This window comes from Amblyraja radiata, chromosome 23, assembly GCF_010909765.2.
Source record: "Amblyraja radiata isolate CabotCenter1 chromosome 23, sAmbRad1.1.pri, whole genome shotgun sequence".
NCBI lineage: Eukaryota > Metazoa > Chordata > Chondrichthyes > Rajiformes > Rajidae > Amblyraja > Amblyraja radiata.
The window spans coordinates 40,235,739-40,523,592 of record NC_045978.1 but is presented as its reverse complement, the minus strand read 5'-3'; the positions used below and the strand labels follow the sequence as shown (position 1 = coordinate 40,523,592).

General features: G+C 45.4%; 2 protein-coding genes across 9 annotated transcripts; both read left to right on the top strand.

The window, feature by feature from the left end:
- The first annotated feature begins 48,040 nt into the window (after nucleotides 1-48,040).
- LOC116986506 (chromodomain-helicase-DNA-binding protein 6-like) lies at nucleotides 48,041-210,412 on the top strand. Of its 6 annotated transcripts, XM_033042111.1 has the most exons (38): nucleotides 48,041-48,149; nucleotides 67,562-67,618; nucleotides 116,585-117,138; nucleotides 125,007-125,142; nucleotides 140,006-140,158; nucleotides 145,044-145,112; nucleotides 146,523-146,578; nucleotides 148,328-148,445; nucleotides 151,579-151,665; nucleotides 152,377-152,511; nucleotides 153,052-153,173; nucleotides 155,207-155,450; nucleotides 159,400-159,576; nucleotides 160,936-161,079; nucleotides 165,287-165,542; nucleotides 166,231-166,441; nucleotides 167,456-167,651; nucleotides 168,485-168,649; nucleotides 169,880-170,059; nucleotides 170,856-170,966; nucleotides 172,447-172,649; nucleotides 174,210-174,409; nucleotides 174,561-174,720; nucleotides 175,131-175,220; nucleotides 177,651-177,754; nucleotides 180,986-181,112; nucleotides 182,957-183,023; nucleotides 184,687-184,747; nucleotides 188,213-188,432; nucleotides 189,539-189,744; nucleotides 190,922-192,439; nucleotides 193,863-194,017; nucleotides 194,473-194,694; nucleotides 197,815-198,258; nucleotides 200,626-200,814; nucleotides 201,240-201,380; nucleotides 205,131-205,235; nucleotides 206,082-210,412. In XM_033042111.1, the coding sequence occupies exons 2-38, from the start codon at nucleotides 67,592-67,594 to the stop codon at nucleotides 206,961-206,963; spliced, it is 8,235 nt and encodes a 2,744-aa protein (XP_032898002.1). In that variant the 5' UTR covers nucleotides 48,041-48,149; nucleotides 67,562-67,591; the 3' UTR covers nucleotides 206,964-210,412. The 6 variants fall into 6 exon arrangements, with proteins under 6 accessions (XP_032898002.1, XP_032897999.1, XP_032898003.1 ...); XM_033042108.1 differs by lacking the exons at nucleotides 48,041-48,149; nucleotides 67,562-67,618 and adding an exon at nucleotides 110,219-110,383 and having other exon boundaries at nucleotides 116,582-117,138; XM_033042110.1 differs by lacking the exons at nucleotides 48,041-48,149; nucleotides 67,562-67,618 and adding an exon at nucleotides 110,220-110,383 and having other exon boundaries at nucleotides 116,582-117,138; nucleotides 197,815-198,246.
- Nucleotides 210,413-216,258: 5,846 nt separating this feature from the next.
- Nucleotides 216,259-277,819, top strand: rbl1 (RB transcriptional corepressor like 1). Of its 3 annotated transcripts, XM_033042106.1 has the most exons (23): nucleotides 216,404-216,516; nucleotides 216,569-216,724; nucleotides 221,293-221,426; nucleotides 223,897-224,097; nucleotides 224,827-224,891; nucleotides 234,273-234,401; nucleotides 235,852-236,012; nucleotides 237,044-237,108; nucleotides 241,276-241,462; nucleotides 244,823-244,989; nucleotides 250,067-250,179; nucleotides 250,675-250,778; nucleotides 250,867-251,004; nucleotides 251,749-251,913; nucleotides 254,423-254,555; nucleotides 255,641-255,925; nucleotides 256,094-256,314; nucleotides 259,339-259,515; nucleotides 267,491-267,562; nucleotides 268,507-268,597; nucleotides 269,452-269,657; nucleotides 272,103-272,267; nucleotides 274,460-277,819. In XM_033042106.1, exons 2-23 carry the CDS (start codon nucleotides 216,593-216,595, stop codon nucleotides 274,628-274,630), a joined length of 3,282 nt encoding a protein of 1,093 aa, XP_032897997.1. In that variant the 5' UTR covers nucleotides 216,404-216,516; nucleotides 216,569-216,592; the 3' UTR covers nucleotides 274,631-277,819. The 3 variants fall into 3 exon arrangements, with proteins under 3 accessions (XP_032897998.1, XP_032897997.1, XP_032897996.1); XM_033042107.1 differs by lacking the exons at nucleotides 216,404-216,516; nucleotides 216,569-216,724 and adding an exon at nucleotides 216,259-216,279; XM_033042105.1 differs by having other exon boundaries at nucleotides 216,406-216,724.
- Nucleotides 277,820-287,854: the final 10,035 nt, after the last annotated feature.

Below are 287,854 nucleotides of genomic sequence, written 5' to 3'. Positions count from 1 at the left end.
CAAACACTTTTTGCCTTGGGTTGCTGTGTTTGGTTGTGTTGTGCAGTGTTATCATTGAGAAGGAGAGAGGGGAGACTAATGTTTACACTCTGTGTCTGTCTAGAAAAGTTGTCTTCATGATTAGGATGTAGAGCTGGTGAAGAATGCAGCGTCTTTTGCTTGTGTTTTACCCACAGGTCACCAGCTCCTCAGTAATGTGAAAATAACATTCACTTTTCCAGCACTTGCAGTAACAGTGTCGACAGAACACTTGAATTGAACAATATCTGTGGAGGGACAAACTATTTCAGTTAAAACCTTTCCTGAAAGTTCCACAACTTGAAACATTATATCTATTTCTCCCTTCACTGGACCAATCTGAATTACGGAGCAATTGCAACATTTTCTGACTTTATTTCTTGTTAATACAACTAACAATGTGATATTTGTGTCTACAGTGTTGCATTTCACAGCGGCAAACCCTAGTGTGGCACCAGAGCGTTATTAAACCATGGCACCTGCAGGTTGCGGGGCTCGATCAGGTCTGCAGAATGGTGCTACTGAGATTGACTGGGCAGGTTCCCAGCTACATCCCTCAGTGTCCCACTCTGACCGCTTCCAGCATTCCACCTTACAAGTTGCCGCCATTCACGTTTCAGAAGTAAATTATGGCCCAGGCCTGCTTAAAATTAAACGGGAGACCGAATTGTAATCTACAGCAAAAAGCAAACTCATGGAGGAACTCTGTAGGCCAGGCAGCATCTGTGGAGGCAGGTTTGTTTATGGTTTATGGTTCAGCATCAAAGGGATCAGCAGATCCCTCTGTGAAATGCTGGCCTGTCCACTGAGCTCATCCAGTGGTTCATTTTCTACCTTAAAGTTAATCTGATGAAATGATTTATCTTGTACATCTTCATACACTTGGCCTTTCATTCCATAATAGAACATCCACATGTTACATTTATTGGATTCCAGTTAATTCTATTAAATGCTTAGGAAATGTTTACCAGCAATCAAAAAACAAGTGACAGTTTTATGGTTAAGTGAATAATGCAGACGAGGGAAATCTCCCACCGGCTCTCGGGCACAGATACCAGGGTCTGCAGGGATGTAGTTAATTTTATTCTGAAGGTCAGGCTCACTGTTCGTGACAAATCGTGCGATCATTGTGAAAGTAAACGGTGAAGTAACTTGGCATAATGCATTCCTGGAGGGTAATTTAGGTGTTGCATTTTCTGTTTGGGATGTATAATAAGAGATCAGTGTGTAAATAGTCTGCCTTGTTTCTGTCCTCAGCACCTAATCTCCTCGCTAGGATTGGCACGGGGAGCTTGTTTGTATTTATACCAATTTGATGTGTCAATGAGAAATGTACTGATTGAATGTACCCAATGTATTCAATAAATTCCAAGAGCTTCTTAAACCTCGACTCTTATTTGGAAAAGATTGGTGGTAAGGGTCTGGGAGGAGAGAAATGGTCTTACATCTATTTCAACACCCGACTAAGGTTACTGGAATTAATCAACGGGATGGAGCTCCCTGGCCGTCTTTACGTTGAACGTTGCCTGTTGTAGAGGCGTTGACCAGGACATTGGAGAGGGATTGCTCTGCACTTTGAGGAGCCTGTTTCCTGCCACAATCTACAGGGGAGGTTATCACACATCATAGAATCATTGGTGGCGAACAGCGAGTCTAGGCTGGTCCTCATCTCAATCCTCACCCCCTACCTTCCTGCTAACCATTTGCTCTCATGTGCTCCACAACTGCCCCCTATTCTCCGCCCACCCCGACATTCAATGGTCATCTTCGTTGGGGAGCAGCGGTACAAACTGCACCAGAGGTCGGGGTTGAACCCGGGGCGTTGGACTTGCACCTGTGTGTTTCTTTCCCAGAATGAACGGGTGGGAGAAGGTGCCGGGGGAGTCCAGCCTCCAACATTGACTCTGTTCCATGGCCGGACAAGAGATTGCTCCTGTTCCACCTGTGTGCTGCGGTCCGCCCCTGCACAGACCCCTGGCTCATCAAGAACCCCCTCCCCAGGAACGGGCAACTGCCGAGGTCCGCTGTGATCAGCCCCCACCCCAGGGGCGGTAATCCAGGGGAGACACGTCCCCCCTCTGTTTTGAGAGGTGGGGGACGAAGACCCCCATTTTTTGTAATCCGGATTTAAAAACCCGGTGAAGTCTCCGCTTTCTGCGAGATAGTGGGGGTGGGACTGCTGATCAAGGGCGCTGATTGGATGAGAGACGTTGGTCAGCAGGCAATGTGGGCGGGACATGATGATTCAGCGCGATCATTGGAGGATTGAAGTGTCGGTCAGAGGCGCAAGTAGGGGGATGGGACTGAGGATAGAGCGCAGTGATTGGAGGAGGGAGACGTGCCAAAGCACTATCGGCAGCCCTGGACACAGACCTGCACCTCATCCACAGCAAGGATCGATCCCAGACTCCGGCGCTGCAATCGCTGCCGAACCGCCACTGGACCATCCTCATCCTCACTTGAGTGCCCCCCCCCCCCCCCCCCCCCCCGGGGGTGGCCAGAGACGTCGGGTGTCAGGCGGGAGCTGTGCCCCCAGGCCCACAGCCAGCGCAGAGAAGCAGCGCTAAACCCAGCTCAACTCTGCCGGTCCCGCAAGGTTAACCTACAGCCCTGCCTGGACTTGCGGGAAATACGACCCAGGTTTACAACCAGCGTGGAGAAGCAGCGCTCGTGTCCCGTCAGTCCAGCCAAGGCTTAGCCCGGCGAGACAAGCAGTTGAGCTGCATTTAGCGCTGGATTGAGCCTCAGAAGCCTCACGTGTGTGTGTGCGCATGCGTGCGCAGCCGCCAAGAAATTGTGTCCCCCCCTGTCCCCTCCATATTTTGATAGCGATTTCCGTGCCGGCTTCCCGACCCAGGCGTCGAGCGTCCAGTCGCACCTTTAAATATACATGTTAATGCATCGTCTCCACTGGGATCTGGACACAGAACTGCAAAAAACACACACAAAGTGCTGGAGTAACTCAGCGGTGAATGTGGATCGGGATGTTTTCCTGGAGGATCTGTCCCCGACCCCATCACTGAAGCCCCGTCGCTGGAAACAGCCTCCAATGCAATGCCCAGCGCTCTGCACAACAGCCAGCGAGCGGTCTCTGCTTCACCCCGACTGAGCCGCGGCCAGGCCGGGGATTATGTGTGAAAGCTTCATCTCACCGGGAGCTGCGATCTTCACCCGGAGCGAGTGGATTCTTTGCCCAATTCCCCAGAGACGCCGCCTGAGTTCCTCCAGCACTTTGTCGTTGCTTCAGATTCCAGCGCTTGCGGTCCCCGCCCTGGCCGGGGGCAACTCTCCCCATTAATAAATGACGTTATTCACAAAGGGAGCGCTGCAAAGCTCTGGTGTCTGTTTGTACAACGTGCGGCGGGTTTACACCGAGAGTCGACTCCTCACCGGCACCGGAGTCTATCCTCCCCCAGTCTCCCCTCCCCCCCCCCCCCCCAGTCTCCCCTCCCCCGGTCTCTCCTCCCCAACCTAGTCCTGTCAGAGTTGTGGTTTCTGTGAGGTTTCCTCACGCTCCTTTTCACACCAGCAAATGAGAGCTTAATCAACCTACTCACGCCATCACTGGTGCTGCCTCCACCGGCGTGGGCAATGCGGCTGTAGCAGGGAGTAGATGGGCAGATGGGAGAGAGAGTGAGTGCAGGGTCATAGGCAGAGAAGAGGGGAGTGGGACTGATGTGATGATCTGCAGGAAGTTGACATGGACCGAATGGCCTGCTGTGCTGCAGTCAAATGCTGCCTCACCCGCTGAGTTACTCCAGCGCTGTCTACTTTTGTTGTGGAGGACAACTTCCATTGGTCTCACTCATTGAGGTGTGGGTGAGGGGGGGTGTGGGTGTTGAGTTGTGTGGGAGGGATTGGGACAGGCTGACAGGAGGGGGCAGAGCTGTGTACAGAATCGCCTGGGAATGTCACGGGATGTGGGAGGAAACCGGAGCACCCAGAGGAAACCCATGCGGTCACAGGGAGAACGTGCAAACTCCACACAGACAGCAGCCAAGGTCAGGATTGAACCCGGGTCTCTGGCAGTGAGGCAGCAGTATTACCCACTGCTCCACCGTGCTGACACTGATTAAACTGGTTCCTCTCTTGAAATCTCAGCACGGTCCAGGCACACAGCCACCCACCTCAATGTCCCTCTGCGCTTGGTTGGTGGGTCAGGGCAGCCCCCCAGGAAGGAATCCCTAGCTATCCTGGGATGTTTCTCAGCTGTGGAGAGCAGCCATGTTTCACTTTCACCAGGGCCAGTTGCCGGCCGTCGCCGTGGTGATGGGCCCATCCTTGATTTATGTTAAAACAAAGTGTTTGCTCGATACCTTAGCCACGGCTGCTGGCAACGCCTGCGATCCCCTGGTGAACCACTGTCTATCTGACGCTCCCCGCCCACACCAGCGCTGTCTGTCTGTCTGGCACGTTAGGATACTTCCACTGCAGGGAGAGTCATGAACACAGGGACACTGGATGTGTAGGAATATATCTTCTCTCATGGAGGACAATCGCTGGTGTTCTCTCCCCCCCGAGGGCGGTGGAAACATGTATTTAAGGTGGAGCTAGAGAAATATTTGAAAGATTGAGCAGTTGGGGGTGACAAGGAACCAGCACAGAAGAGGAGTTTAGTTTAAAGGTACCGTATGGAACAGGCCCTTTGGCCATCAAGACCGTGCCGACCATCGATCTCCCATTCACACTAGTTCTATGTTATTGCACTTTCTCATCCACTCCCTCCACACTGGGGACAATTTACGGAGGACCAGTTAACCTACAAACCTGCACACCTTTGGGATATGAAAGGAAACCGGGACACTTGGAGGAAACCCATGCGACCACAGGGAGAACGAGCAAACTCCACACAGAGAGGACTTGAGTGGCTCTACCTGATGCACCACCGTGCCGTTCTTGCTGCTACTATGAGTTGAGGCCAATGTGGATCGGCCATGATGATTGGATAGCAGGGCTGGGTAGAGGGGCTGAGGGGCCTCCTGCTATTGTTCTGTGGTTCAACTTTTTCCTCGTCTATCCGAGGAATCGGGCTTCTCCATTCCTGGCATGGAGCAGTTCACTCAACACAGAGTAGGGAATGAACAAGGAGCAATCAGCCTGCATGGGTTCATGTAACACACCCTGCAACCTGTTCACATACTGGGTCACAGGACAGGCTGGAGTTCTGACTGCAGTCCGCAGAGCCGGTTTCATTTGTTATCATCGGCCCTACACTGTGGCCGATGTGTGAATCTTTTTAAGAATGCTCGATTGTTCAGTCATGGACTCTAAAATGTACTTTAAAATTAGATCTAAAAATGATCCCCTTGTGAAACGTACAAAACATTGCGTGAGACAATCTCGATGCTACAGGGTTGGGTAGGCGAGGACTTTATTCCTTGGAGTGCAGGAGGCTGAGGGGTGATCTCATAGAGGTGTATAACATCATGAGGAGAATAGATCAGGTGAATGCACCATCTTTAACCCAGGGCGGGGGAATCAAGAATCAGAGGACACAGGTTTAAGTTAAGAGGGGAAAGATTTAATAGGAACCTGAGAGGCAACATTTTCACACAGGTGGGTGTATGGAATGAGCTGCCAGAGGTAGGTACTATAACATTTAAAACACATTCGGCTAGGTACATGGATAGGAAACGTTTAGAGGGATATAGGCCTAACACGGCCAAGTGGGACTGATGTAGATGGGGCATCATAGTCAGCATCGATGGGTTGGGTCGAAGGGCCTGTTTCCATGCACTATGACCACAGCAACAACCTAATTGGTGATGGGATGGATTGCAGGAAGCAACTGCAGATGCTAGTTTAATCAAATGTAGACACAGAAAAATCTGGAGTAAGTCAGTAGCTCAGGCAGTATCTCTGAAAAGAAGGAATGGGTGATGTTTCGGGTTGAGACCCTTCTTCACTCAGGGGAGTGGGAGATACAGAGATAAGGAAGGGTAAGATGTGAAAATGAGACAAAAGGGATGAAGATCAAGGAACATGTAGAATAGATCATAGTTAGCTCGAAGGTAACTGAGCAAACATAAAATGTAAACGAGGACAGTCAGACTGGTCAGAGAACTGGGACGGGGAAGGGATAGAGAGGGAAAGCAAGAGTTGAAGTTCAAGAGGTCGATATTCATACCACTGGGGTGCAAGCTGCACAAGCTAAATATGAGGTGCTGTTCCTCCAATATGCTGCCTCAACCCAGCCCTGCTATCCAATCACCATACTCTGACAGTGGAGGAGGCCCAGGACACAAAGGTCAGTGTGGGAATGAGAGGGGGAGTTAAAGTGTTGAGAAACTGGGAGATCTGGAAGGTTTAGGCGGACTGAGCGGTGGTGTTCAGCGAAACGATCGCTGAGCCTGCGCTTGGTCTCCCCGATATATATGAGTCCACACCTGGAACAGCGGATACAGTAGATGAGGTTAGAGGAGGTGCAAGTGAACCTCTGCCCCATTCTCCTGCCTTCTCCCTATAACCTCTGACGCACGTACTAATTACGAATCTATCTCTGCCTTAAAAATATCCACTGACTTGGCCTCCACAGCCTTCTGTGGCAAATAATTCCACAGATTCACCACCCTCTGACTAAAAAAACTTCTCCTCATCTCCTTCCTAAAAGATGTCCTTAAATTCTGAGACTGCGACTTCTGGTCCTAGACTCTCCCACCTGTGGAAACATCCTCTCCATATTCGTTGTCTCTGTACTGTACACTGCACAATGACAATAAAGTTTGAATCTGAATATCCACTCTATCCAAGCCTTTCACTATTGTGTATGTTTCAATGAGGTCCCCCCTCATTCTTCTAAACTCCAGCGAGTACAGGCCCAGTGCCGACAAACTCTCATCATAGGTTAACCCACTAATTCCTGGGATCATTTTTGTAAACCCCCTCTGTAAACATCCTTCCTCAGATATGGTGCTGAAAATGTCTCACAATATTCCAAATGTGGCCTTACCAGTGCCTTATACAGCCTCAACATTACATCCCTGTTTTTGTATACAAGCCCTCTTGAAATACACGCTAGATGTGGGCTAGAGTGACTGTACATCCATAATAAACATGAGGGAGTGGGGGCCTGGAAAGCAGAAGTCATTGAAGAGACAAAAGGCATGTGAGGTGTCTTGGACATCGGTCGGGAGGGATGGGACCAGGGGGGGGATAGGATGGAGTCGAAGTATGTGGAAATTAATTCAGTGGGACCGGAGCAGGTCTGCCAGGGCAGTTGTGTTTATGTTTTGGGGAGAAAATAAAACCAGGCCGTGCGGGGCTGGGGAACGATAAAGTTGGAGGCTTTGGAGGGCAGACAGCTGGAAGTAATGAAATCTGAAATGGTCTGTGATATTAAGGCCTGGTGCTCATCTGTGAGATCATGGTCCAAGGATTAGTAGGAGGAAGTGTCTGAGAGTTGACACCTGGCCTCAGCCGACAGACTACCACGGCACCACCCTTGTCGGCGGAGTTGATTAGAAACATAGAAAAGACATAGAAAAATATGTGCAGGAGTAGGCCATTCAGCCCATCGAGCCAGCACCGCCATTCAATGTGATCATGGCTGATCATCTAAAATCAGTACCCCATTCCTGCTGTTTCCCCAATATCCCTTGATCCCTTTAGCCCTAAGAGCTAAATCTAACTCTCTTGAAAACATCCAGTGAATTGACATCCACTGCCTTCTGTGGCAGAGAATTCCACAGATTCACAACTCTCTGGGTGAAGAAGTTTTTCCTCATCTCAGTCCTAAATGGCGTACCCCTTATTCTTAAACTGTTCTGGACTCCCTCACCGTCGGGAATATGTTACCTGCATCTAGCTTGACCAATTCTTTAAGAATTTTACATGCTTCTATAAGATACCCCCTCATCCTTCTTAATTCCAGTGAATACAAGCTCAGTCGACCCATTCTTTCATCATATGTCAGTCCCGCCATCCCGGGAATTAACCTGGTGAACCTACGCTGCACTCCCTCAATAGCAATAATGTGCTTCCGCAAATTAGAAGACCAAAATTGCACACAATACTTCAGATGCAGTCTCACCAAGTACAACTGCAGTAGGACCTCCTTGTTCCTAAACTCAAATCCTCTCGCAATGAAGGCCAACATACCATTAGCTTTCGTCACTACCTGCTGTACCTGCAAGCTTACTTTCAGTGACTGATGTACAAGCACACCCAGGTCTCGTTGCACCTTCCCTTTTCCTAATCTGACACCATTCAGATAATAACCTCACATTTGTCCATATTATACTACATCTGCCATGCATCTGCCCATTCACCCAACCTATCCAAGTCACCCTGCAGCCTCATAGCATGCTCCTCTCAGCTCACACTGCCACCCAGTTTTGTGTCATCTGCAAACTTAGAGATGGTACATTTAATTCCCTCGTCTAAATCGTTAATATATTTTGTAAACAACTGGGGTCCCAGCAACAAGCCTTGCAGCACCCCACTAGTCACTGCCTGCCATTCTGAAAAGGACCCGTTAATTCCCTCTCTTTGCTTCCTGTCTGCCAACCAGTTCTCTATCCATGTCAATATGCTACCCCCAATACCATGTGCTCTAATTTTGTACACTAATCGCTTGTGTGGGACCTTGTCAAAGGCTTTTTGAAAAGATACACCACATCCACTGGCTCTCCCTTATCCATTCTATTTGTTACATCCTCAGAATGCGCAGAATTCCAAATGCGCTGCTATAACATCTTTAACAATCGACTTAAGCAATTACAGATGTAAGGCTAACTGGTCTATAATTTCCCGTTTTCTCTCTCCCTCCTTTCTTAAAAAGTGGGGTTACATTGGCTGCCCTCCAGTCCACAGGAACTGATCCAGTGTCGAGGGAACATTGAAATTGTAATGTCGGGGTTGTGCAGAGTGAGCGGAGGGCTGTGCATTCTGAGGGAGCGAGGTAAGAGGAGTGGAAAAGTAGTTGAAACGGTTGATGTCATGCGGCAGTCAGAAATAAAAAGCTCTAAAGAGGTTAGAAGGCCGTTCAGGCCTAATTTGTGAACCATCTTCAGTGTGGTGATCCATATTGTAGACTATGACTCCAACCCACGTTAAGAGATAGTAAGGCAAGAGGTGGGTTTATAAAAAACCATTGTGAGACAGAGGGAGAGGCTGTGAGATTTAGGGAAAGAATTCCAGAGACTTCTCCATGAACAATTCAAATCAGGGATGGTCAAAGAGACAATTTTGGAAGAGAAAATATCTATCTATCTATCTATCTATCTATCTATCTATCTATCTATCTATCTATCTATCTATCTATCTATCTATCTATCTATCTATCTATCTATCTATCTATCTATCTATCTATCTATCTATCTATCTATCTATCTATCTATCTATCTATCTATCTATCTATCTATCTATCTATCTATTTATCTATATTACTAAAAGTCTGATCTTGACCACTTCCTGTTGTTCTGTATATTGATTTTAGAAAAAACGCTGCCACTTACGGCTGTGATTTTTGGCCATCTTACTCAGACTCCCCCTCCGCTGCCCAGGACAAGAGGATTTTTCCCATCGATGAAAAATAAAAGAATTTTAGTGTTTAAAAAATGTTGAGATTCTCTCTCCTGAAGGCCATTCCCCTTCTGGAGGGACTATAAAACCTGGAAGTGTTGAGTGCCTCAGTCAATCTCTGCAAGATGGGGGAGCGAGAGGGTCACGTCTCTCAGTCTGAGCTGTGAATAACACTGAACACATGTCTACTAAACTGTGAGTGGTTTTACTGACCTGTCAGTGTCCTTAATGTGGTTTGAAAATATAGTTTGGAAATGCTAAAGCTGTGTTGCCTTTGGTTTGGAAATGCTAAAGCTGTGTTGCCTTTGGTTTGGAAATGCTAAAGCTGTGTTGCCTTTGGTTTGGAAATGCTAAAGCTGTGTTGCCTAATTAAAGTTGCCTTGCCTTCTATATAATTAAAAGTTTAATCTTGACCACTTCCTGTTTGTGCTTTATATTGATTTTAGAAAAAACACTACAACGTACAGCTGTGATTTTTGGCCATCTTACTCAGAGTCCCTCTCTGCTCATCAGGTGTTGAGGATTTTTCCCATCGATTAAAAATAAAAGCGTTATTAGTGTTATTCTCTCTCCTGTCAATCACACCATGAAGGCCACACCTCTTCTTGTAGGAGGGGGTGGGACTATAAAACCCAGAAGTGTGGGCGTGGCTCAGTCTCTGCAAGATGGAGGAGGGAGAGGTCATGACTCGCTGTCTTTAGTGGCCTTGCACCCTGCTTGAAAAGGTATGAAATGCACTTGAATTTGGTGGCCTTGCACCCTGCTTGAAGTGGTAAGAAACTGCACTTGAATTTGGTGGCCTTGCACCCTGCTTGAAATGGAATTTCAAGAAATAGCCGTGAGTGAGTGAGCTGCCAGCACAACACGCTTGAGTGACTGAGCCGCCAGCCCAAGAATCCATTCGGCCCACAATGTCCATACTAGCCCTCTGGAAACCAGTCCCTTCAGCCCACAACACCCATACTAGCGCTCTTTAGTGGGCGAGTGCGAAAGGGGAGAGGTAAGGGAGGGAGTGACTGAGGGTATGGGAAAAGGAGAGGGAGAGAGAGATGACTGAGAGACAATGTGATCAGCAGCTTCAAGTGGAGTAAGGAGAGAGTGAGATTTTTGTCCCCCCTCCCCACGTGAGAAGGATTGATTGGCTCAAGGGAGTGCCGACGCTGACCCAAAAGTCGAGTCCATTCATTGGCTCCAGGAAGCACCGACCTCCCCCCCCCCCCCATGTGGGAAGGGTTGATTGCGTTGGGGGAATGGGTGAGTGGTGGAATATTGCGTTGGGGAAATGGGGCCCAACAGGTCAGGGGGGTAGGGAGGGGAGAGGGGTTATGGAGGGTTGGAAGGAGTGACTGAGGGTAGGGAGTGACAGAGGATAGGGGAAAGGAGAGGGAGAGAGAGGTGAAGGTGGGAGTGGAGGAGGAGAGGAGGTGAGGGGAGAGAAAAGGGAGGGCAAAGAGGTGGGGAGGGTGTGTTGGGGATGAGGGGCAATGAGCCGCGCCTGCGCAGGTTGGGGGCTATGGGTTAGTGGTGAAATATTGCGTTGGCCGAATGGGGTACGTTGGGGGAACGGGTGATGGGGGTGATTGGCTCCGTGGGGCACCTGTGTCCGGGATGAGAGCCAACGCCACATTCGGGGACCAGCCCTCCCGTGTGATTCCGCGCCCCCCCCCCCCCACGTTGGGGGATGGGGCCCAATGGGCCCACTTGGTCTAGTATACTATAAAAAGTCTTGCTTTGTTTGTCTGTCTGTGATCTCTAGGAGCTACACCAAAACGGTACGCAATAGCGCAATTGTTTTTGCAGAATCTTACTCAGCTTTTTCCCGTCGATGGTCTAATCAAGTTTCCTTCCGATTAGATGTTATATTTCACGTAATTGATATTCCAAGGTTTAAAAAAGCCAACTTTAACAAGATTTTTACAGTTAAAATCCTTCCTGCCAGCTTCCAACAAACTTTGATACAAAGTTGCAATACAGGAACACTCTGTGCTTCCACCAACTTTTCACCTGAATGGGACAACACAGTCCTCCACCCGACATTTGCAACAATGTTGCCATCTTACAACACTTACTCCAGCTCCAGCTCCTGGCAGGACAGGAGGGGTGGGGCGTATTGGTATTGCTATTGGGGAAGCGCAATTGGAAATTTTTTTAAAGTCCAGTGCTGGGGGAGGCAGGGGTGTGCTGGAATCTTATGTTTGGCAACGGGTTGAGTTCTGGGACCACGCCTCCCGTGGGGGCTACAGGTTAGTGGTGCAATATTGCGTTGGGGGAAGGGTTGTGTTGGGGGACTAGGCCTCCTGTGTGACAGGGTCTCAACGGGTCCACGTTGGTCTAGTATACAGTGCATTCAGAAAGTATTCAGACCCATTCACTTTTTCCACATTTGTTACGTTACAGCCTTATTCTAAAATGGATAAAATTCATTATTTTTATCATCAATCTACACACAATACCCCATAACAAAAAAACTAAAACAGGTGTTTAGAAATGTTTGCAAAGTAAATAAAAAGAAATAACTGAAATCACATTTACATAAATATTCAGACCCTTTACTCAGTACTTTCTTGAGGCACCTTTGGCAGCGATTACAGCCTCAATCTTCTTGGGTATGACGCTACAAGCGTCCCTCCAGACATGTTCGATCAGGTTCAAGTACAGAGAGATGGGCTCTGGCTGGGCCACTCAAGGACATTCACAGACTTGTCACGAAGCCACTCCTGCAATGTCTTGGCTGTATGTTTAGGGTCGTTGTCCTGTTGGAAGGTGAACCTCCTCCCCAGTCTGTCCAGAATGCTCTGGAGCAGGTTTTCATCAAGGATCTCTCTGTACTTTGCTCTATTCATCTTTCCCTCGATCCTGACTAGTCTCCCAATTCCTGCCGCTGAAAAACACCCCCACAGCATGATGCAGCCACCACCATGCTTCACCGTAGGTATGGTATTGGCCAGGTGATGAGCGGTGCCTGGTTTCCTCTAGACGTGACGCTTGGCATTCAGGCCAAAGAGTTCAACCTTGGTTTCATCTGACCAGAGAATCTTGTTTCTCATGCCTTTTGGCAAACTCCAAGCGGGCTGTCATGTGCCTTTTACTGAGGAATGGCTTCCGTCTGGCCATTCTACCATAAAGGCCTGATTGGTGGAGTTGCTGCAGATATAGTTGTCCTGGAAGGTTCTCCCGTCTCCACAGAGGAACTCTGGAGCTCTGTCAGACAGGCCATCGGGTTCTTGGTCACCTCTCTGATCAAGGCCCTTCTCCCCCGATTGCTCAGTTTGGCCGGGCGGCCAGTTCTGTGAAGAGTCATAGTGGTTCCAAAGTTCTTCCCTTTAATAATGACGGAGGCCACTGTGCTCTTCGAGACCTGCAATGCTGCAGAAATTGTTTTATACCCTTCCCCAGATCTGTGTCTCGACACAACCCTGTCTCGGAGGTCTACGGACAATTCCTTCGTCTTCATGGCTTGGTTTTTGCTCTGACATGCACTGTCAACTGTGGGGCCTTATATAGACAGGTGTGTGCCTTTCCAAATCATGTACAATCAATTTAATTTACCACTGGTGGACTCCAATCAAGTTGTAGAAACAACTCAAGGATAATCAATGGAAACAGGATGAAACTAAACTCAATTTTGAGTGTCATAGCAAAGGGTTTAAATACTTATGTAAATGTGATATTTAAATTTTTTTTTTTAATTACTCTGCAAACATTTCTAAACACCTCTTTTCTCTTCTTCATTATAGACAATAGACAAGAGGTGCAGAAGTAGGCCATTCAGCCCTTTGAGTCAGCACCGCCATTCAATGTGATCATGGCTGATCATCCAAAATCAGTACGCCATTCCTGCCTTCTCCCAATATCCCTTGATTCTGCTATCTTTAAGAGCTCTATCTAACTCTCTCTTGAAAGCATCCAGAGAACCGGCCTCCACCACCCTCTGAGGCAGAGAATTCCACAGACTCACAACTCTCTGTGTGAAAAAGTATTTCCTCATCTCCGTTCTAAATGGCTTACCCCATATTGTTAAACTGTGGCTCCTGGTTCTGGACTCCCCCAACATCGGGAACATGTTTCCTGCCTCTAGCGTATCCAAACCCTTAATCTATACATAACTAAAACTCTGATCTTGTTATCTTCCGGTTTGGCGGTCTTTCTAATTGCGCAAAAACGGTTCAAGATAGCGCTACGATTTTTCGCCAGTTCACTCACCGTTCTCCTGTGCTGCGAGTGCACCAAGTTTCGTTCCGATCGGTTGAAAGTCGTAAAGGTTAGCGAGGTTTATAAATCTTGCTCCCGCCCCCACCACCCCCCCACATACACACACCCCCGCCCACACACACACACCAATTGCCCACACACACCCTCCTCCCACACACACACACCCTCCCCCACACCCCCCATCCCACATCCCTCCTCCCCCCTCCCACACCCCTCCCGCCCACATACACACCTCCACCCCCACCCCACACCCCCCTGCCACACCCCCCCTCCCCCACACCACCCCTCTCCCCCCTCCTACACCTCCCCGTCTTGTTATGAAGGCCAACATACCATTCGCTTTCTTCACTGCCTGCTGTACCTGCATGCTTACTTTCATTGACTGATGAACAAGGACCCCCCAGATCCCGTTATACTTCCCTTTTTCCCCAACTTGACAACATTTAGATAATAATCTGCCTTTTTGTTTTTGCCACCAAAGTGGATAAGCTCACATTTATCCACATTAAACTGCATCTGCCATGCATCTGCCCACTCACCCAACCTGTCCAAGTCACCCTGCATCCTCATAGCATCTTCCTCACAGTTCACACTGCCACCCAGCTTTGTGTCATCTGCAAATTTGCTAATGTTACTTCTAATCCCTTCATCTAAATCATTAATTGTAAATAGCTGTCATCCCAGCACCGAGCCTTGTGGTACCCCACTAGTCGCTGCCTACCATTCTGAAAGGGACCCGTTAATCCCCATTCTTTGTTTCCTGTCTGCCGACCAATTTTCTATCCATGTCAGCAACCTACCCCCAATACCATGTGCTCTAATTTTGCCCACTAATCTCCTATGTAGGACCTTATCAAATGATTTATGAAAGTCCAGGTACACTACATCCACTGGCTCTCCCTTGTCCATTTTCCCAGTTACATCCTCAAAAAATTCCAGAAGATTAGTCAAGCATGATTTCCCCTTTGTAAATCCATGCTGACTCGGACCGATCTTGCTACTGCTATCAGGGCCGGTGCTAGGAATTGCGGGGCCCAATTAGAAAATTGATGGCGGGGCCCCTACTCTAGAAAAGTAAAAATTTATGTATGTTTATATTTCGTGTAGTATGCTCGTCTTTAACCAAAAAAAACATTAAATGCTTGATATACTAAAATTTTGAAAAACTATATGAAAGTGTCACACATCTAATAAAATGAGCGGCACTTTGAAAGATTGAATGTGTGTGTGTGTGTGTGTGTGTGTGTGTGTGTGTGTGTGTTTATGAGTGTATGCGATTGTGTCTCTGTGTCTGTGTGACTGAGTGTGTGTGTTTGTGTGTATGCGTCTGTGTGTGTGCGTGCATGGCCGGCCTTAGGGGGTTTAAACGGTTTAGAGATGTTTAGAGGGCTTCAGATGGGTTCAGGTGTGTTTACAATTGTTTAGAGGGGAATAGAGGGAAATAGGGGGGCTAGAGGGGGTTTAGAGGTGTTCAGAGGGCCCCAGAGGGGTTTAGAGACGTTATAAGCCCCCCGTGAGAAATTGTATTTCTCTGAAATTGAAGATAGACATAAAGCTGGAGTAACTCAGCAGACAGGCAGCGCAGCGACTCTGGAGAGAAGACCCTTCTTCAGACCGAACTGAACTCGCGTCGGTGAGAGTACTTGTGATTGTCTGAAGAAGGGTCTCGACCAGAAACACAACCCTCTCCCCAGAGCCGCTGCCCGTCTCGCTGAGCCACCTTCAACTTCAGAGCCAAACAAAAAACACAGAGTGCTGGAGGAACTCAGCGGGCCAGGCGAATGCCTCACCAGCTGAGTTTCTCCAGCATTTTTGTCTACCGCTAAACATCAATGATTCCGGGAATGCTGAGGGGACAGGGTGATAGAGAGGGAGTAGGAGAGCTAGAGAGAGACGAGACGGGGGGCGGGAGAGAGAGCGCGAGAGAAAGAGGGAGGGAGGGAGTGAGCAAAAGACAGAGAGACACAACGTGGGTCGGTAGGTGAATGACTAACCTGCACACCAGGAAGAAGCCCCTTCTCGCGGTCCGGGGCCCTCACTCATGATGGTGAGTTAAATGAAATTCTCAACGTGTCATCGATCTACATTCCTCAGTAATGTAATTGTGTTTTAAACAAGTATTAATGACGCCGCGTGAATTTTATTCAAAGGAACACGGCGTCATTAAATGAGTCTGAAGAAGGGTTTCGGCCCGAAACGTCACCTATTTCCTTCGCTCCATAGATGCTGCTGCACCCGCTGAGTTTCCCCAGCAATTTTGTGTACCTTCAATATTCCAGCATCTGCAGTTCCCTTTTGAACACGGCGTCATTAATACTTGTTCAAAACACTATAACATTTACTGAGGAATGTGGATAGATGCAGATTCATGACATCGCATAACAAGGTGTTAACTACTTACCGTTAAGAAGTGCTAACAACACTAGTTAACAAATCGTTTGTGTATGATGGCCGTGCAGCGGTTGTTATGCATGTTCGTTTAAAAAAAATCCGGATGGCGAATTTAAAAAAATCTTTATTTAACAAAGAGAATTCGTATTTCCGTACGAAATACTGAACATTAGTGCGGGGCCCCCATTAGGCGCGGGGCCCAATTGGGAGCAATCGGTCAAATCGGCTTAACGCCGGCCCTGACTGCTATCCAAATGTGTGGCCATATCATCTTTTATAATTGACTCCAGCACCTTCCCCACCACCGATGTCAGACTAACTGGTCTATAATTCCCTGCTTTCTCTCTCCCGCTCCTTTCTTAAAAAGTGGGATAACATTAACTACCCTCCAATCCACAAGAACTGATCCTGAATCTATAGAACATTGGAAAAATATCACCAGTGCGTCCACGATTTCTAGAGCCACTTCAAGTTCAAGTTCCTTACATTTATTGTCACATGCACCAATAAAAAGTACGAATAAAAAGAACACGATACACGATAAAATTTAACGAGCATCCCCACACAGCGGAATCAACGTTTCCCATTGTGACAGAAGGCAATAAAGTTCAGTCAACTTCCTCTTTGTTCACCCGTGTTCAGGCCATCTCGCCGGGATGATCAGAGCTCCGGCATCGGAACGAAAGAACACATTTAGCGGCTTGGAGCTTCCGAATCGGCCACTTCTTACCAGGGACCGCAGCTTCCGAGACCACAAGCCGAGCTGGGCGGAGATTCAACACTGGCGACCCTCGGTAAAAGATCCCAGGACTCCGCGATGTTAAAGTCAGCGCCGCTCACGGCTAGAAGTTCTGCAAACCACAGCTCCACGGTGTTAAACAGCAGGCCCAACACTCCGGAGCTCCAACACGACGATCCCCGGTAAGGAATCGCTCGCTCCGCGATGGAATTCATTGCTGCACCGCTGCTGACGCTCTGGCCGGTCTCCGGCAGAAAAGTCCGCGCCAATCCAGTTGGTCGGCCACGAGGAGGGAGGCGAAGATGTGACTCGGAGAAAAGACGCATCTCCGTCCAGGTAAGTGACTGTTAAATGGTTTCACCCTATTCCCCCACCACATAAAAAAAGACTAAAAATAACAAAAAGTGTGAAAGGATGGGCAGCTGCTGGCGAGGCTGCCACACTCAATGGCGCCACCCGATGGACATTAAGTACCCTGGGATGCAGACCATCAGGCCCTGTGGATTTATCAGCCTTCAGTCCCATTAGTCTACCCAACACCATTTCCTGCCTAATGTGAATTCCTTCAGTTCCTCCGTCACTCTAGCTCCTCTGGCCACTAATACATCAGGGAGATTGTTTGTGTCCTCCTTAGTGAAGATGGGTCCAAAGTACCTGTTCAACTCATCTGCCATTTCCTTGTTCCCCATAATAAATTCGCCCTTTTCAGTCTTCAAGGGTCCAATTATGGTCTGAACTAATTTTTTCCTCTTCACTTTTACTATCCTCCTTTATATTCTTTATATTCTTGGCTAGCTTACCTTCGTACCTTATCTTTTCTCCCCATATTGCCTGTTTGGTTATCTTCTGTTGCTTACCCAATCCTCTGGCTTCCCGCTCATCTTTGCTATGTTATGCTTCTTATCTTTTATTTTTATACTGTTCCTTGTCAGCCACGGTCGCCCCTTACTCCCCTTGGAATCTTTCTTCCACTGATCCTGCACCTTCTGTATTATTCCCAGAAAGACCTGCCATTGTTGTTCCACCGTCATCCCTGCTAGGGTATCTTTCCAGTCAACTTTGGCCAGTTCCTCCCTCATGGCTCCATAGTCCCCTTTGTTCAACAGTAACACTGACACCTCCGATTCTCTCTTCTCCCTCTCATATTTTTGATTAAAACTTATCATATTATGGTCACTACCTCCTAATGGCTCCTTTACCTCGAATTCCCTTATCAAATCCGGTTCATTACACAACACTAAATCCAGAATTCCCTTCTCCCTGGTAGGCTCCAGTACAAGCTGCTCTAAGAATCCATCACGGAGGCACTCTACAAACTCCCTATCTTGGGGTCCAGTACCAACCTAATTTTCCCAGTCTACCAGCATGTTGAAATCTCCCATAACAACCACAGCATTACTTTTACTGCATGCCAATTTTATCTCTTGATTCAACTTGCACCCTATATCCAGGCTACTGTTTAGGGGCCTGTAGCTAACTCCCATTAAGGTATTTTTACCCTTACAATTCCTCAGTTCTATCCATACAAACTCTACATCTTCTGATTCTATGTCACCCCTCGCAAGGGACAGCATTTCATTCCTCACCAACAGAGCTACCCCACCCCCTCTGCACACCTGTCTGTTTTTTCGATAAGACTGAATATTCAGTTCCCAGCCCTGGTCCTCTTGCAGCAACATCATACTTGTAGATCAGTGACTCATGTTATGAATCATACTTTGTAGCTAAGCCCACTAGTTTAACAGAAAGCCTCCCTGCCCTTTCTCTCTCACTTTTAGAGTAACGTGCTAAGATGAAGTTTCCTATGCTGTAACGTTAATAAAGTCTTTGGATTTTAATCACGTTGTGTGACTTAAGTTATTCCAGCAGCAGAAGCTCGACATGGTGTCAGATTGAACGGACTCACTCCTTGTTTAATTATATTGCTTTTTATTTTAGTTTGTTGGTTTCTCCGGTATATATTACTATGGCTTCTGCTGCTCCTGGTGTTCGAGCGACAATTTTTCTTAACCTGGCACAGAAGCTGCTCAACGTGCCAGAAGATTTCATTATGAACTGGATATATTTGAACCAGCTGGTATCCAGATCACTCCTGCTGAATCTATACGAGACCCTGACTGCCTATTACGCAAATTCCGACAGTTATGTGAGTTACATACTAACTTGGTCATGGAGAGGCAGGGAGAACCTGTGGAAATGTATGTCAGTGCGTTTAAGCACATTGCCAATCGGTGCGATTTCAGGGATAGATGTGACCGTCTGTGACCGTTTGGTCTATGGTGTCCGCAATGCTAAATTATGCGAGGAGTTACTGCGAGATGCTGAGCTTACTCTAGAGACTCTAGTTCTCCTCAAGTGCCCGACAACTCTATCGTGAGATTAATAGACAATTGTTTTAACTGTGGGTGTTCGCATGCTAATGTTCGTGACCGTTGCCCTGCATATGGAAAGTTATGTCGATTTTGCAACAAAAGAAATAATTTCTTCAGATGCTGTCGTTCACGTACAAACAGAGTTCAAACAAGGCAATTTGTTAATTCACTTGCCCATGAGAACTTGCTCGCAGAATGTTCTCAACCAGCTCCCATGGATTTGCAGGGTGCTGGTGAAGGTTTTGACTTTGATGTACATTCCTTGTCTGATTTAATGCATAAAGAACTAGACCCCAAGGTCGCTTTGTTCGTTAACGGCAAGAACTTTTATCTGAAAGTGGACACCGGTGCAAGATGTAAAGTGATTTGTCTAGCTGTGATTAAAAAGTTACGAAAAACAGAGACTGTCACTCCTATGGCTGCCTCCCTTCTCCCATTTGCAGGAGGTCCAGTGCACCCTATTGGTCAAGTTGAGTTACGCTGCTCTTAACTCACGTGTCCGCAATCTGAGTTTCTATGTTGTTCGTGAGGATGTGCCGTCTCTGCTGGGTGTCAACGCATGTCAAGACATGGGACTTGTCTCTTTCAGCTCTTCTATTTGTCATCTGACTACAGCCTGTGACTTTAACCAACCCCTGACACAATACAAAACTTTGTTTGATGACAAGTTGGGCAGGTTGCCTGTTAGGTACACAATTACCATTGACCCTGAGGTAATTCCAGTTATTCGTCCAGCTCATAAGATTCCCCATGCCTTGCGGGACCGTGTTCAAAGTGAACTCAACAGAATGGTGTCTCTAGGTGTGATTGCTCCCGTCGCTGACCCTTAGGATTGGGTCTCCACCATGGTTGTGGCAATGAAGAAGAATAAAGATGAAATACGGATTTGTATCAATCCTAAGGACTTAAACACAGCCATTAAATTACATCACTATCCCATGCACGCTGTGGACGAGATTGCAGTGCAGATGGCTGAAGCGACTGTATTCACTGTTCTAGATGCCAAGAGTTCATTCTGGCAGATTTTGCTGGAACACAACACCAAGTTAACCACTTTCAGCACACCGTTCCAGCGTTACAGATTTCTTTGCATGCCCTTTGGCATAAGCTCTGCTAGTGAAGTATTTCAACAAGCTATGGAGCAGTTGTTTGCAGGTTACCCATGCTCCATTGTAGTGGGTGACATCATCATTGCGGGATGAACTGTTGAAGAACACGATGCTAATCTGACGAAGGTCCTGGATCGCGTCAAGGCCATTAACCTCAAGTTAACCCTCAACAATGCAAATTCAGGGAAAGTGACGTGAAATACATTTTTCACCTCACAAAATGTGTTTACTAAAGACGGCCTAAAAACTGATCTGGCGAAAACCAGTGCTATCAACGAGCTCCCAGCACCCACCTGCAGAGATTCCTTGGCATGGTTCACTACTTGAGCAAATTTATGCCAGACTTCAGTGAAATATCAGCCCCGTTGCGCCAGTTTACACACAAAGACACTGCTTGGACCTGGCACGAGCAACAGCAGAGGGCGTTCGACACTCTTAAGCAGCAGATGTCTTGTGCTCCTACTCTCGCTTATTTTGATCCTAAACGACCGGTCACACTGACTTGTGATGCTTCACAACACGGACTGGGTGGGAGATTGCAACCATCACGTGGTCCGCCCTGTTTCAATGAATGCAATCAACCCGGCGTGCACAATCAAATAAGATCAATTAGTACAAGTTGTCCTACACCTTTAGGCTGTGCACGCCATACGCAAGAAGAAGAAGACAACACGGACTAGGCGCAGCATATCTTCAAAATGGCGGTAGTGGCAATAAGCCTGTTGCCTATGCCTCGCGCACTATGACTGATACAGAACAACGCTATGCCCAAATTGAGAAAGAGCTACTGCCGGTTGTTTTTGCTTGCAAGAAATTTAACGACTTTATCTTCGGACAAACGGTCACGATTGAAACTGACCACCAACCTCTGATCAGCATCTTTAACAAACCGATTCATGCCTCTCCAGGGCGCCTACAGAGGATGCTGCTATAACTTCAAAAATATGACATGGTTCTGACCTACAAACGTGGTAAGGATATGCACCAGGCTGACACACTCTCGCATGCACCCTGTGAGGGTTCTGTGAGGGTCCGTCCTCGCCGGGTGATGACTTTGTTGTAATGACTGTTCGGCACGGATTACAAGGGCTGAGATGGCCTGTTTCCGTGCTGTAATTGTTATATGGTTATTTGGACTGTGTCTTTTGTTTCCTCGTCCTGTGTGGAGGATTTGGTTGCCCACACTGCTTCTGACAGTAGTTTACCGTCGCTCGCCTCTGTCATTAAGCGCGGCTGGCCAGACAAACACTACAATGTTCCGCAGCTAGTTCAGCTTTCTTTGCCGTCCGCGATGAGCTAGTGCTGCAGGATGGCATTATTGTAAAAGGACACAAGGCTGTGGTCCCTGCTACGCTGCACAGAAAGTATTTTAATGCTGTCCAAGCAGGGCACCCAGGCGCTGAAGCTACCGTCTTACGGGCAAGAAACATGTTTTACTGGCCTGGCATGGCCGAATATATCCCCAAGAATGTGGCATCCTGTGCAGTGTGCAACAGTTTGGCACCTCATCAACAAAAGCAACCACTTCTTTCACATCCGGCTCCTGCACTCCCGTAGTCTAAAGTGGCAACTGACATATTTGAGTGGCATGGCAAGCAGTACCTAGTACTTGTCGATTCGTATTCAGGATGGTTTGACATTGATTTTCTTAGCAGCCCCACTTCTCGCGGGGTGGTTTCAAAGCTTGCTCGCCATTTTGCAGACCACGGAGCACCGTGCATACTGTTATCTGATAACGGCAGTCAATTTACCAGCCAACACTTCAAGGACTTTGCTGCACGCTGGGGTTTTTGCCACATCACCAGCAGCTCTGAATATCCACAGTCGAATGGACTAGCGGAGCGGGCTGTCAAAAGTGCCAAACAGCTCATGGAACGTTAGTACAGAGCTAATTCCGACATGTTCCTGGATCTGCTCAACCTACGCAAAATCTCCCGCAACCCGATTTTGGGTTGACCTGCTCAACGTTTATTGTCGAGGCAGACCCGAGCCACGGTGCGTGTGACGAATCAGGCATTGATCCCACAGGTGGTTCCACCATCGGACGTCCAGTCCAGGTTACAACAAAAGCGTGACATTCAAAAACATTGGTATGACAAGACAAGTAGGCCACTGCCACCATTAACCAAGGGGCAGGTGGTTCGTTTGCAGACTGACAAAGGCCTTGACCGTATCGGTGTAATTTCTGGAACTGCTTCTGAGCCACGCTCATATCTGGTCAGTGCCGATGGCGGCACCTACAGGTGTAACAGACAACATATCCTGCCTGTGAAGTAGCCGACTCCACCAGACCGTACAAGTCCGTCCGTGTCCAGCGGCATTGATCCGCCTACACCAGCACAACGACCCACTTCTGCAACGGCTGCTCTGCCAGTGGCGACGCCCACTACGCCAACACCACAGTCCCCTGTTCCATCACCGGGAATGCTGGTTCAGTCTCTGTCACCTGTGAAGCCACCGGCTCTGTCCCTGGTGGGGAAACACGGAGATGGTCTTTATCACACACGTGCTGGTGGTGTTTGCAAGCCCACCGTGAAGTACCCGGGCTATGTTTGACTTTCCTCCAGCTTATTAGCAATTGCTCTGCATGCCTTATTTAGTCAATGGTTTTGTAAACATAGAAACATATGCTAAAATAGGTGCAGAAGGAGGCCATTCGGCCCTTCGAGCCAGCACCACCATTCATTGTGATCATAGCTGATCGTCCCCAATCAATAACCCGTGCCTGCCTTCTCCCCATAATCCCTTGATTCCACCAGCCCCTAGAGCTCTATCTAACTCTCTCTTAAATCCATCCAGTGACTTGGCCTCCACTGCCCTCTGTGGCAGGGAATTCCACAAATTCACAACTCTCTGGGTGAAAAAGTTTTTTCTCACCTCAGTCTTAAATGGCCTCCCCTTTATTCTAAGACTGTGGCCCCTGGTTCTGGACTCGCCCAACATTGAGAAAATTTTTCCTGCATCTAGCTTGTCCAGTCCTTTTATAATTTTATATGTTTCTATAAGATCCCTGTACTGACATTTATCTTTAAGAGGGAGGATGTAGAACAGTGACTCATGTTATGAGTCATACTTTGTAGCTACGCTGATTAGTTTAACAGAAAGCCTCCCTGCCCTTTCTCTCTCACTTTTAGAGTAACGTGCTAAGATGAAGTTACTTATGCTAACGTTAATAAATGAAGGATCTTAATCACGGTGTGTGACTTAAGTTATTCCAGCAGCAGAAGCTCAACAATACTTGCCAATTTCTAACTGAGCCTCAAGCTCATCCACTGTATTTCTTATACTTCACACACTCATATACAACACTTTAACTTTGGTATTCACCTCCCCTCTCACTCCGGTCACTATTGGCCCTGACCATACTCTCTTATCCCTTCTCGAACTTTCCTTCCCATTAATTCGGGAGTCTTTTGTAACTTTTCCTGTACTCACTTCCCCTTTAACTCCATCTTTATACTCCCAATTTGTCAATCCCTCCCCCCCCCCACTATTTAGTTTAAACCCACACGTGTAGCTTTTAAAATCTGTTTATTCGTTTCTTTCAAAAGCAAAAACAAGACAACAAAAAAATAATGATAAACATAACAATGATATTGATGCATAGGGATCAGGGTTACATTAATGGCAGGTATAACCTAAATATGAGTCCAGTGACAAAATACACATTGAGTATAGACCTCTATGTAAATAGAGTTAAGTGTTTAAAAGATATATGTATAAAAACAAAAAGATAAAAAGAAAAAAAAAGAAAAAAAGATAAAAAACTAAAAAACTAAACTAAACTAAAAAAAAAGCAAAACAGAATCTGGGCTGCAAAGAATTTCAACAATTTAAGTCCCTGTTTGTCATCAAGTACATTCCACCATATAAAGGTAAAATAATTATTATAACAGTTGTAGAGGGGACAGTTTATGTCGTATGAAAATGTTGAATAAATCTTCCCCAAGTCCTATCAATTTTTTTAAATTAAAAAAATAAGAATTATTTATTAGAAGCAGTGTACAAAAATATAAACAGCAGCATATGACATAATACATTTATTATACAGCTTCAATTTTAATTTTTAGCTAAAGATGAGAAAGAAGAGAGAGAAAAGGTGGGTGTGCAGGGATAGAACCCCTAGACTACCAAATTAGTGTAGTCAAAGAGTGAGTAAGTAAAAGAAAAAAGAAAGACGTAGAGAAATAAAAAGACAAAAACAGAAAGAAAAACAAAAGGTGATGATATACCTGCCTCGTATCCCTCCCCACCCATCACCCAACCCGTAATTAGATTTAACTCCAAAATTATGTTGCACCATACTATCCTTGTAATAAATCAATGAATGGTGTCCATGTCTTCGAAAATGCTTCTTGAAGGAGACATTTGTCACAAATAGGAGATACATTTGGATTAGATTAGATTAGATTATTTAATGACCACACAGTCAAACTGGTGGAATTCAGGTTCAGTACAGGATGTTACAAGGTAGGCTGATTCCCGTCAAACATAACATAAAACACAACATCATACAATATACAGTACATGCATGGGGAGGATATGTGCTGTTATCATAGTGTGTTCAGAATTCGTATTGCGTGTGGGTAAAAACTGTTTTTAAATCGAGATGTCTTGGCGGGCAGTGAGCTGTAGCGCCTTCCTGATGGCAGCAGGTGGAAGATGTGGTGAGCTGGGTGGGAGGGATCAGAGATGATTTTCTTCACCCTTGACACGGACCGTTTGTGATGGAGTGATTCTATTGATGGAAGGGGAGTGCTGATGATTTTGGATGCTTTGTTAACTATGCGTTGTAATTGATGAAGTGAGCATGCTTTGGATGATGGCTGTGTAGAATTTGATTAGGAGGTGTTTCCTTACTCTAAACTTCTTGAGCTGGCGGAGGAAGAAGAGTCTTTGGTTGGCTTTTTTGTAGATGTGATTTGAATTGATTTTCCATTTGAGGTTATTGCTTATGTGAGTACCAAGAAATTTGAATGAGTCAGTGGTGGATATGGGTTCGCCTGAGATGAGTAGGGGGGGTCTTGGGTTGTGCCTTACGTCTGAGATCAATGATGAGTTCGTGTGTTTTTGATGTGTTGAGTAAGAGGTTATTATCTGTGCACCAAGTGACTGCTTTGTGTGTTTGAGTGCGGTATTCTGTTTCATTATTGTTCGAGATGAGACCTATGATGGTTGTGTCATCTGCGTATTTATAAATTTTAACTGAACTATGCTGGGATGTGAATTGGTTTGTGTAGAGTGAGAATAACCAGGGTGACAAGACACAGCCCTGAGGGGCTCCTGTGCTGAGGTGCAGGGGGTGAGATATTGTGTTATGTATCTTCACCCTCTGTTGTCTGTTCCAAAGGAAGCTGTAGATCCAGTGACAGATGCAGGGGTCGATGTTCATGTCCGTTAATTTATGGAAGAGTTTAACCGGGTTGATGGAGTTAAATGCCGAACTGAAGTCCATGAACAGGATGCGGGCGTACGTGTTGGCAGTTTCCAGGTGTTTCAGAGTGTGATGAATGGCCAGATTGACTGTGTCTTCCACTGACCTATTGGCTCTGTATGCGAATTGGTGTGGGTCCAAGTTGGAGGAAGTGCTGGTTTTGAGGTGAGCAAGAATAATGCGCTCGAATGACTTCATGGCCACAGATGTAAGGGCAATCGGTCTATAGTCATTGAGGCAGGATGATGTGTTGGACTTGGGCACAGGGATGATGGTAGATTGTTTGAAGCACTGGGGCAGTGTACATTGGTAGAGGGATGAGTTGAAGATGCCGGTGAATACAGGGGCCAGTTCTGCTGCACAGTGATGAAGCACTGCTGGGCTGATGTTGTCTGGGCCTGCAGATTTATTTTTCTTCTGTCTCCTGAAGGTAGTCCTCACCTCGGCCTCCTGGATGTGGAATGGAGGGGGAGGAAGAGGAGAGGGGGACAATGGTGGAGGGACTGGAGACTGTTCAAACCTGCCATAGAAAGTGTTCAATATATCTGGGAGTTGATGATCATTATCTGGGATGGGGGTGGATTTCTTTTTGTAGTTGGTCATTTCCTGGAGTTTTTTCCAGACAGTTCTAGTGTTGTTTGTTGATATTTGTTTGTTCTAATTTGGTGGCATAATTGTGTTTGGCTTTCCTTATTGTGGACCTTAGTTTATATTTTGCAGCCATGTAGTCCTGCTTGTTTCCAGATTTATATGCAGCATTTTTATCAGTTCTTAATTGTTGAATTTCTTTTGTGAACCAGGGCTTATTGTTATATTGTTTAACAGTTCTTGAAGGGATACAGAGTTGCTCGCAGAATTGGACATATGACGTTACTGTGTCCGTGTAGTCGTGAAGGTCTCCAGCTGCGCGGAAAACTTCCCAATCAGTGCATGCGAAGCAGCCTTGCAGCTTTTCGATGGCGTCTGTAGACCACGACCTAACAGATTTGGGCGAAGGTTTTGAGGATTTTATTTTTTGCCTGTACTTTGGGATAAGCAGCAGCATCGCGTGGTCTGACTTGCCCAACGGAGCTCCTACAAAGGCACGGTAAGCCTCCTTAAACGGAGTATAGCAGTGGTCGAGTGTGTTGTTCCCTCTGCTGGGGCAGGTCACGTGCTGGTGGTAGTTTGGAAGCTCAGTGGACAGGTTGGTATGGTTGAAGTCGCCTATTGCTGCATCTGGGTATGAATTTTCTGTGTTGGATATATGACAGGCTAGTTCGCTCATGGCGGCGTTAGCATTAGCCTCAGGTGGAATATAAACACCGATTGCAATGACTGATGCAAATTCTCTGGGGAGGTAGGTGGGTCTGCATGTGATAGTAAGGTGCTCCAAGAGTGGGGAACATACATGGCTGAGTGAGGTGGAGTTTATTGAAAGATCTTATTCAGTTTAGACTTTGAATAATAGAGTATTTTAGTATTTTAAATTGAATTAACGTATGTCTAACGTTAATCGAACAATTGTGTGTATATAAAAGGTTTTCTTCACATCTGTCTTTTAGAATGTTTAGGCCTAGTTCCTCTTCCCAGGCTCTTCTAATGGTGTCTGACGATGGGATTTCTATATTTAGAAGGATGTTATACAAATATGATGTTAAATTGTTTGACTCTGAATTTCTATTCATACATTCGTCTAGTATATCTGGCAGCAAAGTTTGGTAGTCATGGGTATATGTGTTCAGATAGTCTCGAATTTGAAGATCTGAAATATTGAGTACCTTTCAGGTGATATTTCGACTGTAATTCCTGAAATAAGAGAAGAGTTCCCATCTCCTAAAGATCTCCAAGTTTTTTGATTCCTAGCCTTTCCCAATATGTAAACGTTTTATCTATAATAGATGGCTTGAACAAAGGGTTATTGGCGATTGGTGAAAGAAGAGATAAATTTCTTAGTTTAAAAGTTGATTTTTCTTGTCTCCAGATTCGTAGAGTGCTGTGAATAATCGGATTTTTATCATATAGTGTGTTCTTCAAATTTGTTGGAGAGAGAAGAATGGTGCCTATATTAAATGGCGAGCAATCCTCTCTCTCCATTATTAACCAGTCTACCTGTTGGTCAGCCAGTAAATTACATTTTTAATATTCGTTGCCCAGTAATAGTATAAGAAGTTGGGGAGAGCCAATCCGCCCGTACTTTGGGTTTACATAGATGCCGTTTAGGAATTCTATGTGTTTTATAATCCCAGATGAAGTTTGTAATCAGAGAATCAAGATTTTTGAAAAACATTTTAGGAAGATATATCGGTATTGATTGAAATAAATACAGAATTTGGGGGAGGAAGATCATCTTTATAGCATTTATTCTGCCTATTAGAGACAACGGGAGTGTTTTCCAAAATTGATTAAGAGCGTTTAATTTAGTAACTAAAGGCGGGAAGTTTGCATTGAATAGAGAGGTATATTTCCTCCAAACACAAGGCGTAGCTATGGGCAGACGCATGGGCCCCAGCTACGCCTGCCTTTTTGTCGGGTACTTCGAACAATCCTTGTTCAATACGTACCAGGGCCCCATCCCCGACCTCTACCTCCGTTACATCGACGACTGCTTTGGTGCCACCTCCTGCACCCACACACAACTGACTGACTTCATCCACTTCACCACCAACTTCCATCCGGAAATCAAATACACCTGGACCATTTCCAACACTTCCCTACCATTCCTTGACCTCACTATCTCCATCGTAGGTGATAGACTTCTGACCGACATCCACTACAAACCCACTGACTCCCATGGCTATCTGGACTGCACTTCTTCCCACCCTGCTTCCTGTAAGGACTCCATCCCCAACTCCCAATTCCTCCATCTACGCCGCATCTGCTCCCAGGATGAGGCGTTCCACACCAGGGCATCTGAAATGTCCTCATTCTCAGGGAACGGGGGTTCCCCTCCTCCACCATAGATGAGGCTCGCACCATCCAATCCAAAAAGAGATGTCGTTTACCAAAGGCGGGTATTTGCTGAATGGCTGAAATGTGCGAGCCCTCAACACTGCTCTCTCTCCCCATCCCTGCACTCGCAACAAGGGCAGAATACCCCTAGTCCTCACCTTTCACCCACCAGCCGTCACATACAAGTAATCCTCCGTCAGTTTCGCCACCTCCAAGGTGACCCCACCACTCGCCACTCGCCACATCTTCCCATCTCCCCCCATGTCTGCCTTCCGCAAAGACCGCTCCCTCCGTAACTCTCTTGTCAATTCTTCCCTTCCCTCCCATACCACCCCCTCCCCGGGCACTTTCCGTTGCAACCGCAAAAGATGCAACACCTGTCCCTTTACCTCCCCCCTCGACTCCATTCAATGACCCAAGCAGTCGTTCCAGGTGCGACAGAGGTTCACCTGTATCTCCTCCAACCTGATCTATTGCATCCGCTGCTCTAGATGTCAGCTGATCTACATCGGTGATACTATGCAGAGGCTGGGCAATCGTTTCGCCGAACACCTCCGTTCGGTCCGCAAGAACCTACCTGACCTCCCGGTGGCTCAGCACTTCAATTCCCCCTCCCATTCCCCGTCCAACCTCTCTGTCCTGGGTCTCCTCCATGGCCAGAGTGAGCAACACCGGAAATTGGGGGAACAGCACCTCATATTCCGCTTGGGGAGTCTGCATCCTGCGGGCATGAACATTGAATTCTCCCAATTTTGTTAGCCCTTGCTGTCTCCTCCCCTTCCTAAGCCCTCTGGCTGTCTCCACCCATCCCTCAGCCCTTGGGCTCCTCCTCCTCCTTTTTCCTTTCTTCTCCCCGCCACCCCCCATCAGTCTGAAGAAGGGTTTCGGCCCGAAACGTTGCCTATTTCCTTCACTCCATAGATGCTGCTGCACCCGCTGAGTTCCTCCAGCATTTTTGTGTAACTTATATTTTCTGGTTACCTGAACACCCAGATATTTGAATTTTTCCGTAGCAATTCTAAAAGGGAATTTTAAAAGGTGTGTCGGCTCTTCAGGTTTTATTGACATAATTTCACTTTTGTTCCAGTTTATTCTGTATCCTGAAAATGAGCCGAATTCCTCTATAAGATTTAATATATTTGGAATACTAACTTGAGAATTAGTGATGTATAATAATACATCATCTGCATATAATGATATTTTATTATTGATTTAGAATTATAGCCGTGAATATTCGGATGTACTCTTATACTTTCCGCTAGAGGTTCAATCGCAAGGGGCAAATAACAGGGGTGATAATGCACATCCCTGTCTATTGCCCCTGGATAACTGGAATTTAGGAGAGAGTATGTGGTTAGTCAGTTTTCTGGCAGCCGGCTTATCATATAACAGTTTTATCCATGAGATAAAATTTTCTCCCATCTGACATTTTTTGCAGTACTGTAAAAAGATATTTCCATTCTACTTGGTCAAATGTTTTTTCTGCATCTAATGAAATAATTGATGTCTTTTTCTTTAGTTCTGTGTGAGTACATTATGTTAAAAAGTCCTCTCAAATTATTAAACAAATTTCTCTTGGGTATAAACCACATTTGATCAGAGTGTATTAATTATTAACGTATTTACTTAATCTTCTTGCCAAAGTTTTCGCTAATATTTTCTGATCTGTATTTAACAGGGCGATTGCTCTGTATGATCCTGGGTCTTCTAGATCTTTATCTTTTTTGGGTATAAGTGCGATAGTTGATTCAGCTAGTGTTTGTGGTAATGTCTGTTCTTTAAATGCGTATGTATAAAGCTTGTATAAACGCGGGGAAATTACCTCGTGAAATCTTTTATAAAATTTGTTACTGAACCCGTCTGGTCCTGGTGTTTTACCATTCTTCAATGTATTGATTGTCTCTTCTATTTCTATAATTGAAATTTGTGCTCCTAATTCCTCTTGTTCCAGCGGATTAAGTGTTGGAAGTTTACAGTTATCATGAAAGTTTGTAATTTTTCTCCTTTCTGTTGATGTTTTGGATGTATATAAATTTTGATAAAATTGGGAAAATCTTTCATTAATGTCTTTTGGAAGCGTTAACAATTCACCTTTATCTGATTTGATTTTTAGGATAGTATGGTCCTTTTCAACTTTTCTCAACTGGCGTGCTAAAAGTTTGTGTGGTTTGTTGCCGAATTCGAAATTTTCCTGTTTTGTAATTTGAAATAATCTGATAACTCTTGCAGATAGAATTTTATTTAGCTTAAATTTTAATATTGCTATCTTGTTATGTTTATCTATAGTCGGATCTATCACGTTTACCAAGTCAAGTTGTCTGATCTGTTCTTCTAATTGCAATTGTTCCGTCCTATTCTTTTTATTTTGATATGCTTGATATGAAATGATAGAACCTCTAATAAAAGCCTTAAAAGATTCCCATAATAACGAGGGCAAAATACCTGGGGTATCATTGGTCTCAAAAAAGAGTTCCATCTGTTGTTTTAAATATTTACAACAATCTGGATTATTTAGTATTTGAGGGTTAGACCTACAGAACGATTTTTTATTAAACATTCCTTCTAGTTTTAAGGAGAAGGTTAGCGGAGAATGATCGGAAATAGTACTATTATGGTATTTGGGATTAATTGTGAAAGGTATTAATTTAGTGTCACTAGAAAATAGTAAATACGTGTATAAGTTTTATGTACTGATGAGTAAAAGGAGTATTCTCTTCTGGTTGGGTTTGCAATCCTCCATACGTCTGTTATATTTGTATTTCTTATATACGTATTTAAGAGTTCGCTGGATTTTGATTTTGTATTATATATCTTTTGTTGAGCGGATTTATCGAGGTATTGATCCAAAACGCAATTGAAATCTCCCCCAATTATCAGGTTTTGCTGGAATCTGAAATTATGTTCAAGATTTTATTTAAAAATTGTGGGTTATCAAAGTTAGGAGCATAAATATTTACCATAGTAAGTGGGGTAGAATATATCTCCCCAGAAACTATGACATACCTCCCATCTTTGTCTGCAATGGTGTTTTTATGTTTAAATGATATGCCCTTACGGATTATAATTGCAGTGCCTCTGCATTTGGAGAGATAGGAGGAGTGATATATTTGACCGATCCAATTGGCCTTCAGCCTGGCCTGAGCTTGAGCTTTAAGATGCGTTTCCTGTAAAAATATTATGTCAGCATTAATTGATTTTAATTGGGCAAGAATCTTACCCCTTTTAATTGGCTCGTTAGCACCCCTAATATTCCAGCTACAAAAAGTAATTCCTCCAGTTTTCTTTAGAGGGTCGTCTTGCATTATAGCTTACATGGGTTCCCTTGTTTCAGATGGTGCAACACAATAACTCAACCTTCTGGGTGTTGGGTGGGTGCTCCCAATTTCAGAACTCTGATGGTATATCCCAAAGAAAGGTGCCCTATAAAGAAAAAGCAAAAAAGGTGCTAAATAACATAAATGATTTTTTTAAAAAGCAGTATTTGAGTACACTGTGTGAAACCACTGGTGGGAAAATTTGTGTGATCTTCCATAGGTGTAAATCTCATTTAGCTCCGTCCCTTACAAACTAATATTATAGAAAATAAAAAACAGGCCAGAACCGGATATTATATGCACAGAAAAAACAACAGAACATGTACTGTAAGTAGTTCACCTAATAGGCTGGACTAAGTAGGTATTTACTATTTAAATGCTGTATTTAAATTAAAAGAAAAAGTTTTTTTGCTTATTAATAATCCTGTGTTAAACAGTCAAAGATTGTGAGATTGTGAGTAATTTACTCTAAGAGGATTACATTTCTTAACTAGTGGGTATTTACTATTTAAATACCTGATTTTAATTAACAAAATATCATACTTATTGGTATTCGTATCTTAAACTCATACTCGAATGAAAACCATCTGGCTTGAAGGGGTTAACTGAAAACTGAAATCTCCGGCCTGCCTGCCCGCCCAGCGAGTCTCTCTCTCTCTCTCTCGCTCACTTCTCCCATCTCCAAGCTCCGACGCCTCTCTCTCGTTTTGGCCTGGCAATTTCTGGAAGCTCCAACCTGCCCCCACGAATAGATATTAAACATATTTTTGATATATACCGATACAATGAACATTGGCTAGAGGTCATATAATAACCATATAACCATATAACCATATAACAATTACAGCCCGGAAACAGGCCATCTCGGCCCTACAAGTCCGTGCCGAACTATTTTTTTCCCTTAGTCCCACCTGCCTGCACTCATACCATAACCCTCCATTCCCTTCTCATCCATATGCCTATCCAATTTATTCTTAAATGATACCAACGAACCTGCCACCACCACTTCCACTGGAAGCTCATTCCACACCGCTACCACTCTCTGAGTAAAGAAGTTCCCCCTCATGTTACCCCTAAACTTCTGTCCCTTAATTCTGAAGTCATGTCCTCTTGTTTGAATCTTCCCTATTCTCAAAGGGAAAAGCTTGATCACATCAACTCTGTCTATCCCTCTCATCATTTTAAAGACCTCTATCAAGTCCCCCCTTAACCTTCTGCGCTCCAGAGAATAAAGACCTAACTTATTCAACCTATCTCTGTAACTTAGTTGTTGAAACCCAGGCAACATTCTAGTAAATCTCCTCTGTACTCTCTCTATTTTGTTGACATCCTTCCTATAATTGGGCGACCAAAATTGTACACCATACTCCAGATTTGGTCTCACCAATGCCTTGTACAATTTTAACATTACATCCCAGCTTCTATACTCAATGCTCTGATTTATAAAGGCTAGCATACCAAAAGCTTTCTTTACCACCCTATCTATATGAGATTCCACCTTCAAGGAACTATGCACGGTTATTCCCAGATCCCTCTGTTCAACTGTATTCTTCAATTCCCTACCATTTATCATGTATGTCCTATTTTGATTTGTCCTGCCAAGGTGTAACAGCTCACATTTATCAGCATTAAACTCCATCTGCCATCTTTCAGCCCATTTTTCCAAATGGCCTAAATCACTCTGTAGACTTTGGAAATCCTCTTCATTATCCACAACACCCCCTATCTTGGTATCATCTGCATACTTACTAATCCAATTTACCACCCCTTCATCCAGATCATTGATGTACATGACAAACAACAAAGGACCCAACACAGATCCCTAGAATCTAGAAGCTATTCAGCATTAGCTTTAAAGAGGAACGGAGTGGTATTAGGTTATAACATTAGTTTTTAGGTTAAAATAAACGGTTTAGTACGATTGTTAGTTTTTTATGTGTTAATGATAAAATTATTTATATAATTTGTTAGTAGATTAGTACGTTACCATCGGTTTAATTTGTTTTCTATGCTGCATAATTCAAGAGTCTTGAACCTTTTCTTAGTAAACACGAGGACCTTGAACAGTCTATCCGCTTACATTCCAATCTATTAATGATAAGAATGTCTAGACATAAGCACGTGCAAGTTTGTCGACCATCTTATTTGCAACTTTTATATATCTTTTTATGTAAAAAAAAATATTCTCTCAAACTACCCCTTATCTATCTATATAACCATATAACCATATAACAATTACAGCACGGAAACAGGCCATCTCGACCCTTCTAGTCCGTGCCGAACACGTATTCTCCCCTAGTCCCATATACCTGCGCTCAGACCATAACCCTCTATTCCTTTCCCGTCCATATAACTATCCATATTACTAAAAGTCTGATCTTGACCGCTTTTGGCGCACTGTGGTGCGATTTCCTAGAGAATGCCGCCACCTACGGCCGTCATTTTTGGCCACCTCCCTCAGAGCCCACGTCCGCCTTCCTGGACCAGAGGATTTTTCCCATCGATGAAAAATCAGAGAGATATTAATTTTTTTTTTAAATTCACCATTCTCTCTGCTGCCCCTGCTGGAGGGAGGGGGAGGGACTATAAAACCAGGAAGTGGTGTGCCTCACTCAGTCTCTGCAAGATGGAGGAAGCCAGAGGGTCACGTCTCTTTGAGCTCTGAATAACACTGAACACATGTCTACTCAACTGTGAGTCCCCTTAATGATGGGGAGGGAGAGGTCACAACTTTGTCTGAGCTGTGAATCGACTGAACACACTGAATGTCTACTGAACTGTGAGTTTGGTGTTTTGTGTGGTTTTATGGTGGTTTCACCCTGCCTGAAATGGTATGAAACTGCATTTGAATGTGGTGGCCTTGCACCCTGCATGAAATGGTATGAAACTGCATTTGAATGTGGTGGCGTTGCACCCTGCATGAAATGGTATGAAGTTGCATTTGAATTTGGGGGCCTTGCACCCTGCTTGAAATGGTATGAAACTACACTTGAATTTGGTGGCCTTGCACCCTGCTTGAAGTGGAATGAAACTGCACTTGAATTTGGCGGCCTTGCACCCGGCTTGAAGTGGTATGAAACTGCACTGAATTTGGTGGCCTTACATCCTGCTGAAAATGGTATGAAACTGCACTTGAATTTGGTTGCCTTGGATCCAGCTTGAAGTGGTATGAAACTGCACTTGAATTCGGTGGCCTTGCACCCTGCTTGAAGTGGTAGGAAACTGCACTTGAATTTTGTGGCCTTGCACCCTGCTCGAAGTGGTAAGAAACTGCACTTGAATTTGGTGGCCTGGCACCCTGCTTGAAATGGTAGGAAAATGGATTTGAATTTGGTGGCCTTGCACCCTGCTTGAAATGGAATTTCAAGGAATAGCCATGAGTCAACTGCCAGCCCACCAGCCGTGAGTGAGCTGCCAGCAGATCAGGCTTGAGGGACTGAGCTGCCACCCCAAGAACCCATACTAGCACTCCAGAAACCCCCCCCCCCCCACTGGCCACCAATATTGGAATTGGTGGAGAGGTGGAATATTGCGTCGGAGGACATAGAAACATAGAAAATACGTGCAGGAGTAAGCCATTCGGCCCTTCGAGCCTACACCGCCATTCAATATGATCATGGCTGATCATCCAACTCAGTATCCTGTACCTGCCTTCTCTCCATACCCCCTGATCCCTTTAGCCACAAGGGCCACATCTAACGCCCTCTTAAATATAGCCAATGAACTGGCCTCAACTACCTTCTGTGGCAGAGAGTTCCAGAGGATAATCCGTCTTGGTGGAGCTCCAATCCCTGAGCGTGCTCTCTGAACTCGATGTGTTACATCAACTTTAGGTCTCTCAAACAGATTGTTATCTGTTGAAGTAAGTTGGCAGTGAAAACCCGAGGGTCTTTTCCAGTTTCTTTCTCTTCTTTCACTCCAACAATTTTTAAGTTTTGGCGTCTGGACAGGGCTTCAAGATCTAGGCATTTGGCGGTCATTCTGGCCAGTTGCCTAGAAACACAGTCTAGGTCTACCTTCATTCTTTGCATTGTATCAGACATGTCCGTAGTTGTAGCTTCCAGATCTTTAATAGCTTTGTTTGGTTTTTTTGAAATGAAGAGAACAGTCTCCAACTTTTGCTGAGATCTTCTTCAACCCGTTTGATTTCTTCTTGTAAATCGGCATTTACTTCTTCAATGCGATCATGTAGAATATCGATTTTTTCACAAATTTCCTTATTCCCTACAGCCATTCTTTTTTCTAACTTTCCCAGCTGAGTAGTCAGCTGATTAGTCAGAATCTCACCAACGTCCTTTGCCATAGTTTGTCTTAAAGATTGTACTTGTTCTTTTATATTTTCCTCTATAGTAGCAATAAATCCTTTCTCCTTCAGATTCCTCCTCGGATTCTTCAGGGACTCTTGAACGACCAGCAGTCTGGTTCTTGGTCTTGTCTGCGGTACAGCCGGTAAATTCCGTATGGTCATTTAAAAATACCGGTATCCCGTCGGTGTGTGGCAATTTCTGATGACGTCACTTACGTGAGGTCAGGTATCTGCCGGTGAGTATTTTTAAATCAGTCCCTTTTTTCCTTTCAGGTTTTTTAGCGCATTTCAGGAGAGGAGCTAAAGCGGGCGCCTGCTTCCTATTCCATGGCGCCATCGGAAGTCCCAAGTCCTATCAAATTTAACCAAGGGTTCAACAATGTCACTCCTAATTTTTTCTAAATTTAAACATGATATCATTTCAGAGTACCAATGGAGTGTGGTCGGAGGATTAGAGTCTTTCCATTTAAATAAAATAGATCTTCTGGCGATTAATGTGGTAAAAGCAATCAGCCGATGGGTGGAACGGGACAGATTAATATAATCTAACATTGGTAGCCCAAAAATTGCAGTAATAGGATGAGGTTGTAAATCAATACCTAAAACTACAGAAATAGTATCAAAAATTTATTTCCAATATTTTTCCAAAAGTGGGCAGGACCAAAACATACGAGTCAACGAGGCCACTTCAGAGTTACATCTGTCACAGGTAGGATTTATATCACCATAAAAACGAGCTAACATCTTTTGACATATGAGCTCTGTGAACCAATTGTATCAGAGCGTGTCTTGCACACATTGAGGAAGTATTAACTAATTGAAGAATCCTCTCCCATTTCTCTATAGATAGACATTTTAAGTTCTCTTTCCCAGTCATTCTTAATTTTATCAAATGCATCTTTTTTAAATTTCAAAATCAACATAAATAGTCGTTATTAAGCCCTTCTAATAAGGGTTTAAATGTTAAAAAAAATCCAAGATTTCGGTTTGATGTGGTAATGGAAAAAAGGGTAGTGTAGCCCTCAAAAAATGTCTAATTTGTAAATATCTAAAGAAATGTGAGTTAGGTAAATTATATTTATTGGAGAGTTTTTCAAAAGACATAAAACAACCATCCGAAAACAAATCACAAAAAGCTACTAATCCCTTCCTCTTCCATAACAGAAAGGCTTGATCAGTACTAGAAGGTTGGAAGAAAAAATTAGATATGATAGGACTCGATAAAATAAAATCATTCAATCCAAAAAACTTACGAAATTGAAACCATATTCAGAGTGTGTCTTATTATTGGGTTAGTCGTATATTTATTCAATCTCGTAATTGTAAAAGGTAACGAGGCACCTAGAATAGAAGCCAATGATAGCCCTTGCATGGAATCACGTTCAAGATTTATCCATCCTGGGCATTGGGTATCTTCTAAATGTTTTGTCCAAAACGTTAGACAGATTAACTGCCCAATAGTAGAATCTAAGGTTCGGCAGTGCCAAACCACCATCTTTTTTTAATTTCTGTAAGTATTTTTTACTTAGTCTGGAATTTTTATTCTGCCGTATATATGAAGACATTTTGGAGTCAATAATATCAAAGAAAGATTTAGCAATAAAAATTGGTATCGTCTGAAATAAATATAAAAATTTAGGTAAGATAAACATTTTAATAGCATTGATTCGGCCTATTAAAGATAAGGACATTGGTGACCATTTAGTGAACTGTTGTTTGATATGATCAATTGGCTTTAAATAAATCCTTGTGTTTCTTGGTAATCTTAATGCCTAAATAAGTAAAACATTCGGTAGTCAATCTAAATGGAAACTGTCCATAATTCGAAACTAAATTGTTTAATAGAAAAAGCTCACTCTTACTAAGATTTAGTTTATAACCAGAAAAACGACTAAATTGATTAAGTAGAGCTATTATAGCCGGAATAGATTTCTCAGGGTTAGAGATGAATATTAACAGATCATCTGCATAAAGAGATAGCTTATGTGTCTTATTCCCACGGACAATACCAAAAATATTAGGGGATTCCCTAATAGCGGTGGCCAAAGGTTCCAAAGCAATATCATACAGTAAAGGACTTAAAGGGCAGCCCTGTCTAGTACCTCGAAAGAGCCTGAAAAAAAGGGATCTCTGATTATTGGCAAGTACAGAAGCCTGAGGTATATGATATATCAGCTTGATCCAAGAAATAAATTTTGGACCAATCTTAAATTTTTCAAGTGTATTGAATAAGTATTCCCATTCTATCAAACGCCTTCTCAGCATCAAGTGAAATGACACATTCTGAAGTTTTATTTGACGCTGTATGTACGATATTCATTAATCTCCTAACGTTAAAGTATGCGTAACGATTTTTAATAAAACCTGTCTGATCTTCAGAAATAATTTGCGGTAAAATATATTCCAATCTCATAGCTAATATTTTGGAAATAATTTTGGAATCTACATTTAACAGTGATATAGGTCTATATGATATCACTTCAATAGGATCTTTATCTTTTTTAAGAATAAAAGAAATAGATGCTTCATAAAAGCATTGTGGTAATCCATTCATTAAAAAGGCTTCTTTAAAAACCTTGCATAACCAGGGAGACAGTAAACTTGAGAAATACGTTAAAAATTCCACTGCAAACCCATCTAAACCAGGAGCTTTACCAGAATTCATCGAAAGGATTGCTTTTTGTATTTCTTCCTCCGTGATGGGTTAGTCTAACAACAGAGACTCATTATGTGGTAAATTTGGCAAGTTCAGTTTCTTTAAAAACTCATGCATTATATTGAAATCAGTAGGAAATTCTGATTGGTATAGGGAGGTATAAAATTCCTGAAAGGATTTATTAATTTCATCATGGTCTACAGTCAATGTACCATCCCATTTACTCACTTTAGTAATCTGACGCTTGGCCGACACCGCTTTCAACTGATTAGCGAGTAATTTACCAGATTTATTGCCATGTATATAAAATTGACTTTTGGTTTTAAGTAACTGATTCTCAATCGGTGATACAAATGACAAATCATGTCTCAATTGAAGTTCAACTCTTATAGAGCTCTAGACTAGGAGCTTTTGAATATTTTTTTAACAATTTCTTTAATCTCATCAGCCAATATACGTATTTTATTTTGAATTTGTTTTTTTAATCCCTCAGAGTATGAAATAATTTGTCCACGAGTATATGCCTTAAAGGCATCCCAGACTACACCATTGGATATTTCTTCTGCAGAATTTGTTAGGAAGAAAAAAGCAATCTGATCTTTAATAAAATTAACAAAATTTAGATCTTGAAGCAAAGTAGCTTTGTAGCAAAATAGGAACAATACATCTCCCATGAGTTTCCTGAACAAAGATAATCTGAGCATTTAGTCTACGAAGAACTTTAAAAAAATGTTTCCTCTTAATGGGATGGCTCAAATCATTCACATTCCATGAAAGGAAGTTAATAACTTTATCCATATTGTTTATAAAAATCATGTGGAATGTAAAGGGTTAATTTCTTAAAGCATAACAGTTCATGATACTGGAAGAAGAAAAATCTATGGCGGAGCCAGAAGTGACGACATTTCAGACATTTTTGTAGTTCAAATACTGCCCAGATAGAAAAACTAAGCTATAAGCGAAAGAACTCCCCCCACGCAAAGCCTGAAACTGACCAGTAGAGTTAATACGCTACCTAATCCCTTCCCTACCCCCATCTCTCCTATGACAGCACCCAACGTAATAAGAAGGCATATTTACCACACAATAGCCAAAACAAAATTAATGTTATGGTTAAGAAGTGCATGTTAACTGTGGAACACAAGAGCTACTTCATATTATTTATCCAAGGTCAAAATATGAAAAACAAGAACTGCTTCACTTTGTTTGTTTAAAGAGAGCAAAAAAAAAATCCTTTGATTTAAAAAATAGAAAAGCTAACAAAGAAAATCTTAAAATTTAATATTTAATACCATTACATTAAATTAACAGTATCTTAGAGAAGTAAAAGTTGTTGTTTGATACCATCATACTAAAATTCTAAAAAGTAATTAAAGAACAACTCATCCAATTAAATTCTTAATCATTTACAAAACGATATATTGTCAAAATAGGAACAATAAATCTCCAATTGTAACTTACTCAGCTATCAGTAGCTCCCCATCGTGGCTTTATCCTCATAAGCCTCCAGAAAGCTGGAAGCATCTTGAGGATTGTTAAAAAAACAGTTGTTACCATTAAAGAGTCGTATACACAGTCTAGATGGATAAAGTAAGGCAGGGCGCAACTTTTTCTTAATCGACTCAGACATTACATTATGGAAAGACATCATCAATTCCAAAAGCTCACGGCTGTAATCAGGAACAAACCGAAACTTGCATCCTTCATATTCAACCATGCCCAACTTTTTGCTGCCTGGAGGATATTCTCCTTCATCTGCAAGATGTGAAACCGAATGATCAAATGTGTTGGTTTATCTTGGGGACCAGATTTCTTCCCAATCCTTTGAGCGTTATCCAAAATTGGAAGATTTTGATAGTGGAAGATTTTCATTATCCCCTTCTTGACCTTCTGGCAAACCAACAATTCGCAAATTCAGTCGATGGCTTCTGTTTACCAGATCCATATTTTTAATCTTGTATTGCTGGTGTGCCCGAGTATTTTCATTCATTTTCCGTTCCAGTTTTTCAATCATCAAATCTTTTTCCTGACCCAATGTTTGCAAGTTATCAATGTGTTCCTTCTGTTCATGAGATTCATCTTGGAACATAATCAGCTTGTCTTGAACTTCCTTCAATTTGCTCAAAATTCCTTTCATCATTTCTTCCAAACTACAAAATCTTGTTTTCATTTCATTTTTCAGTCCATCGTTCATTTTCGATATTGCTTCTAAGATACCAGTCAGAAGCTGCGCCTTCCCCACGCTCCTTCCTTGGAGAAGCTATTTTCCCTCTTGTCTCCGTCCTTTACACGATTGAAGCATATAAAAGTGTTATCACCACTTTAAGAAAAGTTAGACCGTGCCTTGAAATCAAGTAATAACAAGTAACATTGAAAGAGTAAGCAAGAAGTTAAAAGTTAAGGAGGCAACAAAGTTGCAACCTTTACAGCATGCTGCCACTAGTTTGTTTCTCCTAACTGGCAAACCTGCCTGCCAGAACCCATCCCTTTTGTGCAGGTCACCCCTACCCCAGAAGAGATCCCAGTGGTCTATAAAATCTAAATCTTTGCTCCGTGCACCAGCCCCCCAGCCATACATTCAGATCCCCTATCTCCCTGTCCCTGCCCTCACCAGCACGAGGTACTGGAAGCAATCCAGAGATAACTACCCTAGAAGTCCTGCTTTTCAGTCTTCTTCCTAACTCTCTAAACTCATGCTGCAGAACCTCCATCCTCATATTCCCAATGTCATTTGTGCCCATGTGCACAACTACTGCCAGCTGTTCACCTTCCCTCTCGAGGATGTTCTGAATTCAGTTGGCGATATATTGAACCCTGGCACCAGGGAGGCAACAGTCCATCCGTGAGTCTCGCCTGCCGCAACAATCTCCTGTCTACATCTTGGACAATGGAGTCACCCACCACTATAGCTCTGCCCGACGTCGGTCTCGCCAGTCGAGTCTCATCGCTGGGATTGGAGCCACCGACTATTGTGTGTGGATTGATGATAAAAAATTATGTAATCCATTTTAAAATAAGGCTGCAACGTAACAAAATGTGGAAAAAGGGAAGAGGTCTGAATGCTTTCTGCATGCACTGTACTATAAAAAGTCTCGTCTTGTTTACGTGTCTGTCTGTGCGATTGTATTTTTGCCAAAACGGTACACGATAGCGCTAAAAATGTTGTTGAATCTTACTCAGCTTTTTCCCGTCATCGGTCTGATCAACTTTCCTTCAGATTTGATGTTATATTTCATGTTATTGATATTTAATGGTTTAAAAAAGCCAACTCTAACAATATTTTTACTGTTAAAATCCTTCCTGCCAGCTTCCAACAAACGTCGATACAAAGTTGCAATACAGGAACACTCTGTGGTTCCACCAACTTTTCACCTGAATGGGATATCACAGTCCTCCACCCGACATTTGCAACAATATTGCCATCATACAACACTTACTCCAGCTCCAGCTCCTGGCAGGACAGGAGGGGGAGTGCTGGAATCTTATGTTTGGCAACGGGTTGAGTTGGGGGACCACGCCTCCCATGGCGGCTACAGTGTTGGGGAACAATATTGCGTTGGGGAACGGGTTGCGTTGGGGTACCAAGCCTCCCGTGTGACAGGGACCCAACGGGTCCTAGTTGGTCTAGTCATATTTTTAAAATGAGCCAGAATGCAAGGTCGCCTTTAAGAATCAGACATTCCAAAGTATAAAGTGCAATTACAACATGGTGTTGAATGTGTATGAAGTGTTTTGTTTGGATCCTCTCATTCTACAAACAGCTACCACATGAATGTTCCCCAGTAGTCAGCGTCTGTTTATTATTATCTACAAAGGTTTTACTGGTAATAGTTTGATTCAGTAACCTTAAAAAGTGCTGCCCAATACAGTGTATTATCCCAGGGTCCAATGTCATCAGATGGGATGGCTGATCTGATCCCAGGTCCCAACTAAAGCATGGTTGGATCAAAGCGCAGCACTTCTGTGTGATGTTCCAGTCGTGGAAAGTCCCTCTGTCATTCCTGGGAATAATTTAAACAAAGTGTAATTGCCATGATGACTGTGGACATCTTGCTGCATGACTTTTCATGCCAACCCAGTCCCCGTCCATTCTCAATACTTGTTGAAAGTTCTGCACAGCCTTAGCATTAAAAAAATAAAACTTAGTTGCAGCAATAGTGGGGGATTCCAGCATTGGGCCCTCCTGGGTCAGGCAGAGCTGGGGATGAACCTTGGATGGATCAGTCCTGGTTCTCTGGCGCTGTGAGGCAGTAGCTCCACCAGCTGTGCGACCACCCTGCCCAATGCTGGGCTGAGTCTGTTGTCACCTTTCTGTCGAATAACTCCAATTAACCATGCACACAGGCCAGCGTGGTTTGTTAAGGACGTATGGCATCTGACAGTGGGGACAGTGAAATCAATGTCCTCTACGTGGATACCAACACAGGTTTTAACAAGGTCCCACATCACAGGTAGATCCAAAACAATAAAAGCCCATTGGATTGGGGAAGGAGAGAGAGGGAGAGAGTGTGTGTGTGTGAGAGAGAGAGAGAGAGAGAGAGAGGGAGAGAGGGCCAAGTGGATCTACAGTGACCCAGTAAATGGAGGCAAACAGTAAGGCTGTAAACTACAGATGCAGTAAGTCTGAAATAGAAAATGCTGGAAATAGTCAGTATGTCAGGAAGCATCTGTGGAGAAAGAAATAGAATTAACTTTAGTTCCTGTGCTTGCTGACCAAGTGTGGCCAGAGGATTCTGCAGAGTCCTGTCCTCAGTCACTGAATTATACAGTAATGAGTTTGAGGCAAGGTAGAAGAGTTTACAGATACTGAGGTACAGTGAAAAGCTTTTGTTGCGTGCTAACCAGTCAGCGGAAAGACTACACATGATTACAATCGAGCCATCCATAGTGAACAGATACATGATTAAGGTGAATAACATTTAGTGCAAGGTAAAGTCCGAATAAAGGTGCAGGAAGGAACTGCAGATGCTGGTTTAAACCGAAGATAGACGCTGGAGTAACTCAGCAAAACAGGCAGCATCTCTGGATAGAAGGAATGGCTGACATATCGGGTCGAGACCCTTCAGACCGAATAAAGATAATCTGAAGATCTCCAATGAGATAGATGGGAGGCCAGGACTGCTCTCTAGTTTGTGATAGGATGATTCATTTACCTGATAACAGCTGGAAAGAAACTGTCCCTGAATCTGAAGGTGTGCATTTTCACACTTCTGTACCTCTTGCCTGATGGGAGAGGGGAGAAGAGGGAAAGACCAGCGTGAGACCGGTCCTTTTCAATCTGCTCCTGCCAACCTTTCTCCCAGCTTCACCTAGACCCTGGGGCTTTGGACTGAAATACATCACTTCCCAACTTCACCCAAAATTCAATCTCTTTCCCAGACACTCCTTTACCATTATTAATTAACCCTCGCACTTCTGGATCTGAAATAGCTGGTCTGAAATAGTCGGTTCCTCCACACACTAACCCAGACATTCAGTCCCATGCAGCGTGCCGATCCAAACGTTGACCGTCCCTCTGCCTCCACAGACGATGCCTGACCTGCTGAGTACCTCCAGCACTTTGAAGAATTTTGTCCCAGGTTCCAGTGCCTGTAATCTGTTGTGTCTCCATAAGTACATCTCATCTTTATTCCAGGAATTCACATTCTACTTGGTCAGTAAATTAATTTGCCCACTCTACATGTAGGTTAAAGTTAACATGAATCCTATTCCACCCGTGCAACACGCACTCTAATGTCCTCATTTATAGGACGTCACTGCGGTACAGTTGCTGCTTTACAGTGCCAGAGACATAGGTTTGATCCTGTCTGCGGGTGCTGTCTGTACAGAGTTTGTATGTTTGCGTGAGTTTCCTCTGCTGCTCCGGTTTCCTCCCACACTCCAAAGACGTACAGGTTTGAAGGTTAATTGGCTTCGGTAAAAATTGTAAATTGTCCCAAGTGTGTAGGATAGTGCTAGTGTATGGGGATCGCTGGTCGGCATGGACATGATCGGCTGAAGAGCCTGTTTCCGTGCTGTATCACTAAACTTATGTGTGCCCTACCTCACTGTGCTGACTGGAGCTGATACACCACTCCCACCAACGTGTTCTGCCATTAGATCCTTCTTGGCTCCACCCAAACTGATTCTAATTCCACTCTGTTGATCCCAGATCCTTCCCAACTACTGTTCCGGTCTCGCCCTTCAACAACAACATCACTTCATCTTCATCTGTCCTTCCTGACAGATCTGCTGAAGCATTTAGTGCTCAGCTTTGGTCACCTTGCAATGTGTCTGTTTATGGGGGTAATCCGCCCCTGTGTTGTACATGTAGCCTGGATCTAGATAGAGTGTCTATATATAAGTAAGCTACTCAGGTTTGTAGACTACTTGGACTCTGTAAAATTGGCACTTGTGTGCAGAGAATGAGTGAGAAAGTGGGCTAACATGAAATAATGTGAACAGGTGACCGCTGGTTGGTGTGGACTTGGCGGGCCGAAGGGCCTGTTTCCGTGTTGTAATCTAAACTAAACATCGCCTTTGCCATACTTCTGTACCTGGACCTGCTCTGCTGCATACCTGTGTCTTTGCTGACCACATCTCTAACCTCCACTTCCAGCTTTGTAACTCTCACTCTGTGAGTGTCATGAGGGGGGGGGGGGGGAAGAACAATGAAGGACCTGGCGTGGGGGAATCCACCGTGAGGGAGGTGGGGGCAGAACAATGGACAATAGGGGGGGAACAAAGGACAATGGGGACCCGGCGTGGGAGAACTGCGGTGTGGGGGAGAACAAAAGGAGGAGCCAGCGTACTTTGTAACTTTTTCAATGCCGTAAGTAGCCGCTATTTGTATACATTGGGTAGACAAGCAAAGAATTTCACTGTCACTTGTGACAATAAAGTATTCTATTCTGTCCCACCTCTGCTCTCAGGTTGCCATCTCCTGTCAACCAGCTTAAACCTTCCCCAGGGAGCACTAACATATACTGTACTCTCAGATATAAAATATACCTATCGATCAGACGAGGATTAGAAACAGCAGCAGGACAAGGCCGTTGACCATTCGAAGCTGCTCTGCTGTTGAACAAATCATTGGTGCTTTTGATCCCTTTTCTTGCTTATTCGCTTGAACCCATATACACAACTCTCAGGAGTAAATAATTCAAACGATTCCCAATTTTTTGATAGCACACCTTTCTATTCATCTCTTTCTCAAAATAGACAATGTCCCTCGGCCTAAACATGTTTGTGAGGGGAAATGGCCAGAAACCACACTGTCCGCCCTCCCCACTTAGAATCCTTGATAACAGCTCTCGTATTCTCAACTTTACTGTGTAAGCCCAACCTTCACCTGCAGAAAAAACTCCTGAAAGATTTTAGAGTTTACCAGGCAGTTGCCTGGATGGAAGCAGATACCATGGCAACATATAAGAGGCATTCAGACAGATACAGAGCATGTGCCGGCAGATGGGATTAGTTAGATTGGCTGACACAGTGGGCCAATTCCAGCACTCATTCTCTGCACACCAGCTTCTATGCTCTATACCAAACAGGTATCTCAGCAACGTAGTGGGGCAGAAAGTATGACTCTTGGCAACGTCAGATGTCTTGTGGAAGTGTTCCAGACCCCTGAATGACCAGACTCTTTCCCACTTTCCCCAAACGGCAGATCAGCCTTGAACAGCGAGGTTTATCTAACCCACCCCTGCTCCTACTCCTTGTGCTTCCTTAACTCATTGTGTAGTCAGCTTGCCAGCAAACACCACGAGACACTAGGAACTGCAGATGCTGAAATCTTGTGTAAAATACAAAGTGCTGGAGGAACTCAAAAAGGTCAGGCAGTATCTGTGGAGAGAATTGATTGGCTACGTTTCAGGTCAGGACCCTTTTTCGGGAACCCCAGAATCTAGAATAAACCAAATCAAATGAAATATAAACCAGGGGAAGTTTGGCATTCGTGTAGTTCATGATAGTAAATGCAAGATCCTCTCTATTTGCAATACAATATTAGAGAAATTACATTCAGAGAATAGGAATAGTTTGTGCCTTAAGTTTCCCTACTTGAGGATTAATTTAAACCCCATTAAAAATACTCTAATGTGCAGCTTGCGGCTGGGGTGAGATTCCCACTGGTGGCACTGCACTGGGGTGCAGCCTGGTCGTGTGGAACCCTCTGCGGGAGGGGGACGGTGTTGAGGAGCCGGGGCCCGGGGGCAGGGGTGGTGTTGAGGAGCCGGGGGCAGGGGTGGTGTTGAGGAGCCGGGGGCAGGGGTGGTGTTGAGGGGCCGGGGCCCGGGGGCAGGGGTGGTGTTGAGGAGCCGGGGGCAGGGGTGGTGTTGAGGAGCCGGGGGCAGGGGTGGTGTTGAGGAGCCGGGGGCAGGGGTGGTGTTGAGGAGCCGGGGGCAGGGGTGGTGTTGAGGAGCCGGGGGCAGGGGTGGTGTTGAGGAGCCGGGGGCAGGGGTGGTGTGGAGGAGGGGGACGGCGGCGAGCAAAGATTATTGGAGGCACCTCTAGCAAAGATCCTATAGCGGAGCTAAGATCTTTGCCTCTAGTATCTTTGGTGGCGAGGAGCCGGGGGCCAAACGCGGGACATTGTCCACGTCCGGGCCCAGGCCGCCCAACAACCGCGCTCCTCATTGGCCGAGCGGGCAGCGGGGGAAGGAGGGAGAGTGAGAGTTGGATGGAGCAGAAAGAGGAATAAGGAAAAGAGGAGCTCGCACAAAGTGTGGCTGGGTGGGCTCAGGATTGCATGTGTTGTCCCTTGTTGCATTGGTGAGGATGCATGTGTGTGCGCGCGGTGCCGGCGCGGGTTTGCCGGCTGCGGGCTCTTTGTTTGCGCTGCCGGTCAGTGGCCGACGCGGCCAATCCCGCGGGCGCTCACAGACATGCAAATACACAATGGAGGGTGGCCGTGCGCATGCGCTGGCCGCCGACCGGAACCACTGGCGTGCCGCGATGACGGACAGCTTAGCCCACCAATGGCGGGTGCTGCCTTGTGAAGGGCGGGCGGCGCGGCCAATGGGCGTGGCGGAAGCGCGTAGGGCGGGACGAATGGGGGCGGGCCTTCCGCTAGCAGGTTGCGTTGCGCCGCAGCCCGAGCTCCGTCGGCAGCAAAGTTCCCAAATAAAAGCTGCTTGTGTTGTGGCCACGCCAGTGGCCATTTTAGGTAAGTACTTATGGTAACTTTGCTATTCCGCCCACTCGCTGCTGCCGCCCGCCCCTCTACCCCCTCCTGCACCTTCCCCAAGTCTGCAGCCCACCTGAGCGCGGGGATGGACGTCCTCGGCCGGGAGCGGCCCCACCTGCGGCCACCGCCCCCTCCCCCCGGCCGCCACCCCCTCCCCCACCCCCCGGCCGCTGCCCCCTCCCCCCAGCCACTGCCCCCTCCTCCACCTCCCCCTCCCCCCGGCCGCTGCCCCCTCCCCCACTGCCCCCTCCCCCACCCCCCGGCCGCTGCCCCTCCCCCACCCCCCCCAGCCACTGTCCCCTCCCCCACTGCCCCCTCCCCCACCCCCCGGCCGCTGCCCTCCCCCGACCCCCTGCCGCTGCCCCCTCCCCCCGCCACTGCCCCCCCCCCCCCTCTCCTCACCCCCCCCTCCCCCCTTCCCCCTCCCCCCCCCCCCCTCTCTCGCTCCCCTCCCCCCCCCCCCCCCCACCCCCCTCCGGCCCCCCTCCCCCACGCCCCCCCCCCCCCCCCCCCTCGCCTCTGTGCCCCCTCCCCCGCATCCCTCCCCCCTCCCTTCCCTCCCGCCTGCCCCACCTGCCCCTCCCCCCCCGCTCCCCCTCCCCCCCTCCCCCTCCCCCCCTCTCCCCGGTCCCCCCCCTCCCCCCGGTGTCCCCCCCCTCCTGCCCCCTCCCCCACCGCCCCCTCCCCCACCCTCCCCTGGCCCCAGCCACTGCCACCTCCCCCTCCCCCCGGCCGCTGCCCCCTCCCCCCCCCCAGCCGCTTCTTCCGCCCCTTCCCCGGCCACTGCCCCCTCCCCCACTGCCCCTTCTCCCCGTCACTTCCCCCTCTCCTGGCCACTACCCCATCTCCCACTGCCCCCTCCCTCTCTCACTGCCCTCTCCCTGCCCCCTTCCCCCAGCCACTCCGCCCACACCAACTGCCCCCTCCCCCCAGCCACTGCCTCCTCCCCCTTGCCCCCACACTCCTCCTCCTGCCAGCTACCGCCTCCCTTGGACCCACACCCTCCCCCTACCTGCTCCCACTCCCTCGCAGTGCACACCCCCAATTGTCTTCTGCCCCCACTCCCTCCGGCATAGATCATCCACAACGTCCCAGCTTAATGTTTTCCCCTTGCCCAGCCAAGCTCACCCGCTCCAACCTATCCTGCCAGGCCACCCATCCCTTCAACCCAGTTTGGCACCCCTTGTTGTACATAGCCATCACATCCTCAAACAGAGGGTGTGGGCACAATCACAAGCCAACTCCCCTGTGGGGTAACACTGTGACGCAATGGTACAGTTGCTGCCTTACAGCGCCAGAGACCCGGGTTCCATCCTGATTGCGAGTGCTGCCTGCACAGAGTTTGTACGTTCTCTCTATGACCGTGTGATTTTTCTTTGGGTTCTCCAGTTTCCTTCCCTAATCCAAAGACATGCAGGTTTGTAGGTTAATTGACTTTGGTAATATTGTAAATTGTCCCCAGTGTGTAGGACAGTGCTAGTGTACAGGGTCAGCGCAGACTCGATGGGCCGAAGGGCCTGTATCCGCACTGTATCTCTAAAGTCTAAATCTTGCTCCTTATCAAAATATGTGTCACTGCGAAGCCTGTTGCCTGCCATCCTCGATCCACTGTGCCCATCTTACCTAGCTCCATCTCAGTCACACTTTCAAACGTTGCCCCTTAGCTATGTACCAACCTGCTCCATCTCCCCTCTCCTGCTTGCTGTCCCCCAGCCCCACTATTGTCCTGTACCCGCCTAATCCCATTGTGCTGTGTTCCCGTAGCCCTGTTCCCATCATCCCTACCTATAGAGCTTGTGGACCAGTAACCCAGCCCCGGGCCTGCAGAGGAAGAAGGATCCCGACTCTAAACATCACATATCATGTTCTGCACAATGCTGCCTGACCCGCTGAGCTACTCCAGCACTTTGTGTCTTTTCTTTAAACCACCATCTGCAGTTCTTTGTTTCCACATTTACCCTGCTCTGCTTTTCCTGTGTTGTACTGTAACCTCCATCTGCTGTCCCTTTGTCCCTTTCCTCTCTGTTGTCCCTGATTGCTTTTGGCACCTGGTTTTTGCAGCTAAAGCCTACTAATTCCAACGCCCATGAACCCCTCCATTCATCCTTGTTACTCCCCACTTCGTCTTCTGTTCAGCTCTATCTTGTCCATTCTCCAGTGCAGCCAGTGCCAGCCCTTTGCAACCAACAACCAGTGCCTGTTACCTATTGCCCCTACACTGCTCCCAGTAACCCCCTGCTCCAGTCATCTGTTACTTGCCTCACCTCTGACTTCTCACTGCCCCTGCCTTGTGGCTTCCCCTGACCTCTGCCCCTCTTTGAGGCTCCTGTCCTCTCCCGTTGGCATACACCACGCCCCCTCTTTTTCTCCAGCTCCAGCTTCACCTTCCGACCCGTCATGGCCGCTCCTGAGTGAGTGAGTTGTTTAGGATGTTGTGACAAGTCTTTGCTTGGGTTCCCTTGCCTCACTTTGTCCTTGTTTGTTACTTAGCATTTGTTTTCAGCATGGACTAGAAGAAATGTGCAGAATTTGAAGATTCTCTTTCAGACACATTTTTGGATTGGGCTTAGGGAAGACAGTAGGACTCTATGGTTAATAGGAATGCTCTGTGTACATTTGCAGTGTGATGTTCTGAGCATCTCCTCTGGGTATGGCTCTGTAAGGCCAGCTATAGCTTATCGTGTGCCCAAGCAGTGATTCATAATAACATTTGAATGTGCCATTTTGTAAACTTTCTGACTATGAGTGACTTAGTCAACAGTGGTAGGAAAGTGCAGCAAAGCCATATCCATGAGGAGAACGTACAAACTCCGTACAGACAGCACCTGTAGTCGGGATCGAATCCAGGTCTCTGGCGCTGTACGGCAGCAACACTACCGCTGTGCCACCGTGGCCGCCCTTTTTGTTTTTTAGCGTGGAAACGGGCCCTTCGGCCCACCAAGTCCACGCCGACCAGCGATCCCCACACACCAACACTGTCCTACACGCATTAGGGACAATTTACAGTTTACACCAAGCCAATTAACCTAAAAACTTGTACGTCTTTGGAGTGTGGGAGGAAACAGGACCTCCCAGAGAAAACCTACGTAGGTCACGGGGAGAATGTACAACCTCCATACAGACAGCACCCATAGTCAGGATTGAACTCTGGTCCCTGGAGCTGTAAGGCAGTGACTCTACTGCTGCACCACCAAGTCAGAAAGGGTGGGAGAGTGGGGAGCTGCCAGGAGGGGAGCAGGACTAATTGAATAGCTCAGCTGGCACAGGCATGTTTGGGCCTTCCTGTTTGTTCTGATTCCATGACTGCATTGGAAGAGCCCAAGATGATGGAGCATCTTGGTTGGGCTGAAGGGCCTTTTTCTGTGCTGTAGGGCCCTATGACTCCATGATAATGGGAATATATTCTGTACTGGTGAGAGTTTAGATTCTTGTCTAAGTTAGCCTTGTGTTCTGACTTTCAGGTGTGCCAGGATGAGTGTCGACTTAATGATGCCTTTGTGGCCGGCCTCTTCATACCACTGATTGTTGGTTATTCCTGTCATTTTTCTTAGGAATTAGAAACAGTTTGGGGGTTTTGGGAAGGAGGCAGTATGATATGATCTTGGCCTTTGAAGAACAAAGGGGTTTACTGTAGGACAGCTTTAATTATCCAAACTGAGATGCTTTCACTGAGTCATTTCTTTATCATAAAAGTAATTTAAAAAAAATCATGTTGTCCTTATTGTCACATGCACCAGTACATTGAGGTACATGCAATTCTAGATGCAATGAACATCCTGTTGCAATTGGCACTGTTCTTTGCACTGCTTAAATCAGATTCTCATACAGTGGTAAAGATGCCTTTGATTTTATCAACTGAAGCATTTGGGACAGTAGCTTTATTTTGCATCAGGCCTGAATTTTAGCTACTCAGAATATTTGGGATGGTGCACTGAGCTGCGTTGGGGAGATGTGGATAAATGTGAGGTTATCCACTTTGGTGGCAAAAACAGGAAAGTAGACTTACCTAAATGATGGCCAATTAGGAAAAGGGGAGATGCAACGAGACCTGGGTGTCATGGTACACCAGTCATTGAAAGTAGGCATGCAGGTGCAGCAGGCAGTGAAGACTAGTATGTTGGCATTCATAGCAAAAGGATTTGAGTATAGGAGCAGGGAGATTCTACTGCAGTTGTACAGGGTCTTGGTGAGACCACACCTGGAGTGTTGCGTACAGTTTTGGTCTCCAAATCTGAGGAAAGACATTCTTGCCATAGAGGGAGTACAGAGAAGGTTCACCAGACTGATTCCTGGGATGTCAGGACTTTCATATGAAAAAAGACTGGATAGACTCGCCTTGTACTCGCTAGAATTTAGAAGATTGAGGGGGGATCTTATAGAAACTTACAAAATTCTTAAGGGGTTGGACAGGCTAGATGCAGGAAGATTGTTCCCGATGTTTGGGAAGTCCAGGACAAGGGGTCACAGTTTAAGGATAAAGGGGAAATCCTTTAGGACCGAAATGAGAAAAACATTTTTCACACGGAGAGTGGTGAATATCTGGAACTCCATGCCACAGAAGGTAGTTGAGGCCAGTTCATTGGCTATATTTAAGAGGGAGTTAGATGTGGCCCTTGTGGCTAAAGGGATCAGGGGGTATGGAGAGAGGGCAGGTACAGGATACTGAGTTGGATGATCAGCCATGATCATATTGAATGGCGGTGCAGGCTCGAAGGGCCGAATGGCCTACTCCTGCACCTATTTTCTATGTTTTTATATAACTTGAAGGATAATATTGCGCTGATAATATTCCTATATATGGAATGCTGGATAACTTAGTGGGTTACTGGTTAATCAGGTAGGTGAGGTTTACATAATATGAACCAACTGATTTGGAGGTTTTCATCTGAACTCTTCAAGCAATCAGTGGGTTGAAATCATTTCTAACAATGCTTTTTTTAATGGAAGATGTATGAGATTTTAAACTGATACCAAGTTTCTCAGACCAGGTTTTAGGCCAGAGGCAAGATGGATTGATTTGCTTGTTGGATCAGCTATATTGCAGGGATATGGTGGCTCGTTAGATTACTGGATTAGTACTGAGATATGTGGATTATTGATCTGGAGGTATCAATTTGATTTCCAGCATGGCATCTGAGGGATTTGAATTCAAGTAATTAAATAAATTTGGGATAAAAATCAGGTTTGTTAAGGTGACCTTGGAATGAGCAGATTGTCATTAAATCTGATCCTTCTACTAATGTACTTCAAGGAAGGAAATTTGCCATCTTTACTCAGCCTGGTTTACACTCCAGACTTGCAGCATTGTGCTATAAATTGCCTAACCAAGCTCCCTGATTCAAGGGGCATAGGGCAGAAATGCTGCTCCAGCCAGTAGCACCGTCTCGAATGCATGACAAACTATTTTTTGAATTTTGTGTTGGATCATTTCAATGCCACCTTTGTGTTTATATCATTCCTTGATTTAAAATAACAGTAAATATTTGGCTCTAATAATTTAAAAAGTGCATGACAGCTCATTTGAATGGTGATTGCAGTGTTAAGTTACAGTGCCCTCCATAATGTTTGGGACAAAGACCCATCATTTATTTATTTGCCTCTGTACTCCACAATTTGAGATTTGTATAAGAAAAAATTACATGTGGTTAAAGTGCACATGGTCCGATTTTAATAAAGGCCATTTTTATACATTTTGGTTTCACTAAGTTGAAATTACAGCTGTGCTTATACATAGCCCCCCCATTTCAGGGCACCATAATGTTTGGGACACAGCAGTGTCATGCATATTAAAGTAGTCATGTTTAGTCAGGCCATGTGTCCCAAACATTATGGTGCCCTGAAATGGGAGGACTGTGTATAAGCACAGCTGTAATTTCTACTTGGTGAAACCAAAATGTATAAAAATGGCCTTTAATAAAATCTGACAACGTGCACTTTAACCACATGTGATTTTTTTTTCTCTATTACAAATCTCAAATTGTGGAGCCCAGAGGCAAATAAATCAATAATGGGTCTTTGTCCCAAACATTATGGAGGGCACTGTATTTGTGGTTTCCACTGTGGGCCTCGATTAATTGCACAGGACTCACAGGTAACTATTGCAATAGTACCAAGATGCGATGTACTTTGTCAGAAAATTCTCGTTGTTTTCTTGAGGTCAATGTTGAACTTTCCACCAGCATAGTTCTAACAGATGATCTGCTTATTGTGTGTGTGGAAGCTTGCTATGGTTTTATTGTCTGGATAATGCTGTTGGATGTCCGGACGTAATGAAAGGTGCTACAGAAATGAAAGCCTTGTTTGGTGGTCAGGAGAGCAGATCTGACTTTTTCTCATGGATTTAATGATATCCTCTATCATGTATAGTTATTGTAATAATGTGTTGTCTTTCTGCTGACTGGATAACACGCAACAAAAGCTTTTCACTGTACCTCGGTACACGTGACAATAAACAAAACCGAAATAAACCATCAATAAAGGCATCAGTAGGTTGAAATGCAAATACTCAGGCTTCCTTTTAAGCAGTAACACTTAAGCTTTTATTGCATTGCAATAAAATGTAATAGAAATCCTGTCTCTGTAATCTGATGACACAATGCCAAAATTTATTTTTTCAATTGAATATTAGAGTAATAGTTTTACAAAAGTTAAAACGCAGTTAAAGAGAAGATGGAGGAAAAGTCGGTTCGGAATCAAAAATGGTTGTATTGCGGAAGGGGAAGCTCTGGCCGAGCAATTTCTTGATTAGTACGGGTGTTAAGGGTAATGGGGACAAGGCAGGAGAATGGGGTTAGGAGGAAAAGATAGATTAGCCATGATTGAATGGCGGAGTAGACTTGATGGGCTGAATGGCCTAATTCCGCTCCCATTATTTATGACATGATTATCCATTTTGCATTTTGAATGCAACAATTGAATCTGCCTCCATTATTACATTCCATATCCTCGCCATTTGGTTGTTTTTTTTTTAAAGTTGCTTTCTTTTTCGGTCTTTTGCCAATCACATTCATTTATGTTTTTTCTTAACCCTTCCAGTAGAAATAATTTATTTCTAGCTACTCTGCCGAGCTCTTCCTGAATTTAAATTACCTTTATCAGACTCCCTTGCAACATCTGGTCAGCTTCTCCAAACTACCTTCATAACTAGTCTCGAACTCGAGTATATATCTTTTGCAACTTCCAAAACTTTTGCATCTCACCAGGTGTGGCCCTTGAAACTGGATATAATAACTAGTACGTTATGAATTCATCATAATTTCATTGTTTTTGTTCAACAACTTTCTCAACTTGCTGTTCCACAGCCAGATAACTAGCACATACCCTCAGATCTCTGTTGTTGTGCCACTTTTAGGATTGTGGCCTCAAATTTATGTTGCCTTTTGAAATTCTTTATGGTATTTCTAAGCCTTGAACTTCACTTGCCATCTATCTATCAGCCCACCCACCAACCTGAACACATCTCGTTCAGGTCATCTGCTACTGTTCATTTTCCTTCTGAATTTTGTATAATCTGCAGATTTGTAAATTATATCTTGCACAACCAGCCCTCAAGAGATTTAATATTTTACTAGATCACACATGCACTAACCACCCCCCACACACACACACGGGGGTGAGAGGGGGGAGGTGGAGGGGAGGGGGGGGTAAAGGGAGGGCAGAGGGGGGGTAAAGGGAGGGCAGAGGGGTGGAGGGAGAGAGGAGAGGGGGAAGGGGGTGAGAAGGGGCGAGGGAGGGGGATGGGAGTGGGGGGCAAATGGAGAGGGAGGGGGAGGAGAGGGGGGAGTGTGGGGGAGGATGAGGGAGGGGGATGTGGAGGGGGGGGGGGGGTAGTGCTGACCAAAACATTTTTTTTTTAAAGTGCGAGTGGACTGAGTCGTGAGGCGACAAAATGACTGAGTCGGAGGGGGGGTGTTTAACGTAACTCGTCACCGGCTTCAATCCAGAGGCGGGGGGGGGGGGGGGGCACGTAACTAGCAGCTCGTGGAAACAATGCCCATGCCCAGCAGGCTGAGCAGAGGCAGCTGGCCGCGAGGAGCAAAGACATTGTGATGTCATCCAGCTCGTTAGATTTAAAAAATATGTCAGATTGGTGAACAATTTTAGTAAACAACTGGGGGAATAATGTATCAAATTTACAGATGAGGGGATTTTGAAATCATGAGGTAAATCTCCACCGGAATATGTAAAAATTTCACCGTTACCACATCGGGTTTTTCGAGGAGGTGTGAATCAAAGAAAAGTTTCAAGCAAGCAAACATCCCCACAGCTAAACATCCAAGATCAGAGTTTTATCAGAGTGAGTCTGTTCCCCTAATGTGCGGTTGTGGGGGGCGGGAGGGGGGCGCCCCGCACACACGCTAACTACCCCCCTTGATATTATATTAATATTATTAATTTGCTCCTTTTACCCCATAACCGCCCTATCCACTGACGCATAGCCCCCAACTCGCAGGCGCGTCTAGAGGGGGGGGGGGGGGGGTTGAGAGTGAGGGCAGAGAGAGAATGGGGAGAGACAGAGAGGGGCAAGAGACAGAGGGAGAGGGGGGTGGAGGGGAGGAGGAGAGGATGGGTGCGTGAGGAGGGGAGGAGGAGATGGGGAGAGAGTGGGGAGGGGGGAAGGGAGAGAGAGGGGGATGAGGATGGGGAGGAGAGCGGGCAGGGTGAAGGGGAGACGGGGGGGGTGAGGGGGGTAGAGAGGGGAAGGGGGAGAGGAGGAGGGGGGGCGAGAGAGAGGAGGAGGGGGGAGAGAGGAGGGGGGCTCAGCAGCGCGAGCCGTGGCGTGAACGTACTTGGAGGCATACTATTGGTTGACATAGTCTGAAGAAGGGTTTCGCCCTTAATGCGCCTGCGGGCCGACTGGGGGGGGGGGGGAGTGGAGGAAGTAAAATCGCTAGTGAAATTGTAAAAATCTCGGCGTTTTTGGAGGAGAGCCGGGCGGCGGCAGCGGTTATGGTCGCGCGAGGCATGCGATGAGAAGGTGCCCAGCGTGAGGCGAAAAAGTGAGTGAGTGGGGGTGGGGGGAAGGATTTTATTTAAAATGTGTACAGAAAAAATGACTAAAGTTAATGAGGAGTGGATGAGCGAATGTAAAAGTGAAATCGCTAGCGAAATGGTAAAAAATCTGCATTTTTGCGTCTGGTTTTGGCAGACACACACACACACACAGTTTTAATAGTATATAGATAGATAGATATGATATGAAAAGCATTGATCCTAACACCACTCCTTCAGGAACTCCATGGTTCAATTTGCTCTACCTCAAATAAACTGCTTTCCAATGCTATTCCCTGCTTTCTGTTAATAGGCCAATTTCCCATTCACACAGCTATTTTCTCTTTCATTCCATGGCAATCCTATCAGAAGACACTTTTATCACATGCCTTCTGGATCCCATGCACACAAGATCAACAGCATTTACCTCTGACTCTACTTCATTAAGCAAACTATATCAAGTTAGTTGATATGAATTGCCTTCAACAAATCCACATCGGCTCTCTAGTAAATTCCTACTTATGTGATTGCTTGTTCTGCTGCTGATAATAGAAGTGCAGCACAAGACCCCTTCACAAATGCTGTCTGACCCTCTGGATTCCTCCAGTATTTTCTGTTTTGCACAGGAGCAAGCCCTTTAGCCTGCCATGTGTGTGTGGACTATATTGCTATATTAAACTAATCCCATCTGCCTGTACATGGTCGAGATCTCTCAACTACCTGAAAAGACGTAAAGTGCTTGAATGATTGAGTGGGTCAGGCAGCATCTCTGGAGTACATGGGCAGGTGAGGTTTAAGGTCGGGATCCTCCTTCAGATTGATTGTAGTAGGAGGGTGAAAGCTGTGAGAGAGGTGGTAGCTGGACAAAGCCTGGCAAGTGATAGGTGGATATGGGTGAGGGGGGGTTGATTGGCAGATGATTGTTCATGTGTTTGTCAAAATGCCTCTTAAACATTGCTGTTGTTTATGCACCTTCCTTGGCAGCAGGTTTCATTCTTTGTGTGTAAAAGAAAACTTGCCACATAGATCTCCTTGAAACGTTCCACCTCTTGCCTTAAAAGTGTGCCCTCAGGTGTTTCCATCCTGGGGAAAATAGGCTTATAGCGAGTTGCCCCACAGCCATTGACGCTCCAGAGAAAAAAATCCAAATTTTTCAATCTCTCCTTATAGCTAATGCTCTTCAATCCACTCAGCATCCCGATGAACCTCTTCTGCACCCTCTCCAAAGCCTCCAGATTCTTCCTATAACATGAACTGCTCACAGTTCTTGTGTGCGTTGTCAGTGGATTTACCATGGAGTCTTACAGTGTCAGAACAGGCTCTTTGGTCCAACTTGTCCATGTTAACCTGGTTTTGTATGTGAGTTTGCAGATGACACCAAGGTTGCTGGAATCGTGGACAGTCAGTAGGATGTAGATCAGCTACAGAAATGAGCAGAGAAATGACAGATGGAGTTTAATCTGAGCAAGGGTGAGGTGATGGTCCTGAAGGGTCCTGAACTTAAAGAAAGGTAACTTTGAGGGTATGAGATGTGAATTGGCCAAGATAGACTGGCAATTGATTCTTAAAGGGTTGATGGTGGATATGCAATGGAAGGCATTTAAAGACTGCATGGATGAATTACAACAATTGTTCATCCCAGTTTGGCAAAAGAATAAATCAGGGAAGGTAGTGCATCCGTGGATAACAAGGGAAATCAGGGATAGTATCAAAACAAAAGATGAAGCATACAAATTAGCCAGAAAAAGCAGCCTACCAGAGGACTGGGAGAAATTCAGAGTCCAGCAGAGGAGGACAAGAGGCTTAATTAGGAAAGGGAAAATAGATTATGAAAGAAAACTGGCAGGGAACATAAAAACTGACTGCAAAAGTTATTATAGATATGTGAAGAGAAAAAGATTAGTTAAAACAAATGTAGGTCCCTTGCAGTCAGAAACAGGTGAATTGATCATGGGGAACAAAGACATGGCAGACCAATTGCATAACTACTTTGGTTCTGTCTTCACTAAGGAAGACATAAATAATCTGCCGGAAATAGCAGAGGACCGGGGGTCAAATGAGATGGAGGAACTGAGTGAAATCCAGGTTAGCCGGGAAGTGGTGTTAGGTAAATTGAATGGATTAAAGGCCGATAAATCCCCAGGGCCAGATACGCTGCATCCCAGAGTACTTAAGGAAGTAGCCGCAGAAATAGTGGATGCATTAATGATAATTTTTCAAAACTCTTTAGATTCTGGAGTAGTTCCTGAGGATTGGAGGGTAGCTAATGTAACCCCACTTTTTAAAAAGGGAGGGAGTGGGAAAACGGGGAATTACAGACCAGTTAGTCTAACATCGGTAGTGGGGAAACTGCTAGAGTCAGTTATTAAAGATGGGATAGCAGCACATTTGGAAAGTGGTGAATTCATTGGACAAAGTCAGCATGGATTTATGAAAGGTAAATCATGTCTGACGAATCTTATAGAATTTTTCGAGGATGTAACTAGTAGAGTGGATAAGGGAGAACCAGTGGATGTGTTATATCTGGACTTTCAGAAGGCTTTCGACAAGGTCCCACATAAGAGACTAGTATGAAAACTTAAAGCACACGGTATTGGGGGTTCAGTATTGATGTGGATAGAGAACTGGCTGGCAGACAGGAAGCAAAGAGTAGGAGTAAACGGGTCCTTTTCACAATGGCAGGCAGTGACTAGTGGGGTACCGCAAGGCTCAGTGCTGGGACCCCAGCTATTTACAATATATATTAATCATTTGGACGAGGGAATTGAATGCAACATCTCCAAGTTTGCGGATGACACAAAGCTGGGGGGCAGTGTTAGCTGGGAGGAGGATGCTAGGAGGCTGCAAGGTGACCTGGATAGGCTGGATGAGTGGGCAAATGCATGGCAGATGCAGTATAATGTGGATAAATGTGAGGTTATCCACTTTGGTGGCAAAAACAGGAAAGTAGACTATTATCTGAATGGTGGCCGATTAGGAAAAGGGGAGGCAACGAGACCTGGGTGTCATGGTACACCATTGAAAGTAGGCATGCGGGTGCAGCAGGCAGTGAAGAAAGCGAATGGTATGTTAGCATTCATAGCAAAAGGATTTGAGTAAAGGAGCAGGGAGGTTCTACCGCAGTTGTACAGGGTCTTGGTGAGACCACACCTGGAGTATTGCGTACAGTTTTGGTCTGCTAATCTGAGTAAAGACATTCTTGCCATAGAGGGAGTACAGAGAAGGTTCACCAGACTGATTCCTGGGATGTCAGGACTTTCATATGAAGAAAGACTGGATAGACTCGGCTTGTACTCGCTAGAATTTATAAGATTGAGGGGGGATCTTATAGAAACTTACAAAATTCTTAAGGGGTTGGACAGGCTAGATGCAGGAAGATTGTTCCCGATGTTGGGGAAGTCCAGAACAAGGGGTCACAGTTTAAGGATAAGGGGGAAATCTTTCAGGACCGAGATGAGAAAAACATTTTTCACACAGAGAGTGGTGAATCTCTGGAATTCTCTGCCACAGAAGGTAGTTGAGGCCAGTTCATTGGCTATATTTAAGAGGGAGTTAGATGTGGTCCTTGTGGCTAAAGGGATCAGGGGGTATGGAGAGAAGGCAGGTACAGGATACTGAGTTGGATGATCAGCCATGATCATATTGAATGGCGGTGCAGGCTCGAAGGGCCGAATGGCCTACTCCTGCACCTAATTTCTATGTTTCTATGTGAGGTCAAATGTAAGGGGAAGACATGCAATTAATGGCATGACCCATAACAGCATTAATATACAGAGCATCTTGGGGTCCAAGTCCACAACATCCTGGTAACACATGTAGATAGAGTTGTAAACAAGGCAAACGGCATGCTTGCTTTCATAGGTCGGGACATTTGAGAATAAGGGTAAGGAAGTTATGTTGCAGGCTTATATGACTTTGGTTCGGCTGCATGTGGAGTATTGGGTGCAGTTCTGGTCATCCGAGTACAGGAAGGATGTGGAGTCTTTGGAAAGAGTGCAGAGGAGGTTTACCAGAATGACGCCTGGAGCATATTGGCCACAGGGAGGTTGGACAGACTGGGATTGTTTTCCCTGGATTGCCGGAGTTTGTGGGGAGACCTGATAGAAGTAAAACGGGCAGAATGGTTTTCCTAGGATGGAAAAATCCAAGTTCTAGAGGCCTTAGCTTTAAGGTGAGAGCAGTAAAGTTTAAAGGAGATGTGCCGGTCAGGTTTCGACCCTGGGTGGTGAGTGCCTGGAGCGTGTCTGGGTGGTGGTTGAAGTAGATACAGTGCCCTCCATAATGTTTGGGACAAAGACCCATCATTTATTTATTTGCCTCTGTACACCACAATTTGAGATTTGTAATAGAAAAAAATCACATGTGGTTAAAGTGCACATCGTCAGATTTTTATAAAGGCCTCATTTATACATTTTGGTTTCACCAGCAGTGTTTATACAGGTGCACAACCTTTTATCCGAAAACCTTAGGACCAGACACTTCTCGGATTTCGGAATTTTTCGGATTTCCGAATGGAAGAATTTTAGCGTAGATTAGGTAGGTAGCGCGGGCGGCTTGAAAAGTCTGGAGTGGCTGCCTCCTCCCCGGAGATCGGGGAATCTTTGTAAATCATTGCTTAAATGTTAGTCAGTTAGTTTGGAGGGATTTTATGTGGTGGGGGGGGGGTGAAGGGGGAAACTTTAATTCTTAGACCCCTACTTGGTCGGAGAGGCGGGGAGCGGGCAATGCCTTACCGGGTCGCCGTGCAGTAAGCTCCAGAGCGCTGTGGCCGCCGACTCCCAACATCGCGGAGCTGGGGGCTGCGGGCGTCCGGCCGCGGGCGGTGCCGGTTGGAGCTCCGACCCCGGCAACTCTACCCCTGGCTGCGCGGCGCTCCAAATCCAGCGCCGCCCGCAGCCCCAGCTCCGCGATGTTGGGAGTCAGCGGCGTCGCAGCGCTGGGATACCAGCGGGGAGCGGGCAATGCCTTACCGGGTCGCCGTGCAGTAAGCTCCAGAGCGCTGTGGCCGCCGACACACAACATCGCGGAGCTGGGGCTGCGGGCGTCCGGCCGCGCTGGATTTGGAGCGGCGCGCAGCCAGGGGTAGAGTTGCCGGGGTCGGAGCTACAACCGCCGCGGCCGGACGCCCGCAGCCCCAGCTCCGCGATGTTGGGAGTCGGCGGCCACAGCGCTCCGGAGCTTATTGCACGGCGACCCGGTAAGGCATTGCCCGCTTCCCGCCTCTCCGACCAGGTAGGGGACTAAGAATTAAAGTTTCCCCCTTCACCCCCCCCCCCCCCCCCCCTTCACATAAAAGCCCTCCAAACTAACTGACTAAAATTTTAAGCAATGATTTACAGATGTTTATGTGTCTCCCCGGTCTCCGGGGAGGAGGCAGCCGCTACAGTAGTACAGACCTGGGTTGACCGTGGGTCGTTTCGGGTCAAGTTTGGCGCCAAACACGAGCTTTGGTGTGCAGACGACATCCTGGAAAAAATGTCCGGTTTTCGGAGCTTTTCGGTTTCCGGAACTCCGGATAAAAGGTTGCGCACCTGTACATAGTCGCCCCCATTTCAGGACACCATAATGTTTGGGACACATGGCTTCACAGGTGTTTGTCATTGCTCAGGTGTGTTTAAATGCCTCCTCAATGCAGGTGTAAGAGAGCTCGCAGCACCTAGTCATTCCTCCAGGCTTTCCATCACCTTTGGAAATGTTTATTGCTGTTTATCAACATGAGGACCAAAGTTATGCCAATGAAAGTCAAAGAAGCCATTATGAGACTGAGAAACAATAATGAAACTGTTGGAGACAACAGCCAAACCTTAGGTGGACACAAAATGCTGGAATAACTCAGCGGGTGAGGCAGCGTCTCTGGAGAGAAGGAATGGGTGATGTTTCGGGTTGAGATCCTTCTTCAGACTGAAGAAGCCAAACTTAGGCTTACCAAAATCAACTGTTTGGAACATCATTAAGAAGAAAGAGCACTGGTGAGCTTACTAATCGCAAAGGGACTGGCAGGCCAAGGAAGACCTCCACAGTTGACAGAAGAATTCTCTCTATAATTAAGGAAAAATTCCCAAACACCTGTCCGACAGATCAGAAACACTTCAGGAGTCAGGTGTGGATTAGTCAATGACCACTTTCCGCAGAAGGCTTCATGAACAGAAATACACAGGCTACACTGCAAGATGCAAACCACTGGTTAGCTGCATGATTATAGCTTGTTTAAAAGTACTTAAAAGAGCAACCACCGTTCTGGTAAAAGGTCTTGTGGACAGATAAGATGAAGATTAACATATCAGAGTGATGGCAAGAGCAGAGTATGGAGGAGAGAAGGAACTGCCCAAGATCCAAAGCATACCACCTCATCTGTGAAACACGGTGTTATGGTCTAGGCATGTATGGCTGCTGAAGGTACTGGCTCACTTATCGTCATTGATGATACAACTGTTGATGGTAGTAGCATAATGAATTCTGAAGTGTATAGACATATCCTATCTGCTCAAGTTCAAACAAATGCCTCAAAACTCATTCTACAGCAAGACAATGATCCCAAACATACTGCTGAAGCAACAAATGAGTTTTCAAAGCTAAACAATGGTAAATTCTTGAGTGGCCAAGTAAATCACCCGATTTGAACCCAATTGAGCATGTCTTTTATATAACTGAAGGGGACTAGCCCCCAAAACAAGCATAAGCTAAAGATGGCTGCAATACAGGCTTGGCAGAGCATCACCAGAGAAGACACCCATCAACTGGTGATGTCCATGAATCACAGACTTCAAAGGATGCAAGGATATGCAACAAAATACTAAACATAACTAGTTTTATTGACATGACATTGCTGTGTCCCAAACATTATGGTGCCCTGAAATGGGGGGACTATGTATAAACACAGCTGTAATTTCTACATGGTGAAACTAAAATGTATGAAAATACGCTTGAATAAAATCTGACAATGTGCACTTTAACCACATGTGATTTTTTTTTAATTTCTATACAAATCTCATATTGTGGAGTACAGAGGCAAATACATAAATGATGCGTCTTTGTCCAAAACATTATGGAGGGCACTGTACATCCTGTTGCCTACACTGATCATCCTCTTTTTATTTCTAAGTTCCACCTGCATAGCCTCACTTGACAATCTCTCAAGAATATCCTCTGAGTGCTGCCGTTATGTACTTCTTAATCGCTAATGCAACTCCCCAGCCTTTTTTTTAACCTGCAACTGTAATTTGCCTGTAGTGTTTGGGCCCTGGAACATTGACATGCTGGTCCTGCCTCTTTTTGCCATGGACCCAGTCCCCTATATGCCCCGAGTTAATCTGCTTTACCCATCAGGCTAGCGTTTACAGGAATACATTTTAATCCAGCAAACCTTCCTTGCTCCCTGACTCGCACCTGCCCATCCTCTCAAATGAACTTGCGTTAACATCTGTATCCAACTCTGCTTCCCATCTGCCACACTATTCTTTTGGGCCCCACCTTTCTGCCAGACTTGTTCAATTCCTACCAAGAAGCACTGGCACAATCTCCCCACCAGCATATTGCTGTCCCTCCAGTTTGTGTCCAATCTGTCCCAATTGTGCAAGTCATACCTTTCCTGGAAGATAGACCAAATGTCAATTTAGGTGAACCCTCTCCCTTGCACCGACGCCTTAGCCAAGCATTTGTTCCTACAAGATTGTGGAGTAGGGAATAATCATCAGATTACAACCCTAGAACTCTTGCTTTTTAATTTACTACCTAACTCTCAATTCTCTTTGCAGGACACCTGCTTTATTCCTACCCAAGTCATGGACCATGACCATGGGCTGATTGTCCTCCCCTTTCAGAATGTCCTGTGTGCTCTGAGACATCCTTGACTTTGGCACCAGGGAGGCCACATCCTCTTATACATCGGCGAGACCAAGAGTAGACTGGGCGATCATTTAGTTGAACACCTTCGCTCAGTCCGCCTGGACCTACCTGATATCCCGGTTGCCAAACACTTTAATTCCCCTTCCCATACTGACCTAGGCCTCCTCTATTGTCAGAGTGAGGCTAAATGCCAATTGGAGGAACAACATCTCATATTTTGCGGGTAGCTTACAACCCTGTGTTTTGAATATTGATTTGTCTAACTTCAAGTAACCCCTGCATTCCCTCGAAGATGGACACACAATGCTGCAGTAACTCAGCAGGACTGGCAGCATCTCCCGAGAGATGGTGACTGACGTTCCCATCTCACCCATTCCTTCTCTCCAGATTTGCTGCCTGTCTCGCTGAGTAATTCCAGTATTTTGTGTCTATCTTTGACAAACTAGCATCTGCAGTTCCTTCCTGCATTCCCTTCTCCATCCCTCCCACACGCAAGTTGCACCAGCTGCTCACCAAGCACACAGCAAACAATGGCCTGATTCCTTTATCCTTACTATTTTGCATATCATTCATACATTTGTTCTATATCTCTCTACATCACTGTTTGTATCTCTCGTTTCCCTTTCCATAACTCTCAGTCTGAAGAAAGGTCTCTACCTGGATTGTCACCCATTCCTGCTCTCCAGAGATGCTGCATGTCCTGCTGAGTTACTCCAGCATTTTGTGTCCTAACTTAGGCCACACACCTTGCTGGTAGATTGCTTGTGGCCACAAAACCCCTGGCTATAGAGTCCTTTATCACAGTTATATGCCTGTTCCTTGCAATTCCCTGTTTTACAGCAGAACCAGGTGTGGTGCCAGCGATTGCTGTGCTTTTTCTGCCTCTAGCGTGTCCAATCCCTTTCTTCTGCCTCTAGCGTGTCCAATCCCTTAGTAATCTTATATGTTTCAATAGGATCCCCCCCTCATCCTTCTAAATTCCAGTGTATACAAGCCCAGTCGCTCCATTCTTTCAACATATGGCAGTCCCGCCGTGGGTTAAAGGCGAGAGGGAAAGGATTTAATGGCAATCTGAGGAGCAATGTTTTCACGCAGAGTGTGGTGGGTATATGGAATGAGCTGCCAGAGGAGGTGAGAAGGTACTATAACAACATTTAATTCTCATTTGGGTAGGTACATGAATAGAAAAGGTTTAGAAGGATATGGGCCAAACGGAGGCAGGGTGTCGTGGGTCAGCCTGGATGTTGGGCCAAAGGGCCTGGTTCCATGCTGTGTGACTGACTATACACCAAGTTGTCTCTATTCCTCAAAATTTCCTATGGTCCTACTACTTGTGAATATCCAATTATTAGCCCCCTTAAAAATCAGCAGCTCGCATTTTTCAGGATTGAAATATACCTGCCATTTTCATGACCTTGCAATTTATTTATGTTATTCTGCAGCTGAATAATCCTCACTATCAACACCCGCCACCAATTTTCATGTCAACTGCAGATGTACTAATTGGATGTGAACGTATGATTGTTGATGTCTATAACAGACAACAGTGGTCCCAGCACTCACCCATGGTCAGTCATGACCGAGGAGAGCCTCCAACGGTCCCAGCACTGGTCCTTGCAGTCCATAAGATCTAGGAGCAGAATAAGACAATTCGGCTCATCAAGTCCACTCTGCCATTCAACCATGGCTGATGTATCTTTTCCTCTCAACTCCATTCTCCTGCCTTCGCCTCATGACCCCTGACACCCTTACTAATCAAGAGCCCACCACTGGTCAGAAGCTTTCAATCCTCGGCCACCACCCTCTGCCCCTTTCACCAACTGAACTCTGAGTCTATTTTACCAATGGCTGTTCATGTTTGAACCAGGTTCCCATGCTGGAACTTGTGGTGGGCAGTTCTGAAACTTCATCAACCACACAATCCCTCTGATACACATGGTCGCTTTCTGTAAAAATTCAGACACATTTATCACACAAGCCATGCTGGCTATAGCCATGCTGCCCTTTATAGAACCTTGCCTTTCTACATGCAAGGTAATGCTATCTCAATATTCTCCCACCACAATGATGTTAGACTCATCGCCTGTAACTACCTGGCATATCCCATCATTTCATTTCATTTGTTCTGTGATCTTCAGCCACCATATGGTTGATCTTCAGTTATTTATAGAGGTCTGGCAAGCACTTCCCAATCTCAATCCCTGCTTCCTGTTGCATTGATATTTATTGTTAAATATTATTATAAATTGCTATGTCAATATTTTTTATTCAATTCAGCTGCCACAATGTTCTTGCATTGTGGATCAGTGGAGTATACTAGTTTGAATGTGAAACGTAAATCATAGACTTAAATTAATTGAGTCAATGGGCTAAACGTGGCCAAATGGGACTAACTTGCATGGGCATCCTGGTCAAGTTTGATCAAAGGGCCTGTTTTTGTGCAGTGCCACTGACCATGCTCAACATCACGGGGCATGACAAGTAATTACATTTCTTTGAAAATGCAATAAATGTTGCTAGTACCTGATGGATATTGTGTGGCTTTATCATTGCAGGAACTAAACTTGCTCCATGTAAACTGGATCATGAAAATACAGAAGAAAGAGAAACTGGTGAGTGACCCATCAAACTATGGAAGCCCTCATCACATGGTCTGCAGTAAATATGTTTCAGCTGCAGTCTGTCTTGTATTAGTCTCTCCGTAGTTTCAATTGTGGCATTTACTATGTGCTGGCTACTGCTAATGCTAATTTACTTGTGTGAACAAATATGAATTTCCCAGTTAGTGGTGCTTTGTAAGCACCCCGATGAGCTGCTCTCCTTGGTTACCTGTACTGGAATAACAAAATACACAAAATGCTGCAATATCTCAGCAGGTCAGGCAACATCTGTGGCGAACATCAATAAATGGCGTTTCGGCTCGGGACCGTCCTTTAGGGATGCTGCCTGACCTGCTGAGTTATTCCAGCAATTTGTTACTTGTTTGAAAACCAGCATCTGCAGTTCCTTGCTTTTACTGTGTTACCTGTACTGTGCTTTGGCAGGCAGCTGTATCCTGAACCCAATTTGTCTGTGGATTTAAAAAAATTGTTCATAAATAAGTGAAGTAACATAGCAGTAGAGATTAGCTATGGTACCTACAGTATCTGCCTGAGATTTATTTGGTTGCTTGCAATAATCTACCATTTTAAATAATGTACTGGTGTTCCCTTTGTTGGATACAATTTCAATTGTAATCTTCAATATGAAATTGGATAAATACTTCAAGGTGGAAACAAATATTGCCAGACCCTTGGAGTGGGACTAACTAGGTTGCTTTTGAAAGCTGAATGGTCTTCTGTGCTGTACTAGTCAATGATTCAGTAATTATGCTATGTTTAATTGCAGTTGTTGTCACGACTTTTGGTTTCCCATGGAAACAGCTTAGAGCAGTGTCAGAGCGCGGGTATGATGGGAGGAGTTGAGGGTGACTGTACAGTGCAGGGTTCTGATGCACAGCTCTTTTCCTGTCTGCCTGATGTGATCAACTACCACAACGAGTATTTATTTTATTTAAAGAGGAAATGAATAAAAAAATCTTGCAGGTTTTGTTGATAAGACTGTTTACCTTTTTTTAAAGAAAAGAAACCAGGATCCATGACTTTATAAATAGATCTGGAGTGCAAAAGTAAAGAATGTGAAATCATTTCTAAAACACTGTCTAGGATATTGCATTGGTATATTGTGTCCAGAGGACATTTACTGGAATGGCCTTGGGGTTAACAAGCTGCAGTTAATGTGAAGGTGGAATTATCATCTTTGGAGCAGAAGAGGTTTCAGATGTTCAGAATTATAACCAGTTGTGGGAAGCTGGATGACATTTTTAAGTTTTCAAGAGAGTCTGAGATGTTGGATATTGTTGATCATTTTCCAATGAACATTGATGATCATTTTCCAATGTTCTATAGATTCAGGATCAGTTCCTGTGGATCGGAGGGTAGCTAATGTTATCCCACTTTTTAAGAAAGGAATGAGAGGGAATTATAGACCGGTTAGCCTGACATCGGTGGTGGGGAAGATGCTGGAGTCAATTATAAAAGATGAAATAGCGGCACATTTGGATAGCAGTAACAGGATCGGTCCGAGTCAGCATGGATTTACGAAGGGGAAATCAAGCTTGACTAATCTCATGGAATTTTTTGAGGATGTAACTAGGAAAATGGACAAGGGAGAGCCAGTGGATATAGTGTACCTGGACTTTCAGAAAGCATTTGATAAGGTCCCACATAGGAGATTAGTGGGCAAAATTAGGACACATGGTATTGGGCGGAGAGTGCTGACATGGATAGAAAATTGGTTGGCAGACAGGAAACAAAGAGTAGGGATTAACGGGTCCCTTTCAGAATGACAGGCAGTGACTAGCGGGGTATCGCAAGGCTCGGTGCTGGGACCGCAGCTATTTACAATATATATTAATGATTTAGATGAAGGGATTAAAAGTAATATTAGCAAATTTGCAGGTGACATAAAGCTGGGTGGTAGTATGAACTTGATGAGAATGCAGGGTGACTTGGACAGGTTGGGTGAGTGGGCAGATGCATGGCAGATGCAGTTTAATGTGGATAAATGTGAGGTTATCCACTTTGGTTGCAAGAACGGGAAGGCAGATTATTATCTGAATGGTGTCAAGTTAGGAAAAGAGGAAGTACAACGAGATCTAGTTGTCCTTGTTCATCAGTCACTGAAAGTAAGCATTCAGGTACAGCAGGCAGTGAAGAAAACGAATGGCATGTTGGCCTTCGTAAGAGGAGTTGAGTATAAGAGCAAAGAGGTCCTTACCAGTTGTACAGGGCCCCAATGAGACCACATCTGGAGTATTGTGTGCAGTTTTGGTCTCCAAATTTGAGGAAGGACATTTAAACATAGAAAATAGGTGCAGGAGTAGGCCATTCGGCCCTTCGAGCCTGCACCACCATTCAATATGATCATGGCTGATCATCCAACTCGGTATCCTGTATCTGCCTTCTCTCCATACCCCCTGATCCCTTTAGCCGCAAGGGCCACATCTAACTCCCTCTTAAATATAGCCAATGAACTGGCCTCAACTACCTTCTGTGGCAGAGAATTCCACAGATTCACCACTCTCTGTGTAAACATTCTTGCTATTGTGGGAGTGCAGAGTAGGTTTACAAGGTTAATTCCCAGGATGGCGGGATTGTCATATGTTGAAAGAATGGAGTGACTGGGCTTGTGTACACTGGAATTTGGAAGGATGAGAGGGTATCTTATTGAAACATATAAGATTATTAAGGTATTGGGCACGCTAGAGGCAGGAAACATGTTCCCGATGTTGGGAGAGTCCAGAACCAGGGACCACAGTTTAAGAATAAGGTGTTGGCCTCGGTCACGGAGATGAGGAAAAACTTTTTCACCCAGAGAGTTGTGAATCTGTGGAATTCTCTGCCTCAGAAGGCAGTGGAGGCCAATTCTCTGGAGTCTTTCAAGAGAGAGTTATATAGAGCTCTTAAAGATAGTCAAGGGATATGGGGAGAAGGCAGGAACTGATTGTGAATGATCAGACATGATCACAGTAAATGGCGGTGCTGGCTCGAAGGGCCGAATGGCCTACTCCTGCACCTATTGTCTATTGTTTAATGTTATCTGTCGTGAACTGCGACAGGTGTGGGGGGTGGGAGGAGGGGGGGGGGGGGGTGTGGGAGGAGGGTGTCCCCTTCCGATTGGTACATTTGCATTTTTCAGCTTGAAATTGTGCAATACGGTGCATACTGTAGCAAGTCTTTTAACTTACACTTGAATGCAATATATATGTTTTAAATTGGATTGGAGCGTTTTTTGAAAGGGGGGAGGGATGTGCGATCACTGATCACTGGCCTTGGGGGTACCCGGTGAGGGAGTGGAGCAACCGAGTGGGGAGAGGGTGTGTAAGAAGGGTGTCCCCCCTCCCAGGGTAGGAACTTTTTGAAATTTAATGTATTAAAATCATGTTTTAGTGCATTGTAGAAGTATGATTTCAATGTTTTTTGTATGAAGTATTTTTAAGAGGTGACTTTTTAAGGGGTAACTTTAACCACACAAAGGGTGATGGATGTGTGGAACAAGCTGCCAGAGGGGGTAGTTGAGGCAGGGACCATCCCAACATTTAAGAAAAAGTTAGATTGATACATGGATAGGACAGGTTTGGAGGTATGGACCAAAAGCAGGTAGCGTAGCTGGGACATGTTGGCGGGTGTGGGCAAGTTGCACCGAAGGGCCTGTTTTCACACTGTATCACTCTATGACTACATTATACCTCCACCATGCATGAATGCTTCAAAATCAAGTGATCAAGTTTTATTGCCATATACTCAAGCATAGAAACATAGAAAATAGGTGCAGAAAATAGGCCATCGGCCCTTCGAGCCAGCACTGCCATTCAATATGATCATGGCTATTCATCTAAAATCAGTACCTCTTTCCTGTTTTTTCCCCATATCCCTTGATGTCGTTAGCCCCAAGAAAAAAATGTAACTCTCTCTCGAAAACATCCAGTGAATTGGCCTCCACTGCCTTCTGTGGCAGAGAATTCCACAGATTCACAACTCTCTGTGTGAAAAAAGTTTGTCCTCATCTCAGTCCTAACTGCCCCCCCCCTTTATTCTTAAACTGTGACCCACGGTTCTGAACTCCCCCAACATCGGGAACATTTTTCCTGCAGTTACAGTAAGTGAAAATCTAGCAGGCAAGCAGGATGCTTTCTCCAACCACCCCCATTAGAAGTCCACTATCTTCCACCGTTTCTACCCCCTCTCTCCCTCTCTTTTCCCCTCTCTCTCTTCCCCTCTCTCTCTTCTCTCCCTCCCCCTCTTCTCTCCCTCCCCCTCTTCTCTCCCTCCCCCTCTTCTCTCCCTCCCCCTCTTCTCTCCCTCCCCCTCTTCTCTCCCTCCCCCTCTTCTCTCCCTCCCCCTCTTCTCTCCCTCCCCCTCTTCTCTCCCTCCCCCTCTTCTCTCCCTCCCCCTCTTCTCTCCCTCCCCCTCTTCTCTCCCTCCCCCTCTTCTCTCCCTCCCCCTCTTCTCTCCCTCCCCCTCTTCTCTCCCTCCCCCTCTTCTCTCCCTCCCCCTCTTCTCTCCCTCCCCCTCTTCTCTCCTCCCCCTCTTCTCTCCCTCCCCCTCTTCTCTCCCTCCCCCTCTTCTCTCCCTCCCCCTCTTCCTCTCCTCCCCCTCTTCTCTCCCTCCCCCTCTTCTCTCCCTCCCCCTCTTCTCTCCCTCCCCCTCTTCTCTCCCTCCCCCTCTTCTCTCCCTCCCCCTCTTCTCTCCCTCCCCCTCTTCTCTCCCTCCCCCTCTTCTCTCCCTCCCCCTCTTCTCTCCCTCCCCCTCTTCTCTCCCTCCCCCTCTTCTCTCCCTCCCCCTCTTCTCTCCCTCCCCCTCTTCTCTCCCTCCCCCTCTCTCCTCTCTCCCCCTCTCTCTTTCTCTATCTCTCCCTCTCTATCTCTCCCTCTCTATCTCCCTCTCTATCTCTTTCTTTCCCCCTCTCTCTCCCTCTCTCTATCTCTCCCTCTCTATCTCTCCCTCTCTATCTCTCTATCTCTCCCTCTCTATCTCTCCCTCTCTATCTCTCCCTCTCCCTCTCCCTCTCCCTCTCTCCCCTCTCTCCCCTCTCTCTATCCCTCTCTCTATCCCTCTCTCTATCCCTCTCTCTATCCCTCTCTCTATCCCTCTCTCTATCCCTCTCTCTATCCCTCTCTCTATCCCTCTCTCTATCCCTCTCTCTATCCCTCTCTCTATCCCTCTCTCTATCCCTCTCTCTATCCCTCTCTCTATCCCTCTCTCCCCCTCCTCCTCCTCTCTCCCTCTCTCTCCCCCATATCTCCCTCCCACCTCACTCCCCCTTGCTCTCTCTCCCCTCTTTCCCCTAACTCTCTCTCCCTCCTTTCCCCTAACTCTCTCTCCCTTCTCTTTCCCCTAACCCTCTCCCTCCCCTCTCCCCCTCTTCTCTCCCTCCCCTCTCTCCCCCTCTTTTCTCCCTCCCCTCTCTTCTCTCCCTCCCCCCTCTCTCTCTCTTTCTCCCTCCCTCTCTATCTCTCCCTCTCCACACTCTCCCCTCTCTCTCTGTCTCTCCTCTCACCTCTCTCTCTTCCCCCCTCTCTCTCCCTCTCTCCTCCTCCTCTCTCCTCCCTCTCTCACCTCCTCCTCTCCCCTCCTCCTCTCTCCTCCTCCTCTCTCCTCCTCCTCTCTCCTCCTCCTCTCTCCTCCTCCTCTCTCCTCCTCCTCTCTCCTCCTCCTCTCTCCTCCTTCTCTCTCCCTCCCACCTCACTCCCCCTTGCTCTCTCTCCCCTCTTTCTCCTCTGTCTCTATCTCCTCTCTCTCTTTCCCCGTTTCTCTCTTTCCCCGTTTCTCTCTTTCCCCCGTTTCTCTCTTTCCCCCGTTTCTCTCTTTCCCCCGTTTCTCTCTTTCCCCCGTTTCTCTCTTTCCCCCGTTTCTCTCTTTCCCCCGTTTCTCTCTTTCCCCCGTTTCTCTCTTTCCCCGTTTCTCTCTTTCCCCCGTTTCTCTCTCTCTTCCCCCCTTTTCTCTCTTCCCCCCTTTCCTCCCGTTTCCCTCTCTCTTCCCCCTTTTCTCTCTTTCTTTCCCCCGTTTCTCTCTTTCCCCCGTTTCTCTCTTTCCCCCGTTTCTCTCTTTCCCCCGTTTCTCTCTTTCCCCCGTTTCTCTCTTTCCCCCGTTTCTCTCTTTCCCCCGTTTCTCTCTTTCCCCCGTTTCTCTCTTTCCCCCGTTTCTCTCTTCCCCCTCTCTCCCATTCTCTCCTACCCTCTCCTCCCTCTCCACCCCCTCTCTCTCTCTTCCCCCCCTCTCCCACCTCGCTCCCCCCTCTCTCTCTCTCCCCTACCTCTTTCCCCCTCTTCTCTCTCTCCATTCACCCCCCCTCTGTCTCTCCCCTCTCTCTCCTCTCACCCCCCTCTTTCTCTCCTCCCTGTCTTCTTCCCCTCTCTCTCTCTCTCCACCTCCCTTTGAGAGTCTGTCCCTTCAGCACAGAGACTCTCGCGGCAGCGGCGCAACGCTTCCGACGCCTCCGACGGCCCGGGACTCTCCATGGCCGGAGCTGCAGCGAGCGACTCGCTAGCCGCGCAAATACTCGTCAGCCCCGCAAACACTCACCAGTCCCGGCTCCCCGCATCAGTATCCGCCCACCACAGAGCGTGAGAAATTTCTGATCAGCGTGAGGGCGTGAGAGTTTGCTTGAGGGCGTGATTCTCACGCTCAAAGTGTGAGAGTTGGCAGCCCTGAAGAGGATCCAGCAACAAAGAATGTCACAGATTAAGAAGTCAGTTGGATTGAAGAATTATTGTTGGCTGTGAAGTATGAAGCAAAAAGCAATTTTATTTTAATACATACATTTTACAGAAAGTAAAAGATTGGCACATGAGATAAAGTTGAAGTATCATAAACTTTAAGGTTGTATTTGAAAACCTGAAAAAAATGTCCTAGGGCAGGAAATCTGAAAAATAGCATTAGTGTGGAAAATGTTACTTGAAGCCAGAGTTGCATCTCGCTCAACAATGTAAGAACTGAGATCCTTGAGATGCAGGTTGCACAGGCCACAATGTTGCAACATGTAAGACCGAACCATCAGTGACAGCAGATGCCTTTGTTTATCTACATGTGTAGATGTGGCAGAAGCCAGGAAGTTTCATGGTAACAGGGCGAATGCTGACAGTTTCATTCATGAAGGATGCAAATTCTAGACCTTTGTCTCCCTTTTTAAAGATGTCTGACTTTGGGATGAATGCAGAGCAGTTGGTGAATATGGATGTTCAGAGGGATTTAACTATGTGTTTCACACAAGGCTGGTTGGAATTATTCCAACAAAGTGTATGGGCAGAAACATAGCAGCATCGCAGAAGGCTATATGATGATTCGACAATGTGGGAACATGGGTAGTGCTCAGGCAGGATGCTGTGTGTCCCATTGTCAACTTCTGATCATAGCTTGTGCAAAGATGGTGTGGGCTGGGGCATTGGCAAAATAATGTCAAGATTCATAGAATCATGCTATTGTACACATGAAAGCAGGCCATTCAGCCTAACACGTTCACTCTGAATAATGGGCAACCATCTGTATTAATCCCATGTCCCAGCACTCATTAAACTGGAAAGATACAAAAACAAACAGATTTATGTGGATGTTCCACAGTCTGAAGGCTGGGTCCTTTTCTTCTATGGAGCTTAGGCTGTTGAGGGATGCCCATATTAAGGTGTACAAAATCATGAAGGGTATAGATAAGGTGAATAGTCACTGGCAAGGAAAGACTAAAACAATAGTTTAAAGTGTTATGGTAAAAATGTTGAAGGAATCTTGGTAACAACCTTTTTGCACAAAGGGTGATAGTGGGTATCATTACTATTACGACTGAAAGACTCATGGACAGGTACATGATTTGGAAGAATTCGGGCCAGGTGTAAGACTAGCTTGGTTAGACAACTTCGAGAGCCTGGACAGGTTGTGGCAAACAACCTGTTTCTGTGTTGTACAGCTCTGACTCACTTGGATCATAGCCCTCTATGCCTCAGCAATTCACACTTAGGCACTTTGTGTGATGAAAACAAATATTTTTCCTTCATTTTATGGTCACCGTCGTTAGATATGAAATCTTAAAATTAATTAATAAGATTATTATTAACAATGGCTGGGCCTCCAGTTAACGCATGTTGTGAATGCCACTGTTGAGAACAGACCTGGCCTTGTGATACAATCTGCTACTGCAAAATAACAACTGCAGGTGCACAAGGCTGGCATGGCATTCCAGAATATTTCATAGTATGAACCACCCCCAATGTACTCCTACCCATCAACATGAAAATTACTTTCAGTGTACCTTTATATTTACATTTTACTAACGATGAATTTGATGTTCTTGACCCTGGATTAGTTATAATTATTTTTCATTAATCTCATTATTTCTGATATTTTACCCTCTAATTTTGTGATTTCCTGTTTAAATAGATCGATCTTTTAAATAACAAAATTAATTGAATTTTCAAAATTTCAAAACGTGCCAATTTTGTTAATTCTGCAGTGAAGGAAAGGTTAGTTCATTTATAAACAAAATATCTCGATCAACAATTAAGGTTTGTCACAATTTTGTTTTATAAAATAATTCCATCTATTTAGTTATGAAAATATTAACCTAGTTTTCTGCATGTTATATATAACTGGGAATAATTGAATATAGGATGGAGAGTCTTTGTGCATTCTAGCAAAGTTGAAGTACAGTCACGTTGACATTGTGCATTAATTTGTTGTCCAATTAGCAGGCTACCAGCAGAACGAAAAATAACACCCACCAGTACCAATTCCCCAGGAAACAGAAACGATTTCCTTGCAACATTCTGCGCGGTAGGTTTGGCGTGGCATAAAATAATAATTGTAATCGGTTCTTAAAAAACAAGCTCATTAATATTAGCTTGGGACCCTAAACATTAAAGGTATTGGGAAAAAACGAACGGCAGCAATATCTGGAAGTCCCCCATGGTAGACTGATCCAGAAGATTAAGATGCACGGGATTCACAGTCATGTGGTCGTATAGATTCAGAACTGGCCTAATGATAGGAGAGAGGGTTGTGGTGAAAATACAATATTTAAACTGGAGGTCTGTGAGCAGTGTGGTTTCACTGGGATCTGTGCTGGGACTTCTGTTTATAAAAGCATGAAAGGCAGAGACAGGGTGGACAGTCAGAACCCATGTCCCAGGATGTAAATGTAAATACTAGACGGTATAGGTTTTATGGTGAGAGGGGTAAAGTGTAAAGGAGACAAGACTAGGTGGGACCTGTTGGGTCCCATCCCCTCAATGCACGGTTGCGGGGGTGGGGGGGGAAGAGAGAGAGGGGGGCGGCCTGTGGCGCGCACACACACACACACACACACACACACACACACACACACACACACACACACACACACACACACTCAGTTAATGTTATTCATTTGCCCCTTTCCATCGTCCTATCCACTTACGCATAGTCCCCAACTGCGCGGGCGTGGATAGAGAGGGAGACAGGGAGGGGTAGAGATTGAGGGGTAGGGAGTTGCGCGGCATCACAGGGGAGGGCTGGTCCCCAAACAAAATACTACACCACTCACCCATAGGTCCCAATACTCATCACTCCCTGGAGAGGGGGGTTGAGAGGAGAGGGGGCAGTGAGGGAGAGAGGGGGTGGAGTGGGAGAAGGGGGCGGAGAGGGGGCAGTGAGGGAGAGAGGGGGTGGAGTGGGAGAGGGGGCAGTGAGGGAGAGAGGGGGTGGAGTGGGAGAGGGGGCCAGTGAGGGAGGGGGGGCCAGTGAGGGAGGGGGGGCCAGTGAGGGAGGGGGGGCCAGTGAGGGAGGGGGGGCCAGTGAGGGAGGGGGGGCCAGTGAGGGAGGGGGGGCCAGTGAGGGAGGGGGGGCCAGTGATGGAGGGGGGGCCAGTGAGGGAGGGGGGGGCCAGTGAGGGAGGGGGGCAGAGTGAGAGCGGGGGCAGAGTGGGAGGGGGAGGACAACTTGTTCTATTTGATCTAATTTGATTGTGCACGCCAGGTTGATTGCATTCCTGGAAACACGTGAAGGTTGCAATCTCCCTTCCCTGTCCCATTGTAATGTCATATGTAAATGAGATGCATTGTGATTGGACATCTGTGAAATGGCACTGATATCATCAATGGAAAGTGCTGCAAGAGTCTCCCGTTGAAAAAAAGTTAATTTTTTAAATAAGCGATTAAAACTTTAAAAATGTTGGAAATACAGGGCTCTCACAACTTTTTTTTCTTTGTTTCCAGCCGGGCAACCCAGGCAGCTTTTTAGGTTGCCAAATGACAGTTTAGGTGGTCATTTAAGACGGCTTGCATGACGCGTGCGATATGTGCTCAGACGAAGTGCATAGTTACCAATCTGAATTATGATCAATGAAGCATTCACATATTATTTCTGCTTCAAATAAAGTCACAAATTGGAGGAACAGCACCTCATATTTTGCTTGGGTAGTTTACACCCCAGCGGTATTAACATTGGCTTCAACATCAACAGCAAACTCCATTCAGACAGCACCCATATTCAGGATCAATTCCGGGTCTCTGGCAATTTTAGGCAGCAACTTTATGGCCAATGTACTGCCCCATAGTCTTGAACTGAATTAAAACATACAGTAGCTGTAAAGGGGGACATAGCATCACTTAGAGATTTAAGACTCAAAATGGATAGTTTCTTTTTTTTTGTAACCAGTTATCAACGTATAATTTTTTTGTGTGTTGGAAAATAAAATATAGTGGCACAGCTGGTGGACTTGCTGCCTCACACGCCAGAGATCTGTGTTCGATCCTGTCCTCGGGCACTGTCTGTGTTGAATTTGCACATTCTCCCTGCAAGCATGTAGGTTTCCTCCCACATCCCAAAGATGCATTGGCTTTGCAGGTTAACTTGTCTCTGTAAAATTGCCCCTAATGTGTAGGGAGTGGGTGAGGGAAGTGGGATAACCAAACTTGTGTGAATGGGGAGACAAAAATGCTGGAGAAACTCAGCGGGTGAGGCAGCATCTATGGAGCGAAGGAAATAGGCGACGTTTTGGGTCGAGACCGTTCTTCAAACTGATGTGAGGGTGCAGAGGGTGGGGAGAAGAAAGGGAGAGGCAGAGACAGTAGGCTGAGGGAGTGCTGGGAAGAGGAGGAGAAAGCATGGACTACCTGAAATTGGAGGTCAATTTTCATACTGCTGGGGTGTAAACTGCCCAAGCGAAAATATGAGGTGCTGCTCCTCCAATTTACGGTGGGCCTCACTCTGGCCATGGAGGAGGCACAGGACAGAAAAGTCGGGTTCGGAATGGGAGGGGGAGTTGAAGTGCTGAGCCACCGGGAGATCAGGTTGGTTATTGCGAACCGAGTGGAGGTATTGGGCAAAGCGATCACCAAGCCAATGCTTGGTCTCACCGATGTAGAGCAGCTGACACCTAGAGCAGCGGATGCAATAGATGAGGTTGGAGGAGATACAGGTGAATCTCTGCCGCACCTGGAAAGATTGCTTGGATGGAGTCAAGGGGGGAGGTAAAGCGACAAGTGTAGCATTTCCTGCGGTTGCAAGGGAAAGTGCCAGGAGAGTGGGTGGTTTGGGTGGGAAGTAACAAAATGACCAGCGAGTTACGAAAGGAGCGGTCTCTGCGGAAAGCCGACAGGGGAGGAGATGGGAAGATGTGGCCAGTGGTGGGATCCCGTTGGTAGACAAAAAAGCTGGAGAAAATCAGCGGATGAGGCAGCACCTATGGAGCGAAGGAATAGGCGACGTTTCGGGTCGAGACCCTTCTTCAGACTGATGTCGGGGGGGGGGGGGGGGGGGGCGGGAAAAAGGAAAGAAGGCGAGGAAGACAGTAGGCTGTGGGAGAGCTGGGAATGGGAGTGGAAGGAGGGAGAAAGCAAGGACTACCTGAAATTGGAGAAGCCAATGTTCATGTAAACTACCAAGCAAAATATGAGGTGCTGCTCCTCCAATTGCGGTGGGCCTCACTCTGGCCATGGAGGAGGCCCAGGACAGAAAAGTCGGATTCGGAATGGGAGGGGGAGTTGAAGTGCTGAGCCACCGGGAGATCAGGTTGGTTATTGAGAACTGAGTGTAGGTGTTGTGCAAAGCGATCACTAAGCCTGCACTTAGTCTCACTGAGGTTGATCATACGCTGAATAATCCAACCAGAATTCTGTTTGGAAGTGGAAAGAAATAATAGAAATTGCATTCATTACAACATGATACTGTATTGTAATTTTGCTGCGTCATTGTGGTATATATCATGTCTTGATTGGTGAATATGTTTATTTTGTGACTTTATTTGAAGCAGAAATAATATGTGAATGCTTCATTGACCATAAATCTGACTGGTAACTGCACACTTCGTCCGAGCACATTATCGCACGTTTCATGCAAGCCATCTTAAATGACCACCTAAACTGTCATTTGGCAACCTAAAAAGCTGCCTAGGTTGCCCACCTGGCAACAGGGGGGAAACGTTAAGCGAGAGCCCTGTCATGGCGTAAATCTCTATCGGAATATGTAAAAATCTCACCGTTAGCGCGTCGTGTTTTCGAGGAGATGTGAATCACAGACGAACAAATACACAAAAAAATACATCCACATCCAAGATCAGAGTTTTATAATTATAGAGATAGATATGATATGATGTGCACGGCACGTTTTATTACGCAGAGGGTGGTGAGTGTCTGGAACGCATTGCTGGGGGTGGTGGTGGCGTCAGATACGTTGGTAGCATTTAAGGGACTTTGGGATATGGATATGCTGGAATTGGAAGGATATGGTTTGTATGGAGGCAGATAAGGGTTGATCTTGGTATCATTTTGGCACAGACATGTAGACTGTGTAGCCTATTTCTGTGCTGTGTTCTGTGTTCTATGTTAACATCTGACTAAACAAGACCTATGCTGGGGTTTCTGACAACATCCGTTAAAGTTTGGGTGACTTTAGATGATGAAGGATATTGGAGCAGGTAAGCAGATGATAGACTAGACATTGGTACAACAGACTCTGGAACAGGCACTCTATTCTGAGCACTCTCCTGGTGAGCAAAGGAAAGAATTCAAGGATGTTCTCAAAGTCTCCCTGAGAGAATGCAGCAACAACAAAGAGGAGAAGGAGCATCTGGGATGATGATGAGCACATTGAGTGCGCATATTGGGAGCACACTGATGTTTTGTGTGAATGGCAGGAGTGTGCACCACCCACAATCCATCCATCCACCTGCCCATGCCATCAAGTGGCACCTGCCCCAACTGTGAAGAGGCTCTGATCCCCATGTTGGCTGCATCACTCATCTCAGAACCCACACAAGCAGAGTGCAAGCAAGTCTGCCTCTGTCCCAAAGAAACTGTCTAAAGGGATCAATCTTGGCATACATTTTGGGATGATATATAAGCAAAATAGAATGATTTCATGTGTTTTGGGCCTTTCGGAAGGCTAAATAATATGTTGCATCCAAATTATCTTTGAAATATAGTTCTGGAGTGTGTAGAACTAACCAGTCCACTTCTGCATAGTAAGTTCCCACATACATTAATGAGGTGAATGTCCTGGTGGTTTGTAGGGCCTTGTATATGGGGTAAATGTTGGCCAGGACATGGGCAGTGTAGTGTACCCTGAACCATCACAGAATCTCTTACTGCAATTATCTGCTAGGCTTGAAAACTGGATAATAATGATGGGGGTTACTGGAATAGTAATGCATAGTCTGGAACTGACAATACAGACACAATTCACATTGCGCCATGATAGCTGGGTCATTTGTTCAGTTAATTAAATATTGAGTAATGATGATCACAGAACCACTGGATTGTCAAAGAACTCATCTGGATCAGTGGTGTCGTTCATGGAATAAAAATAGTTCACAGTGCCATTCTGTCCTTTGTGCTCCAGATCATTCCACCAGGTGGGCAATGCACAACTGACTGCAATGTTCCTGTTCATTATTTGTCTGGTGCTGATTTGGGGAACAATTTCCTTATAGTTTTAAGTTTTGGTTTGTTCTGTGAATAGCTCTATTCAATTGATGGGTTGCACTTATTTCTCTGAAAATTCAGTCAAAAAGTCCCAAACTTTTGATGTCATGTTTGACCTGAGCTGCAGACTGGAAATTTATATTCAGCTGCAGTATATATATATCTGCCCCTAACCCCTTCCTTTCTTTTGCAAGTAGAGGTAAATTCAGATCATGTAAATGGCTGGTATGGGAACGCCAACAGACTATGAATAGAGGGGCTCTGTGTTATGAATGATCTGATTTACAAAAATCCCACTTTACACAAATTCTCTCAGCATTTTTCCAAGCAAGTAATAATAGTAAAAATATGTTTTATGGTAATCATTAATGACTGGATACAGCATATTGGTTTAATTGTGGGTAGCGTTAGGGTGATTATTCAAAAAGAATTATAGCAAATGCTGATACAATATGGGCAGCTATCGAAACCAGATGTTTCTTACTTATGGAGAAAACAGTTCACGGACAAGTCTCGGGATCGGAACTCCAATGTATCCCTGGCACCACCTGTTCATCAAAACTTTTATTTATATGTTATCACCATTAAACCTCCCCAAAAAACTTCTCTGGAACACTGTATGAAATCATGAGAGGAATTGATCGGGTAGATGCACGGAATCTCTTGCCCAGAGTAGGTGAACTGAGGACCAGAGGACATAGGTTTAAGGTGAAGTGGAAAAGATTTAATAGGAATCAGAGGAGTAATTTTTTCACACAAAGGGTGGTGGGTGTATGGAACAAGCTGCCAGAGGAGATAGTTGAGGCTGGAACTATCCAAATGTTTAAGAAACAGACAGGTACATGGATTAGGACAGGTTTGGAGGGATATTGACCAAACACGGGCAGGTGTGACGAGTGTAGCTGGGACATGTTGGCCGATGTGGGCAAGTTGGACCAATGGACCTGTTTCCACGCTGTATCACTTATGACTCTATAACTTGATACTGAGCAACATAACAAGGTAACTAGGATGACTGAATGAAATAGGTAACTTTTAAGGTGAGCCTTGATGGAAGATTGTAGTGATCTCAGGGTTGCTTCCAGTACCTCGTGCTAGTGAAGATAAGAACAGGAAGATTGGGAAAATGAATGCGTGGCTGAGGAGTTGGTACAGGGGGCAGGGATTTAGATTTCTGGATCATTGGGATCTCTTCTGGGGCAGGGGTGACCTGTACAAAAGGGAGGGGGACCAACATCCTAGCGGGCAGGTTTGTTAATGCTACACGGGAGGGTTTAAACTGGATTGGCAGGGGGGTGGAATCTTGTACAGGACAGAGGCATGTGGGAGGCTAGAAGTTGGTATGGAGGGTGGTGCGGGAAAGGTTAGTGGACAGAATAGGCAGGTGAAAGGCGGAGAGCGAGGAAGGAGGGTTGGCTTAAACTGCACATGTTTTAATGCAAGGGGCCTGACGGGTAAGGCTGATGAGCTTAGGGCATGGATAGGTACGAGCGACTGGGACATTGTACCCATGACTGAAACTTGGTTAAGGGAGGGACAGGACCGGCAGCTCAATGTTCCGGGGTACAGGAGCTTCAGGAGAGACAGGGGTGAGGGAAAAAGAGGAGGCGGGGTGGGGGTTGCATTGTTAGTTAAGGAGGATGTCACGGCAGTCGTCAAAGATGACATTACGGACGGTTCGTCTAGTGAGGCTGGATGGGTGGAGCTGAGGAACAAGAAAGGGATGATCACCTTGTTGGGGGTGTATTACTGACTCCCGAATAGTCAACGGGAATTAGAAGAACAAATATGCCAGGACATTGCAGACAGCTGCAGGTCCAATAAGGTTGTTATAGTAGGTGGATTTTAACTTTCCCAATATAGATTGGGAAAATCATAGCGTGAAGGGTTTAAATGGGGTGCAATTCCTCAAAAGTGTTCAGGAGAGTTTTATTAAGCAGTATGTAGAGGTCCCACATGTGAAAGGGCAACGCTGGATCTAGTATTGGGAAATTGGGAAGGGCAAGTGAATGAAATGTTTGTGGAGGAGCCTATTAGGACCAGTGACCACAGTTCGATTAGGCTTAAGATAGTTATGGATCGGGACGGAGAGGGTCCACGTGTTAAAATGCTCAACTGGGGTAAAGCCAACTTTGAGGGTATGAGAGAAGGTCTCGCTCAAGTTGATTGGAGCAGGTTATTTGAGGGGAAAGGAACATCGGCCAAGTGGGATGTTTTTAGAAGTGTGCTGACGAAAGCTCAGGATATGTACGTCCCCGTTACAGTGAAGGGCAAAGCAGGTGAATGTAAGGAAGCTTAGCTGACGAGGGAAATTGAGACGTTGGTCAAAAACAAGAAGGATGAATGGTGTTCAAAAGGGAACTGCAGATGCTGGAATATCGAAGGTACACACAATTGCTGGGGAAACTCAGCGGGTGCAGCAGCATCTATGGAGCGAAGGAAATAGGCGACGTTTCGGGCCGAAACCCTTCTTCAGACATGAATGGGACAGGTACAGGCAGCCAAATACAGGAGAGGTGCCGGAAGACTGGGGGGTGGCAAATGTGCCTCTTTTTAAGAAGGGCTGCAGGGAAAATGCTGGGAACTATTGACCGGGGAGCTTAACATCAGTAGTTGGAAAGTTACCAGAGAGTATTCTGAGGGATAGGTTATACTGGCATTTGGATGGGCAACGTCTGATTAGGGATAGTCAGCATGGTTTTGTACGTGGGAGGTCGTGTCTCACAAATCTAATTGATTTTTTTGAAGATGTGACCGAAAAGGTCGATGAGGGCAGAGCTGTAGATGTTGTGTACATGGATTTCAGTAAGGCATTCGACAAGGTTCTGCATGGTAGGCTGCTCTGGAAGGTTAAATCGCATGGGATCCAAGGAATGGATGGATAGCAAATTGGCTCCAAAGAAGGAAGCAGAGGGTGAAGATGGAAGAGGTGAAGAGGTTGCTTCTCGGACTGGAGGCCTGTGACTAGTGTCGTGCCTCATGGTTCGGTGCTGGGCCCGTTACTGTTTGTCATCTACATCAATGATTTGGATGAGAACATACAAGGCAAGATTAGCAAGTTTGCTGATGATACAACAGTGGGTGGTTTTGCAGATAGTGAAGATGGTTGTGAAAATTGCAGCAGGATCTGGATCGATTGGCCAGGTGGGCGGAGGAATGGTTGATGGAATTTAATACAGAGAAGTGTGAGGCGTTGCATTTTGAGACGTCGAACAAGGGCAGGATCTACACAGTGAATGGCAGGCCTCTGTTAGTGTTGTAGAACAGAGAGATCTAGGAGTACAGGTGCATGGTTCCTTGAAGGTCGAGTCGCAGGTAGATAAGGTGGTCAAAAAGCTTTTGGCATTTTGGCCTTCATCAGTCAGAGTATTGAGTATACAAATTAGGAGGTCATGTGTAAGAAAGAACTGCAGATGCTGGTTTAAATCGAAGGTAGACACAATGCTGGAGTAACTCAGCAGCTGAGGCAGCATTTCTAGAGAGAAGGAATGGGCGACGTTTCAGGTCGAGACCCTTCTTCAGACTGAAGAGGGTCTCGACCCGAAACGTCGCCCATTACTTCAGCATTTTGTGTCTACCTAGTTGGGAGGTCATGTTGCAGTTGTATAAGACGTTGGTAAGACTGCATTTAGAATATTGCGTACAGTTCTGGGCACCATGTTATAGGAAATATATTGTCAAGCTTGAAAGGGTTCAGAAAAGATTTATGAGGACTAGAGGGTGTGAGCTATAGGGAGAGGTTGAGTAGGCTTGGACTCTATTCCTTGGAGTGCAGGAGAATGATGGGGGATCTTATAGTGTACAAAATCATGAAAGGAATAGATTGGGTAGATGCACAGAGTCTCTTGCCCAGAGTAGGGGAATCAAGGACCAGAGGACATAGGTTCAAGGTGAAGGGGAAAAGATTTAATAGGAATCCGAGGGGTAACTTTTTCTCACAAGGGGTGGTGGGTGTATGGAATAAGCTGCCAGAGGCTGGGACTATCCCATCGTTTAAGAGACAGTTAGGCAAGTACATGGATAGGACAGGTTTGGATGGATATGGACCAAGGAAATAGGTAATGTTTCGGGCCGAACCCCTTCTTCAGACTGATAGGGGGTGGCGGGGAGAAGGAAGGAAAAAGGAGGAGGAGGAGCCCGATGGCTGGGGGATGGGAGGAGACAGCCCGAGGGCTGAGGAAGGGGAGGAGACAGCAAGGACTAACAAAATTGGGAGAATTCAATGTTCATGCCCGCAGGATGCAGACTCCCCAAGCGGAATATGAAGTGCTGTTGCTCCAATTTCCGGTGTTGCTCACTCTGGCAATGGAGGAATGAGGAATCTAAAATTTCAGATGCCCTGGTGTAGAACGCCTCATCCTGGGAGCAAATGCGGCATAGGCGGAGGAATTGGGAGTAGGGGATGGAGTCTTTACAGGAAACATGGTGGGAAGAAGTGTAGTCCAGATAGCCATGGGAGTCAGTGGGTTTATAGTGGATGTCGGTCAGAAGTCTATCACCTGCGATGGAGATAGTGAGGTCAAGGAATGGTAGGGAAGTGTCGGAAATAGTCCAGGTGTATTTGAGTGCCGGATGGAAGTTGGTGGTGAAGTGGATGAAGTCAGTCAATTGTGTGTGGGTGCAGGAGGTGGCCCCAAAGTAGTCGTCGATGTAACAGCTCCATAGATGCTGCTGCACCCGCTGAGTTTCTCCAGCATTTTTGTGTACCTTCGATTTTCCAGCATCTGCAGTTCCTTCTTGAACACTTAGAAAGATTACATTTTGTTTCCTGATGCAAATCAACGATACAGAATAGCCAGGGCCTGATCACCCGACCAACCATCGTCTCACCCTGAGAAACTTAATTAATACTTTCTGTTCCCTGTCTGTCAACCAGTTTTCAATCCATGTTGGTACATTATCTTCAATCCCATGCGGAATACTTTGCTCAATAATCTTTTGCATGGGACTTTATCAAAGGCCTTCTAAAAGAAGCAAATGTACCTCATCTGCTAGTTTGCCCTTTATTTATTCTATAGTTACCCCTTCAGAAAACTCCAGTTTGTCACATATTAACTTGGTCTAATCCTGCGATACTTTCTAAGTTTCCTGTTATCACATCCTATAACCATATAACAATTACAGCATGGAAAACAGGCCATCTCGGCCCTTCAAGTCCGTGCCGAACACTTATTTTCACCTAGTCCCATCTACCTGCACTCAGACCATAACCCTCCATTCCTTTCCCATCCATATACCTATCCAATTTATCCTTGAAAAATAGACTAGAATTCCAGAACTTGGGACATTGATTGCTGAAGGCAATGATGGAGCAATGGAAATCGAGCATGGATTCATGGCACTAAGAAACGCCTTGTATGATGTCTGTGTTTGGTTAGAGTCCATCTGTCAGATGGGGCATCCTCATTTATGGCCCCATCCGTTTTAAAGCATCGGCAGTTGTTATATTCATCTTGTGCAGAGAGCGATCCTTACTGGAAGGACTGTGATCACCTAGAAAATCATTAATTGTGAGACGTTTCTACATCTTGCGACCTAAATCTCTTGTGTTTATGGTCTTACAGTATGAATCCTCAGACTACTGGATACGTTCTATTTCATTGTGGTTCTTTCAGCCTTGTGCTGTTAATGTTTCTCTCACTTATCACCTACCTGCCACTCTAAGGTTTTTTGTCCCTCTTTATTTTCCTTATTCCTTTCCATTGCTCGATTTGCTTCAAGATTCAATTTAATTGTCACATGTACCAATTAAGGTACAGTGAAATTTGAGTTGCCATAAAGCCATACCAAGAAAAAAGCTAAAATACACAGCACATAAAATAAAGTTTAACATGAACATCCACCACAGTGGAATCAACATTCCTCACTGTTATGGAAGGCATTAAAGTTCAGTCATCTTCCTCCTTTGTTCACGCGCGGTCGGGGCCTTTGTGAAGAAATCGCATGTCCGTCGAGGTAAGTGACTGGAAAACGTTTCTCACGATTTTCTCTCTCCCCCCCCCTCCCCCACATAGAACATACTAAGAGACATTAAAACAAACATTCAAGACATACTTAATAAAATAATAAAAGCCGAGAAGGGACAAGACAGACTGCTGGCAAGGTGGCCATTACAGGCGCCACCCGGTGAAATAGCTTGCAGGCTATTCTCTATACGCTCAATGCAATGATTCAGAATCAGATCTCAAACTTTTCTGTTTCTTTGCCAGTAGTGTCATACAAGTAGTATTTAGTTTCCACTATTAAGTAGAAACATAGAAAATAGGTGCAGGAGTAGGCCATTCGGCCCTTCGAGCCTGCACCGCCATTCAATATGATCATGGCTGATCATCCAACTCAGTATCCTGTACCTGCCTTCTCTCCATACCCCCTGATCCCTTTAGCCACAAGGGCCACATCTAACTCCCTCTTAAATATAGCCAATGAACTGGCCTCAACTACCTTCTGTGGCAGAGGATTCCAGAGATTCACCGCTCTCTGTGTGAAAAATATTTTCCTCATCCCGGTCCTAAAAGATTTCCCCCTTATCCTTAAACTGTGACCCCTTGTTCTGGACTTCCCCAACATCGGGAACAATCTTCTTGCATCTAGCCTGTCCAACCCCTTAAGAATTTTGTGAGTTTCTATAAGATCCCCCCTCAATCTTCTAAATTCTAGCGAGTACAAGCCGAGTCTATCCAGTCTTTCTTCATATGAAAGTCCTGACATCCCAGGAATCAGTCTGGTGAACCTTCTCTGTACTCCCTCTATGGCAAGAATGTCTTTCCTCAGATTAGGAGACCAAAACTGTACACAATACTCCAGGTGTGGTCTCACCAAGACCCTGCGCAACTGCAGTAGAACCTTCCTGCTCCTATACTCAAATCCTTTTGCTATGAATGCTAACATACCATTCGCTTTCTTCACTGCCTGCTGTACCTGCATGCCTACTTTCAATGACTGGTGTACCATGACACCCAGGTCTCGTTGCATCTCCCCCTTTCCTAATCGGCCACTATTCAGATAATAGTCTACTTTCCTGTTTTTGCCACCAAAGTGGATAACCTCACATTTATCCACATTATACTGCATCTGCCATGCATTTGCCCACTCACCCAACCTATCCAAGTCACCTTGCAGCCTCCTAGCATCCTCCTCACAGCTAACACTTCCCCCCAGCTTCGTGTCATCCACAAACTTGGAGATGTTGCATTCAATTCCCTCGTCCAAATCATTAATATATATTGTAAATAGCTGGGGTCCCAGCACTGAGCCTTGCGGTACCCCACTAGTCACTGCCTGCCATTGTGAAAAGGACCTGTTTACTCCTACTCTTTGCTTCCTGTCTGCCAGCCATTCTCTATCCACATCAATACTGAACCCCCAATACCGTGTGCTTTAAGTTTGTATACTAATCTCTTATGTGGGACCTTGTCGAAAGCCTTCTGAAAGTCCAGATATAACACATCCACTGGTTCTCCCTTATCCACTCTACCAGTTACATCCTCGAAAAATTCTATAAGATTCGTCAGACATGATTTACCTTTCATAAATCCATGCTGACTTTGTCCAATGAATTCACCAATTTCCAAATGTGCTGCTATCCCATCTTTAATAACTGACTGTAGCAGTTTCCCCACTACCGATGTTAGACTAACTGGTCTGTAATTCCCCGTTTTCTCTCCCTCCCTTTTTAAAAAGTGGGGTTACATTAGCTACCCTCCAATCCTCAGGAACTACTCCAGAATCTAAAGAGTTTTGAAAGTACATTTTGCTTCTATCTCTTTGCCTTGTTTTCTCATTTTATATGGGCAGTGCCTCTGTGAATGCAGGTATTATTGAGGTTGCCGATGGATGGTGGTATGTTGGCCATGACTGGCCCGCCCGCTGTGTTGTGTTGCTGTACTGGACTATGCCAGCAGTGGCCCCCAGAGAGCTAGGCTGGAGCTCCGCTAGTGGCAGAAAGCCCTCACTGCAATTAAACCAATTCCATCCATCTCACATAATGAGCTTATTTGACAAGGATCTTAGATTCTGATTTAAACTTGTGCAAGGAGCCTCATTTCTCCTGAATGGGTCCTACATTTTGGACTTGAGTGTAAAGTATTTGTGGCAAAACTCTTTCCATATTTTGGTGATCCCTGTACAAAGACAAATATATAAAAGGCAACTACAGAAGTCAAGATGTTATGCTTTCAAGAAGGATGCCCCTGTACTGTACAGAAGGTCAAGTATGATCTCCGTGAAGCTATCGGGGATGCCGGCAAAGACTTTAAATAAGTTAAAGGCTCATTCAATTAAGTGGATGCAGGATGATTGTGCAGGGTTTGAATACAGTCAAGGATTACAATTTAAAATCAATGCCTTTTACATCTTTGAACAGACAAGTAAAGTTCCATGTAGGTGTGTTCTCTCATCTCCTGCTGCTTTGTTCCATACATCCTGGTGGCAGAAGTCAGATCTGCTCTCATGAAGGTAAACTCTCAGAGAGTGGCTGACCTGCAATCCCTGAACAGGTTCTGAAATCCTGTGCCAATCAACTGGCCACAATCTTAGCCAACATCTTAAACCACTTGCTTTAATAGTCTCTTTGCAATGTGTCTCTTGCGGATTCAGTGGGCCGAAGGGCCTGTATCCATGCTGCATCTCTAAACTTGACTAAACTAAGGGTGGCGAAAACAGCTCAGTCCATTGCAGACACGTAAAATACTTCTATACAGTCCATCTTCATGATGTTTTAAATCAAGAAGGCTGGCAGTATCAGCAAGGACGCCTGATATCCTGGGAGAAGATGCAGGAGCTCGAAAACCTGGATGGTCAGTTAAGAATGTTATTTTCCCCCCACTGCTATCCTACTCTTGAACCAATCAACTTTTTCACATTCTCCTCCTGGAGGTACTGCCACACACACTTACTCTTAATCCTACCTGACTTGGTTATTCTGTTATTGCACTTTAGTAGTTTTCTTTTTGCGCTACTTCAGATTGCATGATAATGTTTGCAACATTCTGCTGATTTGTCGTGGTATTTGTTGCTGTATCTATCATTACCATGTACTGTCTACTCTGAACTTCATTCACCCTGGCAAATACAAAACTAATCTGTGTAAAGCAATTCCTTCTTGATTCGTTGTGCAGTTACTGAGTTCTGTGAGGATAGATTGGGTGAGGCAAATATCACTGGAAAAGAACAAGAGAATCAGGTCACCGAACAGAAACTTCAGACCAGTTCATCCTTGCCAACAAGGTTGCTTAACCAAGCTAGTCCCAGTTGCCTGTGCCTGGCCCGATATCCCTCTTAACCTTTTCTATTCATACACTAGTCTGAGTGTCTTTTAAATGTTGTAATTGTACCTGCCTCAATCACTTGCTCTGGCAGCTCGTTTCATGTGTACCACCACTGTGGAAAAAGTTGCACCTCAGGTTTCTTTTAAATCCTACCCCTCTCACCTTAAACCTATACCCTCTAGTTTTAGACTCCCCTACCCAGGGGGAAAGACCATATCCATGCACCTTGTTATTTTTATAGCTATACTAGACCAAGTGGGACCCGTTGGGTCCCGTCCCCTCAACGCGCAGTTGTGAGGGGAGGGGGCAGCCTGCGGCGTCACACACGCACTAACCACCCCCCACACACACACTAACCACCCCCATTTATATTATATTAGTATATTCACTCCTTTTACCCCATCCCCCACCCTATCCACTCATGCATAGCCCCCTACTCGCAGGCGCGGCTAGAGAGGGAGAGTGATAGAGAGAGGGAGGGACACAGAGGCACAGAGAGGGACACAGAGGCACAAATAGGGACGCAGAGTGAGACAGAGGCACAGACAGCGACATAGAAGCTGCAGTCAGGGCCCGAGAATGGGGGGGGGGGGGGGAACGTCACTCGCTGCACGAGCAAGAAGACAGCGTGTTTTTTTTCAAAGGTCTTGCGAGCGGCGCAATTGGCGACGTGACTCGCAGGGCGTGAACACAACATGCTGCCATTGTGACGTCATCACGTCATCAGCCAAAGTGGTTTCATTTTCTAAGTTATTTGAAATTTTTGAACATTTTGATTAATAACAAGAAATAAATCTTGAAATTTTCAAGTGAGCTGATTTTTGACCACCCGATAAATCTCCACAGGAATATGTAAAAATGTTATCGTGAGGGCGTCGCTTTTTCGAGCAGTATGATCACACACACACACACACACACACACGCAGACACACACACGCAGACACACACAGACACACACACACACACACACGCAGACACACACGCAAACGCAGACACACACAGACACGCGCGCAGACACACACACACAGACACGCGCGCAGACGCGCGCACACACACACACACACACACACACACACACACAGACGCGCGCTCACACACACACACACACACACACACACACACACACACACACACACACACACACACACACACACACACACACACACGCGCGCAGACACACACTTGCATGTCATGGGGATGTGGGAAGAAAGCACATGGTCACTGGGAGAACATCACACACACACACGCAAACACACAAACACACACACGCAAACGCAGACACACACAGACAGACACACAGACACGCGCGCAGACACACACACACACACTTGCATGTCATGGGTATGTGGGAAGAAAGCACATGGTCACTGGGAGAACATCACACACACACACACACACACACACACACACACCCCCCCCCCCCCCCCCCCCCCCCCCCCCCCCCGACCTAAACATAAGACTGTATTCAAAATGTGGCCTTAGCCATGACTGGTGCAGCTACTTTCTGGTATCTATCATGCTTGATTCAACAATCTGCAGCCTCTTCTCTGTGGAAGAGAGGCTCTAAAGTTAACTTATAATATTGTTGTGTGGATTGATAGGTCTGAAAGCCTGAGGGGAAGAGAGAGCCAGAGGACAACTTTGTAAAAAAGGACACAAAGTGCTGGAGTAACTCATTGGCTCAGGCAGCATTTCTGGAGAACATGGATAGGTGACATTTCAGTTTGAGACCCTTTCAACATTTTTGTTATCTTTATTGACCTTTAGTCTAGTGGGGAATCCAAGAGAAACTTTTCTTACCCAGAGAAGGAAGAATGTGAAAGTAGTTGTAGTCTTGGTGTAGTAGTCAAGACAAAATGTGTTGGTGCTTTTAATAAAGGTGCAAGTAAATGCACAAGGGGAAGAGATACATAGACAATAGGTGCAGGAGTAGGCCATTCGGCCCTTCAAGCCAGCACCGCCATTCAATGATTCAATGTGATCATGGCTGTACCCCGTTCCTGTCTCCCCCCCCCCCCCCCCCATACCCCTCGACTCCGCCAGCCCTAAGAGCTCTATCTAGCTCTCTTTTGAATGCATCCAGAGAATTCCACAAATTCACAACTCTCTGGGTGAGTTGCCACGATTAAATGGCAAAGCAGGCTTTATGGGCAGAATGGCTGAATTCCGCCCTATAATTTATGATCAGTCTCGAAGGATCTCAACGCAAAACGTTGCCTATCTATGTCCCCCAGAGATGCTGCCTTTGGCTTGCTGAGTTACTCAGACAAGGGGAATCAAGAGGATGGAATAGGATGAAATGAGGAGGGGAGGAGTTAACGGCCCATTGGAGAGAATAAGTTGCTTCTGGGCTATAAACTGCAGGTGGTAACTAACTTTCTCCCATGGATAGGGTTTGGCAACAGTAGATCTGACATAGATTTAAATGTTTTCCCTAAATGTGAATAACTTTTAAGGACAGTTTAGCTGAAGGAAATGTGGGTGAGAGTATAAGGAAGGGCTTGACAATTTATTTCTTCAGCTCCCTACAGATGGCTTTTGTAAACGCATGTTCTGCACGTAATGCTCTCTGGTTTGAGCTTCCGATGTTGTGATGTTTTGGAGCATTCTTCCTTGAATGCTTGTCAAGCCAGAATTATTGTTGTTTTTCCTTCATATTAAAGTGACTTCTCATTGTTGACATATTGCATTTAACTACAACTGTCTAGACCCAGTGATTATTCCAGCTGTTCGATTCTTTTATGAAAAATACTTGTTTTGAACACTAAAATGCAACTATTTGTTCTTTGCCGATTATTTTGAGATGCCCCTCAAAAATCACACAGCAAACCCAGAGCTCATCGGCCCTTTGTACTCAGTTAGTCCATCCCGCACACCCACTACCATCTATCTACACATAACTAAAACTCTGAACTTGTTATCTTCCGGTTTGGCGGTCTTTCTATTAGCGCAAAAACGGTTTGCGATAGTGCTACGATTTTTCACTAGTTCACTCGCCGTTCTCTTGTGCTGCGAGTCCACCAAGATTCGTTCCAATCGTTTGAATGTCATAAAAGTTAGCGAGGTTTAAAAATCTTCAAAACCGTGCCTGTCCAGATCGATCTCTTCTCCTGCCACTCGGCTCTGCGCGGATTAGTCTCTTTCCCTGTCACTCCCCGGGACGGTCCGCTCCTTCCTGCGCCATCGCGGCAGTGGTTTCCAACCGGACTTTCGGAGGGACCCCAAGCACCCCCACCCCACCCCAAGCAGCCCACCCAACCCTAAGCAGCTCCGCCCTGCCACAAACAGCCCCGCCCCAAGCAGCTCTGCCCCAAGTAGCCTCGTCCCCATGGTGAAGGAGTGATGCCACCGCCCGAGGAGCAGCGGCCGCGCTATACCTGGTGGGGTGGGTGGTGCCGTGGGCCGAGCCCGGGGACCGGGCCTGGTCTGTGGAACCAAGGACAAGCCTGGGTCCGGGGTCAGGGACGAGCCCGGAGATGAAGTCGGGGCCTGGACTGGAGCCCAGGAGGCAGCTGAGCTGAGGGCTGTAGTCAGGCCCAAGCCCGGGGCCTGGGTCAAGGTGTACCAGCACCTCAGAGGCCGCCTGGCCACTGCCATCCAGCAGCACAGCCTCCGCTTCCTGCTCTGCGGGCAGCTCCGGCTCGGCCGCCTGCACCCTCACCCTCACCCTGCTCCTGGCACAGCGAGCCCGGCTCCGTCGAGGCTCACGTCCCCAAGTGCTTCGGCCGCCCTGGCGCTGCTGTACGACCTGGGTGGGTGCTGGGAATGGGAGCGAAGGGAGGACGATGCGGGAAATGGGGAGGAGGGAGATGTGCTAGTAGATGGAGAGGGGGGGCAGCGCTGAGCTCCGCTGTCTACCCGCTGGCGAAGGATACCGCAGGTCCCGCGTTCCAGCGGCTCCTGCCCGCGGGCGCCGACACCGGGAGCGGCCCTAACACACCGCCCCGTTACACGGAGAGAGGGGGCGCCGCAGCCCGGCCCACAGCTTGGGTGGGGGGGCGAGAGAGGCGGAGGGAGAGGAGAGAGAAGAATGAGGGAGGGAGGGGGAGAGAGGGATGAGGGAGGGAGGGGGAGAGAGGGATGTGGAGGGAGAGGGAGGGAGTGAGGAATGGAGGGGGGGAGGGAGGGAGGGAGGGAGTGGGGTAAAGGGGTGGTAGAGTGCAGGGCGGTAGGAAAGAGGGTAGAAGGGGTCCGGTGGGATAAGGCAAGGTGGGATAGAGGGGGGAAGTAGAGGGAGAGGGGGACAGGGAGGGGTGGATTTGATGGAAGGGGGAACGGGTGAGTGGTGGAATATTGCGTTGGGGAACGGGTTGCTTTGGGGAGCACATCTCCCTCCTCCCCATTTCCCGCATCGTCCTCCCTTCGCTCCCATTCCCAGGCCTCCCATGTGACAGGGACCCAACGGGTCCTACTTAGTCTAGTAACACTATCGATCCCACTTCTCACTCTTGCCCTTATAAAGACAGGCACATACATATACACAGAGATGACAAACACGTATATATACTTTGAAATGACAGATACACATCCGCAGTTCCTTGTTTCTACATTTCTCCAGAGATGCTGTCTGATGTGCCGCTTTACTCCAGCAGTTTGTGTTTTCTTTTGCAGTTGTGTGTTCCTTATTTGTACACATAGAGCATGTTTTACAAACTCAATTTCCCAAACTACTAAAGGGCCTGTCCCACTTTCACGACCTCCTCGCAGCATGGTCGTCACGAGGTCGTAGGTAGGTTGTGATGCTAGTCGTAGGTACTCGTGGCATCAAGTAAGTCGGGCGTTTTTCTAGCCTGATGAAAAATGTCCACGAGTAGAAAAGGTTGTGAATTATGTCGTGAAAGTGGGACAGCCCCTTAAACAGTCCATGAAGTAACATTGTGTTGGAAGGAACTGCAGATGCTGGTTTAAACCTAAGATAGTCTCAAAATGTTGGAGTAACTCAGTGGGACAGGCAGTATCTCTGGAGAGAAGGAATAGGTGACGTTTCGGGTCGAGACCCTTTTTCAGAGGTAACTTTGACACTGGTCAAAATGTAACTAGCTTGTTGACCACTACAATGTGATCGTCTATTGCAGACACTGGTTATCAGGCAGCACTTCCCAGCAACTGTTACAATATGTAAATAATTTCACCAGAACTAATCCATTCTACATCCTGTTACAGCCTTGATCCAAACATGTGGCAAAAAAGCTGTATTCTAGAGGTGGTGAGAGGAACTGGATTTGCTATCAAGCAGAATTTATTGTCATCTGCACAAGTTGCAATTAAAATCTTGCTTGCAGTAATATCACAGACATGTAGATTCGGACAACACAGAAAAACATAAATTATACATGAAGAAAGACACAAAATGCTGGAGTAACTCGGCGTGACAGGCAAGATCTCTGGGGAGAAGGAATGGGTGACGTTATGGGTCGAGACGTCTTCAGAAGACCCGTCTGTAGAAGGGTCTCGACCCGAAACGTCACCCATTCCTTCTCTCCAATGCTGAGTTACACCAGCATTTTGTGTCTTCCTTCTGCAGCATCTGCAGTTCCTTCCTATGAATTATGCATGCACTATACCTAAATTATACAGGACAGTGAAAAGAACAAGACTGCAAAAAAATCAAGACATTTGTACAAAACACAACTACAAAACAAGTAATACAAAAAGTGGTCTGTCGTGTTCTGTTGCTGAGGTAGGATTAGGGTTGTGCAGGTTGGTTCAAGAATTTCATGGTTGCAGGAAAGTAGCTGTTCCAGAACCTGTTGATGGAACCTCAGTCTGGTGTACTTCCTCTGGGAGCATGGCCTGGATGGGGGGGGGGGATATTTGAAGGTAATGCTGCCACCTTGCCTTAACTGAGCGGAGCATCAGAGTTCTATTCACTGAACCTGTTGAAAGTGGCTAGATTGTGCAATAGGCTGGAGTGTCCTAGTTCAATCAAAATGGACAAAGTGTTCTCATATGAATTTATCTTTATCTCTTTATTCTTAATGAGGCATCACTGCTATCCAACCTGAAATTAAATCAGTGTTCCTTCAGTGTGGCACAATGCTGGAAGTCCTGGCCACATTGCCTCATTTGAGCACCTTTGCCACAGGACAAGTCCTGGCCACTGATTTTTTTAAAAGTATTTAGATTCAACACCAGATTATTATTACATTGGGTGTGTTGTTAGGTATTTGGATTTGTTTGGTGTTGCTTGTTCCTCATGGCTGTCCTGGCACAATTGAGCAAATATTGGGAGTGACGAACATTTGAGAAGTGTTTAAAATTATGAACAATTTTAATGGAGAAAATAAGCAGATTCCAGTGACAGATGGTTAGTAAGTAAAGGACAAATTTAAGGTCATTCGCAAAAGAACCAGTGTGGAAACGTAGAGTAGAAAAAGGGCAGGATTAGAGTGATCCAGGATGATTATTCCCAAATGTTACTGCATTTCCTGAGTGCATGCCATGAATTTTTGCTCTGGGCTCAGGAATGCCATTGTAGGATATCCAGTGGAAGGTTGCTCCTCCTCCATCTCTTGTCAAAGATTCGGGAATAAAAAGATGCATTGTTTTTGTTTAACTAAGCAACATTAATCTTGCGTTAGAGGTTCCATGACGTGCTTCTGTGAACTCTGCACAAGAATTGTTTCCTAGTGACTGCCAGTGTGCCGTCCTCTCCCACAAAGACATTACCACCTAAGGCTTCAATATAGATTTGCAAGATCTCGCCCAAAGATCCACTCTATGATCTTTGATCTCGCCCCATGTGTATAGCTTAAGAACTGCAGCGTCATTTAGTTACTTGAACTTGTGTTGTACAATCACTGAGTACTACCTTTGGGTTCAGATTCTGGATCAGAGCTTGAATTCACAACTGGAGGCAAGAGAGTGGAGCGAGGGCTAATGAAGCATCAGAACTCCAGCTTATTTAGCCTATCGCTGAGCAAATGTCAGAACATATTGGCCACCATGTTTTATTTTGGGGACTGCTTTACCCCTCGGTTTGAGGCTTGGAGTTCATTCACACGAGGTGCTCAGGCAGACAAATTAAATTACATTTATTACTGGTGGGTTTTATGGGGATAATTAATGACCCAAAATCCTTGAACAGAATAATAATAAAGGACGGTAGACAAAAATGCTGGAGAAACTCAGCGGGTGCAGCAGCATCTATGGAGCAAAGGAAATGGGCAACGTTTTGGGCCAAAACCCTTCTTCAGACTGATGTGGGGGGGGGGGGAATGGAGAAAAGAAAGGAAAAAGGAAGAGGAGGAGCCCGAGGGCTGAGGGAGAGTTGCGAAGGGGAGGAGACAGCAAAGGCTACCAGAAATTGGTGAATTCAATGTTTATGCCACTAGGAGGCAGACTGCCCAAGCAGAATATGAGGTGCTGCTCCTCCAATTTCCGGTGGACCTCACTCAGGCCATGGAGGAGGCCCAGGACAGAAAGGTCGGAATCGGAATGGGAGGGGGAGTTGAAGTGCTGAGCCGCCGGGTGATCAGGTTGGTTAATGTGGACCGAGCAGAGGTGTTCAGCGAAACGATCGGCAAGCCTACGCTTGGTCTCAGCGATGTAGATCAGCTGACATCTAGAGCAGCGGATGCAATAGATGAGGTTGGAGGAGATGCAGGTGAACCTCTGTCGCACCTGGAACGACTGCTTGGGTCCTAGAATGGAGTTGAGGGGGGAGGTAAAGCGACAGGTGTAGCACCTCTTGCGGTTGCAAGGAAAAGTGCCCGGGGAGGGGGTGGTGCGGGATGGAAGGGAAGAATTGACCAGGGAGTTACGGAGGGAGCGGGAAGCAGACAGGGGGGGAGATGGGAAGATGTGGCGAGTGCTGGGGTCACGTTGGAGGTGGCGGAAATGACGGAGGATTATTTGTTGTATGTGACGGCTAGTGGGGTGAAAGGTGAGGACTAAGGGGACTCTGTCCTTGTTACGAGTGGGGAGATGGGGAGAGAGAGCAGTGTTACGGGGAATGGAAGAGACCCTGGTGAGAGCCTCATCTATAGGGATCGCAGGTGATAGACTTCTGACAGACATCCACTATAAACCCACTGACTCCCATGGCTATCTAGAACCCCACCACTCGCAACATCTTTTCTTTGTCCTCTGTCTTGGAATCCATACTACAATGTTGCACATGAATCAGAATACCTGCTTTGGAATCATTATTTTGGGAATTAAAGATAACCGGTAACTGAGTCATGAAGGTTAATTGATTAGATTGTGACTGACTGTATCCTAACACCATTAATTTGCCTTGCAAATATAGTGCTTATAGTCCTGGATCAAGACACATTCTCGAATGACCTAGTTTTACCTTGAAGTTGTAGTCAAGTTTCCATTTTCTGAATCTGCCTTGCCAGTTTCAATGGTCTGTGAATGTAGAGTTGTACAGCATGGAAACAGGCCCTTCAGCCCAACACGTTCTCTGGTTTGTCCTTGCTATCATAATAAATACATAAGTATGCTTATAAATACATAACACTAGCAACCCTCCAGTCTTCTGCTACCTTACTGTTGCAAACCATGATACAAATATTTCTGCCAGGGCCACAGCAATTTCATGCCCACCTTCCCACAATACAGTAGGATGCATTTAGACAGACCCTGGGGATATATCCACCTATTGAACTTTAGGACTGCGGTGGCATCTCTTTTGTAGTATAGATTTTGTACAATATTGTGGGAAGGTGGGGAAGAAATTGCTGTGGCGAGTTCTACTGCTGGTTCGATAAACAGAAAGAAGTTAGATAGGAGCATCGCAAGGCTGCGTTCTCTTCCCTCTCCTTTACTCTCTCTACACCAACGACTGCACCTCCATAGACACCTCTGTCAAGCTTCTCAAGTTTGCGGACGACACGACCCTGATTGGACTGATCCAGGATGGGGAGGAATCTGCCTCCAGACAGGAAGTGTCACAGCTGACGTCCTGGTGCCATCGCAACAACCTGGAGCTCAACGCTCTTAAGACGGTGGAATTGATTGTAGACTTTAGGAGAGCTCCCCCCACTCACCATCAACAATACCACAGTTACATGTGTGGAGTCATTTAAGTTCCTTGGAACCATCATTTCCAGGGACCTTAAATGGGTGGCCATCAACTCCACAGTCAAAAAGGCCCAACAGAGGATGTACTTCCTGCGGCAGCTGAGAGAATACAATCTGCCACAGGCAATGATGGTCCAGTTTTATACTGCCATCATAGAGTCTGCCCGCACCTTCTCCATCATGGTCTGGTTTGGCTCAGCCACCAAGCGCGGCTACAGCGCATCGTTCGATCAGCCGAGAAGATTGTTGGCTGCAACCTTCCCCCCAATAGACGAACTGTACACTGCAAAGGCCAGGAAACGAGCGGGTAAGATCATCTCTGACCCCTCTAACCCTGGCCACAAACTCTTTGAAGCACTTCCCTCTGGAAGGCGACTGCAGACTGTCAAAGCCACCATAGCCAGACATAAAAACAGCTTATTTTCACGAGCAGTATGGTTTTAACTATTTAGAGCTAGTAGAGCTGCTGCCTCACAGCAACAGTAAGCTATGGGTGCTATCTGTGTGTGGAATTTGCACGTTCTCCCCGTGGCAGCGTGGCCTTTCTCCGTGTGCTCCAGTTTCCTCCCACATCCTAAGGACATGTGGGTTTGTCGGTTAATTGTCCGAGTGTGTAGGGAGTGGATGCGAAAGTGGGATAACAGAACTGGTATGTATCATGTCTTGATTTGTGAATATGTTTAGTTTGTGACTTTATTTGAAGCAGAAATAATATGTGAATGCTTCATTGAGCATAATTCCGACTGGTAACTACGCACTTCGTCCGAGCACATTATCGCACGCGTCATGCAAGTCATCTTAAATGACCACCTAAATTGTCATTTGGCAACCTAAAAAACTGCCAAGGTTGCCCGGCTGGAAACAGGGGGAAAAAGTTAAGCGAGTGCCCTGTAATGATGTTCCAAACAGTTGATTTTGGTAAGCCTAAGGTTTGCTTGATGTCTCTAACAATTTTATTCTTGTTTCTCACTCTCATAATGGCTTCTTTGAATTTCATTGGTATAACTTTGGTCCTCATGTTGATAAACAGCACTAAAAGTTTACAAAGGTTATGGAAAGACTGGAGGAAAGACTAGGTGCTGAGAGCTCTCTTATACCTGCATTAAGGAGGCAATTAAACACATCTGAGCAATTACAAACGCCTGTGAAGCCATGTGTCCCAAACATTATGGTGCCCTGAAATGGGGGGGGACTATGTATAAACACATCTGTAATTTCTACATGGTGAAAGCAAAATGTACAGGTCTTTGTCCCAAACATTATGGAGGGCACTGTATAAGACATTGGTGAGCTGCACTTGGTGTAATGTGCACAGTTTGGCTTACTCTGCTTTAGGAAGGATGTCATTAATCTGGAAAGTGTGTAAAGAGGATGTTGCCAGGACCCAAGGGACTGAGGTATAGGGAGTGGTTTTGCAGACTAGGATATTAATTCTTTGAAACCGAGGGCTGACTGTAGAACTGTATAAAGACATGGGAGGTGTTAGATGGGTTGAATGTCCACAGTCCTTTTCCAAGGTTTAGGGAATCAATAACTAGAGGGCCTAGCATGAAGGTGAGAGGGCAAAGGTTTGAAAGGGACCTCTTCACACAATACAGTGGGTATATTAAATAAACTGGTAGTGGTAGTTGAGCCCGATACAATAACCAGACACAATACATTTAAAATACATTTGGACAGCTGCGTGGTTAGGAAAGGTTTAGAGGGATATGAGACTAGCTTAGATGATATTTTAGTCATCATGCACAAGTTGGGTTGAAGGGCCTGTTTCCATGCTGTATCACTATGATTCTATTAACTTTCAGAGTTCACTATTGTTACCTAATATGTGATGCCGTGGACCTAGCCCCTGGAATTCTGCTGTGTACTTCGTTGGAGTCTAAAAACAGTTTTTCAGTACTGCACAACACTGATTCCTGTCATTCAGACAGTTTTCCATCTGTGCTGTTTCAGTGCCTTTTATTCCATTAATCCTTCAATCTTGATGACGTTTATTATGAAACACCTTGTTAGGTAATGTTTGGGTCCAAATATACTAGATCAACTATCTTTCCCTCATTGATGCTTTTTATTATTCCATCAAAAAACATGATGAAATTCATTAAACGTGCTTAAGTAATCCATGCTGGGGTTTTTTCTAAACAAATTAATTTGCCTATGTGAGTGCTGGGTTGTTGTTCTACTTTTTTCTCCTTGTCGATTCTTTTGGAGCATTGATTGTCCTAGAATATAGTAAAACCGGAATAATCTGCTACCTGACTACTCAAAAACATGGAAGGTTCAGTCTCTAACTCGCCTGCTGATGTTTCCCTTGCTCCCTTGACACTCATCAGGTTCACAGGAAAATGTATCATGATTTGTGCAACATATGAAAAAGGTGAATTAAAAGTGGGTTTTAATGGAAATAGTATCCAATGGTCTGGAAAATCTGCTAGTCCAACACCAACAAATTGCTAAAGGTGTGGATTATTGGAATGGTAATGTGTTGAATTCCCAATCAGGCCCCTTCCCTGCACCGGTCACGGTGGCACAGTGGTAGAGTTGCTGCCTTACAGCGAATGCAGTGCCGGAGACCTGGGTTCCATCCCGGCTACGGGTTCTGTCTGTATGGAGTTTGTACATTCTCCCCGTAACCTGTGTGGGTTTTCTCCAAGATCTTCGGTTTCCTCCCACACTCCAAAGACGTACAGGTTTGTAGGTTAATTGGCTTGATAAATGTTAAAATTGTCCCTAGTGGGTGTAGGATGGTGTTCATTTGCGGGGATCGCTGGTCGGCGCCGTCCCAATGGGCCGAAGGGCCTGTTTCTGCGCTGTATTTCTAAACTAAGAATCTAAACTAAACCATGTCACTGTTTAAGCTGTTAATTCAAGACCACATTGCTATTTGTGCCATCAATTCATCCATCTTGGCACAAATGCTGCATATATTCTGAAAAAGCCCCCTGAACCTTAACGTTTTGTAAACAGCCTCCACTCCAGTTTGAATTTCTGCTGCACAATTTTGCTTACACATTCTGCGCTTCCTGTAACTCTTTTATTTTCATTAACTCTTCACTAGCTCATTTCTTAATTCATTAACCTCCCCCTCACTTGTTGAGCATTTGGCTACAAACTGACACTTGTGCATCTCTAGAATGTTGGCTTTGGTTGGGGTGATGGGCATGGAACCAAGTGAATTTGTCCTAACCAGCTGATTGATTATCTTTGTCTCGAAGAATTATGTAATTGTGAAGACAGTTAGTTTGGTTTGGTGTGCGGGAAATTGTGTCTCACAAATTTTGATTGGGATTTTTTATCTGAGAACAGAAAAATGTCTGTGGTTTTGCTTGTTCATGTTGTTCTTGATACTTTCTGCATATTGCTGCAGGAGTCCTATTATTGGAGGGGTCTGACTAAAACCAATTAAGATGATGGATGGGCTGTTTGATGTTTGAAGGAACTATTGCAGTGATCGTGATGACTGATCTCCAACAACCAAAGTCAGTAGATTTTGTGTTGAGTGTGACTCCAGTCATCGGAGAATCTTCTTTCAACACCAGTGTCTTTCTGCAAGGATGCTGAAATTGCTCAGCAGGTCAGGCAGAATCTGTAAGAGAAACAGAGTTAACGTTTTAGGTCACGGACCTTATTGTTGGAACTGGAAGAGAGAGAAAATAAGTTGGTATGTAGCCAAGTTGTGGAGGGAATGAAAAGAACAAGGAAATATTTATGACAGAATGAAGCCAGAATTGTCAAGGGGATTAGTTGCAGGATATGCACAGCAGGTCAACTATGCTATTGGAGAGAGGGAACACTGAACCAATATCACCTGGGTTGGATACAGACAGAGAAAGCTAATTACTTGACGTTGTAGAATTTGATGTTGAGTCCAGATGGCTGGAAAGTTCCTCAAGCGTGCATTGGACTTTGTTATAACAGTGCCAGAGGCCACAGACAAATGGGTCGGAGTGGGATGTATCAGACTGGATAAGGTCATTCAAATATGATACTGGTTCAGTGTTTCCTCACTTCGTTAGAACAGCCTAATCTGCTGGGCTTATTCAACAATTTTTACATTCACATGTCTGTGTTCATTCTCTAACTAGTGAGCACCCAACAAAGGCTTTTCACTGTACCTGTGACAATACAGGTGACAATAAACTAAACTGTAACTGTCCTCATCACAGATTTCACGAATAGAGGACCTGCTCTCTTGAACTGCTCTCATTACTCATCATTTACAGTTTATCACAGGGCAACTCCAGCCTCACTCTTTAGAGATATTCCTTTTGCTTTATCCAACCATTCCCAAACCTCCCTGCAACTTATTTTTGTTTCATCTTTTTCTAACGAAAGATCTTAAGATACTGCCTGAACTGCTAATTTATACTTCCCAATGCAGTGATGAAGTTAATAACCAGATATTTTGCTTAGGCAGCTTACAACCCAGCGCTATGAATATTGCTTTCTCTGACTTCAAGTAATCCTTGCTTTTCTTCTCTCTCCGTCCCTTCCCCAGCCTAGTTCTGTGACTCGTTTCACTGTCCTCCTGATTAATTTTACCGTTTGTACCCCTCGTTGTCAGCTTTCCCTCAGCTAACAATAAACCATTCTACATGTCCTTAATCATTGTCTGCTTTATCTGTCGTTTTCACACCTTACATTCTCTGTGCCTTTCCATATCCCCAATTTCCCTCACCCCTGACTCAGTCCGAAACGTCACCCATTCCTTCTCTCCAGACAGGCTGCCTATCCCGCTGAGTTACTCCAGCATTTTGTGTCTAACTCTAATTAACCAAATAAACCACCCTTAGTGGTATTGTTATGGGATAAATATTGATCCAGGACACTGACAATGAAATCTTTTGCATCCACCTAACTGGGAGACTTGGTTTATTGTCTCATCTGAAATGCAGCACCTCTGACTGCAGCCCTGTCTCAGTTCTACACACACCTGACATCACCCACTTTAGTGGTGTCATACATAACAAAGGTAGTTATCAAACATTACAGCAGGTTCTAGATCAGTTTGGCAAATGGTCTGAGAAATGGTTAATAGTGTTTAATGCAGATAAATGTCAGGTGTTGCATTTTTGGGGGTCAAACCAAAGCAGAACCTTCACGGTGAATTGCAGGGCAATGGGGAGTAGAGCAGAGGGATCTACAATTGCAGGTACTTAGTTCCTTGAAAGTGGGGTTGCAGGTAGATGGAGTGATCAAGAAGGCTGTCAGCACGCTGGCCTTCAGTCAGAATATTGAGTATAGAAGGTACACAAAAATGCTGGAGAAACTCAGCGGGTGCAGCAGCATCTATGGAGCGAAGGAAATAGGCGACGTTTCGGGCCGAAACCCTTCTTCAGACTGATGGGGGGTGGGTGGGAGAAGGAAGGAAAAAGGGAGGAGGAGGAGCCCGAGGGTGGGGGGATGGGAGGAGACAGCTCGAGGGTTAAAGAAGGGGAGGAGACAGCAAGGGCTAGCAAAACTGGGAGAATTAATAATAATAATAATGGATGGGATTTATATAGCGCCTTTCTAATACTCAAGGCGCTTTACATCGCATTATTCATTCACTCCTCAGTCACACTCGGTGGTGGTAAGCTACTTCTGTAGCCACAGCTGCCCTGGGGCAGACTGGCGGAAGCGTGGCTGCCAATCTGCGCCTACGGCCCCTCCGACCACCACCAATCACTCACACACATTCACACACATTCACACACAGGCAAAGGTGGGTGAAGTGTCTTGCCCAAGGATACAACGACAGTATGCACTCCAAGCGGGATTCGAACCGGCTACCTTCCGGTTGCCAGCCGAACACTTAGCCCATTGTGCCATCTGTCGTTCATGTCATCCAACGTTCATGCCATCCGGACGCAAGCAACCCAGGCGGAATATTAGGTCTTTACTCTCTGGAGCGCAGAAGGTTAAGGGGGGACTTGATAGAGGTCTTTAAAATGATGAGAGGGATAGACAGAGTTGATGTGGACAAGCTTTTCCCTTTGAGAATAGGGAAGATTCAAATAAGAGGACATGACTTTAGAATTAAGGGACAGAAGTTTAGGGGTAACATGAGGGGGAACTTCTTTACTCAGAGAGTGGTAGCGGTGTGGAATGAGCTTCCAGTGGAAGTGGTGGCGGCAGGTTCGTTGGTATAATTTAAAAATAAATTGGATAGGCATATGGATGAGAAGGGAATGGAGGGTTATGGTATGAGTGCAGGCAGGTGGGACTAAGGGAAAAACAGTTGTTCGGCATGGACTTGTAGGGCCGAGATGGCCTGTTTCCGTGCTGTAATTGTTATATGGTTATATGGAATATGAGGTGCTGTCCCTCCAATTTCCGGTGTTGCTCACTCTGGCAATGGAGGAGACCCAGGACAGAGAGGTCGGATTGGGAATGGGAGGGGGAGTTGAAGTGCTGAGCCACCGGGAGTTCAGGTAGGTTATTGCGGACTGAGCGGAGGTGTTCGGCGAAACGATCGCCCAACCTCCGCTTAGTCTCCCCGATGTAAATCAGCTGACATCTAGAGCAGCGGATGCAGTAGATGAGGTTGGAGGAGATACAGGTGAACCTTTGTCGCACCTGGAACGACTGCTTGGGTCCTTGAATGGAGTCGAGGGGGGAGGTGAAGGGACAGGTGTTGCATTTCTTGCGGTTGCAATGGAAAGTGCCCGGGGAGGGGGTGGTACGGGAGGGAAGGGAAGAATTGACAAGGGAGTTGCGGAGGGAGCGGTCTTTGCGGAAGGCAGACATAGGGGGAGATGGGAAGATGTGGCGACTGGTGGGGTCACGTTGGAGATGGCGGAGGATTATTTGTTGTATTTGCCGGCTGGTGGGGTGAAAGGTGAGGACTAGGGGGACTCTGCCCTTGTTGCAAGTGCGGGGATGGGGAGAGAGAGCAGTGTTGCGGGGTATGGACCCTGGTGCGAGCCTCATCTATGGTGGCGGAGGGGAATCCCCGTTCCCTGAAGAACGAGGACATTTCCGATGCCCTGGTGTGGAACGTCTCATCCTGGGAGCAGATGCGGCGTAGGCGGAGGAATTGGGAGTAGGGGATGGAGTCTTTACAGGGGGCAGGGTTGGAAGACGTGTAGTCCAGATAGCCATGTGAGTCAGTTGGTTTGTAGTGTATGTCGGTCAGAAGTGTGTCCCCTACGATGGAGATGGTGAGGTCAAGGAATGGTAGGGAAGTGTCGGAAATGGTCCAGGTGTATTGGAGTGCCGGATGGAAGTTGGTGGTGAAGTGGATGAAGTCAGTCAGTAGTGTGTGGGTGCAGGAGGTGGCCCCAAAGCAGTCGTCAATGTAACGGAGGTAGAGGTCGAGGATGGGGGCCCTGGTATGTATTGAACAAGGATTGTTCAACGTACCCGACAAAGAGGTAGGCGTAGCTGGGGCCCATGCGTGTGCCCATAGCTACGCCTTGTGTTTGGAGGAAATGGGAGGAGTCAAATGTAAAGTTGTTGAGGATGAGGACCAACTCCGCTAGGTGGAGGAGGGTGTCAGTGGCTGGGTATAGGTTGCTCCTCTGGTCGAGGAAGAACTGGAGGGCTTTGAGGCCATCCTGGTGGGGGATGGAGGTGTACAGTGACTGGACATCCATGGTGAAGATGAGGGGGTGAGGGCCTAGAGAGTGGAATGCGCGGAGGCGGCGGAGAGTGTCTGAGGTGTCTAGAACATAGGTGGGAAGGGATTTGACCAAGGGGGATAGTATGGAGTCAAGGTATGTGGAGATGAGTTCGGTGGGGCACGAACACGCAGAGACAATGGGTCTGCCGGGAGAGCCGGGTTTGTGGATTTTGGGGAGAAGGTAAAAACGGGCCGTGCGGGGCTGGGGAACGATGAGGTTGGAAGCTTGGTCGGGCAGGGCGTGAGAATTGATGAAGTTGGTGATGGTGCTAGATATGGTGGCCTGGTGCTCGTCAGTGGGGTCATGGTCCAAGGGTAAGTAGGAGGAGGTGTCCGAGAGTTGGCGCGTGGCCTCAGCTTTGTAGAGATCGACGCGCCAGACTACCACGGCACCTCCCTTGTCGGCTGGTTTGATAACCCAATCTGGGTTTTTGCGGAGTGATTCAATGGCAGTGCGTTCAGGGGGGGGAGAGATTGGAGTGAGACAGGGGAGTGGAGAAGTTGAGGCGGTTGACGTCGTGGCAGCAGTTCTGGGTAAAGAGTTCCAGAGCCGGGACATTACGAGAGGGGTTCCACGAGGAGGGGGTGCGTCGGAGACGGGAAAAAGGGTCATCATTGGGGGGCGAGGACTCCTTCCCATGGAAGTGCGCTGTGAGGCGGAGGCAACGGTAGAAGCGCTCCAAGTCATGGTGGGCGCGGAACTCATTGAGATGGGGACGGAGGGGGACAAAGGTAAGACCTCTGCTGAGGACAGACCGTTCGGTCGGTGTGGGAGAGGGGGAGGTCGGGGGGGGGGATGGTGAACACCCGGCAGGGATGGGAGTTGGGGCCAGAGGAAGGCAGGTGGGTGGACTGGGGACAGGGCGATGTGTAGGGGGGGGTTGTGGGTGTTGGAGGGGTGGTGGGTGGTCAGGGGGTGGGGGGGTGAGAGGGCTGTAATGTGGGTGGGGAAGAGCGGGGGTGACATAGGGAGAGTCAGTGGAACAGCCACTGAGGTTAGCAAGGCTGGGCAGACGGGCACTAGGACCCAGTGGAGTTAAACCCAGGAGAGTGGCTCTCTTTTGAGTATAGAAGTTGAATTGTTGTGTTACAGTTGTACAAGACATTGGCATGGACACATCTGGAGTATTGTGTTCAGTTTTGGTAACACTGCTATAGGAAAAATGTTAAACTGGAAAAAGTACAGAGAATATTTACAAGGATGTTACCAGGACTTGGGGGCCTGAGTTAGAGGGAGAGGTTGGGCAGGCTAGGACTTTATCCCTTGGAGTACAGGAGGATGAATGGTGATCTTATAAAGGTACAAGAAGGAACTGCAGATGCTGGAGAATCGAAGATAGACAAAATTGCTGGAGAAACTCAGCGGGTGCTCCGTAGATGCTGCCGCACCCACTGAGTTTCTCCAGCAATTTTGTCTATCTTATAAAGGTATATGAGACCACGAGGGGAATAGGTAGGGTGAATGCACAGAATCTTTTACTCGGGTTAGGTGAAATCAAGAACCAGAGAACATAAGCTTAATGTGAGAGGGGAAAGAATCCAAAAGAACCTGAGGGACGACTGTTTCACAAGTGGATATATGGAATGAAGTGCCAGTGGGAGATGTTGAAGCAGGTACTATAACAACATTGAAAAGCCATTTGGACGGGTACATGGGATATGTACCTCTATGTACCCGTCCATGTAGCCATGATCACATTGAATGGCGGTGCTGGCTCGAAGGGCCAAATGACCTACTCCTGCACCTATAGTCTATTGTTATGGACCAAACATGGGCAGGTGGGACTAGTGTAGATGGAACATCTTGGTTGGCATGTGCAACTTGGGCTGAACGGCCTGATTCCATGCTGTATAAAGGGCCTGTCCCACCAGCATGCGATTGCATGCGTCTAGAGCGATCAAACGTGGTCGCTTGAGGCGTCATCGCGCAACGCCACGCGCTAGGCGTAGGCCGTCAAGACGCTGCGTACGCCCGTCGAGACGCTGCGTACGGCCTCAATGCGGCTGCGGGCCAACAGGCTGTTGTCGCGCGGGATTTTCGGACAGTGCAAGATTTTTGGAGCCCCGCACAACTCCATACGCGTCCGCCGATCGAAGTGGGACCGGCCCCGCGAGGCCGTACGCCTCAAGCGACCGCGTTTGGTCGTGCTAGACGCAGCATGCAGGTGGGACAGGCCCTTAACTGTGTGACTAAGTGAGAGTGTTTGGAGTGTGACTGAAGCCCACACCCTGAGTTGACTGGATCTTACTGAGTGAGTGCTCCTGTCAGTGACCTCAGCTTACGGTGCATCCACATTTTCGGTAACTTGGTCCTCCACCCCTCCCCCAAATCGTGTTGATACTCATTTCTGTTTCAGTGATTGAAGAATTTATTTGTGATGTAGCTTCTTGATTTACTGGTGGAAATTTGAATATGTATAAGCAAATATTTGATGCTAGCTTTGTGCACCCTCCCCCGCACACTCAGTAATAATGGTGTTCGAGCTGCCCTGGAATTCCTTCTCGCAGTCTCAACCCAGGATGAACTCGTCCCGATGTGGGCTCCATTTAAGCAAGATATTTCATTTGTAACAAGAATACTCTGTAGAGTGTCTTTGGAGAAAAGGTGCTGAAAGATGTGTTTTTTGAGGGAGATGGGTGGGCAGATTGAAGCCTGTTTATGTTGAACGGGAAGATATTGATTTTAAGTGCTGGGTCCTGCATTGATTCTTGTCCCCTACTGTGCATGCAACGTAATGCTGCAGTATATCAGGAGGAGGGGAAGAAAAGCAATTTGTGCAGTGATGTAGAGAGAGAGAGAGAGAGAGAGAGAGAGAGAGAGAGAGAGAGCGTGAGCGTGAGTGAGCGAAAGCATCAAGTGTTGACTGTGATGCAGACGTCTGGCTTTTCCCCGCTGAACTGGAGACAATCTGACTAAGGATGGTTGGAAATGGCCTGCTTTTTAATGGGGGTCGACACTGCTCTAGCTTACCCCGGTGAGGTTAGTTATGAGCAATCCTGTTTGAATTGCAGCGGTGACCGATGTGTTCTTTTGTGTGTGCGCAAACGGGAGTGTGTGTGTGTGTGTGTGTGTGTGTGTGTGTGTGTGTGTGTGTGTGTGTGTGTGTGTGTGTGTGTGTGTGTGTGTGTGTGTGTGTGTGTGTGTGTGTGTGTGTGTGTGTGTGTGTGTGAGAGAGAGAGAAGCAAAGCTTAGCAGCCTCATTCGGAGCGTGAGGCCCTCTGGGCGTTCTAAACAAAAACAAGTGCAGGGCTCTTTGCGAGATCTCCTCTCTAGAGCCTCGTTCGACCGATTGCCTGAAAGATTCCTTTCTAAATAAGGCAACACAGGGCTGTTCTTTCAAAAGTTGGAATGATTTTCTGGGTTTTTGCCTGGTGTGGAGACAGTGACCCAACGAACAAGAGTGATCCTTTTCAGGATTTCCTGACTTTATTTATAAGACACTTGTCCAGCCTCTGCCTGTGCTGTTGGTTTAATCTGTGCTTGAAATGATGTGTATATAATCTGGGTCAACACTGCTCTGGATATGCTGCTCAGAAATGCTATGTGTTCATATATTTTTTAACGTAGGCCTCGACCCTGTTTATGTATAAACAATATGCTTTGGATAGACTAATTTGCTGTGAAGCTGGGAGAGTGAGATTTGATAATTTATACGGTTCAGTTGTCCAGGATTTGAATGGTCTCTTTTGCCTTGAGCCACAAGTACAGATATCTACAATTGATGCCTGCTGTGCAAACAATCCATTGACCCAACAACGTTAGTACTGGATTTTTATATGTGCTGAAGTGTTGCTTCCTCCTTCAAAGCATACTGTAATCTTACCCCCTGTAGTTCTCTGTATTCTCCTGCTTCTACCTCCCAGATATCAGGGCTCTTCCGTTTCTGCCCTCTTCATCTCCCCATTTCTCCAGCTTGTATTGGGCGATGGGCCTTGTCCTGTGGAATTTCTCCTTTAACTCTTTATTTCTTCCTGTAAGAAGCTCTTTACAGCTAAAGATTATTTACCCTAATATCTCCACCTTTGATTTAGTGTCTTGTATTGCAGCAAATATAACAATAAATATGCATTTTGCTACACTTCACATTACGAGAGGTGGTCCAAAATATATGCTTAAGGGACTATTCAGTGTAGTTTATTGTCATGTGTACTGAGGTACAGTGAAAAGCTCTTGTTGCCCAGAGTGGAGATCTTGTTCAAATTTGCTTTCTACTATGTTACTACATTTAAATGACCAGGCTGTACAATTGGAATGGAGAATGGAAGGTTGAGCTATATTGCAGGATAGTGAGGAATACAAAATGTGTCGGCAGAAACTGCAGATGCTGGTTTAAACTGAAGATAGACACAAAAAGCTGGAGTAACTCATCGGGTCAGGCAGCATCTCTGGAGAGAAGGAATGGGTGATGTTTCCAGTCAAGATCCTTCTTCAGACTGAGAGTCGGGAAAGGGAAACGAGAAATGTTGACAGTGATATACAGAGATATAGAACAAATGAATGAAGGATATGCAAAAAAGTAACCACGTTAAATGAGGCCATTGTTAGCTGTGGGCCAGGTGAAAACGTGTTACAGACAATGAAACTCACCAGGACGACAGTGAAACTAGTACAACGACTAGGGTGGGGGAGGGACGGAGAGAGAGGGGCTGCAAGGATTACTTGAAGTTACTTGAGGAATCAATATTCATACTGCTAGGTTGTACCAATTTGGCCTCACTCTCACAATGGAGGAGGCCCAGGACAGAAAGGTCAGTTTGGGAATGGGAAAGGAAGTAAAAGTGTTTGGTAATTAGGAGATCAGGTAGGCCTAGGCGGACTGAGCCAAGGTGTTCAGCAAAATAATCGCCCGGTTTATGTTTGGTCTCACAAGATGTATAAGAGTCCACACCTGGAACAACGGACACAGTAGATAAGGTTAAAGGAAATGCAAGTGAACCTCTGCCTAACCTGAATGAACTGTCGGGGTCCCTGGACAGAGTTGAGGGAGGAAGAGGACAGGTTGAAATTGTTTAGCAAAACAGAAAGTGCTGGAGAAACTCAATGTGTCAGGCAGCATCTGTGGAGGGAAATGGACGTACGACGTTTGGGTAAGGTCCCTTCTTCAGACCGATGGAGTAGAGGAGAAAGCTGGAACAGAGAGGTGGGGCTGGTGCCAAGCCTGGCAGATGCTAAAGATAGAGGTGAGGGAGGGGTGATGGGACAGGTGGGTGGGGTAAGTGACAGAAGTTAGAGGTAAAAAGAAGGCAAAAAGGTGTCAGTCCGAGAAAGAAAAGGAGTGAAATGTAAAGCCGGTGGAAGGGAAGGGGTTGAGAGGAAAATATGGCAGAGGAGCATATGGATGGAAGAGGGGAAAGGAGCAGGTGGGAGAAATGTGTGTGCACCAGGTGAGGGATGGGAAAAAGGGGGGAATTGGAAAATTCAATGTTCATCCTGTTGGGTTGTAAGCTACACAAGTGAAATATGAGGTTCTGTTCCTCCCGTTTGTGTCTGGCTGCACACTTGTAATGGCTATTCAAGTTCCAGCTTGTAACTTGCCCAGGACGGAAAGGTCGATATGGGGAATTTAAATGGTCAGCAACCAGGTGTTCCAGCACGTGTTTGGTGAAATAGTTGCCAAGTCGAAGTTGAACCTGTCCCCTTCCTCCCTCAAACTCCCGAAGTTTAATCTTGGAGCACCACATGAGGCAGGCGCAGCCACGATGGATTTGGAAACCTTCAGGGTGGAGGTCTGAAACTGGAGAGTTTTTGTAGTTTTTTTTAATTTTCAATTTATTGTAGAATTGTATAATTTACGTTTCCTTGTGCTGTCTGAAAGCCCTGTCCCACTGTACGAGTTCATTCAAGTGATCTCCCGAGTTTAAAAAAAAATCAAACTCGTGGTAAGCACGTAGAATGAAAGTAGCGGGTATGTCGGAGCTCGGGGACATCTCTTAGCGGCTCGTAACGCTAACGGCAGGTACTCGGGAAATGCGGTAAGCTCGGGAAGACTCGTGAAAACTTTTCGATATGTTGTAAAATGTCCGCGAGAGCCCCGAGTACTTACGAGCGGCCATTACCGTAAATCTCTGAGTTCGAATCAGGGCAAACTCGGGGAGAACTCTTGAATGAACTCGTACAGTGGGACAGGACTTTTAGTCTATGTGCCTGCAATGCTGCTGCAAGCAAGACATGAAGTGTCCCTTTACTACACTGTACAGTGAAGATGGCAATAAACTTGACTTGGCTAGATTTGGAGTTCAGGAGAAACTTCATTACCTCGATAATGATGAAAGTGTGCAACTATTTGTGATGAGATTAGTGAAGAGCATGGGTGCATTTGGGGAACGTCATGAGACCAGAAAGATGTGATGTGCAGGAAGGGGGTGAGTGGATGAACATGTGGGCATAAACTCCAGCTTGGATTAGATGGATGACATATCTAAATGACTGTGTTGGTTGTAGCTAGCATTGGTTACTTTAGACTAGAGATACAGCACAGAAACAGGCCCCCTGGCCCACAGAGTCCGCACCAACCATCACCAATACACCAAAACTCAATAATCAAGTTTGCTGATGACACTGTGGTGGTGGGTCTGATCTCAGACAACGATGAGAAGGCCTACCGGGAGGAGGTGGCTGATCTGGCACTCTGGTGTCAGGACAACAGCCTCCTCTTGAACATCAAAAAAACTAAGGAGCTGATCGTGGACTTTAGGAGGGCACATCATCCGAGGACGTACACACCATTGAGGATAAATGGGGATACTGTGGATAGGGTGAGCTGTTTTAAATACCTGGGAGTCCACATCTCTGAAGATATGAAATGGACATCACACGCCGCAGCACTCGTGAGTAAGGCAAGGCAGCGCCTTTACCACCTCAGGCAATTGAGGAAATTCAAGTGTCTCCGAGGATCCTCCAGTGCTTCTACTCAGCGGCTGTGGAAAGCATCTTGTCTGGAAATATTACAATCTGGTTTGGGAATTGCTCTGCCCAGGACAAGAAGGCTCTGCAGAGAGTAGTGCCTTCGGCTGAACACACTATGGGAACTTCACTCACCCCTCTGCAGGAACTATACATCAGGAGGTGCAACTCCAGAGCCAATAAGATCATGGGAGACCCCTTCCACCCCTGCAACGGACTGTTCCAGCTGCTACGGTCAGGCAAACGCCTCCGTTGCCATGCTGTGAGAACAGAGAGGTTGAGAAGGAGTTTCTTCCCAGAGGCCATTAGGACTGTAAACTCCTATCTCACCAGGGACTAACTTTACTGAACCACTCTACTGCTTTTTTTTTAATTGCTGGGTTTTTTCCCTTTTTACTTCCGCCCACATTATTTAATATGTAAAAGAATATGTGATTCTGTTCCATTCTGTTTGTAGTTTGTTCTGGTTGTTTGTTTTTTGTCTTTTTGCACAAAGTCCGCGACCATTGCCATTTTCATTTCACTGCACATCTCGTATGTGTATGTGACGAATAAACTTGACTTGACTTGACGTGATCACCTTCTATACTAGCACGATCCTACACACTAGGGACAATTTACGATTATACTGAAGCCAATTAATCTACAAACATGTACGTTTTTGGAATGAGGGAGGAAACTGGAACAGCTGGAGAAAACCCAAGCAGTCACAGGAATAACGTGTAAACTCCATATCGACAGCACCTGTAGTCGGGATCGAACCTGGGTCTCTGGTGCTGTAAGGCAGTAACTCTACCGCTGCGCCACCGTGCCACCTTTACTATTGGACAGTACTATTTTGGCCCATTTGGTTTTTTACAGCGCTGTAGCCTTATGCGGGCTCAATTCCAGTAAAGTGTGACCTGATTGGTGGCTCTTGCACTGACATTATTTCCGACTTTCTTCGACGTTTCCGTGCACCGTACTCGGGTAACTGAGCTGCTGAGCAACAAATGAGAGTGAATGTTCCGTTTGTATCAGGTTTTGGATCAATACTAGGACAATATATAAAATATTATTATTACACATCTGGACAATATTCACATAAAAATAGAATGATTCTTTGAGCTCATTTTGCTTGTCTTTCTGGTAATGGATGGTAAGGGTTTTTTTTTGCATTATTATTATTTTCTTTTGTATTGAATATGTGTGTATGCTTTCAATATGTACAGTGGTTCCTGGAATTGAGATCCTGGAGCCACTACATTTTCAATTCTGTCTGAGGTACGTTGCTGTTTTGAACATCTTGAACGTGGCTGGACACTTGATTCCCACTTTCACTCACTCATTGGTTGGAAGGTATTTTGGAACATCCAGAAGTAGTGATGAATAAAGCTACACAAGGGGAATTCTGTCCAAAGGAGATCTACAGGAATGGAAATGGATACAATGTGATACCGGGGCATATGGAGGTGTGCCCAAAACCTTAAGTCAAAAAGTTAGAGTTTAAAGATCCTTGCAAGGAAAAGAGAGGTGTGGGGTGGAGCAGTTTAAGGGGACTTAGGCAACCATGGCACGGTAGCCAATGGTGCCAGTGATGAAAACTGTGGATGCGTGAAAAATGTCATGAGTGCAGAGATCTCAGAGGGTTTCTCTTCCGGAGATCACAAAAGCTAGGGAGGGTGAAGCCGAGGGGAGGTTGCCAATGGAAATGAGAACTTAAAAAACATCGTTCAGTTGTTCAGCCAGACAATAATCTGGGTAAGGAGGAAAGATTCAGCTAGTCATTATGGTCGTAAGTAAGGAACATCTTTTGGGCTGACGTACTGGAGCTCACTGGATTCACCCCATTAATAGTTACCTCAAGAGAGAAAGAGAAATGAAGCAAAAGATTAGAGGAATTTAATTTTTATTAGAACGTCTCTGTAAACATTTTTTGTGAACTGGCCCAGATAAACTCATAGTAATGCAACTATACATTGGGAGAGTGCACATACACGTCAACAGCTGAAGGTTGTAATTACACCATGACCTGTTTTACTGGCAGTTAACATTATAAACCCAGGCAACAGAATTTATGAAATTTTGAAAATATAGACATATGCGCTATATTATCTCATAATGCTCGCTGCTGAACTAATTTCTCCCAAATATTGTCCAAACCTGACACCTCGTGTGTAACATTGTGGTGAGTTTTAGTGTTAAAACAGAACTGTTTTTTAAGTTAAAAAATTGAATGAATGTTTGAAGTTTTGAAAACTTTTGGGAATGAAGGGCTTTTTCAAATATGTTCTTTGTATGTTGCAGCCTTTCACTTCAAAGACCTCCAAGCAGCCTCTGACACCCAGTGCCTCATCTGTCAGTGAACACGCAGTCCAGTTCTCGCACACCAGCACCAAGGACCAACCAAGCCCACACAGTCCAGCCAGTACTCCAGATGCTGCCAGTTACCTGGTTGAGAGCAGCAGCAAAAAAGTTGCACTTTGTGCACAGTTGGATGTGAGTGTGGACCAACCACCGCCGCTCACCAAGGCCGAGGATGTCGGTATGGGGATTAAGAAAAAAAGAAAGAAAAAAGAACTAAAGGAGGATGTCAGCAGTGAAACGGTAACTGATGCACCCAAACCAAAGAAGAAGAGAAAAGAGCCTAAGTGTGATAAGGAACCGAAAGAGGGCAAAGCTGCAAAAGAGCCAAAGGGCTCAAAAGGAGCAAGGAACCGTGGGGAACCTAAGGAACCTAAAGGTACAAAGGGGGCCAAAGAGCCGAAGGAACCTAAGGGTGCCAAGGAACCCAAGCAGCTGAAAGAGCCAAAATGTAAATCTAACACTACACCCAAAAGCAAGACCAGCAAGAAAGCCAGGTAAGGAGCGTTCATTCCCTACACTGACTGTGCGGTTCAACTTTATTTGATTCTGTGTCGCTTTGTGCAATACTTCTCATTTATTGCTTTAATAATTGCATTTTACCAGAATAGTAAGTCATTCAGTTCCATCAAAGGTGGTGATGATGATACTTTATTGTCACTTGTACCCAAGTACAGTGAAAATCTTGGTTCTTGCACACAAGAGTCAAAGTCTCAAGGCCAGTTTATTGTCGCATGTACCAATTAAGGTACAGTGAAATCTGAGTTACCATACAGCCATACTAAAAACCCGCATAAAAGTTAACATAAACATCCAGCACAGTGGATTCCACATTCCTCACTGCGAAGGAAGGCAATAAAGTTCAATCTTCTTCCTCTTGTTCTCCCACGGTCGGGGCAGTCGAACCATCCGCTGTCAGGGCGATCAGAACCCCCGCAGCCGACAATCGAAGCTCCAAAGAAGGCGACTCATCCCTTCTTTGTCCGTTCCCCCTCCCCTCCCCCTCTGCCAGTTCACAGCGGAACCCCCAAGCTGCTTTCCCTTAGGTCTCGGTGGCCCCCCCACCCCCACCCCGGGTCCCCCTTAGTGTACCTGAGATTATCTTTTGTGTTGGCACTTTCAAACTGACCAGTATTAAATTATGTGGTGTTATTCCTATGTTTGCTGCTCTTGAAACTGTTTAACTGTGTGAAACTATGAATCTAACTGCTGGCATTTAAACCTACTCAACGTCAAAGAATTGCATCCAGTGTACAGTGTTGGATTGCGTCATTCAGTTGAACGAATAGAAAATGGCCAGAGGATTATGGTACAAATGCGGGCAGGTGGGACTAGGGTAGAAGGGGCTGTTTCTGTGTTGTTTAACTCTATCGCTCTATGCTCAAGATCCTCCTCCCACTTTAACTTTTCTAATTCATGGGATATGGATGGCAAAAGCACATCCTTAAATTGGCCTTGAACTAACGGCCTTCTGGGCCATTTCAGACTCTGTGGGTCTGGAATCACAAGATTTCCTTCTTTCAAGATATCAGTGAAAGCACCGATGAAGGTGCTGCCTGCTTTCAGTGTTTGGAGACAGCAGAGCTACAGTTGGTGCAGTTCCTGCACAAGTTTCCTTTTTCTGTGGCAGGTTTGTATTTATTGAATCTATAGTTTGGGTGTTGCATCTTGTGAGGAGGAAGGGCAGGTCGACTGCAAGCAGCAGGTGACCAAATCTATGGTGCTAGCGTTTTTTAATCTCTCTTTCAGTGGGATTGTTGGGATGAACTGTAGCACCTCCTCAGTCACTTAAGGTTAGGATTAGTAAACTGGAAATGTATCATATTTGAATTGCTTTTCCCTTCCCAATTTTCTGTGCTCTTTTGAAGTTATTGAATTTATTCTGAGGTGTGGGTAACACTGGCAAAGCTGCATTCACTGTAAAAACTCCCATAATCGGGCATGTTTGGGACCTGGTGCTGGACTACCAAATTGTCGGGACTATTGCAAGTTGTTTCTATTAATATACTAACACACTTAATTCCTCTCTTTAGATTTTCGGCATTATTATTATTAATTTTCCGGTGAATCTGAAGTGTAAAGGGAGGGTGGGAACCAAGGAAATTGATTGATTGACTTTGGGATGATCTGAGGTTATAGAAGTGTGTTACAATTGCACTTCTTTCTTTCCTCTGTTTCTCATATGCACAGAGCCTTCAGAATTGTTTGTTGAATTGTACTGAGAACAGTAACAATCCTTCAGTAACAATAACTACCATCTTTTGGTGTCAGCATAACCCCTTTGATCAGCTGGGACCTCACAGTGCTCCCATCTGACAGGGCAGCCCTCCCACAATGCAGAGCTGAAGCTCATCCTGGATGTTGTGACCTATTCTTTGGGATGTTAGTCTGTTGAGAATGGGGAGGGATATTGTTTAGCCTGAGTCTGCTTGGTTGTGCCTGCGTGCTAAAGACATAGTCTGATTTGATTTGTGGTTAGCTAAACATGTTCGCCACATGTTCACCAAGGGAGAGGAGAAGTTAACCATGACTCTTAACACTGATTATTTTCCAGTGGTCATCTATGTATATGGATTGGTATTTGCTAGACACAAAATATTGGAGTAACTCAGCAGGACAGGCAGCATCTCTGGAGAGAAGTAATGGGTGATGTTTCGGGTCGAGACCCTTCGTCAGAAAGAGCTGTTGGATTCTGCTGCATTTCGACCTTTCTCTGTTACCACGACAACTGATACATCATTGAATAAGTTGGTGGAAACCGGGGGTAATTCTTTCTGACTTTCTTCAGCTGTTGTTAAATTTGTGGATGACTCGCTTCACTAATCCTACTGAATTTTGAAACGTGCTATGGCAAGCCATGAGGGTAAATCTAGCAAATCCATGCAGGATGGGAGAGCCAATGTCAGTGTCCTCATGCCAATATCCCTCACTTCTAAGCTGTCATCATTCTCAACTACCTAGAAAAGATGGCTCAAATATCTGCAGGCCTCATTGTAAACTCCTGAAGCAAGTACCCACTCTGAGTTTTTCATGAGGACAGAAAATATTCCAGAGACATTCTCAAAATCATCTTTGGGGGGGGGGGGGGGGGGGGGGGGGGTGGGGAAGGGGAGGAATACCTACACTGACTTGTGGAATCTTTGACCCAAGTAGTTAAGAAGCATCTGAAATGCACCAAGGTTTTTGTGTATCTTTAGGAGTACCAACCCATCCACGCAAAAAATGTCACTCCTCTAATCTTGGCAGAGCCTGTGGATCCCGAATGCCTGTGCACATTAAGAAACATCCCACCATGTTTGGCAGCTTCCCTACTTGTATTTAGGCAATTTAAGATCAACATTGAGGCACCACGGACTTACTGCGTATGCTGGAATCTTGAGCATTAAACAACTTGTTGGAGGAACTGAACGGGTCAGGCAACATCTGAGGAGGGATGGACAGACGACTGAAAAAGAGTCCTGACCCGAAAAGGTCACTTTTTCTCCACAGATGCTTCCTGACCTACAGTGTTCCTCCACCTGTTTCTTTTTTGCTGATGAACATCTTCCCTGGTTTGTAGTGAACATTTCCACAGTAATGTGTCTATAGTTTGTGCCTGGAATGTTAGAGGACTGATGGGGCTTGAATGTTTCCGTTGTTTGAGGAGCTATCTTTCTGTGCACACAGTTTCCTTAGGATTGACAGGTGTTGGCTTTCCCCCCCCCCCCCCCCCTCGGGTTATTGTCTGCATTCCTCACATTCTTACAAGTGAGTGAAGAAAGGGCCTGCGATTACAGTACAGAATGCTGTCCCGAAACCATGTCATGGCTGCAGGGCTTGGCTTAAAGCTACAACATCGTAAAATAGTCAAATCAACATTGAACATAATTGTAACATTTCTCTGGTCAGGCCATTTTGCCTTTCTAAAATATGAAGACTGCGAAGTACACTTTGAGATTACTTGTATTAGTTGTGTTTCCAGTTTAGTCGACAACCGAGTGAGTTCAAAGATAGACCCAAAGTGCTGGAGTAACTCAGCGGGACGGCCAGCTGGAGAAAAAGGTGATGTTTCAGGTTGGAACCCTTCTTCAGACCTTCACCTTCAGATTTGAGTTCTAATCCCAGTTGAGCAGATTGACAGGATTGATGATATGAAGGAGCAACATTTCTCATGCTGGAGATCCGAAATAAAATGGAGAATGCTGGAAATGTTCAGCAGTTCAGGCAGAATCAAAGAACAGAGAGTTAACATTTTTGGCTAATGAAATGGTGTGGGTGAGGCCTGTGCAAGCCATAAACAATGTCATGGATCAGGTGTATCAAATGACTTGTTTCCGTGCTACGTGTTCTTTTAAAATGCACGGCCTAATGTTTCGTTTAGTTTAGGTTTATTGTCATGTGTACTGAGGTATAGTGAAAACATTTTATTTTGCGTGCGGTCACAATGGCGCAGCGATCGAATTGCTGCCCTACAGCGAATGCAGCGCCGGAGACCCGCGTTCCATCCCGTCTACGGGTGCTGTCTGTACAGAGTTTGTACGTTCTCCCCGTGACTTGCGTGGGTTTTCTCCGAGATCTTTGGTTTCCTCCCACGCTCCAAAGACGTACAAGTTTGTAGGTTAATTGGCTTGGTAAATGTAAAAATTGTCCCTAGTGGGGTTGGGGGATCGCTGGTCGGTGGGCCGAAGGGCCTGTTTCCACACTGTATCTCTAAACTAAACTATCCAAACAGATCAGACATATCCTACATAGATACAATCAGTTCAAACTCGAGTACAATAGTTAGAGCAAAGGGGAAGATACTGAGGGTAGAATCTAGTTCTCAGCATTGTAGAGCACCAGTTCAAGTCAAGAGAGTTTTATTGTCATGTGTCCCAGATAAGACAATGAAATTCTTCCTTGCTGCAGCACAACAGAATATGTTAACGTAATACAGAACAGGAGATAAAAGTTCAGTGTGTCTATATACCATAGACCATATATATACACAATAAATAAACAGATAAAATGCAATACTAATAATAGACTGTTATTGTTCAGAGCTTGTTTGATGTTGTATTTAATAGCCTGATGGCTGTGGGGAAGAAGCAATTCCTGAACCTGGATGTTCCAGATTTCAAGCTCCTGTACCTTCTTCCTAATGGCAACGGAGAGATGAGTGTGTGGCCAGGATGGTGTGGGTCTTTGATGATGTTGGCAGCCTTTTTGAGGCAGCAACTGCGATGGTGGGGAGGTCAGAGCTGATGGTGGGGAGGTCAGAGCCGATGGTGGGGAGGTCAGAGCCGATGATGGATCTGACAGTGGTCACAACTTTCTGCATTTTTTCCGCTCCTGGACGTTCAAGTTGCTGAACCAAGCCACGATGCAACCAGTCAGTATGCTCTCTACTGTAGAAGTTCGAGAGAGTCCTCCTTGACATACCGACTCTCCGTAATCTTCTCAGGAAGTTTATAATTGCTTTATAATTGCATCAATATGCTGGGACCAGGAAAAATCTTCGGAAATATGCACGCCCAGGAATTTGAAGTTTTTGATCCTTTCCACCATCCGTTGATATAAACAGGGTTGTGGTACGTCCCTATCCTACCCTTTCCAAAGTCCACAATCAGTTCCTTGGTTTTGCTGATGTTGAGAGCCAGGTTGTTGTGCTGGCACCATTTGGTCAATTGGTCGATCTCACTTCTCTAGATGTTCCATAGATGTTGTTGATTTTTGGCTTCCTGGGCACTGAGTTGGCAGTTCTGGTGAATCTCAACATTCTTGTAGCTTATCATCTGATCTTGAAGGTGTATTTCATGATTTACTTATCATAACAAATAGGAACAGGAGTAAGTAGTCTATCTTCCAACCCCATTCACATTCTGTAAGATATCGGCTGATCTACATCAACATGGCTACTCATTGTACTATTTCCGTCCTCTTCAATTTCCTTTATATCCACAAACTGAGAGATCATATATTCTCAATGATTGAGCACCACAGCCCGCCTGGTGTAGGGAGTTCTGAAGATTCACAAACCGTCGAGAGAGGTATTTTTCTTGGTTTTAAATGGTTGACCCCATCAAATGATGACCACGAGCTCGAGGGGAAACAGCTTCTCGGCATCTATTTTGTCAAGCCTCTTCAGCATTTTAATCTTCTAAAATCTAAGACATAAAGGCATCACTTCTAATTTAGGTATGAAGATAAATAGCACACTCAAAACAAAACTACTCAGTTAATGTAGCACTTGTTAAATTTTGTAAGACTCTATCTCATTAACATTATTCTTGTAATGTTTTTAAAATTTATGTGTGAAATGTAATACATTTTCAAGACAATTAGTTCAGATTTATATTACACTGGTGACACTGACCACAACCTGCAGTGTTCACCATTGAATTGTCAGGTTGGTTCATTGATGAGATGTAAATCTTGTTTTACTGCTGTTGATGCAATCTCTCTGCATTTTATAACAAAGGAGCACTTTTTTAATCTCTTACTAATTAATTTAATTAAAATTTATAATGCCATCTGAACACATTATTTTCTGATTTAACATCTACTTCCATTCCAACTCTGCTCTGATGCTGCTGCTGTGTCTTTCTGGAGTGGGCCTGTTGCTTTAGTGGATGAGCCTTGAGGACCAAATGTTCGAACATCGAAGAGTACAGCATAGGAACAGGCCCATCGCCCCACAGAGTTTATGTTGAACACCATGCCAAGATAAAATCTTCTCTGCCTGCACATGATGCAAGCCCCTCCATTCCCTGCATATGCATCTGTCTTTCTAAGAGCCTCTTTTATACACTATTGTATCTGCCTCCAGCGTCACTCCTGGCAGTGTGTTCCAGGCACCAACCACTCTTGTGTAAAAAAAAAGCTTAGCTTGCACATCTCCTTTAAACTTTGCCCAAATGTTGTTGCAATACAATTAAACACAGAAGGAGGTGATGCATCACAATCACTCTATCAGGAGTAGTCCAGAAAATATTTGCAAAGCTAATTCCTAGGAAGAGCAAGTTGTGCAAGTAAAAGCAAAAAAAAAGATATGCCTATATTCTTTGGGGTTCAGAAGAATGGTGGTGGTCTCATTGAGATGTACAAAAGCCTAAATGGGCATGACATAACAGATTTGGGATGCTCTCACAAGCAGGAAAGCCCAAATGTGGGTCAGAGTTACAAAACAAGGGGGCAGTCATTTAAAACCAGGGTGCCTCAAAACTGCCTCTTTTAGAATGGGGTGAATCTCTGGATTTCTCTACCCTGGAGGGTTGTAGAGGCTACGTTGCTGAAGACATTTTTAGGAGGTAAATAGTTTTTTGAAAGATCAGGGAATTGAGAGCTATGTGGAATTAGCGAAGAAGAGGAATTGCGGTCTCGAGCAGAAAAGCCTTGATCCGATTGACTAACGGAGCAGGTTTGAGGGACTAGTAGGTCTAATCCTTCTCCCATTTTCTCGTGTATCCTATGTCACATTTTATGCTCCACACCAGAACCTCCCACTAATCAATCTCATGCTTTCACACCTCCTTCTGTCCTTTCCAGCCTCTTAACTGCAACTGTGCTATTCATTAGAATCACACCGTGTGACAGGATGTTCCATGTCCTCACAGTTCTCCAGGATAAAGTAGTTTTCCGGCGTTTCCTATTGGAGTTATTAGTGACCATCATATATTTATGGCCTGTAGTTCTAATCTGCAGAAGTGTAAACAGCTTCACAAATGCAATCTTTCCATTTATTTCATAAAGATTTCCAGCAGATAACTGTTCAGCCTTCTCACTTTTAGAGAGAAGCAACTGACCCTGCCCGATCCTCGCTGACAATTGTAAACGTGACTTACTGAGTAATTATATAATCCTACTAAAATGGTAAACAAAATGGTGCAATTCAAAAAAAAAAACAATCGATGCTTTTTATTTGTTTCCACTACTTATTCAAGGAGTAACTTTGTCTGTACATTGGCCAATGCATTAGAGTTTACTGGTGGTGGTTCCATTTTCCATTGGTGTATTTTGTGTGAATTGCAGACCATGAGTAAGTTTACTTTCTAATACATTTTTACCCATCATAAAAATGCAAACACAATGTAATTTTTTGTAAGAGAGTAAGCTGACTGTGGTTTTCCCAAATAGATCCCACATGGCAACACCTGTTAAATGTTTCTTTCACAGGGTGTCAGTACTGATGATGCAGTGTTCTGTCCATTTTACACCTAGTACATCTACCATCATCCATTCTACTAGCTATTCTGCCTTGCCTCTCAATCCAACAATGCCATGATGTTAGCCTTGATCTTCACATTACTCTCAGATATTAGATGTTGCTCTCTGTCCTATGTTTAAGAAAGGAAAGTGTAAGAGTAATAAGTTGACCAAAGTTATAACAATGTGTACCCTCTTGTAGCAAAGAACAAGGCCCAACACCAGCTGAAAAGAAGAAGAAAGGGAAAAGGAAAACTGCTGCTCCGGCACAGAATTCTGAACATAAGCATTCGGCGGTAAAGAGACCTGTGGCCACAGAGGAGCTGACAGATGCACAGGTAAGGCAAGCCCCTCCCAGGCACAACTCCCACCCATATCTGGAGACACAAGAGACTGCAGTTGGTGGAATCTAGACCAAATAAATCAATCTGCTGGAAGAGCTCAGCAGGTCAGGTACCATCCAGGCAGGTGAAGGGATGGCTGACGAGTTGGGGCGAGACTCTGCAACTTTGCATCAGGACTGAGAGTGGGGAGGAAAGGTTGTCAGTGTATAGCAATGTTGGGTAGGTGTGAGACAGGCTAACAGGTGATAGGTGTACCACACTGGGGGGGAGGGTAAGAGAGATTGTGGGTAGATGGGGGAATGTAGAGATTGGAGAATGTAGAGATTGCCTGGTAGGTGACTGGTGGAACCAATAGACAATAGGTGCTGGAGTAGGCCATTCAGCCCTTTGAGCCAGCACCGCCATTCATTGTGGCTGATCATCCCCAATCAGTACCCCGTTCCTGCCTTCTCCCCATATCCCATGACTCCGTTATCTTTAAGACCCCTATCTAGCTCTCTCTTGAAAGTATCCACAGAACCGGCCTCCACCACCCTTTGAGGCAGAGAATTACACACTCACAACTCTCTGTGTGAAAAAGTGTTTCCTCATCTCCATTCTAAATGGCTTACCCCTTATTCTTAAACAGTGGCCCCTGGTTCTGGACTCCCCCAACATCGGGAACCTGTTTTCTGCCTCTAGCGTGTCCAAACACTTAATAATCTTATATGGTTCAATAAGATCCCCTCTCATCCTTTAAACTCCAGAGTATACAATCCCAGCTGCTCCATTCTCTCAGCACATGACAGTCCCGCCATCCCAGGAATTAACCTTGTAAATCTACGCTGCACTCCCTCAATAGCAATAATGTCCTTCCTCAAATTAGGGGACCAAAACTGCACACAATACTCCAGGTATGGTCTCACTAGAGCCCTGTACAACTGCAGAAGAACTTGTTTGCTCCTATACTCAACTCCTCTTGTTATGAAGGCCAACATGCCGTTCGCTTTCTTCACTGCCTGCTGTACCTGCATGTTTACTTTCATTGACTGATGAACAAGGACCCCCAGATCCCGTTGTACTTCCCCTTTTCTCAACTTGACACCATTTAGATAATAATCTGTCTTCCCCAGGGGGAGCCAGGAGGAGGGTGGAAGGTAGAGTCAAAGGTGCTTGGTGATGGGTGGAAGTAGATGAGAGGCTGATGGAGCCGGGAGGGAGGGCGGAAGGGTGGAGCCGGACATGCGAAAGGTGGACTAAAGTAAGAGAGTGATGAGCAGATAGAGCGAGGTGGCAGAAGGTAACGAGAGTTGATAATAAAGTGGGTGGAAATACTGAGCAAAGGGAGGGAAAATCAGGGTTATCTGGTGGGAGTGGGAAATGACCACGGGGCATGCGGCTAACCTGAAATTGGAGAATGCAATGTCCATAACAGGGGGTTTAGGCCAACCAAATGGGATATGAGGTGGTGTTATTCTGGTTTATGTTCGGCCGTACCATGGCAGTAGAGAAGGTAAGGACGGAGAGATTGGGTGAAAATGAAAAGGGGAGTTGAAATGTCAGGAAGTTCAAGGTGGCCACAAGTTTCCAGATGCTCTTCATTCCCCTATCTGCCCATTCCTCCCTCATCTTGTTCCACATATCACCTTTCAGCCTCTGTCTCGCCCTGCCCGCTCACCTCTCGATGCTTCCCTCTACATTCTCAGTCCTGATATAGGGTCTCAACCCATTGACCATCCCTTTGCCTCCACGGATGCTGCTTGACCCCCTGAGTTCTTCTAACAGTCCCCCCACCCCATGATTCCAAAAGTGAACTGAACTGTGAAATTTAGAGGCTCCTGAAAGAGGTTTCAGATTTAACAAGTGGACGATTTGGAGGCTTGAACCCCAGTAGGAAGGGGTGACAATTGTTAATGTTGTCGATCATGAGCAGAATTGTTATGTCGGCAGAGTTAATAACAGGTCAGCACTGCCCAGATGTCAATATTGTGATCAGGTGGTGTGGTATCACAGAGCAGCGAGTAAAACTGAAAACCATGTGCAGCAAGGAATCATTCTTTGCACCTGACAAAACACAAATAAATATAATTGTTGTTGGATTTCAAACATCCTGACCCTGGCCTCTTATCGCAGGAGTTTCACAGGGCAGTGTCCTAAACTAGCCATCTTCAGTTGCTTCATCAATGACCCTGCTTACACCATAAGGTGGGGGTGTTAGTGTGTCATTGCACAGTGTTCAATACCATGTTTAACTCCTCAGCAAATGAAGAAGCCAGTGCTTGCGCATAGCTAAACCGTGGGATATCAAAATGGGAAATGCTGTTTGGGTCTGACAGCTGCCAGGCAGTGACACCTCCCATAAAACATTAAAAAAAATTAGGGAGGCATGGTGGCGCAGCGGTAGAGATACTGCCTTACAGCGCCAGAGACCCGGGTTTGATCCTGACTATGGGTGCTTGTCTGTACGGTGTTTGTGCGTTCTCCCCATGACCTGCGTGGGTTTTCTCTGAGATCTTCGGTTTCCTCCCACACGCCAAAGACGTACAGGTTTGTAGGTTAATTGGTTTGGTGTAAATGTCAAATTGTCCCTAGTGTGTGTAGGGTAGTGTTTAATATGTGCGGGGATCGCTGGGCAGTGCGGACTTGGTAGGCCAAAGGGCCTGTTTCAACGATGTTTTTCTAACCTAAACTGTGTAATCACTGCTTTGATGTTTACGGCACCATTACCACAATGGCCCCTACTATCAATGCTGACCCAGAATCTTTACTGAGCCAGTTGACGAGTTAGCTCCTGTGGCTAAAGGATCCGGTTAAAACCTGAGTACCTTATGGTGAGTAACATTCATCCTGACTCTCCATACACTTTCATTGATCGAAATGGAATCTTCCCCCTCCAACCTTCTGCATAAGAGGGCATATGACCCACCCCATCCTGCAGAGAATAGCTGGTACTGCCCAAACTCACCCCAACCCACTCAAACATACACCGGAGAGGACTGATATTGTCCCATCCCATTCTGCAGGAGATGCCTAATACTGCCCCCTACCACCGCACAGGAGAGGACTGATACTGCCCTCCAATCACCCCACCATGTGAGAGAATTGGCATCGCTCAGTGCCTCCCTTCACAGCAGAGGAACTATGCTGGTGTTTATGCATTCGGGGGGATAGTCACTGTCAGGAGTATGACGGGAACGTTTTGTGATTGTGGTCAGACAAACCAGAGATTGGTGGTGTGCTTTGCTAACCAGATCTCCCATCTCATTTTGTTTGGGAAATTCTCCAGGCAGTGAAATGCGTAGGTCTTAAAATGGTGTTGAATGATCTTGCTGTACTTGGGATTAACCTATCCTCGAATGAGATCTCGCCTTGGCTACCTTCAATATGCATTCCTGAGAACTTCCAGTTAGAGAAACCTGTCTTTTAATGAGACATTAATCTGTCTGCCTCTCAGATCGTCAATGATCCCATGACCACTATTTGGAAAGATTGTGCAGCTATCTTCGGTATGCTGGCCAACAGTGGCCATGTTTCTAAATTAGTAACCTAATGGTTTGTGAAATTGCAAAAACTTCTATGTAAATGCAATTTCATTTTGAAAGCAAGACCTGGGAGTTTGCTGCTTGTACTGTATGGTTTTGAGTTGTCATGTCTGGAGTTGTTACTCATATCAGCGACCAGCTTCATAATTGACTGGGTAAGTGATGGGACATGCAGCGATGTTAAGAGAAACTGTAGGGAAAGTGCTCGACAAATATGCCATTGGTGGTGAGTGGTTGCGGCCTTAGTGACATGTTGAGGGCGGTTGGCTTTGGTCTTTGAGCACATGCTGTACGTGGGTGACTTGCTGTTGTTTGGTGTTACCTGAGCAGATCCTGCTGCCTTTTTTATCTGTTGCTTCTACTCCAAATGATGAAGGAATATTTCTCGCTTTAATGGTAAACAGTGAATTTAGATTATTTGATGCAACCAAGATATTGAATGTGTGCTTGCCAAGTGAGGTAGTTTTCTGCAGTTTTATGTAGACATGATTCTACCATTGTTTAGTCAAATAACTAAGGCTTGGATAGAGTGGATGTGGAGAGGGTGTTTCCACGAGTGGGAGAGTCTAGGACCAGAGGTGATAGGCTCAGAATTAAAGGACGTTCTTTTAGGAAGACGAGGAGAAATTTCTGTAGTTGGAGGGTGGTGAATCTGTGGAATTCTTTGCCATGGAAGACTGTGGAGGCAGTCAGTGGATAAAGTCAGTGGTCAACCTGAGGAGTACTTTCAGCAACAGACTGGTCCCACGAAGATGCAGTACAGAATGCCACAGGAGATCCATCTTCCCTGGGGCTATCAAACTGTACAACTCCTCCCCCTTCTGTTGTGGGGTAGACTGACTCCCCTTTCCCCCCCCTCCTCCTCCTCAATTTTTGCACATTCCCAATCCTTTCCACTCGTCACTTTGATTTCATGTTTCATGTATTTTGTGTTTCTTGACCGTTGGAAGATTTCCCTCCTGGGATAAATAAAGTTTTTTCGTATCATATATTTAAGGCAGATATAGATACATTTTTGATTAGTAAGGGTGTCAGAGGTTATGGGGAGAAGGCAGGAGAATGGGGTTAGGAGGGAGAGATAGATCAGCTGTGATTGAATGGCAGAGTAGACTTGATGGGCCAAATGGCCTAATTCTACTCCTATCACATGATCTTATGATAACCTTCTGAGTTCCAAGTGTGTTTGAGTGTATACTGAGTTCTGGCAGTGAACTGTGTGCAAGTGTGACTGTGCCAGTCACAAGGTGCGGTAAGCTGAACCGCAAGTTGTCACTATAAATGGGCAAAGCTTTGAAAGAAGGTGCATGCATCTCATTTAGATTCTGTCCCAAACATTTGCTAAATTTTGTACTTTGGGTGGCATTTTGGCTGATGGTGTCAGTAGGGCAGCAAAGAGCACCAAGACTATCAGAGCAACACTTGTCATTGGCAATTACAAGTTGACAAACTGACTCAAGTTGGACTCTCAGTCATTTCTAACCCATTGACTTTATGTAGGAATTTATCTTACAGTTAATACAGAATTTCTATGCTGTGATAGAAACACTCCTGGAATAGGCAAGTTATGACTGAGGCTGATGGAAGGCATCAGAGCCAGTGGTAACAGGCATTATCTGATTGGCTTAATTGCTTCCAAGTTGAGCTTTTAAGATTGAATCTCTGAGTCAGGAGTCTGTTCAGCTTCCCAAACATTTCAATGACGACCTGTCTCATCAGCAGCATTTCGAATGGTGGAAATAGTTGCTTTCTGCACAATACAAATTTTAATTCAGATTATGAATATTGCTCAGTCAAAAATAAATGATTACAACATCCAAACATTCAGGGCAGGGGAGAATTTAGTGGCAAAGGTGATGAAATGAATGAGTTCCACATGAGTGTAGGAAGCAGCTCGTATAGAGGTGCTGAAATCAGATTAGATCCCTCTTTGGGGGAGAATGGCAGCGATGATATCTGGCCTTTTGCTGAATTGTAGTATTGTACAATACTGGAATTTTATATTTTTGCATATGGAGTAATGAAAAAATATTGCTCAGGATGAATATCTGTGTGTATATGTGCCCGCGCACTGGTTAGCAAAAGTGACCCTGATCCGTGACAGGATTTTAGAGTTGTGGCAAGTTACTGGAATCTTGCTAGCTCTGTTGTGCCGTGAACCTTCGTATAAGTATGTTGCAGTCACAGAGATTTTGTGCCATGTGGAGCATGGATGAATCTCCACTAAATCTAACTGATATTTTGAGAAAAAAACAGTCTGGATAGTATTTCTTGGGACATTGCTAGCCCGAAATTCAACTATTGAAGCTTCCTTGCAGCTGTGTCATCTATGCTATTCATATCTGTGCTTCAAGTATGTCTTTTGCACCATTTCCAAGGCTGTTGGAGCAACAAAACTAGGAAAGATCCATGGGTGATAGCTCCATTCAGAGGCTGGTACAGGAACAGTGAGCTTTCCTCTGGACATGAATAATTATGTTTTTTCGTTCTCTAATATTTTGTCTCTCTACGTGAATATATTAAAGGGAATGAGGACAGACAAATAAAATGTAAGGCAGTAACTCCACCGCTGCGCCACTGTGCCACACCATTGTTCTATGTCCTATGGTCTAAAAAGAACCTAACATGTTTCCGAAAGCATCCACAGATGGTGTAATGCTTCTTCTCAACATAAAACCAAATGAAAACACTTTAGCTTCCAAAATTAATCAGCTTTGATCCAGGCACACTCGATATCCAACATTCCCAAGCTTACAGTCGTTTGGTCCATCTAGTGATCCAGCTCCTGGTCTGGCAAAGGCTTAATTTTAAAATGTTTGTCTTTTTTTTTCAGCCTCTTTGGCACTGTGACCATGCTCATCTCTGTCTTTGTGACCTCCAGCTCTATAACCTTCAAATAAAAGACCATGATCATATTGAACAGGAAATAAGTGTACTTTAACATTATTTTGCACTGTTTGTTTTTTGCACTACAATCTTGCACCATTTTGCAGTTTTGTACTTGCATTTATCATTCTTGTATGTCTATTGTTTACTCTGAGATTCGTGTGAGCAAGGAATTTCATTACACCCTGGTGTATATAACAGTAAACAGGGCAGAATGACCTACTGCTTCTATGGATCATGTAATCTCTGTGCTCTGCTTGTGGACTCTCCCTATCTCTATTCATTTTACCGTAGTTTAGTTTATTGTCATGTGCACACAGGTACAGTGAAAAGTTTTAGTGACTGTCTTTAGTTACCAAGTCCTTAAACTGTAGATCAAAGCTGCCTGTGCAAATTGTTGTTAGCTCATTGTGTCAGGGTTCTGTACTGCTAATATCTTCTGATCAGTATAGAAACATAGAAAATAGGTGCAGGAGGAGGCCATTTGGCCCTTCAAGCCAGCACTGCCATTCACTGTGATCATGGCTGATCATCCACAATCAGTAACTTGAGCCTGCCTTCTCCCCATATACCTAGATTCCGCTAGCCCCGAGAGCTCTGTGTAACTTATAAATTCATACAGTGAATTGACTTCTACTGCCTTCAGTGGCAGAGAATTCCACAAATTCACAACTCTGGGTGAAAAAGTATTTTCTCAACTCAGTTTTAAATGGCCTCCCCTTTATTCTTAGACTGTGGCCCCTGGTTCTGGACTCCCCCAACATTGGGAATATTTTTCCTGCATCTAGCTTGTCCAGTCCTTTTATAATTGTATACATTTCTATAAGATAACCTCTCATCCTTCTAAATTACAGTGAATACAAGCCCAGTCTTTCCAATCTTTCCTCATATGACAGTCCCGCCATCCTGGGGATTAACCTCGTGAACCTACGCTGCACTGCCTCAATAGCAAGGATGTCCTTCCTCAAATTAGGAGATCAAAACTGCATACTATACTCCAGATGTGGTCTCACCAGGGCCCTGTACAACTGCAGAAGGACCTCTTTACTCCTATACTCAAATCCTCTCGTTATGAAGGCCAACATACCATTAGCTTTCTTCACTGCCTGCTGTACCTGCATGTTTACTTTCAGTGACTGGTGTACAAGGACGCCCAGGTCTCGTTGCATTTCCCTTTGTCCTAATCTGACACCATTGAGATAATAATCTGCATCCTTGTTCTTGCCGACAAAGTGGATAACCTCACGTGTATCTACATTATACTGCATCTGCCTTCCATCTACTCACACACACTCAACCTGTCCAAGTCACCCTGCAACCTAATAGCATCCTCTTCGCTGTTCATACTGCCACCCAGCTTTGTGTCATCTGCACATTTGCTAGTGTCACTTTTCATTCCATCTAAATCATTAATATATCTTGTAAATAGTTGCGGCCCCAGCACCGAGCCTTGCGACACTCTGCTCGCCACTGCCTGCCATTCTGACAGGGACCCATTAATTCCTACTCATTGTTTCCTGCCTGCCAACTAATTCTCTATCCATATCAATATCCTCCGCCCAATACCATGTGCTCTAATCTTGCTCACTAATCTCCTGTGTGGGACCTAATCAAAGGCTTTCTGAAAGTCCAGATACACTACATCCACTGGCTCTCCTTCATCCATTTTACTTGTTACATCCTCAAAAATTCCAGATTAGTCAAGCAGGATTTCCCCATCATAAATCCATGCTGACTTGGACCAATCCTTTAACTGTTATCCAAATGTGGCATTATTACTTCTTTAATAATTGACTCCAACATCTTCCCCACAACCGATGTCAGGCTAATTGGTCTATATTTCCCCATTTTCTCTCTCGCTCCTTTCTTGAAAAGTGGGATAACATTAGCTACCCTCCAATCCACAGGAACTAATCCTGAATCTATAGAACATTGGAAAAAGATCACCAGGATTTCTAAAGCCACCTCCTTGAGTACCCTGGAATGCAGACCATCAGATTGTTTGTGTCTTCCTTAATGAAGACAGAACCAAAGTACCTGTTCAACTCTTCTGCTATTTCCTTGTACCCCATAATAATTTCACCTGTTTATGCCTTCAAGGGACCCACATTTGTCTTTACTAATCTTTTTCTCTTAACATACCTAAAGAAGCTTTTATTATCCTTCTTTATATTCTTGGCCAGCTTACCCTCGTACTTCATCTTTTCACCTGGATTGCCATTTTTGTTACCTTCTGTTCTTTGAAAGTTTCCCAATCCTCTGGCTTCCCGCTACTCTTTGCTATGTTGTGCACTTTTTTTTTTGTTTTATTCCATCCCTAACTTCCCTTGTCACTCCCCTTACAATCTTTCTTCCTCATTGTTGTTCCACCATCATTCCTGCTAGGATTTTTTTCTAGTCGACCTTGGCCAGCTCCTCTCTCATGCCTTCATCATCCTATTTGTTCAACTGCAACACTGACACTTCTGATTTAACCTTCGCCCACTCAAATTGCAGATTAAAACTTATACTATGGTCACAACCTCCTAGCAATTCATTTACCTTGAGTTCCCTTATTAAATTTGGTTCATTAGACAACACTAAATCCAGAATTGCCTACTCTCTGGTAGGCTCCAGTACAAGCTAATCTAAAAATCCATCTCGGAGGCATTCTGCAAACTCCCTTTCTTGGGGTCTAGAACCAACTTGATTTTTCGCAGTCTACCTGCACCAGTGGCATTACCTTTGTTACATGCCAATTTTAATTCCTGCTGCAACTTGTACCCTACATCCAGGCTACTGTTTGGGGGCCTGTAGATAACTCCCTTTAGTGTGTTATTACTAATGGGAGTTTCTTAGCTTTACAATTCCTCAATTCTATCCACAGCGACTCAGTCCCAAAGTCACCCCTCGCAAGGGGACTGAATTTCATCCCTCATCAACAGAGCTACCCCACCTCCTCTGCCCACCTGCCTGCCCTTTCTATAGGACATATAACCCTGAACATTCAGTTCCCAGTCCCGATCTTCCTGCAGCCATGTCTCTGTAATGCCCACAATGTCATGTCTACCAATGTCTAACTGAGCCTCAAGCTCATCCACTTTACTTCTTATACTCCGTGCATTCACTTATAATAATACTTTTAATCCATTACTCACCTCACCTTTCACATCGATTCCTATTTCACTTGGCCATACTCTCCTATCCCTTCGTGAGCTTTCTGTCCTGTTAATTCTGGTGTCTTTCTTAACTTTTCCTATACTCTCTTTCCCTTTAACTCCATCCTTGTATTTCCAATTTGTCTCTGAAACTTAAAATTTGGGAAGGGAATTAATTATATGCTTCAATTGTATGGAAGAACTGGAAGACATTAACTCCCTTGAGCCTGTTCTATAAGTCCATTGGATCAAGAATAATCTGTACATCAAACCTTTGACTTGCCCTAGTTCCATGTCTCTTGATAGCCTTCCTGTAAACCTTTACCTGTCTCAGTTTTTAAGCTTCAGTTGTCCAGGGCCTGTTGTGCCTGACCATCCAGGCTGATTGTAACATCTAAATAGAAAGAGAGAAAAAATGGAGAAACTCAACAAATCAGACGGATCTTTGTTTAGAACTGGAAAAGTGGAAAACATGCGTTTTAAGTTGCAGAAAAGGAAAGAACAAAAGGAATGTCTGATAGAGTGGATATGAGGAACATTCTGGTGATACTAGTGATGCCGGTGTCATCTAAGAGTGGATGGTGAAGGCTTATGATTGATCTGACTGTAGAAGATGTAAATAGATGGAGATGAGTGAGGAGGAGCAAGAACACGTCAGTTGTAAATCCTCTGTTTCCAGTTTTGATGAAAGGTCAGGCCTGTTTCTCGCTTCACACATGCTGTGTTATTTCATTTCTCAGTTTTTGCAAGTTTTGTTTGCTTTTTGATTGCAACGCTTGTTCTGGGCGACACAGTAGAAATATGATCCAATACATTCATTATTTTGCCAATGATTACATTTTCCATTTACTCTATCATTTTGTTTCTGGTTTGTACTGACATGCATTTACTTGATGGTGATTTGTTTTCCGCCGTGCATAGCCCAGAATCATGGTCTATGTGTTGAGCGTATTTGTGTACCCAGGTTTTTAGAGAACCTGTTGCATGTCATTACAAAGCTTGCCATGATTCACATGTTTCATGAGAATGAAAAAGAATGATTTGAACATGTTCGCTCCTTGGTGAGCAGTGCCTGATCAAGCGAAGAAACTGGATTACTTCTGTGGTATGTCCTTGAAGATCATCAGCATCTAATGGAATAGCGAGTGAGACCAAGAACCAGAATGTTATCAGTTTCCCAATGGCTATCAGCATCTGGAAGACATCCTCGAGCTGTGTCACATGAGGAGCTGCACTAGACCTGGTTGTAAAGCACCCAAAGGAACAGTTACAGTGAAAGTACTGTAAGAATCAGATTGAAGATAAAAATGCTGGCAATGTCATCAGGCTCTACCAGGCTTGGTTGAAGTTAGTCACTTTGCTTAGCCAGAATCATGAGAGAAAGGCAAACGTCATTAAGTTAATATCATCTGAAGGCCTTCTAAATCTAGAGGGCAATGAAATAGTTCCACCTTAAGGATATCAGCCAGTGTGGATTTGGGAATTAACATTTGAAGCTCGTCTGCATGGTTTGTTAACACAGAGAGATGAACAAAGGCAGAGGAGAAAAAGAAACAAACAAGCAAGCAATGGTGGAACTGTGGCATGCATTTTAATCACCACACATTTAATGTGCCTGTCTCATTCCCATTTAATAAATTCACAATGTTTTATTCTGCAAACTCAGTGCCAGTCATCAAGGAAGAGAAGAAGGCCCGGAAATCTTTTCTCTTGAACAAGAAAATTTGATGAAGGTGAAGTTATAAAAGAGTGCACTTGAATAGACATTTCCATGTGGACGGATGGCGCCCATAAATAGGTGGATTGGCAAATGGTGAAGAGCCTGCAAAGTCAGTCAGTCAGTGAGCATAAAGTTGGCAGGTGCGGGAAATTGGCAGGTTATCCACTTGGAAAGAAAGAATAAAAACGCAAATTGTTATTGAAATGAAATGAGACTACAAAACATTGCCGAATAAAAAGATCTGGCCTAGGGCAAGAAATACAAAATGTTATCATACAGTCACAGCAAGGAAAGCTAATGCAAATAGTATGGAGCATAAAAGCAGAACATCTTTGATGTAAACTCTACAGAGAACTGGTGAGACTATGGTGTATAGTTTCTGTCTCCATATTTAAGGAATAATCAGTAGTGCAGAATATACTTGAGGCTAGTAGATAAAGGGGCATTTAGAAAATAACAAGATTAAACAAAGCCAACATGGATTTCTGAAAGGGAAATCATGTTTGGAAAAACTTACAGGAGCTTTTGTTTTGAAGGTGTAACTAGTAACATAAATAGGAACCACCAGTAGATATGATGTGCTTGGATTTTCAGAAGGCTTTTGATTCAAGTGTATGAGGTGAGTATAATTACATGGTGTTGAGATAGATGTGTAGGAAAGAACTGCAGATGCTGGTTTAAATCAAAGGTAGACAAAATGCTGGAGTAACTCACCAGGAAAGTCTGAAGAAGGCAATCTTCAGTCTGAAGAGGGTCTCAACCGAAAATGTCACCCATTCCTTCTCTCCAGAGATGCTGCCTGTCCCGCTGAGTTACTCCAGCATTTTGTGTCTACCTTCGTGTTTAGATAGATGATCTGCAATGCTCATATTAAATGACAGAGCAGACTTGAAGGGCCCAATGGTCTGCTGCTATTTTTTATGATGTACATGTATTGGAGACAAAACAGAGAAAGCTCACTAGGTTGAATCTTGGAAATAAGTGGTTACTAGATAAAGATGGAATAGGTCATGATGCCTATTTGAATTTATGAGGTGATCTTATTGCCATTTGTGAGATTTTGCGGGAGATTAAAAGGGTACATGCTGAGAGGATATATCCTCTGGACGGGATTTCTAGAACTTGGACATGGTTTCAGGTTAAAGGATCGCCAATTTCAGAGCGATACCAGGGGGGGATTTCTCTTCTCAAAGGATTGTAAAACGGTGGAATTCTCTGTTTCAAAAATCTTTGGATACATTGGAAAAAGTTCAAGGAGATTTAGAAGAAACTAAAGACGTATTGGAGAACGAATGGAGAAATGATATTGAAGCCAAGATTGGAGCAGTTGTGATCTTGAATGGCAGAGCAGCTCAAGGGGTGAATTGAAGTAGTCCTTCTCCTGTTCACTATACTCTTTATACTAAACTGTAAGGTAATAAAGCAGAAGTAGACCATTGATCCTTGTGTGAGCTGCACCATTCCGTAAGGCCATTGAGCAAATATAAAGGCCCTTTGGCCCAACATGTCCATGTCGACCAGGTTTTATAATTGATCGTTCAAAAGTTCTAGGAGCAGAATCAGCCCATCACGTATACTCCACGATTCAATCATGGCTGATCTATCTTTCCCTCTTAGTTCTTGGTTCTTGGTTTCTTGGTCCTCCAAAATATTCCAAATGGAATTTAAACTGGAGGTCTTAAACTCTTACCCCATTCTCCTGCCTTCGCCCCATAACCCCTGACACTCCCTTACTACTCAAGAATCTGTCAATCTCTGCCTTAATAATATCCGTTGACTTGGCCTCCACAGCTGTCTGTAGCAATGAATTCCACAGATTCACCACCCACTGACTAAATAAATTCTTTCTCATCTACTTTCTAAAGGTACGTCCTTTTATTCTGAGGCCAAGGCGTCTGGACTCTCCTACTGTGGAAGCATCATCTCCACATTCACTCTATCCAGGTCTTTCACTCTATCAGGTTCCATTATGGCTAATCTTTTACCTCAGTACCATTTCCATGCTTTGGCACTGTATTGCTTGTGCTGGTTTAATAATTTTAAAGCAATCACTAACAAGGATAGACCTTGTAGCATGATTAGAACATGGAATTAGCCACCTCGTGTAGCTCTAGAGGTAAAGAGGTTATTTAACATCATCAGGCCACAGGGGAGGTCCCATTTGACTGGAGGATATCAAACGTTGGACCTTATTCAGCAGGGTTGAGTGATAAACATAGCCCTCTGAGTCTAAGGTCAGTGTTAGTGGAGCTTGTGAAAGAATATTCTGAAGAACAGGATTAATCTACATTTGGATAGGCAGGGACTAATCAAAGATGGTGAATATGGTTTGTGAGGACATCATATCTGACCAATTCTATTATATTTCTAAGAGGTAACAAACTGTATTCACAAAGGTTAAAGTAGTCTACATGGACTTCAGTATAAAAGTGGGATTGATGTAGGATTAGTGCAAACTTGATGCGTCAGCGGGCCTGTTTCTGTGCTGTATATCTTTGAATATGTCCCATATAATAAATAGCCCAAAAGTTAGAGCCAAGATCCAAAACAAATTAGATGGAACAACTGGTTTGGTGAAAGGAAGTAGAAGGTGAGGGTAGAAGAGACTGCAGATGCTGGAATTTTGAGCAAAAAACAAAGTGCTGAAGCTATTCCACAGATCAGGCAGCATCTGTGGAGGGAATGGAAAATGACATAATGACAACTAAGAGCTCGTAAATGAAATTAATATAGAAGGCTACTTGAATGGATATGGTGGGCTGAAGGGCCAGAGTCTGAATTTATGACTGGTTCAATCGAAGGAAATGTTGGGATTTAGAGGAATGAGTCTTGTATGAAGCATAAGCATCAGTGTTGACCATTAGGAACCCATGACCTGGTTGTATATAGAGTATTCTCTGCACCAGGCTTATCTTATATATATTAGTGCAGCTGAAGTACTCCATGATCAGTTATTCTGGTGGGGGATTCAGTTATATCAGTTTATTACTGCAAGTAATTCTTTATCATTTTATCTCAACAAAATGTACTTGTAGTTTGAAGATTGTGAAGCTTTTTCTGATATCTAATTGGGGAAGTTGGTGATGGTACACTTATTAATGTCAGCAGATTGGAGTGGGAAAGGGGTTATGGAGATGGTGTGCTGAGAGGATGTAGATTTATCTACAGAAAGACATTGTCATTAATACTGAGTCTGACCCCAGAGAGTGCTTGTGTTTAGGAAGTTAGTTGATGAAAGCAGAATTTCTTTTCAATTTCCCCGTTAACTTTCAAAGGACCTATTGTAATAAGAGGACCAGCTGGAATGAATAACTCTTCCAAAGAAAGTCTGCACTTAAATGGTGTAGATATTCAGAATGAAACTGCAAAGAGGGCAAGGGCAGGGAGGAGTGACATCAGGGACTTAAGAGTTCCTGTGGAGTAATTAGAGCCAGATTCTTGTCTTTCAACAGCCAGCTAAGGATTTAAAGCATTCACCAGAGAGTGAAGTATTTTAGCACTGACCCAGTCTCCCTCCCAAGCTAAGCAGTATTTAGCAGAGCTATGACAGTTTGAGATGCTGTCTTAATGACGCAAGTTTCTTGTTTGTTTGGTAGAAGCGACGATCAGGCCGTCAAGTAAAACGAAGGAAGTACAATGAAGACTTGGACTTCAAAGTTGTCGATGATGCCGGTGAAACAATTGCTGTACTGGGAACAGGGCGGATTTCTCCGAGCTCTGGGTCCTCACAGAAAGGAAATCAGACGACGGTAAGATTAAGTAGAGAGCAGATAGGGATGTCACAGGACCAGTGAACCACTTGGGTAGGATGTGGCCATTTTCTCAGGGAGTCGATCAATAGCACCAAGTTACATCTGACCATTGTAAGGCTGGGGCATCAGGTTTCCATGCTTGCTGTCTACTAGTGTGGCCTATAAATCATGATCATTCCACTGAGACAAAACGTCAAGTTAGGAGTGCTCAGACAGTGCACATATTTAAGGGTGTGAAGTTTTCTTCTGACCACTACTTGAATTTGAAATAAGTGCCTTGGTAAATCCATATTTTGCTGATCAAATATTGAGGCAATCTTGCAGATTGGACTCTGTTTTTGTCTGTCATGCTGTTGACTAATGCTGCCCTCCCCAACAGAAGTAAAAAGGGGCAGAACTGGCAAGATGCCACCCAAGCCAGGTGACTCTCTGCATTCTGGTCCCAGAAGTGGATCTGCAATCATTCATTACAATCACTCCACTCTTTTAAACCTTTACTCCAACAGCAGCATTTCTTACTCTAACTATGCTCCTTTAGTGGACTTTATCTTGCACTAAATGTTGTTCCCTTCATCCTGTATCTATTCACTGTGGCCGGCTTGATTGCAGTCTTACTTAGGTGAACAGAGGGATCTGGGAATAACTGTGCACAGTTCCCTGAAAGTGGAATCTCATGTAGATAGGGTGGTAAAGAAAGCTTTTGGTGTGCTGGCCTTCATAAATCAGAGCATTGAGTATAGAAGTTGGGATGTAATGTTAAAATTGTACAAGGCATTGGTGAGGCCAATTCTGGAGTATGGTGTACAATTTTGGTCGCCTAATTATAGGAAGGATGTCAACAAAATAGAGAGAGTACAGAGGAGATTTACTAGAATGTTGCCTGGGTTTCCGCAACTAAGTTACAGAGAAAGGTTGAACAAGTTAGGGCTTTATTCTTTGGAGCGCAGAAGGTTAAGGGGGGACTTGATAGAGGCCTTTAAAATGATGAGAGGGATAGACAGAGTTGACGTGGATAAGCTTTTCCCACTGAGAGTAGGGAAGATTCAAACAAGAGGACATGACTTGAGAATTAAGGGACAGAAGTTTAGGGGTAACATGAGGGGGAACTTCTTTATTCAGAGAGTGGTGGCTGCGTGGAATGAGTTTCCAGTGAAGGTGGTGGAGGCAGGTTCGTTTTTATCATTTAAAAATAAATTGGATAGTTATATGGACGGGAAAGGAATGGAGATTTATGGTCTGAGCGCAGGTATATGAGACTAGGGGAGAATACGTGTTCAGCACGGACTAGAAGGGTCGAGATGGCCTGTTTCCGTGCTGTAATTGTTATATGGTTATATGGTTACTGTAGACTGGATAGCACGTAAAAATAGATTTTCACTGTACCTCGGTACATGTGACAATAAACTAAATTAAACTAAACGAAAGTTCTGAGGCATCTGGGTTTTTATCTATGTTTTGGAATTATTATGTCATTGGCTGTGTACTGGACTTCTGTGCCGAAGAAATGCTCACTCAAAATGAGGTGACCGCACTGAATCTCAATGTACTCCAGAAAATTATTGTCGCCGTAATAAATTGATGGCTTTGTACCAAATTAATTGTGAAAATTTATGGCAGAATTCAGGGTGGCTATGTATTGATCTGGTTCAGTATCATATGAACAGGCGCCGACTTTTTCATCGGGAGCCTGGGTGCTCCAAACCGGCGCGGCCTTGTCGGCTTCGGCAGCCGCGGGCTCCAACCAGGAAGCGGCCGTTCCAGGTGGCCCAGCCGCCGAAAGGACTCTCCCGACGCCGGGGTGGCCTCAATAGGCCTGACTTTGGGGTGAACATGGGGTGGGGACTGGACATTGTGCCTTCCTCCACAGTGCTATCCACTGTGGGGGGATGATTTTTTTGTCTAATTGTAGTCCTGTAGGTCTGTGTCCAAGATGGCTGCCGTGAAGAGAGAGTGGACGCTGGCGCGCTTTGGCTGCCGCTGCTCTCTCTTCACTCTGTGTTTTTGATTTTCTGTTTTTGGATTGAATTCTGTTTTTAATTTGTATCTCTGTGATGTCTTTATTACTTGTTATATTCCGATTATATGTTTTTATTCCGATTACTATGTAAGGTGTCCTTGAGATGTCTGAAAGGCGCCCATTAAATAAAATTTATTATTATTATTATTATATGAACAACTTGAGCAACCTTTTGTTTGTGCGGTGCTCAACATACAAACTAGGATTGTTGTGTTACATTTAAGAAGAATATCAAATTAGCTTTAATCTTTCAGTGACCATGTTATCTCAACAGCTTTGAGCATTTTGGCACATTTTAACCATATTGAGCAAATGGGACAATTATTTATCGTACCTATATCTTCTGCTTGAATTAATGAAATTCCCTGTATGGTCTAAAAACATTTGACGGATTTGGATTGGTGTGAGAAAGGCCGGATTCTATTATTTTCTTATTGCCCTCTACTTTTTATATTGAGCTTACTTATAAGTAAAGGACCTAAGCATTAAAATTCCCGATTTAAATCTCCTGTCTTTCTACCTTTAATACGCTTCCTTTAAGCCATTCCATATTTCATGGTCCCATCCTCATCCCTCTCAGCAACTTGGTGCCTAAGTCTGTTAGATTGCATTTCTTTGTCAGGAAATGTGACCCCATTGAAGGGTAAATGTATAAGATGTTGCAGAGTTTGGCCATTGTTGATGTACAAGGTTTGAAGTATGTTAAGGGTCTGTGGCTGCATCAAACCTGATTGTAGTCTGTTCAGTTGTGCTCAGCAGAGTTCAGGTTGTTTTACTGTGTTAAGGTATACCATGTCTTCCTAGACTCTGCGTTTCATCTTATATGTGCAACACTCGAGACCTATTGTGCATGACTAGATTTGAGATTGTTTCTGACTTTTGAATCAGAAACTCAATAGAGGACCACAACTGGCAAAACAACATCAGAACTAATTGTTGGGGACCCAGATATAGGTGTGGATTGCAGGTGGATGGAAAAACTGAGCGGGAGTATAAGAAGTTGATTTGACTGGTAGTTTTTCACAGGTAGGGGGCCTGCACAATGTGATTGGATGTTGCAGGAGCAATGGCTTTAGCTGTGAATGAATGTTAAGGGCAAAGAAAAAGAGAGATTGGAGAGCATGTTTCTTGCACTGCGTCTAGGACTGTGTGAGAGTTGTTGTGGACATTACATGTCTTGCTTTGCAATCGGTACAATGTGAATAGATGCCATCAATAGTACCAGTAGATTCTATTTATGATGTACCAATGCCACATGTTTCCTTTTCGAGTATATCTATTAAGTGTTTGGGAGGCAGTTACACAAGGCACAGCCCTTCATTGTCCAGTGATGACAAGACCTGAGAGTATGGTCATCCCTCACAGAGCCTGTATGGTGGCTCCACTGTGTTTCAGTGTTTTCCTCAGTGCAGAGTGAGGAATGTAGTGACTTTCTTAATGTAGTGACCTTGATACAGCTTTGTAGGTTATTGGCCGCTTCGGAGGGCAGTTAAGAGTCAAACATCTTTTTTGTACCTCCAATAGACCTAACGGAAGGGGTTCCCATCACTAAATGGCAGCTCTGAACACGATGAGCAATTTTTTAAACAGCAACTTGGTCGTTTTGTGATCACATTTACTGACACTATCCTTTCGCTTTAACTCTTGATAGCTTAAACCCAGTTGCTAATTTGAGCTCGTCTTCAGATGTTTAAAACAGGCCTTTGCATTGAAACGTTGGAACTATTCAGTATTTTTATTTGAGCTATTAATTGAGAGAATGAAACTTAGAAAGACTTTGTACTCCAGCTATCCTTACAAAGCAAGGGTTCGTTCACCTTGTCCGTGATTTTGTAGTGGGTACACCACAATACTTGGGTTTAGAGAGAGGCCTAAACATGGCAGCTAATTATTTGATTAAAGATGACCAAGGCGTGATCTTATCAAGGAGTTTAAACATAGAACATAAAGTAGGTACAGTATAAAGCCACTGTTCCTAAAGCCCACCCCTCTGTTCAATACGATGGTTGATTCTGCTCCCCGGCCTCATCTCCGTTGTGCCACTTCCCCATTAAAAAGATTTGATACATTAGATGGGAAAACATTATTTGCTTTGATGGGGGGGTCCTGAAGAAAGGGTGTGGCTGTTAATTTGAATCCATGTCACCCAGGAGTGATATGGAGCCCAAGATGAGTTGGGATCCAGAAATAATGGGAGATCTCAAGTTTGAGCTTGGTAAAATCTTTTGTTTGGATGAAATTGTCAAGGGATATGTGTAACGTGAATAAATATTGATCAGCCATGATCTTGTAGAGAAGGGTTGAATGGCCAGCTTCTATTCTAGTGTTCCTACAATTAGACCTGGTAATGCCCTTTGCTAAAATCTAAACTCCAGAACCTGGAGCAGTATTTTGCTTCTGATTCGGGAGAGGAGGGAGAGAATATTCCATCCATGTTGTGGGCACTCCCACCTGCTACGGTCATTGCCTGTATCAAAGGGACATTGGTGGTTAGTACCTGTGGGCTACATAAGTTGTGGGGAGAATTTTATGACCTTTAAATGCAATGGACTATGTCTCTCTCTTTCCCTTGCTCTTCACTTCACCCTTTTGCTCATGCTGTTGCTTCCATTGTCGTGTTTGCTTATTTTGCTTCTCTTTGCTTTTACCCATCTTATTTCTGCTCCTTCCCCAGCTCACCTGTCACCCCCTGCTCCCCCTTGCTTGCAATCACCCAAACCCACCTACCCCAACCATCCAATCATAGTCCTTCAGCTTCCCAACTCAGACCTTGCCACTTCTCATCTTCCCAATCATACAGTTACCCTGTTCATAAGAGTGGAATGTTGTGCATCATGATTGACCATGCGGTTTTCTTTATTGTAGGAAAGTCAGGAGGAGGATGAGTCTGCTGTCATTGAGAAGATCCTGGCTCAGCGAATGTTACAGAAAGAGGTGAGGAATGACGTGCAAAGTCTGCTTAAAAGGAGAACTGACAGAGACAGGGCAGTTTATTACTATACAGTGTCCACCTTCAAACATTTCCTGTTTGATCCTCTGACAGAAGATTTTAGTTTCCCGGCAAACTGAACTTAAATCCACAACAATATGATTATCATGCCGTTAGAACATGGTAGCACAGAAACTGTCAGCTGAGTGTTGGTATGGAGTTGGATTAACACATATTTCCGTCATTGTCTCAGAAATAAAAGCAAAGGGTGCTGGAAGTACTCAATCGGAGCAGAGAGAAATGGCATGAAACACAACGGCTGAACGTTATAATGGTTATAATGTGACCAGAAATATTACTTTATTTTTTTCTGCTGATGATGCCCAACCTGGGACTATCCAGAAATATATGCTTTTTCACATTTCACCACCATGCATTGTTTTTATTCCAGAAAACATTTTCTTACAGTGTAATAGATCATGAATGCCCTCCTCAAAAAAACTCTCAAGACCTTGATAGATAGTTAGATGGATGGATGGATTTTTGTTGGGTAATGGTACCGCGAGGGATGGAGCAATAGCATCAGGGGGATATGAAATGGAGGTACAATTTAGCCGTTGGTTCATCAAATGATTAAGGAGGTCCAGTAGTCAGCTGGTAGAGCTGCTGCTTCACAGCGCCAGAGACCCAGGTTCGATCCTGACTTCGGGGGCTGTCTGTATCGAGTTTCCACATTCTCCTGTGGTCGCATGGGTTTCCACAGGGTTTACCTCCCACATCCCAAAGGAGTGCAGATTTGTAGATTAATGTAAATTGCCCCTAGTGTGTAATGGAAAAGAAATTGGGGTAATGTAGAACTAGCGTGAACGGTGTGGACTCGGTGGGCTGACGGGCTGTTTCCATGCTGTACCTCAAAACTAAAAAGATAATGGCATAGATTCAGGAGTCTAAATGCTCTCCCTCTTCCCATTGCCTCAAAATAGCATGAAACAGTGTAGATTTAGTAAGTAAGGGGAGGCCGTGGAATCATCTAAAGTGTAGCAATAGAGAATTTAATAGAAATGGTCACATGAAAGGGCTGAGGGAAAACAGGAGAGATTATTTTCATCACTTACTGATTTGACATTCGGGTGAATAATTTCACGACTATGACTAGGAGGGTGATGTACAGAAGGAATTGGTATTATAAAGGATGCATTGCTGTCAGCTCAATACCGAGTAAATTATGATATTTCATAGACACTCTAACCACTTTTATGCAAGATATTATGGGGTTAAGAGCTCTGAAGTGGAGTCACGTGAACAGGCCATGTTGCAGTCTCAGATATTGCGAAACAGTTTGCTGAGCACTGTGGATGAATGATTAAACAACTTGTTTCAACTTCCTTAACTTCAGTTGTTTTACATTTCAACAGACCCCTGGTGCGAGCATAGAGGAAGTCGAAGAATTTTACGTCAAATACAGGAATTAGTAAGTATTAAGAGTATTTTCCGCCCCTAATTCTGTTGCACTCGGGTTCTTCAAAAACCTTGGCACCAGGGTTGGCTTGGGCAGTTATCAGTCAGCACAGCTCAACGTGCTCTTGCCACCTTGTCTAAAATGTGTGATGTGCTGCACGACACTAGTTCTGTAAAATAAATGCCAGAGTCCCCTTAAATAAAATGCAGCTTGTAGTTTGGTCATACGTGAAGAGAGTGCGGTAGGATGGGTATTTGGCATACAGGATCAACATAGAGCATAGGACTTGCAAAGGAGCATAGGACGGAGAAATGTGCAGCACTGATCAGCTGCCACAGCAGAATTGGCTGAATGGCCACCGTCTACAGCAGGTGTCTATCATCTCCAGAGTTCTCATTCTTTTTTCCCAGCATCCTTTTGCCTGTTCCGTTTTTCATGCATTCCTCCTTTTGTAAAGGTTAATGCAGATTCTGCCTTTACTGCTACTTCCTTACAATGCCATAAAAGGCTTAATTTGAAAATATTTCTCGTAATCTTCATTTGCTGGTTAGTGGCTGGTAGGTATTGGTTTTCCATTTTACCCCAATCAAAATTTCCGTCAAATCTCCTTAATAATGGATGCTTCCAATTAGTCTTTTCACTCGGTCATCACAGTCAAGTCTCTTACCCCAATACTTACTCCAGTATCAATTAGCCTTCCTGTGCCCTTAGCGTTCTTGACATCTTTCCTAAAGCAAGGTTTTGCCATTCTAATAAAACCTCGGATCTTTTTAAGCTGTAATTTGCATAGTTTAATTGACTCATCCTTGTGCATTTAAAGATTACATACCATTCCATACTATGTTTCTTGATGACATTTTTGTCATCACACCTGTGGCAGCTCACAGAGCAATCGTATTCATTCATTTTCCCTGCAATTTATTCTCCATACATTCCCATCAACACCCCTCAGATTGTACTTCTGAACTACATTCTGGGGATGATTTGCAAGGGTCAATAACCTAACAACTTGCATGTCATGGGGATGTGGGAAGAAAGCACATGGTCACTGGGAGAACATGACACGCGCACACACACACACACACACACACACACACACACAGGGATGTGGGAAGAAAGCACATGGTCACTGGGAGAACATGACACAAACACACACACACACGTCACTGAAGCTACGCGGCAACAGCTCGTCTGGCGGCACTACTAAACCACTTACAAATCTCCTTTTGAGGTTGTAAAAATTTATGGTCTTAATTCTTTCTCCAAAAGTGCTTCACTTGCCTTATTTTTAAAAATGTTTTGGAAAGCTTGCTTGTCTCTTGAATTTCCCTTTGGTTTATTTTGTGCACATATGCAGGCACATGTACACATTGTGCCTTTGCCATCCCAGGATGTAAAAATTCATTGCCATTTTGTTTTCTGTCCATGAACTAATCGTCTTCTGTGAAGTCGTGCCCAAGAACGGTGCATCAAAATTCTTGTGTGGAACAGTAATTATGTGTGAAATATAGCAAGCAGCTAGCTTCTCCAATGATTGAGTGCACAGCAAACCTTCAATGTTGCCGAGACACCTATTATTCAGGAATTAATCTTGGGTTATTTTAGTTAATCTTAGAGTCATCGAGCTGTGCAGCATGACAACCTTCTGTATATCTCATTCATGTCCCCTCAACCTCTCCATCTCCTCCCCCTCCCCATTTCCATTTCCGTCTCCATTTGTTTTTCAACATGAACTGGGTATAATGTGCCTTTATGTTTCAGCTCATACCTGCATTGTAAATGGGCCACATTGGAGGAGCTGCAAAGGGATAAAAGGATTCACCAGAAGATCAAGCGTTTCAGAGCCAAGCAGGCTCAGATGAAGAACCTTTTTGTTGAGGTAAAGAGGAAGGCTGCAGCTCAATTGTTAGTTGATTGGCCTCTGCATTAGAGTATGTGATTGTCGAGCGGAGGAAGAGGAGAGCTGGGTTTATAGGTTGGTCATATGATTATTGACTGTGGGCTAGCAGGGGTTGCTTCTCTTCCCATGTTGTGATGGTGTCTCCTCCAATGGTTGAGTTGAAGCAGGTGTTTGCTTTACTTCATATTGACCATCTTTACAGGTACACCTCAGTCAGCTGCTGGAGTTGATGTTGGCTCTACCACTTCATCATGGTGTCGAGGGGGAACCTGTGCTGATTCTAGATTGCATGGCTTCAATCCCCCAGCTTTAAAAACTCCTTATTAGAATTCTCGACTGTGAATTTAAATGCTAATAAAGAGAGTGCACAGTGATCAATGAAGACTGCAAAAGAAGCTCATATGACGGGTTAAATGGTAACAAAGCTATAGAGCCATACAGGGCAGAAACAGCCACTATGCCCCTACTGAGCATCAAGTTCCAATCTATATTAGATCCATTTACCAGCACTTGGTCTGGAGCCCAATATGCCTAGTTGATTCAAGTGTTTGTCTAGATGCTTGTTGAGGATCATGAGTACCTGTTACCACCCACCCAGTCAGACATGGGTTCCAGATTGCAACAAATTATTCTGGTGAACAAATTATTTCTTAGATCCCTTCTAAATCTCTTATTCCTTAATAAACCTATGTTCTCTGGTCTTATTTTACCGAGAGATACCTACACTTGTGTTTCCTAGAATTTAGAATGTCAAGAAATTACCGCTGAAGGGGCAGGTTTCTCCTGGATAGGACATTTTTGGATCTGGCATAATTTAGAGCCAGGACTGTAGTTAATGTAGGAAGGAACTACAGATGCTGGTTTAAACCGATGATAGGCACAAAAAGCTGGAGTAACTCAGCGGGGACAGGCAGCAGAGGGAATGGGTGACATTTTGGGTCGAGACCCTTCTTCAGATGGTATGCATAGTAATAGAAATATGGAACTTTTTTGTAAATGTCAATGCATTGTCAATCATCTGAAAGGTGAGGTTTATTGATTTTTACAAAATACAAATAATTCTATTAAGGAAAATGGAGGCAAGGTAAGTATATGAGTTGTTTGATGGAAGAGCCATTATCTCACTGAATGGGGCAATGTCCTGTGTTTTGATGCTTTAACTTAAATAATTGTATTTCTTATCTGGGCTGAGGAAGGGCAGTCCACCCAGTACGTTGTGCAAGTATGGTCAATGCTCAATTGAATGAGGAGCTGTGGGAGAAAGTTTCCAGAAAAGAAAGGAAGCTAGAGGACATGAATGGTAGGCCATGGGGAGTGTTGAGAAACAGAGGGATCTTGGGAAGGCAAGGACTGATAGTGATAGTCAGCACAGTTTTCCGTATAAAAAATGGAGTTGTTTTGACGAGGTGACCAAAGGGAGATGAGGCGCTAGATGGTGTCCACATTGATATCAGTAAAGCTTTTCACAAGGTCCTGCATGGTGGGCTGGCCCGGAAGGTTAGATCGCATGGGATCCAGGATGAGCTTTGTGGAAGGACTGAGGGAGGGAATGAAGGGTTGTTTTCAGATTGGAGGCCTATGACCATTGGATCAGTGCTGTTGTTTGTCATCCATATTTACGATTTGGACGAGAATATAGGTAACATGATTAGTAAGTTTGCCCTTGGAAGTACAAAAATGATTTGCTACATCCACAATCCCTTGGGGGATCATCATTGTGTAGATCGTCTTTCTTTTCCTTCTGTTCTTCTTGTTGATTCATAGCTATTAAGATTGATGGGGGAGAGCACTGTGAATGCAGCCTATCATTAAGCCAAAATGGCTGTACTCCCAAATGCTTCAGATTCATGATTTGACCTTTGATCACAATGTTACCTTAGCTGTCATCCAGGTTTACTGTTGTAGAAAATAGTTTTATTAAAGGCCAGTCGTGGTCTTCGTTTGTACTCAGTTAAGATTAAAAAAAGGCCTTGTGGATATCCCCGCTCCAGCTACGTGAAACAGCGGTTATTCCAGGACACATCTTGGCCTTCAGTGTTAATGAATTTGAAGACATGGCTTCTGTGAAACCTCAAGCTCCTGTTTGTGTGCGCACATGGGAGGCTGGGACTGCATGTGTGCAAGTGGGTCCTGAACACTGCGCACATGCATTGCCCTGGCATCCTGTCTACGTGTGCACGGCCTGGTTGCTCCTGCCTTTGTGCACACAGGCCTGGACCTCTGCATGTGGACCTGTGGCGCAGTATTTCTGGCTGGTTTGACCTGCCCTCTGGAGCATTTTCCCTTTGCCCCATCTCACAGCTTGAGCCCTTAAAAATGTCCACCAAATCTTCCATTACCTTCCCTGCCAGGCCTGTTGGTTACCTGCATGCTTCCCTCCCACGCTGGAGGCTGGATAACTCATTGCATTGAACGGGTGAGGGTGACACGGTCCATTCTTCCATGTCGGGTCTCCGTTGTCGTTGGGGCTGCAACGTGGAGCGGCCTCCAACAGGAATGACCTGGGGCTCCAGTTGTGGAGCTGCCGACTACTCACCTCACCGTCGCGGAGTTGGCCGAGTCCGGAGCGGGTGGAGCGGTGGTGGAGCGTTGCTGCCACCCGACCCCCGGAGATTCGGAGGCTGCAACTGCGGGTCTGGCGGACGGCGGCACCGGGAGCTTTTCCGGGACTTCCGCAACGGCGACTTCTCCCGCCCGAGTTGCGGGGTTGAAGAGCACCTGGAGCGGGACTTTGCGAGCGCACGCCGGGGGCTCTAACAACAAGACCCGGTGTGCGACCTTGCATCACCCGGCGTGGCTTTAATGGCCGCGGGACAATCGCCATCGCCAGCCGGGGGCTTTGACTTTGACTCTGACATCGGGGGGGGGGGGGGATTGCAGTGGAAAGATAAGGTTTTTTTTGCCTTCCATCACAGCGATGTGATGGATGTTTGTGTAAATTGTGTTGTGTCTCGGGTCTTTTTGTTTTGTAATGTATGGCTGCAGAAACGTCATTTCGTTTGGACCTCAAGGGGTCCAAATGACAAATAAATTGTATTGTATTGTATTGTATTCTTGGGTGACAGTCGTATTTCACTAAGTTTGCATCATACATTTTTTGTCTTCTCTATAGCCTGATGAAGAGCCCTTTAATCCGGATTACATAGAGGTTGATCGGATCTTGGACGTCGCACATACCATAGACTCTGACACTTCAGAGGTGGGTACATCCTGCTATTTGAAAGGTGAAGCTGATGAGCATGTTGAATGATAAAGGGGATTGATGTAGTAATTGGAGACTTTCCTTGCCGTAAAATCCAGAATGTTCTTAAAATCAGGGTGTTCATGAGTAGAATCAAAAAGCACTTCTCCACAGAGAATTTAGATGCTCTTTTTGATTTTAACATGCTGTACAAAGTAATCATAAAGGGCCTTGCCACAGGAATAATTGCTCAACTTTGGCATTGCAGTTGCAGGGGATTTTGGATTTGCCCGATGACAGTGAAGCTGAAAGAGCCGATTAAGATAATGATTTTGTAGAATCTTGTTTGTATACCCTTGGTCGATGATGAACTTTTTGGGGAGTCTAACAAGGGCATTTAAAGTGATGAAGAGATAAATTTTCAGAAATGTTGACTTCAGGGGTGAATCCAGAGCAGGTGACATAATCGCAGAGCTAGACCTAGATCCATACGAGTGAAATCAAAGCACTATTTTACATTGATGGAATCGAGCCTCGCTGTAAAAAGGCTGTGAATCCTTAAGCCAACTTAAATTCTCCAGATTGAATTTGATGGATGGATTTTTGTTGGGTTCGTGTTTTGTTGGATGTGGATCAAGGTAGCTGCATGGGGCCACAGTGCAGCTGTGAATGGATGTGGTAATATGGAGCATTTGCCTCTGCTTAATATTTGACGATCTGTTTCCCCAGCCTGTGACTCATTACTTGGTGAAGTGGTGCTCTCTACCCTACGAAGAAAGCACTTGGGAGCTAGTGGAAGACATCGACCCCGTAAAGATTCAGGAATATGAGGAGTTGCAGATTGTGCCTGAAATCTCACATGTGGTAAAGGAATTTGACTTGTTTTATGTGCACATATCATTGTTGGCAAACAAGTGATGTACAAACCCCAATTATTAAAACTAGGAGGTCTTGCATTTAACAGTTAGAAGGGGATCTGTGGACACTGGTTTGAATAGTATATTCCACGGGTGAATTTGAAAGCCAACTTTAATCAGGGAGTAAAGATTGATGAAGAATAAATGAACATATCTGTCTGATGTTTGTACCATAAGGAAAGATCATTGCTCAGTCAGAAGAGGAGGAAGCAGGTGACATTCAGCCAACCCTGCCATTGGGTTCCAGAGTTGTGAAGTTGTTGGTAGAGATTGATCACTGATCTAAGATGAAATTCTGGTCTTTAAATTCACCTTTGGCTCATGCCCTGATGGTGCAACTGAGGTTGAGGGTGGAGCTTTTACACATCATGCCACTGTTAAATGGCAGAATGGTGGGGATTAGTGGAAAGCCAGTGAGTGACTAGAGGGATGATGTGCTGCTCATCAGCTTTCAGTTGCTCTCATCTGTTCCCTTTCCCTGGCCTAGGAGCGGCCTCCTGCTGACACATGGAAGAAACTGGAGCTGACACGGCCGTACAAAGCGGACAATAACCTCAGGGAATACCAGCTGGAGGGAATGAACTGGCTGCTGTTCAACTGGTACAACAGGTGAGCATGTGGCTTCCAACACTCCTCTGTTTCTGGGTGTAATCTCTCTTACTTTTTCCTCAGTGTTTTCTCTCCCTCCCAGCTTCCCACGCCGCTCTCTCCCCTTTCCTCCGTGCTCCTGCCCTGCCCCACCTCCTCTGTTACCCATCCCTCGGTTCTCTCTTTATGAAAACAGATATTTTCATTGTTAGAAGCAAACCCCTAAGTATCTACTTTAGTCGGAACCCTCCACTTCTCTCTTTTTTTTCTCTTAAGTCAAAATGAGTTTATTCTAATTTAGTCAAGTTGTCTAGAATCTTACATCCTCAGCGGGTGCGCTGGTTTAATAGTGGGTACTGGAAGTGTGAAACAGAAATGCGTGCATCGCTTCGGTAGGTGAGATAATGCCTGGGAAGGAATAGTTAAAGCTGAGCTGTCGTCTCTTGTCGCCTCTCCATGGAAGGTGACTGATAGCGCAGGGCGGATTGCAGCTAAATGATTCTGTGGGTCACTGACCCGCTGACTTCCTGGTGTTGCCTGTTCTTTATTTTGTGTTTGAACTCTCTCTGGGTATAATTTCCTTTAAAACATCCACAGAACAAAAAGCAAATATAACTGCAGATGATCAAAATCTGAAATAAAAACAGAAGATGCTGGAAACACTCAGCCAATCAGGCAGCGTCTTTGAAAAGAGAAACAGAGTTAATGTTTCTTGTCAGAACTGGGAAAGTGAGAAAACTTAGTTTGTTTTCAGTTGCTGGGGTGGTGGTGGAGAGATGGGTAAGACAGAGGGAATAAGTTAATGGGGTGAGACTAAATGGGTTAATGCAACAGCTAGGAGCAGTTCATCTGTGTTGTCTACTCCTAGCATCGATGTTCACTGTTCCCCGCATCCTTCCCCAGTCTGCAGTCTGTTTGTTTTCACACAATCTTCTGAAGTTGGATCCTTGATGTGAAATTTCAACTCGGTTTTGTCCTCTATGGACACAACTCAGACTCATGAGTCTGAAGTTTTCTGTTTAGTTTCTTTGGGGAAAAATAGAGTGAAAAGTTGCAGATGTTGAAGGTCAGCTGATGAAATTGTCATACATTTCTCAGATCAATTGCTATTTGTGACAGTGGAAGAAGGGATTGGATTCGTCCAAAGTTGTTGTTTAATCTGTCAGCTCAAATGGCAAAGTTGCGTTAACTTCCCACCAGTACTGGTACTGAATATGTACTTTATCATAAGACAGCCATGTTGTGCAGCGTGCAGTCACCGGAAGGTTTGCTTTTCTGAAAGACACCTGTGAATCAGTTTCCATGCACGATACCAGTCACTAATAACTGCACTGGTTGACCATCAATGACTACTCCATAGTTGTACTCCACTGTTGTACTGTGTAGGGATGGCCTTTTATTGCAATGTTATTGTACACATGGACTTGAGAGTGAGAGGATCCCCTCACCCCATGCTGTCCGCTGATGCCCCATGCTTCCAACTCCCCCCTCCGTGCTGTGTCCCTCTGGCTCCACTCTCCCAGTCCCTGTCGTTCCGTGCCTCCACCATGCCCCCCCCCCCACCCCCATCTCCATACTGTATCCCACTGACACTCCCTGACTCCACTCTCCTTGCCCCTAACACTCTGTGCCATGTCCCAGCGCCGCTCTGATTCCATTCTCCTCGCCCCTCTCTCCATGGCTCCGTGCCATACCCCACACCCCATCTCCGTACCGTATCTCAGTGACGCTTCCTGGCTCCACTCTCCCCACCCCTCCACTCTGCTGTGTCCCTTGGTGGTCCATACCTCTACCCTTCTACCATCTCCGTGCTGCATCCCAGTGGTGCTCCATGCCTCCAGTCTGCCGTGTCCCACTGGCGCCCCCTGGCTTCACTCTCCCCACCCCTCCACTCTGCCGTGTCCCACTGGTGCCCCCTGGATCCACTCTCCCCACCCCTGCCTCCGTGGCCCTCGGGCGTTGCGTGCCTCCTTCTGCTTCTGTCTCTCTCATTCCCGCTGTTACAATTGTTTTCTCTCCCCTCTTATAAGTTTTTGAAAATTTATATTTTTCAGAAAAAATTGCATCCTGGCGGATGAAATGGGTCTGGGGAAGACAATCCAATCAATTACATTTCTGTATGAAATATACTTGATGGGAATCCGGGGCCCTTTCCTCATTATTGCACCTCTCTCCACAATAGCCAACTGGGAGCGGGAGTTCCGCACATGGACGGAGGTAAATGTCATCGTGTACCACGGCAGTCAGATCAGCCGCCAGATGATCCACCAGTATGAAATGCACTACAAAGATTCTGAGGTGAGATTGGTGCTGAGGCTGGATGGCCACGTAACCTCATTGGTTTCTCCACACCGCACGGCGTCTGTTTACTGACGCGTACTCCTGTTTGTAAATGAAAGTAAAATGCATAAACACTGGAAAACTGAAATAGAAATACACAGGAAGTCTGAGAGGTTCATGCTATGGACCAAGGTACTATATCAGAATTTGTAAACATATTGTACATTTCTTGTACTGCTGGTATTGCTCTTTATAAAACGTGGTTGAACTCAGTCCGGGATCTGTGAAATGTTTCATTCTCATGGCCCAGAATTATAAAATAAGTCTTTGTATCAACTGATCTGGACGGATGGCGATAAGAACGTAAGACATAGAAACATAGAAAATAGGTGCAGGAGTAGGCCATTCGGCCCTTCGAGCCAGCACCACTGTTCAATGTGATTATGGCAGATCATTCACAATCAGCACCCTGTTCCTGCCTTCTCCCCATATCCCTTGATTCCGCTAGCCCTAAGAGCTCTATCTAACTCTTTTTTGAATGCATCCAGTGAATCAGCTTCCACTGCTATCTGAGTCAGAGAATTCCACAAATTCACAACTCTCTGGGTGAAAAAGTTTTTCCTCATCTCAGTTCTAAATGGCCTTTCCCTTATTCTTAAACTGTGGCCCCTGGTTCTGGACTCCCCAACATTGGGAACATGTTTCCTGCATCTATAATGTCTAATGCCTTAATCATTTTATATGTTTCTATAAGATAGCCTCTCATCCTTCTAAATTCCAGTGAATACAAGCCCAGTCGTTCCATTCTTTCGTCATATGACAGTCCCGGGAATTAACCTCGTGAACCTACGCTGCATTCCCTCAATAGCAAGAATGTTTTTCCTCAAATTAGGAGACCCAAACTGCACACAATACTCCAGGTCTCACCAGGGCCCTGTACAACTGCAAAAGGACCTCTTTGCTCCTATACTCAAATCCTCTCGTTATGGTCAACATGCCATTAGCCTTCTTCACTGCCTGCTGTACCTGCGTGTACAAGAACACGCAGGTCTCGTTGTACTTCCCGTTTTCCTAATCTGACACCATTCAGATAATAATCTGCATTCTTGTCTTGCCACCAAAGTGGACAACCTCACATTTATCTACATTATACTGCATCTGCCATGCATCTGCCACTCACCCACCCTATCCAAGTCACATTGCATCCTCACAGCATCCTCTTCGCAGTTCACACTGCCACCCAGCTTTGTGTCATCTGCAAATTTGCTAATGTTACTTTTAATTTCTTCATCTAAATCGTTAATATATTTTGTAAAAAAACTAGGGTCCCAGCACCGAGCCTTGCGGTACTTCGCTAGTCACTGCCTGCCATTGTGACAGGAACCCATTTATTCCTACTCTTTGTTTCCTGTCTGCCAACTAATTCTCTATCTATGTCAGTACCCTACCCCGAATACCATGTGCTCTAATTTTGCCCACTAATCTTCTGTGTGGGACCATATCAAAGGCTTTTTGAAAATCCAGTTACACTACATCCACTGGCTCTCCCTCATCCATTTTACTTGTTACATCCTCAAAACATTTATGAATCTATACTGACTTGGACTGATGCTGCTACTGCTATCTAAATGCCCCGCTATTACATCTTTAATAATTGACTCCAGCATCTTCCCCACCACCAATGTCAGGCTAACTAGTCAATAATTCCCAGTTTTCTCTCTCCCTCCTTTCTTAATAAGTGGGATAACATTAGCTATCCTTCAATCCACAGAAGCTGATCCAGAATAAATCAAACATTGGAAAATGATCATGAATGCGTCCATGATTTCTAGAGCCACCTCCTTGAGTACCCTGGGATGCACACCATCAGGCCCTGGGGATTATCAGCCATCAGTTCCATCAGTCTACCCAACACCATTTCCTGACTAATGTGAATTTCCTTCAGTTCCTCCGTCACCCTAGATCACCTGTCCCCTAGTACTTTTGGGAGATTGTTTGTGTCTTCCTTAGTGAAGACAGAACCAAAGTACCTGTTCAACTCGTCTGCCATTTCCTTGTTCCCCATGTTTCTCTCTTCAAGGGACCCACATTTCTCTCAACTAATCTTTTCCTCTTCACATACCTAAAGAAGTTTTTTCTATCCTCTTTTATATTCTTGGCTAGCTTAACTTCATACTTCATCTTTTCTCCCCTTATTATCTTTGTAGTTACCCTCTGTTGTTCTTTAAAAGTTTCCCAATCCTCTGGCTTCCCGCTCATCTTTGCTATGTTATACGTCTTCTCTTTTAGTTTTATACTGTCCTTGACTTCTTTTGTCAGACACGGTTGCCTCTTACTCCCCTTAGAATCTTTCTTCCTCTTTGGAATGAAATGATCCCCCATCTTCTGGATTATTCCCAGAAATTTGATCCCTGGGATGGCAGGACTGTCATATGAGGAAAGATTGAAAAGACTAGGCTTGTATTCACTGGAGTTTAGAAGGATGAGGGGGGGATCTTAGGAAACATATCAAATTATAAAAGGACTGGACAAGCTAGATGCAGAAGCTAAATGTTCCCAATGTTGGGCAAGTCCAGAACCAGGGGCCACAGTCTTAGAATAAAGGGGAGGTCATTTAAGACTGTGGTGAGAAAAAACATTTTCACCCAGAGAGTTGTGAATTTATGGAATTCCCTGCCACAGAGGGCAGTGGAGGCCAAATCACTGGATGGATTTAAGAGAGAGTTAGATAGAGCTCTAGGGGTTAGTGGAGTCAAGGGATATGGGGAGAAGGCAGGCACGGTTATTGATAGGGGACGATCAGCTATGATCACAATGAATGCCGGTGCTTGGTTGAAGGGCCGAATGGCTTCCTCCTGCACCTATTTTCTATGTTTCTAAATACCTGCCATTGCTGTTCCACCGTCATCCCTGCTAGGGTCCCTTTCCAGTCAACTTTGGGCAGCTCCTCCCTAATGCCTCTATAGTCCCCTTTGTTCAACTGCAATACTGACACTTCCAATTTTACCGCCTCCCTCTCAAATTGCAGATGAAAAGTTATAATATTACGGTCACTACCTCCTAATGGTTGCTTTACCTTGAGTTCCCTTATCAAATCCGGTTCATTACACATCTGCCATCCCACTGTCCTGCTGCATCACTGGACATAGCTGCTGATTTTTGAGTGACTGCTGACAGCATCAGCTCAGGATACAGTCGACAGGGCTTGTCTTTTCACTCAATGGCAGAAGTGCGATGGATCTGCATTCTCACTGAAGTGGGATTGCTTCTCCATGTACAGCTGACCGTGGGTGTAAGAGCCAGCGTGAGCAGGATTGGTGGGCCCTGCACGTCAGCTGTAACTCTGAATCACAGGCTTTCCACTCTGTGCTTGAAACTGATTTCAAATGCTACCTCACAGTAATGGCAACTGGACTCCCCACAGGTGTATTGTGAACATACTGCACTAGTATGGCCCAGTGCTGAGGGTGTGTGATACTCCTGAGAAGCACTGCAGAGATGATGCTGCACTGTCAGCGAGGCTGTATTTGGGGAGCTCCATATTGCCAGAGTGGCTCTTCAGACGAGGCACAGTGCTGACAGAGTATTGCAGCAGGGTGAACATGCTGTATTGTCCGGAGTACAAGCGAGTGCTAGACCGAGGGGGCAGGCTGATCATCTGCCTCGCCGCTGGGTAGCTGGAGTTCCCTCTGCATCTGAGGCCAGTAATCATCTTTCATCCAGCACTTTTCAAAATCAAAGCAACTATCCGGTCAGCAACGGATTGCTGTGTTTGGGAGCTAGCTGTAGGCAAATCTGGCATTCCTGCATTCCCACAGTGGCCACATTACAGATCCTCATAGGTTGAACTAATTTTGTAAATGCTGACTGTGCCGGGCACTGTGGAAACCTTGCCCGTGTTGCTGTCGCTAGGCTCAGCACTCCGTTCTGGCCTAATGTATCTTCATTGTTTTTTTTAATCTTGCAGGGCCTCCCCATCCAGGGCATTTTCAAGTTTAATGCAATAATTACCACTTTTGAAATGATTTTGGCTGACTGCCCTGAGCTGCGAAAAATCCAGTGGAGTTGTGTGATCATCGATGAGGCCCATAGGCTGAAGAACAGGAACTGTAAACTGCTGGAGGGTCTCAAGCTCATGGCTTTGGTGAGGACACCGATCATCTCTTGACCATCAAATTTATCCTGCACAGGGCTGTGAACCATTGGAACTCTGCCCTAGAGGCTGCAGATACACAGTTGCTGAGTCTATTTACGGATGTTTAGAGAAAACAAATAGAGATTGGTTTGGGAAAATGGATATCATGGTTGTGAATTGGCTGCAGTCATATTCAATGGTGGAGGCACTCAGGAGACTGTAGGGCCTACTGCTATTTTGCATGATACTCTGTTGCATTCAGTCAGTCCAGCTAACCTGTGGGCTGAATGTCTCATGAACCCATTGGGCATCTCAAAGTCAGGAGTACAAATGCAGAATGTGTCCAGCTGGATGGTACACAAAAATGCTGGAGAAACTCAGCAGGTGCAGCAGCATCTATGGAGTGAAGGAAATAGGCAACGTTTCGGGCCGAAACCGTGTCCAGTTGGATCTTGTGTTGAGATTGGTGAATATCCAGAGCTCAATGTGCAGAGAAGTTAACGGTGGATCATTGACAGTGAGGTGTTCAGAGTGAATTGCAGGATGTTGGGGCATGAGAGGGTAGTGGGAGTAAATTGGATCTTGTTGGTCCTGGGAGCGATGGAGTGTGAGGGATAATAGTCGTGGGTCATGAGTAGTCGCCCAAATAGTCGCACCTTTTTCTGGTCGCCGCTGGATTTTCAACATGTTGAAAATTTTCTGCAACCTGCTACGACTATGACGGGTGCTGGCAAGTCACCGAAAAAATCACGTAAGTGGGAAAGGCCCTTCAGAATAACTTTGTTTTTTGTGGAAGTGAGACTAACCCAGGTATTGGACTTGTCAAGTTATGAAGTAGCGAAGGTTTAGATAAGGTGGAAAGTTATTGCCCCTTAAAATGTGAGTCATTGCATTTGGAAATGGACATTTTAATGTGGTAAAAATTGTTTCAAAAAATGCTTTGCTGAGGATGTTTGACAGTGTCTGTTATCTCCTTTTTATCCAACCTCATCATTAAGAAACAGCACTTTAGATGGTGAAACCTGGATGGCTTTGAGACCTATATCCTGCCCCAGGGGTCATTACCAGGTGTTTGTTTATGCCAGACATTAGAAATGATTAGATTTAAGTAAATTAAGCAGCTAGGATGCTTTGATTTAGTCTCAATGTTGCTGGAGTGGCAGTCATTCATGGGTTCACAGTGTTAATCTTCAGCTCTCAATTAATTTTCTTTAATAAGAAAACTAATTCTAAGAATATAAGCATAGATTTACTGCACCAATGTGAGAGTGTTCCTTTGCTGTGTTATCTCACAACCTGTTGTATCAGCTGCCCCTCGCATCTATCCTTACTTTCTTGCTGTCTTTTTTTTCTCCCTTCCTAATTTAGGAACATAAAGTTCTACTGACTGGAACCCCTTTGCAGAATACAGTGGAAGAGCTATTCAGCTTATTAAATTTTCTTGAACCCGTTCACTTTCCTTCTGAGTCCACGTTCATGGAGGAGTTTGGAGACCTGAAGACCAATGAGCAGGTATGCAAGATCTAGGCGCTGCTTGTTAACTTTTGGAGGCAGGAACAGAAGCCAGCCATCAGCCCCTCTCTGGTTTCACAGCCAGTTAGATCATGGGTGATTTGTACCTGAACGTGCCATGCTCACCTTGCCGATGTTCCTTAACGATCATAGCTCCCAACAAATAATTTACTCCCAAACTCAGCAAGTTGTTGGAGGAGAGCACTCTGAATGCACACTGCCTTTTGTATGTTTCCTAACAGCATGCCTCACTGCCCAAGACTCTGCTATCAGGAATGAGTTTTCTTTCTTTATTTACCTGATCGACATGATACTTTCAGTTGAATTATCTTCTACTCTTCAAGGATATACAGTGCCCTCCATAATGTTTGGGACAAAAACCCATCATTTATTTGTTTGCCTCTGTACCCCACAATTTGAGATTTATAATATTAAAAAATCACATGTGGTGCACATTGTCAGATTTTAATAAAGGCCATTTTTATACATTTTGGTTTCACCATGTGGAAATTACAGCTGTGTTTATACACAGTCCCCCCATTTCAGGGCACAATAGTGTTTGGGACACAGTAATGTCATGTAAATGAAAGTAGTCATGTTTAGTATTTTGTTGCATATCCTTTGCATGCAATGACTGCTTGAAGTCTGCAATTCACAGACATTACCAGTTGCTGGGTGTCTTCTCTGGTGATGCTCTGCCAGGCCTGTATTGCAGCCATCTTTAGCTTATGCTTGTTTTGGGGGCTAGTCCCCTACAGTTTTCTCTTCAGCATATAAAAGGCATGCTCAATTGGGTTCAGATCGGGTGATTGACTTGGCCACTTAAGAATTTACCATTTTTTAGTTTTGAAAAACTCCTTTGTTGCTTTAGCAGTATGTTTGGGATCATTGCCTTGCTGTAGAATGAACCACCGGCCAATGTGTTTTGAGGCATTTGTTTGAACTTGAGCAGATAGATGTGTCTATACACTTCAGAATTCATTATGCTACTACCATCAGCAGTTGTATCATCAATGAAGATAAGTGAGCCAGTAATTTCAGCAGCCATACATGCCCAGGCCATAACACCCCCACCACCATGTTTCACAGATGAGGTGGTATGCTTTAGATCTTGGGCAGTTCCTTCTCTCCTCCATACTTTGCTCTTGCCATCAATCTGATATGTTAATCTTCGTCCCATCTGTCCACAAGACCTTTTCCAGAACTGTGGTTGCTCTTTTAAGTACTTCCTGCAAACTGTTACCTGGCCATCCTATTTTGCGGCTAACCAGTGGTTTGCATCTTGCAGTGTAGCCTCTGTATTTCTGTTCATGAAGTCTTCTGTGGACAGTGGTCATTGACAAAACCACACCTGACTCCTGAAGAGTGTTTCTGATCTGTCGGACAGGTGTTTGGAGATATTTTTTTATAGAGAGAATTCTTCTGTCATCAGCGTCATCCTTGGCCTGCCAGTCCCTTTGCGATTAGTAAGCTCACCAGTGCTCTCTATCTTCTTAATGATGTTCCAAACAGTTGATTTTGGTAAGCCTAAGGTTTGGCTGATGTCTCTAACATTTTTATTCTTGTTTCTCAGTCTCATAATGGGTTCTTTGACTTTCATTGGCACAACTTTGGTCCTCATGTTGATAAGCAGCAATAAAAGTTTCCAAAGGTGATGGAAAGACTGGAGGAAAGACTAGGTGCTGAGAGCTCTCTTATACCTGCATTAAGGAGGCAATTAAACACACCTGAGCAATTACAAATGCCTGTGAAGCCATGTGTCCCAAACATTATGGTGCCCTATGTATAAACATAGCTGTAATTTCTACATGGTGAAACCAAAATGTATAAAAGTGGCTTTATTAAAATCTGACAATGTGCACTTTAACCACATGTGATTTTTTCTATTACAAATCTCAAATTGTGGAGTACAGAGGCAAATAAATAAATGATGGGTCTTTGTCCCAAACATTATGGAGGGCGCTGTCCATGACTCATCGATGTGATTGTTGCATCTAGTTTAGCCTGTTCAGCTCTAGTGTACCTGGTGAATATGTGGTGCAACTCTTCCATGGGCAGTTTACCCGAGACCTAATGTCCCGAGTGTTGCAGGTGCATCTGATGGGATCTGTCCACAACTTTGTACAGCTGAAGCTTCACTTTCATCTCTTACTCAAGTCCATTGCAAATCACCCAAAGTATAGGTAAGTGGCAAAAGAATCAAAATGGGAGTTGATAGACTTGTCCAAGGAGGATAACTTGCAGGATTACAGGAGACCGGGATTGGTGGTATTTCTCTGATACTATCCTATGTGGGCCGAATGGTGATGTCCTGTGGAAGGATAAGTTAGTAAATGTTGGTCTTTATTGCAAAGAGAATAGAGTATAAAAATAAGTCTACCTGCAATTGTACAGGGTATTGGTAAGACCACACCCGGATGTCTGGTCTCATTAAGAAGGAATGTACTGAAGGCAAGGGAAAATGAGGCCACCCATAAACATCATGGCTGAAGAGTTGTGGAAGCAGAGCTGAAAATGCTGGGACCTGTTGAAAAACATGTCGACCAGTGGGGGAATGACCTGAATATGCCTCATTGCTCTGAGCACCAGAAATATACTGGATAGATGTATGGGAAACTGGGGTGAAGGGTGGTCCTGTAAGGAAAGGCTAAGGAGACTGGATCTATACTAATGGTCCAGAAGAATGAGGGGTGATGCAATTAAGCATTAGGCAAGGTAGATACTAAGGGTGATCCCCTTTAAGGAGGGGGCTTGGCTCTAGAGCGCATAGTTTCACATTTGATAGCGGGATGAGAAGGAATTTATTCTGAGGGCCATTAATCTTTGGACTCGGCAACTGAGAATTGTACAGGTTGAATATGTTCAGAATTCTGCTCTATCTGGGGCACAAGGGGCAATGGAAATAGGTATGGACGTGGAACTGAGGCCAGTATCAGAGAGGCTTGAGGGGGGAAGACTGCCTGACACTACTCATCACCTTATGTTTGTAGCACTGAGACTCATTTATTTTCAAAAATTCTAGATTGATTTAACACTTGAATTTGAGTTTGTGCTCGTGCTGATTGATAAATAGCAAGATTGCTGGCGCACCACACATTTTACTGTTAGCTGAATCAATGTTCTGAAGAAGGGTCTCGACCCAAAACGTCACCCATTCCTTCTCTCCAGAGATGCTGCCTGACCCGCTGAGTTACTCCAGCATTTTGTGTCTACCTTCAATGTTCGTTCAGCTTTATCTTGCTTACGCCAATACTGCAGGTGGAGACTTGAGCAAATTCTCCACCAGTGGAGCTACTGCCTTTCAAATGAGGATTCACCTTCCCGCTAAAGATTCACAGATCACAATTTGAAGAACTGGGGGTTCTGGTCTATATGCCAATGCCTCCAAAATATCTCACTACTACTTTTGATTTTTCAGTGTCTAGCTTGGCAGCTTTGCATTGCTTTTAATGCTCAAGTTTGTTGTTGTAAACAACTGAAGAGCTTGTTATTGAGAAACAAAATGGCACGATTGTGCCCAGTGACAAATGAAATGGCAGAAGAACAGATTAAAGTTAGATGTCACAGAGCACCTAAAGCCGTTGTGATCAAGATTCCACTGTCTGACGAGATGTCATTTTTATACTGGTGCATTGACTTGAGAGTTCCAATTAGTGGAGGTGATCAGAACACCATGAAAATCAAAGGATTTGGTAATTTGTAGCCATTTTCCCTCCCTTCTGACCACAATGACCTACATCAGTGTAGTCTGATCATCTCCATTGTGTTGGAATCAAAATACTTCACACATTCTGTCTCCCCTTCTTTCTCTCAAACATCCCTTGCTGCCAACTTTTAAGACTTAATGTTTGCTGTAAACTAATATCTACTTCGTGATTTAGATTTCATTCTACTTTCCATTTAACAGTAACTAAAACACAAAGTGCTGGAAAATCTCAGCAGGTCAGGCAGCATCTGTGGAGAGAATGGATAGACAACCTTTCAGGTTGAAATTCTTTGGACTTCTACTAACTGGGGCTTTGCCTGCAACATGCACTTTCCTGCGGGTTTACCAGACCTTTTTATTGTTGCTGTTTGAAATTGCCTTCAGTCTAAAGTGTTAGCAGTTGTTTTGATTTGGTTGGGCTGGGCAGATGGGGGTGCCATTTTGGGCCCCAACAGCATATGATTGACTGGGGATATAACTGAACCTTTTCTCCTGTGTTAGGTGAAGAAGCTACAAGCAGTATTGAAACCCATGATGCTTCGAAGACTGAAAGATGATGTGGAGAAAAATCTGGCTCCAAAGGAGGAGACCATCATTGAGGTGGAACTGACTAACATCCAGAAAAAGTATTACAGGGCCATCCTAGAGAGGAACTTCTCTTTCTTGGCTAAAGGAGCTAACCAGGCTAACATGCCAAACCTGCTGAATACCATGATGGAACTGAGAAAATGCTGTAACCATCCCTACTTGATCAATGGTGAGCCCATGTACCAAGCTCAATTTAATGCTGTATGCCCCATCATTGCCCCCGAATGCCTCCGCACCTCTGTTATCCATCGACAATTTGATCGCTGTCCCATTGGCAACCGCGTTCATTTCAGAGACTAATACACCCTATTTTCCTGTCTAAAATCCTCTGCTTCATCCTTGCTGTCCTTAAAACATACATCCAAATTTTTCTTGAAATTCTCTCGTGTCTCTTTGGGCAACTTTGGGTCAGACTTTATTTGATGAAGCTTGTGTGCATTACTTTGAAGGACATTTGGGAGCAGAATGATCGTCTTTCTTGAAGTGCAATGCATGTTGCTTAGCTGAGCCTTACAAAGTGGAATGCTGCGGGTTCAATTCCCAGTCAAAATTGCTAGCTGACATCTTAAGTGCCTACATGTGCCCAACTATTATAGGAAATTGTCCTACCACCACCTTTACATTGACCTGATGAGGTCCTCTGGTTAATGCAGATACATGGGTTAGTGTAGATAGGTACAGAATGGACATATTGGGTGGATTGCCGTGCTCTGTCTGTCTGATTCAAGTGTCAGGGACCTGTGAGTGCCAATATTTTTGGCAGTGGTTAAAGTAAAAGAGAGGGCATAAAAAGATCTTGAAAAAGTGCTGGTTCTGGAAAAATATGTAATGAATATTTTAATTTTGATTCCCGTTAGGTGCTGAGGAGAAAATCCTGGATGAGTTCCGTGAAGTGCACAATCCTGAGGCTCCTTATTTCCAACTGCAGGCCATGATCCAGGCTGCAGGAAAGTTGGTGCTGATCGACAAGCTGTTGCCCAAACTGATAGCAGGTGGGCACAAAGTGCTGATCTTCTCTCAGATGGTTCGTTGCTTGGATATACTTGAAGATTATCTCATCCACCGACGGTAAGCCGAGACGAGCTACCAGTTTCTGTGAGCTGGAGACAGACCCTGTTTCTGTTTTAGTCGCTGCTTATTCATGTAAAGATTAATGGGAGTGAAAAGTAATTTGGATGTCTAGTATTTTGTTAAAAATGAATGCTTAACATTTTTGATGAACATTACAAGAACATGATCCTATTGAGATGTGATTGAAGGCTCCTAGGTTACTCTTTGGCACCAATCCAAGTGAATCAAAACGTCGAGCCTTTCTTACCTAGCTTTGCTGAAGTGTTTGAGCTCTCTGGAAGCAGCATTTGATAGATCCTTTGAGTGGGCAGACACAATACAATATAGACAGTATATTGCCAGTGGCCATTCAGTCGTACTTGCTGGATGTGTGTGATATTCAGCAAGTGATGTGTGTGATATTCTCACAGATGTCATCAACAGGTAGTAATGTTTATCCACCTCAGTTTGAATCAGATGTGCATATGGTCTCATTAGCTTGCTACTCTTACATTTCACCATGTCAGGGACTGGAGAAGACTATTAAAGTCATATCAAGTAGGTTACTCTAGTATGTGCTATTATCTATATATTATAATTCCTGGCTCCATAGCAGGCCAGTGATAGAATGGATTTAACATCCCCGTTGTCTGCTCCCTAACCCATGACCTCACTCACCTAGAAAGGCAAGTACGCCCGCCCTCTAATTTGCATATTCTGACTTGGAAATACATTCCATTCCTCCATCATCAACGGCTATAAATCCTGTAAACCATTCTCACAGCATCCTTACTACACAGGCAGCAAAAGTTTGCTCACCACTGTCTTTTCAAGGGCAGGTCAGGAGAGCCCCTCAAAGTTATCCTTTCCAACAACAGCTGTAACCCACAAATGAATTGGGGGGGGGGGGGGGGGGGGGAGCAAAGGGAGCTGCTGAGATGAGGCTGTGTCACCTCCTTTAGTTCTCTGAGATTCTTTGTGCATGCATATAGGTTCACGTGTTCTAATTCTGGTGATTTCTACATGTTTAAGGTACACCTATGAGCGGATCGATGGCAGGGTACGGGGGAACTTGAGACAGGCTGCCATTGATCGCTTCTCCAAACCAGACTCGGACCGCTTTGTGTTTCTGCTGTGCACCAGGGCAGGAGGTCTTGGTATTAATCTTACTGCTGCAGACACTTGTATCATCTTCGATTCGGATTGGAACCCACAGAACGACCTGCAGGTGAGTCTTGCAGGGAGCCGCACAGGGGAAGTTCCTGCAGCTAATGGATCTCCCCCAGACACTGCTCTGTGCTCTGATGCTCGAAGCACCCTGTCACGTGCTCTGCGGAGCTGCCTTGTGATTCCTGACCTCACAAATCCTTTGAGGGTATCGGATAGATTTCATTGCAGTAAATTAGTTGACAAAGCAGAAAGGCTAATTAAGAATTCTTTAAGCTGTACAACAAAATAGAAATAATGAGGTTTAATTGATGGGTGTCAAATTAGGAGCCGTCTAGACATGCTGAACAGAAAGGATCCATTTCCTTTAGTAGATAATTGTGTAATTAGGATGCAGGGATTTAAATTTATTAATAGAACGATTGAGGGAGTTGAAGAAACACCCAAAAATCATTTAATCAGCGAACCCTGAAATGGGTGGAAACTCTTGTCACTGTGAAAGCACAGGTGGCTGGGCATGAGAAGAGCCCCAAACATCAGGGCCACAGACAAGGGGCATGTGGGGTTAACATGAGGTCTCTTTTGGCAGCATGGACACAGTACCCACAAAATGGGACTTCTGCTATCATTTTATTTGTTTTTATTGCTCCAATGCCGATCCCACCATACACTGTGGGGACGTACTGCACACTTTCCATCTGATAATACGTGGGAACTTCTGAAGGAAATATTGACATATCCATACCTAAATAACGTCTAGAGAGGCTGTGGTGGGGCCAAGAATGTAAGGTTTGTTATTGTATTCCCTTCACCAATGTGTTTCCTCCTCTCCAAGCATTTGATATATGATTGCTCAGAATCTTGGAGATTGCCATAACCTTTCATTGTCTCTAGGCTCAGGCTCGTTGTCACCGGATAGGACAGAGTAAATCAGTTCAAGTGTATCGCCTCATAACCCGTAACTCGTACGAGCGAGAGATGTTCGACAAGGCCAGCCTCAAGCTGGGTCTAGACAGAGCAGTCTTGCAAGCAATGAACCGCAGAGGAAACACCAACGGGGTAAGGTGGTCTGGTGCAGTACTGAATCTACAGTTGTTTGAACTCTTTGTGTTGGACACGTTGTATTTTGTGGGGCTGGCGATGGCAATGGCACAAATTTGAAGCGTCTGCTGGATCAGGGCCCAACATGTCAATCAGGGTTATTGCAGGCAAATGTAATATGGAGGCAATTATACATGGAGAACACAAACGTGTCGGAGATAACTGAGACATGACTACAGTAATATCAGGACTGGGACAACAATAACTATGGCAGTAGGATAAAAGCATGCCGCTATAAGGAAGGCAAAAATAGAATCTATTTGAATCAAGATACAGGATTTATTGTAAAAATGGGTGCAGTTTGCAGACATTTAATAATGGGACAAAAGTAGACTGAAATATGCAAACTAATCAGGAATAGGAGGATTTCAACCGCCCTGATACTAGTTTGAAAGAAAAGGTCGCTGAAGGTGTAAAGGAATGGAATTCATACAATGTATACAGGATTCCTTTCTAGCCCAGTATTTAGTACATAGACACAAGGAACTACAGATTCTGATTCGCCAAAAAGTGCTGGAGTAACTCAGTGGGTCAGGCAGCATCTCTGGAGAACATGGATAGGGATAGGTGGGTGGGGTTGGGGGCGGTGAGAAAGCTGGAAGAGTTGCGGGGTGGGACAAAGTCTGGCAAGTGATAAATGGATTTAGATAAGTGTGAGGGGGGGGGTTGATTGGAAGATGGTTGGACAAAGGGCAGAGATGAAAAGATATGGAAGTGTAAGATTCGTATAGAAGAGGTATGAAATGCAAAGCCAGAGGAAAGAATATAGATGGAAGGGGATGGGCCCAACAAAGGAAGTCTTGTCATTAGGTTTAGTTATGGGGAATGAACCAGATAAATATAATAAGTTAAAAAACCTATTCTCTTGTTTTCTCCCCATAACCTTTGACACCCTTACTGATCAAGAATCTGTCAATCTCCGCTTTAAAAATTCCTAATGAGTGAATACCCAATGATTCTGGAAGCAGCCAATCCAACTTTTGGTTCTCTCAATTGTAGGGAGATCAATTGGGTGAATGGGAAAGTCAGCTAATGAAAGTCCATTTCCAGTAAAATCTCACAGGGCTGTAAACACTCCCTGTCATCCACCCAACTCACCCTCCACCCTTTTACATCTCCTTGTTTTGATGGTCAGAGCTGCTCCGTTGAAACAACTGCTTGTTTTAGACTGTGTGCCTCCCTGTGCAGGTGCAGCCATTGTCCAAGATTGAAGTAGAGGATCTTCTTCGTAAAGGAGCATATGGAGCCCTAATGGATGAGGAGGATGAAGGATCAAAGTTTTGTGAAGAAGACATTGACCAGATCTTGCTTCGGCGAACTCGCACAATCACCATTGAATCAGAAGGGAAGGGTTCAACATTTGCAAAGGTTAGAAGTAGCATTCAGGCACAACTCAATGGCTGCAACTCAACGTAGCAACCAAGAGTTAATGGTTTGCTGGCGAGGCATTTTGATGGCTCAGTAGAATATTTTAACAGCAGTGTTACTGGAAGGGGGAGGGAAGAACAGAATGATCACAATACCCTGTCTTGTGTTGGACTAAACTTTGATCAAATGCAGCTCTTTTAAATAGTTGGCTTCTTAACCAGGAAATAGGCACAGAGAGAGGAGCATCGGAAGGAAGCAATTAAACTGGACACAAACATAGTTCACTACCTCCGTTTAATTAATTACTCATCAACACATTAGCGAATCTCAGCCAAGTTATTTGAGAGCCACCTGCACAAATAAAGTCACCCTTTGAGGAGGGAAGAATGGTATCTCAGAGCACTGCCTGAGGTTGACTGTGGAGCACAGGGTAGTGCTGACCTTGGCAGTCTCACCTCAGCCCCTCTTCCTGAACATTAACAAACTTGCTTCACGGGTCATTTGCGATCACTTACAGATTCATGAATCAGCATTGGTTCTGTCTATTCTAATTCTGTATCTGTCTGAATCAGTGCATTTATTCAAGTTTGTTTCCAGCATTCTGCTAAACCTGTGCACTCACAGCCAGCTACCGATGTTTGAGCAATCCTCTGTCCACCCTCTCGGGCAGTGTCCTGACTGCATCATTTAATATCACTGGCGCATCCAATTAATATTTTTGTCGGTTGCATGAATTGCCTACAGCTCCTTAACAAGTACACCTTCGGTACTCTGATGTGATTTGTTTCTGCTTCAGGCCAGTTTTGTAGCTTCGGGCAATAGGACGGACATCTCCCTGGATGACCCCAACTTTTGGCAAAAATGGGCCAAAATTGCAGAGCTGGATATAGAGTCGAAGAACGACAAGGTAAGTGCCTTTGACAGGTACTGTCCTTGAGCAGATGCCCACACGTATCATTAGTGCAGAAAGATGATGATAAATGGAAATTCTTGGCAGTGGGTATGGTAACTGGTTGTGGCCACGTCCATCTATTCCTGCTTGACTCCCCAGCCTAATGGCTCACCTGAGGTATCTGTAATGCGACAGACCCTCCACTGAAAGTGGCAACACAGGTAAATAGTGGTAAGGAAAGTGTACGGCATACTTGCCTTGATTGTCCAGGGCATAAAATACATGGTCATTTTGCAGCTGTATAAAACTTTGGTTAGGCAGCATTTGGAAGTATTGTGTACAATGCCGTTTGCCCCATTACAGGAAGCTTGTGGAGTTTTGTGAAGAATGCAGAAGATGTTTACCAGGATGCGGCCTGGATTGGAGGGTATTGGCTATAAGAAGAGGTTGAATGGACATATTGTTTTCTCTGGAGACTTGGATGCAAAGGAGAGACCTGATATAAGTTTATAAAATGATGAGAGGCACAGATAGGGTCGATATTCATTTCCCCCAGGGTGGTAATGTTAAATACTAGAGGGAATAGCTTTAAGGAAGCGGGGGAAAGTTTAATGGAGATCTGTGAAGCAAGTTTTTTTTACAGTGGTGGGTATCTGGAACATACTGCCAGGGAGGTAGTAGAAGCAGATACAGCACTGACGTTTGAGTGGTATTTAGACAGGCACATGAACAGGCAGAGAATGGAGGGATTAGTTTAATTTGACAACATGTTGGCACACACATGATGGGCCAGAAGGCTTGCTTCTGTGCCATAGACTGCAGAGCAGGGCAGCCGTGCTGTCCTGTCACATGCTCATTACAGGACGGCCTTCCTGCAGTCAGAAACTGAAGCTTCACTGTGGTTGGCAAGCATCTTATTGTTAAAATGTTCAGCCTGTGCACATTTCCTTATTTAGATAGATATTGAATGTCTAGTGCCCCTCAGCCAGCTCATCAAAAGACAACTGTTTGCCTTCTGTATAATGTTGTGTTTTGAGTTGTTACTGCATACTTTAGAGGAGGAGGAGGAGGAGGAGGAGGAGGAGGAGGAGGAGGAGGTGGAGAAGGGCATGATCAGTGGGTGACTGGATGCTGTGCTACATTGGAGAGGGGACAAGGACTCTAGGTTACGGAACTGGAGATAGTCAAAAGGACGTTATCAAGGTCAGGTACAGCAAAGTCAAGATGCTGGAATCAGAAGCAAGCACTTTCAATTTAATGCTTTTGGAATTTGGAGTACATTTGCCCAAGACTAGAGTGAAAGGTGTGTGATTAGGATTGTATAAATCTGAGTTGATGGAGTATACATGATGCAAGCAGGGGCTCAGGAAAAGCCAAGAACTGGAAACGAGGCCATGTAGTTGAAGAGATCGGGTCTCCATTATTGCACATCATGAGTCACGGGAGTGAACGAGGTTAATATTGATTCTCCTCTCTCTGGACATCTTGCACACAGGACAGTTTGGTCATCGACACACCACGTGTCAGGAAACAGACCAAACACTACAATTCGTTTGAGGATGATGAATTGATGGAGTTCTCTGAGCTTGACAGTGATAGTGAAGATAAACCTTCAAGGTCTCGCCGTCTCCACGACAAGACACGGCGGTATCTCCGGGCCGAATGCTTTCGGGTGGAAAAGAACCTGTTGATATTCGGGTAAGTATTGATTTGACTGGATTTATTGAATATAAACTGAAATGAGTTGTTTCATTGTTGCCTACCAGAACATCCCATGTACTTTATAACTATTCAAGTGATGTTGAAATCCAATTCCTGTTGTAATATTAGAAATCTGACAGACAATGCAATACCCGTGTGGCGAGTTCCCAGAAAAGAAGCAGTGATTGACCTAGTACGTGGACATTCTATCTTCATGATTGCGTCTTGTTGTCTACTGAACGCTGGAGGGAGGGAGGTTTGTTCAGAGAGGGCAGCAGAAATCTATCCCATGAGATGGACTTTGATGCTGGTGCTTCTTGTAAGCAAAGCCCATGAGGCCAAGATTCTTCACTGTGTATAGGGTGATTTCACGAAAGGTCACTGGATCATAGATCCTCACCCACGTGACCGCAAAATCCAACTGGGGTACAAGCGTCACTTCCGGTACATGTTATTGATGCTGAAAACGCGCACTTTCACACCCGTTAAAAACCGCGAAAACGGCCCGTTTTTGAGCTGTAAATAACTGCCAGTCGGGGTGACCGTCAGACACAGTTATCTTACTTTACAGTCCAGAAGATAGATAAAAACGAAGGTAAATACAAGAGGGAGCTGAAGGGGCAACAACAGCGGAAGTGGTTAGCGGACATTCACCGTGGAGATATAAAGATCGGGAATTATCGCGTTTGCTCGCTGCATTTCATCAAAAGTAAGGCATTATTGACGTTTTATCTTTATTCATTTGTTATATGAAAGTTTTAAAAGTGAAAAATCCGTCAGTAAAATTAACAGCTGACAATTATCCCATTCCTTAGCTTGCATCTGAGTAAAATTTATTTCAAAACGCATTGATAGTTTACGATTATTTAAATGGTAAATGTAGCTTCAGAAGCGTTTTCATTTTGCATGTTAAAACCCACCTGAGAACCATGGGCGATTTTGCAATTTTACTGACGGATTTTTCACTTTTAAAACTTTTCATATAACAAATGAATAAAGATAAAACGTCAATAATGCCTTACTTTTGATGAAATGCAGCAAGCAAACGCGATAATTCCCGATATTTTCGATCTTTATATCTCCACGGCGAATGTCCGCTAACCACTTCCGCTGTTGTTGCCCCTTCAGCTCCCTCTTGTATTTACCTTCGTTTTTATCTATCTTCTGGACTGTAAAGTAAGATAACTGTGTCTGACGGTCACCCCGACTGGCACAGTTATTTATAGCTCAAAAACGGGCCGTTTTCGCGGTTTTTAACGGGTGTGAAAGTGCGCGTTTTCAGCATCAATAACATGTACCGGAAGTGACGCTTGTACCCCAGTTGGATTTTGCGGTCACGTGGGTGAGGATCTATGATCCAGTGACCTTTCGTGAAATCACCCTATTTTGCAGAGATAGATCACATCTGATTTGGCCTGATTATTTACCAATTTTTAACCATGGCTCCAAACTTTGCAGCAGATTGGCTGTAGTCTTGCTTCACGCTTGCCAGGGTGATGTTTGAGATGGGGAACTCTGGGCTACTGTTGCCTACAGTGCTGGTGGACTGTGTTGCAGGTGGGGGCGATGGAAGGACATCCTGTCGCATGGACGCTTCAAATGGCACTTGACAGAGATGGACATGGAGACCGTTTGTCGCACCCTCCTGGTCTATTGCCTGAAGCATTACAAAGGAGATGAGAAGATTAAAAGTTTCATCTGGGACCTTATCACTCCTACAAAAGATGGACAGAATCAAGCACTGCACAATCACTCAGGTATGTGAGCCAGAGGCTAGAAACAAAGGGAAGGGGGAGGCCCGGTTGATGTTTGGCTTCAGTGCAAGAGTGGTGAGGGTGGAAATATTTGTTTTGGACATATGATTCAGTTCACACTGAATAACAGCACATTTTGGACAATTTCCTGCAGGGTTGTCAGCTCCTGTGCCCAGGGGCAGGAAAGGCAAGAAGCTGAAAACCCCACTGTCCCAACCAGAGCTGAAGAACGCTGACTGGATGGCCAGCTGTAACCCAGAGGTGCTTTTCCATGATGACGGCTATAAGAAACATCTCAAACAGCACTGCAACAAGTGAGTGCAAACAGGGACATGTGTGAGAGGGGGTCGGTGTATGTGCACCACTTGCCAGAGGAGGGGGGGGGGCTGGCTGCATGTGGGATAGAAGTGAGGTCTAAGGAGTTGTTTGGGAGGTTTCGCGTGGATGTTGTGATATACAAAACTGTTTGCATGTGTGTAATTTGGTTACCTCAATTGCATGTAAAGAAGTGAGATTTTTTTTTCTTAAACTATGCAAACATTCTAGTATTTGGGTACAATTGTAATTTGGCCACATTAGAATCTCTTGTATTTCTCAATGATGGACCTCATTGCTGTACAGTGACATCCTGTCAGCCTGGTCAAGCACACTTCAGCCCAAGAAGCAATGTGTAGGCAGAGATATTCCTCCTTCCTGTTCTTGAGATTTATGTGGTTGTCCACAGGGTCTTGCTGAGAGTCCGAATGTTATATTATCTCAAGCAGGAGGTGCTGGGGGAGGCCGCTGACAAAGCTTTGGATGGTGTTGATGCAAGGTACGTCACATAGCACAACCACTTCAGTGTGGAGGGTAAAGGGACGTCCTGTTCAGTGCTGAGCTAGTCGGATTAAGGTGGCCTGCTCCTCATGAGGTTTCTTCAAGTTGAACATTGTTTAAATTTGGCAGGAATTCCTTGCTCTCTCTGCAAACTGACGTATAACGTTGGATCACAGCATGATAGAGCTGGACTGCACTGTCCATGTCCATTTCCTTTGGCCCTCTGCTTCCAATATACAACTTGCGAAACGGAGAAACTGTTTCCAGTGACACACAGGTTGTTGCCTGTGATCGCGGGGTGACGCCTGTATGGTCGTGAGTAGCCCAAAGAGTCCCCTCTCTCTTCATCACACCTTGGTGTACAGTAAGCTGCAAGTCTGGATGCCCGAGGTTGACTACAAGAGGTCATGGCCCAAAGAGTCGTACCTTTTTCTGGTCGCCGCTGGATTTTCAACATGTTGAACATTTTCAGCCACCTGCTGCGACTATGACGGGTGCCGGCAAGTCGCCGAAAAAATCGCGTAAGTGGGACAGGCCCTAAATGGCAAAAGATGCAACATATTTTACAGAGAATTACATGATCTGAAAAGGCAGTGGGAGTGATTCATAGCAGATTTCAAGAAGTGGTTGCATAAATATTTGAGGGAAAACACAGCGTAGTGGTTTAGGGCCACAGCAGGAGTAGGAGGTCAATCAATCAATCAACCTTTATTGTCATCTTGCAAAGCAACAATTGTACAGTGCAAAATGAGAAGACGTTTCCCAGGGAATAACCGGAGCATCGCACATAAATCTTAAACATTTCACACATAAATAAAAACAATAAAAACAATCCAGTTCCTGATGAAACAGTACAAATAGTTAAAAAGCAGGTAAAACAGCAACATTAAAATACAGTGAAAACAGTCATTAAAATGTCCAGGGCAGCTGATTTGAGTGGACAGTGCCAGAGTTATTAAATTGTCAGTGCAAAGCAGCAGAATCAGGTGGAGTGACTGTTTAGTAGACTCACAGCCTGTGGCAGGAAGCTGTTTAGCAGTCTGGTAGTCCGGGCTTTGATGCTACGGTATCTCTTGCCTGATGGCAGGAGATCCAGGTGTATGTGGAGGGGGTGCAGTTTGTCCTTAGCTATTCTCAGAGCTTTTTTCAGACAGCGGCTCTGGAACAGTTCTTGTACCGAGGGTAGGGAGACGCCAATGATCCTCTCTGCTCCCCTCACTACCCTCTGCAGAGTCTGAGCAGTTACAGTTGGAGTACCACGTGTTCATGCAGTACGTGAGTACAGACTCCACCGAGCCCCTGTAAAAAGTCCTGAGGATGTTAGTAGGGAGTGAGGCCTGTTTGAGTTTCGTCAGGTAGTGCAGTCGCTGATGGGCCCGTTTGACAATCCCAGTGTTGTTCCTGGACCAGGTGAGACTGTCTGTAATTTGTACTCCAAGGAACTTTATGCTCTCCACTCTCTCCACCGTGGTGCCACTGATGTTGAGGGGTGTGTGTTTTGGCTGCGACCTCCTGAAGTCGACAATCATCTCCTTTGTTTTGTCGACGTTTAATGCTAAATTGTTGTTGCCGCACCAGTCCACTAGTTGTTTCACTTCCTCCCTGTACATTGATTCATCATCTCCGCTGATGAGTCCCACCACTGTTGTGTCATCTGCAAATGTTATGATCTTATTGTCCCTGAATCTGGCAGCACAGTCATGTGTGAGCAGTTACAATTAGCTAGCACATGCATAATGGGCAGAAAGGTTTATTCTATGATTATTATTGAATGCTCTACTTCAATGACCCTAGAATATGGCAACACCAATACCAAGCAATGAACAGGGAAATTGGAGGAGATGACGGAAGGAAAAAGATGAAGGGAACTATTTAAAAAATGCCTAAGGGCATTTAACACTAAAGTTCCAATCACCAAGTTATTTTAATGCCTGTGAATGTAAAAGCTATCAAAATTTCCCACAAGTGCTCAACCTTCCCTTTAAGAACTTATGTTTAAATAATTTTGTGGTGATCTAAATGAGGCGCTCTAAGTCATGAGATACAAAAGGAATTTATTTTACTCATGATTCCAGTACCAGGGAGTCATAACTTTATGATTAACACAAGGTCTTTCGAGGTGACATCAGAAGCACTTCCCACGCCAAAGGAAGTGAAATTTGCAACTCTCCCTCAGGCGGGGTCGCAGAGTGAGACATAAAGAGAAGTGTTTTGTTGGGGGCTGATGAATGAAAAGTCTCGATTCTCAAATTACTTTTATTAATGATTTCTAATGGCATTGAATTATTTTGTCCATCTCTCTCTGTTATTATGTCCCTCTTTGGTGCCATGTGTCTGCCTGTCTGTATGTTACATGAGCTCTGTCTCTCTCACTGTCTTACCCGTTCTGCCTTGTTTTCCTCTCTCTTCACCACACCTTGGTGTACAGTAAGCTGGAAGTCTGGATGCCTGAGGTTGACTACAATGATATCCCAGTTGAATGGTGGGATGGAGATTGTGACAAGTCCATGCTCATTGGAGTTTACAAACATGGTAAGCCTGTGTTTGAGGTTTTGTATAACTTGTCGATACAGCTGGTGCCGAAAAACGACCTCAAAGTAATTCATTATCTGAATCTGGTTGATGTATTGTGCTAGATATCTATATTCTAATGGCTATAAATGTATCTGCTATAGTGTTAGATAATAGACCAAGAGAAACTATTAATTTGGAATTTGAAGTGTTTTTGGTAAAGAGTGCTTTTCTTTTTATAAACCTCACAGTATTGGGCACTTCAGAAAATTCAAGATAATCAAAGTCAATCTAGTTCTGGAAAAAAAACATCAGGGACTTTTGAGACATTCAAAATGTACTACAGATGAAGGGTCTCGACCCGAAACATCACCCATTCCTTCTCTCCAGAGGTGCTGTCTGTCCCGCTGAGTTACTCCAGCATTTTGAGTCTACCAACACTTCTTTGAAATGTACATTGTGCCTTGGATAAAGGGGAACCACTGGATGTAGTGTATTCAGATTTCTAGAAGGCATTTGATAAAGTACTACATGATTTTTATTGAGAGCAAGCTTATGGTGTGGGAGATGATGTTGGTAAGGACAGAAGAATAGCTGGCTAACAGGAAAGGGAGCATAGGTACACAGTACAAGGGTAGTTCTGGTTGGTAATGAGGGGGTGCCACACAGATCGATGTTAAAGCCTGAACTTTTTATGATTCATATAAATGGCTTAGCTGGAGATTAAATTTGTTAATACAAAAAAAGGTGGAAAGGTGACGTGAAGAGGGTGAATAAAAGATCTGGCAAATATAATGTAACGTGAGAAAATGGGCATTTTGACTATTTTGGCTGGAGAAAATAGCCTAATAACCCTAGATTTACAAAAAACTAGTAACTAGGAAACCTAAGAGAATGTTATTGCTTATTGTGCGGGAATTGAATACCAAAGTTGGGAGGCCATGCTTCATTGGCTATAGGTGAGATTACATATGAAAAACTAAACAGTGTCAGTATTTGTAGTTTAAGAAGGAACTGCAGATGCTGGGAAATCAAAGGTGCATAAACACATAAACATCCTACAAATACTGAGGTAGACAAATATGCTGGAGAAACTCAGCAGGTGCGGCAGCATCTATAGTGCAAAGGAAATAGGCTATGTTTCGGGCCGAAACGGGTCTGAAGAAGGGTTTCTGCCTGAAACGTTGCCTATTTCCTTCGCTCCATAGATGCTGCCTCACCCGCTGAGTTTCTCCAGCATTTTTGTCTCTCAGTATTTGTAGGATGTTTATGTATTGGAGCAATTCAGAGATCTTCTGACGAATGCCTGAATTGGTGGTTTTCTTATGGAGAAAGATTGGACAGGCTAGGCTGGTATCCACTGGAGTTAGAGTAAAGGCAACAACTGACACATACAAGACCCTGAGAGGTCTTGACAGGGTGAATTTTGAGAGGACAAGGGTTCGTTGGTTAAAAATAACGGATCGTCTAGAGGGCATCAATACTTACATGGATTCCCAGGAGTCCCAATTTTCAGAGGGATTTGTAGGAGGTTCCCAGGAATGTCTCAGTATTCATGGGGTCACTATGATTCTCTCAGTATTTACAGGCAGTTCCTAGGAAGTACTTTAGTATTTACAGGGGTTCCTGCGGGATTTTGCAGTATTTACAAGGATTTCACTGGGTGTGTCTCAGAATTTGCTCTGATTCCTGGGAATGTCTCATATCCCCAAGGAGATCCTGTGTTTGGCAGCAATTACCACGGGGTCCCAAATGCCTCAGTATTTGCAGGAGTGCCTGAGGGAGCATGTGGGCTGACTTGGAGATCTGGATTCACCTATGTTTCGATTTAAAACACACACTTGTGGGAGATTTGTGCTTGTGGGAGTAACGCAACTGAAACGTTGACCAATTGCCAGATAGTTTCAGCTATGTGGACGCTGGCTGAGCAGACTGACTGGCCTCTTTGGATTGGATTACATTCAATTTATTAAGAGACAATGAAATGGATTTTCCTTGCAGTCATAAAAAAATTTAAAAAGCACAAACACAGAAGTCCACGACACAACACAACCCCACAGCGGCACCAAAGTTAGGGAAGGAACCAAAGTCCAGCCAGCCTCCCCGCCGATCTTGCCAGATGTTCACCCGTGGTTGGGGCCTCCCGAGCACCCCGCAGTCGCTGCCACGGGCGGCCCGATGCTCAGGCCCTCTCGCCGGGAACGATGGAACCCCGACGGAGAACATCCTCAGCGGCCCGGACCTCCAAATCAGCCACCTCCCACCGGAGTCTGCGGCTCCCGAAGTCCACAGGTCGAGCCGGGCGGAGACCCACGCTGGCGACCCCCGACAAAGGGTCGCAGGACTCCGTGATGTTGATCAGCACCGCACGCGTTGGGAGCTCCGCTGATGTCGGTGCAGCAGGCCCAGTACTCCGGAGCTCCAAACGGTGATCCCCGGTAAGGCATCGCCCGCCCCGCGATGTATCCAGCGCTGCACCGCTGCTGCTGGAGCTCTGGTCGGTCCCGGCAGGAAATGCCGCACCAACCCAGTAGGTAGGCCGGGGGGGGGGGGGGGCGAGGTCGCGACTCGAACAATAGTCATACCCTCTCCAGGAAGCGACTGAAGGACGGTATCCCCCTTACCGTACCCTCTTCCCCCCCACATAAAAGACAAAACACCCCCCCCAAAAACGCACTTCAAACATAACAAAAACAAACAAGATACCGGACTGAATGCGGAGGCAGCCATGACAGCGCCACCGGATGTCCATCATTGTGACAGTGTCCTCCAGTCATAGGGACACTCACCCGCCCTGTTTGTAGAGGTTGGGACAATAGATGAGGGGTTCCCTCATGGTTTATTACAACATACAACATAGAAGCAGCGACACCGATCCCTGGTGCCTGCTGCTTCTATGTTGTATGTTGTAATACAAGGTGTTGCTGCTTCTATGTTGTATGTTGTAATAAACATGAGGGAACCCCTCATCTATTGTCTGTCCCGTACCTACATCTTCCTGCCTCAATCCAGTCAGAAGAAAGGCACAACGTGCAGGAGTAACTCAGCAGGTCAGGCAACATCTCTGGAGAAAAAGGATGGGCTGTTAGACGAAAACGTTGGAGCTGGAAAGATGTGTTTAAGGAGGAATATTAGTGATAATGTTGTGGCTGTGATTCCTGATGCACCTGTTTGCCATGGGTGGGCCTTTCTCCAGTTGGACTCTCAAGCCGTTTGTTCCATCCACCGAGACCTGACTCTTTCTCTTTCCAGGTTACGAGCGATATAATGCGATGAGAGCTGACCCAGTACTCTGCTTCCTTGAGAGGGTGGGCATGCCTGATGAGACCTCACTGGCAGCCGAGCAAGGTGTTGACCTGCCAGCAGACATAAGCGAAGGGTAAAACATTGCCATCTGTTGGGGGTGGGGTAGTTGAAGAGATGTTTACTGCTGATTCTGAACACCAACTCCTGTGAAAATCCTTTGCTTAAGAAGGAACGGCAGATGTTGGAAAATCGAAGGTAGACAAAATTGCTGGATAAACTCAGCGGGGGCGGCAGCAACTATGGAGCGAAGGAAATAGGCAACGTTTGAGGCTGAAGAAGGGTTTCGGCCCGAAACGTTGCCTATTTCCTTCGCTCCATAGATACTGCCGCACCCACTGAGTTTCTCCAGCACTTTTGTCTACCTGTGAAAGTCCTTCCAGGTTCAAACTCCACTCAGGAGCTTACATTTATAAAAGGTCACGATACAGGGGGAGGCCATTCAACCCGTCTTCTGTACCTCTGAAAGAAGCTCCTCATCCTGGATCACTACCAGCTCCCGTTTAAAACTAATTTTGGAATCAGTTTGTAGCTTGTCAGATACAGAATGTCAAGTCTTGACAACGCTGTGAAAGTTATTGCTCATCACTTTTTCCCGGGATTGTACATCTCTGACCTTGCACCTGACTGCAGGAAGAGTTTCCCTCTTCTTTGAAGAATTCTGTCAGGTTACCCCTTAACCCCATCTGTCAGGTCACCCCATTACCCCTTTCCAGGAACATGGGTGATTCAACATGTCCTAATCCAAGAGGTGCTCGTTGCTGGTCACCTGCGAGACTTCCTCACATCCCATCCTCAGCCCGCAACACTGCTGGGAAGCATTATGCTGATACCTCCAGTGGTCCAGCTGAGGTATTGCATTCTCTTGCTCCAATTATAAACCCAAGTAACCTAAACTCTTTAAACCTTTGTATCAACTTGCTCTGCCAGCCTTGAAGGTTTGTCAACAAGAGCTCCCAGGGCTCGCTGCTCATCCATTCCTTTCCAGGCTGGCCGTTAATGCAGCCTACCCTGTCAACCATCCCCATTTACTGCACATCCACAGTATTACTGAGAGCGCTGTCTGGCCTGATGCCCTGGTAAGCACAGGGCTGTTGTGGCCAAAGCTGCCACACTGTTCGAACAAGGCTGGGCTATTGTCCAGCCTCCAGCCCAACACTCCTCCATTGCTCAGTGCCATTTCCAATAAGCAAGTTAACTAGTCATTTATCTTGTTGCTGCCCACCTGCATAATAGTCATTAGCTGAAACTGAGTGATGACGTGAAGAGGCTGATGGGTGTATGAGAGGTCTCTGTCCTGCCCACGTTCTCCAGGGCACTCTTCCCAGCCATTCAAAGCATAAACAGAATAAATAGCAATTCAATGAGTCATGTAGCACGGAATCAGACCCTGCGGCCCAACTCGTCCATGCCAACCAACTCACCTAACTGAGCTCGTTCTATTTGCCTGTATTTGGCCAACATTCCTTTATTATCCCTGTGGCTGTCAAAATAGGTTTTAAATGTTGTAAATTGTATCTATTGCTGCCACTCCCTCTGGCAGCCCGTTCCACCACTCAGTTTTGATAAGGTTTCCCTTTGAATACCCTGTAAAATGCTGCCCTTTCACCATTCTCATTCAAATCGTTGAACACAGATGGCAAATACTAGTAGAGCCAGCACCAATCCCTGCAGTACACTGCTGGTCTCAGGTCCGCAGTCTGAAAGATAATTCCCTGCTACCACCTCTAACTCCAACCACCAACTGGCTACCATGGGTCCCATGATCTAACTTTCCAAAGCAATCTACCACGTGGGACCTTGTCAAAGGTCTTGCAAAGACCTAGTTCATGTAGACATTGTCTACTGTCCTGACTTCCATCAGTTATTTGTGAGCTCTGATTTCATTGAAATGGTAATTCTCTCTGTCCTGAATTATAGGGTTGACCTTTGTAAAGGTGATGACTCCGAGTTGAAGTCTGATGGCCAGTTCAAAGATCAGCCAGATGTGAGTAAAATGTCTTGATACTCTATGATACATGATTATTTTTTTTTTTAATCCAGTGTTTGGCCATCTCTTATGAATGCCTTCACTTGCATGTATTACTTCAAAGCTCTCCCTGTTCTTCCGGAAGGGACATGTTCTCTCCGCCCCACCAGAGTACAGATCGACAGCCTGGCTTCTGACTATTTCTGATGGTGTTCTACCAGGGTGTCAGGAGAGATTATGGAGAGCAGGCATCCTGTGTAATCCCTTGCAGGAATGCCGACACCAGTCATCAGTATTACATGGAACAGTGCAGTGTGGGAAGAGGCCTCTTAAACTCCACTATTGTATCTGCCTCCACCACCACCCCCAGCAGCACTTTCTAGCGCACTTGTGTGTAAAAAAAAAAAACACCCCATGCATATCTTGCCAGCTTTGCCCTTCCCACCTTAATTGCCCTTCCCACCTGTTCTGTAGTCTTTGACATTTCCACCCAGAGGGAAAAGGGTTCTGACTGTCTACTCTATCTTTGTCTCAAATTTGTGAAGATTTTAGAAACAGGTCTTTCAGCAGTGAGATCTCAATTCAGCATTTCATTAAACCTGTTCTGGATTTGCCTTGGTCACCTATCTGAACAGATCCCTTGCATCTACCAGTATAGTATAATGTCACGTGTACCGAGGTGCAGTGAAAAGCTTTGGTTGCATGCTATCCAGTCAGAAGAAAGACAATACGTGATTACAATCGAGCCGTTTAAAGTGTGTAGACACATGACAAGCGAATAACGTTTAGTGCAAGAATAAGCCAGCAAAGTCCGATCAAGGACAGTGCGAGGATCACCAATGAGCCTCGGATTCTACATCGTTTTGCAAGGGAGATTTTCTTACCTCCTCTGTGAAAATGAGCTCAATTTTTTAAGATTATGTCCACTTGATGGTCATTTTCCAACCTATTTTATTAAATCATCACCATCTGTGAGATCATTCTCGATCTTCTGTGCAAAGGGAATAGAAACAGTCTTTTAAATTTATGCTCATAATGTAACCTGTAATGTTATTCCACCTAGGCCATTATATCCTTCAGGTGATATGATGTCCCTGTATTCTATAACTTGGACAGTAATAGAGGTTCTGAACTCTAACTCCCTCTTAGACCCAATTACACTGTCATCTACAGTAATTTAATCATGTGTTATTAAAGGAACTGACCATGGGTTAACAGCAGCATTGCACGATGTGGTCATCCTGTCTTTAGTAAGCAGGAAGGTGGGTTGCTCTTGTAAGCTTAAATGTTGTGACGAGCAAGATCACAATCTGATATTAATAATAGGGGTAGCAACAGTAGGCTGGGTGGTGTGTGATAGCATCACCAGTAATGTCCATGGCAGGAGGAGGGCAGGATGGAAAACTACTACTTGAAGCATGACTCCTAACTTCCCATTTCCTGCTCTTACACACCAACCACAGATGAACAAAGGAAGAGGACTGACTGAAACGTTATTTCCTTCCACCACAGTGAAGAATATTGATTCCACTGTGGTGGATGTTCATGTTGTATTCTATTGTGTATTGTGCTCTTTTTGATTGTTTGGCTGCATGGTAAATCAAATTCCACTGTACCTTAACTGGTGCATGTGGCAATAAATGTGAACTTGAACTTACTTATTGTTTATGTTGACTTACAGGAAGATGCAAATTCCTGCATTGAATCTGGGATTTTGGAGAAAGGGGAAGACTCAATTTTAGGTAAGATACAGTGTCCTCCATAATGTTTGGGACAAAGACCCTATATTTAATTATTTGCCTCTGGACTCCACAATTTGAGATTTGTAATAGAAAAATAAATCACATGTGGTTAAAGTACACATTGTCAGATTTTAATAAGGGCCATTTTTATACATTTTTGTTTCACCATGTAGAAATTACAGCAGTGTTTATACATAGTTCCCCCCATTTCGGGGCACTATAATGTTTGGGACACAGCAATGTCATGTAAATGAAAGTAGTCATATTTAGTATTTTGTTGCATATCCTTAAGTCTGCGATTCATGGACATCACCAGTTGCTGGGTGTCTTCTCTGGTGATGCTCTGCCAGACCTGTATTGCAGCCATCTTTAGCATGCTTGTTTTGGGGGCTAGTCCCCTTCAGTTTTCTCTTCAGCATATAAAAGGCATGCTCAATTGGGTTCAATTGGGATTGACTTGGTCACTCATTAATTGACCATTTTTTAGCTTTGAAAAACTCCTTTGTTGCTTTAGCAGTATGTTTGGGATCATTGTTTTGCTGTAGAATGAACCACCGGCCAATGAGTTTTGAGGCATTTGTTTGAACTTGAGCAGATAGGACGTGTCTATACACTTCAGAATTCATTATGCTACTACCATCAGTTGTATCATCAATGAAGATAAGTGATCCAGTACCTTCTGCAGCCATACATGTCCAGGCCATAACACCCCCACCACCGTGTTTCACAGATGAGGTGGTATGCTTTGGATCTTGGGCAGTTCCTTCTCTCCTCCATACTTTGCTCTTGCCATCACTCTGATATGTTAATCTTCGTCTCATCTGTCCACAAGACGTTTTTCCAGAAGTGTGGTTGCTCTTTTAAGTACTTCTTGGCAAACTGTAAGCTCTCTTATACCTGCACGAAGGAGGCAATTAAACACACTTGAGCAATTACAAACACCTGTGAAGCCATGTGTCCCAAACATTATGGTGCCCTGAAATGGGGGGTCTGTATAAACACAGCTGTAATTTCTACATGGTGAAACCAAAATGTATAAAAATTGCCTTTATTAAAATTGGACTTTGTGCACTTTAACTACATGTGATTTTTTTCTATTACAAATCTCAAATTGTGGAGTACAGAGGCAAATAAATAAATGATGGGTCTTTGTCCCAAACATTATGGAGGGCACTGTATATAAATGGTGAGTGGTTTGTGTTGGTGTAAGTGACACCAAGTGTACAGTTTTGGGAAAGACCATTCGGCCCACGTTGTCTGTGCTTCTGTTTACGGTCCTTTTAAGCCCTTCTCATCCTGTTTCATCTCACCCTAATGTTAAAGCCAAGGTGTCTCAGTTCATCAACATTCCTTCGCACCTTACCATTTGCTGGTCCAACCCCTATTGATCTCGCTTCACAATTGTCCGGGTTAAAATGGTGATGCTGCATTTGTTACCAGTAACCCAGATGAACTGACCCAAGTTTCGATTCCACCATGGCAGCGGTAACATTTAAACTATAATAATATTCTACATTTAGTAAATTTAAGTGTTGATGTTGATCACTATAAACTTGTGAAACTCATGGAGTCCATCGAAGATCTTCAGAGGAGGTTATCTGCCACCCTTACTGGTGATGCAGTCATCCAATTTCCTCGACCGCAGAACCATCCAATTTCCCTCTACTAATACTTTACTCTGCCTAGCGGAGCTGTTCCTCACCCTTAACATCTTCTTCTCCCACTTCCTCCAAGTCCCAGGTGTAACTATGGGCACCCACATGGGCCTCAGCTATGCCTGCCTCTTTGTAGGATACGTTGAGCAATCCCTGTTCCAGGCATGTACTGGCCCTATCCCCAAACTCTATCTCTGTCACATTGATGACTGCATCGGTGCTACTCCAACGGGATCACCCATGCAGAACTCATGGACTTTTATCAACTTCACCACCAATTTCCATCGCACTCAAATTTACTTGGACCATCTCCAACACCTCCCTCCCCTTTCTTTTTCGCACAGTCTCCATCACAGGAAATATTGACTGACATTTATTACAAACCGAAGGTAGACACAAAATGTTGGAGTAACTCACCTGTCAGGCAGCTTCACTGGAGAAAAGGAATGGGTGATGTTCGGGTCAAGACCCTTTTTCAGACAAATTCTTCTTCTATTACAAACCCACTGACTCCCGCAACTATCTCGACTACACTTCTTCCCAGCCTACCTCCTGCAAAGACTCTATCCCCTACTCCCAATTCTTCCGTCTACGCCGCATCTGCGCCCAAGATGAGGCCCATGCTATTCTTTAGGAAATGGGGGTTCCCCTCTCCCGCTATAGATGAGGCCCTCACTTGTGTCTCCTCGGTACCCTACAGCTCCGCCCTTGCTCCTTCTCCCCCTTGTCACAACAGAGCCAGTCCTTACCTTCCACCCTATCAGCCATCGCATACAACACATAATCCTCCGAAATTTCCACCACCTCCAACGGGATCACAGCATTAGTCACATTTTCCCATCTCTACCCCTTACCACCTTCTGCAGAGACCATTCCCTCCACAACTCCCTGGTTAACTCATCCCTTCCCACCCAAACCACCCCCTCCCCGGTACCTTTCCCTGCAACTGCAAAAGATATAACACGTGTCACTAGACCTCCTCTCTCGACTCTGTCCAAGGACCACGACAGTCCTTTCAGGTTAGGCAGAGGTTCACTTGAACCTCCTCCAACCTCATCTACTGTATCCGTTGTTCAAGATGTGGACTCATATATCGGCGAGACCTAACGCAGACTGGACGATCGTTTCGCGGAACACCTTTGCTCAGTCCGCCTGAACCTACCTGATCTTCCGTTTGCTGGACACTTTAATTATCCTTCCATTCCTCCACAGATCTTTCTGTCCTAGGCCTCCTCCATTGTCAGAGTGAGGCTAAACACAAATTGGAGGAACAGCATCTCATATTTTGCTTGGGCAGCTTACAACCCAGTGGTATGAGTTTGATTTCTCTCACTTCAGGTAGCCCCAGCATTCCCTCTCTCTCTATCCCTCCCCCACCCAGGTCACACCAGCTTCTCATTTTCACCCAACAAACAGCTGACAATGGGCTGTTTCCTTTATCATCATTACTGTTTTGCATATCTATCATTCATTGTTCTTTATCTCCACATCACTGTCTATATCTCTTGTTTCCCTTATACATAATCCGTCTGAAGAAAGGTCTCGACCCGAAACGTCATCCATTCCTTCTCTCCAGAGATGCTGCCTGTCCCGCTGAGTTAATCCAGCTGACTCCGTCATGAATGTCCCATAAAATAGTTAAGAGATGGACAATCACTGCTTGCTTTGTCAATGCTCAGATCTTGAAATATGAAAAGGAAGTATTGTGCTTAAGATTGTTTGTTGCTTTAGGATATTATAGGATGTGGTTACCTGGATATCCTGCTCAGCACTAACTAACCAGTAAGTTTAATCCTTGATTCCATCGAAGGTCAGAATGGTGCAGACATGGACCGTCCCCAGTGGCCGGTGGCTTCAGTGCTCACAGCTCGTCTTCGTCGCCTCATAACCGCCTACCAGCGCTGCAATCGCAAGGAGCTGGTGAGAATGGAGTCGCAGGCGCGCAATAACCGGCGTCGCTGGTATCCACAGGATGAGATCTGGGGAAGGGTGTCAGAAATGGACATTGTTACCATGGAAATCCAGCAAAGGTAAATGATTGAGTGACATTAAGTTGCGATTCTTCAGATCGTTGGGAAAAATAGTGGGTGGACTTGTGGTGAGAGCTCGGCTTGTTGTGTCTGTGATGCAACAACATGGGAGTACTCTCTCTGATATGTGCTCGTGGCTTGTTGGGAGGTGAGTGTGGAGACCAGATGCCCAGCCTGACTTCCTGATCGTTCAGTGCCCAGTTGGTTCTGATGTAAGCTCTGATCAAACTTGAGGAGGAATATTAACTTCTACAGGCAACATCCCACAATTAAACAGCTGGCTTCAAGAAGTAGCATGGTCTTTTGTGCAAATAAGTATGATTGAGAAAGAACATGCAAATTCCACACTGGGTGTGTGGAAGGTCAGGATCGAGCCTGGGTCTCTGGCGCCGTGAGACAGCAGCTGTGCCGCACTTGGCCCATTCAGGATCAAAAAAGGTTCAGAGAGAAACGTTTACCGTAACCAATGAGCATATTTCTGTACGCAGCAAAAACAAATTAATTCACCAACTCATTTGTGGTATGATAATATATAATGACTCACTTGGACAGGTACATGGATATAATAGGTTCAGAGGAACATAGGCCAAATGACACTAGCTTAGATGGTGCATCTTGTCTGCATGGACGTGTCGGGCCGAAGGGCCAGATTTCCTGCTGTATAACTTGATGACAACATAGATAATTTGATTCCAATTATAAATGGTAATATGTTAAATTCCAAAGTCTTGTCTAGATATGCACATTGTACAGTTACTTAGATTCTGCTATTCTCGAGGAATAGGTGTACTGTTTGAAAACCACCTCTGCCCATCCGCTTCAAATTGTCCTGGGCTGGAATATGTGCACAGATCCAGACAGTGAACTATGAGCTGAAACTGTTCAGGTCTGAGAGGGGCCAACCCACTCTCTAGGATGTGGGGGGGAACCGGGGCAACAGTCAAAAACCCAGTCAGTCACAGGGAAAATGGTGCAAACTGCACACTGACAGCACACTGAACCCACGTCGCTGTATCATCTGGTCTATTCACAATGGCGGCGTCGTTGACAAGGAATTGCTGCTTGGTGTTCTTTCAGAGGGTCACACCAACTCCTTATTTTTCCAGGTGGACAAGGAGGGAACAGACAGATTTCTACCGTGTGGTCTCGACGTTCGGTGTGGTGTATGATCCAGACAAGAAGCAGTTTGACTGGAACCAGTTCCGCAGCTTTGCCAGGTTGGAGAGAAAAACGGATGGAAGCCTAGAGAGGTATTTCCGAAGCTTCGTGGCCATGTGCCGGAATGTTTGCAGGCTGCCTCAGAGGAAAGAAGGTGAGAATTCTGTCCTGTTACATTCCACAGTTTGTTGTGTTTCAGTCCAGCTAAAGCAATGTGATTACCAGCTGGCTGACTCCAGGAGACATGTAGCTCAGTTTCTTCCCACCCTCTTCTTGGCTGATCTCTAATGGAGATGCAGTCAGTGGAAACATGGCTCCTGAGTGTGGATGTGGGCAGTTCCATTCAATCCTTGCTTCTGATCTAGGAAGTAAAGTGGTTGGACACGGCGAGATTGTGCCTTAGGCTGAGAACTTGGTGGTGTGGAGGGTGGTCACTTGAATGAGCTGCTGGGGACTGAGTGAGGATCCGTCTGCAGAGGAGAGGATGGAGAGAGTGATGAAGAACCCGTGAGAGATAGAAAATCAAAAAAACTGCAGGTGTTGGACATGTGGAACAAAAACTGGCAATGCCAGAAAATTTCAGCAGGTGGCAAGGTGGTGCCATGGTAGAGCTACTACCTTACAGCACCAGAGACCCGGTTTCAATCCTGACTACAGGTCTGTATGGAGTTTGTACGTTCTCCCCGTGATCTGCGTGGGGTTTTTTCCGAGATCTTCGGTATCCTCCCACACTCCAAAGACATACAGGTTTGTAGGTTAATTGGTTTGGCATGAATGTAAAATTGTCCGTAGTGTTGTTAGGATAGTTTTAATGTGCGGGGGTCGGTGCAGACCCGGTGGGCCGATAGGCCTGTTTCTGCTCTGTGCCTCTAAACTAAAGGAAACCAAGGTCACACAGCCACTGTAGATAGAGAAATGGTTAATGTTTGCAGGGTGTGAGAAAGAGAAAGTTGTAAGTTAGTTTTCATAAGGAGTGAGGGATGTGAAGGGTGTGTGTGTGTGTGTGTGTATTTTTTTTTTTTTGGGTGTTTCAGATGGGCAATCCTTGATCAGACTGGAGAACGAAGGAACTAAGTTGGCCTGGGTAAGACCAACATGTAGGTGAAGCTAGGGACATTGTCAGAGAGAGTAAGCACATGGCGGGTGGGATAAGGGCTGGAGTTCTGCCTTCAGCAGACAGTGTGGAAGGGTGACACCTTCACGCTGCCTGTGTAGGGAAGCTGGTTGCTAGAGGTTGGACAATGCATCATGTTATTATGCTGTTAGTGTGTATGTCAGTAAAACCATTGTGCACGGCCATTTTCTGACTGGCGACTCTTTCCTTGTTTCAGAGGCTTCAGATCCAAGCATTTTTGTGGAGCCCATCACGGAGGAACGAGCTTCGCGGACTCTGTACCGGATAGAGTTGCTGCGTAAGGTTCGTGAGCAAGTTCTGCGGAGCCCGCAGCTGAGCGAGCGGCTGAAGCTGTGCCGCCCCAGCCTGTACCTGCCGGTGTGGTGGGAATGCGGTAAACACGACCGCGACTTGCTCATGGGCACTGCCAAGCACGGCCTCAGCAGGACGGACTACTACATCCTCAACGACCCTCAGCTTTCCTTCCGCGAGGCTCACAGGAACTACGTACAGAACGGGAACACCTACTTCCAGACAGTGCCGGCTCCTTGCAGCCAGTCCTCGCTCAATTTCAGCCAGTCTGCTTCTCCTGCCTCCACTGTGCTCACTCTGGGGGAGAAGGACAACATTGAGCAGATGGACGCGGAGCAGGAGAAGCTGGAGGAGGTTTTGGATGAGCCTAGTCCCTCGGCAGGAACGCTCAGAGACTGTGCCGAAGTGAAGAATGAAGAGGGTGCAGCTGACCCTGTAAACAAGTGCAGCGCTGCTCAATCTAGTCTCAGTCTGTCTGAAGCAGTGGCTGCAGGGAACGAATGGGGAGCTGTCAACTGCACACAGACCAAGTTTTACCCTATGCCAACAACACACGTCAAATCTGAAGAGACGAATGCCGTGGGTGGAATGTGTGCAGAGGGTGATGGCGAGGAAGGTTTACTGAAGCCTGTGCTGGAATCTTGCAGCCGTGGAGAAACCATGCTCCGGAGAAATCTACAGCCTGTGTGTGTTGCTGCTGCCTCACCAACAAACTGTCTGAACTTGCTGCTGGTACAATCCAATGGTGTGTTGGAAGTGCCGTCTGTACCAGAGGAGATGATGGATAGTTCGGCACCAGTGTGTGGTGTGCAGCCTGTGGACCCGGTGCCTGGTGCCGTCCCTCCGTGTCACCTTGTGCACGACAAGCAGGTTAAAGCTGAAAATGAGAGCTCGATGGAAGTCAGTGGTGGGGAGAGCCCCATAGATGAACACGTTTATGATCTGCAGGCTAACTGCCCGGGCGTGTGCCTCACACAGACCACAGCCAATAGTTCCAATAGACCATGGAGTAGAGCCAGCCAGCTGGCTGAGTCCAACTCTCCAGTTACTGCACCTGTAAGTCCACAAGCCACCAATGGGTTGAAGCTGACTGAAGCTGTGGTGGGCACAGACCAACAAGGTGTGGCTGTGAATGAGACCTGTTCAGCAGAAACGGAGGAGCTCATGGCCTTTACAAATGCTGAATCAGACCATCCTCCATTCGTGAAGGTAGCCGTGCAAAGCCTAACGAGCACTCCGTCACTCGGAACTGCTTACTCGTTAATGAAGACGGTGCAGGCTGAGCCAGATCCACCCTCAGCCCATGATGGCATTGTTCCCATAAAGCGGGAGCTGACAATCAGGCACCTCCTCGAGGACTGCATGAAGGATGATCTCTGTAAAACAGAAGAGAAATCCGAGGAAGATAATTCACTACCTGAAGGTAGCTGCTCTTTCATCCGTTGAAATCAAACAAAAAACAAGCACAAATTGAAAGGGAATCATGTGTGTCACTGCATTAGAAATGTTCCTATATTTACTTCCAAACTATTCTAGAAACTATCAAATCTTTAAAGGTTAGAGTTTGCATCTTTGAACCTTATTTAATTGTTCCTTCCTATCATAGCAGTTAGTAAACATGCAGGTACAGCAGGCAGTGAAGAAAGCTAATGGCACGCTGGCCTTAATAACAAGAGGAGTTGAGTATAGGAGTAAAGAGGTCCTTCTGAGACCACATCTGGAGTATTGTGTGCAGTTTAGGTCTCCTAATTTGAGGAAACATCCTTGCTATTGAGGCTGTGTAGCGTAGGTTCACGAGGTTAATCCCCAGGTTGGCGGGGCTGTCATATGAGGAAAGATTGAAAAGACTGGGCTTGTATTCACTGGAATTTAGAAGGATGAGAGGGGCTCTTGTAGAAACGTATAAAATTATAAAAGGACTGGACAAGCTAGATGCAGGTAAAAGAAGGCAGAGGAGGCCAAATCACTGGATAATTTAAAAGAGAGTTAGATAGAGCTCTAGGGGCTAGCGGAATCAAGGGATATGGGGATAAGGCAGGTACGGGTTACTGATTGTGGATGATCAGCCATGCGGCTTGATGGGCCAAATGGCCTCCTCCTGCACCTATCGTCTATGTTTCTAACCAGGTAGGTGTTAGAGGCAGAAGCTGCAATCATTCTAAAGGGAGTTTGGGAACAAAGGCATAAGTTTATGTCAAAGGTGCCGCATTAAAGCCTTTGAATGTTTCTGTGAATTAAGATACCACGTTCCCAAAGTAGCTCACCTTTTAATAAGAATAACCTGCGTTTATAAAGATCTGTAGCGTGGGAGAAACGCCCCTGGAATGTCACAAAAAGCTAAATGAACAAAACTGTGGTGTCTACGCACCATTGTGGAGTTCTGACACTTATCCATTTTACTGAATGTTACATCTGAGGTAAGGGCTATGATGGAGAAGTGGATTCCTTGGCCAGACGTGTCCCAACCTCAGAATACCCTTGTTATTATTGACCATGTTGACGTATTAAAGCAGGTCGATCCAGGGTTGTATAGGGCCCTGGTGGGACCATATCTTCTAGTGCGATGATTCTGGTACATGGGCAACAAGACAGGCAGAGTAATATCAAGTGCCCGTCTTTTATGGCAATGGAAATTGATCCAAGAACCCAGGGAGTGGGCTGTTTGTGTATTTTCCTGTCCAAATAAGTTCAACAGTTTACAGAAACCATATTTTTTGGAATTCAACTTTACGACTTGGCATTTGTGGATTTCAACTTTAAATGCCAGTTTCCAGAGCAGGATGCTGATTGTATGGTTCATTAAACAACTCCAGCTCTTGTTACAGTAAGAATGTTGTTTTTCTCAGTTATCCCGCTGAAGAGTTTTGATGAGGAGAGCAACACATCTGCCAGCCTGGTCCAAGATGAGATCCAGGACACCCTCCTGCAGGACATCCGCGAGCCAACCATCGCACAACTGCTGCAGGAGAAAACACTCTACTCGTCTGCTGAGTGGCCCAAGGTGAGTCGGAATAGAGTCACCAACTTCAACACCATTCCTGGTGGCCATCTCAGTGACACTCTTCAGACAGTAAAGCTGCTAAATAGAGGCCCCGTGCCCACACAGGTGAATGGAAACATCCTTGGCATTACTTAGAGAACAGGAATTCTTCCCTGTTTCCTGGACAATATTTGTATCCCATCCATTTTGTAAAAATATCTCAGCATCTTTCTCGTAGCTTTATACAAAATGGCTGCCTAATGCCACGGGTTGCAACTGATGTCAATTTTATGTAAATTGTTAGATGTTTGGGATGCCTAGAGGGTGTGAAAATCATGAGAGTAATACAAGCTATTCTTTACGTTTGTTCATTCTGTTTATAAATGTTCTGCTTTGATTAGAACCAAGTATTTCTCTAGACCTGGAGCTGGCAGATATGCATTGACGTTGCATTTTTCTTACTTTCATTCCGTCAGGATCGAGTTATCATAAACCGCATCGACAACATCTGCCACGCTGTGCTGAAAGGAAAATGGCCATCAGCACAACAGCAGAACCTGGAAGCTGCTGGTGTAATGTACTCCATGGCTGCCCCAGCAGACAGTCTGAACGTGAGGAGCTGCCTCAGTGTCCCTGTGCAGGCTGCACACACTCTCAGCTTTGCTGACGGCTCTGTCTCCTCCCATCAATTTTCAAAGGCAAGTGCTGCAGCTGTCTCCACCTTGGATTGCACCTGCAGAGTCTTCTGCTGCTGGTATAACCTGCTATTCCGATATTCTTGGATATAGCAGGGCCCAGAGGTAAGGTAAGGAGGGGTGTTGAGTGATAAGGTAGGAGTCAGGAGCTTTAGCTTCCCTTGGGATGCCCACGAGTCTGATGGATATAGTACCAGAAATATACTGTATAGAGTTGTATGTCACTGAAGGAGACCGTTCGACACCTGACCTAGCTCTTCAATTAGACCTACTGCCCTTCCACTTCACCAAAGCCATGGTTTAACCCTTTCAATTCTCTTCTGAAAGTTGCTCTGGAATCCTTTCAGGAGTACAGCTCTGATTTCCTGACGATATGCAGCCATGTTCAACCAGAAGTGCCGAGTGACTAATCCATCTTTGTCTGGAGATCCCATCGTTACTGAAATCAGTCTGCAGTAAATTCCATTCATTCCACATGGTCTCAAGAAATGGTTGTGAACACTGGATACTGTAAATACTGTCACACCCAACAACATAGAACATACAACAGCACAGGAACACAATATCTGTGTCGAACATGACCACAAGACTAACTCCTATATGCCGCTACATAATACCATTTCCCTGCATATCCATGTGCCTATCCAAAAGTCTCAAAGGACTACAACATCCAGACTGTGGTCCTGAAGACCTGAGCTCCAGACCTGACTGGTCTCCAGCTAAGCTGTCCCATTGTGTTGACAATGCAGGCATCGTGCTGACGATGTGCTCAGCAGTGTCCTGTAGAACAGTGGCAGTCGGTTATATCCTGTCCAGAACCTCCCGTCTCATTTCCATACCGGAAATTGGAGGAACAGCACCTCATATTCCACTTGGGGAGTCTGCATCCTGTGGGCATGAACATTGAATTCTCCCAATTTTGTTAGCCCTTGCTGTTTCCTCCCCTTCCTCAGCCCTCGGGCTGTCTCCTCCCATCCCCCAGCCCTCGGGCTCCTCCTCCTTTTTCCTTCCTTCACCCCGCCACCCCCTATCAGTCTGAAGAAGGGTTTCGGCCCGAAACGTTTCCTATTTCCTTCGCTCCATAGATGCTGCTGCACCCGCTGAGTTTCTCCAGCATTTTTGTGTACCTCCCGTCTCAATGATCAGTCATGGTGAAGGGTGATGACAGCGCCTTCCAGTGGCACTCACCAATACTGTTGACCAAAGCCCGCTTTGGGTTTTGCCTGCATCACATGGCTCCAGACTCCCACATCCTGGCAGTGCATTTCCTTTTTGGTGTTTGATAAGCCCCACCTCTCCTCATACAATGCTTTTCCTGTTTACATCCCTGCAGAATATTTTAGCATTTCCTTTTATGAATGCTACCAGTCTTTTCCCATTCTCTCTCACTGTGTCTGCTATTTCCTTTCTTGTTTCCCAGCTGAACTTTATGTAATCAGTGCGGTTCGCGTGTGTTAACAGTCTGGCCTCTGACGTTGCTTTTCTCTTTGCACTAAGTCTTTGTGGTCATCCAAGGAGCACTGATTTTACTTACCCTACCCACCTCCTGCATGGGTATGAACAGAGATGTGAGCAGAAACGTCTTTGCCCTGAATATTCCGGTACTCACTTACGCGCTTTCATTCTCTTTACCTCAGCTCAACATGTTTCCACCCAGTTAACAGTGACCCCTGCTCCAATTGACTGTTCTACATCCTCCTTCACAACGATATGAAAAGCTATGATCACTACTTCCTTACTATACGTGCTTCTCACAACCCGACTCGTCCCTGGGCAAGGCCAGCAATACTGCCTACCTTGTTGGACCAGGACCATACTTGTCAGTAACATTCTCGCAAGCACACTTCAGGATCTCCCGCCACTCTTTGCCCTAGTATCATTGCAATCCTAGCCTCCATTGCCACCGAGGTATGGACCTCTCACCAAACATCAGAAGAATAGTTTCCAGCCCCCATCTTGTGCTCTCTTGCCTTGAGTGAAACCCCGAGGGAATAGTGGGAGATGAATTAGAAACTTTAAAAAAAATAAAATTTATATTTAAGACATAAGAAACTGTAGATGCTGGGATCTTAAATAAAAAAAATAGCGCTGAAGGATATTCAGGCAGTGGGTCAGGCAGCATCTGTGGCGGGAAGTGGACAGGTGATATTTTGGGTCGGGACCCTTCTGTCTATCTTCTGTCAATGTCATTTGTCTATTTCCCCTCTACGGACGTTGCCTGAACCGCTGAGTTCCTCCAGCACTGCCTTTTGCTCATCATAAGGGAGGTAGCTGTCTCTGGTAGAGCTGGGTTTTAGTGTCCTTGCGATGGGGTGGTGAGCTGATGCCTTGAACCACTGCAGTCCTTGTGATGAAGGTACTTACATATGCTCCAAGAGCAAGTTCCAGGATTTAAATCCAGCAGCAATCGTGATACGTCTAAAAGGCAGAATGATGTGTGAGTTTCTGCTGCTCCCATTCATGTGTTATCTCTCTCCTGTGCAGTGGTTGGGGCAGCGGGTTTGGGCGGTGCTGTCAGAGTAGCCCCGAGCAATGTGCGGTGTGTTCTGTCGATGGCGCAAACTGTGACCATGGTCCATCTTTGCCAGGGTTTTGAAGGGGGGGGGGGGGGGAGAGAGTGAATGGTTACTTATTTACGACTAGGTACCTGGCAAGTGGACTGCTTGTCATGGATGGTCTCACATTTCTCTCATCCAGGCAAGTGGGCAATATTGCAGCACATGTTGACAGGAGATTTCAATGTGCTGGAAAGAGGGAGGTTTCTCTCACCACAGCGGCACCACCTGTTCCTACAGCCACAGTGTGTATGTGACTGGTCCTGTTAAGTTTCTACTTGTTGGTGCCCCACCTGGGCAGTGATAGCAGGGGACCAGGCAGTATCGCCAGGGGTAGGGAAAGGGTCTCAACCCGAAACGTTCCCATCTCCAGAGATGGTTCCTGTCCCTCTGAGTTATTCCTGCTTTTTGTGTGTATTGTAGGTGGTTGGCAGCTGCCTTGTTTGAGACAGCCAGTGTAATGTGGGCTCCATCTCTCATGGTTTGCACACAACTGCTGTAGGGTTTTGGCTCTTACTAAGATTGTCATAAATGTTGCTGACACCTTGAAATTCTACTTGGAAAGCAGGAGAGCCTACTTGCATTAACGTTCCCGAGGGATCAGAGGAGGAGAAGGCGGAAGTATGAGTTTGAGACAGATCGAGGTGCAAAGAGGAAGAGCCAGGAGGAGGCTGCCTCCATCCTCACTCATCCGCCTATCATTTTGAATGGATGGCAGGAGACTGCCATGGACCTTTCCAAGGCAGCGGAAGAGGTGCCTGGCTCTGTGCCAGTCATCATCAGTACGAGCACCTCCAGGCTGAGCTCGCTGGACCCCTCGGCTGCTTTCAGAGCAGATATGGCCGGGATCCTGCAGGCAGGCCTCGTCCATCCCGTCACAGGTCAGGTGATCAACGGCGCCTACAGAGGAGAAGACACCTCGCGCAGAAAGAGAGGACGGAGGAAGAACGTCGAAGGTGTTGATATCCTCTTCATGAAGGAGAAGAAACCAGAGATTTTGGTAGGTTTCAAGGTCAGTTTATTGTCACATGTACTAATTAAGGTACAGTGAAATTCGAATTACCATACAGCCATACTAAAAAATAAGCAACACGACACACAACTACATAAAAATTAACATAAACATCCACCACAGTGGATTCCCCACGTTCCCCACTGTGATGGAAGGCAATAAAGTCCAATCTCCTTCCTCTTTATTCTCTGGGGCAGTCGAACCATCCATAGCCGGCGGTCGAAGCTCCCGTCGGGGCGGTCGAAACTCCTGCGGCTTGGAATTCCCCGATGTCGGTCTCTATCATAGACCGCGGGCTCCGTGATGTTAAAGTCCAGCAGGCTCCCACGGTTGGAGCCCCAAAGACGACCCCCGTTAGGGATCACAAACTCCTTTATGGTGAGTCCCGCGATGGAGCTCCCGGTCGATCTCCAGCAAAGGCCGCCAACTCCACGATGTAAGGCCGCAGTGCGGACGGAGATATGATATGGAAAAAATCGCGTCTCCATCAGAGATTAGAAAAGGTTTCCACCAACTTCCCACCCCCCACATAAAGCAAGCTAAAGACCACAAAAAACATACATTTAACACATACAAAACAGACACAAAGATGGAAAGTACAGACAGACAGTTGGCTAGTCAGCCATTGCTGGCGCCACCTGCAGTTTGCTCCGTAAGGCTTAGCTGCAAGGACCATTGGTGCAGGCAGACGGCATCGTCTTGCCCTGGGCAGCACGCCATCACATCGAGCACTGTCTGGTCTGAGTCCCCTTTGCGGCATGAGTTAAGTTTAGTACAGAGATAGTGTGGAACAGGCCCTTCAGCCCACTGAATCCACACCGACCATTGATCACCCATACATTAGTTATATGTTATCCCACTTTCACATCCTACGCACTGGGAGTAATTTATAGAAGCCAATTTACCTACAAACCTGCACGTCTCTGGATTGTAGCAGGAACCCGGAGCACCCAGAGAAAACCCATGCAATCACAGGGAGGACATACAAACTGCACAGACAGTGCCAGTAGTCAGAATTGAACCCGGGTCTCTACCACTGTGAGGCAGCAGCTCTACAGCTGCACCACTGTGCCACCACTTTGTCTTGCATTAGATTTAGAAACTTGGAACCCCATGCAATAATTCAAAACAAACAATGCGTTGTGAATACATTTAAATTCATTTGTTCAGCCTTGTAACTTTCACCCTCTCCCCCGTACGCTTTACTCCTGCACACACTCTTCTTGCTTAAGGCACCCCTTGGTACGGTGCATCTTAGCACCCTGTGCTGTTGGGAGGTGCTGCTGTTTGCTGAGACATTCCCCATCTCGGAGACTAAGAGGTTTGTGTGAGAGTTTAGCTTGACTATTATCCTCGTTCTTTCTGTAAGATTAAATGCAAGAAAATTTAAGTCAGAAAGTTTTTATGTGGAAACTGCTCAATGAATAAAATTATATAAGTAAATGTATGTGCTTGGTCTGCAGCAAGAGCTTAAGCCATGTTTGGTGAAGTTGTGCACAAATGCAGTGTTTGAAATTGTATCCAGCAGTAAGACAACAGCTGTAGCAACAATTCTTTCTGAATGCCACATGGAGAAAGGGATCATAAGAGGTTTAGGGTTTAGAAACACAGCATGGAAACCAGCCCTTCGGCTCACCACGTCCACACTGATCACCCATTCACACTAGTTCTATGTTATCCCACTTTCTTGGGTAATTTACAGAGACTAATTAACCTACAGACCCGCACACCTTTGGAATGTGGGAAGGAATCCGGAGGAAACTCACGCGGTCACGGAGAACGTGCAAACACCACACCGACAGTACCCAAGCTTGAGATCAAAACTGGGTCTCCGGCGTTGTGAGGCAACGGGCTCTACCAGCTACGCCACGGTGCTATTGGTAGAGGATGTTTATGAAAACGTTATGCGTTTTCTCCCTCATGCAGCATAGAGGTTAAGAAATTCATAGACGAGAGAGATTCAAATAAAGTAGGGAGCAACTCATTCAGTAACATACAGCCCATACATTTACAATCATAGACTGGAGGTTTGGAGTGGAGATGAGTGATTTGATCAGGCACACTCCAATGCGATAACCTCTGAATATGTCAAGGCAAAAGAGGATATAGTCTTGGAAAGCAACTCGGAGAGAGGAAGATGGCGCTGAAATTCCAGTCAGCCTATCCGTGACAATGTAAAGATATGGCAGCTTAGGGCTGAGTGGCTGCCTCCTGGTCCTGATTTGGAGAATGAGAAATTGCAAGTTTCTGGAATGAAAGCTGGCTGTGGGACCGAGCACAAATGTTCTTTCAGAGAGCCCAATTGGCACAAGCCTGCAGGGCCGAATGGCTGCATGATTCTCATTAGTGGTTCTGTTTTTAATGAAGGAGAGCGGTCTGTCGAAGCAGCTTTTCTCTGGGGTAGCTCACTCCACCGACAACATGGCTGGCATGATGATGAAACTCCCTCAGGGCAAGCAGCAACTGGGAAACGAGGAGGAAGAGAAAAACAAGAGTCTGATTGAGTGGCTAAGGCAGCATCCCACCTACACCATGGATGTGTCCAACCTGGCTCCCGTGAGTACCTTGTCGTTGTCCCTTCAGGCTGTGCTGTCTCTGAGGAGCCCTGCGGCAACCTGCCAAGGCACTTCATGTGCCCGTGGTCCCCACCTTCTGGGTGAGCATCGTGTTTGCTGGGAGCCACACACGTGGTGATGTAGAGATGCAGCACTCGTCCTTTACTGACAAAGCTGTGTTTCCACAGTGAATTAGCATGCATCATCTTCATCACTGTGTCCAATAATATCCATTAGAGGTGCAGTTGTCTGCTGTTATTAGCCTGCACCACACGAGTAGCTGACTACATTGTCTTGTGGTGCAAGAGGACAGCAGTAACTGTGCAATGGTCATCATCTTAGGAGAGGCAGGAAAGATCTGAAAACTTCTTTTCTATCCTGTGCAACATAAGGCTTGACTATCTCATGGTTGTATTTCTGTGGCAGAATTGCACGGCTATTTTACACAGCCTTTCGGAGCGACCAAAACAAAGGAGGCATCGCTGCAAGGATCCTAGTAAACTGGACATCAACTCGTTGACTGGGGAGGAAAGGGTGCCTGTCGTGCATAAGGGAAGTGGAAGGAAGGTAAGATTACGTGGCAGGGCTCAGTCTAAAATTGAGGTCCTCATTGGGATAGGCATTGGAGCCTGAACACCTAGTCATAGAGTGACACAGTGTGGAAACAGGCCCTTCAGTCAACCTCATCCATGCTAACCCTAAGTATCTGCGCTGGGACCTCTGCTGTTTGTCAGATATATAAATGACCTAGACGTAAATGTACAGAGGAGGTTTACCAGAATACTGCCTGGATTAGAGGGTTTCAGCTGCAGGGGATGTGTGAAGAGACCTGGATTGAAGAGTCAGAGGTTGAGGGGAGACTTGATAGAAGTATATAAAATGATGAGAGGCATAGATAGGATCGACAGTCTTTTTCCCAGGGAGGAAATGTCCAATACCAGAGGGGATGTCTATAATGTGAGAGGGGGAAAGTTTGTTGGAGATGCGCGGGGCAAGTGTTTTACACAGATGATGGTGGCGGTCTGGAACGCATTGCCTGGGGAGGTGGTGGAGACAGATACAAGGCTTTTTGAGAATATGGATCATGTACAGGCAGACGAGATCGGTTCATCCTGGTAAATCTCTTCTGCACCCTTTCTATTGCCAGCACATACTGTACTTTGTGTAGTGTGTCAACTATAATACACAATGCTCTAAGCACAGTCTAGCCAATGTTTTGTTCAACTGCAACATGATGTCCCACCTCTTATACTCAATGCCTCCATCTATGAAGCCTTCTTAACTACCTCATCCACTTATGAGACAATTTCAGGAAGTTAAGGACTTGCACCCCGAGATCTCTCTACAATAATGTTCCTAAAGTCCCTGCCATTTACTCTAGACCTCCTCCTTAGACCTCCCATTGAACCTCACACTTGTCTGGATGGCCATCCTAATCTGCTATCTGAATTTCATAATTCTGTCTATATTATATCATATAACTATTCAAAACTCTCTTTGTGTGTTTGTTTCTTTGTTTGTTTTCATATCTCCTCCAAAACCCGACGCGGTAACGGAGAAATGTTTACATATTCCGGTAGAGATTTACCTCATGAATTCAAAAATCTCCTCAACTGAAAATGTGGTTAATTATTTCCCGAGTTTTTAACTAAAATTGTTTTAAAATATAACTGCTGCACGACGCCACAATGCCTTTGATCTTCGCGACCAGCTGTGCAGACTTTCAATGCGCAGCCAGTTACGTGGGTTGAAGCCCGTCAACACGTGATCAAGTCGTCCAGCGCTGGGCTTCTTGAAGTTCAACAACATGGCGGCGGCTGTCGTTATTGCAGAAAGAACGAGCAAGTTCTGCAGATCCCGAGGTCACCGGAGGTCACCGGCTTGCTTTAGAATCCTCTCCATCTCCCCCGCACGATCGTAGAACATGGTGGCGGTGGCCGTTATCGTCACGCGGGGTAGCGAGATGAGAAGGTGGCCCTGGCGGCCATTACTCCCTCTGGGAGAGGCCGTCTATGGAGACCTGAGATTCCTCCGTTGATCGCAGGAACATGGGGAATCGTGAAGCCTTTACTTCGCTGGTGATCCCGATCTCAACTGTTCGCAGTCGACCTCGCCTGCTCGCCGAGTTCAAGTCCGCCCACTCCCTCTCTCTCCCCCTTCCTCCCCCTCTCCCTACTCCTCTCCCCCCTCTCCCTCCTCTTCTACCCCCTCCTCCCCCCTTCCTCTACCCCCTTCTTCTCCCTCCTCTCCCCCTACCCCTCTCCCCTTCCCTCCCCACTCTTCCCCCTCTCTCCCCCCTCTCCCCCTCCCTCACCCACTCCTTCCCCAACCTCTCTCTCTACCCCTCTCCCCCTCCCTCCCCATTCTTCTCTCTCCCTCCTCCCCTCCATCCCCCCCTCCTCCTCCCTCCCACCTCTCTCCCCCCCTTCCCCTACCCCTCTCTCTTCCTTTCCCCCCTCCCCATCCCCCTCTCTCTCGCTTCCTCCCCCTCCCCCCTCTCTTCCCCCTCCCCCCTCTCTCCCCATCCCCCCTCTCTCCTCCCCCTCTCCATCTCCCCCCCTCCTCTCCCCGCCTCTCTAACCCCTGTCCCCCCTTCTCCATCCCATCTCCCCCCTCCCCCTCTCCTCACCCCTCTCCCCGCCTCTCCAACCCCTGTCCCCCCCTCTCCATCCCTTCTCCCTCCACCCTCCGTCTCTCCCCTCACATCCCACCCCCCCTCTCCCTCTCCCTCTCTCTCTTTCTCTGCCCCACTCTCTCTGCCCCTCGAGATAGGGCGGGAATGGGATAAAAGGAGCCAATGAATAATATTAATATAATATCAAGGGGGTTGGTTACTGTGTGTGTGTGAGATGCCGCAGCCTCCCCCCCCCCCCCCCCCCCCCCCGCGTTGACTGGACGGAACCCTCTACCCCTCTCCCCTCCCCATCCACCCCCCTCTTCCCCCTCACCACTCTCTCCCCCTCTTCTCTCTCCCCTCCCCCTCCGGTATCTCCCACCCTCTGCCCCCCTCCCCACTACCATCCTCCACCCCCCCTCTCCCCTCCTCCACCCCCCCTCCTCTCCTCCAACTCCCCTCCTCCAACCCCCTCTCCCTTCCCCTCCCTTTCTTTCTCCCCCTCCTCTCTAACCCCTCCTCTCTCCCCCTCCTATCTCCCCTCTTTCCTCCCTCTCCTCCCCCCCCCCCCGCTCCTCCCTCCCCCCCCTTCACCCTCATGCGCACCAAGGAATAGAGTCCCAACCTACTCAACCTCTCCCTATAGCTCACACCCTCTAGTCCTGGCAACATCCTTGTAAATTTTCTCTCAACCATTTCCAGCTTGACAGTATCTTTCCTAGAACATGGTGCCCAGAACTGAACACAATATTCTAAATGCTGTCTCACCAACGTCTTCTACAACTACAACATGGCCTCCCAACTTCTATACTCTTCCCCCTATACTCAGGGGGAGAGAGAGGAGGGGGTTAGAGAAGGGCTCAACTCGACCTTCAAAGAAGCATGCACCTGCACTCCTAGATCCCTCCGTTCTACATCACTTCCCAGAGGCCTACCTTTCACTGTGTAAGTCCTGCCCTTGTTAGACCTTCCAAAATGCAATACCTGACAAACTATCAAAATCCCCCTTCCCCAGTTTAGGGCTCTATCTTGTGGGCCAGCTTTATCTCTTTCGCTGATGTCTTGAAGCTTATTGAACCATGGGCACGATGTCTGAAAGTTTCCGCGACAGACACTTCACTTCAGCTAGACAAGAATGTCCTCACCTCTACATCCCAGTCTGTAATGGTTCTCGAGGGACATGGCCTCTGGCAAGCGAACAGGTCTGGGCAAAGGTGGCACTAGCTGTTCGATTCAGCACAAACAAAAACCGTAGGAGAGCGCACGTTTTTTGAAGAATATGATTTATTTCAACTATTATTTCTATTATCTGCCAAGCTTTGTCCTGCCCCTTCTCTCTTCCAACTTTCTTTCCTCCACATACAATTATTCTGAAGAAGGGTCTCGACCCGAAACGTTGCTATCCACGTTCTCCAGAAATGCTGCCTGATCTGTTGAGTTTCCCCAGCACTTTTATTTATACACTCGCACCCACAATTCCTTGTTTTTACTTTCTTCAAAACGTACAAGGTGGGGGAGTCAGGGCTAGGTGAGGTGGGGAGTCCAGGCTAGGGGAGGTAGGAGAGTCACAATGAGGGATGGTGGTTGTGGAAAGGGGGTGGTCATGGTATGAGGGAATGGAGGCCACGGTGGATGGGGTCAGTGTGGTAGAGAATTGTGCACCTACACAAATGTCCATGAGGATGTGTCTGTGTGTTTCGCAGCTGGGGGGCGCGATGGCACCGTTGCTGAAGGAGCTGGCAACATGGCTGGACGCAAACCCAGAGTACGCCGTCGCACCCGAGTGGGCGGAAATCGTGAAACACTCGGTAAGTCACTCAGGCGTGTGTGTGCGCTCGCTGGAGGGGGTGGGAAGATGAGACACTTCTCCTGACTTTGTTTGCAGCTTGGTTGTGAATCTTGTAAATTTGCCAAATGTTGTACAGAAGCATTAGGATTGGGGGACAGGCACAGACAAAACATGGTGGGAGATGCTGTTACGTTGCTCCGCTGTTCGATAGCATTGGCTTTGATCTTTCACCTGCACTAACCCCAGATCACTGAAGGACTGCACTCTCAGACTGAAATCCTTCCTGAATAAAACACCAACATGCTACTGCCGTCCTCGTTTCTGTTGAGTCTATAGGTTGACTTTCAGTGATTTGTGTTCAAGGTCTCCCTGAACACCAACACCATTCAAACTCTCAATTAAATGGCACTCTGGCTTACTCATTATTCCTAGTGGATGACACTTCTCCACATTGTTTTTTTTCAATGTTCCCCTTTCCCATACATGGTGTCACTCTCTCTCCAATCGTAGCCTCCTTGCGCTCTTTTCACACCAAACACTAATACGAGTAGCCTGGAAATATTTACACAATCCTCTCGTTGGCTGAATTCCCAACTCCACCGTGTTAGGTTGATTGCTTCAAGTTGGTTTGATGTTTGATGTTAAAGGCCCAGGAATGTGGAGATAGGAGAGGAGTGACTGTATCCTACAGCTACATGCAGAATCTTTGTATAGCCCCCATGCCATGATATTATAAACAATACATAAAGTATATAAATCAGGAGTGTCCCTTCTGGTTTACTACTGGTGAGCTTTGAGGTACATCTCTGCCCAGAGTCTTGAGGTGCTGCCACATTCATCTATTACTTTTTGCTTTGGTCTTCAGGGCTTTCTACCGGAGAACAAGTTTGGCCGCATCTTGACTGAGCCCGTGGTGAAAGAGACGGGTGCCAGGAAGCGGGGAAGGAGACCGCGGAGTGAGATGGTCAAACCTGGCGTCATTATGGGTGACACCACCTCGGCAATGGGACCAATGTTCATGAACGGGCTCATCGCTGGGATGGATCTCGTGAGCCTTCAGAACCTGAGAAACATTCATAACCTTCAGCTGGCCGGGCTGATGGGATTCCCAGCGGGATTTGCTGCTATCCCCTCGGGAGAGGATGGCAAGAACAGCCTGAACATGTTGCCTATGATGCTCCCTGGGATGGCTGGGATGTCGCACGTGTTTGGCGTAGGGGGATTGTTGAACAGCCCATCGATGATGTCAAATACCAGCACTTCATGTACGTCTACGTTGACGACAAGTGTTTCCTCTAAAGCAAATAAAGGCAGCGAACAGCACAGCGGTGCTGCCGAGTCAAGGAAACACGAGGATGGATCTTTGTCAGGGGAGAAACCAGGTCCGAGTTCATCTTTCCCTGACTGTGGAGAAGCCAGAGTCACCACCAGCAACGTGTTACCCATCAACCCATTCCTGCTGCACAGTATGCCTGCTGGATTAATATACCCTTCCATGTTCCTTCCGCACGGTGTTGGCATGGCAATGCCTGGCTTTGTACACTCTGAGGGAGACACCACTGGAAGCCCAAAGAAGAAGAGGAAGAAAGCCAAGGACGAGGCTGCAACTGAGGGAACTGAACCCTGCCCACAGCTCATAAACGTTGAGGAGAGCATGAGAAATTCAACAGACTTCACTGCCGTACAGGACAGTTCTGTGCAGGAAACTCAGAAAAACTCTGTAGATGGTACCCAGAATGCCGAGTAGAATTTCTATTTACTTTTAGGTCAACTTTAGATTTTCTTGATTTAAAATTTTAAACCATGTTTATGACCCCTTCCTGCCTCGAACTGTTCTCTTCTCCACACCTCCTACACCCCCCCCACCACCACCAATCCTCCTCTCCACTCACACTGTGTGGGGTTAGGAATCTAAAGCAGTTGTGTTGAAATACACTCTGAGGTTGCTTTAATGGTCAATTTTAATTGGTGACCGCATTCTCCATAGCACAAACTATGCTTTGATTGTTGCTTCAGAGATTATGGGGGACAAGTAACGGGGATGGGAGGAGAGAGAGTAGGAAGGCAAAAATGTCCTGATTTTTCACCACATAGATATCACTCAAGGGAGGTCATCAACAGTTACTTGATGCCTCTTGCTCTAAGCTCTAGTTTTGTCAGTATTTCACCTTGCTTTTTTTGTAATACACTGGTCTCAGGAGAGGAGGGAGGAATCTGCCAGTTGAACTCTCCCTGGCTGGTGAGAATGAAAGAGTTCTATGTGCTTGTCCTGCCTTTCCACAGTACCAGTGGCCTGTTGGTTAGTCTGTTCTCTAATTGTGCTGTGGCTTTGTGCTGCAGTTCAAGAAACTCTTTCTAGGAGTTGCATACACCTTACAATAGCTGTTCCACTCTCTCTTCTGTTAGTACTGATTGGAGCATTTGATGTTGGGAGAAAGGATGAGGAGAATAAAGATCACTACCGTGACCCTTCTTCAGAACGAATCCCCTTGAAAAGTTTGCAAATTAGACTTTTAAAAGATACCTTATCCGCAACGATTTTACAGCAAAGCATGTACAGAATTATTCTTTCTCTGAATTAAGGAACCAGTTAAAAAACTCAGTGACAAACGGAGGGGAGTTGTGTTGCATTCTCAGCATGGCGCACACACAAACCAAGATCTGGTGAGAGTGAGCTTGTAGCCCTGTATGACACACAGATCAGCTGGTTATGTTAAGCCAAGCAGATGTAAATACTGGTGCTAATCTATAAAGGTACATTGATGCCGTAAAACTCCAAATATAGATTAGTTGCTTTTAGTAAATACAGGGATGCCGGAAGTACGCAGTAGGTTGGATGGCAGCTATGGAGAAAAAGTAAAATAGTTACTGTTTCAGATCTGTGGCTCTCATGAGTTCTCTAGAAAAGTCATTACCCTGAAACAGGAACTCTTCTCTCCCCATAGTTGCTGCCTGATCTGCTGAGTGTTTGCTGCATTTGCTGGTTTGGTCTCTGATTTAATCTGCAGTGTTTTGCGTTTCCAGTAGTTGCTAGTGACTATTTCTCGCTAAACTTGCTGAGGAACTGACAAGGTATTTTCCCGATATCACGCCTTGCTTTTGTCTGTTGTCGGCAGCCAGAATCCGTATCAGTTCTGTCTGCTCATCTTGTCCGTGTGTCAGCAGGCTGGTGCTCAGTAACCAGACCTGCCAAAGGTCCCATCTCCCTTCCCTGTCACACACCTCCACCCTCTGCACCAAATCTTCTCAGACGATGTGACACATTTTGGTAGTATTGCCAGCACCTATAGTGAGGTGTTGGGACACTGGTTTCCCTGTAGCAAGAAGATTCTGAATCGTACTGTAGCAGTTTTGTGTAATTATAAAATTAAATACACAGTGGGTGCGTGAATGGAAGATGAGGTTTTCTGTTACTGTATGACACTTGTTTTTTGTATTTTAGTTATTTTATGAGGGGTGGGAAGGGAGCCAAATTATAATCAAGTATTTCTGCCTTTTTTTTGCCTTTAGTTTAGTTAGTAAATTGTTGTTATTGATTTTTAAACAAAAAACTTTTAAAAGGATCACTGAAGACCAATTTGCTTGATGACTCTTTCTGAATCTAATCCATTACAAGTTGGTCTCTTGTTTCAGAGTGGGTGGCAATGTATAACCCTCGTAACTTGCTGGAACACTGGGAAGATGGCCTGGGTTAGTATTATTTGTTAAAATGCCCCTGTTCTCTGCTCCACAACCTCCCACCTTCCAACATGTAGCTCAGAAGATGGCGGAATGCAAGCAGTGTAATTATGGCTAATGAACAGAAAGGAATATCCTATAAAGAAGTGATATCACGGTGGCAGCGTGCATTGAAAGAGTCTCTCACTCCAGCCCCTTCCCCTTGACCCAGGCTTTGCTGCTTTGACCATACCAGCAGGTGGACACTGGCTTCAGTGCAGCCGGGCACAGTCCCCTGTGCAGGTCCCATGACAGCTCGGAGATTACGTTTTTTGTTGATGGTTTATTTCCAAAGTGAATATCAAGTTTTGAAGTATTCAACGTTTACTGTCCACTGAAGTTTTTTTTTTTAAAGCAAAAGTTGTTTTTCACTTTCTTTACTGTTACAACCTTGCATAACTTATGGTTTTGTGCCGAGGTCCAAATGTTGAGTCATATATTTCGTTACTACATTATTTATTCATCTGTTGAATGTCTGTTTTTTTTATTGTAATTATTCTGAATCACTAACTATGAAATTCTGTCCTGTTTTTTTTTTAACCTTGAAATGCAAGCAAATAGTCTTTGATGTTTGCACAGTGTATTCAGCAGTTTGAAAACTTTAGATAATTTCCAAAATCTTTCATTGGAGATGCTTTCCAAAGATGCACTGTGTTTATTGAGGCGGTGTCCCATCTGTTTGTCTGCACTTGGCCTTTATGATACACATCACTTTGTGGAGAAAAGTACAGTGCATCTGGTCTTGTATTATGCAAAGTTGCTCTCTGTTTGTGATATAAAGCAGCAATGAACCCGTACATTTTCCTGGAAATTCTACAAACAATAATGGTGGATGTAGATCTGATTGTTATATAGCCTACAAATGATGCTGCTTTGTTAAAATTTGACAGCTAGGTTGCGGGGGGGGGGAAGAATTAAAGATGTCAAAAGTGGGTTGACGTAAACAATATTTTACCACTCCACCCAGCAGCTTTGTTGCATCTTGTTGCAGTTGCCCATCCCATCTGTTGCTTATTGAATTAGTAGCTGAACCTGCTTAATTTTACATCATGTTTATACAAGTGTAGAGAGCAAGCAATCTGCATCGAGCAAAGGGAAGCCTATTTCACACAGATGGCTGTGAAGGGAGGCAAACACGGCTTGAATTAGTTGACCTTTTAAGATATTTTTGAAGTCACTTGAGACATAATTTGTGTATTATGGTACCAGGAGATGAAGGACTAAACTCAGTGTCACTCAGATCCTGGTTTGATGCTGAAACCTTCAGTGGTACATTATTGTCACGTGTACCTAAGTACAGTGAATATCTTTTTTGCAGCGGCTCAGTGCCTTCCTACTGTGCAGGAAGAGCAAAGTTCAGGTTAGGCTCTACTTGTCATTCACGCCTTCAAGGGGTTGATGAAAGGGACTCTGGTGGAGTCCTGGATGCAGACAGCTTCCTTCATTCCAGATTAATTTAAATAAAAGCTTTAAAAATGACCAGGGAACCAGTGTCTTTCAATGGAGGAGTTAAAAGAGCCTTTGTGAGATGGCATTGCACTGAGCCCTGGCAAGCACATTGTAACAGTACTCATTGATGGCTAAAATAATAAATTAGCACCAAATGTCAGTGTTTACACTGGAGTAGGTGGCAGTGTAGACCCACAGAGCATCTGTTGACCATTGCTGGACCGGAATACAGCACCTCTCCGTGAACGTGCTGCAGAACTGACTCCTACCACACAACCTACAGGCTCCTCTTTCCCTCTCTAGCCTCTGACAATGCTATCCTATCAGCATGATTTCCAAACAAAATATTTTGAAGAGAGGACCTTGAAGTTGACCATCAGTTTTGCAATGCGTTTGCTTCTTTCTTCCTCTTTCTTGGCCTCCACTCAGACTCATCCCCTAGTAAAGTCAGGACACAATCAGAATAGGACACAAACTCCGGAGGACATGGACAGGAAAAGTTTTGGGTTGGGATCCTTCTTCAGATGGATTGTGGCAGAGGGAGAAAGCTGGAAGAGGGGTTGGGGCGGGACAGAGTCTGGCAAGTGATGGGTGGATACAGGTGAGAGGGGCTTTTAAGTTCCAACTTTCTCCCCCTCTACCACAATGAGTCTGAAGAAGGGTCCCGACCCGAAATGTGGACTGCTCATGTTCTCCAGAGATGCCGCCTGACCCGCTGAGTTACTCCAGCACTTGGTGTATTTTTCTATGTAAACCAGCACCTGTTGTTACTTGTGTCCACACAAACAGAAGAGACCATTCTAGCCTCAAACCAGTTCTGCAATTTACTTACATCAGGGGTTGGCAACCTACGGCCCCCGGGCCGAATGCGGCCTGTAACCCGAAATCATCCGGCCCGCAGGCGGATTTTTTTTTCACGTGATCACATGGAGCGCTGAGCGCGGCCGAGCGCCGAGCTGTGGCTGTACTGCATCCTGGGCAAAGCCGTGATTTGATGCCTGCAATCCGGGGCGGGATGGGGCTGGATCCATGTTTACACGTGATATATGTGGCCCGCCATCCGCTCACAGACATGCGTCCCAGCCCCTATGCAGAACAAGGTTGCCGACCCGACTTAGATGGTTTCATCCACTCTACTTACCAGACTTTGCTGATGAATTCTATCATCAAGTGATAAACCAGCACATCTGTGGTTCCCTAATTTGTGCTTTTGTTAAATAATGGAGTAACATTTGCAATTTTCCAGTTAAAAAGCACAATTCTTGCAGCTTTGGAAAATTACGGCGGTGGGTTAGTCTTGAGTCGGGAAAGACAGACCTCAATAGACTTTACTTTCAACGTCCAATGAAAATTCCATATAGCAGACTAGAAAACCAATTATCAAGAATTGTTAGATGTGGTTGCTGGTTACTGAAGCAAGATGCAACACTTCTTGTGGTGAACTTTCGCCCTTATGGACCTCCCAAGCATCAAAAAAATCTAAATTTTTAATTAATTGGGCTACCATTGCGTGCAAAAAATGGTGCAAATCCACTCTTAATCATTCAGTCTAACTGAGGGAGATATTGTTCAAATTGGTTTTGAGCATAGTCTATATGGCTTGAGCAGACCAATAAATGGGAGTTGTCATTTTATAACATGATAGCTTTTATTGTGCAGTGCCCTGCGCAGACTTCCATTTCCTGTTACAAGACTTAACACTAAAAACTTAGCAAAGAGGAAAAAAGTGAAAGCTTTGAAAACCATTCCTGTTTGCAGATAAGCCCTATAGTTATTTATGTAATAATGTGTTTTTTTAAATAAAAAAATGAATTTTGCTAATTGATGCAGACATGCGCACTACAGGGAGCCACTTTGTCAAGACTGGTCAGGATGGATCCTTTTACTTGAACACAGCAAAGTAATGTCACAAAATTAATATTGTGGGATTCAGTTCCTGTCTAAGGAGCACATTTCGAGTGTTGTGGGAAAATAACCTCAGTTCATCATTTTGTTTTTGCTCTCCATGGTAAATTGACCAAATGCTGATTGAACCAACAATTAGGTACCAGTGAAGGAATTGTGAGGATGCGACGTGTCAATTAGCAGAACCAGACCAGGGTGAATAATTTGCAGTGGTTTAAAGTTGTGTTTGGAACAAGTTACATTTCTACTGCAAGGCAAGCTGTATATTATGAGAACATTAGCACAAATTGAGAATGGGAAGAATGGGCTACATATCACAAGGCCAGACCTTTTGTAAATATAAATATACTTGACATTCTTTATTTAAAATGCAGAGGGACTCTTTAGAGAATTATAGCAATAAATTAGAGAACTGTTATGTGTTGTATAAAGAATTTGTGAAGTATATTTCTGTTCCTCTGTTCATTTCAGCAGGCTTTGTTTTGTAATGAGGCCACTAGAATAATGAGTAAAAATAAAAAAATTAAAAATACTTTAGAACTGCTTAGACACAATGACAGTGGAAAGTGAAACTAGACTGTGTAGTTTCTTCTATTTATCCTTTTAATTTGAGTTTTACTTTTTTATAGGTATTCCTTTTGTGTAATTTATATATAGGTGTACAGACTATATGCTGATCACTGGTTCCAAGCAGTTTCCCTTTAAGAACTGTTTTTAGTTTTGATGTACCAATTTTGTTTGGATCAGATGGCGGCACTGAAAGATAAGCCCTCTTGTAGACCGACCCACTTAAATCAATGATTTTAAATGTTTCAGTGTTCATGAAAGGTATGTGTGTTCTTGTTACCTTGTGCTACCTAGACCCAGAAATAGCTGGAAGAGCCAGAGTTAATTTCTAACTGCACCTTGTGGTTTGCTTATTGGTTTTGAGGAGGGGTGGAAAATGAGTCAGACTTTTCATGTGAAGCTGGAATATAAATCTTCAACCCTTTTGCAAGCATTGCATGGCACTGGAGAACACATCACTGCAGCAATTACCTGAATGTTGCCTTTTTCCAAATGCACCTGTTTCACAACCCCTCCACACTGCGGTTGGTCTGCGTATTTATACTCAGACCTGAGCTGATGTTCCATAAACCAAAGGCTAGCAGTGACAGTGGAGCTCCTCGCACAACGTCACCCCTCCCACACTTTGGTTTCCAACAAAATGGCTTCTCTTCTCTATTTACCACCCTGCCCCAAAAATTGAGTTTGGACCTCGAGGTGTGAAAAGGGCATCACCTCCTGTAGGTTTTTTTTAATCAGTCAAGCATTTCCAGTAACCTGGCTTTAGGTATAAACTGTTCAGTGATGATTCAAGCACTGTGTTTATTCACTTTTGTTTCCACTGTTGTTTCCATTGTGTTGGAAACAGAATAAAATTTAACTATCAATAAAAGAAAAGATAAATGGAAGTTGATAACTTTTATATTTTAGATGTCTTAATTTCTGGTTAGTATATGCTGTTTGTGATGTACAGCTGTTCGAAAGACCATATTGTTGCGATCTTCGAAACGTGTGCCTCCATTGTCTGATGGATTATCGTCAGATCCACTAAACTCTGCTTACGCGCCCAGAGGTGGTCAGCTGAAGCTGCCTGTATTAAATAAAGAAATGTACTGCCTGTTCTCCCAAATCAATAATTTAGATATCTGGAGATTAACAGGGGATAAGTGACCAGACTTTTGCTTATCCTGCCAATTTATCTCTGGTTGTCATGGTTGGTCAGGGTCCATGAACAAGTGTGTGGCCAGGATTGTTCTGGCATGACAGCTGTATGGCATAGGAAGGGGAATCAAATAGCACATTGCCATGACAGTTGTCAGACAAATTCTGCCTAATTTAGCTTTACACTCTTGTGATAGGATGATTTCCAAATCCTACCAAGCATGAGAGATTGTTTTGCCGTCCTGCAACCCCTCCCCAATGGACCTAGTCCATCAGTTGGAGCTGGCTTCCAAATGTAGGAGCATCTCGGCATTGGGTGTGAAGTGTGTGTAATGCAAGGTTCCTGTTGCAATCAAGGCTTCTTCCAATTGTGTTTGCCCATGTCTCCACAAATAGCATCATGGCTCGGGATTCTCTCTGCTCTTCAGTCTTTTACCAGTTTCCTGTTCTTAAGATTAAGCCTTAGAAGACATTGTTTTCAAATTTAGTTGCAATACTACGCTAAGTACTGAATACCTCATTTATTTTGTAACAGTATCCCCAGTTCTACTGATATGATTGCTCTTGTATCCTAATCCTGTACCTGACTTGTTGAAAGCCTCAATAAAATGTTAACATCCTGGTATAGAGCAGTGTTGGTGTTAGCTCATGTGAGAGTTTCCATCCTGTTTTCTCCATACATGAATACCTGAAGACCAATTTTTAGGGGTGGTACACAAAAATGCTGGAGAAACTCAGCGGGTGCATCTATTTTTAGGGGTGTTTGTGTTTGAGATTGACTAATTTTATTGTCACACATATTAGGCACTGTTTGTGATCAGTCTCTCCAGCAGTAGCCCTTAACATGAAATGGCCAAGTTTTCTACTTGGTGGTACTGACTGACTGTTCTTTTGTTCACTACTTGAAAATAACGAATGACTTTGGGAGACTAATTACCCTGAATATAATGATTATAGTTTTAACATAAACAGTGGGAATTTTTGTCTCTGGCAAGGCATCTGCAGACAGCTGCCTAGCTTGGAATATATCTGCTTGAAATAGAATATTCCTGAACATTACTCTGCCCTGTCAATTTTTTAAAATTGTAACATACTAATTTGCACAAAAAATGCCATTATGATCTCGACCCTAGGTTACTGCCTCTGATGGCTAATTAACTTTTGGCATCATAATCCATGTACATGCTCTAACATGTGATCGGTATTAAATGGTGTAAGGACAGTATTTTAAATAATACTGCTCTTTAATTGCATTTGGATATGAATATGCCATTTAACCCTGAGTCCATTCTGCTGTTGTCAGATCATGGGATTACACCATTGTACATTTGTTCCATCTCCATTGATATCATTGGCTAATAAAAACCCCATCATTTCCATCTCTCAGATTTGAATTGATCTATCAATGACCATCGACGGATTTTTACTTTAATATGTTAAAACTTTCACTGAGTTTGCATTTTGAAACTGATTGGGTTTCATGCAGATATGCTTTTCAGATTGTAATTGAGTCTGGGTGTCTCTTAAATATGAAGGTATGAGGTATTGATATTAAGGAGAGGGCTTTCACGTTATGAAATTCAGAACCGCTATAAATCATAATTATCTCGAGCTTTATCCCAGCTCAGGAAGAGTTCTTATCCGACCACTGTGAGCAACTGATGATGGGGCAACTCATTCAGTACACAATCCCCACCAACCTCTCATACTCTTGCTCAATCACCCTAGCCCCACATACTGCTACATGCTCCCCCACATTGTGTCCTCCTTCTCCACCCACCTCTCCTCCACCCCTGGTCCCCGCTCCTCCACCCCTGCTCCCACCTTCACTCCTTTCCCCCTCCTCCTCTTTCTGCCCCCTCCACTGTGTCTCTCTCTTCCCCGTCCCCTCCTCCCCCCCCCACCTGCCTTCTCCCCCTCCCTTCCCATTCCCCCCGCGTCCCTTCCCTCCCACCCCCGTCCCTCCCTTCCCCCCTCTCCCCGTCCCTCCCTCCCCTCCTTTCCCCCCCTCGTCCCTTCCTTCCCTCCCTCCTCGTCGTTCCCCCCTCTCCCCCTTGTCCTTTCCCCCACCCTGTCCCCGTCCACTGACTCTCTCTCTACCCCTCTCGCCCAGTCCTCTCCCCACACTGCCCTCACCCAGACTACATTTCCCGGCATACGCCACAGAAAGTAGTCCGGGAGGCCGCCCCTCCACTGTTATTTTACCCACTCCGCCCTCGCGTTCACTCAGACCATCACGTCAAAGGCCGTGAACAGTTGAGTTAAATGTTGAGCTGGAATGAAAGGTGCGTGGGACACTGGGACACAGAGGCACTGTACTGTACGAGTGTACTACTGTACAGGGTGGCTGGGCTGGGCTGGGCCGGCGGCGGAAGGCTCTCCCCGGGGCAGCCAGCGGGTGCGACGCGGTTTTGGCGCCACTGGCGCGCGGGGCAGGCTGGGATCGTGGCCGCACAGGGATTTAAACCGGAGCAAAAACCGGCGCAAAGTCGCCGGAGATCGCGGCGCCGGGGCCGGGCCGGGCTGGACTGGACTGGACTGGACTGGACTGGGCCGGGCCGCGCCGCTGTTGCTGCTGCTGCTGTCCGCGGCACAGCTATGCCGAGCGGCGAGGAGCGGAAGGCCAGCGAGAGCTTCGACAAACTCTGCCAGGACTTGAACCTGGACCCGGAGACGGGCGCCGAGGCTTGGGGCAGCTTCCAGCGCATCGGCAGCACCTACACCCTGGAGGTGGGGGATATGATATGCTGAGGTTGGGGGGTGGGGGAGTGACAGTCACCCGGGGTGAGGGGGAGATCCTGGGGATGTCAGGGGAGGGAGGCTGCGTTCAGGGCAGAGGATAGAAGAGGAGCTTGGGGTTGAGGGGAGGGATCGGGGGGGTGGGGATCCTGAAGGTGGGGAGATCCCGGGCAGAGTGACCCGGAGTGAGGGGAAGAGGAGATCCTGGGGATGTCAGGGAGAGGGGCTGCGGTCAGGGCATGGGGGTGAGGGGAGGGGTAGGTCCCTGATGGTGAGGATGTAGTGGTGGGAGGACTCCCTCTCACCCAGAGTCTCTGTCCCCGCCCCACCCCCCCCCCCCCCCCCAGAATGAGGGGGTGGTGGGTCGTGCCCCCTGTAAGGAGGGCTGGGTGGGAGATGAAGGAGATTGTGAGTGGGTACCTGTCCCAGGATCTAAAGAAGGGGTGTAGGGCACGGAAAGATAGGGACAGTGTGGCTGAGAGAATGGGTTATGGCGGTGAGAATAGTAGTATCAGAACAGTGGAAAGGTCAGGGGGTTGTGGATGATGCAAGAGCACCTGAACCCTGATGGTGGGGGCAAGTGGTTATGAAAGCAGGTCCTACATTCTGGAAGTCAGGTGAGGTTTTTGGGATGGAGATAGAGACTAACATCCTGATGGATGGTGTGGGATTGAGGAAAGAATGGATGGATGGGAGGAGAGGGACTGGGGAGAGGGTCAGTGGTCAATAATTACAATGACCTGATTACTGTCCAGAAGCAGCCGTTATGTGCTAGGTCAGTATCTGGATTATTGCAGCTTGGATCAATTATCAATATTTGGTCCAATCAAGACTATTTCAAAAATTGGAACAATTGACAACAGTACCCCTTCAACAAGTTTATCCAGCAAAAAAAATAATATAAATGTACAGGTGTGTAGAGGTGTTAGTGTAACAGTGATGGAGAATTAGTAGAAGGCGTGGTATTGATATCCAGTATTACTTTCGCATCTACTGAGATACAGTGAAAACCTTAGTTTCATGTGCTATCCAAAATAATCATACCATGCATCGGTGCCATTGTACCACAAAGGTAGTACAAAAACAGAAAAGAAACATAATGCTGAATATAGTGTAACAGCTACATGGAAAGTGCAGATTTTTTTTAAAGTGTGAGGGCACACAGGGTAGACTCAAACTGCTGGAGCAACTCCAGGTAAAATGAGTTACTCCAGCATTTTAAGTCTGACTTTCGATTTAAATCAGCATCTGCAGTTCTTTCCTACACGGGGTAGATTGAGAGATCGGGAATTAATCCTTGTATTATGAGTGGTGTGTTCAAGAGTCTGATAATAGCAGGGAAGAAGCTTGAATCTGGTAGTACGTGCATTAAAGCTTTTGTATCTTCTGCCCGATGAGGGAGAGGAGAAAAGAGGATGGCCAGGTTATGAGTTGTCCTTGGTGCTTTACAAATGTAGCTTGATGTATCGAAAATATCGGGAATTATCGCGTTTGCTCACTGCATTTCATCAAAACATCAATAATGCCTTAGTTTTGATGAAATGCAGTGAGCAAACGCGATAATTTTCGATCTTTATATCTGCACGGCCAACAACTTCCGCTGTTATTTTCCCTTCAGCTCTCTCTTCTCTTTACCTTCGTTTTTTTTATCTTCTGGACTCTAAAGTAAGATAGCTGTGTCTCACGGTCACCCCGACTGGCACAGTTATTTACAGCTCAAAAACTAACCGTTTTCGCGGTTTTTAACAGGTTTGAAAGTAGCGTTTCTAGCATCAATAACATGTACTGGAAGTGACGTTTGTACCCCAGTTAAATTTTGCGGTCACGTGGGTGAGGATCTATGATCCAGTGACCTTTCGTGAAATCACCCTATACGTGGTTGATGGATGTTGGGCGGGGAGGCTGGTTTGTGAGTTGGAGTTAGATGCTTTCATAACTCTGCAGTTTGTGGCAGTCTTGGGCAGAGCAGTTGCGAAACCAAGGTCTGATTCATCCCAATCGGATATGATGCATCTATAGTAATCGGCAGGAGTCATTGGAGACATGGTGAATTTCTTTAGTCTTCTGAGGAAGTTGAGGCGTTGTTGTGCTCTCTGGGCCATAAGTGATAGGAGTAGAATTAGGCCATTCTTATAATGTGCATAAATTTGAGGTTATCCACTTTGGTGGCAAGAACAGAAAGGCTGATTATTATCTGAATGGTGTCAGATTATGAAAAGGGGAGATGCAACAAGATCTGGGTGTGCTTGTACATCAGTCACTGAAAGTAAGCATGCAGTGGCATGTTGGCCTTCATTGCGAGAGGATTTGAATAGGAGCAAGGAGGTCCTACTGCAGTTTGGGGCTGGGGCCCTGGCCCTGTACAGGGCCCTGGAGAGACCGCACCTGGAGTATTGTGTGCAATTTTGGTCTCCTAATTCGAGGAAGGACATTATTAGTATTGAGGGAGTGCAGTGTAGGTTCACCATGTTAATTCCCGGGATGGTGGGACAGATATATGATGAAAGAATGGGTTGACTGGGCTTGTATTCACTGGTATTTAGAAGGATGAGAGGATATCTTATAGAAACGTATACAATTCTTAAAAGATAGGACAGGCTAGATGCAGGGGAAAAAATGTTCCCTATGTTGGGGAATCCAGAACCAGGAGTCACAGTTTAAGAATAAGGGGTTGGCCATTTAGCCCTGAGACGGGGGGAAAAACGTTTTCAGCCAGAGAGTTGTGAATCTGGAATTCTCTGCCACTGAAGGAAGTGGGGGCCAATTCAATGGATGTTTAAGAGAGGGTAATAACCCTGTCCCACGGTGCGAGTTCATTCCAAGAGTTTAAAAAAAAAATCAAGCTCGTGGTAAGCACGGAGAATGAACGTAGCCTGTACGTCGGAGCTCGGGGAAGTCTCATAACGATAACGGCGGGTCCTCGGGAAGACTAGCTAATGGCAGGTAAGCACGGGAAGATTCGCAAAGATTTTTCAACATGTTGAAAAATGTCCACGGGAGCCCCGAGTACCGACAAGTGACCATTACCGTAAATCTCCAAGTTCGAATCAGGGCAAACTCAGGAGAGCTCTTGGAATGAACTCGTACCATGGGACAGGGCTTTTAGATTTAGCTCTTGGGGCTAATGGAATCGAGTAGGAATGGGGTACTGATTTTGGATGATCACATTGAATGGCGGTGCTGGCTCAGAGGGCCGAATGGCCTACTCCTGCACCTATTTTCTATGTTTCTATGTCCACAGCTGGAGTAGTGTGCACAGTTATGGTTGCCGCACCAGGAAGGATGTGAGTCCATTAAACAAAGGGAATTCACCGGAATGTTGTCTGGGGTAGAATTAAGATTCAGAGTAGGAGGTTTGCAGAAGAATTCTTTTCACCCATAGTGTAGTTCAAATGTGGTGCAAACTGTTTAAAGAAATAATAGAGGTAGGTTCTTCCCCCAACATTTAAGAAGCAACTTTATGAGCACTTGAAAGGCAATGGCATAGAAATCTGTGGGAAATGGAATTATTCTCAATTGGTGCTTTTATGGTTAGTATGGACATGGTGGAGCAAAGGGCAAATTTCCCCCTGTGTGGCTATTGCTGTTGATCCTGCTCCACAATTAATGGGGACACAATCCTAGAATCGATATCTTCACCAAAATCCCAGCAAGTTCATGTTTCTTCTGGTGGGCATGTTTACAGGCTATGAAGAATCCGTTCATTATTCGTGACTCTTATCGAAATGAGTGTTAGTAGTTCATTGCAGAACTTTCGGCATTTTCTGTGATTTATGTGATAAGAGCAGAATCAGGCCATTCGGTCCCTCAAGTTAACTCTGCCTTTCAATCGTGGCTGATCTATCTCTCCATCCTAACCCCATTCTCTCCTTAAATTCTGACACCTGTACTAATTAAGAATCTATCTATCTCTGCCTTAAATATATTCACTGGCTTTGCCTCCACAGCCTTCTGTGGCAAAGAATTCCACAGATTCACTACCCTGAAGTGCCAGTGTTTTTCTTACTCTTGTACAACGGCGAGACAAAACGTAGACTGGGCGATCGTTTCACTGAGCACCTTTGCTCAGTCTGCCTGGACCTACCTGATCTCCCGGTTCCCAAACTCTTTAATTCCCCTTCCCATTCCCATACTGACCTTTCTGCCCTAGGCCTCCTCCATTGTCAAAGTGAGGCTAAACACAAATTGGAGGAACAGCATCTCATATTTCGCTTGGGCAGCTTACAACCCAGTGGTATTGATATTGAGAATATTGATTTCTCTAACTTCAAGTAACCCCTGCATTCCCTCCCCCACCCATCGCACCAGCTTCTCATTCTCACCAAGCAAACAGCTAACAATTGCCTGTTTCCTCATCATCACTACTTTTTTGCATATCTTGCATTCATTTGTTCTATATCTCTCTACATCTCCGTCTATACCTCTCGATTCCCTCTCAGTCTGAAGAAGGGTCACGTCCCGAAACGTCACCCATTCCTTCTCTCCAGAGATGCTGTCTGACCTGCTGAGTTACTCTGGCATTTGTGTCTACAGTGTTTTTATCAACCTATTTTTTTCAGGGAGAAACTCTACATTGGCTGGCTTGTGCTCTATATGTGGCATGTCGAAAAAGCATCACCCCAACTGTCGGCAAGGGGACGATGGAAGGGAATGGTGTTTCGTTGACAAGAATTCTTCGCTCGTCAAAGTTAAGGTAACAATCATCCCATGTTCCCAAGCTAGAAGTAGGCATTAGGTACATTCTACTTCCTTGTGTCTGGCAAGGTACAATACTGATGTTTATAAGACTGACACTTGGTCCTGACTGAGTAATTTGAAAGAACACTCGACTTTGTGGTTTTAAGTACAATGGGATTTCTATCTACATTTTGCAATTGGAAAGTTGGAATTTACCTCTGCTGTGACTGTAGCTGATACATCTTTAGTTTCAAATTAGCCTCAAATGTTATCTCAGTTAAGGGCAGGATTATTGATTACATTCTGTTAAATTGCTATTTTATAGTATGCAAAACTGCGGGGTAGCCAATTGTATTCTGGACTATAATTTGAGTAGAATCTGAACTAATGTTCCACCTTAGCCCTTCCCAGGAAAATGTAGAACGGTGAAAATATAGTATTACAATGAAGGACCAATAGTTGGAAGAATTGAAGAAACGAACAAACAAAAGTTGGGGAACGATTGTACTTGCAAAGTATTATTGATAAACAGTGTTAAAAACAGTTAGCTAATGGAAGCACATGCTGTAGTAGAACGACACATTGCCACCGTCCCCTCCCTCTGCCTCCATCTCCCACTAGGACGGTCTTAAAGCCCCCCATTTCTTCCTCGACCCCAGAAACTGCCAAATTCCCACTAGCAACGCTCTCCCTTGCCAAGCAGAGCTGGTCCTCGCACTTAACGGCAGGCATGGGCACTCGCCTGGGCCCCAGCTATGCCTGCATCTTTGTTGGGTACTTCGAACAATCCCTGTTCCAGGCGTATGCTGGTCTTATTCCTGAACTCTATTTCTGCTACATTGACGACTGCATCGGGGCTACCGCCTGCAGAACTCACGGACTTCATTAACTAATTTCATTCCTGCACTTAAATTCACTTGGACCGTCTCCGACATCTCCCGACCGTTTCTTGATCTCACCGTCTCCATCACAGGAGATAGACTGACATCTATTTAACTTACTGACTCCCACAACTGTCTAAACGTCACTTCTTCCCACCCTGCCTTCTGCAAATACTCTATCCCCCTACTCCCATTTCCTCCGTCTACGCCGCATCTGCGCCCAAGATGAGGAGTTCCATACCAGGATATCTGAGATGTCCTCATTCTTTAGGGTACTGGGGTGCCCCTCTTTGTACTCGGTAAATTTCCTCACTTCAAGAGTAATCTTTAGAGAACAGTGGGATCCCCATCTTCCATCATAGATGAGGCCCTCACAAGGGCCTCCTCGATATCCTGCAGCTCCACTCTTGCTCCCCCTCCCCCGAGTCGCAACAGAGACAGTCCAGTAGTCCTCACATTTCACCCCATCAACTGACACACACAGCACATAATTCTCCAACATTTTTGCCACCTCCAACGGGATCCCACCACTAGCTACATCTTCCCATCATCTCCGCTTTCCGCAGAGACTGTTCCCTCCGCAACTCCCTGGTTAACTCGTCCCTTCACACCCAAACCACCCCCCTCCCCAGGTACTTTCCCTTGCAACCACAGGAGATTCAATACCTATCCCTATACCTCCTCCATCCAAGGACCCCGACAGTCTTTTCAGGTGAGGCAGAGGTCCACTCCTACTGTATCCGCTGTTCCAGGTGTGGACACCAACCGCAGACACAGCAATCGTTTTGATGAACACCTTCGATCGGTACGCCTAAACCTACCTGATCTGCCAGTTACTAAGCACTTCAACTCCCATTCCCATACTGTCCCTTCTGTCCTGGGCCTCCTCTACTGTCAGATGCAAATTGGAGAAACAACACCTCATATTTTGCTTGGGCAGCTTACATCACAATGGTTTGAATATTTACTTTTCTAACTTCTAGTAACCCTTGCTTTCCCTCTTTCTCCATCCCTCCCCCTTCCTAGTTCTCCGACTGTCCCCCTGATTATATTTTATCTCTGTATCGCTGTCAACTTTTCCGAGCTAACTGCTCAATTCTACATTTTCCTTGCACCTTATCCCCTGATGTCTCATTTTCACAACTTGCACTTCCATATCTCTGTATCTCCGTCTCCTCTGATTCTGTCTGAATAAGGGCCTCGACCCAAAATGTCACCCATTCCTTCTATCCACAGAAACAGCCTGTCCCGCTGAGTTCCTCCAGCATTTTGTGCCTATCTTGTGTGTAAACCAGCATCTGCAGTTCCTTCCTACAACCTCCCTCACCATCCCTTTGCTTCCAAGACCTAAGGTTGCCACTTCCCGAACTGACCATGAAACTGTAGGGCACTCTCAGAAGCTCACAATCTGTTCATTGTCACTCACTTTCCTCGTCACCGTCTCCGCCACCATCTGGAGTTATTGGAATGTTGGTGTGGATGGCCCATTAGTGTGCTGTGGACTTTAAATGGACTTTAAAAGTGAAACTTCCCTCTTTCTCTGCACAGCAATTATTTTGGTATTTCGCTGGTTTTCAAACTTTTCATCTTCTGCCATTCTTATAGCCTAATTCAATTCTTCAGCAAGATGAAGAAATGGACCGATATGGCCAACTTATCCCAAGACTTCCGAAAGCGAGTAGAGCAGTTGGAAAGGAATTTTGAAGTTTCAACTGTTATATTCAGGAAATTTGAGCCTATCTTTTTGGACATGTTTCAAAATCGTCACCAGGATCCGCCCCGGCTTCAGCGAAGCAGAAAACAGAGGTATGTTAGTCTTGCTATCTTCATTTTCATTTTAGAAAGCTACGGTCATCTTTAAACTTGCCAAATTACGGGTTTAAAACACTGCACCTAGTGATGTGCTGTCCACTGGACTGAGAATCACGAGGAAGACATTCATAAAAGATAGACAAAGTTTAGCTCCTATGGCCTTACAGGCAGATGTGTCTTACTCACTTCCCTGTTTGGTCTTGTATCACTTTATTCTCTCAGTGTGGAGAGCATGGCAGCGCTGGATTTTTCTGAGGGCTTTTGTACCATTTTAACCTGTTTTGAAACCAGAAGCCAGCTCTGAGGGAAAGGCAGCATCTCTGGAAAGAAGGAATGCGTGAAAACACCCATTCGTTCTCTCCAGCGATGTTGCCTGTCCCGCTAAGTTACTCCAGCATTTTGTATCTATCTTCAGTGTAAACCAGCATCTGCACTTCCGTCCTACACATTCGCCAGCTCTGAACCTCCACTGCAATATTGCCCGATAACGCTCAGAATCTAATCCTTTGAATGGTATTTATTTATGTGAAGTGCCCAAAGGGAGCTGTTATTTTTATGATACTCTGGGCTGTAATTGCTTTTGGGAGCATGCTATAATACGGAAGGAGAAAAAATGCAAATGGATGTAGAAAGAGGTGTTTCACTTCCTCTACCAAATCTTGACACAATTCCTCAAAATATTTAGGCCATTCTATTTAGAATGTGATTTTGATTCTTTTACAGGCGCCTTCCATGCAGTGTAAGAGATGCTTTTAGTTTTTGCTGGACCTTATTCGTATACATTAAAGGTAAGAGATTTTGTTTCTATTCCCCTCTCATTAGTTCTGTGGGGTTCCTGTTGAGATCATGCATTACTGCCACTCCATCGGAAATAAAGCCACCATCTCTATTATATCAGAACTCATTATTGAAGGTAACATAGCTCCAGTGTCCCATCTGTCCTGTTAAGTGTACCTTCTCAGCCACGGCAACAGCCTCATGAATCAGTACCGTACATACTCTGCCTTCCATCTCTAATAAAACAACAAAGTATTTAGTTGCAATCTAATCATGTTTTAGGTTGGTTTATCATTACAGTTGTTATAGAGTGATACAGCGTGGAAACATGCCCTTCGGCTCAACTTGCCCAGCTACTCTAGTCCCACCTGCACGGGTTTGGCCCATATTCCTCCAAACCTGTCCCATCCATGTGCCTGTCCGACTGTTTCTTAAATGTTGGGATAGTCCCAGCCTCAACGACCACCTCTGGCGGCTTGTTCCATACACCCACTACCCTTTGTGTGAAAAAAAATTACCCCTCGGATTCCTATTAAATCTTTTCCCCTTCACCTTAAACCTTCACCTGAATCCTCCGGTCCTCGATTCACCTACTCTGGGCAAGAGACTCTATGCATGTTCCCAATCTATTCCTTTCATGTATACACCTCTATAAGATCACTCCTCATCCTCTTGCGCTCCAAGGAATAGTCTGCCTACTCAACCTTTCCCGATAGCTCAGACCCTCTAGTCTTGGCACCATCTTCGTAAATCTTCGCTGTACCCATTCCAGATTGACAACACCTTTCCTATAACTTGGTGCCCAGAACTGAACACAATAATCTAAACGGCCTCACCAACGTCTTTGACAACTGCAACATGACCTCCCAACGTCTATACTCAATACTCTGACTGATGAAGGCCACAACTTCTATACTCAATAATCACTCTGCTCTACAACACCCCAGAGCCCTACCATTCACTGTGTAGGTCCTGCCCATGTTTAATTTCCCAAATGCAACATCTCATTCTCTTTACTAAATTCCATCAACCATTCCTCAGTCCACCTGGCCAATTGATCAAGATCCTGCTGCAATTTTTCGCAAATATTTTCACTATCTGCAAACCACCCACATTTGTATCATCAGCAAACTTGCTAATCTTGCCATGTATGTTCTCATCCCAATCATTGATATGGATGACAAACAGTAACTGGCCCAGCACTGAACCCTGAAGCACACCACTAGTCGCAGGCCTCCAATCTGAGAAACAACCTTCCACGATCATCCCATACAACAGTCCTCGTGTCCCTCTCCTTCCTGAAAACCCACCATCCCTCCCCACAGACATCGCTTCGGCCTCCATCTACTCACCTGCCTTCCTCCGACCCCAACCCCCACCCTTGCCGTGTGTTCACCACCTCCCCCTTTCTGATTCGGAATGGTCTGTCCTCAGCAGAGGCCTCGCCTTTGTTCCCCTCTGCCCCCACCTCAACGAGTTCCGTGTGCCACGATGTAGAGCTCTTACTCCGTCGCCTCTTCCTCCGTCTTTTTCTGTTGGAAGGAGTCCTGGCCCAGTGATGACCCCTTCTCCCGTCACCAACAGACCCCCTCCTCTTGGACCCCTGGATGGCTCACAGACACCTCCTCCTACTTATCTTTGAGCCATGACCCTACAGACTAGCACCAGGCCTTAATTTCAAGCACCGTTACTGGTTTCATCACTTCCGGCTCTCTGCCCTCTAAAGCCTCCAACGTTAATGTTCCCCAGCCCCGCATCAACTTCACCACTAATTTCCATCCTGCACTCAAATTCACTCGGACCATCTCTGACATCTTCCAACCGTTTCTAGATCTCACCGTCTCCATCACAGGAAACAGACTATTGACCAACATCTACTGCAAACCTACTGACTCCCATAGCTATCTTGACTGTACTTCTTCCCACCCTGCTTCCTGTAAAGACTATCTGCTACTCCCAATTCCTCCGTCTACACCGCATCTGCGCCGAGGATGAGGTGTTCCGCACCAGGGCATCAGAGATGTCCTCATTCTTTAGGAAACGGGGATTCCCCTCTTCCATTATAGATGAAGCTCTCACTAGGGTCTCCTCGTTATCCCGCATTTCTGTTCTTACTCCCCCCCCCCCCCCCCCCCCCCATTCGTAACAAGGACAGAATACCCCCTTGTCCTCAGCTTCCACCTCATCAGCCGTCACATACAGCGGGATCCCACTATTGGCCACATCTTCCCATCTCCACCCCTTTCTGCTTTCCGCAGAGACCGTTCCCTCCGAAACTCCCCGGTCAACTCGTTCCTTCCCACCCAAACCGCTCAGATACTTTCCCCTGCAACCGCAGGAGATGCAACATCTGTTCCTTTACCTCCCCCCTCGACTCCATCCAAGGACCCAAACAGTCTTTCTAGGTGATGCAGAGGTTCACTTGCACCTCCTCCAACCTCATCTACTGCATCCACTGTTCCAGGTGTCAACTTCTCTACATCGCCGAGACCAAGCGCAGGCTCGGCGATCATTTCACTGTACACCTCCGCTCAGTCCGTCTTAACCTACCTGATCTCCCGGTGGCCCAGCACATCGATTCCCCATTCCCAATCTGACCTTTCTGTCCTGGGCCTCATCCATTGTCAAGAGTGAGACCCAGTGCAAATTGGAGGAACAGCACCTCATATTTTGCTTGGGTAGTTTACACCCCAGTGGTATGAACATTGATTTCCCTAACTTCAGATAGCCCTTGCTTTCTCTCTCCATCCCCTTCCCAGTTCTCCCGCTAGTCTTAATGTCTCCAACTACATTCCATCTTTGTCCCTCCCCTGACGTCAATCTGAAGAAGGGTCTCGAACAGAAACATCGCCCATTCCTTTCCAGAGATGCTGCCTCACCTGCTGAGTTACTCCAGCATTTTGTGTCTACCTTCCACCATCATTCTCTGCTTCTTTTCATGAAGCCAATTTTCTATCCATTCAACTAGCTCTCCTTGGAACCCATGCAATCCACCCTCCAGTCTTCCAGCAGCTCTCCTGTATTTAAAGACGACTCATAAATCTTGTCGAGTGATCCCGCAATCTCCTTTCTAGTTTCCCACAATGTCCGCGGATATATCTGATCAGGCCCTGGAGATTTGTCTACCTATATACATCATCGTACCTTCAGCACCTCTTTGACGGTAACACTGACTGCTCTCAAAGACACTTCCATTGACTGCCCCAAGTTCCTCCGTACTCCTGCCAAATACAGAGGAGAAATACTTGTTGAGGACCTTGCCCATCTGTGTCTCCACACAGAGTTGACTGCTTTGATTCCTGAGGGGTCCCACTCATTTTCTAGTTACCCTTTTCTCCCTTATTTATTTTTAAAATTTCTTGGGGTTGCCCTTAATGCTATCCGCCAGAGTTATCTCCTGGCCCCTTTTTTGCCCTTCTGATTTCTTTTTTTAGTTTAATCCTTAGTTCCTGAAACTCCTCCAGGGATGCACTTAATCCCAGCTGCCTATACCTGTCATATGCGTCCTTCCTATGTTTGACCAATGCCTCAATTTCCCTCGAGAACCAAGCTTCCTTACGTTTGCCTGCCTTGCCCCTCACTCTAACAGGGACGTACAAATCATGAGCTTTTGTCAGCACATTTTTAAAAACATCCCACTTGGCCGCTGTTCCTTTCCCCGCCAACAAACTACTTCAGTCAACTTGAGCAAGACCTTCTCTCAAAGCCTCAAAGTCGGCCTTGCCCCAATTTAGCATTTTAACACGTGGACCCTCTCTATCCCTATCCATAACTATCTTAAACCTAATCAAACAGTGGTCACTGGTCCCAAAAGGCTCCTCCACAAACACTTCATTCACTTGCCCTCCCGACTAGATCAAGTGTTGCCCTCACACATGTGAGGTTCTCTACATATTGCTGGAGAAAACTCCGGAACACTTTTGGGAAATTGCACCCCATCTGAACCTTTCACATTATGATTTTCCCAGATAAAAGGGGGACGAGGGATATAATTGGTCCATTAGAGAGTCAAAGTGGACAGCTATCTGCAGAGCCAAAAGAGATGGGGGAGATATTGAACAATTTGTTTTCTTCGGTATTCACCAAATAGAAGAATATTGAATTATGTGAGGTAAGGGAAACAAGTAGAGTAGTTATGGAAACTATGAGATTCAAAGAAGAGGAAGTACTGACACTTTTGAAAAATATAAAAGTGGATAAGTCTCCAGGTCCTGTCGGGATATTCCCTCGGACATTGAGGGAAGTTAGTGTAGAAATAGCAGGGGCTATGACAAATATTTCAAATGTCATTAGAAACGGGAATGGTGCCGGAGGATTGGCGTACTGTGCATGTTGTTCCATTGTTTAAAAAGGGTTCTAAGAGTAAACCTGGCAATTATAGACCTGTTAGTTTGATGTCACTGGTGGGCAAATTAATGGAAAGGATACTTAGAGATAATATATATAAGCATCTGGATAAGCAGGGTCGGATTAGGAACGGTCAACAGGGATTTGTGCCTGGAAGGTCATGTTTGACTAATCTTCCTGAATTTTTTGAAGAGGTTAGGGAAATTGATGAGGGTAAAGCGGTGAATGTTCTAGAACTAGGGGTCACAGTTTAAGGATAAGAGGGAAGTCTTTTAGGACCAAGATGAGAAAATCTTTTTTTACACAGAGAGTGGTGAATCTGTGGAATTCCCTGCCACAGAAGGTAGTTGAGGCCAGTTCATTGGCTATATTTAAGAGGGAGTTAGATGTGGCCCTTGTGGCTAAAGGGATCAAGAAGGTATGGAGAGAAGGCAGGGATGGGATACTGAGTTGGATGATCAGCCATGATCATATCGAATGGTGGTGAAGGGCCGAATGGCCTACTCCTGCACCTATTTTCTATGTCTATATGGACTTAAGTAAGGCCTTTGACAAGGTTCCACATGGAAGGTTGGTTAAGAAGGTTCAATTGTTGGGTAATAATGGTGGAATAGCAAGATGGATTCAACAGTGGCTGAATGGAAGATGCCAGAGAGTAATGGTGGATGGCTGTTTGTCAGGTTGGAGGCCGGTGATTAGTGGGGTGCCTCAGGGATCTGTGTTGGGTCCACTGTTGTTTGTCTTATACATCAATGATCTGGATGATGGTGTGGGAAATTGGATTAGTAAGTATACAGATGCTACTAAGATAAGTGGCGTGGATAATGAAGTAGATTTTCAAAGTCTACAGAGAGATTTAGGCCATTTGGAAGAGTGGGCTGAAAGATGGCAGATGGGAGTTTAATGCTGATAAGTGTGAAGTGCTACAACTTGGCAGGACAAATCAAAATAGGACGTACATGGTAAATGGTAGTGAATTGAGGAATGCAGTTGAACAGAGGGATCTAGGAATAACTGTGCATAGTTCCCTGAAGGTGGAATCTCATGTAGATAGGGTGGTAAAGAAAGCAATTGGTGTGCTGGCCTTTATAAATCAGAGCATTGAGTATAGAAGGTACACAAAAATGCTGGAGAAACTCAGCGGGTGCAGCAGCATCTATGGAGCGAAGGAAATAGGCGACATTTCGGGCCGAAACCCTTCTTCAGACTGATGGGGGGGGGGGGGGGGAGAAGGAGGAGCCCGAGGGCAGGGGGATGGGAGGAGACAGCTCGAGGGTTAAGGAAGGGGAGGAGACAGCAAGGGCTAGCAAAATTGGGAGAATTCAATGTTTATGCCAGCCGGACGCAAGCAACCCAGGCGGAATATGAGGTGCTGTTCCTCCAATTTCCGGTGTTGCTCACTGGCAATGGAGGAGACCCAGGACAGAGAGGTCGGATTGGGAATGGGAGGGGGAGTTGAAGTGCTGAGCCACCGGGAGTTCAGGTAGGTTATTGCGGACTGAGCGGAGGTGTCCGGAGAAACGATCGCCCAACCTCCGCTTAGTCTCCCCGATGTAAATCCGCTGACATCTAGAGCAGCGGATGCAGTAGATGAGGTTGGAGGAGATACAGGTGAACCTTTGCCGCACCTGGAACGACTGCTTGGGTCCTTGAATGGAGTCGAGGGGGGAGGTGAAGGGACAGGTGTTGCATTTATTGCGGTTGTAATGGAAAGTGCCCGGGGAGGGGGTGGTACGGGAGGGAAGGGAAGAATTGACAAGGGAGTTGCGGAGGGAGCGGTCTTTGCGGAAGGCAGACATAGGGGGAGATGGGAAGATGTGGCGAGTGGTGGGGTCACGTTGGAGGTGGCGGAAATCGCGGAGGACTATTTGTTGTATTTGCCGGCTGGTGGGGTGAAAGGTGAGGACTAGGGGGACTCTGCCCTTGTTGCGAGTGCGGGGATGGGGAGAGAGAGCAGTGTTGCGGGGTATGGATGAGACCCTGGTGCGAGCCTCATCTATGGTGGCGGAGGGGAATCCCCGTTCCCTGAAGAACGAGGACATTTCCAATGCCCTGGTGTGGAACGTCTCATCCTGGGAACAGATGCGGCGTAGGCGGAGGAATTGGGAGTAGGGGATGGAGTCTTTACAGGGGGCAGGGTGGGAAGACGTGTAGTCTAGATAGCCATGTGAGTCCGTTGGTTTGTAGTGTATGTCGGTCAGAAGTCTGTCCCCTGCGATGGAGATGGTGAGGTCAAGGAATGGTAGGGAAGTGTCGGAAATGGTCCAGGTGTATTGGAGTGCCGGATGGAAGTTGGTGGTGAAGTGGATGAAGTCAGTCAGTTGTGTGTGGGTGCAGGAGCTGGCCCCAAAGCAGTCGTCAATGTAACGGAGGTAGAGGTCGGGGATGGGGCCCTGGTACGTATTGAACAAGGATTGTTCAACGTACCCGACAAAGAGGCAGGCGTAGCTGGGGCCCATGTGTGTGCCCATAGCTTGTGTTTGGAGGAAATGGGAGGAGTCAAACGTAAAGTTGTTGAGGGTGAGGACCAACTCCGCTAGGCGGAGGAGAGTGTCAGTGGCTAGGTATAGGTTGCTCCTCTGGTGAGGGCCTAGAGAGTGGAATGTGCGGAGACGGCGGAGAGTGTCTGAGGTGTCTACAACATAGGTGGGAAGGGATTTGACCAAGGGGGATAGTATGGAGTCAAGGTATGTGGAGATGAGTTCGGTGGGGCACGAACAAGCAGAGACAATGGGTCTGCCGGGAGAGCCGGGTTTGGGGATTTTGGAGAGAAGGTAAAAACGGGCCGTGCGGGGCTGGGGAACGATGAGGTTGGAAGCTTTGTCGGGCAGGGCGTGGTAATTGATGAAGTCGGTGATGGTGCTAGATATGGTGGCCTGGTGCTCGTCAGTGGGGTCATGGTCCAAGGGTAAGTAGGAGGAGGTGTCCGAGGGTTGGCGCGTGGCCTCAGCTTTGTAGAGATCGACGCGCCAGACTACCACGGCACCTCCCTTGTCAGCTGGTTTGATAACCCAATCTGGGTTTTTGCGGAGTGATTCAATGGCAGTGCGTTCAGGGGGGGGAGAGATTGGAGTGAGACGGGGAGTGGAGAAGTTTAGGCGGTTGACGTCGCGGCGGCAGTTCTGGATAAAGAGTTCCAGAGCCGGGACATTACGAGAGGGTTCCACGAGGAGGGGGTGCGTTGGAGACGGGAAAAATGGTCATCATTGGGGGGCGAGGACTCCTTCCCATGGAAGTACGCTGTGAGGCGGAGGCGACGGTAGAAGCGCTACAAGACATGGTGGGCGCGGAACTCATTGAGATGGGGACGGAGGGGGACAAAGGTAAGACCTCTGCTGAGGACAGACCGTTCGGTGTGGGAGAGGGGGAGGTCGGGGGGGGGGGGGGGTGAACACCCGGCAGAGTATAGAAGTTGGGATTAATGTTAAAATTGTACAAGGCATTGGTGAGGCCAATCCTGGAGTATGGTGTACAATTTTGGTCGGCAAATTATAGGAAAGATGTCAACAAAATAGAGAGAGTACAGAGGAGATTTACTAGAATGTTGCCTGGGTTTCAGCAACTAAGTTACAGAGAAAGGTTGAACAAGTTATATCTTTATTCTTTGGAGCGCAGAAAGGTTAAGGGGGGACTTGATAGAGGTTTTTAAAATGATGAGAGGGATAGACAGAGTTGATGTGGATAAGCTTTTCCCATTGAGAGTAGGGAAGATTCAAACAAGAGGACATGATTTGAGAATTAAGGGACAGAAGTTTAGGGTAACATGAGGGGGAACTTCTTTACTCAGAGAGTGGTAGCTGTGTGGAATGAGCTTCCAGTGGAAGTGGTGGAGGCAGGTTCGAATTTATAATTTAAAAATAAATTGGACAGGTATATGGACGGGAAAGGAATGGAGGGTTATGGTCTGCGTGCAGGTAGATGGGACTAGGGGAAAATAAGTGTTCGGCACGGACATGAAAGGCCGACATGGCCTGTTTCTGTGCTGTAATTGTTATGTGGTTATATGGTTAAAAGTTGGGGAAACAGGAAATTGCCAGGAAATACCTTGGTGATGTGTGAAGCAGGAATTTATAGATTTAGATTCATAAGCTGTTAACAACAAGTGAAGATCTAAACCTGTGACATTAACTATTTTTCTCTCCTTGGGTGTTGCTGCCTGACATGGTGACCATTTCCACCATTTTTATTTTTTATCTGTTGCTGATGTACATTGAAGAGTAAATATAGATAAATATGTTGGATAAACCCCCCCGCCCTCTTTTCCAATATTCATACGTTCCACGTGTCAACTTTGTCCACCCAGGAGTCATAGAGTTATATGGGATGGAAATTTGCCCACATCGGCCATCTACACCAGTCCCACCTGCTTGTGTTTGGCTCGTATCCCTCTAAACCTGTCCTATCCATGTACCTGTCTAAATGCTTCTTAAGTGTCAGAGTTCCTAAACCTCCACTTCTGTGCATTTATATCCAGTCAGTTGCATATGCTAATAAATAGCTATAACATGGAAATGGGCCCTTCGGCCCAGCTTGTTCATGCTGACCAAGTAGCCGAGCTAGTTCTACTTGCCTATGCTTGACCCATATCCCTCCCAATCTTCCCTGCCTACATACCTGTCCAAGTGTCTTGTAAATGTCAATGATCCATACCTGCCATAACCACTTCCTCTGGCATCTCCTTCCACACCTGTCACCCTCTGTGTGGGAAGGTTGCCCCTTGAGTCCCTTCCATCTTTCACCTTAAAGCTATGCCCTCTGCTTTTGTACTTGTCTCCCCTGGATAAATGAGCAATGTTTTGATATTGCAAGGAATAGTTTCTTTATAACATTTCATCTATGATAACTATATTTCCACTAAAAGAATGGATGGTTAAATTACTAAATATAAAAGCAGAAAATGCTGCATGTAGCCACCTGGGCAACATCTGTAAAAAGAAGAAGTGTTCCGACCTAAAATAGGGTCACGTATTATTTTTCTCTATAGATGCTGCCTAATCCATGTCTAACTTCATATCATTTTGTGTTACTGCATTATTGTTTTTCAGGAAACTTCCGTATGATTGGTGATGACCTTGTAAATTCTTACCACCTTTTGCTCTGCTGCTTGGACCTCATGTTTGGAAATGCATTATTGTGCCCTAACAGAAAAGATTTACTTAACCAAGGATTTGAAGGTAAGTGCGGGTGTTTTATGATATGTACTTTTTGATTAATTGTGAGCCCTGAATGTAAAATTATTTCATCATTTCTAATAGGCTATCTAAGTCCCTCGCTTTATTCAAAATTTCAATCTGTTAGTAACGCTGCACATTCCTTAGGGTTAATATAAACTTGGGAAATTGAGTTGGGCAATGCAAACACAATTCCTATTTGGATCACGAGATCTTAAAATTCTAACTCACTGCTGTGCTTTCTTGTGCAGTTTCCAGTGTTTTACCTTGTTATTACTAACATGGGAAATATTGATTCATTTTTTTGACTGAATCTGTGAGCTTGTTATCGGAAACGGTAAATGTAATCCAGTTATCATGAAACACAGCCGGTTATGACTGCAAATAATAGTCTTATAACCATATAACAATTACAGCACGGAAACAGGCCATCTCGGCCCTTCTAGTCCTTGCCGAACACGTATTCTCCCCTAGTCCCATCTACCTGCACTCAGACCATAACCCTCCATTCCTTTCCCGTCCATATAACTATCCAATTTATTTTTAAATGATAAAATCGAACCTGCCTCCACCACCTTCACTGGAAGCTCATTCCACACAGCTACCACTCTCTGAGTAAAGAAGTTCCCCCTCATGTTACCCCTAAACTTCTGTCCCTTAATTCTCAAGTCATGTCCCCTTGTTTGAATCTTCCCTTGACTGGTTTCAATTGGATTTTATTTCTGGTAAGGATGCCACCCTTCTCCTGGTTTAGAAAACTCTCCTGGGTGTTTACTAGTTTCATTTTAAGATTAAATTCGGGAAGTGGATTCAAGCTCTGGGGTTCAGCAATTAATTACATAAAAGTTCGCCAGGACCTAGGCTTAAAATAGAACTCATTGGGGTAGGACACTGGTGCATCATGGTGCTCCTCAATAAAAGTGGTTCTTCTAAATAAACGCTGCTTTTCAAACAGCCACAATCTTTTGATTATTCTCAAATGCTGGATTCTGCGAACTATCAGGAATTTAGTACACATATTGCAACTTGGGAAATATTTAACATGACTTCATTGGCTGTGTGGCTGGTGTAGGTGGGATTTTATCTCCCATCCTCTGTTGCTGTTTGAAAAGGTGCTGATTAGCTGCTGTCTCATCCATGGTCGTTTCTGCAGAAAGTGGCCTCACAGTTCAGTAGCGAAATCAGGAAGCAATGTTGCACTCACGGGTCTTTTGAATTCTGGAGCCTTTCACAATGACACCCATGACTTATGTAGAAACAGCAAGTAAATGAAGTTTGGGTGCAGATTCGGTCGGATAGAAAATGGCCAGCTCCAATTCCTAAAGTTCAATTCATATTTTTGGTCACCTGATTACATTTTTTTTCAAGTTTCATTTTCAGTGTAAACTATAAAATGTGGCTTTTTGTGCTTGCGTGACTTTGTCTAGAATGTGTGCACTTGTGTATTATGTAGGTTTGCCACTGGGGTTTGGCAGCCAGGACTATAAGCCTCCTGTACATCCACCGTGTATCATTGAGAAACTATGTGATTTGCATGATGGGCTCATAGTAGAAGCAAAAGGTATCAAGGAGCACTACTGGAAACCTTACATTAAGAAATTATTTGAAAGGAAGGTAAGCAAGATGGATTGTACGCATTTGAATTGCACGTTCACTCCATACTGTCCGGTAAATACAGATGTGTGCCTTTGTTATAATAATGATGACCTGTTTCTCGTGTGCAAAGTAAACTGTACGGATGCACACACATCTGATTAACAGGAAAACTATTCTCCCTCTTTGACTTGATCTTCAGTATCTTCATTCATTAATCTGCCTCTGTTTGAAGCAGATTAAACATTTATAAGATGTCTAGGAGTTGGTAGTTGTCGCAGTATTTTGTTCACTCTATCCGTTTTCTTAGTTCAATTTAGAGATGCAGCACGGAAACAGACCACCGACCAGCGATCCCCGCACATTAACATTATCCTGCACACACTAGGGACAATTTACACTTATACCAAGCCAATCAACCTACAAACCTGTACGTCTTTGGAGTGGGAGGAAACCGAAGATCTCGGAGAAATCCCACGCAGGTCTCTGGGAGAACGAACAAACTCCGTACAGACGGCACCTCTCGTCGGAATCGAGTCCTGGTCTCTGGCACTGCCAGCGCTGTAAGGCAGTAACTTTACTGCTGTGCCACCGCAGTTAATTTAGGTTCAATTTTCCATATTCCACAGTATTATGTGCATGATTAGTCATATAAACTGTTTGTTCAGTGACCATGTTTTAAGCATGCATTGATACTCTAGTTATAAAAATGTGATAGTGACTACCGGTAACTCTTTAAACAAGTTTATTTTGCCTATACCTCATGCATTCAGAAAGAATTGCATTATCTGTTTGGTTTGTGATCATAACTGTATGTGACTGTGGGGAGTATGTTGCAGAGTTTAATCTTGTGCTGGTGATGTAATGGACTGATTTTAGGTAGTGATTACCTTTTAATTGTCCCATGAATTTGTTGCTTCCTTCCCACACGTTACCTTTGACCTGAGGATAACGGAGCCAGTTTCTGTATTTTGTTCTTGCCTGAGATCAGTTAATTTGACCTGTTTTGAGAGCACAACAATTTTGAATCCTTTATTTTTTTAACTTTGCAGATTCTAAAAGGAAACAGTGAGCTATTTGCCGATCTTCTGGATGTTAGCAATTTCACAGACAACAAGTGAGTTTAACGTTTACGGCCTTTGTTAATATAAAAATGACTACGATTGACAGTAATAAGAAATGAAATGGTGTACTTAACAAAATGTATTTGGGGATCGGAAGCACGGTTGTGAGTGAGCTGAAGATAGTAAATATGGTTAACTTAGAACTTGGTCCCTAAACCTGATCACACATCTAAAAAACATTATTGAGTGTGCAGCAATAGGGATGCTAGGTGCAAGCCGTGTACCTGGCACCATAGCAAAGTAAATGTCATTTTTAAATTACAGATGGTAGGTACCTGTGAGTGTTCTGAATGGAGGACCAAGAGTACTGCAATGAAGTAGCACAAAGCAAGGTCCCAGTGTGTCTTGCCTGTACGGTCTATCATTATAAAATAACTCAGTTCATGAAAAACGTTTCAAAATAGCTGGGAAATGAGAATCCCTACATTCTATCAGTCAACTACAAAACTGAGTGTGTTGTCCCTTTACACTTTCATACAAGTTTACATTGCATCCATAAGGAGAAAATCTTGGCCCATAATCTGTCCTTTGGACATGTTTAAACAGAGGCCAGATGAGTCTGGAGTGGCTTATTGTCAGAGTGGTAGAGTCATACAGTGGGAATCGGGCACTTCAGCCCAACTTGTCCATGCAGACCAAGATGCCCCATCTACATTCCATGGGCCTCTAAACCCTTTCGGCGGTCGCAGTGGCGCAGCGGTAAAGTTGCTGCCTTACAGCGAATGCAGTGCCGGAGACTCGGATTTGATCCTGACTATGGGTGCTGTCTGTACGGAGTTTGTATGTTCTCCCCATGATCTGCGTGGGTTTTCTCCGAGATCTTCGATTTCCTCCCACACTCTGAAGAAGTACAGGTTTGTAGGTTAATTGGCTTGGTAAATATAAAAATTGCCCATAATGGGTGCAGGATAGTGTTAATGTGTGGGGATCACTGGTCGGCGAGGACCCGGTGGGTCGAAGAGCCTGTTTCTGTGCTGTATCACTAAACTAAACTATCCATTGGTATTGTTCATACAATGTGGGCTGACAAGACTAGTATTTATTGCCCTTCCCAAATTCCCTTGAAAAGGTAGTGGTGGTGAGCTGCTTTTGCTGCTCCATTCTGTCAGCTACAGTCATGCCGGGTAGGGGGTTATCACCCAGCGACCAGAAAGACATGTTTCCAAATCGGGACGGTGCTTGACTTGGAGAGAAGCTTGCAATTGGTAGTGTTCCCATGTGCCTTTCCTCCTTTGTGTATTGGCACCAGGGTTGTAGGCTTAGATGATGCAATTTAAAAAATAAGAGTGAAATGGGGGGCAGTGTTAGCTGTGAGGAGGATGCTAGGAGGCTGCAAGGTGACTTGGATAGGCTGGGTGAGTGGGCAAATGCATGGCAGATGCAGTATAATGTGGATAAATGTGAGGTTATCCACTTTGGTGGCAAAAATAGGAAAGTAGACTATTATCTGAATGGTGGCCGATTAGGAAAAGGGGAGATGCAACGAGACCTGGGTGTCATGGTACACCAGTCATTGAAAGTAGGCATGCAGGTGCAGCAGGCAGTGAAGAAAGCGAATGGTATGTTAGCATTCACAGCAAAAGGATTTGAGTATAGGAGCAGGGAGGTTCTACTGCAGTTGTACAGGGTCTTGGTGAGACCACACCTGGCGTATTGCGTACAATTTTGGTCGTCTAATCTGAGGAAAGACATTCCTGCCATAGAGAGAGTGCAGAGAAGGTTCACCAGACTGATTCCTGGGATGTCAGGACTTTCATATGAAGAAAGACTGGATAGACTCGGCTTCTACTCGCTAGAATTTAGAAGATTGAGGGGGGAGAGTGTGGTGAATCTGTGGAATTCTCTGCCACAGAAGGTAGTTGAGGCCAGTTGATTGGCTATATTTAAGAGGGAGTTAGATGTGGCCCTTGTGACTAAAGGGATCAGGGGGTATGGAGAGAAGGCAGGTACAGGATACTGAGTTGGATGATCAGCCATGATCATTTTGAACGGCGATGCAGGCTCGAAGGGCCAAATGACCTACTCCTGCACCTATTTTCTATGTTTCTATGAAATGCTGCAACACATTGCGTAATTGGATGCAGAATAAGCAAAAGAATATTGCGTATTGTGGAAAAATGGAACGCTTCTTATTTTTGTGGGAAGAATAGAAAATGAATTTCAGAATAGTGAGAAACTTGAAAAAATTGTTTTAAAAGTATTCTGGGTGTGCTGGTGAATGAAGAACCTGAAGATTCAGCAAGAAATTCAGACATAAATCAAATCTTGTTCGTCACAAGCAAAGTATTTGAAGTATAATACAAGCTTGTCTAAAGTTGTACAGAGCTTTGATTTGACCTCACTTTGAGTAATATTTGGGTGTTTGTGTGATTTTGGCCTCATGACAAATATCTATATACTTTTATAACTCTGTGGGTGTATGGCGTTTTGCATTTGATTCGTTACTCCACGCAAACCAGACGCCAAAACGCCGACATTTTTACCATTTCGCTCGCGATTTTAATTTTACATTCGCGCATCCACTCCTTGGTCAATTATTTCCCCAGATTTTGAGTAAAATTGATCACACAACTCAATTTTTAAGATCTAAACGGCTCTTACCAGCTGCTCGACGTCACAATGCCCACATGCCGACCAATCCAGGCCCACCTGCCTCCAGGAAGCCTCCAAGTACGCTCGCGCCACGCCTCCCGCTGCTGGACACCAGCCCGCCTGCCCGCTCGCTCCAACCCCTCCCACCCCCCACTTCACCTCTCTCCCCCATCCTCTCCCCTACTCCGCCCTCTTCCCCCGCCCCCCCGTACTCGGGGTCTGAAGCGCCAAGGATGCGAGACCATGGAGCTAAGGCTCACTCTGAGGCCGACGGTAGCAGGCGGGCCATGTTCTCTCTCCCTTTCCCTCTCTCTCCCCGGCGCAGTGAGTAAAGTCTTCCCGTCGCGGAAGCCACGATCGGCCGGCCATCTGCTGCTATTGATCGTCCGCCCACTTGCCCCTCTCTGTGTGCCTCGGTGCCCCTCTCTGTGTGCCTCGGTGCCCCTCTCTGTGTGCCTCTGTGCCCCTCTCTGTGTGCCTCCGTGCCCCTCTCTGTGTGCCTCCGTGCCCCTCTCTGTGTGCCTCCGTGCCCCTCTCTGTGTGCCTCCGTGCCCCTCTCTGTGTGCCTCCGTGCCCCTCTCTGTGTGCCTCGGTGCCCCTCTCTGTGTGCCTAGGTGCCCCTCTCTGTGTGCCTCCGTGCCCCTCTCTGTGTGCCTCCGTGCCCCTCTCTGTGTGCCTCCGTGCCCCTCTCTGTGTGCCTCCGTGCCCCTCTCTGTGTGCCTCCGTGCCCCTCTCTGTGTGCCTCCGTGCCCCTCTCTGTGTGCCTCCGTGCCCCTCTCTGTGTGCCTCCGTGCCCCTCTCTGTGTGCCTCCGTGCCCCTCTCTGTGCCTCCGTGCCCCTCTCTGTGTGCCTCCGTGCCCCTCTCTGTGTGCCTCCGTGCCCCTCTCTGTGCCTCCGTGTCTCCCTCTCTGTGCCTCCGTGTCTCCCTCTCTGTGCCTCCGTGTCTCCCTCTCTGTGCCTCCGTCTCCCCCTCCATGCCTGCGAATTGGGGGCCATGTGTGAGTCGATAGGGCAGTGCATGGGGTAAAAGGAGTGAATTAATAATATTAATATAATATCAGTGGGGGTGTGTGTGTGAGGGGTGGTTAGTGTTTGTGTGGGTGTGAGACGTTGGTTAGTGTGTGTGTGTGTGTGACGCCTCAGGCCGCCCCCTCCCCTCGCAACCGTGCGTTGGGGAACTCTAGTAAAACACTAGAATGCTCGAAACGCTCGGCAGGAGAGCTAGCTTCAACAGAGAGAGAAGCAAAATCAAAATTTCAGGTTGAAGATAGAACAGTTCTGTTTTAACACATGCTGCCTGACCTCATTGAATGTTTTCAACTTTCTGTTTTTCATTCGGTGAAGAATGTATATTCCCCTTAAAGTCAATGTGGTGTTGTTTCATGAATGAATCCTGGTGGGTTGGGGAGTGAGATTGAGGTACATTGCACATTACAAGAATGAGAGATGGTCTCACTGATGCAACCACGATTCTGAAAAAACCTGGACACAAAGATGTTATTCAAAATGAGCCCATATATAAAGTATACAAAATGATTTATTTTTGCCATTGTGCTTACTTTGTGCAGCAAAACAGTAAACAGAGAATATGAAGAATACGTTTTGACAGTGGGTGATTTTGATGAACGGATATTTTTGGGAGACGATGCTGATGAGGAAATAGGGACACCTCGTAAAGCTACAGCAGATATTCCAGTTGGCAACCTGTCAGCACGAATGCAAGTTGAGTGCAACCTGCAACAACACTTTGAAAAGGTTACCTATCTATTTTTTAGGTCGACAATTGTGTATATTGACAAATTGAGTCTTAGTGCTCACATAATTGTTTCTTAACATTTTATCCTTAATTAGCTCATCCTGTTCCTTTATGTTCTTCTTCTTGACTTTGACCTTGTGTTTAGTTTAAACATACAGCATGGAAACTGGTCCTTTGGCCCACTGAGCCCACTGCTGACTATCGATCGTACACAAAATTGCTGGGGAAACTCAGTGGGTGCAGCAGCATCTATGGAGCGAAGGAAATAGGCGACGTTTCGGGCCGAAACCCTTCTTCAGACTGATGGGGGGTGGGGAAGAAAGAAGGAAAAGGGGGGGAGGAGGAGGAGCCCGAGGGCGGGCGGATGGGAGGGTGGGAGGAGACAGCTAGAGGGTTAAGGAAGGGGAGGAGACAGCAAGGGCTAGCCAAATTGGGAGAATTCTATGTTAATGCCATAAGGACGCAAGGTCCCCAGACGGAATATGAGGTGCTGTTCCTCCAATTTCCGCTGTTGCTCACTCTGGCAATGGAGGAGACCCAGGACAGAGAGGTCGGATTGGGAATGGGAGGGGGAGTTGAAGTGCTGAGCCACCGGGAGGTCAGGTAGGTTATTGCGGACTGAGCGGAGGTGTTCGGCGAAACGATCGCCCAACCTACGCTTGGTCTCACCGATGTAAATCAGCTGACATCTAGAGCAGCGGATGCAGTAGATGAGGTTGGAGGAGATACAGGTGAACCTTTGTCGCACCTGGAACGATCGATCACCCGTTCACACTAGTTCTATTTTATCCCACTTTCAGATCCACTCCCTACGAGCTAGGATAGACACAAAAGCAGGTCAGGCAGCATATCTGGAGAAAAGGAATAGGTGACATTTCGGGTCGAGACCCTTCTTTAGGCATTCAGGGTCATGACCCAAAACATCACCTATTCCTTTTCTCTGGAGATGATGCCTGACCACAGGGAAAACGTGCAAACTCCCTACAGGTGGCACCCAAGATCAGGATTGAACCCTGTGGGACAACAATTCCATTGGCTGCACCCTTGTGTTGCCCTAGAAAAGTAACTGAGTGTCACTCTCTACAGAATTACAAATTTAGAAAGTAGAACTGGACCGACAACCCACAATGTCTGTAGCAAATTAAACTCATCTCTCCTACCTGCACATGCTCCATATCTCTCCATTCCCTTCATATTCATGTGGCTATCTAAAAGCCTCTTAAATGCCACTACCTTATTTGTTTCCACCACCACCCCTGGCAGTGCATTCCAGTCTCTGAATGTATTTTTTTTTTAAACTCCTTCAATGTACTTCTGCACCTTTCCTTGAGATATACCACAATTGGTAAGGGACATGGCATGAACCACGTGGGACCCATGACAAGCAGACTTTCTTAACACAGACTCTTAACACAGACTCTGGCAAAGTTTCAATATTAATGCTATTAGACCTCAGTGCTGTATTCGACACTGTTGATCACTCAATACTTTTGGACAGGTTGGAAAAATGGGTGGGGCTCTCAGGCACAGTCTTAAGGTGGTTCAGGTCATATCTACAAGATAGGAACTATTTTGTTTCCATTGGCGACTTTGTATCAGAACCAACCAACGTGACGTGTGGAGTCCCGCAAGGTTCGATCTTAGGGCCCTCTTTATTCAACATCTACATGCTCCCACTAGGGCAAATCATGCGAAATAATAATATTGACCACCACTGCTATGCCGATGACACTCAAATCTATGTAGCGCTATCACCAAATGACTATCGCCCCATAGATCTGCTGTGCCAGTGCATTGAGCAAGTCAAAGACTGGATGTGCCAAAAATTTCTCCAACTAAATAAGGACAAAACGGAGATAATTGTTTTTGGTGCTAAAAAAGAAAGGCTTAAAGTAACTCTGTCCCTGAAAACTTCAAACAAAGCCAGAAATCTTGGAGTCATTATGGATTCAGATTTAAATTTCGACAGTCACATCAAATCAGTAACAAAATCGGCCTACTATCACCTCAAAAACGTAGCAAGATTAAGAGGACTCATGTCAGCTCAAGACTTAGAAAAACTTGTACATGCCTTTATTACTAGTAGGCTAGATTATTGTAACGGTCTCCTTGCAGGTCTTCCGAAAAAAACTGTCAGGCAGCTACAGCTTGTTCAGAACGCTGTTGCTAGAGTTCTAACAAAGACCCAAAAATTTGAGCACATTACACCAATTCTTAAATCCTTACATTGGATCCCTGTATGTCAGAGAATTGATTTTAAAATCCTGCTGCTCACCTATAAATCACTACATGGTTTAGGACCAAAGTATATCACTAACATGCTTCCACTATATAAGCCTTCTAGACCGCTAAGATCTTCTGAAACCAATCTGTTAGTGATTCCCAGAGTAAATACAAAACATGGGAAAGCAGGACTTAGTTACTATGCAACAAATAGCTGGAATAAACTTCCTGAAGATTTAAGACTTGCCTCAACTTTGACCACTTTTAAAACAAGACTGAAAACTTTTTTGTTTACTTTAGCTTTCAGCTAAATCTTAACTACGTTGCACTTTTAACTTTTGCACTTTTTATAATACATTTTTAATTTTGCTTTTCTTTTCTTTTAGTTCTTCTATTTTATTTCATTTTATTGTATGACATGTTTTTAAGTGAAGCACTTTGAGTCTGCCTCGTGTATGAAATGTGCTATATAAATAAAGTTGCCTTGCCTTGCCTTGCCTTTCCAGTCATTAAGTTACCATCGACTGTCACCCTTTCCTGACATTGGGCAGAGCCTGGACCCAGGTTGTCATTTTCACATGGCTCTCAGCTTTGACCTATCTGCAGGTGGGGCCTTGTTGCTGTCAAAATGAATAAAAGCATGCATTATTCTTTCCAACTTTCTTAAGTCCTTTCTTCGAACAATCTACTTGGTTGTATTCGCTCCATTTTTCTCCAATCAGATGCATGCAGATGAATGATTTCCTGTTTTTTAGTCCGATGTAATGCTCCCTTTTCAAATGCTCTCTTTCTGACCTTGACCAATCAGTGTATTTCTGAATGGCAATTACATACTGTGCCTCAGAATTCTTTCCAGATGTTTTTGCCACCGTTGATGTAGGCTGACTGTCTATAATCACTAAATCAAACCTTTTCTCCATCTTTCAATCAACCAGAATTACACCTTCTCCCTGAAATGACTGAATTGAACTTTATCCAAAAGCTGCAGTTTTCTGTGCTTAGCCCAGACAATGTAACGCTGGTGATTGAGATGTTATTCTGAGTCCCTGTGTACTTGAATCAATTAAGGTTCAAGTACAGAAACATTGAGACCCTATATTTTGCGTGAAATGAAGAAATCTTGAATGTTTTCACAGACAAGATCTTTGGCACCATCAACTCCATTGACAGGAAGACGCTACTTGAAAGAAAAGGAGCCTGTTGTGACACCAGTATCCTCAGCAACGCAGAGTGTAAGTCGTTTGCAGACCATGGTAATGGGACTGAAGAATACTCCAAGCGAGCATCTGCTGCAAATCTTCAAGTAAGCAATGTAATATTTTACCCACACTGGTAAGCACAGAGGTTTTAGTTGTTGTGCGATCAGTCATTGCATTCAAATTCCCTCACTCTCAACTTCCCTGTCTCAGCTATTGGGAGAGGGGAATCTTTGTAGAGTTCAGTGCTTCCTGACAGCCAAAGATGTAAGGACCATGGAGAGTTGTGCAATTGTGCTGAAGAGACATTTCAAGCTGCTTTAACAGAGGCAAGAACAAATTGTTTTTTCTTGTAAACCTCTTGTGGGTTGGAGTAGGATATGGGAGACAGGGATAAGTATTCCTTCAATAATTTGGTTGTTGGGCTTTACTAGAACTAGTATTTATCATCATCCATGGTTCCCCTGAGGCATTACATTTCAGTTGTGGAGTTGGTAATATTGTCTGTCTCCCCAGAAGACTTGTTTTATTCATTCGATTGGAATACACTTGTACTTTGCTTAGCATATAACAATTACACCACGGAAACAGGCCATCTCGGCCCTTCTAGTCCATGCCGAACACGTATTCTCCCCTAGTCCCATCTACCTGCACTCAGACCATAACCCTCCCGTCCATATAACTATCCAATTTATTTTTAAATGATAAAATCGAACCTGCCTCCACCACTTTCACTGGAAGCTCATTCCACACAGCTACCACTCTCTGAGTAAAGAAGTTCCCCCTCATGTTACCCCTAAACTTCTGTCCCTTAATTCTCAAGTCATGTCCTCTTGTTTGAATCTTCCCTACTCTCAGTGGGAAAAGCTTATCCACGTCAACTCTGTCTATCCCTCTCATCATTTTTAAAGACCTCTATCAAGTCCCCCCTTAACCTTCTGCGCTCCAAAGAATAAAGCCCTAACTTGTTCAACCTTTCTCTGTAACTTAGTTGCTGAAACCCAGGCAACATTCTACTAAATCACCTCTGTACTCGCTCTATATTGTTGACATCCTTCCTATAATTAGGCGACCAAAATTATACACCATACTCCAGAATTGGCCTCACCAATGCCTTGTACAATTTTAACATTACATCCCAACTTCTATACTCAATGCTCTGATTTATAAAGGCCAGCACACCAAAAGCTTTCTTTACCACCCTATCTACATGAGATTCCACCTTCAGGGAACTGTGCACAGTTATCCCCAGATCCCTCTGTTCACCTGCATTCTTCAATTCCCTACCATTTACCATGTACGTCCTATTTTGATTTGTCCTGCCAAGATGTAGCACCTCACACTTATCAGCATTAAACTCCATCTGCCATCTTTCAGCCCACTCTTCCAACTGGCATAAATCTCTCTGTAGACTTTGAAAATCTACTTCATTATCCACAACACCACCTATCTTAGTATCATCTGCATACTTACTAATCCAATTTACCACACCATCATCCAGATCCCAATTATATCCCAACTTCTATACTCAATGCTCTGATTTATAAAGGCCAGCACACCAAAAGCTTTCTTTACATGAGATTCCACCTTCAGGGAACATAGAAACATAGAAAATAGGTGCAGGAGTAGGCCCTTTAGCCACAAGGGCCATATCTAAATCCCTCTTAAATATAGCCAATGAACTGGCCTCAACTACCTTCTGCGGCAGAGAATTCCAGAGATTCACCACTCTCTGTGTGAAAAAAGTTTTCCTCATCTCGGCCCTAAAAGATTTCCCCTTTATCCTTAAACTGTGACCTCTTGTTCTGGACTTCCCCAACATCGGGAACAATCTTCCTGCATCTAGCCTGTCCAACCCCTTAAGAATTTTGTACATTTCTATAAGATCCCCCCTCAATCTTCTAAATTCTAGTGAGTACAAACCGAGTCTATCCAGTCTTTCTTCATATGAAAGTCCTGACATCCCAGGAATCAGTCTGGTGAACCTTCTCTGTACTCCCTCTATGGCAAGAATGTCTTTCCTCAGATTAGGAGACCAAAACTGTACGCAATACTCCAGGTGTGGTCTCACCAAGACCCTGTGCACAGTTATTCCTAGATCCCTCTGTTCAACTGCATTCCTCAATTCGCTACCATTTACCATGTACGTCCTATTTTGATTTGTCCTGCCAAGATGTAGCACCTCACACTTATCAGCATTAAACTCCATCTGCCATCTTTCAGTCCACTCTTCCAACTGGCATAAATCTCTCTGTAGACTTTGAAAATCTACTTCATTATCCACAACACCCCCTATCTTAGTATCATCTGCATACTTACTAATCCAATTTACCACACCATCATTCAGATCATTGATGTACATGACAAACAACAGTGGACCCAACACAGATCCCTGAGGCACCCCACTAGTCACCGGCCTCCAACCTGACAAACAGCCATCCACCATTACTCTCTGGCATCTCCCATTCAGCCACTGTTGAATCCATCTTGCTACTCCACCATTAATACCCAACAATTGAACCTTCTTAACCAACCTTCCATGAGGAACCTTGTCAAAGGCCTTACTGAAGTCCATATATACAACATCCACTGCTTTACCCTCATCAATTTCCCGAGTAACCTCTTCAAAAAATTCAAGAAGATTAGTCAAGCATGACCTTCCAGGCACAAATCCATGTTGACTGTTCCTAATCAGACCCTGTTTATCCAGATGCTTATATATATTATCTCTAAGTATCCTTTCCATTAATTTGCCCACCACTGACGTCAAACTAACAGGTCTATAATTGCTAGGTTTACTCTTAGAACCCTTTTTAAACAATGGAACAACATGCGCAGTACGCCAATCCTCCGGCACTATTCCCGTTTCTAATGACATTTGAAATATTTCTGTCATAGCCCCTGCTATTTCTACACTAACTTCCCACAATGTCCTAGGGAATATCCTGTCCGGACCTGGAGACTTATCCACTTTTATATTTTTCAAAAGTGTCAGTACTTCCTCTTCTTTGAATCTCATAGTTTCCATAGCTACTCTACTTGTTTCCCTTACCTCACATAATTCAATATCCTTCTCCTTGGTGAATACCGAAGAAAATAAATTGTTCAATATCTCCCCCATCTCTTTTGGCTCTGCAGATAGCTGTCCACTCTGACTCTCTAATGGACCAATTTTATCCCTCGTTATCCCTATTAATATAGCTGTAGAAACCCTTTGGATTTACTTTCACCTTACTTGCCAAAGCAACCTCATATCTTCTTTTAGCTTTTCTAATTTCTTTCTTAGGATTCTTTTTACATTCTTTATACTCCTCAAGCACCTCATTTACTCCATGCTGCCTATAATTATTGTAGATCTCTCTCTTTTTCCGAACCAAGTGTCCAATTTCCCTTGAAAACCATGGCTCTTTTCAATTTTTACTATTTCCTTTCAACCGAACAGGGACATAAAGATTCTGTACTCTTAAAATTTCACCTTTAAATGTCCTCCATTTCTCTTCCACATCTTTCCCATAAAACAAAATGTCCCAATTCACTCATTTTAAATCCTTTCGCATCTCCTCAAAGTTAGCCTTTCTCCAATCAAAAATCTCAACCCTAGGTCCAGTTCTGACCCTCTCCATAATTATATTGAAACTAATGGTATTGTGATCACTGGACCCGAACTGTTCCCCAACGCATACCTCTGCCACCTGACCTGTCTCATTTCCTAACAGGAGGTCCAGCACCGCCCCTTCTCTAGTAGGTACCTCTATGTATTGCTGTAAAAAACGATCCTGCACACATTTTACAAACTCCAATCCATCCAGCCCATTTACAGAATGTGTTTCCCAGTCTATGTGTGGAAAATTGAAATCTCCCACAATCACTACCTTGTGCTTACTACTAATATCTGCGATCTCCTTACATATTTGCTCTTCCAATTCTCGCTCCCGATTTGGCGGTCTATAATACACCCATATAAGTGTTGCTACCCCTTTCCCATTTCTCAGTTCCACCCAAATAGCCTCCCTAGACGAGCCCTCTAATATATCCTGCCAAAGCACTGCTGTAATATCTTCCCTGACAAGCAATGCAACACCTCCACCTCTTGCCCCTCCAATTCTATCACACCTGAAGCATCCAGACTGAATCCCCAGAACAAGCATACTAGTGGAATTAGTACTGAAAGGGACATTATACCTGTCTTTCCCCACAGCCATTGAATGTTTAAAGTGATCGTGTGACTGCATGTCTCGGTGAGGAGTGAATCTCCAAGGCAGCATGGACTGGAGATTGGTCACTCTGGTGCATTCAGTGGGCTGGAGCCTCTGTCGGTCTCCAGCAATGCCATGTGTTCACTGTGCTGGCCTGGTGCACTCCTGAGCCCTTCATCTCACCACTGCATGGCTGCTGCACTTGCCCCAGCCTGCCTGTCACCCACCCTCACAGCTAGTCTTTACATGTTGTCTTAGTGGTTCATTCCACGTCATTAGAGCGGCTTTAAGGGGAGGCTCCAGAGGATGGCTCCAGAGGATGGCTCAGGCAAGTTTATTACTTAAATGGAGTTGAGAGTGTGTGTGTGGTTGTATACCTGTGTGTGTTTGGACTACAAAACCAAGTGTTATAACTATTCTGCACTCTTCAGGGTAGGTTTAGCAGGGTACTGGTGTATTTATTACAGGAATGAGTAAAAAAACACTCGCATTTTAGATGGTTCCTTACAGCCTCAGGGTATTGCAATGCCCCACACATAAAGCTGCCCACGCTATGACTGGGGTTCTGTGGGGGAATACCACTGGTGTTCTGGACAGTCTTTTGTTTAAGAGATTTTAGTGACTGGGGGAAATTTCACTATTGTTTGAATATAGCAATGACATTTAAACGTGCACCCGAGCAGGCAAGCTAAGTTAATGAGTATCAATCTTAGCAACACGGAACTGCAAATTTCCACACAGATCTTGAGAGACTGAAATAAAATATAAATAAATGAAAATATTCAACAGGCCAAGTGGCAAATGAGTTTGAAATGGACATTTCATGAAATTTGAATAGAAGCAAGACACCAATTGAAAATGCTTTGGAGGGCAGAGCAGAATTTCATCAGTCCCTAAGATTGGTTCAAGGCAGAGTTACTCTTGTTGATATTTTACTTGTCATGCCACGCATTTACGTGCAGTTAAAAAAAAAAAATGCTTGTTTCAGCTCCTGTTCACGAAATCCAATTGAGGCCGTATCAGCCCGGGTCAAGGAGATTGGTGATATCTTCTGCCAGCACTACTCCCAGCCTACAGAAAACCAGGCTGGTTCTCATATAGGTGAGAAACTCAGAGGGTACAGGTTTTATATTGAAGCTGAACTGAATTCACACTTAACTGAAGATGCATGGCACTCCTTCCTACACATTGCTTTTCATTGAGTATCATTGTCTCAAATGATACCTGTGTATGTGCTCCTGTGTTTAAACTATTAGGCTGTGTAGACACTGCTCCTTTCAACAGAGATACTAAGCTGGCGATAAAAGACCATGAGCATGCTCCTGCACCTCATTATGGTTTAATTGTGCCCAGTGGTGGAGGCAGACAGACAGTGCATCCAGCCTTCACTCTCCACACACAAAACATTCTTCCTCATCCTCTCAATCCATGCCACAGGTGTTTGACCACTTATTGCATAGCTGGCGATTTTGAAAAATATTTAATTTTATAAATATTACAGGTGCTCTACCCTTCTGATAAACCACATTGAACCTGTAGCTTACTGAAATGCAATTAATGTGTAAATCCTCCTTGTGTTGGGATTGTTTGAAACAGATTTTGCCATCAAGCGGTGGCGGCTTGCTGAAATCCTGTATTGGAAGATCCTGGAGACCGTGATGGTGCAGGAAAGTCGACGAAACCCTGGGAAGGACATGACTGTAAGTAACTGATGCTTTTGCATGTCAGAGGCTTGTGTCCATGTTTACCTTTGTGCAGACTGATTCAGATGCATTGAAATACCTCTAGGTGTTGCTGGAGCAGGATATCTTCCATTGCTCCCTGATGGCTTGCTGCCAGGAGATCGTCCTCTCCTCCTACAGTTCCCAGCGCACTTTCCCATGGATTATTGACATCCTCAACCTGAGTCCCTTTTATTTTTACAAGGTAAGTCCAAGCTTTAAGATAGTGGGAGATATACTGACGAGGAAGCTCATTTGATCAATATAAGATGTTAAAATCCTCCTATAGTTCAGAGCACCAATTCAACTCTTATTGCCATTATTTTTTATCTTGAAGCAGAAATAACAAAATACATTCTTCGTCATTTCATCACTCTTTAGCTGCAGGGTTTTTTAGATGGGTTTTGTTTTTAATTCTGTTCCTCTCACACATGAGATATTTATTGTATCAGTCATAAGTTAGCAGAGATGGGCAAGTTGGAGTGCCATGAAACCTCAACAACACATCACATAAATATACATTAAATTATTGTTATTCAAAGTAAACTAGTCCATGATAGTGAAAACCTAAGTCCATTCATTAAGTGGGGTAGTGCAGTCTGCAGTTGTAGGGTTGTACAGGATAGGTCAAGCATCGGGTGGTTAATAGGAAGCTGCCATGTTGCTATTCTGATGTATAGCGGGATAAATGTACCTCAGTATATTGACCAATATTTAATCTTCATCCAACGTGACTAATTAGATTATTTATTGCTTATGTTGTTGATATTTCTAGGGTCTTGATCTGCGTAATTTGCCGTTTTCTTGTGTCATAACAGCTGACTACACTTCAACATGTAGAGCATTTTACTGCCTCCTTGCATGAATAAGAGAAACCCCATTATATATATTTTTACGAGACCGTTGCGAGAAGGAACCTGCCATTATTAGTGATACTGGTGTCTTTTAGGTTATCGAGGTGTTGATTCGGGCAGAGGAGGGTCTATCACGAGGCATAGTGAAGCACCTGAACAACATCGAAGAACAGATCTTGGAGAGTCGAGCTTGGACGCACGATTCAGCCCTCTGGAAGGCTTTACATGGAGTGGACAATAAGGTTCCCACGTGTGAGGAGGTGTGTGCTCTTTTGCTAAAGTGTGTTTGCAGTGTTAACATTGATATTATTCACTCCACTGTGGGTATTATCAAAATAATTAAAAAGGAAAGAATGGTCCTGGTAACATTTTGATCCATTGCTTCACTGACTCGAAATGATGGCAGTTCTATGGATTGTTAGGTTTGTTTATTATTTTCACGTGTACCAAGGTACAGTGAAAGGCTTTTGTTTGCATGCTCTCCAATCAAAGAAAAGACAATACAGGTGCACAACCTTTTATCCGAAGATCCAAATAACGAAAACCTCCGAATAGCGGACATTTTTTCGGTCCTTGAAGAAAGGTCCTTGAAAACGTTCACCGAGGGCGGCCCGCAGAGGTGACATTGGAACCTCCGGTCGGTCCTCGAAGAAAGGGGAACTAAATCCCCATTCATAAAAGAGAAGGTGAGGGTATATTGCGCGGGAGGGTTAATAATTGACAATATGCTGCTGCCTGCCCGCTGAGTTAAAAAGTTCCCACGGTAGACTCACGATACACGTCTTGCGTGGGAACTTTTTAACTCAGCGGGCAGGCAGCAGCAGATTGTCGCTCCCTTCAAATTCACCCCACCTACACCCCTCTGCTTCCCGGCCATGTGTGTGACCCCTCCCCTCCCCTCTCCAGCTCCCCGCCCATTGCACCGGCGCGGGGTCTTTGCACTGTCTTCACGTCGGCGATGCCAGTCACTGGAGACGTCAGGACCAACGGGACACCGACCCCCAGGCCCACTGCAAGCACGGAGATCCCAGAGACCCACAGCCAGCAGCAGCCCAGCCCCGTTCCAACTCCAGAGGAAAACTGCAAACTGGCCGGAGACATCAGGACCACCAGAAGCCGCTCCCCAATGGGCCGCTACGGCGACAAGTGGCTGTTCGCCCACAGCCCGAGCTGTGCCCGCTCATCGGGACACCAACCCCCAGGCCCACTGCAAGCACGGAGATCCCAGATCAGCAACTCCAGCCCAGCCCCGCTCCAACTCCAGAGGAACACGCTCCCCGTATGGTCAGAAGCTGATGGTGTGCAAGGTACGTCTTGTTCTTGGGGTGGTGCAGCTCGGGCTGTGGGCGAACTGCCACTTGTCGCCGTAGCGGCCCATCGGGGAGCGGATTCCTCTGGAGTTGGAGGGGGAGGGGGGTATTGTGCTGTTTGATCGCCCCCTACTATCCCAGGGACAGGGAGACAGGACGTTCACCGAGGGCGGCCCGCAGAGGTGACAGCGGAACCTCCGGTCGGTCCTCGAAGAAAGGGGAACTAAATCCCCATTCATAAAAGAGAAGGTGGGGGTACATTGCGCGGGAGAGTAGGAATCCCACGACAAAGTTGAGTGAGCGTTCACCGAGGGTGGCCCGCAGAGGTGACAGCGGAACCTCCGGTCGGTCCTGGAAGAAAGGGGAACTAAATCCCCTTCATAACATAGAAGTGGAGGGTATATTGCCCGGGAGGGTATATCGCCTACCTGGAAGAAACCGGACATTTTTTCCAGGATGTCGTCTGCACACCAAAGCTCACGTTTGGCGCCAAACGCACGTCGCCTCTGCTGCACACGGATATAAGAGTGTGAAAATGTCGCCTTTGGCCGCCTAAGGGCATGTAGCCCCGCTAGGGTGACATGAGTGCGAGAGGTGATTCAATGCTGCGGGCACATTTACAAATTCAGGAATTCATTCAACACACTGCATTTCATACAGACATTTATTCTGCAAGAAAAAACTACATTGAAGACTCAAACTCGCGACCGAGGAACTGCCGGGATCAAGGCGCAAACTCGCGACCTTGCGGATATGAGCCGAGCACTCTACCACTGAGCCAGCCATTAAAATCTACGCTAAAAAATTTCCATTCCGAAGGCCGACAAATTCCGAATTACGAAAAGTGTCTGGTCCCAAGGCTTTCGGATAAAAGGTTGTGCACCTGTACATGAATACAATCAAGCCGTCCACAGTCACTCCTGACTATCCTTTTGTCACATGCACAATCTGCCAGCATTCCAAATGTTCCCTTTTCTCCTCTTCATCTTTTCAGTTGTACTTAGTGTAAGGTGTTCATAACAGCAAGCACTTTGTTTTTTCACCATATAGTTTAATTGTCTGCCCGCCATACCTGGTAAAGCTGCTGCCTTGCAGCACTAAAGACCTGGGTTCTATCCTGACCTCGGGTGCTGCCTGTGCAGAGTCTGCATGTTCTCCCTATAACCGCCTGGGTTTCCTCTGGCCGCTCCAGTATCCTCCCACATCCCAAAGATTTGTAGATTAAATGGCCTCTGCAAAATTGTCCCCAATGTGAAGGAGATGGATGGAAAATGAAAAAAACCTGTGTGAACAGGTGATTGATGCTCGGTTTAGACTTGCTGGGCCGAAGAGCCTGGTTACATGCTGTATCTCTAAACTAAAGTAAACTATATTGATACATCTGCTTGTAAATATATTGTAAATGTAGAATACATTTTTACTGTAATTAATTATAAATGATAATTAACTATGGTTTCAGGTGACGTTTCCTTCCAATTTTGAAAGTGGTAATAGTGGTCCCACCCACCTGCCATTGATGTCCATGTCACCTATAGTCCATCCTCGGGTGAAGGAAGTCCGCACAGATATTGCTGGGAGTTTCAACAAACGTGGTAAGTTGTTTCCTCCATCATCTCCCTCTTTCCAAAAACATCCACTTAAATCTTGCTAAAGTAAAAGCACTCTTGTCTATAATTGCGGCATCTTTGTCTTGTCCTAATTTCCCAAATCACAGCTTGTTCCCCCACCCACACCACTTGAATCGTATAAATCATATGCTCACATTAGGACAGATATATGGATAGGGGGGTTTAGACGGTTATGGGCCGAATGCAGGCTCATGAGACTAGCCTGGTATGGTCAAGGAGAGCTGAAGGGCCTGTTTCGCGCTGTCTAACTCTGACTGTTTGTGACACAACAATGTCACGTAAATGAAAGTAGTCATGTTTAGTATTTTGTTGCATATCCTTTGCATGCAATGACTGCTTGAAGTCTGCGATTCATGGACATCACCAGTTGCTGGGTGTCTTTTCTGGTGATGCTCTGCCAGGCCTGTATTGCAGCCATCTTTAGCTTATGCTTGTTTTGGGGGCTAGTCCCCTTCAGTTTTCTCTTCAGCATATAAAAGGCATGCTCAATTGGGTTTAGATCGGGTGATTGACTTGGCAAATAAATAGATGTTGGTTCTTTGTCCCAAACATTGCGGAGGGCACTGTATAAAGCTCCAGAGTACAGAGAGCAAGACCCTTGGCCCAATTTATCCGTCAACCATGATACCTGCGGTAATCTTACCCCTCTACCTTCCTAGAAAGGTACCTGTCCAAATGCCTCATTTGTCTCTTCTGTCTCTTCCATCATGAGAACAATCTGACTTGTGTCTTCCCAAATAATTTTAATAATTTTATTGGATTGTGTACAATTATTCTTACTTCACCTTTTCACCTCAGATGTGTTTGCGTTTTAAATCTGACCCTCTGCTAAAATCGCCCATGTACCATTGATAAAAGAAATGATGAATGTCCCTTCCTATTGGTTATTGAAATAAAGGCTGCTTCAGAACTATACATCTTAAGACTTTTGAATGAGTTTTTAAGAAGTAGCTGGTCTTATTATTGGGGCTTCAAGTCGTACTGTGTAAAGGGACATTTTGGTTTGATGACTGTTGCTATTTATTATTTGTGGATTGACTTTCCTCTAGAACTTCCTCCTCCAGCATCGCCGCTCTCTGTCCACGATCGGTTCACCTCTCCCTCTGCGGGAAGTGCCAAGAGGAGGCTCTTCGGGGATGATTGTTCAATGGATGCTCGCGTGACTATTGCACAGAATAAGATTAATGTCACCCAGTTATCTGGACGGAGTATTATTCAAACCCAAAGCACCACCAATGAAAACATTACTCTCGCTCCTGGTCAGACTGTTGTAACCATGGCAACTGCTACTGTAACCACCACCAATGGTCAGATGCTCACTATACCCGTGCAAGGTTAGTTTATGTGTATGTAGCTCAAAGTATGAACATTAGGAGCAAACCTGGTGCATCTACCCTTTCAAGCCTGTTCCTGTGGGTGATCGTTACCTTGCTTCAATTTTCAAGCTCTGCTATTGAAGCCTTAATGTTATTAAAGGAGATTTCTGCCTGCTTTTCTTTCAGGAGTTACGTATGAGACTGGAGGGATCGCCTTCATCCCCGTGCATATGAGCGTCTCCCGGCAAGCACAGGTTGCAGAAGACACAGCCCAGGTGCCCTTGTCTGCCCAGGCCTTAATCAACTCTTCCCCCAAGGGAGTGGGAGGTGCATCAGTGCAAGAGCCTCAGCTCACTGCAGTCGTTAAGCCAAAGAAAACTGGCTCCCTGGCATTATTCTTCAGAAAGGTGAACATATAAAGTACTGATTTGTTATCACTCCTCTACTGCCATGAGTTAAAAGTTTGTATTATTGGGCTGGTATTCCTCAGTTGTGGCACTGGGGTGGGAGCAGGAATCCACGCTCTTGATTCATGACTTCAGGCCCTCTCGGTACCAGGATGCACCACTCCTGGGTTTACAATATATATATTCATGATTTAGATGAAGGGATTACAAGTAACATTAGCAAATTTGGAGATGACACAAAGCTGGGTGGCAATGTGAACTGTGAGGAGGATGCCATGAGAATGCAGGGTCACTTGGACAGGTTGGGTGAGTGGGCAGATGCAGTTTAATGTGGATAAATGTGAGGTTATCCACTTTGGTAGCACAAACAGGAAGGCAGATTATTATCTAAATGTGTCAAGTTGGGAAAAGGGGAAGTACAACGGGATCTGGGCGTCCTTGTTCATCAGTCAATGAAACTAAGCAAACGACACATTTGGATAGCAGTATCAGCATAGATTTACGATGGGGAAATCATGCTTGACTAATCTTCTGGAATTTTTTGAGGATTTAACTAAGAAAATGGACAAGGGAGAGCCAGTGGATGTAGTGTATCTGGACTTTCAGAAAGCATTTGATAAGGCCCCACATAGGAGATTAGTGGGCAAAATTAGGGCACATGGTATTGGGGGTAAAGTGATGACATGGATAGAAAATTGGTTGGCAGACAGGAAACAGAGTAGGGATTAACGGGTCCCTTTCAGAATGGCAGGCAGTGACTAGTGGGGTACCGCAAGGCTCACTGCTGGGACTGCAACTAGGTACAATATATATTAATGATTTAGATAAAGGTATTACAAGTAACATTAGTATATTTGGAGATGACACAAAGTGTGAACTGTGAGGAGGATGCTATGAGAATGCAGGGTGACTTAGACAGGTTGGGTGAGTGGGCAGATGCATGGCAGATGCAGTTTAATGTGGATAAATGTGAGGTTATCCTCTTTGGTAGCAACAACAGGAAGGCAGATTATTATTTAAATGGTGTCAAGTTTTGAAAAGGGGATCTGGGGGGTCCTTGCTCATCAGTCAATGAAAGTAAGCATGCTGGTACAGCAGGCAGTGAAGAAAGCGAATGGCATGTTGGCCTTCATAACAAGAGGAGTTGAGTATAGGAGCAAAGAGGTCCTTCTGCATTTGTACAGGCCCAAAGTGAGACCACACCTCGAGTATTGTGTGCAGTTTTGGTCTCCAAATTTGAGGAAGGGCATTATTGCTATTGAGGGAGTGCAGCGTAGGTTCACAAGGTTAATTCCCGGGATAGCGGGACTGTCATATACTGAGAGAATTGAGCGGCTGGGCTTGTATACTCTGGAATTTAGAAGGATGAGAGGAGATCTTATTGAAACATAAGATTATTAAGGGTTTGGACAAGCTAGAGGCAGAAAGCATGTTCCCGATGTTGGGAACCATGGGCCACAGTTTAAGAATAAGGGGTAAGCCATTTAGAACGGAGATGAGGAAACACTTTTTCACACAGAGAGTTGTGAGTCTGGAATTCTCTTCATCAGATTGCGGCTGAGACCGGTTCTCTGGATACTTTCAAGAGAGAGTTAGATAGGGCTCTTAAAAATAGTGGAGTCAAGGGATATGGGGAGAAGGCAGGAACGGGGTACTGATTCTTGATAATCAGCCATGATCACAGTAAATGGCGGTGCTGGCTCGAAGGGCCGAATGGCCTACTTCTGCACCTATTGTCTATTGCGTATTGTGTGACTGGCAGCATCCTGTTCCAACACATGCCAGCAGGGAATGAAGTGCAGCTGAAAGGCTCCAAATAAAGCATTTGCTGGCTGTGTACTGTACCCTCGGCAATGCAGCTGACTTATGGTCTCTGTCACCCACCCTGCCTCCCCTCAGCAACCCCACCCAGGGTTTCCTAAACAAACACTGTGCTCTTAAAGGAACATACGAAAAACAAGTTGTTGTTCCAAATGGGTTGAAGGAACATGATTACAGGTATATTCAGTTATCTCAGATGCTTACTCAAACAAAAGCATTTCTTGCTCCAGTAGCCGGTTGAGTAGACAATCCCCTCCTCTCCTCCCTCCACATCTTCTTGGTGATTTGAATTGATAAACGATAGAAATGATAAACCCTCATCACTCATTCCACAAACATAGCAGAGATTATGAAGTAAAATAAATGTCCGGGTGTTTGAAATCTGAAATAAGAACTGAAAATGCTGCAAATACTTAACTCAGCCATCAGGCTATTAAACCTGGCTCGGACAAAACTCTGATTATTACCAACCACTTTCTGTTATTTGCACTATCAGTTTATTTATTCATGTGTGTGTATATTTATATCATGGTATATGGACACATTTATCTGTTTTGTAGTAAATGCCTACTATTTTCTGTGTGCTTAAGCAAAGCAAGAATTTCATTGTCCTATACAGGGACACATGACAATAAACTCACTTGAACTTGAAGGGAGACCTGATAGAAATGTATTTAATTATGAGGCATAGGTAGGGTTAACAGTCAGAACCTTTTTCCTGGGGTGAAAATGTCAAAGACTAGAAAGCATAGCTTTTATTTAAGGTTAAACGGGAAACACTGAAAGGTGATGTGCAGGGCAAGTTTTTCTATACGTAGAGTGACGGGTTGTGGAATGAGATGCCTGGGGTGATGATGGAGGCAGCTACACTTGTAGTGTTTGAGGCTTTTAGATAGGCATGTGGATATGCATGGAATGAGAGATATGGATCACGTGCAGACAGAAGATATCAATATGCTTGATTCTGAAGCCTCTCAGTTCATCTACTACTTTGGATACATATTCATTTTTTCCCCCTCAACCAGAGTTCACTTGCACATAAGAGCATTAAGTTGTAGCTAATAACGGTTTGTTCATTCTGTGAAGCCAGCCTTCCTTCTGAAGACATTTGCAGTCATCCTATTTGATGTCTTTCAATCCAAGGGCAGAGGGAATTCCTTCCATCTTTCCTAATGTACAAATATTGGAACATTTTTCTTGCAGGTGTATCATTTGGCCAGCGTCCGTCTGCGTGACCTGTGTCTAAAACTAGATGTGTCCGCAGAGCTCCGGAGAAAGATATGGACTTGCTTTGAGTATTCTTTGGTCCATTGCACAGATTTGATGACAAATAGGCACCTTGATCAACTTCTCCTTTGTGCTGTCTACATAATGGCAAAGGTATGCTTGCACTTTCACTTCGTGTCACTCTCTGCTGTTCCTATGCAAAGCTAGTCATGTTTGAAGCTTAGTAACAAAGCGGTTGTGGGAGGAACGTGGAACACTTTTACAGCTGCTGTAGGTTTGCAGCAGGGCATTGATGAATCTGCATTCATTGTCCTCCAGGTGTCTCTGTTCTTTGAAGTAACGGGTCCAGTTCATGACCCTTGTACCTGAATTGCCAACAACACTACCGTACTTCTACTCGGCAATGAGGTGTAGCAGTGTAAAGCTTATCTCGTTGCTTCATACTGCAATTATTCGATGGTTTCATGTTGGCCAGGGGGAAATAACAAAGCTTGTTGCACCCATGTATAGAGATGCTGGTAGACAAAAATGCTGGAGAAACTCAGCGGGTGAGGCAGCATCTATGGAGCGAAGGAAATAGGCAACGTTTCGGGCAGAAACCCTTCTTCAGGCTGATGTGAGGGTGGGGGGGGGGGGAAGAAGAAAGGAAGAGGTGGAGCTAGAGGGCTGAGGGAGAGCTGAGAAGGGGAGGAGATAGTAAGGACTGCCTGAAATTAGAGAAGTCAATGTTCATACCGTTGGGTGCAAACTGCCCAAGCGAAATATGAGGTGCTGCTCCTCCCAATTTGCGGTGGGCCTCACTCTGGCCATGGAGGAGGCCCAGGACTTCTGGGAGGCCCAGATGGAGTTTAATGCTGATAAGTGTGAGGTGCTACATCTTGGCAGGACAAATCAAAATAGGACGTACATGGTAAATGGTAGTGAATTGAGGAATGCAGTTGAACAGAGGGATCTAGGAATAACTGTGCACAGTTCCCTGAAGGTGGAATTTCATGTAGATAGGGTGGTAAAGAAAGCAATTGGTGTGCTGGCCTTTATAAATCAGAGCATTGAGTATAGAAGTTGGGATGTAATGTTAAAATTGTACAAGGCATTGGTGAGGCCAATTCTGGAGTATGGTGTACAATTTTGGTCGCCTAATTATAGGAAGGATGTCAACAAAATAGAGAGAGTACAGAGGAGATTTATGAGAATGTTGCCTGGGTTTCAGCAACTAAGTTACAGAGAAAGGTTGAACAAGTTAGGTCTTTATTCTTTGGAGCGCAGAAGGTTAAGGGGGGACTTGATAGAGGTCTTTAAAATGATGAGAGGGATAGACAGAGTTGACGTGGATAAGCTTTTCCCATTGAGAATAGGGAAGATTCAAACAAGAGGACATGACTTGAGAATTAATGGACAGAAGTTTAGGGGTAACATGAGGGGGAACTTCTTTACTCAGAGAGTGGTAGCTGTGTGGAATGAGCTTCCAGTGGAAGTGGTGGAGGCAGGTTCGATTTTATAACTTAAAAATAAATTGGACAGGTATATGGACGGGAAAGGAATGGAGGGTTATGGTCTGCGTGCAGGTAGATGGGACTAGGGGAAAATAAGTGCTCGGCACGGACATGAAAGGCCGACATGACCTGTTTCTGTGCTGTAATTGTTATATGGTTATAGGACAGAAAAGTCGGATTCGGAATGGGAGGGGGAGTTGAAGTGCTGAGCCACCGGGAGATCAGGTTGGTTATTGCGAACCGAGCGGATGTGTTCGGTGAAGCGATCGCCAAGCCTATGCTTGGTCTCACCGATGTAGAGCAGCTGACACCCAGAGCAGCGGATGCAATAGATGAGGTTGGAGGAGGTGCAGGTGGACCTGGAAGGAAGATGCTGGTTTGGGATTCAATTCTAAGCGATACCTAATGATGTGTAAATCCCACACGCATTCGTTCATTTCTAACAATCAGATTTACATTTTAATATAGAAACATTTGCTGTCTGCTCTCAAGAGGTGTATCCTTCATGTAATTAATATGATAAGTTTTAATTACAATTTGAGAGGGAGTAGAGTAAATCGGAGGTGTCAGTGTTACTGTTGAACAAAGGGGACTATGGAGCCATGAGGGAGGAGCTGGCCAAAGTTGACTGGAAAGATACCCTAGCAGGGATGACGGTGGAACAACAATAGCAGGTACTTCTGGGAATAATACAGAAGGTGCAGGATCGGTTCATTCCAATCAATCAATCAATCAACCTTTATTGTCATCTTGCAAGCAACAGTTGTACAGTGCAAAATGAAAAGACGTTTCCCAGGGCATCGCACATGAAATTTAAAACATTTCACACATAACACTAAAAACAATCCAGTCCCTGTTGGAACAGTATAAATAGTTAAAAGCAGGTAAAACAACAACGTTAAAATACAGTAAAACCAATCATAAATCGGGGCAGCTCATTTTAGTGGCCAGAGCCAGTTATTAAAGTGGCCAGTGCCAGTTATTAAAGTGTCCGTGCCAAGCCGCAGAATCAGGTGACTGTGAGTACAGAGTGACTGTTTAGCAGCCTCACAGCCCGTGGCAGGAAGCTGTTTAGCAGTCTTGTAGTCTGGGCTTTGATGCTGCGATATCTCTTGCCTGATGGCAGGAGATCCAGGTGTATGTGGAGGGGGTGCAGTTTGTCCTTAGCAATTCTCTGAGCTTTTTTCAGACAGAAAGAGAAAGAAAGATTCCAAGGGGAGTAAGGGCTGAACGTGGCCGACAAGGGAAGTCAGAGACAGTATAAAAATACAAGAGAAGTACAGCATAGCAAAGATGAGCGGGAAGCCAGAGGATTGGGTAACGTTTAAAGAGTAACAGAAGATAACTAAAAAGGCAATACGGGGAGAAAAGATGAGGTACAAAAGTAAGCTAACCAAGAATATAAAGGAGGATAGTAAGAGCTTCTTTAGCTATGTGAAGAGGAAAAGAATAGTTAAGACCAAAGTTGGACCCTTGAAGACTGAAAAGGATGAATTTATTATGGGGGAATAAGGAAATGGCAGATGAGTTGAACAGGTACTTTGGACCCATCTTCACTAAGGAGGACACAAACAATCTTCCTGATGTATTATTGGCCAGAGGATCCAGGGTGACGGAGAAACTGGAGGAAATACACATTTGGCAGGAAATGGTGTTGGGTAGACTGATGGGACTGAAGGCTGATAAATCCCCAGGGCCTGATGGTCTGCATCCCAGGGTACTTAAGGAAGTGGCTCTAGAAATTGTGGACGCATTGGTGATCATTTTCCAATGTTCTATAGATTCAGTATCAGTTCCTGTGGATTGGAGGGTAGCTAATGTTATCCCACTTTTTAAGAAAGGCGGGAGAGACAAAACAGAATTATAGACCGTTTAGCCTGACATCGGTGGTGAGGAAGATGCTGGAGTCAAGCACAAAAGACAAAATAGCGGCACATTTGGATAGCAGTATCAGGATCGGTCCGAATCAGCATGGATTTACGATGGGGAAATCATGCTTGACTAATCTTCTGGAATTTTTTGAGAATGTAACTAAGAAAATGGATATGGGAGAGCCAGTGGATGTAGTGTACCTGGACTTTCAGAAAGCATTTGATAAGGTCCCACATAGGAGATTAGTGGGCAAAATTAGGACACATGGTAATGGGGGTAGAGTGCTGACATGGATAGAAAATTGGTTGGCAGACAGGAAACAAAGTGCGGGGATTAACGGGTCCCTTTCAGAATGGCAGGCAGTGACTAGTGGGGTACCGCAAGGCTCAGTGCTGGGTCCGCAGCTATTTACAATATATATTAATGATTTAGATGAAGGGATTACAAGTAACATTAGTATATTTGGAGATGACACAAGGCTGGGTGGCAGTGTGAACTGTGAGGAGGATGCTATGAGAATGCAGGGTGACTTAGACAGGTAGGGTGAGTGGGCAGATGCATGGCAGATGCAGTTTAATGTGGGTAAATGTGAGGTTATCCTCTTTGGTAGCAAAAACAGGAAGGCAGATTATTATCTAAATTGCGGCAAGTTGGGAAAAGGGGTCCTTGTTCATCAGTCAATGAAAGTAAGCATGCAGGTACACCAGGCAATGAAGAAAGCGAATGGCGTGTTTGCATTCATAACAAGAGGAGTTGAGTATGGGAGCAAAGAGGTTCTGCAGTTGTACAGGGCCCTAGTGACACAACACCTGGAGTATTTGGAGTATTTGTGTGCAGTTTTGGCCTCCAAATTTGAGGAAGGACATTCTTGCTATTGAGGGAGTGCAGCGTAGGTTCACAAGGTTAATTCCCGGGATGGCGGGACTGTCATATGCTGAGAGAATGGAGCGGCTGGGCTTGTATACTCTGGAATTTAGAAGGATGAAAAGATATCTTATTGAAACATATAAGATTATTAAGGGTTTGGACACGCTAGAAGCAGGAAACATGTTCCCGATGTTGGTGGAGTCCAGAACCTGAGGCCACAGTTTAATAATAATCCGTTAGCCATTTAGAACAGAGATGAGGAAACACTTTTTCATACAGAGAGTTGTGAATCTGTGGAATTCTCTGCCTCAGAGGTCGGTGGAGGCTGGATCTCTGGATACTTTCAAGAAAGAGCTAGATAGGGCTCTTAAAGATAGCGGAGTCAGGGATATGGGGAGAAGGCGGGAACGGGGCACTGATTGTGGATGATCAGCCACGATCACATTGAATGACGGTGCTGGCTCGAAGGGCCGAATGGCCTACTCCGGCACCTATTATCTGTTGTAAATGTTTTATTATTTTCATGTTTTTAGATTGTTTTCTTTATTTTAGATTTAACCCTTCGTCTGCATTGTAAAGCCAGGCAGCCAGTAGCCAGATTCAAATTTCTAGGGCATTGGAACCAGTTCTGGGGGAGGTGGGACCAGTACAAACAGGACGGTCTGCACCTGGGCTGGAATGGAACCAATGTACTTGGGGGAGTGTTTGCTAGTGCTGTCGGGGAGGATTTAAACTAATGTGGCAGGGGGATGGGTGCAAGAGCAGAGAGGCAGAGGGGTGTAAAATGAGGGTAGAAGCAATAGGTAGCAAGGTGAAAAGTAAAAGTGGCAGGCAGACAAATCCAGGGCAAAAATCAAAAAGGGCCACTTTTCAACATAATTGTATAAGGGGTAAGAGTGTTGTGAAAACAAGCCTGAAGGCTTTGTATCTCAATGCAAGGAGCATTCGTAATAAGGTGGATGAGTTTTTGCGGATGATGTGCAGATAGTTATTAATGAATATGATATAGTTGGGATCACGGAGACATGGCTCCAGGGTGACCAAGGCTGGGAGCTGAACATCCAGGGATATTCAATATTCAGGAGGGATAGACAGAAAGGAAAAGGATGCGGGGTAGCGTTGCTGGTTAGAGAGGAGATTAACGCAATAGAAAGGAAGGACATTAGCTTGGAGGATGTGGAATCGATATGGGTAGAGCTGCGAAACACTAAGGGGCAGAAAACACTAGTGGGAGTTGTGTACAGGCCACCTAACAGTAGTAGTGGAATTGGGGATGGCATCAAACAAGAAATTAGAAATGCGTGCAACAAAGGTAAAACAATTATAATGGGTGACTTCAATCTACATATAGATTGGGTGAATCAAATTGGCAGGGGTGCTGAGGAAGGGGATTTCTTGGAATGTATGCGGGATAGTTTTCTAAACCAACATGTAGAGGAACCAACGAGAGAACAGGCTATTCTAGACTGGGCATTGAGTAATGAGGAAGGGTTAGTTAGCAGTCTTGTTGTGCGTGGCCCCTTGGGCAAGAGTGACCATAATATGGTTGAGTTCTTCATTAGGATGGAGAGTGACATTATTAATTCAGAAACAAGGGTCATGAACTTAAAGTAACGTGGAGGACAAAAGGCTTAATTAGGAAAGGGAAAATAGATTATGAAGGGAAACTGGCAGGGAACATAAACTGACTGCAAAAGTTTTTATAGATATGTGAAGAGGAAAAGATTAGTTAAAACAAATGTAGGTCCCTTGCAGTCAGAAACAGGTGAATTGATCATGGACATGGCAGACCAATTGAATAGCTACTTTGGTTCTGTCTTCACTAAGGAAGACATAAATAATCTGCCGGAAATAGCAAGGGACCGGGAGTTAAATGAGATGGAGGAACTGAGTGAAATCCAGGTTAGCCGGGAAGTGGTGTTAGGTAAATTGAATGGATTACAGGCCGATAAATCCCCAGGGCCAGATAGGCTGCATCCCAGAGTACTTAAGGAAGTAGCCGCAGAAATAGTGGATGCATTAGTGATAGTTTTTCGAAACACTTTAGATTCTGGAGTAGTTCCTGAGGACTGGAGGGTAGCTAATGTAACCCCACTTTTTAAAAAGGGAGGGAGAGAGAAAACGGGGAATTACAGACCAGTTAGTCTAACATCGGTGGTGGGGAAAATTCTGGAGTCAGTTATTAAAGATGGGATAGCAGCACATTTGGAAAGTGGTGAATTCATTGGACAAAGTCAGCATGGATTTATGAAAGGTAAATCATGTCTGACGAATCTTATAGAATTTTTCGAGGATGTAACTAATAGAGTGGATAAGGGAGAACCAGTGGATGTGTTATATCTGGACTTTCAGAAGGCTTTCGACAAGGTCCCACATAAGAGATTAGTATACAAACTTAAAGCACACGGTATTGGGGGTTCAGTATTGATGTGGATAGAGAACTGGCTGGCAGACAGGAAGCAAAGAGTAGGAGTAAACGGGTCTTTTTCACAATGGCAGGCAGTGACTAGTGGGCTAGATGCAGGAAGATTGTTCCCGATGTTGGGGAAGTCCAGAACTAGGGGTCACAGTTTAAGGATAAGAGGGAAGTCTTTTAGGACCGAGATGAGAAAATCATTTTTTACACAGAGTGGTGAATCTGTGGAATTCTCTGCCACAAAAGGTAGTTGAGGCCAGTTCATTGGCTATATTTAAGAGGGAGTTAGATGTGGTCCTTGTGGCTAAAGGGAGAAGGCAAGGATGGGATACTGAGTTGGATGATCAGCCATGATCATATCGAATGGCGGTGCAGGCTCGAAGGGCCGAATGGCCTACTCCTGCACCTATTTTCTATGTTTCTATATTGTGGGAGATGGGAGTAGTTTATAGGTGGGGCTTGATTTTGTTTTGGTCTAACTGATAAAAGAAGAAACATGCCTGAAAACCTATTTCGAATGTTCTATTGTGACACCAATGCAATTCGTTTGGCCATGCATTTTACTTTAAAAATACAAACTTGGCCAACACTGACTAACCACATTTGTGCATGGAATATGCTGCTCAGTCATGTGACAGTTGTCACTTGCAGTGGGACACACTGCGTGAAACTGGAATGAAAAACTCTCGGCTTAAGGAATCCCATCTCAACCTCTGGCCTGGTACATACGCTCCAGATAATACAAAAAAAAATCGAATGTAGAATGAGGCTTGTGGAAGAGGAGGGACTGCCTATTGAATTCATTCAAACTGAGTTTCACAGCCTGGGCCCACACTGTCCAGAGAATAGACCCTTTAGTGAGTTGTTCCTCAAAGGTATTTGCTGGATGTTTGTTGAAATGACTTAAAGTATTGCAAGTATAGTGGTCTTAAACAAAGTCCAGCCATTACCCGTGGAAGCCCTGAGCTCCTGACAGTCCAGTTGCAAGCTGAGAAGATTTTAAGTCTTTGGTTTCATCTGTGTAGGAGCATTGCTGACTCGACACTTCATAATTCCAATTCTTAAGATTCAAACATCTGTGATTTGAGTGCATATTCAACTGATTAATTTGGAGCTTTTAAACAACAAGCTCTGGCTGAAGCTGAATTCCATGGAAAACGTTACAGCAGATGAGGCTTGTAGATAAGTCTTGAGAAGTTGTAACAAAGAATTATTAGAGTAGGAAATGAAGTGCGGTGGGGGGAGGGGGGAAAGAATTACAGATTGCGAGATTTTGTAGAGCAGCACAATGATGCAACGGTAGAGCTGCTGCTTCAGCCAGAACCCCGTTCGATCAGGTCTTGGTGGGCCGAAGGGCCTGTTGCTAGGCAATATCTGTAAAGCTAAAACTAACTAAACATTGCAATTTTTGTTTAAATATCCTCTAGGCTGTTTCAGGTGTTTGGTTGATGATTCAGTAATATAAACACTGTCTTTACAGATTACTAAGGAAGACAGGTCTTTCACAGATATCATGAAGTGTTACAGAAGCCAGCCACAAGCCAGCAGCCACGTGAGTTTACATCATTTATGCAGATGGTCATAGATTCATACAGCATAGAAATAGACTCTTCAGTCCATCCTGACCATAAGTGCCCATCAACACTAATGTAACTTATCTGCACCTGGCCTTCTGTGCCATGGTATTCAAGCGCTCATCTACAGGCTACGGTGAGAATACCCATCTCCACTGAGTCTCGGCCTGAGAGTTGCATGTTTCCTGTTGAAAGCAAAAGGTTCCTCAAATCCCATCTAAATGTTCTTTCTCTTAAACCTATGACTCTCTTCCAAGAGGAAAATATTTATTGTACCTATCCATGCCCCTCATAACTTTGTATACCTCCATTGAGTTCTCCCTCAACCTTATCCACTCCCAAGAAAAACAGCCCCAGATTATCCACAGTGCCTCGTGGCTGAAATGTTCCATTCTGGGCAACATCCTCAGGAATCTCCCCTGCACCCTCTCCAGTGCAATCTCATCCTTTCTGTTACTGTGGCAACCAGAACTGTAAGCAGTACTCCAGCCTTATTGTAACTGATGTGTATACAGTGATACCATACCTCCCCCCCCCCCTCTTGTGTTCAATGCCCTGAGTAAAGAAGGCACATCCTACTATTTACAGTGTGTATCTTAGCCTTATTAGTATTCCCAAAATATAATAGCTTGCATTTTTCATTACATTTGATTACATTTATTTTGCCATTTCTCCACCCATGCCTATCTCTACTCATTATGTTGTCACGTGTACAGAGATACAGTGAAATGCTTCGCTAGCCAGAGATACTTACCCTTGCAATCCAGAGTGTTAACAGTCTGGTGTCATTTGCTACATTACTGATCCTACTTTATATATTCATCCCTAATTCACTCTTAATTGTTATTAACAAAAAAATATATAGTCTGCAATGTTGGTTAATTTGCAGTGTCTTGAGGTGTTTGTGATTAATTTTGTTTAGGTGTACAGAAGTGTTCTGCTGGATGGTAAAGGATCCAAGAGTGCAGATGTTACTGAGAATGCAGGGGGAGATGGAAACATGGAATGCCAAGGTGCGTTATATGGCTGAAGTCTCAAGGGCCTGTCCCATTTGGGTATCATTTGCGCGTCACGCAGGTGGCGCACGAAGATTTTGTGAATCCCAAAATCCTGGGGCGCTGCGCGTGACCACGCGTCACTGCCTAATTCACCACGCACCATGCGCGCGTAATGCATGCCATGCGCGCATCATGTGCATCGTGACACGTAAATAATGTTGCGTAAATGACGCCCAAGTGGGACAGGTCCTTCAGACTTTGAATATCCTTATACCTTTCCTCTTGTGCTGCATAGTGCTGTTTAAGTCGTGGGTTACCTTTTCAATGTTTAGCATTTTAATTGATATATTTTCTTCTTTCCTGAGCTCGTTTGTCGAGCTCGAGACTCGCGTAGACCTGGCATGATCATCTGGCGGGGTGCAGTGGACGATGGAGCTAGTCTTCACTTCAGTCAACATGTTAACACACACACACCATGCCCTGTTGTACTAATCGTTGAGCTGTATCGTTTAAGCTGAGTGTTTAAATATTAAACTGAGTGTTTATACAACACGTGAAGCTCTTCAAGATGACATTTTCGGTTGGGACCCCATTTCAGTTGCCTGTCCTACTGAGTTTCCAGCACTTTGTTTTTAGACTAACATTTCTCTAGGTGTGCTTTTCTAAGATTAAAGTTGAAAGAAAAATATAAAGCACTTTACCTTCCTGATCTGAGAGTATGGAGAGTGTCAAAGATTTTAATTTCCTAGCACTAAGATTTTCATTGATTGTGGTAGAATAGTAAAATATATTTCATTGTGGAATGATCAGTTATTTCAAGGAGCCGATTTAAAAATCCAGGAATAACAATCCTTTTGTGCCCCTTTCAGTGTCCGACTGTGATCCCAGCATAACAAACAACAGTCAGCATCCCGTTGAGACGAGCATCTCTGCGGTGACTGCAACCAGCTTGTCCAGGAGTCTAGATGCTGTGGAGGAGGAACGGGGTGACCTCATTAAGTTCTATAACACTATCTATGTGACTAGAATTAAAGAGTTTGCACTGAAGTACTCCAATGTAAAACTGGAGTGTGGGGTAAGTAAACGTGTGTTGATAGCATTCCAAGTTTAACATACAAACCTACTGATGTTCATAGCTATCTTGACTACACTTCTTCCCACCGTGCTTCCTGTAAAGACTCAATCCCAATGCCTCCGCCTACGCTGCATCTGCGTCCAGGATGAGGTGTTCCGTACCAGGGCATCGGAGATGTCCTCATTCTTTAGGAAACGGGGGTTCCCCTCTTCCATTATAGGTGAAGCTCACACTAGGGTCTCCTCAATATGCCGCAGCTCCGCTCTTACTCCCCCTCCCCCTATTCTTAACAAGGACAAAGTCACCCTGTCCTCGCCTTTCACCCCATCAGCCATTGCATATAATCCTCCAACATTTTCGCCACCTCCAACGGGATTCCACTACTGGCCACATCTTCCCATCTCCACTCCTTTCTGCTTTCCGCAGAGACCGTTCCCTCCGAAACTCCCCGGTCAACTCGTCCCAAACCACCCGCTCCCCAGATACTTTCCCCTGCAACCGCAGGAGATGCAACACCTGTCCCTTTACCTCCCCCCTCGACTCCATCCAAGGACCCAAACAGTCTATCTAGGTGAGGCAGAGGTTCACTTGCACCTCCTCTAACCTCATCTACTATATCCGCTGTTCCAGGTGTCAACTTCTGTACATCGGCGAGACCAAGCGCAGGCTCAGCGATCATTTCACTGAACACCTCCGCACAGTCCATCTTAACCAACCTGATCTCTCGGTTGCTCAGCACTTCAACTCCCCCTCCCATTCCCAATCTGACCTTTCTGTCCTGGGCCTCCTCCATTGTCAGAGTGAGGCCCAGCGTAAATTGGAGGAACAGCACCTCATATTTTGCTTGGGTAGTTTACACCCCAGTGGTGTGAACATTGACTTCCCTAACTTCAGATGGCCCTTGCTTTCTCTCTCCATCCCCTTCCCAGTTCTCCCACTATTTACTGTCTCCGACTACATTCTAGCTTTGTCCCGCCCCCTCCCCTGACATCAGTCTGAAGAGGCTCGACCCGAAATGTCACCCATTCCTTCTCTCCAGAGATGCTGCCTGACCCGCTGAGTTACTCCAGCATTTTGTGTCTGTCCTTAACATACAAACAACTATTTCTATAGTTGCAATGATGCTAAGCTACATAAGGATATGTATACTGAGGAGAGGGGGTATTACTTGATATGAGAGCTTAATAGTAAGTACAGACCATAATTATGATTTTTCACATATTATTGGAATTCAGTAGATGGAAAAACATCAGTTAACAGTTTAATGTTTTAATACAGCTGTTTGTCCACATGACCTGGTTTTGTCCCATGGAATATGACACAGACTTCACTACTTCGCCAGCCTTCCTCATTCTCCTCTCCGTAAACCAGCTACATAGATACAGAGACAATAGGTGCGGGAGTAGGCCATATCCCCTGATTCCGCTAGCCCCAAGAGCTCTATCTAACTCTCTTTTGAATGCATACAGTGAATTGGCCTCCACTGCCTTCTGAGGCAGAGAATTCCACAAATTCACAACTCTGTGTGAAAATGTTTTTCCTCATCTGAGTTCTAAATAGCCTTCCTCTTATTCTTAAACTGCTGCACTCCCTCAATAGCAAGAATGTCCTTCCTCAAATTAGGAGACCGCGACTGCACACAATACTCCAGGTGTGGTCTCACCAGGCCATGTACAACTGCCGAAGGACCTCTTTGCGCCTATACTCAACTCCTCTCTTTATGAAGGCCAATATGTCATTAGCTTTCTTCACGGCCTGTTGAACCTGTATGTTTACTTTCAGTGAGTGGTGTACAAGGACACCCAGGTCTCATTGTACTTCCCCTTTTCCTAACCTGCAACCATTCAGTTAATAATCTGCCTTCACGTTCTTGCCTCCAAAATGGATAACATCACATTTATCCACAGTATACTGCATCTGCCATGCATCTGCCCACTCACTCAACCTGTCCAAGTCAACCTGCCACCTCCTAGCATCCACTTCGCAGTTCCCACTGCCACCTCCTAGCATCCACTTCGCAGTTCCCACTGCCACCCAGCTTTGTGTCAACTGCAAATTTGCTAGCATCACTTTTAATTCCTTCATCTAAATCATTAATGTAAATAGCTGCGGTCCCAGCACCGAGCCTTGCAGCACCCCAATTAAAGATACTCCTTAAAGCACGCTCCCTCTTGAGTTAGCTTTTGACAGTATGCCCTGATGTTGTGAGTTTGCATCGGCTTTTTGTTTGTTCATGATTCTGTGAAACATTTGAGCAGTTACATAACTGATTGTTGACTTTAGAAGTACAAGGAATCGATGTCACTGGAAGCCTGTACATCCCATAACACACAGACCAGGCACCAGGTGTTGTTTCCCTCTCTGGGATGAATGAACAAGTTGATCTGAAGGCTGCCTCTGTAGATTCAACATTAACCGTTTAACTTTTAACCTTTGCCTTGACAGGTGGAAGCACCACCCCTCTCGCCCTTTCCAAACGTTAAGCCTCACCCTGTATCTCCCCGGCGGATATCACAACAGCATGCAGTATATATCTCCCCTCATAAGAATGGCACTTCCCTCACTCCACGTACCGCAATGATGTACAGGTTTAACAGAAGCCCCTCAAAGGTGAACTTTCCTTCCTTTATTCACTGCTCATGATTGTTGTTGTGTTTAGGGTTCATTAATAGAGATTACTATCAGTGTTAAACTTTCTAACGTGATTTGAGTTGCCTTAAGATACTTGTGGACACTTTTCTGCCCTGGATAGTGTTTCTGTACAAGTGTTGATGCTGTTCAGGACAAGGTTCCTTCCCCGTTTTCTCTTGGGATGCACTGTTCGACTGTACCTTATTTTTTAAGGCTAAAAGCATCGTTCTCTCAGTATGAGAGCTTTATTATAACTGAAGATTTCAGACTGATGGAGTTATGGGGTTTAGTTACTGGAGGGCAGTTGGTTAGGGTGCTAGTCCACAACTATGTTTGCAAACCTTATTGTCCTGGGAATCAGTTGCTTAGGGAACAATGACATGTCATCAAGGCCATAAAGGGTCTCTTGCCTGTACACGGATGGCCAGGCATCCAGGTTGTTGCAGAGTGATCTGACAACGTAGTGGTCATTCTGGAATACTTCATGAGGTCATAGATGATAGGAGCGGAATTAGGCCATTCAGCCCAACAAGTCAACTCCGCCATTCAATTATGGCTGACCTATCATAACCCCATTCTCCTGCCCTCTCCCCATAACCCCATATATCAGCAGAGGTCTGAATCAACTAGTCTCTACCGTTGTGTGTCACTGATGCACTGATCATCGTATAATCCAGAGAGTACCCTACCCCAGCACATCTGCAGTTCAACAAGGCCGGGGAACAGATAAATCACCCACATTGAAGCTATTGAAGCAGGCCCTCCGGCTCACAATATCTGACCAACGTGATGCCAAGACCAACTCTTGTCCGCCAGCACATAATGTATATCTCTCCATTCCCTGCATGTGCCTACCCAAACGTCTATTAAATACCACTCTTGTATGTTCCTCAACCAGCACCCCAGCCCAGCAGTGTTTTCCAGACACCCACCCCCTCTGTAAAAAACAACTTGCCATTAGATATATTCAGGGCTAAGGTGGATGTGTGTGTGCTGGGGGAGTTGTTACATAGATACATAGAAAATAGGTGCAGGAGTAGGCCATTCGGCCCTTCGAGCCTGCACCGCCATTCAATATGATCATGGCTGATCATCCAACTCAGTATCCCGTACCTGCCTTCTCTCCATACCCCCTGATCCCTTTAGCCACAAGGGCCACATCTAACTCCCTCTTAAATATAGCCAATGAACTGGCCTCAACTACCCTCTGTGGCAGAGAGTTCCAGAGATTCACCACTCTCTGTGTGAAAAAGTTTCTTCTCATCTCGGTCCTAAAGGATTTCCCCCTTATCCTTAAGCTGTGACCTCTTGTCCTGGACTTCCCCAACATCGGGAACAATCTTCCTGCATCTAGCCTGTCCAACCCCATAAGAATTTTGTATGTTTCTATAAGATCCCCTCTCAATCTCCTAAATTCTAGCGAGTATAAGCCAAGTCTATCCAGTCTTTCTTCATATGAAAGTCCTGACATCCCAGGAATCAGTCTGGTGAACCTTCTCTGCACTCCCTCTATGGCTATAATGTCCTTCCTCAGATTTGGAGACCAAAACTGTACGCAATACTCCAGGTGTGGTCTCACCAAGACCCTGTACAACTGCAGTAGAACCTCCCTGCTCCTATACTCAAATCCTTTTGCTATGAAAGCTAACATACCATTCGCTTTCTTCACTGCCTGCTGCACCTGCATGCCTACTTTCAATGACTGGTGTACCATGACACCCAGGTCTCGCTGCATCTCCCCTTTTCCTAATCGGCCACCATTTAGATAATAGTCTGCTTTCCTGTTTTTGCCACCAAAGTGGATAACCTCACATTTATCCACATTATACTGCATCTGCCAAACATTTGCCCACTCACCCAGCCTATCCAAGTCACCTTGCAGTCTCCTAGCATCCTCCTCACAGCTAACACTGCCCCCCAGCTTAGTGTCATCCGCAAACTTGGAGATGTTGCCTTCAATTCCCTCATCCAGATCATTAATATAAATTGTAAATAGCTGGGGTCCCAGCACTGAGCCTTGCGGTACCCCACTAGTCACTGTTGGGTCATGGGGAGTGGGTGACAGTGGAGCCGAGGCCAAGGTGGTGTGGGCTGTGGTTTTATTGAATGTTGAGACGGCCGCAAGGTTTGTAGGCTGGATTCCTACATGTCTTGCTTTTGATTTTCCACAGAACCTGCGGGATATCAACTGCATGATCAAACAGGGGGAGCGGCTGAGCAGAAAACGAGCGTTCACCATGGAGAGTGACAGCGAGTCGCCAACTAAATATCTCTGCCAAGAAAACGACGACATTTTGTTGAAAAGGCTGCAGGATGTTGTCAGCGAGCGGGCAAACCGCTGAGGCCATAAAGCTGCTGCTTAGAATCCTTTAGGTAGACTACCTAGAGTCAGATTGTCTGGAAAAAGCCTAGAATCCCACCCACATTGAACCATGCCACAGACCCCTGGGTCCTTATAATTGTCCCATAATGGGGACATTAGGACATGTGCACAAGGTCTCCAGGTACTATAGGGTTAAAACAAATATCTCTATCAATCCACAAAAACTGTCATGGCTTTGGGCAGTGATATCATAGCCGTTTGAAAGAGCATGTAATCAACATTTCATCCAGGCATCAGTTCCACACTTGCCTGCCTGCCTGCCTGTCTGCAGGCATGGTTTGACCTTGCACACAGTCAAACAGCTTCATGCATTAGTAAGTAAGTCTTTGGATAACTGAGCTGAGGTTGAAGTGTTTTCAGACTAGATTGGATTTGGGTTATTATTAGGTAAGTACAAAGAATTGTAGTACAAATTCAACTTTTAATGATGTGTGTACATATTGACAGCATACAGAGGGGGTTGGTGAGAGGAGTCAAAGAATACAACGGCTATACTGGGAATGGGGAATCTCAGTAAAGCTGTCATAAACCCCAACACCTAATACAGTGGAATTCTCAACATGGATGCACTTTACAATCACAATCCCAAAGAATAAATCTAGTGTTGATTCATGGAATATGGAGATGAATGATTCCCATCTGTTGAAATCTCTTCACTTCAAACAGCCACAGATGCTGGGGTCTCACTTATGAGACCATTGTTTGTGGGAGCACTGCATCTGAAGCCTGAAGCCATTGGAGGAAATCACAGTGGCAGGGAATGGAGATTGATGCTCTTGTGTTTTCAGGCTTACTGCAGCATCAACCTTGTGGGTGCTTTAGGGTGACCCACAGCCTCTGTCCTTCCTCTCACCACTCTGCTGCCATTCTGGCATCAGCTATCAAGTGCCTTATCGCTTCTTCTTCCAGTTTGGACGTTTGCAGTGGGGAAAGTGAACAGAGTGCAGGTTACTGTAGACCTTCACTAAAAACGTCTCATCTGCAGGTTTGTGGACCTTGGAGAATTCAGTGCAGTTAGCCAGATGCTTCAGCTTTGCAGGAACTAGATTGCCTGAGAAAAGGTCTTTCTTGCAGACCTTATGCTGAGATTTAGTGCCGGCTCTTGGTCATGAGAAGAGAACGTTTTGTACACATTCCTAACACGGCTGTACTGACTGCTCCCTGCAGCCCTGCGATTTGGCCCTGCAAATTTAAGGTGTTTGTTTTTTAAATTTGTCTGCACCTATCAGTGACTGTCCACAACGTTGGGTGGTGCCTCGGTAAGCTACAACTTGTCTCTGAACCTGGAATTGTTTTCCAGTTATTAACAGCATCAGCTTGAGCGGTGAGACGGCAGCTGGCTGTAGTCCCTGGTGCTCTGGGATTCTATGAATTGAATCTAAGCTTGGCTGTGGTTGACCACCCCATCTCATCCCATCTCCTCTGGACCTTGCTACAGTCCAGTATTAGAACAGTACAGCACGGGAGAAGGCCCTTCAGCCCTTCCTCGGGTAGTGATCAATACCCAGTGGAGCTGCCTCTGCAGGACAAGGTCCATGGCAGGGACTGAGCAGATGCTGGACCTTGCCATCTCCTTCACTCAGTGTTGGGGCAGAGGCGACTGCTTTACTTAGACTCCAGACGGACATAATCTGCTACACCTCGGCTGCATCACAAAAGTGCATTAAAAAATTATAGGAATCCTTCTTGTTACAGTGTTCAACCAGTGCTTAACTTTGAGTCGCTGTGATGCAGCTGGTAGTGCTGCTGCCTCTTCTGATGACCTCTGTGTGGAGTTTGCACTGTCTCGGACGTTTGTTTCCTTCCATATCACTGTGAACTGACAGGGGAGAGAGGATCATCCTGGAGGGAATGGCTTACAGTGAGCTCAGTGAGGGAATGGGAATGCGTTGGGAACTGGAATAGACTCTTTGGGCCAATTGGCCTCCTTCCATGTAATTAGGAAATATGCGATGCTCTCCCTCCCAGTAAGGGAAATGGGGCCCAATCGGCGTGTAAACCTCGGCGTATAAACCGTGGCCTCCCCACGCATTGGGAGGTCTTGCTGATATCCTGTGATTCTGAATCTGATGTTGTGATGTGTCTGTATTTTCTAGCTGTAAATGCTACAGCTTTCTACTGGTGCTTGGACCAACAGCAAATGTCCAGTCTCAGCAGGATCACCCTTACTCCTGCAAGCTCTGCAATAAGTTGTTTCATTGTAACTATTGTGTAGTATCTACACACACTGTCCCTTTTACATTAATTTCCTATTTCAAGAATAGGGTGGGAGTTAATCATGTATATTTGTATAGTTTAGATTATTCTATGAGAATATTTGTACTTTTAATGCTTTGTATGGAATTGCGAGATTTTTTTCTGAATGAAAATGTAAGAAAATTATCAGTTTTAATTCTCCCCCCATGATTTTGTTGGGTATAAGATTTGTATTCCTCTCTGGGGTGTTAACGGGCGAGTCTACTGTTTCCAGAGGATTTGGGGAGGCAGATCCCATGGCCCCTCTACTCCCCAAGCACATTTGATTGCAGTGAGAAGGGCCAGTACTGTGTGTCCCATGACATTCTGTTTTGGTTACATTCTGCCCATTCACAGCAATGTGTTTTCTTGAATACTTCAGTACAGTAATATCTACCATGGGTTCCACATTGGCACAACTTCAGCAGAATTCCCAAGGAACGGAATGACTGCTCTATACTCTTCCAGCTTTAGTGGACCCCATTCAGGGAAAAACAGAAGACATTCTCGTTAAAGTTCCTTTTATAAACTTGTCACATGAGGTTGAGAGTTGTACTGTGCATGGCATCAATTTCAGCAATGCAATTAACTATTGCCGCAAAGTTTAGAATTGCCAGCTTGTCAGGACTAGAGCAATTCTCTGCTTGCAACGCCTCTTTCCTTGCCAACGTATCAACAGAAGATTCTGTGCTCCTGCTCCCACCAAGAACTGACGTTTGCCAGTGTTGTCCTGGGCTCCGGTGGGAATAGTCCGACAGTGAGCTCGAGGTGCTCAGTTTGTTTAAGACTTGCTCATCTTGTGATAGCTTTCAAAGCTTTCCACTTTGTGCTTTTACTCAGTGATACTCCTTATACTTTTTAAATATCTTTTACTTTTGAAGTTTAGTTTTTAATAAAAAGTATTTACCTATAATCTTTGCATATTCTGCCACTTTCTTTCAAGGAATACTGCTCAGAGCTTTCATTCTTGGGTGCTTGTTTTAATCTCTTATTAACCATTATTGGGTGACTTCACAGATGTTTCACATTGATTAAACTGTGGTGTTTAAGTACACTAATGTTGGCCATGCTAAAATGCTTAATGGATTATAGCACAAGGAACAGTCCAGAAAGCAGAGGGTAATGGTGGAAGGATGTTATTCTGGCAGGAGGACTGTGACCAGTGGTGTTTCGTGGTGATCTGTGCTGGAACCTCCTATTTGTGATATACTGCATATAAATGACGGACGAAATGCAGAGGGGTTTGCAAACAACAGGTAGAGTTGCAGACAATGAGGAAGGTTGGTAAAGGATCCAATGGGATTTAGATCACCTACCGTTTGGGACAGAATTGCTGGTGATGGACTGAACAGTGCGAGGCTTTTTTGAACTTTTTGAAGCCAAACTCTGATAGGACATTTGGGGAAAATGACAGGGACCTGAGGAGCATTGATGTACAAAGATGTACTTTGGGGTGCAAGTTGAAAGCTCCTGGAAAATGGCAACATGGGTAGATAGGGTAGTGAAGAAGATTTTTTGGTTTGCTTGCCTTCATTGGCAAAAGCATTGAGTTTGAGTTGGGATGTCATGTTGCAGCAACACAAAACATTGGCCAGGTGGCAAGTCAGAGTATCGTGTACACATCTGGTTGCCACTACAGGAAGGATGCACCAGATACAAGGAGAGTGCAGAAGACATTCACCAGAGTGTCGCCTGCAATGGAGGACTAGTTATAAAGAAAGGTGGATTTATTCTCGAAGGGGGGGGGGTGTCCACCATCATAGTCAGGTAGGCCCTTTGGCCCAACGCGTCCATGCTGACCAACATCCCATCTATACTAGTCCCACCTGCCCGCGTTTGGCCAATATCTTTCGAAACCTTTCACATCCATGTTCTGTGTCTTTTGGCCCAAATTACAGGCAAATGGGACGAGTGTAGAGAGGCACTTTGGTTCACGGGTAGGGCGATACCACCCCATATAATCTCCTGACTGTAATTTAACAAGTAGATACACATGACCAAAATCCACTCTCACCCCGGCACTCCCTCTCCCCGCTCCCGTTGACCAGAAGATACAAAAGCTTGAAACCAGACTCAAGAGCAGCTTTTTCTCCACTGTTATCAGATTACTGAATGGAGTTTCCATCTACTAGGGAAGTACTCCCGATTTCCCAACCAACCTCATTGTAGCCCTTGCACTTTCTTTTACCTGCACTTTCTCTGTAGCTGTAACTATGTTCTGTGCTCTTTTTATTTTCCCTCTTGCACCACCTGGTATACTCATGTATGATCATGTATGGCATGATCTGCCTGGGTAGAACACAAAATAAAGAAAACCGAGTCTGTGTTAAACATTGGTGACCACGGGTGAAATTCCCTGGCGTTATTTGCAAGGCCCAGAGATGTGGAACCTATGTTGATCTGTCACCTGATTATCTTTAAATCTCTATTTAATTTTGGAGATTATTGATGCATTGAAGAACAGGTTCTTCACCACACAATGTCTGAGCCCAACATGATGCCCAGACTGTCACCTCTCTACCTGCACGTAATCCATTATCCACATATCCACGTGCCTATCCAAAAGTCTTTTAAACACCAATATCATATCTGCCTCCACCACCACCTCTGGCAGCACCTTCAAGGCTCCCGCCACACTTGTCTCACTCAAAGCTATGCCCTCTAGTCTTAGATTTTCCCCTCTGTGGAAATAGGTTCTGACTGTCTACCCAATCTATGCTTCTCATAATTTTATAAACTTCTATTAGGTCTGCCCGCAACTCTGGCATTCCAGAGGAAACAGTCCCAGTCTGTCCAACCTCTCCCTAACTAATACGCCCTAAACCAGGCAGCATTCTGGTAAACCTCCTCTGCACCCTCTCCAAAGCCTCCACATCCTTCCTGTAATGGGGCAACCAGAACTGCAGACAACACTCCAAATGCAGCTAAACCTAAGTCCTATGAAGCTGCATCATGATTAACTGACTTTAATGCCTTGACCTATGAAAGCAAGCAGGCCATATGTCTTCTTTGCCGCTCTGTCTACTTGTGTAGCCACTTTCAGGGAGTTATGGACTTGGGGCCCCAAGATCCTTCTGTCCATCACTGCTGTTAAGGCTCATGCCATTAATTATACATTTTCCACTCGCATTACATGGGCCAAACGCGGGCAGGTGGGACTCGTGTAGCTGGGACTCGTGTAGCTGGGACATGTTGGTCGATGTGGACAAGTTGGGCCGAAGGGCCTGTTTCCATGCTGTATCATTCTATGACTATTTGACCTCTCAAAGTGCAACACCTCATAGTAGGGATTGGTTGTCTTATTTGTTTTCCCGACATTGACTGGGAATGTTATAGTGCGACAGGTTTAAACGGGGTGGAATTTGTCAAATGTGTTCAGGAAAGTTTTCTCCAGCAATATTCAAGTGGTTGATGTGTTTGTGGAGGAACCTTTTGAGACCAGCGACCACTGTTCTACTAGGTTTAAGAGAATTATGGATAGGGACAGAGTTGGAATTGAGTTAGAATGCTAAATTGGGGCAAGGCCAACTGTGAGGGTATGAGACAGGAAGTAGATTGGAGTAGGTTGTTTGATGGAGAAGGAAAGTGGGATATTTTTTTTAAATGTGCTGACAAGAATTCAGGAATTAGAGTGAAGGTAAACGTACTGGATGATGAGGGAAATTGAGGCTTTGGTTAAGAGTAAGAAGGAGGCATGGGACAGGCATAGACAGTTGGAATCAAGTGTAATCCTGGAGGAGTTTTGGGAACTAAAGACTAAGCTAAAACATTAAATCAGAAGGGCAAAAAAGGGGCAGTAGATACCTCTGGCAGATCTTATCAAGGACAATCCCAAGAGGTTTTATAAGCACAAAAAGGGTAACCAGAGAGAGTGGGACCCCTCAGAAATCGAAGCAGTCAGCTCTGTGTGGAGCCACAGGAGATGGGCAAGGTCCTCAATGAGTATTTCTCCTCTATTTTTACCCTGGAGGATGGAGGAACTTGAGAGCAGTCAGTATTAAAGTTGCAGATGTGCTGAAGGTCCTGACGCATATGAAGATAGATAAATATTCCAAGCCTGAGGACATTGTGGGAAGCTAGAGAGGAAATTGCAGGAGCCCTTGCTGAGATTTGGGAGTCGTCTACATACAGGAGAGGTGCCAGAAGATTGTAGGGAGGCAAATCTATCTCTATTCAAGAAGGGTTGCAGGGAAAAGGCTGGGAACTGCAAGCCAGTGAGCTTAAGACCTGTGGTTGGAAAATTACTGGAGAGTATTCTGAGGGATAGGATATATATGCACTTACATTGACATGGGCTGATTAGAGATAGTAAGCATGGTTTTATACATGGGAGGTCGTGTGTCACAAATCTGATTTAGTACTTTGATGAAGGCAGAGCTGTAGATGTTGTGTACAAGGTTCCACGTGGTAGGCTGCTCTGGAAGGTTAGTTCCCACTGCTTCCCGCCGGGCTGCGGCTGTGGACTGAACACGGCCGGAGACCTTTATTGAGACGCCGCGGTCTCAATGTCTCCCCGATGGCTGTGGAGATGTCCGGCACAGACCCCAACCAGGGTTAAACTGCTTTTGAACCTGCCTGGCGTCTGGCCTTATCCTGACCTCGTCCAGGCCGCTACACCGGGAAATGAAATGTGTTGCATTTAGGGAAGTCTATCATAGGCTAACACAGTGAACATTAGGGCTCTGGAGAGTGTTGTAGAGCAGAGAGATCTAGGAGTATAGGTACATAGTTCGTTGAAGGTGGGATCGCAGATAGATAGGGTGGTCAAAAAAGCTTCTGCTACATTGGCCTTCATCAGTCTGATCATTGAGTATAGAAGTTGGAAGGTTCTTGTTGCCGTTGCACAAGAAGTTAGTGAGTGCATTTAGAGCTACACTTGAATGAATGAATACGTTTATTGGCCAAGTATTCACATACAAAGAATTTGCCTTGGTGCTTCGCCCACAAGTGACAACATGACAGTTACGAATGACACATAAAACACTAAACCTTAATATTAAAACATTAATAATAAAACACCATTGATCAAGCATGTGAACCAACAAAATTCAGATCAAAGGGAGGCTACAGATTTTTGGCTGTTGAGTAGAGCAACTACTCGTGGAAAAAATCTGTTTTTATGTCTGGCTGTGGTAGCTTTGACAATCCAGTCACCTTCCAGAGGGAAGTGATTCAAAGAGTTTGTGGCCAGGGTGAGAGGGGTCTCAGATGATCTTGCCCGCTCGCTTCCTGGCCCTTGCAGTGTACAGTTCATCAATGGAGGGAAGGTTGCAGCCAATAACCTTCTGTGCTGATCGGACGATTCGCTGCAGCCTCCAGGTGTCGTGCTTGGTGGCAGAGCCAAACCAGACCATGATGGAGAAGGTGAGGACAGACTCTATGATGGCCGTATAGAATTGGACCATCATTGCCTGTGTTGCTTTACCTCCCCTTTGACTCCATCCAAGGACCCAAGCAGTCTTTCCAGATGTGGCAGAGGTTCACCTGCACCTCCTCCAACCTCATCTATTGCATCCGCTGCTCTAGGTGTCAGCTGCTCTACATCAGTGAGACCAAGCGTAGGCTTGGCGATCGCTTCGCCCAACACCTACACTCGGTTCGCAATAACCAACCTGATCTCCCGGTGGCTCAGCACTTCAACTCCCCCTCCCATTCTGAATCCAACCTTTCTGTCCTGGGCCTCCTCCATGACCAGAGTGAGGACCACCGTAAATTGGAGGAGCAGCCCCTCATATTTCACTTGGGCAGTTTCACCCCAGTGGTATGAACATTGACCTCCAATTTCAGGTAGTCCCTGCTTTCTCTTTCTTTCCCCTCCCCTTCCCAGCTCTCCCACAGCCCACTGTCTCCGCCTCTTCCTTTCTTCTTCCCGCCCCTCCCCCCCACATCAACTGGAGAAGGGTCTCGACCCGAAACATCGGCTATTTCCTTCGTTCCATAGATGCTGCCTCACCCGCTGAGTTTCTCCTGCATTTTTGTCTACCTTTAGGGTATTGTGTTCAGTTTTGAGCAACATGTTATAGGAATTGTCAAGTTGGAAAGGGCGCAGAAAAGGTTTATGAGGATGTTGCCAGGACTCGAGGGCCTGAGTTATGGGAAGAGATTGAGCGAGCTAGGACTCTATTCCTTGTAGCGCAGGAGGATGAGAAGTGTATAAAATCATGAGAGGAATAGATTGGGTAGATGCACAGAGTCTCTTGCCCAGAGTAGGTGAATCGAGGACCAGAGGGAATAGGTTTAAGATGAGGGGGGAAAGATTGAATAAGAACCTGAGGGCTTACTTTTTCACGTAAAGGTGGTGGGTGTATGGAACGAGCTGCCAGAGGAGGTAGTTGAGGCAGGCACTATCGCAACATATAAGAAACTTTTAGACAGGTACATGGATAGGACAGATTCAATGGGATATGGGCCAAATGCACCTAGGTGGAACGAGTATAGCTGGGACATATAACCATATAACAATTACAGCACGGAAACAGGCCATCTCGACCCTTCTAGTCCGTGCCGAACACGTATTCTCCCCTAGTCCCATATACCTGCGCTCAGACCATAACCCTCCATTCCTTTCCCGTCCATATAACTATCCAATTTATTTTTAAATGATAAAAACGAACCTGCCTCCACCACCTTCACTGGAAGCTCATTCCGCACAGCCACCATTCTCTGAGTAAAGAAGTTCCCCCTCATGTTACCCCTAAACTTCTGTCCCTTAATTCTCAAGTCATGTACCCTTGTTTGAATCTTCCCTACTCTCAGTGGGAAAAGCTTATCCACGTCAACTCTGTCTATCCCTCTCATCATTTTAAAGACCTCTATCAAGTCCCCCCTTAACCTTCTGTGCTCCAAAGAATAAAGACCTAACTTGTTCAACCTTTCTCTGTAACTTAGTTGCTGAAACCCAGGCAACATTCTAGTAAATCTCCTCTGTACTCGCTCTATTTTGTTAACATCCTTCCTATAATTAGGCGACCAAAATTGTACACCATACTCCAGAATTGGCCTCACCAATGCCTTGTACAATTTTAACATTACATCCCAACTTCTATACTCAATGCTCTGATTTATAAAGGCCAGCACACCAAAAGCTTTCTTTACCACCCTATCTACATGAGATTCCACTTTCAGGGAACTGTGCACAGTTATTCCCAGATCCCTCTGTTCACCTGCATTCTTCAATTCCCTACCATTTACCATGTACGTCCTATTTTGATTTGTCCTGCCAAGATGTAGCACCTCACACTTATCAGCATTAAACTCCATCTGCCATCTTTCAGCCCACTCTTCCAACTGGCATAAATCTCTCTGCAGACTTTGAAAATCTACTTCATTATCCACAACACCATTATCTGCATACTTACTAATCCAATTTACCACACCATCATCCAGATCATTGATGTATATGACAAACAACAGTGGACCCAACACAGATCCCTGTGGCACCCCACTAGTCACCGGCCTCCAACCTGACAAACAACCATCCACCATTACTCTCTGGCATCTCCCATTCAGCCACTGTTGAATCCATCTTGCTACTCCACCATTAATACCCAACCATTGAACCTTCTTAACCAACCTTCCGTGAGGAACCTTGTCAAATGCCTTACTGAAGTCCATATAGACAACATCCACTGCTTTACCCTCATCAATTTCCCGAGTAACCTCTTCAAAAAATTCAAGAAGATTAGTCAAACATGACCTTCCAGGCACAAATCCATGTTGACTGTTCCTAATCAGACCCTGTTTGGAACTGTCGGCTGTCCGGATTACTGCCGGCCATCCCGAGCAGGGATACGAGCAGGACCGGCGGCATTGACAGGCTGCGGAACCCCAGCATTGATAGTAGTAACACCACTTCCCTTTACCAGCTTCTCCCGGGACCGGTGCGCTGTCAAGATCCCGGTGGATACAGGGCCTGGTCGCTGGGCCTTCCAAGGCACTGCTGACACCCTATAGAGTGAACCGCTGCCCTGCCGCTTGGACTGCCACAGCTCATCCCCACGCTCCGCTAGCTGCAACTACCTCCTCTGGCAGCTTGTTCCATTCACCCATCACCCTTTGTGTGGATGTGGAACTGGGCCTCGGCTGCTGGAACCACACTTGAGGCTGCGATGTCCAGAACACGGCAGATTAAGAGAGACAACGTTCTGCTGGGCCGACGGTCGAGTGTTGGCTGCTTCCATTATTCTAATCCACAATAACTGTTTTGGATCGTCGGGGTCACCAATATAGTGAGACACGTGTTGTTAAACAAAGTGATCTTTATTGAGTTCAATCAATCAATCAATCAACCTTTATTGTCATCTTGCAAGCAACAGTTGTACAGTGCAAAATGAAAAGATGTTTCCCAGGGAATAGCGGAGCATCGCACATGAAATTTAAAACATTTCACACATAATACTAAAAACAATCCAGTCCCTGATGGAACAGTATAAATAGTTAAAAGCAGGTAAAACACAACGTTAAAATACAATAAACCAATCATAAAATGTCCGGGGCAGCTGATTTGAGTGGCCAGTGCCAGTTATTAAAGTGTCCGTGCCAGCCGCAGAATCAAGTGACTGTGAGTACAGAGTGACTGTTTAGCAGCCTCACAGCCTGTGGTAGGAAGCTGTTTAGCAGTCTTGTAGTCTGGGCTTTGATGCTTCGATATCTCTTGCCTGACGGCAGGAGATCCAGGTGTATGTGGAGGGGGTGCAGTTTGTCCTTAGCAATTCTCTGAGCTTTTTTCAGACAGCGGCACTGGAACAGTTCTTGTACCGAGGGGAGGGAGACGCCAATGATCCTCTCTGCTCCCCTCACTACCCTCTGCAAAGCCTTCCTGTCCGAGCAGTTGCAGGTGGAGTACCACGTATTTATGCAGTACGTGAGTACAGACTCCACCGTACCCCTGTAGAAAGTCCTGAGGATGTTGGTGGGGAGTGAGGCCTGTTTTAGTTTCCTCAGGAAGTGCAGTCGCTGATGGGCCCGTTTGACAATCCCAGTGGTGTTCCTGGACCAGGTGAGGCTGTCTGTAATTTGCACACCGAGGAACTTTATGCTCTCCACTCTCTCCACTGCAGTGCCACTGATGTTGAGGGGTGTATGCTTTGGCTGCGCCCTCCTGAAGTCGACAACCATCTCCTTCGTTTTGTCGACATTTAATTCTAGATTATTTTTGCCGCACCAGTCCACTAGTTGTTTTACTTCCTCCCTGTACATTGATTCGTCATCTCCGCTGATGAGTCCCACCACTGTTGTGTCATCGGCGAATTTTATGATCTTATTGACCCTGAATCTGGCAGCACAGTCATGTATGAGCAATGTGAACAACAGCAGGCTGAGCACACAGCCTTGAGGGGAGCTGGTGCTCAGCGTGATCGAGCCTGAAGTGTTCTTGCCAACACGGGCTGACTGCGGTCTCTCTGTCAGAAAGTCCAAGATCCAGTGACACAGGGTGGTGTTGAGGCCCAGCAGGGTTAGTTTCTCCACAAGTCTCTGTGGGATGATGGTGTTAAACGCTGAGCTGAAGTCAATGTACAGGATTCTGGTGTAGGTGTTTTTGTTTTCCAGATGCGTGAGTACTGTGTGCAGCGTGGTAGAGATGGCATCTTCTGTAGAACGGTTGGGGCGATAGGCAAACTGGAGGGGGTCTAACGATGAGGGGAGGCTGGCAGTAATGTGGGGTTTCACCAGGCGTTCAAAACACTTCATTATTATTGGGGTCAGGGTGACAGGGCGGTAGTCATTTAGGCAGGCAACCACTGGTTTCTTCGCTATGGGGATTATCGTGGTTAACCAAGATTATCGAGTTAAACCAAGAACTGCTCACACGCGACTGGGTACGGTTCTCCCAACGTTCTATAATAACAGGGCACACCCCAAAAGCCACGTGACGACTTCTTCCCGCCAAACCTAGTCACGTGACCCTGCCAGTCCTTGGGCCGCGGGCTCGACCAATAAACGGCCTAACCACCAGGTGGCGCCACATTATCCACCTTAATGCTCTTTAAGCGCCCGAACACTCCCACCTCCTTAATCGCTAACTGCCCTTGCGTATGTATTCTCATGGGTATCTGGAACATTTTTAATCAGGTGGCCACATAATGAGATTATCAGCAAAATCAAAGCGTGGAACAAATAGGACATTGGTGGTTTGAAGGAGCAGAGTACAGGGTGGTGAACATGGAGTTACAGGCTGATTTCCCCAGAGATTGGTGTTGGGGTCACTGCTTTCTGTGGTCGACAATTATTGATGTTGACTTGGGGCACACCACAATTTGGCGGTATTGCAAACTGAAGGAATGATCATAGATTATAGCAGGATATGAACAGGCTGGTGGGAGGGCAGGCATGTGGCAGGTTACGTTTAATGTGGAGGAATGTGTAGGAATGCATCTTAGTGAGAATGATGAGAGGCAAACTAGGATATGGAACATTGTTCTAAAAGTGGTGCTGGGACAGAGGGGACGTGGAGGGTGAGGGAGCACCATTCAATGATGCTGGGGAGATGGAACAATGGGTGATGACCACACACAACTGGGCTTTGGCGGGGGACAGAGAGAGAGGACAGCTCTTGGCTCAGTGAGGATCGATGACTGCTGGGAAAGAGGTGAGAGCATGGAAGAGGTAAGAGAGTGTGTAGAGGCTGTGGCTGCGATTGTCAGGTGGAAGGTTCTTCCTGTGGGAGGGAGTGTTGACCACAGACAGGTCAAGTATGAAGCAGATGGATGGAGGCAGTGTGTCCAAGATTGACTGACGTGCTGACAGCAACTTCCATCAGTTCGAGGCCGTGTACAAAGCCAAGCTGGCTATCCCTAATTAACCCATTCTCCTCCATATGGGAGTAAATCCTATCCCGGCCGCTGAGGTGAAACAGTCCTGCCTGTACTTGCCAGGCTGGTCTTTGTTCCTTCGGTTTCCCCACTGGAGAGGAGACCACTCGGCCCATGGTGTCTACCCAGCCTATCAA

Bases quoted from the DNA above. Each gene is read 5' to 3' on its own strand.
- LOC116986506 (XM_033042108.1), top strand. From the start codon at position 110,324: ATGGCCTGCTTTTTAATGGGGGTCGACACTGCTCTAGCTTACCCCGGT. The intron at 200,815-201,239 runs GTGAGTACCTTG...TTTCTGTGGCAG, and splicing joins ATGTGTCCAACCTGGCTCCC to AATTGCACGGCTATTTTACA. The intron at 201,381-205,130 runs GTAAGATTACGT...TGTGTTTCGCAG, and splicing joins ATAAGGGAAGTGGAAGGAAG to CTGGGGGGCGCGATGGCACC.
- rbl1 (XM_033042106.1), top strand. From the start codon at position 216,593: ATGCCGAGCGGCGAGGAGCGGAAGGCCAGCGAGAGCTTCGACAAACTC. The intron at 224,098-224,826 runs GTATGTTAGTCT...ATTCTTTTACAG, and splicing joins CAGCGAAGCAGAAAACAGAG to GCGCCTTCCATGCAGTGTAA. The intron at 237,109-241,275 runs GTGAGTTTAACG...TACTTTGTGCAG, and splicing joins AGCAATTTCACAGACAACAA to CAAAACAGTAAACAGAGAAT.